Genomic DNA, 237,714 nt, shown 5'->3' with positions numbered 1-237,714 from the left:
CTGTAGGACTGCACTACTCTAACACACCTAATGTAAAATAAATAGCACACCATAGTTTAAAGAAATAGAATAGATACACAACACCATCTTATCACAGAAGCCCAAACGTGTGCGCCACGAGCAAGATTGACGCACCAACTCTGGCAATCAGTCCTCCCGACAAACGAACAAGGACAAAGACCAGCGCGCTTTGTCCTAAAAGAAGGAGTGCCAGCCCGGATAACAAAGTTGATAGCAGGCGCTTGTGACGTCAAGACCAGCGTCGGTCGCTGTGGCAACCACATCCCATCCATGCACGAACCTAAACAGCCTGAAACCGGCCAGAGAGGGATGATCCCGAAGCAATGCCTGGACACACCTTCAGCCGGCCCACGGACTTAAAAAACACTGGACACTGAGATAAGACAGATTTGCTGCTCGGAAACATTTGCTATGTAGCCTTGCTTTGGATTCAGCATTGTTCCCTCCGTCGTCTGTTTTTGCCTTGTTTTTGACCACTGTCGATGAATAAATTGTCAACCTGTTTTCGGTGAGTGTTCTTCAAACTTTTGAAACATGGAGTCAGTACAAGGGTTAAAATAAGAAGAGAACGCGCGAAGTTCCGCCTTCCCGGTTGGTGCGCGCGGAGGCAGCATCGGCAGAGCGGCACTTTGTTCAGCTGTCGCGGTTTCCGTGCGGCTTGTCCGGGGAGGCGAATTTCAACAAGTATAATAATAATAATAATAATAATTCCTGTAATAATATAACGAATCGGGTTCTAATGAGGCGGAGGTGTTTTTGCGTACTTTTTTTTTTTTTTTTTTTTTGGGACAGAAAATAATCAATAATAGAAACCAAAAAACAAAAGAATACAAACACAAATATGCCAGGGGGTATAAACATACCAAACATTGCACATCAGAGAAGAAAAAAAGAATAATACTATAAGCAGCTATTCACAAAAAAAGTCGCAGCTGTTCACAAATATCAGTTATTTTTTCCGCTTTCCTATTCTTTGATTTTTTTTTTTTTAATAGATTTATGTAGCATACCGTTTCATTGTGGAAGTGAGAAAAATATGTTAACAGCTTGCTGAACTTACATTTGTGGATGTAGAATTTCGACAACAAAAGAAGTAGATTAATAATAAAAACATCTTCATTCCTGATTTTGTTTTTTGCGTACTGTACCTGAACGCACCGCGCAGCTGACAACAGTGTTTTTTTTTTCACTTCCGGGTCGTCCTCTTGCATTCGTGTTATGGCTTCTTGCGTTCGTCTTGCGAGCCATTTGCATTTGTGTTGTGCTTTGGCAAGTGGGAGTCGTGTTGTGCCAGGTTACATTCGTGTTTTAATTTCCTTTGCAAAGCGTTCGTGTTTTTGTCTATCTGTAAAGTGTTTGGTTTTCCATTTCGCCTGAAACCTCACGGCCACCGTAGAGCACCCGCAGGATGTTTTGCTCGGATTAGTCACCCGAAGAAGAAGAACTTCCGCTCAGGTACCTCTGTAAAATTAGCACGTCTTTCAAAGCGATCCATAACCCTTCCAGAAAGTTCCGAACTGATAAAAGCCTTCACGAAGTAAGTCTATCTCAAATTTACAGGACTGAAACATCGTTTGTTCAATCATTGTTTTGCGTTTTGATCATTAGTTCAAATCAGCATCATCACACACACACACACAAAAAACACGTTTGTCGTTTGTTGTCCATGCACAGACTGAGTGTCCCAAGTGTTGGAAATGTGTGCAAAGCCGACAGAAGAGTACACGGAGGAGCTACTTTGTGGAAGAAAAGAGATGGAGCTACACCAACTGAACATGCAGCCACGAGTTGTTTTACACCAGCTTACAGGTTTGGACTCAAAACAAAAATATACAGCATAAGATTGAAATAAAACCAAAGCTTGTAAATTGTTCTTTGAGTAAAACCATATAATTGACGTGAAATAACTACTGGTGCAGTAATTATCGGTCCGATAATAGGAATTATGACGTCATCCCGATAAATCCAATAACATTTATAATAGGACCGATAATACGTACTGTTATGGCTTTACAGTTTCTAGTATGGGAAATCAGTTGACCATTTGCGGGCCATTGCTCCCACCTGTTGGTCAGAATAATTCACTGCATCTATTTTTTTGTTGCTGTAGTTTGGTTCAATCACTTACACATTGCGGTGTCTAGCAGTAGCATTGACAGTCGTGAATGCTTTCTGTTACGTTTCCACCTCGGAAATATATGTAAGTATTTTATGTTTACTATAGCATATGGATGTGCAATATATGTTTACTTCTGTGGTTAAGGGTCATATGTACAGAACTTCATAAGTTGTGTTATAGAAGCCAGCCAATGCTTTAGTAGCTCAAGCTAGTGTGCTATTCTATACATATAATAGTTGTGTATATAAGTTTATTTTGCAGTTTGTTGTATATTGAGTATTGAATATGTGTATTATTCTGTTGTACTTTCACAATATTAAGACAAGTGTCTTCCCATAAAAGCAAGGAAAGACCAAGCCTTGTGGTTTATGGAAGTGCATTCATTCTTAGCTGGCTGTCGGGCAGTGCAGAAGTGAACCGCACTGTTTTGTTCATGTCATTATGAAAAATCTGATGAGATCAAAGGCAAATAAATCTATGTTGAATCCACCACTAGTTTTTGTTTGTTTGTTTGTTTTGTTTTTTTTAAACCTCCAGGTGTTCAAAAACTCAGGTTATACATTTATAAAATTATATATTATCGGTATCGGCTTTGAGGAGCAGGAAGTTATCGGTATCGGTTTCAAAAAATGGATATCGTGCACCCCTAGAAATAACACACTAATAATTAATGTTAAGATTAAAACGTTACAAACACTACCGTTCAAAGGTTTGGGGGTCACCCAGACAATTTTGTGTTTTCCTTCAAAAGTCGAACTTAATTTTTTAAAATGAGTTTCAAAATGAATAGAAAATATAGCCAAGATATTGACAAGGTTGTAAATAAAGATTTTTATTTTAAATAATACCGTACATTTCTCCGTCCGTTTATCAAAGAATGCTCATTTTGCAACAATTACAGCTTTACAGACCAGTTCATTTCAAGTTTATTGTCCCCTTAGGAAGGGGAAACTTATATTACAGCAGGTAAGCATACAAAGAACACAAGAACAGATACGTATACAAGAACTCATATCTCACTGGAACAGCACCAAACAAAAGTTCCAGCATCATCACCTTTCCAATGCAGATTCTTGACTTTTGACACCTTGTCCAATGCAGATTCTTGACTCTTTACAAAGTGATGATGCTGGAACTTTGGTTTGGTGCTGTTCCAGTGAGATTTACCAAAGTTCCAGCATCATCACCTTGTCAAGAGTCAAGAATCTTCATTGGACAAGGTGATGATGCTTCAACTTTTGTTTGGTGCTGTTCCAGTGAGATATGACACCCTCTTGACACCTTGTCTGATGCAGATTCTTGACTCCTGACAAGGTGATGATTCTGGAACTTTGGTAAATCTCACTGGAACTGCACCAAACCATAGTTCCCAGATAATTTAGTGTTTTCCTTCAAAAGTCAAAATTTAATTTTTAAAATGAGTTTCAAAATGAATAGAAAATGTAGTCAAGAGGTGTCAAGAGTCAAGAATCTGCATTGGACAAGGTGTCGAGACTGGTGTCATATCTCACTGGAACAGTACCAAATAAAAAGTTCCAGCATCATCACCCTTTTGTTTGGTGCTGTTCCAGTAAGATATGACACCCTCTTGACACCTTGTCCAATGCAGATTCTTGACTCTTGACAAGGTGATGATTCTGGAACTTTGGTAAATCTCACTGGAACTGCACCAAACCATAGTTCCCAGATAATTTTGTGTTTTCCTTCAAAAGTCACAATTTAATTTTTAAAATGAGTTTCAAAATGAATAGAAAATATAGTCAAGAGGTGTCAAGAGTCAAGAATCTGCATTGGACAAGGTGATGATGCTGGAACTTTTGTTTGGTGCCTTTCCAGTGAGATTTACAAAGATGACTGCCTGAAGAAGACATCAAAATTCCCTCAGTCCTTGATGATATGGGGCTGCATATCAGGCAAAGGCACTGGGGAGATGGCTGCGGTTAAATGTTCAATAAATGCACAAGTTTACATTGAAATTTTAGACAGCTTTCTCATCGCTTCAATTGAAAAGATGTTTGTCATTTTCTAAGAGGACAGTGCATCATGCCACAGAGCTAAAACTGTTAAAGCATTCCTTGGAGAAAGACTCATTCAGTCAATGCCATGGCTTGCAAATAGACCAGATCTCAACCCTATTGAAAACCTGTGGTGGTAGTCCCATCGCAAGCACGTGCGATAGTTTTTTTTTTTTTTTATCCACATACGCCCTGCTTTCTGCTCTGCGCACAGCCTCACACCCTCCCTCTCCCAGCACTTTGTTCCTCACAGTCACTGCAGCACTTGCTTATTAAAGTTAACGATGCTGGTTATCTTAGATCTTGCCAAAGCAGGGGACTTCAAAGCGGAGCAATGTTTCAATCATCGTTTGACTTGTTAAACAGTTTCTGCAAGGAAGCCGCGCTGGAATGAATGTGTGTGTGTGTGTGTGGAGACGTTGGAGACATATAAAATACCAGAAGTGATCATGAGGAGTTTGAAATTTCTACATGTCACTCCAAGAGTCACAGCTAAGGTAGATAAACACAAACATTTAATAAAGCCAAGCACTTTCCACTACCCACTCACGCATTGTCGCGTTCAATCTATAATGGCACCGTATCACGTATACATAGAGCTAAAAGGCAACGTAAAATGAGTAGAGAGAGTTTTGGCAGCCTTTGAAGCCTTTTTTAATGGGCTAAAGCAGTGCTTCTCAATTATTTTCTGTCACGCCCCCCCAAGGAAGACGTAAATGTTTCGCACCCCCCCCCCAAACTCTCTGCCGCCACTGTAAATAGTATCATTTATCTATAAAATTACTATTATAAATATGCATCTGCCTAACATTGTGTCCTTTTTTTTCTAATAAAGAAAAAAAGTAACATAGATCAACTTACCGGTATAATAAAGTATAACTTCATTAACATTGTTTTGTTTGTAACAGAGAAGACTTGACGTGCATCAATTTGCCTGAATTTAAAAAAAAAAAAAAAGAAAGTCACATCCAAACTGTAAAAAATACACTCAAGGTACATTTTTGACCATTTGACACAGAAAAATAAAATGTAATAAAATCAGTAAATAATAAATTAAAATTGATTAGAAACATTCACTGATGAGGACAATATGCCAAAAAATTTGACTGAAAAAACTAAACTGAATAAAAGAAAAAAAAGAGTGTCCTTGGACAGGACAGTTTTTATTTTTGCTGCTCACAGTATTTACCTCCTTTGCAATGGTGTGGAGTTATTTTGCAATGAGCATGCTAACAATGCTCACTGGTTTACTGATATAACACTGACAAAGCATGACGATTGCTGGCAATATTTGGCACGTTGTCACTGAAAAACAATCAAGCGGCTTATCAATGAGATTGGGGTCTAATGTCTTTAAGTGGCGTCTTAATTGATTTGGCTTCTGGCTGTCCGCTATAATTATTTTTAGACACAGTAAACAGTAGTCTTTCCTCATCACCCACTGGATTAAAAGTCGAAGCTAAAAGGCAAACGGCACGAAGAAAGCGCATTCTCGGCGGCCGAGGTAGAACCGTAGGTGAGGGCGGTCGTCGTGACGATCCCAAGCCGAAAATGACACTTCTCGGGCGGCGACGTAAGAACCGGACAAGACAGTGGGTCGCTGCGTGAGTGAGTCTGGTCGGAAAACGGCGGTGGCACACTGCTCTTCATATCTGTTTTCTATGTGTGGTGAGTGCTCTTCCTTAGTTCAAAAATACTGTGCGCACTCTGACAATGAGAGCGCCACTGCCACCTACTGAGTGGATGTGCAAGTACACTTTATTCCAGTATGGCAAAAAAAAGGAAAAAAAGCATGTTCCCCGAGGTCACATGCGCCCCCCCCCTGGCATCGCTCTGCGCCCCCCCTAGGGGTGCGCGCCCCACTATTTGAGAAGTACTGGGCTAAAGCCTTACAATCCCTCATTCAACCATTAGAAATATCGTGGGAAGCAATGTGGGGAAGAAAGGTAGTAGTTGATCTTTTTCCTAACACCCTATTTTATTTCCCAACGCTGAGAAGATATATCAATTGGTACCATTACGCACAGTCATGGGTCCACTTCCCATCATGCATTTGGGCAGAAGTTAAATGGCTGCAGTATCATTTACTGAAATTTCATAAAAATCCACTAGATGGTAGTATTTAGTCACAATATACAAAGTCACATTTATCCTTTAAGAATTACAAGTCTTTCTATCCGTGGATCCCTCTCACAGAAAGAATGTTAATAATGTAAATGCCATCTTGAGGATTTATTATCATAATAAACAAATACAGTACTTATGTACTGTATGTTGAATGTATATATTCGTCCGAGTTTTATTCATTTTTTTCTTAATGCATTGCCAAAATGTAAATGATCAAGGAAAATTATCGGGAATGATTGGAATTGAATCTGGAGCAAAAAAAAAAAGCAATCGGATTGGGAAATATCGGGATCGGCAGATAATCAAACTAAAACGATCGGGATCGGATCGAGAGCAAAATAACATGATCGGAACAACCCTACACACAACAAATGTTTACTATCGTATCGTTTTCACTCTGTATTGAACCGTATCGTTCTTATACTGTATTGAATCGTATCGAATCGCTCGGCCTTGAAAATGTATCGTTTTTTAATCGAATCGTGACCTGTGTATCTAGATACATATCGAATCGGCCTAATGCCAGAGATTTGCAACCCTAGTTTTTACTGGGCAAAACGTCATGCTTAGAACTGGCAAAATTAAACGATTCCTCCAGGCGAGCAAAATTCCTCGGTCCGTTTTCGATCATCCGAGTAATTGTTTCAGCTCTAATCAGATCTTCAAGTTTGAAACCAAGTGTGTTTTCTTTTTGTGATTCAGCTCCACAAGCCGATACCGACCGTCCTTCTTCCGACAGCGATGATTACCATTTCCGCGACGATGAGAAAGACGAGGATTATTCCGGCGAGGAATTTGACGAGGACGGCGAAGATGAGGACGGCGACGAGGACTATGACGACCAGGACGAAGACGACAGCATTTCTCCGTGTCCTCGGTGCGGGAAAATGTTTAAATTGGGATCTTTGAAGCAGCACATCAAAAGACACTATGCAAAGAATGGTTTTGTCTGCTCAGTTTGCGGTAAACAATTGTCAACCATGGTCAGTTTAAAGTTCCACACAAAATCGCACGCGGGCGAAAAACCATTTCTCTGTTCCGTGTGCGGTATGTGCCTCACGACTAAAACCGGCTTAAGAATTCACATGAGGACGCACACCGGCGAGAAACCTCACCAATGCTCGGTTTGCAGTAAAAGATTCAGCTTGAAAACGCGTTTACGCCTCCACATGAGAACGCACACCGGAGAGAAACCGTACGCTTGTTCGCTTTGCGGTAAACGATTCGCGCGCAGAAGCGGTATTGTAAAGCACCGGAAAATACACCTTGGCGAGAAACCTTTTTACTGCTCAGCGTGCGGTAGAAGTTACACGAGAAAACAATATTTCGAAAACCATTCGTGTAAAGGGGCTGACGGAATAGCAAAGTTGAAGGGGAACTGTCAAGAGACTTAGATTTGTAGGCTTTAAAAAGCCACAACTGTTCACTTGTACTTTCTTCGTTTAAGCAAAAAAAAAAAAAAAAAAAGTCGAGGCCCCAGCAAAAAAATATAAATTACATAATATAATATAAAGTACATTAAAAACACCCAATTCCGCTAATTATAAAGGGGCGTTGTGTACTTGCAGCTCAATGTCCAGGTAAACAATGGCAAGTTGTCAATCAAAGACCTTGTAGGTTGAGTTTCAGTTTGAAATTGGTCTTAAATATGATGACACAAGATAGATTCTTGATGAAACACATGAGGGATATCGCTTGATCGCAAGAACCATTCCGAGCCATTTAAATTTGTCAGTTCCTAAAGAAATTGTTCTGTCCACCGAATGTAAAAGGCTATTTTGAACCTTTGAATAAAATGTCAATTCTTTTGTCTTGTCCCCTGGTAACATTTATAAGCTTTAACTCATACGCTGCCGTTGTTGGCGATTGACTCCATTTTGACTGGGAGGGCTAGCCGCGACCGGGCAACGGAACAAGACACGCTGGAAAGAAACCCTACGGCTGCTCTGTTTGCGGAGAAAGCTTTGTAAAGAATTTCATGGCGCACGCTGGAGAGAAACCTTTTCACTGCTTGATTTGTTTTAAATCCTCCTTTACTAGGAACATTTAACCACACACACTGGGAAGCAGAGGTTGCGCTAGACATTTTCGTTGTCTGTCATTTTGACTGACAGGGTCATAAAAATCCGGTCATAATCTAGTTTTACCCGTCACTTAAATTTTTAAAATCATAATGATGACATATTCAATAGTATTTAGTTTTCATTCATTTTTAATTAATATTGTAACGCTTGCTTGGCGGCGAAAAATTAGATTTTTACTCTATTTACCGCCAACAACACCAACAAAACAACAACTCCGCCCCCAAAGAAAAAGAGGCAACTATATAGACCCCAATCACCAACGTCACACAATGATCCTAATTTTGGTTGTCAGCCCAAAATCTTCTAAATACATATTAAATGCATCTTACCAGATATAAAATGACTACTGCATAGTCTGTGGTGATCGTTTGGTGCCCAGATTTCTTGTCGAATTACAGCAGTCCATCTCGCTTTCCTCTTCGGGTCTCTCAGAATACGGTAGAACTTCAAGTCTCTCTGTCTATCTTCTCTGTTACTCCAACCAACCGCCACACACGCCTTCACCATTTTGATTATTAATGTTAACGAGCAGAAAAACACGCTGTAATAGGAGGCACGTACGTAGCGGTAATGTGTAAACAAGACGAGCTGACACACAATATGGCGGCTCCGGTCAGGGGGGCGGAGTTGTGACGTCATGTGATTGGGGTCTATACACAAGCGGCAATCTAGTCCACCAATTGGATGACGCGCTGGCACACCGGGTGCACCAATAAGAACCTCGCGTTGATGTGTCAATCACGGTGCCGCCGCCAGACCCCGGTGACGCTACAATATTCTGACAGAATAGCCAACGACGTCATGCATTAAGAGAGACAATAGCTAATTAATATGCTCACTCGCCACCCTGTGGTCTGGGGTGTGAATTGCAACCTGTCAAAATGACGGACGGACTTCAGTTTTTTCCGTCACCGTTTTAAAAAACCGGTCAACGACGGAAAATATTCGGTTAACGCGACCCCTGCTGGGAAGAAAACTTTTGCCTGCTCGGTGTACGGTAGAGGTTAGATCGGGCCTAAAAAATCCAGCCCGACCCGACACGGCCCGCTGTTATTGAAGCCCGGCCCGAGCCCGATCAATTAACTAGATTAGCAGGCCCGAGCCCGAAAAACCCATTTTTTGTTGTTGTTTTTTTTTTTGGAGTGACGCGGAAAAAAAACGCAGCAGCAGCAATTTATTTTCATTTCTTCGAGTTGGCAGAAAAATGCAAGTTTTCTTAATGTTTAAATAGTCAACATATTTTTATGATCATTATAAAAGCATTTACACAACGAAATAACGCTGGGAAACTTTAATTAAAAAAACATACGGTTTTGAAGACACACAGTGAAGGATCACATTTGTTGCCTTTGTGTGCATGAATAAAAGTGTCGTAACGAATTATCAGTTGGCAGAAAAAAAAACGCAGGTTTTCTTAATGTTTAAATAGTCTACATATTTTATGATCATTATCAGAGCATTTACACAACGAAATAACGCTGGGAAAGTTTAATAAAAAAAACATACGGTTTTGTAGACACACAGAGAAGGATCACATTTCTGTGGCCTTTGTGTGCATAAATAACACAAAGTGTCTTTCGTAACGAATTCTCAGTTGGCAGAAAAAAAACGCACGTTTTCTTAATGTTTAAATAGTCTACATATTTTTATGACCATTATAAAAGCATTTACACAATGAAATAACGCCGGGAAAGTTTAATATTAAAAAAAAAAAAAAAGACATACGGTTTTGCAGACACACAGAGGAGAAGATTCAAAAGGATCACATTTGTGTTGCCTTTGTGGGCATAAATAAAAGTGTCTTTCGTAACGAATCGCAAGCGCCACAGCGGGAGGAGAAGAAGGAAAAGCGGGCGGCGCCACGGCGTTCATGTGCGTGCGCAAGCAAATGCACAGTACAGAGAGCCTGCTCTCGGTTTTATCCCATTTTAAAAAAATATATAATTTATTAGTCCGGTGCGGCGGCCCGACCCGACCCAACCCGAACGTGAATGCTTAACATTTTGGGGTCGGGTCGGGTTCAGGCACAAGATCTAACCTCTAGTGTACGGTAATAGCGGCTCTGATAAGTCCCGTTAAGAATTTCAAGCGCATTTGCTTCCACCGTCCGAATTCAAACAGATTGGATGTCGACAAGACGGGGCAAAAAAAAACTTTAAAATATATATTTTTTAATTAGATATTGAACTTAAGTACAAATGTACTTTCTTCTAAATATACAAAAGTCATTTTCTCCCAATGCAAAAATGTGATCCATATAAATGTACAGAAATATGAGCCAATATTCAAAGAAGGAACCAGAAAATGGACTGCTCAATTTTATTTAAAATTGCGCGGTGTGCAAAATGCTCCACTGTAAAAATAAATAAAAGTACCAAGTATTTAAGAAATCACTCAAGTAAAAGTACAAAAGTACGTGTTAAAATTTACACGTAATATTTTACACATATCACATAATTACCATCCTTTTACATGATAATTATCACGTTATTACATGATGTCACGTTTTTTCATACCGTGACGTTTAAGTTTCTTTTGTACATGATGTCACATATTTACTAGGGGTGTCAAATGATTAAAATTTTTAATCGAGTTAATTACAGCTTAAAAATTAATCGTAATTAATCGCAATTCAAACCATCTATAAAATATGCCAAATTTTTCTGTAAATTATTGTTGGAATGGAAAGATAAGACACAAGATACATTCAACATATGGTACATACAGTGGGGAGAGCAAGTATTTGATACACTGTCAATGGGTTTCCCCATTGGCAGTGTATCAAATACTTGTTCTCCCCACTGTAAGTACTGTATTTGTTTATTATAACAATAAATCAACAAGATGGCATTACCATTATTAACATTCTGTTAAAGCGATCCATGGATAGAAAGACTTGTAGTTCTTAAAAGATAAATGTTAGTACAAGCTATAGAAATTTTGTATTAAAACCCCTATTAATGTTTTTTGTTTTAATAAAATTTGCAAAGTTTTCAATGAATAAACTAGTAGCCCGCCATTGTTGATGTGAATAATTACTTACATAATGCTCATGGGTGCTGAAGCCTATAAAATCAGTCGCACCCAAGCGCCAGCAGAGGGCGACAAAACTCCTAAAAACACAATTAACAAGATGACATTTTACTGTGCTGTCATTTTAATCTGTTTGAGCGGGGCATGTGCGCTAATTGCGTCAAATATTTTAACGTGATTAATTTAAAAAATTAATTACCGCCCGTTAACGCGATAATTTTGACAGCCCTAATATTTACATAATTTTTACGTTTATACATAATGATCACGCTTTTACTTATCACAAATGGGATATTTTTGTATGCAGTGATTAGATGTTGCATATCACATTTTTACATGATACCACGTTTATACATCATTTTTAATTATCACATTTTTACATTTTTTACAGGATAGTTATCTCGTGTTTACGTAACTATGACATTATTACGATAAATATCACGTTTTTACATACTATCACGTTTTAATATAATGCGTTTGTACATGATAGTTGCCACGTTTTTACATGATACTTATCAGGCTAATCACATTTGTGCATGATGGTTCTTTTTGTATGTGATAATTATCCAGTTTATTCGTAATAGTTGTCACATTTTTACATGATGGTTTTCACGTTTTTACATGATATACACTCTCCTTTTAAAATATTATGTTTGTACATATAGTTGTCACATTTTTCATCACAGTTGTTTTTCTACATAATTTTTACGTTTTTACATAATTATCGTGCTTTTACATTACGTTTGTGCGTGGTTTTTTGTTTGTGATACTCAGTTGCATGATGTCAAATTTTTACATGATAGTTCAAAAGTATTTGCATGATATCACGTTTATCACGTTTTTTTTTTGCATGGTTTTACATAAGTTTTACATTTTTACATGGTAATTATCACGTTTGTGCGTCATTTTTTTTCATCATTTTTACTAGGAAACGTCATGTTTTAAATATTACAACTCACGCAAGTTAATCCCTTTTTTCATTCTTCAACAGAAACTGGTAATCATCAGAAAATTCTTTTTTTTTTCTTCTTTTTATTCACATTTCATATCTGACAACTGCACCGTCATCTCCATACATTCTACATGTGAAGGGCACACAAAGTCTGACCACCGCTCTCACCTTCAATAATAATAACAATCATAAAAGCAGCATTGAAGAAACATCTTTACATTTTTTTTCTCTTCATCACCAGCATCAATTTACCTGAATGGAACATCAATGATTTAGTTAAAAAAAAAAAAAAAAAAACGCTATTGACATCAGAATCCACACAATAATATTAACTATTTGGCTGCCATTGACAGCGATTGATATTCAGTTCATTTTAGCCCAAATTAATTAGACATCTATCGCCGTCAACGCCATCCAATGAGTCAAAAATACAAACTCGGAGGTTAAAAAACAAACAAAAAAAGTGACTCAAGCATTTTTCATAAATGAAACGTGATCGTTCTACAGTGTGTGTTTGTGCGCGCGAAAACAGATCCGGTCTCGTCTCGATGTACTGCATGTGTGTTAACTCGACATGGCTTCCTGACATGGAATACTTTGGTCAAAATACATTTAGCGTCCTGTCCAGTGCAATCGAAGAAACCGCTCATAAGTGACGACTAGAGAAAACAGATTTTGAATCGGCAACTCCTCAGGGGTGTGACGATATATCGAAAAGGTGATATATCGCGATACTTTCTAGCCCAAAAGGTTATCGAAATGTTCCCAATAAGAATCCATATATCGTTTAAAAAAGTTGTCAGTTTTAAATGAAAAAATAGACAGGTTTTAAGTCACTTCCTATTCATTTATGGACATTCTTGCAGCAGGGCCGAGAACCAAAGGTGATATTTGCCATGTGGCAAAATGGATTTTGCCATGTGGCATTTTTTTGTTGCAATGGATTTTGCCATGCGGCTTTTTTTTTGTTGTTGCAATGTGGCAAAGTGGATTTTGCCATGTGGCATGTTTTAGCCATGTGGAAAAATCTATTTTTCCATGTGGCATTTTTGCAATGTGTTAAAATCTATTTTCCCATTTGGCATTTTTTGGCATGTGGCAAAATGTATTTCGCCATGTGGCAAAATTGCAAAATAATGCCAACTGTTTTTTTTTTTTGCAATGTGGCAAAACTGATTTCGCCATGTGGCATTTTTTTTGCCATGTGCTAAAATCTATTTGCCGTTTGGCTTTTTTTTTTTTTTTTTGCCATGTAGCAAAATTGATTTTGCCATCTGGCATTTTTTTTGCCATGTGGCAAAATCTATTTTGCCATTTGGAATTTTTTTTTTTGCCATGTGGCAAAATATTTCGCCATGTGGCATTTTTTTCGCCATGTGGCAAAATCTATTTTGCCATATGGCATTTTTTGCCATGTGGCATTTTTTTGCCATGTGGCAAAATGGAATGTGCCATTTGGCATTTTTTTTGCCCTGTGGCAAAATTGATTTCGCCATCTGGCATTTTTTTGCCATTTGGCATTTGTTTGCCATGTGGCAAAATCTATTTTGCCATTCTGCATTTTTTTTTTTTGCCATGTGGCAAAATCTATATTGCCATTTGGCTTTTTTTTGGCATGTGGCAAAATATTTCGCCATGTGGCATTTTTTTTGCCATGTGGCAAAATGGATTTTGCCATAGGGCATTTTTTTTTTTTTTGCCATGTGGCAGTCTATTTTGCCATTTGGCATTTATTTTTTGCCATGTGGCAAAATTGATTTTGCCATGTGACAAAATGGGATTTTGCCATGTGGCAAAATTAATTTTGCCACGTGTTAAAATGGATTTTAGTTTGTCTGCCATTTAATATGAATGGAAAATTTGGACGCACATAGCTGTCAATAGCATAGCCTGACTTGGGTGCCAGTTGAATGTGTGCTGTAAATGTAAGTGGATGGTCAAAAATCACAGCCACACGTTTTTCCGCCATTTAAAATGAATGGAAAATTTGGACGTGCATTGTCGTCAGTAGCATGGACATAAAAAAGTGCAACATACCCAAAAACATAAATGCCGCAAAGCAAAATCCATTTTGCTACATACCCAAAAAAATGCCACATGTCAAAATACATTTTGCCAAATTGCAAAATCAATTTTATCACATTGCAAATAAATTTTTTTTTAAAAAAGCCACATAGCTACAAAAACATCCGATTCATTTGGAGACATTCTTGAGTTACTTCCTGTTTAGTAACCAAAAATGAACAGGAAGTGACCAGTAAATGCCGCAAAATCAACAGGAAACGAGCTTTAAGATGACCAAAAATAAACAGGACCTGATGTGAAATGCCTCAAAATTAAGTCATTGTTTGATATTTGTTGCCACTGACGGCCATAAAGGTCAAATTTGTTTTGATTGCATTGGACGTCTAGCGCCATCAATGGCACTGAAACCAGAGCATTCTTTTGTGGGCATTTACAGCTCACTTCCTGTTCATTTTAGGGCATTTACAGGTGAATTCCTGTTGAGTTTGAGTTATTTCCTATTCATTTGGGGACATTCTTCCTTTTCAGTCACCCAAAAATCAACAGGAAGTCACCCTTAAATGCCCCAAAAGGAAGTGACCGAAAATCAACAGGAAATAATGAGAAATGCCCCAAAATGAACTCTCATTGCCTTGTATTGGCCGACATTGACGGTCGTAGACGTCCAATTCAGTATGACTGGATGTCTATTCATTTAGGGACATTATTGTGTAACTTCCTGTTCAGTAACCCAAAATTGTGCTGAAATTTGCCTTAGTTTCGATTTAAACGGAGCAACGAAACACACGCCGTCAAAAGACTTAAGACTTCATGGCAAATAAGTTAAAAACGCTGCGTCAGTGTATGCAGTAAAAGTGTCAAGTCCACGAGAGCGGCCGTCCGTCTTCGACCCGAAGAGCGCTCGTTTTGGGCGCCGAGTTTCAAAAGAAAAATAATACATTTGTGCTCCGATCCTCTCGTCGCCCGCGTGAGAGCCGGCGGGCTCGCGGCCAAGGCCTCCGGGGCGAGGACGAGTGTGCTTTCCCTGCGCGGTTCGCTTTCCTGCCACTAGATGGCAACAGTCGTCCGCTTTCTCCTTCCTCTGCGTCAATAATTTATTTCAAGTCCATAGAGGAGGCGAGCGTTTCCCGCTCGCCCGATGGGTTCCGCTGGTGTCCGTTACTGGTACTGGAGGTAATTTTTCAGTGACTCGGGTAGAGGGAGGCTCTCGATCTCCTGAAGGCGCTCTCGACCCAACGCCAGGCGGGCAGCGCGGCGACAGAGGTCCGTCAGAGGAAGTGGCTCGGCTGAGGAGAGAGAGGTGGCAAAGGTCAAAAGATGGCTTCTAATTGTTGGAAAATTTGACATTAAAGGATTTAACTCATTGGCTGCCATTGATGGTGAAACAGATACAATGCTCACGATAACAATGATCTCGTGATAAAAGCGGTATGAAAAAGGATCGACATTTTGGAATTTCTCACATTTTTGCATAAAATCACTATCAAATGTGATCTTTGTCAGAATCACACAGATAAAAAACTTTGCTTTCAACCAAAACCACCCAAACATTTATAGATTTTCGTATTTTAATGAGGATAGTGTGCAAACAATAACAGAAGGTGGGAAAAGAACTAAGTGAAAAATCACATTTACAGCGCCCTCCATAATTATTGGCACCCCCGAAAAAGATGTTTTTTAGCTTCTAATAATTTTTTAAAAATTCAAATTATATGCGACCTTAATGGAAAAAAAGAGAAAAATCCAAGCTTCAATACAAGTGTATTCATTCAGTGGGGAAAAAATCCCATATAAAGAAAAAATTATTTGACATCAAATAAGGTGTGTCACAATTATTAGCACCCTTGGTGTTAAAACTTTGTACAACCCCTTTTTGCCAACAAAACAAGGTCTGGGGACTGAGATGGCCATGGGAGGAGCTTGATTTTGTATCTGGTGAACCATTTCTGTGTAGATTTGGCCATATGTTTAGGGTCATTGTCTTGCTGAAAGACCCAGTGATGACCCATCTTCAGCTTTCGGGCAGAGGGCAACAGATTTTGATTTAAAATATCCTGGTATTTTTATTTTTATTATTTTTTTTTATTTTATTTCGAGCAATAACAACAAAAAACAATAAACAACAAGTATGGAAAAAATAAAATACAATAAAATAAAAATTAAACAGTCATGATGAATGTAACAAAGATTATAACAATACATACACGTGTAGCTCGAAAAGGAGTGGGAAGAAGCCAAGCTTTTTGAGTCCCACCCCCATTTCACTCCAAAAATTCCATAGGTATGCAGTCACTTCCCTACAACAGCTGTACTAATCATAATGATTACATTGATAATAATAATAATAATAGTTGCAGTAATCATAATAACACCAATATATATATATATACGCATAATATATATATATATATACATATACACACATATACATACACATCACTAATAATACATGAGTAACTATTACATATGTACAAAATATTATACATAAAACATGTAATATTTCTGCATACACCCAAGACTATTAAAGACCTCTCTCTGTATATCGTGACCAGACCTGATGTTTATACAGCAATTTGAATTTCTGAATACTTTGACATTGCTTACAATGTAATCCCAAACTGTTCCAGAGTTTTACCCCACATACAGACACGCAGAATCCTTTAAGAGTAGTACGAAATTTTGGTTGTGAAAAGTTGGCAAATCTTCTCAAATGATGAGATTGCTGTTGCACTGTAAAAAGACATTGTAAATTGAGGGGTAATAACTTATGAAATGCTTTAAATAAAAATATTGATGTGTTGTATTTCACAAGATCATTAAATTTCAACAGTTTTGATTGAGTAAATAAATCATGAGTGTGATCTAAAAAACCCACTTTATGTGTAATCCGAATTGCTCGCTTCTGTAATGTAATTAATGGATATAATGCACTTTGGTAAGTGTTCCCCCATACTTTGACACAATATGAAAAGTATGGGAGTACCAAAGTGCAGTATAAAATCCGAAGTGCATTTACATCAAGGTATTGTTTTGCTTTATTTATGATTGACATTTCAAAGCATTTGTGATGCCATGCACCCTAATAAGGTTCCCAGGGCCTTTGGAAGCGAAACAGCCCCACAGCATCACTGACCCACCCCCATACTTCACAGTGGGTATGAGGTGCTTTTCAGCATGCGCATCTTTCGTGGCACGCCAGACCCACTTAGAGTGTTTTTTGCCAAAAAGCTCAATCTTGGTCTCATCTGACCAAAGCACACGGTCCCAGTTGAAGCCTGGGACAGTGTGTATTTTTGTATGAGATAGTGGCATGCCATATTTGTAATGGTCTCAGTATTACGGCATCATAAGACTTTCATAAGACCAAATGAACCACCATGGAGCTTTGAACCAATTGGCTGAAAAGCTTCATTGCTTCAAGAAGCTTCATTTGGCCATCACTGCTCCTTTGGGGGAGAAAGTCAACCTCTGTTGCCACCTGCTGTCAGCAATGTTGCCGTCCAACATGCCTCCTAGCATGCATTGCAGCGCTACAGATGTAAATAACAATCAAAATTCATGTTCTGTGCCAATTATTTCTTTAGTTACTGTTTCAGTTGTTTCATTAATGGCTAATTATGGCATTTGGTAAACCTTAATTTGACATTAGACAATAATTGTTATGAAATAACACTGCCATGAGCATTACTGATGTCATTTTGTGTCATCTGGCAAATGATGTCACTTTTGAAAGGATGTAAAAGATCCGAGCTGGACATAAATAGAGTTAGTGCCATAATTTGCCGGATGATACTAAATGACATCTGTCATAAGCATTCATTAATGCTCCTGATACTGTCATGTCGTAATTATGACGTTCTTATGGCAGTCTTATGACGCCGCTGTCAAATAAATTGTTACCTATTAACCAAATAAATCGACAAATAAGCTGCACTTAACTATAAACCGCAGGATACAAAATGAGGGAAAACAGTAGCGGCTTTTAGTCCGAAAATTACGGTATTATTTTTTAAAACAAGACTCCTTTTAAAAATGATATCTCGATTCTTGGCGTGAGCAAATCGATAACCTATGGGATGCAAAGTATCACGATATATCACCATTTCGATATTTGTTCTGTTTTTATGTTTTAGTTAAGAATAACAATTTATTGCATTTGGATGGGTGATTTATTAGGATGTATTGTCACTACATTTGTGGTTGAATTGCTTTAAAAATTTGACAATAACATCACATATCGGCAACAATTTCCGAGACAATATATCGCCTACTAAAATTAGTTATTGCAACATGCCCATGAATATGTACAGCATCTTCCTGTTGATATTCATGAAATCCAATCTTAAGATTTCCAACTGAGTTTATCATTCACTGAAATTTTCCTCAAGTGAAAAAATGTAGCCATTCATGAAGCAGGAAGTATGAAAATTCTACTAGATAACAAACCCAGATACAGAAAACAAGAAAGAAAAAACAGCAGATGTAGTCACCCCACATCCCATTTATTTATTATTTATCAAACATACATTAGCTGCGGAGGAGCAAGTTAGAACGCCACACGCTTACGGTTAGTGCATTGATATGTGGATTTCCTGCTACTGTTAGCTGACGGGAAAAATCATAGAGAGCAGTCAGTTATGTGTGGAGTTGTTCCACTTTCCTTTCATTTTTTTTTTGTTTTTGTTTTTTTTACATTTCTAGTAATCTAACATAATGTATGAATATCCTGTCTCCATTATTACCCAAAGCTTATTAAGCTCATTGGCTGCCATTGACGGCGTTAGACGTCCGAGCCATTTTGATCAATGGCAGCCAATGAGCCAATATAGATTAGGGGTGGGCAGTGGCACAACTACATGTCGAGCAGCGGCTGTTCCTAGGTACAGTGGTACCTCTACATACGAAGTTAATCCGTTCCAGGACCTTGTTTGTAAGTCGAAATGGTCGTATGTCGAGCAGGATTTTCCCATAGGAATACATTATAATTCCATTAATTCGTTCCACAGCCCAAAAACCTTCACTAAATCCTTAAAAAATACTGCTGGTACTATTACAAATGGCAATTACACATAGCAAAACAAATAAATTATAAATCAAAATCGGAATAATAATAATAATAATTCCTGTATTAATGTAACGAATCGGGTTCTAATGTGGCGGACGTTTTTTGCTGACCCTGAACGCACCACGGGGCTGACGTGCCAGAGACAGACCGGTGAGCTTGAGTTTCACTTTCACTTTGAATGTTTTCTTGAGAACACCGTCAATTGCGGCAGACAGAAGGTGTTTTTGTTTTGAATAAGTTGTGAAATAAATGATAAAAGCGTGGCGAAGTTGGCGATTTCTCTGGAGATGTTACCACAATAAGAATTGTCAGCTTAACTTATAAAGACTGGCGAACGATGGTCGGAGGAGGACCGTGGAGATGTATTGTTGAGCCATTTCACGGATGCCCACCCTACGCTTATATTTTTCCGTCATTTGCATCTTCATTTAGAAGGTAAGCGTCAACTTTTTCCTTGTTTCACCACCTGTACCAACCTTTTCTGAAACCAGTGTTGATTTGTCACACAAGAAAATCCGCCGTGCGTTCGTCTGCGGTGCTGCCATTGTCGTCGTATTTCGAGCATGTCGTCGGATGTAGAAACAAATGGCGAGTCAAATTTTACGTCGGATGTCGAAAAGTTCGTGTGTCGAAGCGATCGTATGTAGAGGTAACACTGTAGTTACAGTGGGGCAAATAAGTATTTAGTCAACCACTAATTGTGCAAGTTCTCCCACTTGAAAATATTAGAGAGGCCTGTAATTGTCAACATGGGTAAACCTCAACCATAAGAAACAGAATGTGGAAAAAAAAACAAAATCACATTGTTTGATCCCTCAAGAATTTATTTGCAAATCATGGTGGAAAATAAGTATTTGGTCAATACCAAAAGTTCATCTCAATACTTTGTTATGTACCCTTTGTTGGCAATAACGGAGGCCAAATGTTTTCTGTAACTCTTCACAACCTTTTCACACACCGTTGCTGGTATTTTGGCTCATTCCTCCATGCAGAAATGTTTTGGGGCTGTCGTTGGGCAACACGGACTCTCAACTCCCTCCACTGATTTTCTATGGTGTTGAGATCTGGAGACTGGCTAGGCCACTCCAGGACCTTGAAATGCTTCTTACGAAGCCACTCCTTTGTTGCCCTGGCTGTGTGTTTGGGATCATTGTCATGCTGAAAGACCCACCCACGTCTCATCTTCAATGCCCTTGCTGATGGAAGGAGATTTTCACTCAAAATCTCTCGATACATGGCCCCATTCATTCTTTCCTTTACACAGATCAGTCGTCCTTGTCCCTTTGCAGGAAAACAGCCCCAAAGCATGATGTTTCCACCCCCATGCTTCACAGTGGGTATGGTGTTCTTCGGATTCAATTCAGTATTCTTTCTCCTCCAAACACAAGAACTTGTGTTTCTACCAAAAAGTTCTATTTTGGTTTTATCTGACCATTAAACATTCTCCCAGTCCTCTTCTAGATCATCCAAATGCTCTCTAGCGAACCCGCAGATGGCCTGGACGTGTACTTTCTTCAGCAAGGGGACACGTCTGGCCGTGCAGGATTTGTGTCCCTGGCAGCGCATTGTGTTACTAATAGTAGCCTTTGTTACTGTGGTCCCAGCTCTCTGTAGGTCATTCACTAGGTCCCCCTGTGTGGCTCTGGGATTTTTGCTCACCGTTCTTGTTATTATTTTGACGCCACGGGATGAGATATTGCATGGAGCCCCAGATAGAGATTATCAGGTGTCTTGTATGTCTTCCATTTTCTAATAATTGCTCCCACAGTTGATTTCTTTACACCAAGCGAAGAATGAAGAGTTACAGAAAATGTTTGGCCTCCATTATTGCCAACAAAGGGTACATAACAAAGTATTGAGATGAACTTTTGGTACTGACCAAATACTTCTTTTCCACCATGATTGGCAAACAAATTCTTGAGGGATCAAACAATGTGATTTTTGTTTTTTTTTCCCACCTTCTGTCTCTCATGGTTGAGGTTTACCCATGTTGACAATTACAGGCCTCTCTAATCTTTTCAAGTAGGAGAACTTGCGCAATTGGTGGTTGACTAAATACTTATTTGCCCCACTGTACGACAATTTTGACTTACAAACAAGGTCCTGGAACGAAATAACTTAGTATGTAGAGGTACTACTGTATACGTTGTATACTCCGCAACACTCCCAGAAACAGCGGAAAAGGAAGTACTGTCAAATAGTGCTGCAACGATTAATCGACTAACTCGTGAATTAGATTTTGCTGCTTTGTGTCTAATTGTAATGGTATATTTTGAAAGTGTTTGCTTTTAATTTTATTGATTTGGGTGGATACACTGCCCTCGAGTCTGCCCCATTTCACATGGCTGAATCCAGCTGCTCCCTGTTAAGACCCACATAAGCTAAGTTGTTGTTTGAGCTAATGTTTTTTTAATGCATTCATAATTTAGTTTGTAAGTATATTTAGCCATTTTTTGTGGGAAAATGTGTCTGAACCATTTGTTAAGAGCATTCAAAAAAAAAACTTTGGCATTTTATAGCATTTAAGCGTGCAGATTTTTTGTATTTAAGTTAGCCAAAAAAATATTCAAATTAAATTTTGTTGCTTAGAGTATTTGTCTAATTAAAGTGGCGTTGTAATGGTTTATTTGGAAAGTGTTTGCATTTAGTTTTATTGATTTGGGTGGATACACTGCCCTATGGTCTGCCTCTTTTCACATGGCTGAACCCAACCACTCCCTGTTAAGGCCAACGTAAGCTAAGTTTTTGTTCACGCTAATGTTTTTTTTAATGCATTCATAATATAGTTCATAGGTAAATTTAGCCATTTTTTGTAGGAATATGTGTCTGAACCAATGTCAAGAGCATTGTTAAAAAAATAAAAGACAGCATTTAAGCTAGCGGAATTTTTCTATGTAAGTTAGCCAATTGTTCTTTTGTTGTACATAGATCCTCATTTTTTAGAAAGAAATTATACCGTTTGAGGCTCAGCTCAGGTATTTTAATTTTTCATGTTCCTTATCCGATTACTCGATTATAGGGCTGCAGCTATCAATTATTTTAGTAGTCGATTAATCGATGAACCATTTAGTTCGAATAAGGAACATAAAAAATTAAAATACCTGAGCTGAGCCTCAAACGGTATAAATGAGGATCTATGTACAACATAAGAACAGATGGCTGACTTACATAGTAGGGCTGTCAAAATTATCGCGTTAACGGGCGGTAATTATTTTTTTAAATTAATCACGTTAAAATATTTGACGCAGTTAACGCACATGCCCCCCTCGAACATTAAAATGACAACACAGTGCAATGCCAACTTGTTACTTGTGTTTTTTGGAGTTTTGCTGCCCTCTGATAGGGATTTCTTTGTGTCAATCGGAAATTATCAGTCAGAACGAACCAAATTCACGTGTGGAGTCCCTCAAGGGTCAATTCTTGGACCACTCTTATTTAACATCTATATGCTTCCGTTAGCTCAGATAATGGAACAGTATGACATCTCCTATCACGCCTATGCAGATGACACACAACTGTACATTTCTGTGTCCCCACATGATTATAGTCCCTTAGTCTCCCTGAGTAAATGCATTCATCAAATCAATGAATGGATGTGCCAGAATTTTCTCCAGTTAAATGTGGAGAAAACAGAGGTGATCATTTTTGGGCCAAAAAAGGAAAGGTCAAAGATAAGCAGCCAACTTAGCACAATGTCACTTACAGCTACAAATCAAGTCAGAAACCTTGGCGTAATTATTGACTCAGACCTAAAATTTGATAGCCATCTAAAGTCCGTCACTAAATCCGCTTATTACCACCTAAAAAATATAACCAGAATTAAGGGGCTTCTGACTCAACAAGACATGGAAAAACTTATGCATGCATTCGTTTTCAGCAGATTGGACTACTGCAACGGTATATTTACAGGTCTTGATAAAAAATCAGTCAGGAAGCTGCAGCTAGTACAGAATGCTGCAGCCAGAGTCCTCACAAATACAAGGAAGCTGGACCACATTACACCGGTTTTGAAATCGCTACACTGGCTTCCAGTGAGTCAAAGGATAGACTATAAAATACTACTGCTCGTCTACAAAACACTTAATGGCCTTGGACCAAAATACATGCTTGACTTGTTAGATTCCTATGAGACATCTAGACCCTTAAGGTCGTCTGGAACGGGTCTTCTGCATGTTCCAAGAACAAGAACCAAGCAGGGTGAGGCAGCATTTAGTTATTATGCTCCTCACCTCTGGAACAAGTTACCCGAAGGTCTGAAGTATGCTCAAACCGTTAGCTCATTTAAATCAGGGCTAAAAACGCTTTTGTTTAGCACTGCATATCCATAACTGTCTATATATTTCAATCTACCTGCCTTCTATTCCTCTTGTGCTTATCTCCATTGCTGATTTCAATGATTATTATTAGTAGTAGTTTTTGCTTTATTTCTATTTTTGTTTTATTTTTATTTATTTATTTTTATTCTGTGATTAAATGCGATCTTTTGTCTTGGTTTTTACGTTGTGTTGATTTAAATGTGATTTTTATGGTTTTCATGTGATGTAAAGCACTTTGAATTGCCTTGTGTTGAATTGTGCTATATAAATAAATTTGCCTTGCCTTGCCTTGCCTCTGCTGGCGCTTAGGTGCGACTGATTTTATGGGCTTTAGCACCCATGAGCATTGTGTAAGTAATTATTGTAGTAATTATTTTTTGATTCAAAATTTTACAAATTTTATTAAAATGAAAACATGAAGAGGGGTTTTAATATAAAATTTCCATAACTTGTACTAACATTTATCTTTTAAGAACTACAAGTCTTTCTATCCATGGATTGCTTTAACAGAATGTTAATAATGTTAATACATTCTTGTTGATTTTTTGTTATAATAAACAAATACAGTACTTATGTACCGTATGTTGAATGTATATATCCATCTTGTGTCTTCCATTCCAACAATAATTTACAGAAAAATATGGCATATTTTATAGATGGTTTGAATCGCGATTAATTACGATTAATTAATTTTTAAGCTGTAATTAACTCGATTAAAAATTTTAATCGTTTGACAGCCCGATTACATAGCAAAAGTCCGCTAGCTTAAATGCTATAAAATGCAAAATTTTTTTTTACAATGCTCTTAACAAATGGTTCAGACACATATTCCCACACAAAATGGCTAAATATAACTATAAACTAAATTACGAATGCAATAAAAAAAAAAACACGAGCTCAAACAAAAACCTAGCTTATGTTGGTCTTAACAGGGAGCAGATGGATTCAGCCATGTGAAATGAGGTAGAACAGAGGGTCGTTTATCCACACAAATCAATAAAACTAAATGCAAACACTTTCAAAACAAACCATTACAACGCCACTTTACTTAAACGAATCCTCGAAGCAGCAAAATTTAATTAGAATCTTTTCTTTCTAATCGAATACTCGAGTTAAGCGATTCATCGTTGCAGCACTACTCGATTATTCGAACTAACTAGTCCATCGATTAATCGATTACTAAAATATTCGATAGCTGCAGCCCAGGGGTCGCGTTAACCGAATATTTTCTGTCGTTGACCGGTTTTTTAAAACGGTGACGGAAAAAACTGAAGTCCATCCGTCATTTTGACAGGTTGCAATTCACACCCCAGACCACAGGATGGCGAGTGAGCATATTAATAAGCTATTGTCTCTCTTGATGCATGACGTCGCTGGCCTTACTCGGAAAAATGTCCGAACAAGCATTCACGTGTAGCAAACACAGAAACATTAGGAAGCTTTGGAGAGCATTGTCTAAGGCTACGTTCATTCCACAGGTCTTAATGCACTAATTCAATTTTTTCGTGTTTTTCCGACTCGAGTCAGGCATTAATTTGACGGTCTGAACGGGACAAGTTGCATAGAAGTGGACCATTTCAAATCCGATCTGGGTCATTTTCTTATGTGGTTCAAATCCGTTCTGGGCCACATTTTTCCAGACTCGCGGCGGTCTGTACCGTCCAGTGTCCCAAATCCGATTTCAGTTGTGCGTTATTAGCGCCTAACTTGCAGTGAACACGGCTTTTGGGGAAGGGCCGGGCTTGACAACAGTCATAAAAAAATAAAAATGGGTTGAGGATAAGTATGAGAATGATCGGTTTTCTCTCTGCTCTATGTGAGCTATATTTCAACATTTCCTACACGGCCGAGAGTCGGGAGAGGGGTCTGGCTGCAGCCCGTCTTGGAGAGTCAGGTATGTGTGTGTCTGCCCGTATGTGTGTGTGACATGCACGGACAGTGCGTGCATGCTATCGATCCATATAAACTGTGAAAGCCTAAACGGGGATTATTTATGTCTGTTATTTGTGTCCTCCTTTTGAAAAGCAAAATATGATAGCCCTGGAATGACAGATGACTTGTCATTTGTTTTGATGCTTCTGCGCACCGGCGCGTGTCGGACTGCGAATTAGAACGCATGCGTAATACTTGAATGGTCTCAATGGACAAAGGCGGATATGACAAAAAAATCGGATTTGTGCATTAAGACCTGTAGTATGAACGTAGCCTAATTGAATGAGCAGGGACAAACAGCTTGGAGTCAGAAGTATGTGCGCTATTCTCAAACCTGAACGCACCCAGAGTCTTGGATGACAAATCAACAGAGCAGAGAGTAGAGACAACATGGCTGGTAGTTTCTTCAATTTATTCAGAGTTGAGTAAGTAACGCACCACTTTTGACCAACACTGCTATTGAACAGTGTTGTTAATAACGGCGTTACAATATAACGGCGTTACTAACGGCGTTATTTTTTTCAGTAGTGGGTAATCTAATTAATTACTTTTCCCATCTTGGCAACGCCGTTACCGTTACTGAGGACGGAAAGGCATGCGTTACTATATTGGTCGAAAAGTCTGAGGGAGACGGACTCACCGAGACGACAGAGCAGAGCAGGACTGGGGAGGAGGCAAGAAAGTTGTGACACCGAGCAAACGCGATGCTAGGTAGCTCCAATAATACATGTTGTAGCCGATAGCCTACAAACTACGCCCGCATGTTATGGTAGATATGGTAGACATGGTAGATAGCACATGTACTGTATATAACTACTACACTTGATTTTAGCCAAAAGATGCAAGATGACAGACATGGCACTAAATGGGTTAGTAGACAGCCGCCATCTTAAAGCAGTAGACTTTTTAGGACGGCTCTGTTGTAAAGAACCTTCCTAGCGAACCTAAGTAACTTTTTATCTAAAATACTTCTAAATCGGCAAAATCTTGACTTGAATCTATCTTTAAATGATGAAACAGTTTTAAAACTTTCATATGTCGAAAGTAGAGAGAAGGGAACTAATGCAATAATGGGAGCAATTTTAACAACTTTTAACGGTTGATTCAGGGTAAAGGGTAAATTAGGGTAAAGAATTGGGCTCGGGCCAATTGTACCAAAAACCTTCACAAAAAACTTCACATAGTGTGGCCAATGTTTTTTTTCTTTTTGAGGAAAAAAAAAAAAAGTAATTATCACCAATTACTTTGCCAAGTAACTAATTACTCTTACATTCAGGTAATTGAGTTACTAACGCAATTACTTTTTGGGAGAAGTAATTTGTAACTATAATTAATTACTTTTTTTCAGTAAGATTAACAACACTGCTATTGAATATGTCATTATTATCATTTTAAAAATTTAAGTGACGGGTAAAAATAGATTATGACCGGATTTTTATGACCCTGTCAGTCAAAATGGCAGACAATGAAAAAGTCTAGCGCAACCTCTGCTGCAGCCCTACTGTCAAAGTACAGTACTGCAACATGTTTTAAACTTTAGTTCAAATAAAACAACAACAAAATCAGTGTCAGATCAGGACTTGGTATCCGCAGATTCTCAAAATCAGGTGACTCTGGCTCTGACTCGGGCGCAAAAATATGTGATCAGAACATCCCTACTTTTAATGCTTTCCCATGACCTGCATAAACCCTGCTTTAATGAAATTGATTGAAAGTGAAAGTGATTGTCATTGAATAAACTTCGAATCTTCAGGACTACATTTGTGTGTCCTTGCATTCTCACCCTGACTCAAGCACAGAGACCTCACTTTGAACCGCAATTACATGATCGTAATGAGAGGTGATGCCCTCACATTAAAATGATACGTGGCACCAGCTCTGCCTTGACATCAGACCAAAAAAAAAAAAAAAAAAATCGTCAGACTGAGAGCATGCAATACATTACATTACATTAACATTATAAGTAGCATACAAGAACCTTGGGGAGAATTACTTTTTATGTCAAGTGTCACCTACAAAAGTATTTAGTTCTCCAAGTACAACCGCAACGAGCAACTGATGAACTTATTAGCTGCCAATGACGGAGAAAGACGTTCAATTCATTTTGACTGGGAAGTTTGGCAGCGATTGTAAAACAACAACAACAAAATGCCAAGAATACACTACCGTTCAAAACTTTGGGGTCACTTAGAAATTCACTCCTTTTTGAAAGAAAAGCAGTTTTTTTTCAGTGGAAATAACATTAATCGGAAAAACATTCTACACATTATGAATGTGGTAAAGGACTATTCTATCTGGAAACGTCCGTTTTTAATGCAATAGCTACGTAGTTTTGTAACGAGGCCCTTTTACAGCAAACATCACTCCAGTGTTCTAATGGTACATTGTGCTTACTAGTTGCCTTAGAAGGATAATAGATAATTAGAACACCTTGTGCAATTATGTTAATTATATTAAAACAGTTTAGGTGGTTAGTTAATTATTTAGTTGGGTATTTGGAGCATCACTTTTGTGGGTTTATTAAACTGTCAAAATGGCCAGAAAAAGACAACTTTCACGTGAAACCTGACAATCTGTTCTTAGAAATGAAGGCTATTCCATAACAGAAATTGCCAAGAAATTGAAGACTTCCTATTGACCCCAATCACGTGAGTCACAGCTCCGCCCCCCTGACTGGTGCTGCCATATTGTCCGTCAGCTCATCGTGTTTACATATTACTGCTACGTACATTCCTCCTATTACTGCGTGTTTTTCTGCTTGTCTAAGGAATCACCGCCTAGTAAACGAACTAGAGCTGAAACGAATACTCGAGCAACTCGAGTAACTCGAGTTTAAAAACTGGTCCGAGTAATTTTATTCACCTCGAGTATTCGTTTATTTTGACAGCTCTAAGCATTACATCACGTTTTGCTCGGACTACTTTTAATGCGGGACAACGCGCTGATGTTACGTGTGTAGAGGACGAAGCAAAAAAAAAAAACAAACAACAACAAAACTTACTGCAGCAGACAGCCGTTACACACGACGCCGACGTTGCTAAATACTTGCCCGCACGATGCTAGTTGGTAGCAGGTAGCGTCTGATGCGTCTCATAGGGATCACATGTATGTTGAACTAGATGCGAAATGACAGACTCGGCCGCGTCTGGGCAGTGTTAGTAAACCGCCGCCATCTTAAAGCAGTAGAGCGCTAAGCGCTAATAAAGAGCGCTAAGCGCTAATAAATAAGATTAACGTTACTGTCACAAGCTCACGTAACGTTAGCCCTGCGGAGGGCTAGGTTTCTATTAATTATGACCACTGTCGATGCGTGTCTTACATACAGGCTTTAACATAACATAGCGTTGTGGAGTGATGAGGGTGTAAAATAAAAAAATAATGCTAACTATCAATTTTAGCTCAGTAGTCATTGCTGGATAAAACACCAAGTAGCACTGGTCCATAATGTGCTCCAATACAGCCTGTATCATACATTTATTTTGAACACTGCAAAAACTCAAAATCCTATCAGGACTTACAGTTTAGACCAACTTAAAACTTAACTAGAACTTAAAAATGGCTTGACACAAATGGAAATTCAATTGAAACACGTGGGGAAAAAATCCAAACTTTTAAGTGATGTGTGTTATCAAGCGTAACGGCATTTTTAGGTAAGATATATATATATATATATATTTTTTTAATAAGATCTAAAAGTTTTTTGAGTGAAAACAGTGAATTAGTCTTTTTTTTTATTCTAGTTACATCTGAGATGCAATTGTTGGCTGTTTTCAACAATATACATCGAAAATAAAGACAGTGATTGACTGAAAATGGATCAAGATTAGATGAAATGTCTTGTTTTCTCATGTATATTTATAATTGCTCTTCACCTAAAAATATATTTGTTTTATCCAATTACTCGATTAATCGTTAGAATTTTCAGTCGATTACTCGATTACTAAAATATTCGATAGCTGCAGCCCTAAAACGAACCCAAAAACCTTCCTGACAATCGTTAACATTGATTAATCAAAATGGTGACGGCATGTGTGGCGGTTGGTTGCAGTTACAGAGAAGATAAATGGTCATTTTAGTAGTTGCTGTGTGCCCATTGTTAAAAGGGCAAACCTCGAAAGCAGCACGGTTTGTTTATCTCGGTCCATGATGCGTTTGTGTTGACAGCCGTTAGACAGCGGCGAAAACATCAGTATGATGCCAACACGATCGCAGACATCATCAGACGGGAGACTATGAAGGTCGTCGCCACGGTCGCACAGCAAGAAGGTGAGCGCAACAACAGGTGTTGTGCCGAAAAATAGCCGCCCCGACTGAAATGTCCCCCCTGACGGGAGCGCCCCCACAGAAACGACTTTCTTGTGCCGTGAATATGTATTATTTTACTCTGCTTGAACTAATAAATGTCATACCTGTGTGATTGTCATTGGGATATGGTCGTGAAAACCTGTAGACTAATACATTTCTGTTCAAAGATGGTTATGTGGTCCAGTCTACGATTTGTTACTAAAATACAGTACTAATATTTTGTGTAATTTAATTATTTAAAACTGATCTTACAGTCGTAAATCCATTACTGTCATGCATCCATGAAAACATTTGATGTTTTCACGTCAATATAAGCGTTATAAATAAGCGCTCCCGTCAGGGGGGACATTTCACGCGGGGCAGCTATTCTTCGGCACGCACCGGCCCGTTGTCGATCAAGTTTCATTTTACAATCGTGACCCAAAGTCGGTTTATATTCTCACAGTATGTTAAACTCCGCCACTACACATCCCATACCATCAAACTTAGCACTGGAGCCCCTCAAGGCTGCGTGCTGAGCCCCCTTCTCTATTCCTTGTATACCCACGACTGTACACCTGTCCACTCATCAAACACCATCATAAAATTTGCTGACGACACAACTATTGTTGGTCTCATCTCCAGAGGAGACGAAACCGCCTACAGAGATGAGGTTCAGCGACTGTCAGCATGGTGCTCGGAGAACAACTTGGTTCTGAATTCCACCAAGACCAAGGAATTAATAGTGGACTACAGGAAGGTGCCTGCCTTGGAACCGGCACCTCTCTGGGTAAACGGAGTACGTGTGGAGCGTGTAAAGACCTTTAAGTTCCTCGGCGTACACCTATCTGATGACCTCTGCTGGTCAGCTAACTCCTCGGCCATAGTGAGGAAAGCTCGCCAGAGACTCCACTTTCTGAGGGGCCTCAGAAGGAACAACACGGGCAAGGAACTAATGACTGCCTTCTACCGAGCAGCTATTGAGTCCATCCTCACCTACTGCATCCCAACATGGTATGGAACCTGCTCGGTAGCGGACAAAAAATCACTGCAGAGGGTGGTGAAAGCAGCGGAGAAAATTATTGGCTCCTCTCTGCCACCTCTGGAGGACATTGCTGCTGCGCGACACCTTAAAAGAGCTAGGAACATTATTAAAGACTCTTCCCATCCTGCCCATCACCTGTTTGAACTGTTGCCCTCTGGCAGGAGATATAGGGCGATGAGGTCACGTACAACTAGACTCAGAGATAGTTTTTTTCCTAGGGCCATCCGCGTTCTTAATACTGAACAGCACTAATTCCTCATGATGCTGCTATGTAGCGACTTTTGCACAATAATTTATTCTTGTCTTTTATTCAGTGATATATTTTAGTTGTGTGTTATTTTATAGTCTTGTGTTTTATGGTCCCACGGAGTAGCTTTCCAATTTCGTTGTTTGCTCTGCTTGCAATGACAATAAAGGAATTGAATATTCGGGCCGGTGCTGATTTCGCGTACCCGACTCCTCATCGTGACATAAACTGGAGTATGATTGGAAATTTTGTGGTCTCAGGACAAGCTCTGATGCACGGGACGGGACCGGACGGGAGGAAACATCGGTTCGGGCATCAAATATGGATCTGGTGACTGGATCGACCGAAGCTTTTCCAAATAACGGCTTTTATGCAACTCATCCAATGAGTTTACAGCGTCTGAAAGCACCGGGGCTTCCAAGTGCAAGTGAATCCACCTTTAGAAACTACGATCAGTGACAATACGGACACACAATGACGGACAATATGGCGGCACAATACAGCGATCACGTGATTATGTGACGTTGGTGATTGGGGTCTATAACGCTGTGTACCACTCCCTTCAGAGAGCAACACAAACAAGATCTAACCAGAGTAGAAAGAGACACAACCGAGCAAGAAGACAAGTACATAAGAGTCTTTAGTTTGAGAAATAGAAGCCTCCAAGGTCCTCATCTAGCAGCTTCTTTAAATAGTATCCGTAAAACGCCAGTGTCAATGCCGACAGTGAAGAGACGACTCCGGGATGCTGGTTTTCAGAGCAGTGCGGCAAAGGAAAAAGCTTTATCTAAGAGTCTGAAAAGTAATCTCAATGATTAAATAGTCTACATATTTTTACGATCATTAAAAATGCATTTACACAACGAAATATCGCTGGAAAAGGTTGTCAAATATATTTCTAGGCCTCTCTCTAATCTTTTCAAGTAGGAGAACTTGCACAATTGGTGGTTGACTAAATACTTATTTGCCCCACTGTATCTGAAGGTCATTGCGAACTCAAATTCGGGCTAAAAGCACATAGAACAAAAATGGAAAAATAGGCTAGCAACGGTCCGTGACGTTTCTCATAACTCAGGAAAACTCCCGAGGTACCACTGAAATCCTCCTGCCCTCTGCCTTTTGATTCCTCTAGTCGAAACACATCATTTCTGGAAAAGCCGGACGACCTCCAAAAAGCCCATGCGACCAAAGAAAAACAAACATAGTGAATTTAGTTGATCGTAATACTGTTTTTTTTCCCCTCATCATTTAGCAGGGAATCTTTTATTGAAACTCTAGAGACGAGAGTAATCCTTTAATCCGTTAATTCAAGGTGATGGAACTTAAAATGGCTGATCCCACACAAACAGTATGAATGGCGAATCCCCGCTTAGAAAACAAGTTTTTTGTCGTTAACCAAATGAATTAAGTCATTAGTAACTAACTAATTAAGCATGTATATTCCAAATGTATTTGTACAAAATCAACATATCCGTTTTTGTTGCATGAGTGAGCGTACGTGAGAGTGACTTGACTGGTTAATTCTGTGTTGGATGACAATCTTGTTTATATCAGACACATGCAGGTCGGTGCCAAGAGCTCACCTGCTGCGTGTGCACGTGCGAGAGAGCTGGTGTCGCGCTTGTTGTCGTGCCAAAGAAAAAAAAACGTGGTAGTGTGGGAGTCGTTTTGGCACCTGTTAATGACCTTTTATTCAGAGAAAGCAAAGCAGCTAAGCCTTTATTTCAACTTTAGTTCTCTAATTTACCTCGTTTCATCAAACCCTTATCAGAGGTGGGTGGTAATGGCTTACATTTACTCTGTTCTAGGGCTGCAGCTATTGATTATTTTAGTAGTCAATTAATCGATGAACTAGTTAGTTCGAATAATCGAGTAATCGGATAAGAGCCATGAAAAATTAAAATACCTGAGGTGAGCCTCAAACGGTATAGAAAAATAAATAAATAGGGATCTACAGTGCCTTGCAAAAGTATTCGGCCCCCTTGAACCTTGCAACCTTTTGCCACATTTCAGGCTTCAAACATAAAGATATAAAATTTTAATTTTTTGTCAAGAATCAACAACAAGTGGGACACAATCGTGAAGTGGAACAACAATTATTGGATAATTTAAACTTTTTTAACATATAAAAAACTGAAAAGTGGGGCGTGCAATATTATTTGGCCCCTTTGCGTTAATACTTTGTAGCGCCACCTTTTGTTCCAATTACAGCTGCAAGTCGCTTGGGGTATGCTTCTATCAGTTTTGCACATCGAGAGACTGACATTCTTGCCCATTCTTCCTTGCAAAACAGCTGGAGCTCAGTGAGGTTGGATGGAGAGTGTTTGTGAACAGCAGTCTTCAGCTCTTTCCACAGATTCTCGATTGGATTCAGGTCTGGACTTTGACTTGGCCATTCTCACACCTGGATAGGTTTATTTTTGAACCATTCCATTGTAGATTTGGCTTTATGTTTTGGATCATTGTCCTGTTGGAAGATAAATCTCCGTCCCAGTCTCAGGTCTTGTGCAGATACCAACAGGTTTTCTTCCAGAATGTTCCTGTATTTGGCTGCATCCATCTTCCCGTCAATTTTAACCATCTTCCCTGTCCCTGCTGAAGAAAAGCAGGCCCAAACCATGATGCTGCCACCACCATGTTTGACAGTGGGGATGGTGTGTTCAGGGTGATGAGCTGTGTTGCTTTTACGCCAAACATATCGTTTTGCATTGTGGCCAAAAAGTTCAATTTTGGTTTCATCTGACCAGAGCACCTTCTTCCACATGTTTGGTGTGTCTCCCAGGTGGCTTGTGGCAAACTTTAAACGAGACTTTTTATGGATATCTTTGAGAAATGGCTTTCTTCTTGCCACTCTTCCATAAAGGCCAGATTTGTGCAGTGTACGACTGATTGTTGTCCTATGGACAGACTCTCCCACCTCAGCTGTAGATCTCTGCAGTTCATCCAGAGTGATCATGGGCCTCTTGGCTGCATCTCTGATCAGTTTTCTCCTTGTTTGAGAAGAAAGTTTGGAAAGACGGCCAGGTCTTGGTAGATTTGCAGTGGTCTGATGCTCCTTCCATTTCAATATGATGGCTTGCACAGTGCTCCTTGAGATGTTTAAAGCTTGGGAAATCTTTTTGTATCCAAATCCGGCTTTAAACTTCTCCACAACAGTATCTCGGACCTGCCTGGTGTGTTCCTTGCTTTTCATAATGCTCTCTGCACTTTAAACAGAACCCTGAGACTATCACAGAGCAGGTGCATTTATACGGAGACTTGATTACACACAGGTGGATTCTATTTATCATCATCGGTCATTTAGGACAACATTGGATCATTCAGAGATTCTCACTGAGCTTCTGGAGTGAGTTTGCTGCACTGAAAGTAAAGGGGCAGAATAATATTGCACGCCCCACTTTTCAGTTTTTTATTTGTTAAAAAAGTTTAAATCATCCAATAAATGTTGTTCCACTTCACGATTGTGTCCCACTTGTTGTTGATTCTTGACAAAAAAATTAAATTTCATATCTTTATGTTTGAAGCCTGAAATGTGGCGAAAGGTTGCAAGATTCAAGGGGGCCGAATACTTTTGCAAAGCACTGTATTTATTCAGATTTAGCATTGGAAAGAGATACATATAACCAGTGTCGTTAATAACGGCGTTACAGTATAATGGTGTTATTAACGCTGTTATTTACAAGGGGGCCGAATACTTTTGCAAGGCACTGTATGTACAACAAAAGAACAATTGGTTAACTTACATAGCATAACGGCGCTAGCTTAAATACTATAAAACTAGGGCTGTCAAAATTATCGTGTTAACACGCGGTAATTAATTTTTAAAATTATTAACGTTAAAATATATGACGCAATTAACGCACATGTCCCGCTCAGACAGTATTCTGCCTTTTGGTAAGTTTTACAGCAAGGCTTTTTGTGCTGTCTAACAGCGAACTCTTGTGGTCGCTTTGCAACATTGTTTATTGTCTTCTTGCCAGTTCAATATGGCTGCACGACGTCTCGGGCTGACGCCTACGTTGTAATGTTGTGCTTATATGATCCTTGGACAAGATTTGTCCGTAAGTATGGTTGTTGTAAAGAATGTACATATTATGTAAGTAAGCGAAATGTTATATTTTTTGTATGAGACGCTTTTTGTTTATGTTTAGTGAACCTGTATAGTGTGCTAAGCTAACGTGGTTGCTAATGCAATGTTTGTGTACTTTTTTTTGTAGTTTTACGATGGTCTAAAGAGGACAATGGTTTGAGGCCATTTTATTAATAAATCAGATGAAAAAGGAAGAAGTCTGATTATTACGGCGTCGTTCACTAGCTGTCTAGCTTTGGAAAAAGTAGACGCTTCGGAATGAGGACAGCATAGACAGATTTAAATGACAGTAGAGTGAAATGCCCACTACAGTCCTTATGTACCGTATGTTGAATGTATATATCCATCTTGTGTCTTATCTTTCCATTCCAACAATTTATTTTACAGAATATATATAGAATTGCGATTAATTGCGATTAATTACGATTAATTAATTTTTAAGCTCTAATTAACTTGATTAAAAATTTTAATCGTTTGACAGCCCTATATAAAACACTTCTTTTTTTTTTTTTTTTTAACAATGCTCTTGACAAATGGTTCAGACACATATTCCTACGGGGAAAAAAACGGCTAAATATTAGGGCTGTCAAAATTATCGCGTTAACGGGCGGTAATTATTTTTTTAAATTAATCACATTAAAATATTTGACGCATTTAACGCACATGCCCCGCTCAAACAGATTAAAATGACAGAACAGTGTCATGTCCATTTGTTAACTTGTTTTTTTGTGTTTTGTCGCCCTCTGCTGGTGCTTGGGTGCAACTGATTTTATGGGTTTCAGCTCCATGAGCATTGTGTAATTATTGACATCAACAATGGTGAGCTACTAGTTTATTTTTTTGTTAGAAAATTTTACAAATTTTATTAAGACGAAAACATTAAGAGGAACTACAAGTCTTTCTGTCCATGGATCGCTTTAACAAAATGTTAATAATGTTAATGCCATCTTGTTGATTTATTGTTATAAAAAACAAATACAGTACTTATGTACAGTAAGTTGAATGTATATATCCGTCTTGTGTCTTATGTCTCCATTCCAACAATAATTTACAGAAAAATATGGCATATTTTAGAGATGGTTTGAATTGCGATTAATTACGTTTCATTTTTAAGCTGTGATTAACTCGATTAAAATTTTTAATCGTTTGACAGCCCTACTAAATATACATATAAACTAAATAAGAATGGATTAAAAAAACATGAGCTCAAACAAAAACTTATGTTGGTCTCAACATGGAGCAACTGGATTCAGCCATGTGAAATGAGGCAGACTAGAGGGCAGTGTATCCACCCAAATCAACAAAACTAAATACAAACACTTTCAAAATTGACTATTACAACACCACTTTAATTAAACGAATACTCGAAGCAGCAAAATTTAATTAGAATCTTTTTTCTAATCGAGTACTCGAGTTAATCGATTAATCGTTGCAGCACTACTCTGTTCCATTTGCTTGAAAACAGAAACTCATTTTTAGCCCGTGCCACAGACCGGCCCACTTTGTATCATGACCTACCATATTAAATATTGTAAAAATAATCGTGCTGTCAAGCGATTCAAATTTTTAATCGCGATTAATCGCAAAAGTTATATATTTGACTTTTAAACACACCTACAGTGGTATGAAAAAGTATCTCAACCTTTTGGAATTTCTGCATAAAATCACCATCAAATGTGATATGATCTTTGTCAAAATCACACAGATGAAAAAACAGTATCTGATTTAACTAAAACCACACATACATTTAGAGGTTTTCATATTTTAATGAGGATAGTATGCAAACAATGACAGAAGGGGTAAAAATAAGTAAGCGAACCCTCTGCTTAAGGAGACTTAAGAGCAACTGAAACCAATTTTTACCAAACAATTTAAGTCAGGTGTGTGCCCAATCACACATAGTTTAAAGCTGCCCCTGCTTACTATAAAACACACACCTGGTAAGAATTGTCTTGATGAGAAGCATTGTCTGATGTGCATCATGGCTCGGTCAAAAGAGCTGTCTGGAGACCTGCGATCAACGATTGTTGATTTGTATAAAACTGGGAAAGGATCCAAAACCATCTCTTAAAGTCTAGATATTCATCAATCGACAGTCAGAGAAGTTGTCTACTAATGGAGAGAGTTTGGCACCGTTTCTTCTCTCCCAAGGAGTGGCCGTCCACCAAAGATGACGCCAAGAGTTCAGCGCAGAATACTCAGAGAGGTAAAAAAAAAAAAACAACCCAAGAGTGTCTGCTCAAGACTTACAGAAATCACTGGCGCATTCCAATACCTCTCTGCACACATCAACCATATGTAAAACTATGGCCAAGAGTAGTGTTCATGGGAGGACTCCACGAAGGAAGCCATTGCTGTCAAAAAAAAGACATTGCTGCTCATTTAATGGTCACCAAAGGCACTTGGACACTCCATAGACGTTTTGGCAAAACATTTTGTGGACTAATGAAACCAAAGTTGAATTGTTTGGGAGTAACACACGACGTAATGTGTGGAGGAAAAATGGAACAGCTCACCAACATCAACACCTCAAACCCACCGTAAAGCATGGTGGAGGGAGCATGATGATTTGGGGCTGTTTTGCTCACTCAGGGCCTGGACAACTTGCAATGATTAATGGTAGAATGAATTCAAAAGTTTATCAGGATGTTTTGAAGGAAAACCTGAGGCCGTGTGTCAGACAGAAAGAGGGTGGATGCACCTCTGGGTTTTTTCGGAGGAGAGGCCAAATCGGCCATTGCTTGGGAATGTTAGGAGTATTTACAGAGTCGGCCTCTGCTAAGGTTCTTAAAGAGCAATTGAAAATAATTTTCACCAAACATTTTAAGTCAGGTGTGTGCCCAATCACTGATGAGTAGTTTAGAGCTCCCCTGGCCACTATAAAACACATACCTAGTAAGAAATGTCTTGATGAAAAGATTTATATGATGTATGATGCATCATGGCTCGGTCAAAAGAGCTGTCTGACCTGCGATCAAGGATTGTTGATTTGTATGAAGCTGGGAAAAGATACAAAACCATCTCTAAAAGTCTAGATATTCCTCAATCGGCAGTCAGAGAAGTTGTCTACAAATGGAGAGAGTTTGGCACAGTTTCTTCTCTCCCAAGGAGTGGCCGTCCACCAAAGATGATGCCAAGAGTTCAGCGCAGAATACTCAGAGAGGTTAAAAAGAACCCTAGAGTGTCTTAAAGACTAACAGAAATCACTGGCAAAGTCCAATACCTCTGTGCACACATTCACTATATGTAAAATTATGGCCAAGCCACTGCTGTCTAAGAAAAACATTGTAGCTCGTTTAATGTTTGCAAACAGGCCACGGACACTCCACAGAAGTTTTGGCAAAATATTTTGTGGACTGATGAAACCAAAGTTGAATTGTTTGGGAGTAACACACAATGTCATGTGTGGAGGAAAAATGGAACAGCTCACCATCATCGACACCTCATCCCCACCGTGAAGCATGGTGGAGGGAGGGAGCATCATAATTTGGGGCTGTTTTGCTCCCTCAGGGCCTGGACAACTTGCAATCATTAATGGAAAAATGAATTCAAAAGTTTTGCAGGATGTTTTGCGGGAAAACTTGAGGCCGTCTGTCAGACAGTTGAAGCTAAAAAGAGGATGGATGTTGCAACAAGACAATGATCCAAAACACAGAAGTAAATCAACTTCAGAATGGTTTCAGAAGAACAAAATACACGTTCTGGAGTGGCCAAGTCAAAGTCCAGACTTGAACCCCATTGAAATGCTGTGGTATGACCTAAAGACAGCAATCCATACCAGGCATCCCAGGAATCTGACTGAACTCCGGCAGTTTTGTAGAAAAGAATGAGCCAAGATTAGTCCTGATCGATGTGCCAAACTGATCTGCAGCTACAGGAAGTGTCAGGTTGAAGTTATTGCTGCCAAAGAGGGCGCAACAAAATACTACATGTGATGGTTCACTTACTTATTATTCCTAGTGCACGATAATTATTGGTCCGATAATTATCGGTCCGATTATAGGAATTATGACGTCATCCCGATAAATCCAATAACATGATTAACAGGACCGATAATATGTACTCTGCTGGCTTTACACTTTACAGTACACACTAGTATGGGAAATCAGTTGATCATTTGCGGGGCATTGCTGCCACCTGCTGGTCAGAATAATTCACTGCATCTATTTTTTGTTACAATAGTTTGGTTCATTCACTTACACATTGCAGTGTCTAGTAGAGCAGGGCGGTAAACCGAAAATTTACCGTCACCGAAATTCTTAACGATGACCGACATAATTTTGACCATGTCGGTAAATTCGGTAAATTAATAAAACAAGAAAATAGAGTCTTTTCATCCCGCTTTGATTCTGTGTTGTTCGTCTATGTTCATTCCCCTTTAAGAAAGCAGTGAATGTGCTTACGTAGGGAGTCACGTGATCATCAGGAAGCCAATCAAACAAAAGCCCGGTAAGCTAATGCTAGCAGCTAACGCTACAAGCAAAACGTGATGGAGTGTGGCTTAAGGGAGGTTCACCAAACTTTCAACCGACATTTAGTAGACTCTTGGTGGCATCCAGACGGGCTTTCACCCGCTGTCCTCCTTTGTTCTCACGATTTCCGGAGATGGTGCTTTCAGTGCTTTCTACTGGTAGCCAGGCAAACGCTAGCTAGCGGCTAACGCTACAAATGAACGTTATGGAGTCGGATAGAGGCTCTAACCTTGTCGAAACGGCTGAACTTAATGAGTGGACTGGGCACGGACTGCATCTAGCAATTACTATGTGGCGTTATTTTGTATCTGTCTGTGTGTGATTCCTCTGATAGCTTTTGTGATGGTAAAGAATTCTGCATAAAGTACAATCCAACGGCGAAACTTATAATGACCGAGAAATGGCCCCAGCTATTTTTATTGTGTGTGCATTTATTAAAAAATGCACTGGGGGGGGGGACCCTTAAACCATAAAGTAAACACTTGTATTTAATAATTATATCACAGCAGCCATTAACAATAAGTTGTCTTTTTGAAGTGTACTGTTCAAGCTGCAAGTCATTTGTGTTACAATTACATGTTTGCACAGGCATATTGATTTTGACAATGTACATTGTTCAAGTCATACACGCTGTTATAAATGTTCATACTTGAATTCTTATTGCTTACAATACATTTTTATAAATTTAATGTTTAGACTGCATGTACAATTCTTAAATACAGTATATCAAATTGAATGCTGGTAAATAAATCAACAAGAAATAGTTAATCTGTATTTCATGCATTGATTCAGATTTTCAAATTATATAACAGTCCGCTTGGGTGAATTTATCGTCATTTATCGTTATCGAGATAAATCTGCTCAATTTATCGTGATACATGTTTAAGGCCATATCGCCCAGCCCTAGTGTCTAGCGGTAGCATTGACAATCGTGAGTGCTTTCTGTTACGTTTCTGCCTCGAAAATATATGTCTGTAAGTATTTTATGTTTACTATAACATATGGGTGTGCAATATATGTTTACTTCTGTGGTGAAGGGTCATACGTACAGAACTAAGTTGTTGTGTTATAGAAGCCAGCCAATACTTTAGTAGCTCAAGCTAGTGTGCTATGCTATACATATAATACCGTAATTTTCGGACTATAAGCCGCTACTTTTTTCCTTCATTTTGATACCTGTGGCTTATAGTCCAGTGCGGCTTATTTGTTGATTTTTTTAGGTAACACTTTATTTGACAGCGGTGTCATAAGACTGTCATAAGATAATCAAAATTATGACATGACACTATCATGGACATTACTGAATGCTTATGTCATTAAGTGTCATTTGGCAAATTATGTCACTAACTCAATTTTTGTCCATCTTGGATCTTTTGCATCCATTCATAAGTGAGATCATTTGCCGGATAACACTTAATGACATCTGTTATAAACATTCATGAATGCTCAGGACAGAGACATGTTATAATTATGATTGTATAATGACAGTCTTATGGCACCACTGTCAAATAAAGTGTTAGCAAATACCATAACTAGCAATTGATGAAACAACTGGAACAGTAACTGAGGAAATATTTAGCACAGAACATGATTTTTGATTGTTATTTACATCTGTTGCACTGCAATGCATGCTAAGAGGCATGTTGGATGACAACACTCAACAGCAGGTGGCAGCAGAGGTAGATTGTCTTCCCCAAGGTAGCAGTGATGGCCAAATGAAGCTTCTTGAAGCAATAAAGCTTTGCAGTAATTGGTTCGAAGTTTAATGATGGTTCATTTGGTCTTATGACAGTCAGTCGTATGATGCCGCTGTCAAATAAAGTTTTACCGGTTAGTATCTTTTGGTGTAAATATCCCATGATACAGTGAGGACAGCTGCGGCTTATAGTCCAGTGCGGCTTATCTATGAACAAATGCCGTTTTCGTGCCAAATTTGGTGGGCTGCGGCTTATAGTCAGGTGCGCCTTATAGTGCGAAAATTAGGGTAGTTGTGTATATAAGTGTATTGTGCAGTTTGTTGTAAATTGGGTATTGAATAAGTATTTTTCTGTTGTACTTTCACAATATTAAGACGAGTGTCTTCCCATAAAAGCAAGAAAAGACCAAGCCTTGTGGTTTATGGAAGTGCATTCATTCTTAGCTGGCTGTCGGGCAGTGCAGAAGTGAAACACACTGTTTTGTTCATGTCATTATGAAAAATCTAATGAGATCAAAGGCAAATCTATGTTGAATCCACCAGGTTTTTTGTTGTTGTTTTTTTTAAACCTCCAGGTGTTCAAAAACTCAGGTTATACATTTAAATTTATTTTATCGGTTATCGATATCGGTATCGGCTTTGAGGAGCAGGAAGTTATCGATATCGGTTTTTAAAAACGGATACTGTGCACCCCTACTTATTATTACCCTCTTGCATACTATCATCATTAAAATGTGAAAAACCTATAAATGTTTGGGTGGTTTTAGTTAAAGCACTGTTTTTTCCCCTGTGTGATTTTAACAAAGATCAGATCACATTTGATGGTGATTTATGCAGAAATGTGAGAAATTCCAAAAGGTTCAGATACTTTTTCATACCACTCTATGTATCGATAATTTTTCTATCGCCATATCGTGAGATCGTTATCGCACATCGAATCGTGAGGTACCCGGAAATTTCGCCCCTACTGATGAAGTCTTCGTGACGAAAATTGCTAACCTCTTCATCTCTTTGTATGAATGGTCGCTCGTCTCAGCGCTCACATGTCAGGCACGTCTGCCGCCTTAATCTGTGAGCCCGGCGGATTAGCGCTCGCTTCTCTGCACCCTCGCATCGTGTTTGCACGTGCGTCGTGTCAGCTTGCAAGTGCAACTTTGTCCTTTTGTGCGCCGCTAGCAAGCAAGCGGGAAACACAATCTCCCCCCCCTTTCATCGGCTCGTGCGCTTTTCATGTCCTCACGCTACGGCGGGAAAGCACCCGTGTTCTCATATTCGCCGCATCAAACGCGCGCAGTGTCCAGTGATGCATTGTGGGAAGAACTCTGGCACGGCTTTGAACATTGGCCTTTCATTTTTTTTGTGGTTCATTTCAAAAGGTGCTGGCTATCACCTTATTTGAACTGAGAGGACTGGCAGCTAATGATCATGTTTCAGGGGCCGTTTACACCAGGGGTGTCCAAACTTTTTGCAAAGGGGGCCTGATTTGGTGTGGTAAAAATGTGGGGGGCCGACCTTGGCTGACGTCCTTTACGTAGAACAACATATTTAAGCAAATTTTAGCAAGCCATTCAGTGTGTCACATTTGCTTAATTATTTTTTTCTCTTTGACTCTCGGGCTCTTGCGAAATACTGCATTAAAACTAGCATTAAACTAGCTTCAAGTTGCTTCAATTTCTCGCTGCGTATCTTCCCTGTAATCTTGTCGTACGTGTCAGCGTGTCTTGTTTGGTAATATCGCCTCACATTGAAATCTTTTAAAACAGCGACGTCTCTTTGCAAATTAGGCAGAAACAATTGTTGTGTATTTTAGTGAAGAAATAGTCTAATTTCCACCTATCCTTGAAGCATCGGCCGTCACAGTCAACTTTCTTTTTTTTGTTGATTGTCACCATTTTAGACAAAGGAAGTAATGGTCACACGGAGTAATGTTGCTTAGCCTTTATATACCTCCAACATGAAGCAATTATCAGAGAATCCCTAAATTTGAAAAATAAGGTCCTAATGAAACCTTTTTTTCAAATTTGTAAAAAGAAAAGCTAAAATGAATATGTGTAAAAAGCGCTCTATATCTATAACCCATGCTAAATCATGTGTTTTTTTTGTCATGGAACCTGCCGATGCATGTGTTGACTTGCATCCAACCTTTTTTTTTGTCAGAAAGAAATGTCAAAATTCTAGTCTCAAAATCATGGAATTTTAGTTGTATTAAATGTGATACATTTGGAAATAAAGGGTTAAAGTGCTGCTGCCTTTTAGTGGGTAAATGAGGGGCAGCATTTTGTGTGTAAGTTACTTCATATGCTGGTTGCAGTACTGCTGAGTAATTCATTAAGTCTGTGTTCAGGCCAGACGTTATTAATTTTATGACAGAGGCTGGGGGCCGGATGAAATTTGACCACGGGCCGCATTTGGCCCCCGAGCCGGACTTTGGACATGTCTGGTTTACACCATTACATTACATCCAACACTCATAATGAGTTATTCTCCAACTGTGAAAGGTTTCTTAGCTTTAGCCATATGGTTCGCCACGAGGTAAGATGCTCTCTGCGCATTCGCTTTTGTTGCCTCCTTTGCTAGCTTTTAGCGACATCCACCCATCCATTTTCTGATATTATGCAGAATGGACTTGGTTGTAGGCTCCTCTTATGGCGCAGCAGCTTTTTTTGGCCACTAGGGGGGAACTGCCCTGCCTGTCTCCCCTCAATCTCCGCCGATGCTAATTACTCTGCCTGATGCACTTTTCCATATTTTTATTTGACCAGGAAAAGGAAACAGCAGAGGGGAAGGGTTACGCGCAGAAATCAAGTTTTGATGGTGCTGCCACCTACCCATTTGGAATGCATACTACATCGGCAAATTGGAGGTTTCATGCACTTTTGCACTTCCGTGTGCCCGCAGTTTTCTACAAGCATAATGGGCGTGTACACGCGGAATTAAAATAACGGCAAAATGCCACTTTTGCATTATTGCGTAAACTCTTCGTGTACAGTGGGGCAAATAAGTATTTAGTCAACAACTTAACTTTTTGCTAGGGGTTGTATTAAACTAAAAGCATCATATCTCCAGTTTTCCGTGGTAAATCGGTGCCAAATAAAACCGAGAGATTAAAATCTAAGCATACGAGTCATATTGATGGCTAGTTCAAACACTTCATTTTTTTAGGGCGCTTTAAAAACGCCATGTGATTGAACAGGCCAGTGTGATCATAGAACAGCAAGCTTGAGTCTGATTGGTAGAATGGAGTCTTGTGGTTAAATCTGTTGATTTTGCGTTACTGGAAAGGATGTAGAGCTGAAACGAATACTCAAGCAACTCGAGTAACTCAAGTTTAAAAACTGATCCGAGTAATTTTATTCACCTCGAGGAATCGTTTAATTTTGCCAGCTCTAAGCATCGCATTTTGCCCGGACTACTTTTAATGCGGGACAACGCGCTGACGTCACGCGCGTAGAGGAAGAAGCAATAAAAATTAAAAAAAACACTTACCGCAGCCGACAGCCGCTACAAACGACGCCGACGTTGCTAAAAACTACGCCCGCATGATGCTAGTGTGGTAGCAGGTAGTGTCCGATGCGTCTCATAGATATTGCATGCCTTTAGGACTAGATGCGAATTGACAGACTCGGCCGCGTCTGGGCAGCGTTAGTAAACAGCCGCCATCTTTAACTCATTCGCTCCCAGCCATTTTCACCAGAGCAAGGCCCTTCGCTCCCGGCCGTTTTTTCCGGATTGTGACTGATTTTGCAAGGCCCACACAAAATTCTGTTCTATTGCTATATAAACGTGGAACCCACCAAAAGAAAGATTAGACTCTCTTCTTTCAGCAGAAAAAAAGTAAGTTTGTATCTTATTCCATTCTTTAGAAATCAGCTTAGTTTGAGCAATTTTCCAATTTCTGATGAAAAAACGGAGAAAATTAGCTTTTTGTAAACTCAAACACTTCAAACATAATTTTAACAAAGCTATTTTTTGCATTAGTTACATCCCAAACATCTGAATACTTTTCTTTTACAAAATACCATGAACAACCAGACAAATAGAGCTTTAGATAGCAAAGTAACAATTTATTCACACACGACTACTGAGAGATGACGGTTTGTCGCCGAGATGACGCCGTTGTCGCCACGTCAGCAGTGTAAACTTTTCCCTCATCGTTGTCCGTCTCACAAAGATGGATTATTTTTGCATTTCTGCGGGGTCTGCTTGGCGAGCCGCTCCACAGGGGGGTTTCACTCGTTTTGCACGGTTGTCCAGCGCCTGGCGTCCCAGGCATCCTCTCGTTGTTTTGTTCGGTCGGAGCGCCGCCTGGCTTCATGCCGCCAGCGCTCTGAAAATGCTGCCCGGCCATTCACTGCTGTTGAATCAGGTTGCCTCGTCTTACAAAATGCGCTACTGCCCTCCAGTGGCCATTGCTTATTGCTTTAAAATGGGTTTGGAGCGTTGTTCTTTGTTTCTCAGATACAGTGGATGCTTCTTATTAAAAAAAAAAAATAATAATAATTTTTAAACGCAAAAGATGTATAAATACGTTTCTGGGACAGTGGAGCATTTAAAAATAGAACGTATTTATACGTTTCTGGGAGCAAATGAGTTAAGCAGTAGACTTCTCATCGCTAATAAATATAACTTTACTGTCACTCGCTTACGTAACGTTAGCCCTTCAGAGGGCTAGGTTTCTATTGATTATGACCACTGTCGATGCGTGGCTAACGTGTCTTACATACAGGCTTTATTTAATCTTTAAAAACACAGCGCTGTAGAGTGATGAGGGTGTAAAATTAAAACATAATAAAGCGAACTGTCAGTTTTAGCTCAGTAGTCATTGCTGAATAAAACACCAAGTAGCACTGGTCCCTAATGTGCTCCAATACAGCAGGTATCATACATTTATTTTGAACACTGCAGAAACTCAAAATCCTATCAGTACTTACAATTTAGACTAACTTAAAACTTAACTAGAACTTAAAAATAGCTTGACACAAAGGGAAATTCAATTGAAACACGTGGGTAAAACACGTAGCTTTCAAGTAATGTGTGTTATCAAGCGTAATTACATTTTTAGGTAAGAAATATGTTTTTTTTTTGGTAAGATCTAGAAGTTTTTGGAGTGAAAGCAGTGAATTTTTTTTTTCTAGTCATATCTTAGATGCAATTGTTGGCTGTTTTTAACAATGTACATCGAAAATAAAGACATTGATTGACTGAAAATGGTTCAATATTGGATTAAATGTCTTTTTTTCTCATGTATATTTATAATTGCTCTTTACCTAAAAAAATGTTTTATCCGATTACTCGATTAATTGATTGAATTTTCAGTCGATTACTCGATTACTAAAATATCCGATAGCGGCAGCCCTAAAAGGAAGTGACTCAAAAATGTCCCCAAATCAATACGAAGTGAGTCAAAATCAACAGGAAGTGACCTGTATATGCCCAGAAAAGACTGGCTGTGAATGCTATGGTTTCAGTGCCATTGACAGCACTAGCTGTCCAATCCTTTCAAAATGAATCGGGGAATTTCACGTCATTTCATGTTGATTGGAGGTCTATCATCGTCAATGGCACTGAAAGAGTAAACTCACTCATTGGTAAGGAGGAACCACATGATTCTCCTGCCTAAAAATGGAGCTTGCGGTGTCCAGTTCGACCTTAGGTCAAGTTACCCAACATGCGCCTTGCCCTATTAACAGCGACCTGTCTTTAATAATTCAAAGTTCTTAGATCTTAAATAACCCACTGGGCAATGCACTTGAGACCTTCCTGATTGCCAATAAAAAAGCCAGTGTTTAACGTATATCATCGATTGCAGAAAGGAACTCAATAGTGGAAATAATGAAGGAGATGTCTAGTGTTTTGCAGGTAAGCTCCAGTATTGTGTCATGTTTAGGGGGTCACAAACTAGCCTATGATCAGGATTGTGACAATCCTCTTGTTTACATACGCACTCTATTGACGTCTGCTATAGCAACAGATTGATTTATATTGCCAAAACTATTGTTAGGTCGATGTTTCCTGAAATTTCCTAAACCGGTGAAGCGGCACGGTCGGCAAACCTGGGCTGTGATAAATCGCCACACGACACAAACATGTGGTGCAAGGATAAACGGTTCAATCAACGGAAATTGATGACAATAGAGGTTCAATCCATTTGAACTGACTCTGAGTTGCCTTAAAAATCAACAGGAAATGAACCCAAATCAACGGGAAATACATTTACATGATATCTATAGGAGGTTACCCGGAAAGATACACAAAATTAATAAGTGACCCGATATAAGCAGGAAGTGACCTGAAAATTCCTTAAAATCGATAGGAAGTGACCTATTATGAGCAGGAGGTGACCCGGAAAAGCCCCAAAATAAACAGGAAGTGCCCAAATAATGCCCAAAAATCAATAGGAAGTGACCCAATATAACAGGAAGTGACCCGGAAATGCCCCGAAATCAAAAGGAAGGGACCATTTATGAGCAGGAAGTGATCTGGAAATGCCCCAAAATCAACAGGAATGACTCAGAAATGCCCAAAAGTCAATAGGAAGTGAACCAAAATTGCCCTAAAATCAATAGAAAGTGACCCAATATAACAATATGTGAACCGGAAATGCCCCAAAATCAACAGGAGGTGACCTATTTAAGAGCAAGAAGTGAGCTGAAAACGACTCAATATCAACAGGAAGCTACCCAGAAATAACCTAAAATCAATAAGAAATGACCCAATGTAACAGAAAGTGACATGGAAATGCTCCCAAATCAACAGGAAGTGACCGAGAAATGCTCCTAAAATCAATAGGAAGTGACCCAATATAATAGGAAGTGACCCGGAAAAGCCCCAAAATCAACGGGAAGGGACCTATTATGAGCAGGAAGTGATCTGAAAATACCCCAAAATCAGCAGGAATGACCCAGAAATGCCCAAAAATCAATAGGAAGTGAACCAAAAATCCCCTAAAATCAAGAGGAAGTGACCCAATATACCAGGAAGTGAACCGGAAATGCCCAAAAATCAACAGGAAGTGACCTGAAAATGACCCAAAATCAACAGGAAGCGACCCAGAAATGACTTACAATAAGTAGGGAATGACCCAATGTAACAGAAGTGACATGGAAATGTCCCAAAATCAACCCGAAGAGACCCAGAAATGCCCCAAAATCAATGGGAAATCGCCCAAAAATGCCCTAAAATCAATAGGAAGTGCCCCAAAATACCCTAAAATCAATAGGAAGTGACCTAATATAACAGAAAGTGAACAGGAAATGCCCAAAAATCAACAGGAAGTCACCTGAAAATGACCTGAAATCAACAGGAAGCGACCCAGAAATTACCTACAATTAGTAAGAAATGACCCAATGTAACAGAAGTGACATGGAAATGCCCCAAAATCAACCCGAACAGACCCAGAAATGCCCGAAAATCAAAAGGAAGTGACCCAAAAATGCCCTAAAATCAATAGGAAGTGACCCAATATAACGGGAAGTGACCCGGAAATGCCCAAAATCAACAGGAAGTGACCTATTATGAGCAGGAAGTGACATGGAAATGCCCCAAAAGCAACAATAAGGGACCCAGAAATGCTCCAAAATCAATAAGAAGTGACCCAATATCAATAGAAAGTGACCCCGAAATGCCCTAAAATCAACAGGAAGTGACCCAATATAAATATGAAATGACCCGGTAATGCCCCAAAATCAGCAGGAAGTGACGTGAAAATGCCCCAAAATCAACAGGAAGTGACCCAACATAGGCAGGAAGTGACCCGGAAATGTCCCAAAATCAACAGGTGATCTTGTGGAAAAGTACAATAGGAGCATGCAACTATTAGATAAGGTATTATGTATTTTTATTTATTATATGGGGCTTTGCTTTAGCAAAGGCACAGATAGTAAAATTATATATATATATTTTTTTTTTGAATGGCATTTCTTCGGCACACCGCACAGCCTGAACCGCTTGACCGATCGGCACCGTTTGAATATCGAAACGACCGAAATTTTTGCGTGACGCATGGACTTTTTTGAACGACCCCGAAAAATTTTCCCTTCGCCCGTCAGCGCAGATTTTTCAGAAACAAAAAAAAATTCAAAATCTATCTAGTCGTACAAATTGTGACCAAATTTCGATGCCATTGACGACCATGGATGTCCAAATTTCCCATTCATTTCCAATGACATTTACTTTGGTTAATGCCATTGAAGGCCATGGATGTCCAAATTTGCCATTCATTTCTAATGACATTTACTTTGGTTAATGCTATTGACGGCCATGTATGTCGAATCTATTGATGCCAATGTACTTGGATTCCATTAATGCATATGTAAGTCGATGCCATTGACGGCCATGGACGTCCAAATTTCCCATTCATTTTCAATGGCAAAAAGTAAAAAACAATATCCCTAGAATCAACAGAAAATGACCAGATATCAACAGGACGTATGCCCCAGAGTCCCCGATTCCATTGACGCATATGTAAGTTGATGCCATTGATGTCCGAATTTCCCATTCATTTCCAATAGAATTTACATTGCATCGATGCCATTGACGGCCATGTATGTCAATTCTGTTAATGTCGATGTACTTGGATTCCTATTACGCATATGTAAGTGTAAAAGAATTTATTCATGCTTATAAAACAAATATTAACTGCTGTGAAACTATATTCTTGCATGTGAGACTAGATTCTGTGGACTCTGATCTTCACTCCCTTTCGTGCCAGCTACAGCTAGGTTCCCAAGGTCGTAACTTACGATGTTTTTCTGTGGAATATTCCCAAATTGAGCTGTAATAAGTTTCACTTCTGTTTCACAGTAAGCATCCAGTTTTGAGAAACAACACCAAATAAGGAGAAGCAGTTAGAGCTGACTCACTCTGAACTAACCAATTATCGCGCACCACACACTCACTGTTCTGACCATGTGACTTTGTAAAATAAAAAGGCAGCGCACGGTGTTGACAGGTGGGAAGACCTTTGCGACGCTAGACTAGGCATCTGCCGAACCTCGTGTGCATGTTAAACCTTGAGACTCGAGTGGTTTCTGACTGCAAATGGTTTCATCTCCGATAAGGTGGGAGGTTTCTCTTGCTATGACTGTCATTTTAATAGAATACTCTGGGTGTTTTATCTCCTGACAGTAAGTCGATGCCATGGACGTTCAAATTCCCCATTCATTTCTAATGGCAAAAAAACCTGTGTCCCCAATTATTGTCCCTAAATCAACCTGGGCGGGGCTAAGCTCTATCCCCCCACAGCAAAGCTCCATAGTAATTTCTCCATAAATTGCAGTTTCTAGTTTTAATGGTTGTTGTTGTTTTTTACATTTTAGATGTGTAGTTATACATTGATAATGTATGTTATGGTTTTTATGACTTGAACGTTTTAGCAATAACTGGTTCAGTACTGTAATTTCCTTGTACATGTTACAATGACAGTTAAGATTCTATTCTATTCTACATTGCCACATTGCCTGCCATTGAGCTGCTCATGTCTCACAAAAAGATTGGAGGTCAGCTCAAGAGCAAGGAAGACATGAGATATGGATGACAACCAAAGCTCAGACTCTTCCTGAAAAGACCACAGGGCACCAAAAGTGGACTTTCTACAACGCACATAAAAAAGTGACAAATAGAACCTTCCATCCATGCTCATAAATCCTTGAAATTTCGTTTAATGTTATGAAAGGCGGATGTGAATCTAAAAACATGCAGGGGATATATTATATACGCATGTATTGTTTCATAAAACAGATGAAATCAGGCTTTAAAAGCAACATAATACAAATCTATTGTGCGATTTCGCAACAGGAACTCTAATTATCATGACAAACATGAAAAGAAAACCACTTGCTGTGCTTGCGCCAGGATAGGAGCTAACAAAAAAATGCAAATCAGTGATAAAATAAAACGCCATCCTATAGTAACCCCAAAAGACTGCCAAAGAACTCAATTCCTTCTGTTGTGACTCAACGCCAAGTTGTCACGACTCACGCAAAAGTTCAGCAAGAAACCAAAAGACTTTCCTACTCTCAATTACTCTTTTGTAAGAAAAACGTGTCTTTCACGTTCTATAATCAAGACGTTCATTTCTGATTATAACACAATGTACCACGATACATCACCATTTCGATATATATCCTCACACCCCTATTCTAATCTATTCTGCAGTTTTGTCATTATTTAAGAACGAATTGTCAGTTTGCTTTGGAGAACTGCAGCCACTCCCCAGACATGACACGAGCGCTTAATCCTCGACTCAGACCCGCGGTCATGACGCAAAGCGGCAAGGCTGCTGGTGTGGTAAACAGAAAGGATAAAAGTGTCGTCGCGTGCCAACTTCTTCAATTACTTTCAGACTGAAGAGACAATTTTTGTTTGGGTTTCTGTCACTAGGTCAAAATGTAACATATAATCCTGTAAATTGACACGACAGCGAACCCACGTATAATCACGGCTTCGCCTTAGAATCACATTAGTGCAGATTTCATGTCAGTTTATAATAGATAGTGTACCTTTTGATTAATTGCACTTTTGTCAGTCTGTAATAGTGACTTTTGATTAATTGCAAATTTGTTATATTTTTGTGATGTTAGAGCACAAATTAATCGCAAAAATATATACACACACACACACACATATATATATACTCTATATAGATATGTTATACATATTATATACATATATGTTATATATACACTAGAGATGTCCCGATCCGATATCTGGATCGGATCGGACGCCGATATGGGCAAAAAAATGCGTATCGGTATCAGATCGGCCGACACGGGAAAATTCCGATCCAGACTTCCGATCCAGTTTTTTCTGAAAGTCCGGGCCCGGTTTTCCAGCGCACCGACTTATATAATCCATTCCAGTTTTTGCTTGGTTCCCCTCAAATCCGGTCCGCATTTTACGGCACACCTTCAACAAACTATATTACCGTCATTACCAAGAGACTTCATCGGTAAAAATGTCAGCCGTGTGGGATTATTTCACTTTAAAGAACGACAAAGACGAAGAGGCAGAGTGCAACATATGCCACAATAAAGTCAAGCGTGGTGGTAAAGCTGTAAGAAGTTTTAATACAACCAACCTAATCAAGCATTTATTGAAATACCACCACAAACAATATAAGGAATATGTGAAGAGAAGAAAACTGAAGACAAAAAGAAAGATCCTACGCAACGAACACTGGCAGAAACTTTTGCTATGCGTGGCAAACTGCCATTGAGTCCCAAAACCCAGGGAATAACAAGAGTCATTGCCGAAGGAATCATTCTGGATGACGAGCCATTATCTCTCGTGAGTAAAGTGGGATTTAGACGCATCAGGCAGACTTTTTTCAAAAAATATATATTCATATATATTTATACTAAAACGATGTATGGATGTTAAATAAAAAATTTTGGATAAAACAGAAGGCACTGTGCATGCCTGCGCACGGGAGCGCAGTGGCCCCGTTCTCTTAATCTTCCCCTCCGCGAGCATCCTGGTATTTCTTTTTCGATATGAGGCAACTACAGGAGTGAAAAACAAACTAAAGACAGAGGAATTGAAAAGCAAACAACTGCATTGGGAAGAGGATAAATAACTTTAAACTTTAATACATGCTCAGAGAGGCCGGTATCGGTATCGGCCAGTATCGGTATCGGATCGGAAGTGCAAAACAATATCGGTATCGGATCGGAAGTTCAAAAACCTGGATCGGGACATCCCTAATATACACATATACGTCATATATACACATATACACATGTAAACATATATATACATATATACATGTACGTTATATGTGAATATATATATAGAGACATATATAAACATTTTATACTGATAACGTATGTATGAGTGTATATATATTATATATATATATACACACACAGTGGGAAGAACATAATATGACTGCCAATGGGAAAACCCATTGGTAGTGTATCAAATACTTGTTCTCCCCACTGTATATTAGGGCTGTCAAATGATTAAAATTTTTAATCGAGTTAATTACAGCTTGAAAATTAATCGTAATTAATCGCAATTCAAACCATCTACAAAATATGCCATATTTTTCTGTAAATTATTGTTAGAATGAAAAGATAAGACACAAGACGGATATATACATTCAACATATGGTACATAAGGACTGTATTTCTTTATTATAACAATAAATCAACAAGATGGCATTAACATTATTAACATTCTCTTAAAGCGAAGACTTGTAGTTCTTAAAAGATAAATGTTAGTACAAGTTATAGAAATTTTATATTAAAACCCTCGCCATTGTTGATGTCAATAATTACACCATGCTCACTCATGGTGTAACCCATAAAATCACATGAACCCAAGCGCCAGCAGAGGGTGCCAAACACCAAAAAACAAGTAACAAGCGGACATTACACTGTACTGTCATTTTAATCTGTTTGAGCGGGGCATGTGTGTTAATTGCGTCAAATATTTTAACGTGATTAATTAAAGAAATTAATTACCGCCCGTTAACGCGCTATTTTTGACAGCCCTAATATAAACATTTTATACTGATAACGTATATATGTATATATGTGTGTCTATGTTATTTTATATATATATATATATATATATATATATATATATATATATATATACATAATATACATATATACATATATGTTTTACATACCTATACAGTATATGTGTGTTATACATGGATATATATACACATATACAGTGTATAACAAAAGTGCGTATACCCCTCGCATTTCTGCAGATATTTAAGTATATGTTTTAATGGGACAACACTGACAAAATGACACTTTGACACAATGAAAAGTAGTCTGTGTGCAGCTTATATAATAGAGTTAATTTATTTCCCCCTAAAAATTACTCAAAATATAGCCATTACAATTCAAACCCCTGGCAACAAAAGTGAGTCCACCCCTTAGAAACAACATCCCTAAGTGTCCAAATGGAGTACTGCTTGCTATTTTCTCTCCAAAATGTCATGCGACTCGTTGGTGTTACTAGGTCAAGGTGTGCATAGGGAGCAGGTGTGTTCAAATTTGTAGTCCAGCTCTCACACTCTCTCATACTGGTCACTGAAAGTTCCAAAATGGCATCACATGGCAAAGAACTCTCTGAGGATCTCAAAAGACGTATCGTTGCGCTACATGAAGATGGCCAAGTCTACAAGAAGATTGCCGACACCCTGAAACTGAGCTGCAGCACAGTGGCTAAGATCATCCAGCGTTTTAAAAGAGCAGGGTCCACTCAGAACAGTTTCTACAATCAACTCATTGGCTGCCATTGACAGCAATAGCATTTAAATATTGGTTCATTCAAAATGGATTGGACCTCTATCTCCATCAATGGTGCATGATCATTCAATCTGTTGCCATCAATGATAATAAACTATAAAGCTGCTAAGTGTCTCACACTTTATCATCAGCTTAAACTTATCCCAAGTAGATATAAGGTTCCAAATACACTTTGTCACAATCCATTCTCCTTAAAAGGTGCAGCAGCATGAAATTGAACATAAAACTCGGCCTCGCACGGGAGGGAGGACAAAGAGTTTGATTCTGCTAGCGCATCATCAGAACCACAAATCTTTGACATTTCGTTTAACTCGAGACGTCACTTAGAGGACAGGTCGCCCGGGCACGCCGCCCGGACTCCAGCCGGGATATTAAAAAAAAAGGCAAATGTGAATTAGATAATAGAGTAGATGAAATGATGAATAACTGGAGCGCAATGTTACTTTGAAACATGAGACGCTTGTTCTGATAAGAAAGCTGGAAAATACAGAAGAAGGCACAACTTGGTAGCGGCACGCTCGTAAACTGCAGAGTTACACGCCGTCCCTTTTAAAAGTTAACAGCGTCTCCCTCAACCGTAAGATCGAGCAGCTGTCGGACTTTGCGGTCTTCCCAGTTTGCCATCTTTGATCGTGTCTTTACAGAAAAACAAGCTATTTTCAGCCTTTTTGCTGTAAGTTTATGGCAGCGAATGAATGAATACTTTCTCGGGATTTAATAATGGACATGTTAGATTTAGCAGAACACTTTGACGCAGGAAATTCGGACCCTGAACGCGCAAAACACAGTGGTTTATGGCGAAAGAGAGCTCACGCAGAACCTCAGCTCAACTCAAACCCCGCCCACCCAGTTTGATGAGCCAATAACAGATAAAATTATTTCAAGTGGTACAAGGGGAACCAGAGAGCAAGAATGAAATCAATAAAAAAATAAATAATGTTGAAATCAATAAAAATTAAAAATAATAAATACATGTTAAAATTAATAAATATACTGTATGTTAAAATAGGTAAATGTTGAAATATTGGAATAAATAAATAAATGTTGAATTAAATAAAAATTGTAATTAAAAAAATTGAAATATATAAATAAAAATTGAAATATATGAATAAAAAATGAAATATCATTCGAAATTATATTGAAATTAAAAAATGTTGAAAAAATATAAAAATTGAAATAAATAAAAATGGAAATAAATGTAGAAATAAAAAAAATCGAAATAAAGTAATATTGAAATAAATAAATGTTGAAATAATTTTGGGGGGGAAATGAAATAAATGAATAAATGATGATATTAATACATTAATGTTGAAATAAATAAAAATACAATTGGAATAAACAAATAGATAAATGTTGAAATAAATACATAAATAATGGAAATATATAAATAAAAATTGAAATATATGAATAAAAAATGAAATATCAATCGAAATTAATATTGAAATTAAAAATGTTGAAAAAAATAACAATGGAAATAAATCTAGAAATTAAAAAAAAAATCAAAATAAATAAATCAATTTGGAAAGAATAATGAAATATATAAATAAATGATGATATAAATACATTAATGTTGAAATAAATAAAAAATACAATTCGAATAAACAAATAAATGTTGAAATAAATACATAAATAATGGAAATAAATGTTGAAATAATTAAACAAAAATTGAAGTAAATATAAATTGAAATACATAAAAATGGAACTATATAAAAAAATTGAAGTAAATATAAATTGAAATACATAAAAATGGAACTATATAAATATAAATCGAAATGAATAAATAAATATTGAAATAATTACTGAAATTAAAAAATGAAATAAAAATTGAAATAAATAAAAATGGAAATACATGCTGACATAAATAATGAAAAAAAAACAAAAAATGGAAATAAATGTAGAAATAATTAAAAATCTCAATAAATGTTGAAATAAATACAATTGGAACAAACAAAAAAATGTTGGAAAAAAAATGGATATAAATGTTGAAATAAATAAAATTTGAAAGAAATAAGCATTTCAATAAACATAAATTGAAATAAATAAAAATCAAAATAAATAAAGAAATATTGAAATTGAAGCATTTAAATGACACTTTTTTTTTCTTTTTGTGTATTTATTTAATTTTAACTGCGGAAAACGAGGGACCACTGTATACCGTAAAATTTGAAAAAGCTTTGAAAAAGGCAATATTGCAGGTGTACAATGACTACAATTCCTGAAAGAGATGATTCATTTCAGCTGCTGCTCACACATCACCAAGACACATTGTGCCCTTGCTTCACTCTCTATTGTCCAAGTCCTTATCGCTTCTCGCGGGTTTCCTGCCAGAAAAACTGGCCTGATTGAATTCCCTGACAAAACAAGACAGCCGTGTTTCGCCACCAATAATTCAATTTGCCATCAGGTAACAACTCCATTTTGTTTAAAGAGCACTGCTACTAAGTGCACCGCACACCCAGACACTCGCACACAGGCTCACCGGTGTCACACAACACCCTGCCGCTGAACTCATTCACTGCCTTTAGGGCTGCAGCTATCGATCGTTTTAGTAGTCGATTAATCGATGAACTTGTTAGTTCAAATAATCGAGTAATCGGATAAGGAACATGAAAAATTAAAATACCTGAGCTGAGCCTCAAACGTAGAAAAAAAAAAAAAAAGAGGTTCTATATACAACAAAAGACTAATTGGCTAACTTACATAGCAAAAGTCCGCTAGCTTAAATGCTATAAAATGCTAACGTTTTTTTTTTGTTTTTCTTACAATGCTCTTAACAAAAGGTTCAAACTCATATTCCCACAAAAAAACGTCTAAATATATCTATAAACAAAATTACGAATGCATTAAAAAACATTAGCTCAAACAAACTTAGCTTATGTTGGTCTTAACAGGGAACAGTTGGATTCAGCCCTGTGAAATGAGGCCGACCAGAGGGCAGTGTATCCACGCTACTCAATAAAACTAAATGCAAACACTTTCAAAATAAACCAATACAATGCGACTTTAATTAAATAAATTAGTTAAATTAATTAAACGAATACTCGAAGCAATAAAATTTAATTTGGTTATTTTTTTGTAATCGAATACTTGAGTTAATTGATTAATCATTGCAGCACTAACTGCCTTTGATGGCAATTAAGTCACATTAAAAAAAAATATATTGTAGTTTACTTCACGATTAATTGTAAATTGGTGACATTTTTTTTAAACGCCAAATTTGCGATTAATTGCAAATTTCACATTTTTCACCGGTGACATTTTTAATATTTAATTCGCGATTAATCACAAAATGGTGACATTTTTAATAGTTAATTCGCGATTAATCACAAAATGGTGACATTTTTTTCGCACCTAACTTGCGGATACTTGCAAATTAGTCACGTTTTTAATAGTTAACTCGCGACTAATCGCAAATTGATGACATTTTTTTAACAGCTAAGTTGCGATTACTTGCAAATTAGTCGTTTTTACTAGTTAACTCTCGAGTAATCGCAAAGGTTGACATGTTTTAACAGCTAACTTGCGATTATTTGAAAATGAGACATTTTAATAGATAACTTGTGATTAATAGCAAATTGGTTGACTTTTTAACAGCTAGCTTGCAACTAATTTTTAATTAGTCACATTTTTAATAGTTAACTCGCGATTAATAGCAAATTGGTGACATTTTTTTAACTGCTAACTTGCGATTACTTGCAAATTAGTCACATTTTAATACTTAACTCGTGATTAATCGCAAATTGGTAACTTTTTTTTACAACTAACTTGCGATTAATTGAAAAAGACATTTTTAATAGATAACTTGTGATTAATCGCAAATCGGATGACATATTTTAACAATCTGCAATCAATAGCTAATTAGTCACGTTGTTAATAGTTAACACACGATTATTTACAAATTGGTGACTTTTTTAACAGCTACCTTGCGATTACTTGCAAATTAGTCACATTATTAATAGTTAACACTCAACTAGTTGCAAATTGTTGACATTTTTTAAAAGCTAACTTGCGATTAATTGCTGATTAGTCATGTTTTTAAGTTAACTCATGATAATTTACAAATTGGTGACTTTTTTATCAGCTATCTTGTGATGAATTGCAAATTAGTCACATTTTTAACAGTTGACGCTCGCTTAGTCGCAAATAGGTTGACATTTTTTTTACCGCTAACTTGCGATTACTTCTGAATTAGTCATATTTTTAATACTTAACTCGCAATTAATTGCAAATCTGTCACAAGTTAGCTCACACTCAATTGAAAATTAGCCACATTTTTAATAATTGGCTCATGGTTAACCTCAAATTAGTCGTATTTTTAACAGTAAATTAGTCACTCTTAATAATTAGCTTGCTACCATTTAAAAAAAAACAACATAAAAAAACCTTTTTAAAAATTTCAATGACTATGTACTTTACAAAGGAGATCACCTATTTACTTTTGTAACTTGAACCTTTAACTTATTGGCTGCCATTGACGTCGATAGACGTCTAACCCATTTCGACCGCGAGCGTCAAGATCATTCACTTCCAGCTCTGACCCACTCACTGGATGTGCAAACAGGAAATGTCTCCACGGCAACAGCACAGCATGTTCTCTGTCACCTCCGCCGTAGACACGATCCAATTTTGCGTGGCCTCCTCTTCCTGCGGCGCGAGCGCTCACAAGTGAGAAATAAAGAGTAGGAAGCGCTCCAGACAACGGACGACGTCACCGACGGCCTCGTTACGTTCGAGATCGCTTCGCCGCGGGTGGCGGTGCGAGATCACAGAGTCTTCTGGAATTAAACTGCTAATTGAACTGTGCAGAATCAATTGGATGGCTTCATTCAGTACAGAGGGAAAATGGAGGCCAACCTTTAAAAAGAAGGAAATCTGTGACAGGACACAAAGAAGCGTGCATTGGGAATGCAAATTGAAAAGTTGATTGGAAGCTTCTCAGAAAGATAGAGGCAGATGAAAACTTGTCATTGGACTGATTTAGTTTTCAAATGTGTTCGTGCACCGTTTAGCTGCGGTAATACACGGGAGCTTGTATTTTCCACACAAAAACCCCAACACACACTGTTGGTGAAATAGAACGCTGTCTTTGTAGTAGCTTAGTAGTACGTAAACTATCCAGCATGCATGTGAACTGCCATTGCGCACGACTTGTTTGGGGAAAACGCGCGAGCATGACAAATTTGGACCAAAAAGGCTTTTTTTGGACGGGGAAAAACTAAAAAAGATCCTTAGCACCCTCTACTGGGAGTGATTTCCAGCGCCCCTGGCGGCGTTAACTCATTGGCTGCCATTGAAGGTGATAGAAGTCCAATCAGGTGGCGGTTTTGGATCTACATTTGTTTATCACTTGCAGATGTCCAACTGATTGGAACTGGGAGGGCGGCAGGTGGATGGGACATGTAGCACAGTCAATGGCAGGCAATGTGTTAATATATTGTTTTTTTTTTTCTTTTTTCTTTTTTGCTTCTCTATAGTTTTCCACATTTGTTTTTTGTTTTTTTCTTTTCCTTTAAAATGGGAAACAGGCAATGTTCTTTTCTTGCTATTTTTTTTTCAGTGCAGTTTTTTCTTGTTTTTTTCCCTACCCTTTTTTTTTTTTTGTGCGGTTTTTCATGTTTTTCTTGCAGTTTTGATTCCCCCCCCCCGTTTAGTTTGTCTTTTTTTTTTCTCTCTTTTTTTTTGTCAATTGGTCTAACTAGCTATAATTTTTTTGGGCCGTTTAAATTTTTTTCAGTGGTAGTTTCACTCCCTGCCCCCCCCCCCCCCGAGCTTGCACGTTTTATTTAATTACATTTTTTTTCTCGTTTTTTGCATATTTTTCTTGTTGTTTTGATTTTGTTTTTCTCCGTTAATGTTTTTTATTTATTTATTTATTTTTATTTATTTATTTATTTTCATTTTTTTTTTGCATTTAAATTGGTATAACTAGCTATGATTTGTTTTTTGGGGGGGACAGTTTTTCTTTTTTACCAGGGCAGTTTCACGTTTTTTTCTTTAATTTATTTTAATTGTGGTTTTTTTTCCTAGCTTGCACATTTTATTTATTTTTTTATGTGTTTTTTGCATATTTTTCTTGTCTTTTTTTTCTCCGTTGGCATTTTTTTTGCATTTAAATTGGCATAAGTAGCTATGATTTTTTTGGGGGGGGGGGCGTTTTTCTTTTTTTTCCAGGGCAGTTTTCAATTTTTTTTTCTTTTTAAAATTTTTTTAAATTGTGTTTTTTTTCACGGTATGTTCATTTTATTTTTAAAAAATTGGGGGCGGGGTTGTTTTCATATTTTTCTTGCCACTTTGATTTTTAAAAAAAAAAATTCTCCTTTAACGTTTGTTTTTTCTCTTTGTCTTTTGTTCATTTTTTTTTTTATTCAATTGCGACAACTGTCTAGGATTTTTTTTTGTTGTTGCCGTTTTTCAGGTTTTCCATTTTTGCATTATTCGCAATTTTTCTTTTTTGTGTGTCTGCAGTTTTTCATGTTTTTTTCAATTTTATTATTGTGTTTTTTCCTGGCATTTTTTTGTTTTTTGCATTTTTTTCACGTTTTGATTTTGTTTTAATTTCCTGGTTAATGAGTGTTTTTTCCCCCCAGTTTTTTTAGGTGTCAAATTAAATTGGGGTAACACATCCAATCCATTTTGACTGGGACTTCAACTCAAAATGGATTGGATGTCCTGTCTAGCGCCGTCAATAATGAGTACCGTATAAAGAGTATATGTCATTTTTGCTCTAATTTCAAACAGGATTGAGAACAGTGGTCATTTTATAGTCTGTTTAATAAGTTTAAATGTGTTTACAAAGACTGAGAGGGAAATTATTTATTGGTTTTAATAAGTTTTTTATATTGTTGCTTTCTATGAAGAATTTTTACACCGGCGCTCATAATAATTACAACATTTTTCAGAGCTGTAAGTGCAGTTTGAAAACAAGAGACTCCACTTACAGTTACCTCTCCAAACTGATTCGTGGCAGTGTTAAACATCAGATTTATGGCAACTGCTGAGCAGTGCAAACTGATTTTAGTCCCCCTCAGCATTGTTGGCTGAAATACATTGCTGTCAAAATCACCTGGCTAGCACGGTGGTGATGAAGTAGCTGCTAAGTAATGAAGCATAATCCATTGCATTTTTTCTTATGGTCGCTTTGCAAGTAATGCAAAAGCTACCATCTATTATATATATACATGTATATGTATGTACATTTTTTTTCCCCCATTGTGTTTGTTCCCAGCCAAAACCGTTTGACCCACGACACCAACCACATACCAAAACGACCGGAATTCTCACATGACGTGGGTTTGACACCCCAAAATGACCGTTTGCCCAAAAAAAACATGTTTTTTTTTTGTCTGTTTGTTTAAAAAAAAAAGGTAAATTTCAAAATGCTATTTTTGTCCAAATCACATTATTTACACATCAAAAATTCAGGATGCTTTACAGTTATGCTAAAATGGACTTCGGCTAAAATTTGCCAAAAACATGCCCATTCATTTCTAAAGGGGGGAATTTCCTATTCATTTTCAATGGCCCTATCCGCCCACCATCAACGGCGTACCGCACGCATGCTATTTTTAGACCGTGACGTCTCATCGTAAAGCGGAAGTAAAGCCGGAGTGGGACATTATATTTGTAGCACAAATTATATATAATTTGTGCTACTTTTCGCCGGTAATCTTTCAAAAACGAACATGCCGATCACGAAAAATTGGCAGGAAGTGACCCGAAAATGTCCTGAAATCCATAGGAAATGATCCAAAATGTACTGGCCGTAACCCCGGAATGGCCCATATTCATAGGAAGTGACCCAAAATCAACAGGAAGTGACGAATGATCAGAAAGTGACCCGAAAATGCTCTGAAAACAACAGGAAATGATCAAAAAATGTATAGGCGGTGACTTTGGAATGTCCCATAACCAACAGGAAGTGACACGTAAGTAGCCTAAAATTGCCCAGGAAGTGAACTCTCTGCCCGCCATTGATAACAGTGGACATCCAGTTCATTTGAAACGGGTTATCATCCGTGGCCTGTCACTCTTGGTTCTCTGAATAGCGATGGCTCCGCTCTCCTTATCCATCTTCACGGTTAAGCTAATCCCCCTGACTTTTGTCGCTCTCGGTTCTTTTTGTCAGTGTGAAGCTTTCATCAAGGCTTTAGTAAAGAGAGCTCTTATCTTCGCTCCTTAAGCTATCTACAGTGTGATCCAAGGTCCTCCTGTTTTTCAGGCAGTTTTCTCATGATAAATCACCGTTATTTACATTTCTTATCATTTTAAAGGAAATCTGATCGTGCTGTTTGAACTAGCGCTCTACGGTGTTCCTGTTGATTTGGGGGATTTGGGGTTTGCTTCCTGTTCATATTAGGTCACTTCCTGTTCATTTTGAGGCATTTCATGGTCACTTCCTGTTGATTTTTGGGCATTTGAGGGTCACTTCCTGTTTATAATGGATCACTGCCTGTTGATTGGCTGGAATTTTGGGGTCACCTCTTGATTTGGGAGCATTTAAGGGTCACTTCCTGTCCATAATGGGTGACTTCCTGTTCATTTTTGGGCATTTAAGGGTCACTTCCTGTTGATTTTTTGACATTTAAGGGTCACTTTCTGTACATATTGGGTCACTTCCTGTTGATTTGGGGACATTTTAAGGTCACTTCCTGTTGACTATGAGGCATTACAGGGTCACTTCCTGTTTATATTGGGTCACTTCCTGTTGATTTGGGGGACATTTTAAGGTCACTTCCTGTTGGTTATGAGGCATTACAGGGTCACTTCCTGCTGAGTTTAGGGAATTTCAGGGTCACTTCCTGTTTATATTGGGTCATCTCCTGTTGATTGGCTGGGATTTTGGGGTCACCTCTTGATTTGGGAGCATTTAAGGGTCACTTCCTGTCCATAATGGCTCACTTCCTGTTCATTTTGAGGTAGTCCATGGTCACTTCCTGTTGATTTTGGGGAATTTAAGGGTCTCTTCCTGTACATATTGGGTCACTTCCTTTTGATTTGTTGATATTTTAAGGTCACTTCCTGTTGATTATGAGGCATTACAGGGTCACTTCCTGCTGAGTTTTGGGCATTTCAGGGTCACTTCCTGATTATATTGGGTCACCTCCTGTTGACTGGCTGGGATTTTGGGGTCACCTCTTGATTTGGTAGCATTTAAGGGTCACTTCCTGTCCATAATGGCTCACTTCCTGTTCATTTTTGGGCATTTAAGAGTCATTTCCTGTACGTATTGGGTCACTTTTCGTTGATTTGGGGACATTTTAAGCTCAGTTCCTGTTGATTATGCGGCATTTCAGGTTCACTTCCTGTTGATTTTTGGGCATTTAAGGGTCACTTCCTGTACATATTGGGTCACTTCCTGTTGATTGGGGGACATTTTAAGGTCACTTCCTGTTGACTATGAGGCATTACAGGGTCACTTCCTGTTGATTTTTGGGCATTACAGGGTCACTTCCTGTTCATATTGGGTCACTTCCTGTTGATTGGCTGGGATTTTGGGGTCACCTCTTGATTTGGGAGCATTTAAGGGTCACTTCCTGTCCATAATGGGTCTCTTCCTGTACATATTGGGTCACTTCCTTTTGATTTGTTGATATTTTAAGGTCACTTCCTGTTGATTATGAGGCATTACAGGGTCACTTCCTGCTGAGTTTTGGGCATTTCAGGGTCACTTCCTGATTATATTGGGTCACCTCCTGTTGACTGGCTGGGATTTTGGGGTCACCTCTTGATTTGGTAGCATTTAAGGGTCACTTCCTGTCCATAATGGCTCACTTCCTGTTCATTTTTGGCCATTTAAGAGTCATTTCCTGTACGTATTGGGTCACTTTTCGTTGATTTGGGGACATTTTAAGCTCAGTTCCTGTTGATTATGCGGCATTTCAGGTTCACTTCCTGTTGATTTTTGGGCATTTAAGGGTCACTTCCTGTACATATTGGGTCACTTCCTGTTGATTGGGGGACATTTTAAGGTCACTTCCTGTTGACTATGAGGCATTACAGGGTCACTTCCTGTTGATTTTTGGGCATTACAGGGTCACTTCCTGTTCATATTGGGTCACTTCCTGTTGATTGGCTGGGATTTTGGGGTCACCTCTTGATTTGGGAGCATTTAAGGGTCACTTCCTGTCCATAATGGCTCACTTCCTGTTCATTTTGAGGGATTCCAGGGTCACTTCCTGTTGATTTTTGGGCATAAGGGTCACTTCCTGTACATATTGGGTCACTTCCTGTTGATTTGGGGACATTTCAGGGTCACTTCTTGTTGATTATGAGGCATTAAAGGGTCACTTCCTTTTGATTTTTGGGCATTGCAGTGTCACTTCCTGTTTATATTGGATCACTTCCTGTTGATTTGCTGGAATTTTGGGGTCACATCTTGATCTGGGAGCATTTAAGGGTCACTTCCTGTCCATTATGGGTCACTTCCTGTTCATTTTGAGACATTCCAGGGTCACTTCCTGTTGAATTTTTGGCATTTAAGGGTCACTTCCTGTTCATATTGGGTCACTTCCAGTTGATTTGGGGACATTTTAAGTACACTTCCTATTGATAATGAGGCATTACAGGGTCATTTCCTGTTGATTTTTGGGCATTTAAGAGTCACTTTCTGTTTATATTGGGTCACTTCGTGTTAATTGGCTGGGATTTTGGGGTCACCTCTTGATTTGGGAGCATTTAAGGGTCATTTCCTGTCCGTAATGGGTCACTTCGAAATCATTTGAATGCATTCCAGGGTCCTGTTGATTTTTGGGCATTTGAGGGTCTTTTCCTGTTCATATTGGGTCACTTCCTGTTGACTGGGGAAGAGGGGTCACCTCTTGATTTGGGGGCATTTGAGGTTCACTTTCTGTTCATATTGGGTCACTTCCTGTAGATTTGGGGGGGGGGTTGGGGTCACCTCTTGATTTGGGGGCTCTTTAGGGTCATTTCCTGTCCGTAATGGGTCACTTCCTATAGATTTTGAGGCATTTAAGAGTCACTTCCTGTTCATATTGGGTAACTTCCTGTTGATTGGGGGGGATTTGGGGGCCACCTCTTGATTTTGGGGCATTTTAAGGTCACTTCCTGTTGGTTTCGAGGCATTACAGTGTCACTTCCTGTTGAATTTTGGGTATTTAAGGGTCATATCTGATTTCTATTTGGTCACTTCCTGTTGATGTGGGGGTGGTGGTGGTGGTGGGGGGGGGGGGGGGGGTTGAGGTCACCTCTTGATTTGGGGAGATTTTAGGGTCACTTCCAGTCCGTAATGGCTCACTTCCTGTTCATTTTGAGGCATTCCAAGGTCACTTGTTAATTTTGAGGCATTCAAGGTTCACTTCCTTTTCATATTGGGTCACTTCCTGTTAATGGGGGGGATGGGGTCACGTGTTGATTTGGGGGCATTTTGGGGTCCCTTCCTGTCCGTAATGGGTCACTTCCTGGTCATTTTGAGGCATTCCAAGGTCACTTCTTGTAGATTTTGGAGCATTTAAGGGTCACTTCCTGTTCATATGGGGTCACTTTCTGTGGATTGAGGGGATTTTGGGGTCACCTATTGATTTGGGGGCATTTTAAGGTCCCTTCCTGTTGTTTATGAGGCATTCCAGGGTCACTTCCTGTTGATTTAGGATGATCCCTGTTGGTTTTGGATCACATCGCAGAGTTTGTTGCAGTAGTTTGAACATATATATAAGATACATTTATACAAATATGTATACAGCATTTTTTTTCCCATTCTTTGCCATTGACCGTTTCGACATCAAATCCATTTCAGCTAGGAAGGCTGGCACTTAGTGATCATGTTTCACCTCCAAGCAAATTGACTGGCGATCTGGCAGCCAATGAGGTAATACTTAAAAACACAAATAAATCAAAATGTTTTAAAACCCACGATTTCCATGACGTGATCGGGCCAGATTTCTAATCACGTGATGGTGATTTTGAACTTCGTTTTGGTACCGCAAAAGGAAACCAGAGCACATACGCACTTGGGCAATAATGTTTATCTGCAACATTTCTGTTGGCGTGGACACGCGCGCTTGTTTCTCAAACACTTCGTGCCCCGTTTTTCAGTTTGCTTTGGTACAATCTGTCGCCACCAAACCGCCAAATCACATTCGGGATTAGTCAGCAACTGTCGAGCGGCGAATGTTTGTTTGTCCCTGAATATTGGACGGCTACACTAGAAACGCTGACGGCGCCCGTTTAGTTTCTCGAGTCGAGTTCGCTGCTCTCAAATCTTAATTTTTTTTTAATGCTAGATCAAAGGGGGGAAAAAATCATCTACACCAGCTGGAATTTTGACAAATTTAAATCAGTTCACTGGCGAATTAGTAGTGATTATTTCTTCAAGTGTAATGCAAAATGTGTCGTATTTAGTCTTTTGTCAGGTGTTAAAAAGAAAACAACACAATTGACAGCAGAAATAAAAGCAGTGTGAATTCTCCCTTTGATTTATCGCCTTCTGTCAGTTCTACCAAGTGTAGGTGTGTGTCGCATATGCAAAAAGAAGGAAATTATCGAGAGAATTACTGGCATTAAAAATTGTCAGTACTGTTGTCACGACGCTAAAATTTTCAACTCAAAATCTCAGTACTCAATACCTTTTTGAATCCGACGTACATAAAAAATGAACCTTTCAATGTTTCTTTATTGGTGAAAAAAATGGAATTTCTGCAGATTGGATGTCTATGCAGGTGTTAAATTGTGCCGGATCCTGCCGGAACAAAATCCGGCACCTCTTGATTTTGGCCTCCCTGTGTTCCAGGACTTATTTAGGCAGATCCGGCACCTCTCGTGTATAGAAGATAATAATAATATATAAACATGTCCAAAAAAGGTACACTGCTGGCCAAAAGTATTGGCACCCCTGCAATTCTGCCAGATAATGCTCAATTTTTCCCAGAAAATGATTGCAATTACAAATGCTTTGCTATTTATATGTACATTGCATGTGGTCAATAGTGAACTTTTTTTAAATGCAAAAACGATATCTTTTAACTAGGGCTGTCAAAATTATCGCGTTAACGGGCGTTAATTAATTTTTTACAATTAATCACGTTAAAATATTTGACGCAATTAACGCAGATGCCCCACTCAGAGAGATTTAAATGACAGTACACAGTGAAACGCTCACTTGCTGTGTTTTATGGAGTTTTGCCACCCTCTGCTGGCGCTTGGATGCGACTGATTTTATAGGCTTCAGCACCCATCAGCATTGTGTAAGTGATTATGGACATCAACAATGGCGGGCTACTAGTTTATTTTTTGATTGAAAATTTTACAAATTTTATGAAAACGAAAACATTAAGAGGGGTTTTAATATAAAATTTTTATAACTTGTACTAACATTTTTCTTTTAAGAACCACAAGTCTTTCTGTCCATGGATCGCTTTAACAGAATGTTAATAATGTTAATGCCATCTTGTCGATTTATTGTTATAATAAACAAATAGTCCTTATGTACCATGTGTTGAATGTATATATCCATCTTGTGTCTTATCTTTCCATTCCAACAATAATCTACAGAAAAATATGGCATATTTTATAGATGGTTTGAATTGCGATTAATTGCGATTAATTACGATTAATTCATTTTTAAGCTGTAATTAACTCGATTAAAAATTTTAATCGTTTGACAGCCCTAATTTTAACTTTTAAATGCACCTACAGTAGTATGAAAAAGTATCTGAACCTTTGGGAATTTCTCACATTTCTGCATCAAATCACCATCAAATGTGAGCTGATCTTTGTCAAAATCACACTGATGAAAAAAAACAGTATCTGCTTTAACTAAAACCACCCAAACATTTATAGGTTTTCATATTTTAATGTGGATAGCATGCAAACAATGACAGAAGGGGGGGAAATAAGTAAGTGAACCATTACATTTAATATTTTGTGCCCAATGTTTGGGTGGTTTTAGTTAAAGCAGACGCTGTTTTTTCATCTGTATGATTTTGACAAAGATCAGATCACATTTGAGGGTGATTTTATGCAGAAATGTGAAAAATTCCAAAAGGTTCAAATACTCTTTCATACCACTGTACCAATCCTTGGTGGGAGCATATCGATAACCTTTTGGGCTATAAAGTCCTTTTGATATGTTGTCACACCCTTACTTGCGGTGCGGTAAAATGTGAGACCGGAATACAAAGAGAAGATGAAGATTAATATTACCACGCTGACGCTAAGACAGCAAAACTCCTAATTGGTACAATTATAGCGACAGGAGGAGGGAGAACACTAAAGAGGCCCGTTGGAGACAAGAGGCCAATGACAATGTGCTGCAAACAAAGTTAATGGCTTACACATGCTGTTGGTGTAACGTGGCAACAATTAGGTGAAATATGCGCATCTGCACTTTGTGTTTATTTGCGTTCGAGCTTATTAGGCTAACCCGTCTGACTTCTTATTCTGCAGCTGGATGTTGAGGCTTTTATGTCCTGCATGATTGGGCGTAATGACGGCGCAATGAAGCAGAAAGGAGACAAAACCGCCGGGAAGTAAAGAAGGAATGGCTTCCATAAAATGGACTTTTAATACCACACAGTCACTTCTTTCATTAGAAAGTCTCATTCACAGCAATAGAAAAGCTGTGCTTACTGAATGTTGCGTAGGACTGTGAACTCATTCCAATTTGACATCTATTGCCGTCAATGGCAGCCAATGCGTTAAAGTTTGAGCAAGTCAGAAAAGGTTGATGTCCTTAGTGGTGTGAACACTTGTGTAAAAGTCTATAGCAATGACATTTTTTGGTTAATCGCAACTTAAAAAATCTAACTAATTTGTCATTAATTGCGAGTTAACTATAACATCATTAGCTGCTGGCAATTTGTGATTCATTAAATTAATCAAATTGTTGGTTCCTTTTTTTTTTTTTTTTTTAAATAGATGACACATCTATACGAGTGTACAGTAGAGATGTCCCGATCCGATATTTGGATCGGATTGGACGCCGATATGGGCGAAAAAATGCACATCGGTATCATATCGGTCACTTGGAAAAATTCCGATCCAGACTTCCGATCCAGTTTTTTTTTTTTTTTTGAAGTCCGGTCCGGGTTTTCCAGCGCACCGATTTACATAATCCATTCCAGTTTTTGCTTCGGTTTCCCTAAAATCCGGTCCGCATTTTACGGCAAACCTTCAACACACTACATTCCCGTCTCCCAGTTTACCGAGAGACTTTATCGGTAAAAATGTCAGCTGTGTGGGATCATTTCACCTTAACTCATTCACTCCCAGCCATTTTCACCGGAGCAAAGCCCTTCGCTCCCGGCCATTTGATTGGATTTTGACTGATTTTGCACGGCCCACAAAAAATTCTGTTCTATTGCTATATAAACATGGAACCCACCAAAAGAAAGATTAGACTCTCTTCTTTCAGCAGAAAAAAAAGTAAGTTCATACGTTATTTCATTCTTTAGAAATCAGCATTAGAAAATAGCTTAGTTTGAGCATTTTTCCAATTTCAGATGAAAAAACGGAGAAAATGAGCTTTTTGTAAACGCAAAAATTTCAAACATAATTTTGACTTTAACACGGCTATTTTTTGCTTCAGTGTCATCCCAAACATCTGAACAATGTTTTCCTTTTACAAAATAACATGAACAACCAGCCAAATAGAGCTTTTCATAGCAAAGTAACAATTTATTCACACTTACCTAACTGAGAGATGACGTTTGGTGGCTGCGACAGCGGTTAAACTTTTCCCTCATTGCCGACTGTCTCGTAAAGATGGATTTTTTTTTTAAGTCTTTTTTTGTGGTGACCACTGTCTCGTTCACCAGGGGAACTTATGTTCCTGGGGGGAACTGGTTTGGCCGTGCGCGTTTCCGTGCAGGACCCTCGAGCGTGCGGTGGACATGAGCAGTGTGGAGGGGCTCTGCTAGCTTCCCTAATAAAGTTGTACTGTTTGAATTGAGTTGTGGGCTCTTAACAAATGCGCTACTGCCCTCCAGTGGCCAGTTTTATTGCTTTAAAATAGGTTTTGAGGCTTGTTTTTTGTTTTGGCGATAGATCGAAAGCTCTAGATGCTTCTTGTACAAAAAAACGCAAAAGACGTATAAATACGTAATCGGGACACTGAAGCATTTGGAAATAGAACGTATTTATACGGTTCCGGGAGCAAATGAGTTAAAGGACGACAAAGACGAAGAGGCAGAGTGCAACATATGCCACAATAAAGTCAAGCGTGGTGGTAAAGCTGTAAGAAGTTTTAATACAACCAACCTAATCAAGCATTTAGCCAAATACCACCACAAACAATATGAGGACTATGTTAAGAAAACCGAAGACAAAAAGAAAGGTCCTACGCAACTAACACTGGCAGAAACTTTTGCTATGCGTGACAAACTGGCACTCGACAGTCCCAAAGCCCAGGGAATAACAAGAGTCATTGCCGAAGAATTCATTCTGGATGTCGAGCCATTATCTCTTGTGAGTAAAGACGCACCATCCAACACTTAGGCTACGTTCATACTACAGGTCTTAATGCACGAATCCGATTTTTTGTCATATCCGTTTTTTTGGCGTGCCCGTTCAGACTGCCTTTATCCATTGAGACCGTTCAAGTATTACGCATGCGCACTAATTCGCAGTCCGACACGCGCTAAGCAAGAAGACCCGCATGCGCAGAACCATCAAAACATATGACAGACGTCATCCGTCATTCCAGGGATATCATATTTTGCTTTTCAAAAGGTGGACACAAATAACAGACATAAATAATCCCCGTTTAGGCTTATATTCAAAGTTTATATGGATCGATAGCATGCACGCACTGTCCGTGCACGTCACACACACATACGGGCAGTTTGTCCCGACTCTCGGCCTTGGATGCAATGTTGAAATATTGCTCACTTGGAACAGAGAGAAAACTGAGCATTCTCAGGCTAATCCTCAACCCATTTTTATTTTTTATGACTGTTGTCAAGCTCAGCCCTTCCTCAAAAGCGGTGTTCACTGCAAGCTAGGCGCTAATAACGCACAGGTGCATCGCTACGGTAACGACTCTCTCGCTATTTGATGACGTAATTGCTGCATTAAATCCGATTTGCGGGACTGGACAGTACAGACCGCCGCGACAGTCTGGAAAAATGTGGCCCAGATCGGATTTAGACCACATACGAAAGTGACCCAGATCGGATTTGAAATGGTCCCGTTCTATGCGACTTGTCACGTTCAGACCGTCAAGTTAATGCCTCACTCGAGTCGGAAAAACACGAAAAAATCGGATTCGTGCATTAAGACCTGTAGTATGAACGTAGCCTTTGAACCACGGTACAACATGCCCAGCCGTCATTACATCCTTGAGCGATTCGGCCATGGAAGATTTGAGAACGATTCACAAACATTCAAATTCCGATTACTGAAATATGTCAAGTAAAGCGGAACGAATACACAGCGCGGTCTTCGAGACGCAATGAGAAACTGACCGCATTGCGTCCCATGAGTAAACATCATGCTTGTCATAGACCCGGGTAATGCCAATGCTCAACTCACGGCTTTAGCTGAACTCATGCCGCTGGATAAAAAACACAAGAATACCGGACTGCTGCTGACAGCCGCTACAAACTACGTCAACGTCGTTTTACTGTAGATAATAGATATCATATGTAAATAGAACTAGTTGCAAAATGACAGACCCGACCGCGATAGCAACAATGAAGTATTGAAAACTAGTTGCGTTAGTAAACAGCCGCCATCTTAAAGCAGGAGACTTCCCTAGTTGGCTGTTGTGAACCTTCCAAGTGAACCTAATTAACTTTTTATCAAAAAAACTCCTAAATCGGCAAAATCATGACTTGAATCTATCTTCAAAACAGTTTTAAAACTTTCACATGGCGAAAGTAGACAGAAGGGAAATTATGGAATAACCGGAGCAATTTTAACAACTTTAACAGGTGATTCGCAAAATTAAATGAATTGAATGTAGTTTAAAGCTGCTGATACAGAATGAGGACTCGAGTATTTTATTTACTGTTTTAAAATGTTAACTTGATACTGAAATAGTCGTTTATTTAAACCTGAGATGCTTTTTATACAATTTTTGTAACTAATGCACGAAACATTAAAAGCATCTAATAGCTTGGGGGGTTTGTGGGATTTTCCACTCAGGTTGTTTGTGTGTTTTGCTTTTTTAAGACAGTTTACAATATTTTTTGCACATTTTACTGACTGACTATGCCATTTCTGTTTGTTATTTACAGTGTTGTTTATAACGGCGTTCGAATATAACGGCGTTACTAACGGCGTTATTTTTTTCAGTAATGCGTTATCTAATTAATTACTTTAATCATCTTGGCAACGCCGTTACCGTTACTGAGGCGGGAAAGGCGTGCGTTACTATGCGTTACTAAATTGGTTGAATAAAAAAAGTCTGAGAGAAACGGACTCACGGAGACGAGAGAGCAGACCAGGAGTGGGGAAGACGCCGTTGCAACCGCGATGCTACGTGGCTCCAATAATACCTGACTGTAGCCATAGCCTAAAAACTAATCTACTACTACCATGATAGGGTAGATATCACATATTATAGAACTAGATGCAAATGACAGACACAGCTGCATTGGCAACATGTTTTAAGGACTACATGCGTTAGTAAACAGCCGCCATCTTAAAGCAGTAGACCTCTAGGGAAGGCTCTGATGTAGAGATCCTTCCTAGCGAACCTAAGCAACATTTTTTTTTTTTTTTTAAAATCTAAAAAGCTCATAAATCGGCAAAATCTTAACTTAAATCTATCTTTAAATGATGAAACAGTTTTAAAACTTACACATGTTGAAAGTAGACAGAAGGGAACTAATGCAATAGCGGGCGCAATTTTAACAACTTTAACGGTGTTTTCAGAACATTAAATGACTTCCACACATAGCAATGGTTACTATCTAGTTATCGCAATACTCCTGTGTCTATTTAAGTGGAGGGTTAGAGGCAATTGTCCCAAAAACCCTTTAAACTTCACATTGTGTGACCTGTTTTTTTAAAAAAAAAATTTTTAATTTTTTTTTTTTTTTTTTTGGGGGGGGGGGGAACCATGAGTAACTAGTTACTTTGCCAAGTAACTAATTACTCTTACATTCAGGTAACTGAGTTACTAACGCAATTACTTTTGGGAGAAGTAATTTGTAACTAATTACTTTTTTAAAGTAAAATTAAAAACACTGGTTATTTATAATGTTTTGTGTTTGACACTGAATAAACAGGTCAGTTTCTTGTTACCAACCGTTGTGTGTTATTCTAACTCACCTAATTCAGCTGGCTAGTTGTTATCAAGAGCACTAAAACCTTTTTCAACAAGAGTCTGACAACTAAGTAAGGAGGCTAAATAACTTTAAACCTTTAACACATGCTCAGATCGGCCGGTATTGGTATCGTCCGGTATCGGATCGGAAGTGCAAAACAATATCGGTATCGGATCGGAAGTGCAAAAACCTGGATCGGGACATCCCTAGTGTACAGTGCTTAGTTTTCGCCACTTTTATACGGTGGCCGAGAGGTGTCAGGCGAAATGCAAAGTCCAAACACTTTGCAAATACAAAAAACCACGAACCCAAATTGCAAACGCTTTGCAAAAGAAAAAAGCGCGAATGCAAATTGCCACAACATGATCCCCAATTCCTAAAGCGCGATTACAAATTGGCAAAAGCATGAACCCAAATTGCCACAACACGACAGCAAATTGCTCGTAGCATAAATGCAAATTGTCACAACACGATCCCCAATTCCTAAAGCGCGATTGCAAATTGGCAAAAGCTTGAACCCCAATTGCAACAACACGACAGCAAATGGCTCGTACCACGAATGCAAATTGTCACAACACGATCCCCAATTCCTGAAGTGCGATTGCAAATTGGCAAAAGCACGAATCCCAACTGCCACAACAAGACAGCAAATAGCTCGTAGCACAACAGCAAACGGCTCACAGCACAGCAGCAAAATCACGCGAAACAACGACAAGAGGACCACCCGGAAGTTTAAAAAAAAAAAGGGACGACACTTTATACACTTTTTATGTGCTTTGTGACCATTTATACGGACCTCCATGAAGTTGCCCCACCATCAGACGCAAATTTATATAAAAATGATATCAATCGTTTGTGCTGCAATGGTTTTGTTGATACAGTATTATGCTTTTATAGAGATATGAATTTCGAGTGGTGACGTCACTCGTAGCTTTTCCTCTGTTTAGCTCCCGCGGCTAAAGGAGCGTACCAACTCTCTCAATAACATGGGGGTGTCCTAAAAACTAGCTAGCACCATTTTGCTGTAAATGAGGGGCTTAGAGGGATGTCAGCACTCGAAATTAGTATCTCAAACCCCAAATTTACTGCAAAATGGACCCGAATTTGTGTTATGATCGTGCTAGTTATTATGACATCCCTCTGTTATTGAGAGAGTTGGTACGCTCCATTAGCCGCGGGAGCTAAACTGAGGAAAAGCTACGAGTGACGTCACCACTCGAAATTAATATCTCAATAAAAGCATAATACTGTAGCTACAAAACCGTTGCAGCACAAACGATTAACATCATTTTTATATAAATTTGCGGCGTGGGGGCAACTTCATGGAGGTCCGTATAGATGGTCACAAAGCACATTTAAAGTGTATAAAGTGTCGTCCTTTTTTTTTTTTTTTTTAAAACTTCCGGGTCATCCTCTTGCCGTTGTGTTGCGTGATTTTGCTGCTGTGCTGTGAGCCGTTTGCTGTTGTGCTACGAGCTATTTGCTGTCGCGTCGTGGCAGTTGGGATTTGTGCTTTTGCCAATTGGCAATCACGCTTTAGGAATTGGGGATCGTGTTGTGGCAGTTTGCATTCGTGCTTTTTTCTTTTGCAAACCGTTTGGACTTTGCATTTCGCCTGACACCTCTCGGCCACCGTACTTTTATGGCCAAGATGACCGCGTGCACGCAGCATGCTTCCGGGGTGTGCGCGTGCAACCCCCCCCCCCCCCCCCCTTTGTGTTCTTTACACTGCGAGTCATGTATATGTATTATTGACTGCTTTACAGCCAATTTGCATTGTTTATTACATCAGCACTATTTTTTTCCTTCACATATATCCACACATTCCAGTCTTTCACACACATACAAATACATCAACATCTTTCCACGCTTGCTCCCACCTGCTCATCGACTGATTCTCATATCAAGTGCCATTGCCTGTACATAGTTGTGCCTGTTGCCAAGTTGTATCAAAAGTGCCAAAGACCAACTCCACTCTCCGCTCCTTGTGTTCTAACCGACACCCGACACCCCGAGGCGAATGAACCATAAAACATATTGAACCCAGAACCTCATACAGTTCATTAGTCCAAATTAGAATCGATAAGAGAATTGATAAAGAATCGAATCGTTAAGCAATATCGATAATGGAATCGGAATCGTAAAAATCTTATCAATTCCCATCCCTACTGACGTCCAATCCGTTAGTCAAACGGTTCGGCATCTAATAAAACTAATTTTGAGACTTTTATTCTAGTTTTTTAAGAGCTACATGATTAGATGTCTATCCACGTCAATTGCACTGAAAGAGTTCATTTATTTATTTATTTATATATATATATCACATTTTCTTGTCTTTCAATGCATGATGGTCCTTGACGATATATACTTCACTTCATAAGTCAAAAACAAAAAATTAGAAACCAGATAGATGATACTTATTCTCTTATTATTATTGAGCCTCTCAAAATGTCACCTTTTCTAACTTTTAAGCCTTGAGAAATCTACAGTAAAGCCTTGTATTATGACACAAGTCTATTATGTTCCTTCCCGGATTGCCAGTCATCAGACAGACGAGCCAGTCGATTCTTTATCAGGAAGCGAGAACATTCAAGACTGATGCTGCAATGTGTTTTGGGTCTGACTCACGTTACAGTTGGCCAGCTGCAGGATGACAAAAACATTTCGGCTCAAGTTGAGCTTGAATTATTTTTGATTTCAGGGTAGGAAACAGTGTGGTATTGTTAGGTTCGCTAACATTTTGCAGCGAGTACCACATCAGAGCCAATATTAGTGCTGCAACGATTAATCGATTAACTCGTAATCTGTATCAATTTTTGCTGCTTGGAGTATTTGTTTAATTAGAGTGGTGTTGTAATGGCTTGTTTTGAAAGTGTTTGCATTTAGTTGTATGACTTTGGGTGGATACACTGCCCTCTAGTGGCAGCAGTGAATATGACATAACTCGTTTAACATGGCTGAATCCAGCTGCTCTCAAGTTTTTTGTTTTTTTTATGCATTTGTAAATTAATCTATAGGTCTATATAGCTGTTATTTGTGGAACTATATGTTTGAAGAATTTGTAAAGAGCATTGAAATTTTTTTTTTTTTAGCATTTTATAGTATTTAAGCTAGCAGACTTTTGCCATGCAAGTTAGCCAATTGTTCTCTAGTTGTACTTAGATCCTCCTTTATTTTATACCGTTTGATGCTAAGCTCAGGTATTATAATTTATTTCTAGAGATGTCCCAGGTCCGATCACGTCATTTTCAATGTATCGGAATCGGCAAAAAAAATATCGGACATGCCTTTTTTAAATATATATATATATATATATATATATATATATATATATATATATATATTTTTTTTTTTTTTTTTTTAATTTAAATTGTTTTCTAATTGTATTTAACGTTACAGACATAATATGTTACACTCATCCAGAGTTTTTAGCTTAGGCTTAAGGTTGGGTTATCAAATTTATCCCAATAACGGCGGTAATTAATTTATTTTAAAATTTATCACGTTAAAATATTTAACGCAATTAACGCATGCGCTGCACGACCCACTCACGCATTGTCGCGTTCAATCTGTAATGGCGCCGTTTTACCTATATATAGAGCTATAAGGCAGCGTAAAATGACTAGAGTGAATTTTGGCAGCCTTTGGAGCCTTTTTTTAATTGGCTAAAGCCTTACAATCCCTCTCCCTATGATTAGAAATATTTTGGGAAGCAATGTGGGGAAGAAAGGTAGTAATTGATGTTGTTCTTAACACCCTATGTTATTTCCTAACGCAGAGAAGATATATCAATTGCTACCACTACGCACAGTCATGGTTGCACTTCCCATCATGCGTTTGGGCAGAATAGTTAAATGGCTGCAGTATCATTTACTGAAAGCTCAACAAATACACTAGACGGCAATATTTAGTCACAATATACAAAGTCACATTTATCATTTAAGAATTACAAGTCTTTCTATCCGTGGATCCCTCTCACAGAAAGAATGTTAATAATGTAAATGCCATCTTGAGGATTTATTGTCATAATAAACAAATACAGTACTTATGTACTGTATGTTGAAAGTATATATTCGTCAGAGTTTTTTTTCGTTTTTTTCTTAATGCATTGCCAAAATGTATATGATCGGGAAAAATTATCGGGAATGATTGGAATTAAATCGGGAGCAAAAAAAACAAAAAACAATCGGATCGGGAAATATCGGGATCGGCAGATACTCAAACTAAAACGATCGGGATCGGATCGGGAGCAAAAAAAAAAAAAACATGATCGGAACAACCCTATTTATTTCTAAATGAAAGTGCAATTCTGCATAGTTTGAAGAAACACTCAGGAATTTTATTTTGTAGTCGCATTCTTAAGTGCAATCTTAAGTGCAATCTTAGCAAGCCTTTGCATTACATCTCCCAAAATTTCTTCTGCAACACATGAAATGTTCCTAATCCGATGACTCGATTATTCGAACTAACTAGTTGATAGATTAATCGACTACTAAAATAATCGATAGCCGCAGCCCTGGCCAATATTACTCCCATTTTATATTTTAACTCGCAGTTAATTGCAAATATGACTTGCATTTTCAAAAATGAACCCATGATTAATTGCACTTTTTGAAGCGTCAACCTGCGATTAATCGCATATTTGTTCCATTTTTATAAGCCAACTCGCGGTTCATCGCAAGTGAATGGCAGGCAATGAGTTACAGTGAGTAGGGCTGCAGCTATTGATTATTCAGGTAATTGATTCGTCTATCAAGTAGTTAGTTCGAATAAACAAGTAATCTGATTACGAACATTTGATGCCTTGCAGAATTTGAGGAGACCCAAAACAAAGAAAAACAAGTGTTTATGCCTGCAATAATATTTAGTTTGGCTTGCAAAAAATTACACTTTTAAAAGAGTATTAAATGTGAATGCAAAATAAAATTCCTGAGTGTTTCTTTAAACTGTGCACTTTCATTTCACAAGAGCAATATTTGGATTTTAAAATAAACTTTGAACATAAATGACATTTGTAGCGCCGCCGTGCATGCTGGGAGGCATGAAGAGCGCTATATGGATCATTTGTTATTCATTTGTATTTGGAAATAATGGCTTCACATGCCCACAACCTCGGCTCAGATAATTCAATAATAATGCCTACATGCATGCACTTTGCATGCAAAGGTCCGCTAGCTTAAATGCTATAAAACACAAACTTTTGAAACACATCATTCAGACACATATTCCGACAAAAAACTGCTAAATATACCTATAAACTAAATTACCACTGCATAAAAAAACATTAACTCAAACAAAAACTTGCCTTAAGTTAGTCTCAACAATGAGTTGTCATATTCACTGTTGCCACTGGAGAGCAGTGAATCTACCCATACCCAAATCAATAAAACTAAATGCAAACACTTTCACAACAGGACTGAAAGGCTGTCAACCCTCCCACTTCAAATAGATTGGACATCTAGCGCCATTAATGGCAGCTAATGAGTTAAAAACAATTCATTTTTTCATGATTGTTTATTCTGCGCCATGCTAAATGCTACATGCTAAAGACATTTATCAGTAGCAGATGTCCAATCCATTTCAGCTGAAAGGCTGCCAACTCTCCCACTTCAAATAGATTGAACATGCCTTGCCATTAATGGCAGCTAATGAGTTAAAAATATAACTCTCTGAATTGTTTATTCGGCCGCACGCTAATGCTACATGCTAAAAAAGTTTATCAGTAGCAGACATCCAATTCATTTGAACTAGAAGGCAGTCAACCCTCCCACTTCAAATACATTGTCCGTATATCACCATCAATGGCAGGTAATAAGTAAAAAAATACTTAATTTTTGTCATGATTGTTTATTCTGCGACATGCTTATGCTACATGCTATATAGGTTTATCACTAGTCGGCGTCCAATCCATTTGATGCATTTGTTCATTCACCGCCAACCCTCCCACTTCAAATAGATTGGACAACTAGTGCCATTAATGGCAGCTAATAAGTTAAAAATATTTTGTCACGATTGTTTATTCTGCGACATGCTAAATGCTAAAGATGTTTTTCAGTAGCAGACGTCCAATACATTTGAACTGGAAGGCTTTCAATCCTCCCACTTCAAATAGATTGGACATCTAGAGCCATCAACGGTAGCTAACAAGTTAAAAATATTTTGTCATGATTGTTTATTCTGCGACATGCTTATGATACATGCTAAAGACGTTTATCAGTAGCAGACGTCCAATTAATTTTAACTGGAAAGCTGCCAATCCTCCAACTTCATATAGATTGGATGTCTAGCACTATCAATGACAGCTAATAAGTTAAAAATACAACTTCATTATGTTATCATTGTCTTTTCTGCGACATGCTAAATGCTACATGCTAAATTGGTTCATCAGTAGCATACGTCCACTTAATTTTAACTGGAAGGCTGCCAATCCTCCAACTTCATATAGATTGGATGTCTAGCACTATCAATGACAGCTAATGAGTTAAAAATACAACTTTATTATGTTATTATTGTCTATTCTGCGACATGCTATCCTCCTTCTTCAAATAGATTGGACGCCTATCTCCATCAATGGCAGCCGGGTTGAAACTTCTCCAGAAATGTGCGTTTCTTATGTCATTAGATGTTGCGAACTTAGCATTTCGAGTCGCGTGCGGGCAACTTACGATCGAGTCCGTTGATGTACTTCATGGATATCTCACAATGGCCCCACACGGCGCTGACGATGGGATGTAGTTTCTTGCCTTTCAATCCCCGGAAGGCCACTCCTAAATACTGCCCTTCCACCATGAAGCTCAGCGTGCCTTCGTCCATGTCCAGAATGACCAGCAGCGAGTCCGGCAGGGTGAAGGCCTCCTCCGGCTCCAGGAAAGAAGGGTAAGACGGCAGCGAGCCGTGGGCCCGGTTCTTGCTGTCGTGATAGAGGCGGTTCCGTCCCAGATCCCAGCCCCAGGACTCGCAGTCCGACCCCACCAAGGCGGTGTACCCCACAGAGTGCAAAGGGGCTTCGGAAGTGGCCACTCCGACCACCGCGTGGGTTCCGCGCTGACGGCAGGGCCAGTGAATCCTCCAAACGTGGAGGCCTCTCGTGTAACCCACCCGTCCCCGTATGCAGTCCGTGCTCTGAGCCACCGGGTGGCGGTGAAACGTCAACTTATCCTCCTCTTTGATAAAAATGTTCAGCGAGCGGTCGTCCGCGTTCCACGCGTGACGGAGTTGCGTGTCCAAGGTGGCGCAAGGCATATCCAGGAGCAGATCCAGTCTCGGGGGTTTGGAGAAATCCGGGCCTCTTAGTTCCGGGTGCTGCCCACGGTGAGCCGCGGGCCGGTAGGACGGGGAGCTGCCGCTTTCCCCGCGTCCGTCCACGGATTTGATGCCGCCGGAAATTTTCTGGCCCATGGCCGGGATGGAACGTGTGGCCGAACGGGGAGGGTGCTGTTCGCGCGGCGCGGCGTTACCTCATCAATGCTGAAGTGAGACGTCGCTACTGAGGTGTGGTAGTTCCCGTGAAAAAACAATGTGCTCTGCTTTCATGCCTCTTCAGGAGAACATAGGTGCTCCTGCCAAAACTCTGTTGAGAAAGGACAAAACAGAGGTTAAAGCACGGGTGTCAAACTCGAACAAGTTCTCAATTTGTGAGGGTTGTCAAAAGTATCGATTCTGAAATTTATATAATATGATTAGAGCTGAAACGAATACTCGAGTAACTCGAGTTTAAAAACTGATCCGAGTAATTTTATTCACCTCGAGTAATCGTTTATTTTGACAGCTCTAAGCATCACGTTTTGCTCGGACTACTTTTAATGTGGGACAACGCGCTGATGTCACGTGCGTAGAGGAAGAAGCAAAAAAAAAAAAAAAAAAACTTACTGCAGCCGACAGCCGCTACAAACGACGCCGCCGTTGCTAAATACTAGCCCGCACGATGCTACATTTGCCACGTTTACATGGAGCCAAATATTCCAATTACAATCGGAATATTTGTTCAAACCGAATAAATGTGTTCCATATAAACACCTCATTCGGAATGAACAGGCCCAAACCGAATGAAATTTCATTCCGATTCACAGGGGTGGAATATTCCTTTTCCCAAACCGATTAGAAGTAAAATTATATCATGTAAACAGGGAAGCGGAATGGTGTCTGGTTGCGTTCTTTCTGCGCATGCTCCGTACTGACGTGGTGACGTCACTTGGTGACGTAACTAACGTCACTTGCAACATGGCTTCCAAGCACACGCACAGCACACCCACACAACTTTTTAAATGAACGGCGTATCATTCTGAAGTTTTGTTTCCACTCGAAAAGTTAAAACAGCAGCTGATCTGACGATCGATCTCCATGTTTTGCAACGTGACGCTTTGTTTTGATTAATCTGCACATGTCAGACGGCAGTTGTCAAACGTCCTTTCGGAATAAAGGCAGTCACATGTAAACGCTGGATCGGAATAGATGAAGTGACATGTAAACAGCTGATGTGAAATTTCCATTCGGAATGATTTGAATCGGTATGAATAAAAGTCAGCATGTAAACGTGGCTATTGATAGCAGGTAGCGTCTGATGAGTCCCATAGAGATCACATGTATGTTGAACTAGATGCGAAATGACAGACTCGGCCGCTTCTGGGCAGCGTTAGTAAACAGCCGCCATCTTAAAGCAGTAGAGCGCTAAGCGCTAATAAATAAGAATAACGTTACTTTCACTAGCTCACGTAACGTTAGCCCTGCGGAGGGCTAGGTTTCTATTAATTATGACAACTTTCGATGCGTGGCTAACGTGTCTTACATACAGGCTTTAACATAACATAGCGTTGTTTGTAACAATGACAATAAATATTCTGAATCTGAATCTGATGAGGGTGTAAAATAAAAACTCAATAATGCTAACTATAAATTTTAGCTCAGTAGTCATTGCTGAATAAAACACCAAGTAGCACTGGTCCCTAATGTGCTCCAATACAGCCTGTATCATACATACATTTATTTTGAACACTGCAAAAACTCAAAATCCTATCAGTACTTGCAGTTTAGACTAACTTAAAACTTAACTAGAACTTAAAAATGGCTTGACACAAATAGAAATTCAATTGAAACACATGGGAAAAAATGCTAACTTTTAAGTGATGTGTGTTATCAAGCGTAACGGCATTTATATATATATATATTTTTTTTTTATAAGATCTGAAGGTTTTTTGAGTGAAAGCAGAGAATTAGTCTTTTTTATTTATTCTAGTTACATCTGAGATGCAATTGTTGGCTGTTTTCAACAATATACATCGAAAATAAAGACATTGATTGACTGAAAATGGTTCAAGATTAGATGAAATGTCTTGTTTTCTCATGTATATTTATAATTGCTCTTCACCTAAAAATATATTTGTTTTATCCGATTACTCGATTAATCGATAGAATTTTCAGTCGATTACTCGATTACTAAAATATTCGATAGCTGCAGCCCTAAATATGAGATTTGATTGCAAAAGTATCGATACAGTAGTAGGGTGAAAGTTGATTTTGCAGTACTCTTGATAGTCATGGAGGCCATTTTTGAATTTTTCTTGTTAACTCATTGGCCACTATTGACATTGTTAGACATCCAATCAAGGGTTTCCCCTACATATTAGAGATTGTGGTGCCCCGCCACACCAAAATAAAAGCCGCCACGCCTTCCAAATGAAATGTTTAAAAAAAAAATAATAATTTTTAAGGCCGTTTCAAACTAGCGGCTGCCGTGTGTGAAGAGTTCAGCGGCAACCTACTGTGCCTCACAATAGTGAATACACCCCTTGCATTTTTGTAGATAATAAAGTATATCTTTTCATGGGACGACAAAATGAAAAGTAGTCTGTGTGCAGCTTATGTGATAGAGTTCAAAATAAAGCTATTAATACCCCTGGCAACAAAAGTGAGTACACCCCTTTGAAAAAACGTACATCCCTAAATGTCCAAATTGAGTACTGCTTGTCATTCTCCCTCCAAAATGTCAGGTGACTTGTTACAGGAGTTCTGTCAGCATTGCTGCAGAGATTGAAGAGGTGGGGGGTCAGCCTGTTAGTGCTCAGACAATACGCCGCACTCTATATCAAATTGGTATGCATGGCTGTCACCCCAGGAGGAAGCCTTTTCTGAAGACATGTTGTTTTCCGAAATTTCCAGGTTCACGGTGAATCAGTAACAGGCACACTTTTGCAAAATAGACAATGTTTATTGATTAGAAAATGCAGAATAAATGAGATGTTTTGATTACAATCCCACAAGAGCAAGCAAACAAGTATCAACAAATGTCAACGATTACGCTAGATTTGAGTTTGTCAACCCCAGAATCCCCATGTTACCGTTACAGCTAAACGAAATGTCCCTTAGCAATGAAAATCACTTACCGTGACAAATGAGCGGGGAGCCAACACACTCCGGACATAATAAACTTGTATTTTGCAATTAATCTCAAGTTAAATATTCAAAAAGTGAATGAATTGTGAATTGCTGCCACTCTCCCAGTTCAAATGGATTGGACATCTATTAGTGATAAAGTCCTTTAGCATGTTGCAGTAACATGTCGCAGAATAAATAATTAGGATAAAATAAAGATGTATTTTTTACTTATTAGCTGACATTGACGGTGCTAAATGTCCAATCTATTTGAAGTGGGAGAGTTGCCCACTGCCACCCTTCAAGTTCAAAAGGATTGGACATCTACTCGTGATAAACTCCTTTAGCACACAGCATTAGCATGTTGCAGAATAAACAATTATGGCAAAATAAACTTCTATTTTTAACTCATTGGCTGCCATTGACTGTGGTAGAATGAACGAATGTTCATTTGCTGCCACCCTCCCAGTTCAAATGGATTGGACGTTGACTAGTGATAAACTCCTTTAGCATGTAGCATTAGCATGTTGCACGATAAACAATTATGGCAAAATAAACTTGTATTTTTAACTCATTAGCTGCCATTGACTGTGATAGAATGAACAAATGTTGGACATTGACTAGTGATAAACTCCTTTAGCATGTTGCATTAGCATGTCATAGAATAAGCGATTCTGACAAAATAAAGTTGTATTTTTTTACCCATTAGCTGCCAATGACGGTGCTTGATGTCCAATCTAATTGAAGCGGGAGGGTCGGCCGCTGCCACCCTCGCAGTTGAAATGGATTGGACATCTATTAGTGATAAAGTCCTTTAGCATGTTGCAGTAACATGTCGCAGAATAAATAATTATGACAAAATAAAGATGTATTTTTTACTTATTAGCTGACATTGACTGTGCTAGATGTCCAATCTATTTGAAGTGGGAGAGTTGGCCACTGCTACCTTCCAAGTTCAAAAGGATTGGACATCTACTAGTGATAAACTCCTCTAGCACATAGCATTAGCATGTTGCACGATAAACAATTATGGCAAAATAAACTTGTATTTTTAACTCATTAGCTGCCATTGACTGTGCTAGAATAAACAAATGTTGGGCGTTGACTAGTGATAAACTCCTTTAGCATGTAGCATTAGCATGTCATACAATAAGCGATTCTGACAAAATAAAGTTGTATTTTTTTACCAATTAGCTGCCAATGACGGTGCTAGATGTCCAATCTATTTGAAGTGGGAGGGTCGGCCGCTGCCACCCTCCCAGTTGAAATGGATTGGAAATCTATTAGTGTTAAAGTCCTTTTGCACATAGCATTAGCATGTCACATAATGAACAATTCTGACAAAATAAACTTGTATTTTGCAATTAACAAATGTTAATTATTCACAAAGTGCAACTTATCGTGAGTAAACCTTTAAAAAAAGGCATTGGATGCCATTGATGGCACTAGATGTCCAATTCATTTGAAGTGGGAGAATGGCAGCATAAGAACGAATATTCACTAATTTGGTACTAATTCTAATTTTGCTGTTTTTTGTTATTGTTTGTTTGTTTGTTTGTTTTTGCCCAACATAGCGCAAGCTAATGAAACTGGATGCTTTTGCCAACTAGTTAGCCAAAGTGCATTAATGTTAGCATTAGTTTGAGACCCCTGCTGTATCGGAATTTTCCATTCAAATCAGCTGTAATTGCCAACCACTTCTTGATCTGTATAACGCAGCGCAACCACTGATAAAGTTGTTCTTGCCCATGCATGTAATGTGGATTAAATGGACTTGAAAGCACCACACCCATCTACTGTCTCTCCCTCAACAACATCCTCCTACTTGCGTTCTCCGGAGCTAAAAATGCTCTCCGAAAAATGACCTCATTATTTTCCTGAACTTTCGAAATGAAATGGAATAAATACAGTATATTAACAATCGATACCGCGCGTGAACACAAGCAAGCGAGGGTTTGTCATTGCTGAGAGGTGTGAAAAATGCACAGTTGCTCGCTAGGCTATTAGCGCCGCAGTGATTGAGCGCCCCTTTACGCACACCTACGCAAAGCCGCTATTAATCTCTCGCCCGCAAGCGTATAAGATACAAGTGCTAGTGCTATCTATTAGGCCGGTGTTTTACACTACTGCGCTGTGATGTAGTTTCTGGTGTGCCGTGGAAAATCATCCACTTACTGTAATTTTAGCACTAAAAGGCGCACCTGACTATAAGCTGCCACCCACCAAATTCGGCACGAAAACGACATTTGTTCATAGATAAGCCGCACTGGACTATACACTGCAGCTGTCCTCACTGTATTATGGGATATTTATACCAAATGATATTAACCGGTAAGACTTTATTTGATAGCGGCATCTTATGCCTCTCACAAGACCAAATGAACCACCATGAAGCTTTGAACCAATTGGCTGCAAAATTGCTTCAAAAAGCTTCATTGGGCCATCACTGCTCCCTTGGGGGAGACAAGTCAACCTCTGCTGCCACCTGCTGTCAACACTGTTGTCATCCAACATGCCTCCTAACATGCATTGCAGCGCTACAGATGTAAATAACAATCAAATTTCATGTTTCATGCTAATTATTTCTTCAGTTACTGTTCCAGTTGTTTCTTGAATTGCTAGTTATGGTATTTGGTCGCACTTTATTTGACAGTGGTGCCATAAGACTGTAATAGGAGCAAATGAACCACCATGATTCACCTTCATTGCTTCAACAAGCTTCATTTGGCCATCACTGCTCCCTTGGGGGAGACAAGTCAACCTCTGCTCCCACCTGCTAGCAACACTGTTGTCGTCCAACAGGCCTCCTAACATGCATTGCAGCGCTACAGATGTAAATAACAATCAAATTTCATGTTTTATGCTAATTATTTCTTCAGTCACTGTTCCAGTTGTTTCATGAATTGCTAGTTATGGTATTTGGTCACACTTTATTTGACAGTGGTGCCATAAGACTGTCATAAGACCAAATGAACCACCATGAAGCTTTGAAACAATTGGCAGCAAAGCTTCATTGCTTCAAAAAGCTTCATTTGGCCATCACTGCTCCCTTGAGGGAGACAAGTCAACCTCTGCTGCCACCTGCTGTCAACACTGTGTCGTCCAATGTGCCCTCTAGCATGCATGGCAGCACTATAGATTTAATTAACAATCAAAATTCATGTTTTCTGCTAATTATTTCTTCAGTTGCTGTTCCAGTTGTTTCATGAATTGCTAGTTATGGTATTTGGTTACACTTTATTTGACAGTGGCGCCACAGGACTGTCATTAGACAATCATAATTTTGACATGACACTGTCATTAGCATTAATTAATGCTTATAACAGATGTAATTTAGTGTTATCCGGCATATTATCTCACTTTTGAATGGATGTAAAAGATCCAAGTTGGAAACAAACGTAGTTGGTGACATAATTTGCCAGATGACACTTAATGGCATCTGTCATAAGTATTCAATCATGCTATAATTATTACTGTCTCAGTAGTACGGCTTCATAAGACTGTCATAAGCACAAATGAACCACCATGAAGCTTTGAACCAATTGGCTGCAATAATACAAAATATCATATATAAAAATAGTGATATTATAAATAAAAAAATAATAAAAAATAAAAACAAAATAAAATAACAAATAAAATAATAAATAATAAAAATAACAAGAATAAAAAATAATATTAAAAAACAATTATATGGTAAAAATAAATTAAAATCAAATAAATAACAAATAAAATATATTTTAAAAAATTAAATTAAAAATAGTGATTTAAACAATTAATATGAATAGCAAAAATAATGATAAATAAAGTATGTAAAAAAAAAACTAAAAACTAATATCTAATAAATGAAAAACATACTAAAATTTCATATCAAAAATATTTATCTAAAAAAATGATGATAATAATACAAATAGGAAAAATAATACTTAAAAATTAAAACAAAATTTGAAAAAATTAAAATTAAAAAAATTCAATTAAAAACAGTGATTCTAAAAAATGACTTATTAGTGATAAACTAATTGAAACTCAACAGCCTTTGATAATTCATCACAGGTGCCTATTATGTCGATCGCGATCGGCCAGTCGATGGCAGCACGAGTTTGCGTAGTTCACATCCATCAAAAAAAAAAAAAAAAAAAACAATGTAAAACAATGTACATTAAAAAAATATTGTGTGAGCAACAAACATGTTGGACTAAAACAACACTGCATTTTTTCTCTTGCCGAGATAAGAAGACAAATGTTACCGCATGTTTCAAAACAAGCAATGGGGAGGCTGGATGGGACACTAGACTACTGGGTGAGTCGGTGGGGGGTCGCAGCACGTCACATAAGTGACACAACAAGGCAGGCTAACTACACATAAAATGTCACACATTGTGAACATGTGACAAAAACTATGAAGCATTTTCGTCTCGTCTGACGAAAACTGGAATTCGTGTCGTTAAGTCTGCCGAGATACGTTTTTAGTTTTCGTTATCGTCTTGTCACCGTCATGAAAAAAATCGTTCGGACGAAATATTTTCATTATAGTCATCGTTGACGAAAACACCACCGGTGCTGTCAAATGCACTAAAATCAGAGCATTCACAGCCCGTCTTTTGCGGAGGTCACTTCCTGTTCATTTGGGGATGTTCTTGCGTCCAAATCAATAGGCAGTGACCCGTAAATGCCCGAAAATGTTAGGTTTTGTGTTGGTTTCCCCCTAGTGTGTTCATGTGATTGCCCATTGATTTCACCTGTTGTTCCTGCTCCTAGTGTATCGGCACCCTGCATCCTTCTGTGTCGCCCATCTGTTCCTCGTTGTCTTGTTGTATATAAGCTCCCAGTTTCTTTTCACTCCTTGTTGCGTCATTGTCTGTGTCAAAGTCGAAGCCCTGACCAAGCCCTCGTGTACTAAACCCTCCGATAAAATAAGTTTTTGTTTGAACATTGCCTTTTTGATCTCTAGTCCTTTTGCTTGTACTTTGTGATTTTGTTAGTTATTATTAAAACATTTTTTTTGAGTTCACTGCCACCTGTCTTGCTGCGTTTTTTGTTTCCCTGCATTTGAGTCCACACCACCTGCCTGCCCTGCGTCCCTGACAGAAAATCAACAGGAATTGACCGAAAATCAACAGGAAATGATGTGAGATGCCCCAAAATGAACTCCTTGCCTCACATTGGCTGCCACAGCGACCACATAGAAACGTGAGTACACGCTTCCAGAATAGAGCTCTGTGTAAAATTGCTTGTGTATCGTGTTTTAGCACGGTGTGTGCAGAGTTTGCATCGATTGCTCCTCGCTAGGAGCCGGAGTGTTTGGTGTCAGCCTTTCCACCATAATTTGTACCAAATGATGGGCGTAGCTCTCCGTGGATTTAGCGGTAGGCGACAGTAAGCTCGATGGGACGGACGGACAAGACGGAAATACGGCAATTTCTCAGGCGCTGCCAACTGCGAGTATAATACAGTATTCATATTATGAGATCATCGTTATCGTGAATGAATAGTGAAATGAAAGTAGGTAGCCAGACAGATGGCAAAAGCATGTCTCCGTGAGTGGCGACACATTGACAACTGTGACGAGGCGGGGTCGGAGGTCAAATGCCGCCCCGCGCACCGGGTCGCTTTACTTTGGCAGTGATGAATGTTGCGAGCCTTGAACCCTTCCGCCAGTGGCAGAGGCAGCTGTCCATCTGTCCCGCCAGTGAACTCGCTCACGTCGGGGGCGCCTCATGTTTTGGCTTCCCGTTGCCATGACCTCATTCATGAGTTTGAGTGGAGAAATGCCGAGAGAGTCGGAATTCAACGGCGCAACGTATTTGTCACGTTATAGAGTCGATCTGTTTCCAGTCAAACTGTGCGGAATCAATTCATTAGGTGGTGGAAAAATCTTCAAAAGCAAAGCCATTTTGTTTTTTTTAGCTTCATCTGATATCAGAGGATTTGTATGAGACAGGAGGTGAAGAATATAGATTTGGTGTTCAGGTTTTAACGAAACGTCGGTCTGAATAGATGTAACAATCGAAGACCTATGTATCACATTGAATTAGACTTTGTCAAATTAGCGAATATGGTATTGTCGTCCAAAGAATTTACACTGAAACATCGATCGCCTAAGCATCAATCCAATGAAGTACATAGACGCACAAATTACTGATCAATATCGTCATCTTTAAGATATGCTTTTTTAAAATTTTGTTAAATCTGCCATTGACGGCAATAGACGTCAGAACGTATTTGAAAGTGTATAGGCTGCCACTCTTCCAGTTCAAATAGATTAAACTAAATAGTGACAATATAAAATAAAACAGTAATAATAATAATGAAATTATCATAACACACACAATAAATTATATATAAATAGTGATATTATAAATAAAAATAAAATTTGAAAAACAATGAAAAATAAAAATCGTAATATATATTTAGCGATATTATATATAATAAAAATAAAATCAAAATATGAACAATAAAAATAAAAATAAAAATTTAATGATAACAATGAACAAAATAAAAATTTGAAAAATAAAAAAATGAAATTAAAAATTGTGATTTAAAAAGTGATGATGACAATAATATGAATAGTATAATAAAATATAATAAATGTAAAAAATAATATAAAATAAAACAATAATAATAAAAATAACAATAATATATCAATAGTGATATTATAAAGAACCAAAATTTAAAAAAAATATATAAGAAAAAATAAAAATTAAATGATAAAAATAAATATAAAATAATAAAATAAAAAAATAAAAACAAAAAATTTAAATTGAAACTAGTGATTTAAAAAATGATGATGACAATATGAATAGAAAAAATAATTAGAAAATGTAAAAAATAAAAAAAATAAAAAATAAATTAAAAAAAAATCAAATACGTATTAACATTTTTAAATTAAAAAGTGATTTGAAAAAATGATGACAACAATATCAAAAGTAAAAATACTATTAAAATTAAATTAAACAATTGAAAAATAAAATAATAAAATACAATATAAAATCAAGTTAAAAAAAAATTTGAATTAAAAGCGATTTAAATTTGACTAATTAGTGACTAATTGAAATTCAACAGCCTTTGATAGTTTATCACAGGTGCCTATTACGTCGATCGCGATCGGCCAGTCGATGGCAACGCTAGTGTGCGTAGCTCGCATCCATTTAAAAAAAAAAAAAAAAAAAAAAAAAAAAAAAAAGCACAATTTAAAAATATTATAATTATGTTATTAACTAATTATTACACACAACATAAATAACTATGTACATTAATATACATTGTACCAATTGATGGGGCGTAGCTCTCCATGGATTTAGCGGTAGTCGACAATAAGCCAGGCAGGTAGGACGGAAATACAGTGCTTTCTCCGGCTGTTAGAGATAGATCGCAAGAGGTTGTCTCCTTGAAAAATAGATCAATGAGCACCACTGGTTTATTACCTATTACTAATAAATATGCAGCAGAAAACCAAAAAGATGACGGATTACAGTATTTTTCAAGAATTTTCAATCCTGAATGTCTTCAAATTCCTAAAATCACCTGCATCTCTGTTTAATTCATTTGACCCAAATTATGCTTGAACCTTCCCCTCGATGGTGCGTTTCCTCGACTCGGCCTAATTCTAATGTCGTTCCAAAAAGAATCCACAAAGTGGTCACTTCTTCCACGCGCCAGAGCGCCAGACTGCGCATAAACAGACCTCACGCGCGAGCGTTTTTCTATTCCTCCATCTCTCGGTAGCGACAGCTGCGCCGCCCCCTACTTTAAACAAACTGCCATCCTTCCTACATTGCCCACATTCATTCACGCTGAGGGAATCCCTGGGTGGCTGAGGACGTCGGAGCTAAACGTAAACTCTGCCGTCTGGCTGCTGACAGCGTGTCAAAATACTGGGGTATTCATCTTATTGCACAGGTGATGAAAAGTCATGCTGTTCTCACATTGTACTCATAAATATACTAGGGCTGTCAAATGATTACAATTTTTAATCGAGTTAATCACAGCTTAAAAATCAATTAATCGTAATTAATAGCAATTCAAACCGTCTCTAAAATATGCCATATTTTTCCGTAAATTATTGTTGGAATGGAAAGGTAAGATACTAGATGGATATTTACATTCAAAATACTGTACATAAGTACTGCATTTGTTCGATATAACAATAAATCCACAAGATGGCATTAACATTATTAATTCATTCACTCCCAGCCATTTTTCCCCAGAGCAAGGCCCCTCGCTCCCGGCCGTTTTTCTGGATTTTGACTGATTTTGCAAGGCCCACAGAAAATTCTGTTCTATTGCTATACAAACATGCAACCCACCAAAACAAAGATTAGAGTCTCTACTTTCAGCAGGAGAAAAAGTTCATATCTTTTTCCATTCTTTAGAAATCAGCATTAGAAAATACTGTAGCTTAGTTTGAGCAATTTTCCAATTTCTGATGAGCTTTTTGTAAACGCATTAGGGGTGTTAACGGGTCTTTCAGCAAGACAATGACCCTAAACATATGTCCAAATCTACACAGAAATGGTTCACCAGACACAAAATCAAGCTCCTCCTATGGCCATCTCAGTCCCCAGACCTTGTTTTGTTGGCAAAAGGGGGTTGTACAAAGTATTAACACCAGGGGTGCTAATAATTGTGACACACATTATTTGATGTCAAATAATTTTTTATTTATATGGGATTTTTTCCCCACTGAATGAATGCACTTGTATTGAAGGTTGGATTTTTCTATTTTTTCCCATTAGGGTCCCATATTATTTGAATTAAAAAAACAAAAAAAAAACATTAGAAGCTAAAAAAAACCCACATTTTTTTCAGGGGTGCCAATAATTACATTTTTTTTTTTTTTTTAATTTATTTTCCCTTCAGGCATGACAAATCCAAACATACAGCATTTATATGTGTTAACAATTAATTCAACCCGAAAAGTGCTGACGGAAGAAGCCGAAGCTTATTGAAACCCGTCCCCAGTATACCATATAGGACGCAGAAAATATCGAATATCAATATTTGACATTCAGATTTCGTAGTGATTACATTTATTTATTTTTTTTAATCATAAACATCCCCTCTGATTATTTTCCCAATTGTCCTTTGTCGATCTTGGCAATGTGCTCGTTATGTTGATTAGATCCAGTAGATTAGTTCATAATTTAATAGTTAGTTTATTCCATTGATTCGATCCAGAAAATAGGAAATAGCTGAGGACCGATGGTAGGCCGTGTCCACCACCCTCCTTTTGTCGACTTAATCCTCGTCGCAGTTTTCATTCCTTGCTGACTCCCAACATCTCAAGGTTGGGCAGCTTCGTAGTAAGTTGGATCGCCATTCCGGTTGTGGACTCATGGCCTGGGGACTGGTGTCGCTAGTTTCTTTAGTAAGGACCATCCCAGCGATCACTGTCCCACCTGGCCAATCAGAAGAGTAGCTGCCACCAGCGCACCAAAAGGAAACATCCTTGATATCATTCCACTTCGAGTGTGGTCAGACACAGCGGCCACCATCTACCCCAGCTATCCTCCAGAATATCAAGATCTTAAGGTGTTTTCCGGGCAGGTGCGTTGTCCAGGTTCTGACTGCATTGTAAAGCTCTTGGGCAGGACAGTGGCCAATCGACCAGTTCCATGTCATTACAGAATTTGAAGAATTTGAAGTCCCTTGTCTGTGCATTTTACAGCCAACAGATGATATGTCCTTGTGAGTTCTGTTTGCACTGGCTTTGAGTCACTTTTGTTATTTATATATATACAGTGCCTTGCAAAAGTATTCGGCCCCCTTGAACCTTTCGCCACATTTCAGGCTTCAAACATAAAGATATAAAATTTTAATTTTTTGTCAAGAATCAACAACAAGTGGGACACAATCATGAAGTGGAACAAAATTTATTGGATAATTTAAACTTTTTTAACAAATAAAAAACTGAAAAGTGGGGCGTGCAATATTATTCGGCCCCCTTGCGTTAATACTTTGTAGCGCCACCTTTTGCTCTAATTACAGCTGCAAGTCGCTTGGGGTATATTTCTATCAGTTTTGCACATCGAGAGACTGACATTCTTGCCCATTCTTCCTTGCAAAACAGTTCGAGCTCAGTGAGGTTGGATGGAGAGTGTTTGTGAACAGCAGTCTTCAGCTCTTTCCACAGATTCTCGATTGGATTCAGGTCTGGACTTTTGACTTGGCCATTCTAACACCTGGATACGTTTATTTTTGAACCATTCCATTGTAGATTTGGCTTTATGTTTTGGATCATTGTCCTGTTGGAAGATAAATCTCAGTCCCAGTCTCAGGTCTTGTGCAGATACCAACAGGTTTTCTTCCAGAATGTTCCTGTATTTGGCTGCATCCATCTTCCCGTCAATTTTAACCATCTTCCCTGTCCCTGCTGAAGAAAAGCAGGCCCAAACCATGATGCTACCGCCACCATGTTTGACAGTGGGGATGGTGTGTTCAGGGTGATGAGCTGTGTTGCTTTTACGCCAAACATATCGTTTTGCATTGTGGCCAAAAAGTTCAATTTTGGTTTCATCTGACCAGAGCACCTTCTTCCACATGTTTGGTGTGTCTCCCAGGTGGCTTGTGGCAAACTTTAAACAAGACTTTTTATGGATATCTTTGAGAAATGGCTTTCTTCTTGCCACTCTTCCATAAAGGCCAGATTTGTGCAGTGTACGACTGATTGTTGTCCTATGGACAGACTCTCCCACCTCAGCTGTAGATCTCTGCAGTTCATCCAGAGTGATCATGGGCCTCTTGGCTGCATCTCTGATCAGTTTTTTCCTTGTTTGAGAAGAAAGTTTGGAATGACGGCCGGGTCTTGGTAGATTTGCAGTGGTCTGATGCTCCTTCCATTTCAATATGATGGCTTGCACAGTGCTCCTTGAGATGTTTAAAGCTTGGGAAATCTTTTTGTATCCAAATCCAGCTTTGAACTTCTCCACAACAGTATCTCGGACCTGCCTGGTGTGTTCCTTGGTTTTCATAATGCTCTCTGCACTTTAAACAGAACCCTGAGACTATCACAGAGCAGGTGCATTTATACGGAGACTTGATTACACACAGGTGGATTCTATTTATCATCATCGGTCATTTAGGACAACATTGGATCATTCAGAGATCCTCACTGAACTTCTGGAGTGAGTTTGCTGCACTGAAAGTAAAGGGGCCGAATAATATTGCACGCCCCACTTTTCAGTTTTTTATTTGTTAAAAAAGTTGAAATTATCCAATAAATGTTGTTCCACTTCACGATTGTGTCCCACTTGTTGTTGATTCTTGACAAAAAAATCAAATTTCATATCTTTGTGTTTGAAGCCTGAAATGTGGCGAAAGGTTACAAGATTCAAGGGGGCCGAATACTTTATACCTAATAAAGATATAAGTAACAAACATTCACAAAAATAAGTACAAATGACTTATATTATGCAGAGTGAAATGGAATATATTTTGAAGATCGCGCAAACATTGACTTTTTTAAATCATAAGGAAATGAATAAGTAGCCTAACATAAAAGAACAAATATAAGTCCAAAGTGCACATTGACAGCTAACATGTTCTGAACCTCCACATCAGAGCAAATGAAACTAAATATGGTTAATATGCCTCCTCAACTCTTTCGTTGCTCTTAAAGATTTGATCCATTTTGTGTTGCAATGCCCTTTTTTGTCGCATCAATTCTTTTTGCTGTTCCAGAAAACATGCACATTTGAACCGAATCAGAGCTAACTATCTGTGCTGATCACATGTCAGTATGTCAGCCAATTGAACGGATAAATGAGTCCAGGCGTTTTGCTTTGCTGCGTGCATTCGCACATTGATGTGACTCATCATCGTCAGACTCAGATAAGTGCAGCAGCTGGGGAAACCTCCATGCCGTCCGTGGAATAAAATAATAAATATTGGTGGAAACGGATTACGCTACACAAGCACTTTATTATCCTTGTTGTTAACACTTGTGTATGCAAATCTGATGTTGGTAGATTGTTTTCTTCTTGGAGATGAAATGCATGTGTGGCAGCTTAGCATTTTTTAATTTTTTTTTAATATATAGTGTTTTGACAGTTGCCGTCATGTTTTCGGAATCAAAGCAACGTGTACCGGAACAGCATTCCAGCCCTGAATCTTATAGACCCTACCCACCGACGTCACAAAATCACGTGCTCACTGTATGGTTCCGCCCACTTGTCCGTCATTTTGTGTCTGTATTATCAATGGTCTCAATTGATCGAGCAATTTATAATGCATTTCATGGAAGACCCGGTGCTTTCGGATGCCGTAAACTCACTTGATGCGTTGCATAAAAGGCGTTATGTGGAAAAGCTTCAGTTTATCCATTCGCCAGATCCATATTTGATGCCTAAATCGATGTTTTTCGACCCGCTGTCTCCGCCGTATTTGCCTGACATCTGCTAGCTACCCTGAACTGTACAACTATCTTGTCCACACAAAATCAGCCTATTCTCACGAAAGTTTGAAAAACTTTAAGAGCTTGGAGACTTATAAATACTTCGTTGCTGGTTGGGTGAAACAGGTCCTCGTCCACGAAAATTCGGCAGGAATCTATCTTGTGCTTGGAAAGGTGAGTTACGAAATTTTCAATTCAAAATCTTTTGTTATTGATAACATCCACTGTCAAGTCTAATGTATTTCATGTCGTTTGTCAATGGAGTTAGGGCTTTTAATGTTTATATGGTTTAGCGATAGCACTCTCACTACATACATACGTGTATGTTGTCGGCGATTAGCCTAGCAATGATCTTAATTGTGGTTGTCAGCCCAAAACCCTCTAAATATATATTAAATGCATTTTACCAGACATAAAATGACTACTACATAATCTGTGGTAATTGTTTGGAGCCCAGTTTTCTCGTCGAATTGCAGCAGCCCATCTCGCTCTCTTCTCTCCGGGTCTCTCGGAATCCGGTAGAACTTCAAGTCTCTCCGTCTTCTCAGTCTATCTTCTTTGTTATTGCAACCGACCGCCACACACGCCTTCACCATTTTGATTATTAATGTTAACGAGCAGAAAAACACGTCGTAAATAGGAGGAATGTACGTAGCCGTAACAGGGAAACATGATGTGTTGACGGACAATTGGGCGGCACCAGTCAGGAGGAAGGAGTTGTGACGTCTTTGTGGGTAGGGTCTATATAGCGTTTTGACAGTTGCCGTCATGTTTTCGGAATCAAAGCAACGTGTACCGGAACAGCATTCCAGCCCTGAATCTTATACCTGAACTGCGTTCCTGACCGTTCCCGCCCACTTTCACCCCTGATTCACAGTCATTCGGTCCGATTTTCGGGGCATTTACATGTCACTTGCTTTTCATTTTCGGGCATTTACAGGTCATTTCCTGTAGAGTTTGAGTCACTGCCTATTCATTTGGGTGATTCCCAGGTCACTTCCTGTTCTGTAATGCAAAATAAACAGCAAGTGACCCATGAAATAGACCAAAATCAACAAGAAGTAACTGAAAATTAACAGTTAAATGGCCCAAAATTACTCATTGCCTGGCATTGACTGCCAATGACAGCCATAGACGTTCAATCCGTTTGAAGTGGGAGGGATGGCAGCGAATAAACGAATGTTCATTCGCTGCCACCCTCCCACTTCAAATGGATTGGACGTCTACTAGTGATAAACTCATTCCAATTCACAGCAGAAACTTGTTTTTCTGTTTATTAGCTGTTTGTAGAATATCCTAGAATGATTTCTTGACCAATGTATCGAAAATCGTTGTATCGCTATATCGTCAGATCATCGTGAGCTTTGTATCGCAAATCGTATCGTATCGTGAGGTACCAATAGATTCCCACTCCTAATAGTGAAGAGGACGCCTTCCTCCGTACACGTCACAGCGCCCTCTTTCTCAACTCGAGACTGTTGCCGGAAGTCACTCATTTTCATGGCGCGGGATTAAAAAAAAATACCGAGTGTATTATGAAATAAACATGCCTTTTTCGTGTCACAGGTACTTTAATCGAATATAAAAATAATCATTAGTTGCAGATAGACATGTGCCGGTTACCGGTTTCACGGTTTACCGTGGTGTGAAAACGTCGCGGTTTCAAAACCAATAAAATTTTCCGTCAGACCGTAGTACGGTATTCGCCATTTTTCATGTGTCAAAAATGCAGCCAGAAGTGGCGTGGCACGGCAGCGCTCACCCCCTCCCGTTTGTTGCTGTGTGTGAAAGTGACTCGGCTAAACAGCCAGCGAACCCTAAACAAATAATCCAAACTTAAGGCGTTCTTTTCTTCAATTTATTGAGCTCTCAAATCGTGGTAAGTGGAATATACAAAATGAATACATTTAAAACGTTGTACAATTGTATTTTTCCATGTGTGAGTAGCTAAACAGATTAGCTCTATGAAAAAGTTCGCCAAAAACAAAACACATATTTTCCTTTGAAATTCGATATACAAACTAACTAAAAGCTTATAAAAGACGAATGTTAGCCTAGGCTTAGCTGGGAGAGCAAATTTGTCGAGTGTTACAGCCGCAGCGTGAGAAAACAAGCTTGATTCACTTGAATGAAGGGAAAAAAGGCATAGCATCAAAGATCGTTAACTGAGGAAAGATGATCTTGCCCTAAGCACAAATCCACGTTCGCTTGATCAAGGAGAGGTCTCACTCCCAATGTTTTTTTTTTTTTTTTAAGGTGAAACCTTTCCACAACAATATTTACATTTTAACCAACTTATACATTTTTAACTAACTTATTAACTTTTGAATTCTTTGTTCTTTCTAACACAAAGGCATGACATCATGTAGACTAGAGTTGACAAAGTGGCTGAAAATGGCGAAACTTCACTTGAGCTTTTCAATCCTCAAAAAAATTATGCAGTATAAATTTTTAAAAATTTTATTCAGAAGAGTTTTTACTTTTTTTATAGAAATTATTTTGTTCTTGCTCTAAACTTGAGCAACTTGAGCTGTGGCTGTGGGTATAGTCTACGTTATATTTTAATTTTATTTAAAATATTTGGTTTTTTTATTGATAATGTATTTTAACAATACATTCATATTCCAATTTGCAACTATGTTCTGAAAAAACAAATCCTGTTCAATGGAAAAACGTTTGTTTTTTTAACCCATACATCTCAAAATAACACATTTTGGAGCTATAATTGCAATACCGTGATACCGTGAAACCGCGGTATTTTTGCTCACGGTTATCATACCGTCAAAATCTCATATCAGCACATGCCTAGTTGCAGACCTATTATGAACTGTAAAACAAAGTCCCGTTAATGTATTTTACACACATACATTTTAGATTTGTAAAGGTTTTGGCTTAAAAATGAAGCTAATTAGCGATGTTTCATAAGGGAAACCTTGGCCTGAGGTTGACAGGTACGCATTCACGGTCAATTTATCTATTCGTCACGTGATAATTCAGCAATGATTGCACCTCAGGCTCTTCCGCACACTCGGATGCTCGTGTCAGTTCATGATTGAGGCGCTTGTCTCCTTTCCCGCGGTGTTCTCCAAAATTTCCGATTGGCAAGTGGAACGGGGGCCTATTTAACAGCGTGCGCCTTAGCGTGATACTGAAAACCCTCTTCGAGTGAGGAGAAAGAAGCGAGGGGCGATTAAAAACAATGCTTAATCATTAAAACGCTGCTGGGGGAGGAAGTCTGGATGGATTTGGGACAAGTCAAAAGAGTGGAGGAGAACAGAAACAATGCCGGAGGCGGGGGAGCCGGCGGGTCACATGGGTCGGCAGCTGAAAAAACAAAAAGACGGAGCCAGAAAGGAGGGCCGCTATCGCTCCGGGGCAGGACGGACCACACAAAAGTACCCGAGCGCTACAGACAGACTAAACACATGGCTGAGAGAGACGCTACTGCAGGCTGTCAGATTAGGAGCGCTTGTAGCGTATAGGCTAAAAATAGCCAGCAGGATCTATCCTATTATTGTACGAGAGTGGGGGGAAATCCTGGAGTAGCTTATCCCGCCAGCTCTCGAAGAACAGTGAAAGACCCCCGTTTACAGCGGAGGATTCCCACCGGTAATAGGTTGAAATAACTTTAAAAATCGAGACAAAAAAGAATGGCTCAATGCCTTTTTTTTTATTTCGCGCATTTTTCATGGTTAGGCCACAAAAAAAATTGGACGCCGGTCTGCAAATGACTTGCCTGATTAACTCATTTGCTCCCAAAAAACGTATAAATACGTTATATTTTTAATTGTTTCAGTGTCCCAAAGACGTATTTGTACATCTTTTACGTTTTTTTTTCACAAGAGACATCTCTGGGTTCTGATTCAACTTAGCTCCAAAGCATAAGGCTGAAAATCTATTTTAAAGCAATAAAACTAGCCACTGGAGGGCAGTAGCGCATTTGGTAAGACCCGCAATCCGATTCAACGGAACGAATGGCCGGGGCGCCGGCGGAGGACGACCGAATGGACGTCCAGAATGCCGGGCGGCGGACGACCGATGTTGAGTTAATTATCGAGGGTTGATTGAATATTTGCTTGATTGATTGAATATTTGCTTATGCTCATAATACCTAATACATACATAATGCATATTGCCATATTTTATCTTCTTGATATAACCAGTAAATGATTATTGCTTGCTGTACTAGGTTGTAGTATAATGTTTAAGTGTTACAAAGAGTAAAGAGGGTCGGGATGACAACTGCCTTGCTTCATGGCCGCATCATTGCGTAACTAGACCTTCCGGGACATCTTCAGCACCTGACGTCTAGACTTTCGAGGACAATTTTCCATTCGAGGACATCTTCCATGGCCGCAAAACTGAAGTGTCTGGGTCATTTTGACCACTTTACCTGTGCCCTTGCTTACACACGTGTACTTAGTTAGTTCCACCTACATGTCACACATAGCCAACCAAAATCACATGGGTGTCTCCAGCTTGCTTTCCCCCTCCCTTCAGGGCGGCACCCTTTCTGTGTTAGGACAAACCCCTAATAAAAAGAGCAAGGAGGGTTTTCCTTGGATCAATTTTGGTGACTATACAGCGTAATCCAGCATTCCTCTGTCTAGTCCCTCTTTGCTCTCCTTGGCCAAGAAAACTGAGTGTCTTCTCTCCTTATTTTTGGGTAATTTTACAAATGTCTACCTAAGGGTCTATTTTTGAACTTGACAACCGAGCAGAACAACCGGGAGGCCGCCCAGGATGCCAGGTGCTGGACCACCGAGCAGAACGACCGGGACCACCAGTGCAGCAGACGATGCCGTTGAGTCCGTGCTGCTCGCCAAGCCAAGACTGGCGGCGATAAGGGAAAAGTTTACCCCGGCTGTCGCGGCCACAACAGCGTCATCTCTCAGTTATGTGTAAATAAATTGTTACTTTTCTATCAAAGGCTCTATTTGTCTTGTGGTTTATTTTATTTTGTAGAAGGAAAACATTATTCAGATGTTTGGGGTAACTAAAGCAAAAAATAGCCGTGTTAAAGTCAAAGTTATGTTTGAAATGTATGCTTTTACAAAAAGGTTAGTTTCTCTGTTTTTTCATCAGATATTGGAAAATTGCTCAGACTAAGCTATTTTCTAATGCTGATTTGTAAAGAATGGAAAAAGATATGAACTAACTTTTGTTTCCTGCTGAAAGAAGAGAGCCTAATCTTTCTCTTGGTGGGTTCCATGTTGATATAGCAATAAAACAAAATTTTCTGTGGGCCTTGCAAAATCGGTCAAAATCCAGTAAAACGGCCAGGAGCGAAAGGGGTTGCACCGGTGAAAATGACTGGGACTGAATGAGTTAAAAGGATCAAGACCTAAAAAATATTTCCCATGAGATCACCACCTGTGGGAGGGGCCAAAGTGACCGGGTGGGTGGTGAGTTGAACAGGGGGCTTGGCAGTCTGACCCCCAGCTACAGAAGCTAAGTTTTGGGACATGGAATGTCACCTCTCTACTGGGAAAGGAACCTGTGTGTGGGTCAGGGGGTTCGGGGTGGAGGCTCAGCACGTCACATGAGTGACACAACCAAACACTGCTAAGATGCGCACTAACTACACATATGCTAAGAAAATATCACACATTGTGAACTTCTGACGGAAACTATGGCAACTTTTCATCTCGCTCTCATCTCGCCAGACGACAACTGGCATCCATCTCGTTAAGGTCGAGTTACGCTTCCGCATCAGACCTGCGCCGTCAAGGAAGACCCGATTTTTGACCCTCCGCCATAGCCTCTCTGGCTCCTTGACCTGATTTACGACCCTCTGACGAAGTCTCTCTGGCTCCTTTTTTTTTTTTGACTTCATGTCGCATCAACTGAACTGAACTTGACTGAATTTAAAGCGTACCCCTCAAAAAAAAAAAAAAAAAAGGCCGACTTCAGCACACCGCGCAGGCCAGGACCATGAACGAAAACCATCAATTTTGACACCTTAAGATCTCATATGTCTCATGAACAGTCTCACCAATTTTGAGGAGGATCCAACAAACTCCCTATGCGCCAAGGTCTCAAATGTGCACCAAGTAAATCAATAAAACTTTCATCAACGCATGTGACATGGTGGAAATGGACTATGATTCGACCGCTCAGACTGTTGTTTCTGGTTCAGCACGAAATCCCCGCCATTGACGAACATTTTTCTACACACAAAAATGAACCAAGCCGACGAGGGTATCAACGAAGAGCAAGTACGACAACTTCTAGAATGTCTCGTCAAGACATTATGAAGATTGCCAAATGGGAAGAATTTCGTGGGGGGAAATTGCTGAAAATACGAGGCTGGAGGTCAGCCAGCGATTGAATAAAAAAAAAAAAAATGGAAGAACGACTGAGACAAGTACAGTATGTGTGTGTTCGGAATAGAATGGCCACACGAAGCTGTGACCCAGTCGGCCAAAAACTGCCAGCTTTAAATCACTTTGTCGTATTTTTGGTTGGTGCACTTCATCATTTATTGTGTACATATGTTTGTTGTGAGTCTGTGACTTATTTAGTACGTGTCACACTTCAATTATATGAAGAATAAAGCACAGTTTTGGTGTCAAAAGAGTTGTTTTGATGTTTTTTGAACAACAGTTAACACTCAATACATCATCACTGATTGAGAGTGCCTCGGTGCTTTTGATAACGTCGACATCAAGGCTTCCAACGCAGTTAGGGAAGTTCCATAGCCGCCAGAAATCTGCTATGTATCCCGATAACGGCGGCGATTAATTTTTTAAAAAATGTATCACGTTAAAATATTTAACGCAATTAATGCACGCGCTGCACGACCCACTCACGCATTGTCGCGCTCAATCTGTAATGGAGCCGTTTTATCTATATAAAGAGATAAAAGGCAGCGTAAAATCGGTAGAGTGAATTTTGGCAGCCTTTGGAGCCTTTTTTTAATAGGCTAAAGCCTTACAATCCCTCTCCCTACATTTAGAAATATCATGGGAAGCACTGTGGGGAAGCAAGGTAGTAATTGATCTTTTTCTTAACACCTTATGTTACTTCCCAATGCAGAGAAGATATATCAATTGGTAGCACTACGCACAGTCATGGTTCCACTTCCCATCATGCAGTTGGGCATGGCTACAGTATCGTTTAGTGAAAGCTCAACAAATACACTAGATGGCAATATTTAGTCACAGTTTACAAAGTCACAAGTCTTTCTATCCGTGGATCCCTCTCACAGAAAGAATGTTAAAAGTGTAAATGCCATCTTGAGGATTTATTGTCATAATAAACTAATACAGTACTAATGTACTGTATGTTGAATGTATATATTCATCTGAGTTTTATTCATTTTTTTTCTGAAAGCATTGCCAAAATGTATATGATCGGGAATGATTGGAATTGAATCGGGAGCAAAAAAAAGCAATCGGATCAGGAAACATGGGGATCGGCAGATACTCAAACTAAAACGATTGGGATCGGATCGGGAGCAAAAAAAAACATTATCGGAACAACCCTAGTAAATAGGCCTTTTTTTTATTTTACCAAATCATTACTGTCTGGTTATGCATTAACTAATGCATTAAGTAATATTAATTAATATAGTAATACATGTTAGATAAGCAATTATATTAATTATTGTAATATTACTTAAATATTATTGTCTAAAAATGCATTAACTAATGTTAATTAAGGGACCCTTATTGTAAAGCGTTACCAAAAGTTCTTCTGCCAAATACCGTTATGTGTAGACATGGCCTAAGTCTCGGGTCATCATTGGAAATTTGAAGTTGTTGAAGCAATATTTAAAAAATAAGTATTTTGGCCTCAAATATAACCTTACAAAATGGGCTTTGGATACCGGCAATCGGCTGGGAAAAAATTTTAGACATCTGTATGAGCATCAGCATTTCAAAATCCCATATCGGTCGACCTCTAATATAGTTCTAATTAGGGCTGCAGCTATCGAATATTTTAGTAATCGAGTAATCGACTGAAAATTCTATCGATTCATCGAGTAATCGGATAAAACAAATATATTTTTAGGTGAAGAGCAATTACCCCTCCTTGAGTCATCACCTTATCGTGGTGGAGGGGTTTGAGTGTCCCAATGATCCTAGGAGCTATGTTGTCTGGGGGCTTTAAGCCCCTGGCAGGGTCACCCATGGCAAACAGGTCCTAGGTGAGGGGCCAGACAAAGAATGGCTCACAAGACCCCTTATGATGGAGAAAATTACAGGATCCAAGTTTCCCTTGCCCGGACGCGGGTTACCGGGGCCCTCCTCTGGAGCCAGGCCTGGGGGTGGGGCTCGAAGGCGAGCGTCTGGTGGCCAGGCCTTTTCCCATGGGGTCCGGCCGGGCACAGCCCGAAAAGGCAATGTGGGTCCGCCTTCCCATGGGCTCACCACCTGTGGGAAGGGCCAAAGGGGTCGGGTGCGTAGCAATTTGGGCGGCAGCCAAAGGCGGGGGCCTTGGCGGTCCGACCCCCGGCTACAGAAGCTAACTCTTGGGACATGGAATGTCACCTCTCTGGCGGGGAAGGAGCCCGAGCTGGTGTGTGAGGCAGAGAAGTTCCAACTAGATATAGTTGGACTCTCCTCCACACACAGTTTGGGTTCTGATACCAGTCCTCTCGAGAGGGGTTGGACCCTCTTCCACTCTGGAGTTGCCCACGGTGAGAGGCGCCGAGCAGGTGTGGGCATACTTATTGCCCCCCGGCTTGGTGCCTGTACGCTGGGGTTTACCCCAGTAGACGAGAGGGTAGCCTCCCTCCGCCTTCGGGTGGGGGGACGGGTCCTGACTGTTGTTTGTGCTTATGCACCAAACGGCAGTTCAGAGTACCCACCCTTTTTGGAGTCCTTGGAGGGTGTGCTGGAGAGTGCCCCCTCTGGGGACTCCCTCGTTCTGCTGGGGGACTTCAACGCTCACGTGGGCAATGACAGTGAGACCTGGAGGGGCGTGATTGGGAGGAACGGCCCCCCCGATCAGAACCCGAGCGGTGTTCTGTTATTGGACTTCTGTGCTCGTCACGGATTGTCCATAACGAACACCATGTTCAAACATAAGGGTGTCCATATGTGCACTTGGCACCAGGACACCCTAGGCCGCAGTTCGATGATCGACTTTGTGATCGTGTCATCGGACTTGCGGCCGCATGTTTTGGACACTCGGGTGAAGAGAGGGGCGGAGCTGTCAACTGATCACCACCTGGTGGTGTGTTGGCTCCGATGGTGGGGGAAGATGCTGGTCAGACCTGGCAGGTCCAAACGTATTGTGAAGGTCTGCTGGGAACGTCTGGCAGAATCCCCTGTCAGAAAGGGCTTCAACACCCACCTCCGGCAGAACTTCTCCCTTGTCCCGGGGGAGGTGGGGGACATTGAGTCCGAGTGGCCCATGTTCCGCACCTCCATTGTTGAGGCGGCCGATCAGAGCTGTGGCCGTAAGGTGGTTGGTGCCTCTCGTGGCGGCAATCCCCGAACCCACTGGTGGACACCAGCGGTAAGGGATGCCGTCAAGCTGAAGAAGGAGGCCTATCGGGCCTTTTTGGCCTGTGGGACTCCGGAGGCAGCTGACAGGTACCGGCTGACCAAGCAGACTGCGGCTTCGGCGGTCGCCGAGGCAAAAACTCGGACATGGGAGGAGTTCGGTGAGGCCATGGAAAACGACTTCCGGACGGCTTCGAGGAAATTCTGGTCCACCATCCGGCGTCTGAGGAGAGGAAAGCAGTGCACCATTAACACTGTGTATAGTGAAGATGGTGTACTGCTGACCTCGACTCGGGACGTCGTGAGTCGGTGGGGAGAATACTTCGAAGCCCTCCTCAATTCCACCGACACGCCTTCCTTTGAGGAAGCAGAGTCTGGGGACTCTGAGGTGGGCTCTTCAATCTCTGGGGTTGAAGTCACTGAGGTGGTTGGTAAGCTCCTCGGTGGCAAGGCCCCGGGGGGTAGATGAGATACGGCCAGAGTTCCTAAAGGCTCTGGATGTTGTAGGGCTGTCATGGCTGACACGCCTCTACAACATCGCGTGGACATCGGGGACAGTGCCTCTGGATTGGCAGACCGGGGTGGTGGTCCCCCTTTTTAAAAAGGGGGACCGGAGGGTGTGTTCCAATTATAGAGGGATCACACTCCTCAGCCTCCCCGGTAAAGTCTATTCAGGGGTGCTGGAGAGGAGGGTCCGTCGGGAAGTCGAATCTCGGATTCAGGAGGAGCAGTGTGGTTTTCGTCCCGGCCGTGGAACAGTGGACCAGCTCTACACCCTCGGCAGGGTCCTCGAGGGTGCATGGGAGTTCGCTCAACCAGTCTACATGTGTTTTGTGGATTTGGAGAAGGCGTTCGACCGTGTGCCTAGGGGAGTCCTGTGGAGGGTGCTCCGGGAGTACGGGGTACCGAGCCCCTTGGTAAGGGCTGTTCGGTCCCTGTACGACCAGTGTCAGAGTTTGGTCCGCATTGCCGGCAGTAAGTCGAATTCGTTCCCAGTGAGGATTGGACTCCGCCAAGGCTGCCCTTTGTCACCGATTCTGTTCATAATTTTTATGGACAGAATTTCTAGGCGCAGCCGAAGCGTTGAGGGGGTCCGGTTTGGTGGCCTCAGCATCTCATCTCTGCTTTTTGCAGATGATGTGGTGCTGTTGGCTTCATCAAGCCGTGACCTCCAACTCTCACTGGGGCGGTTTGCAGCCGAGTGTGAAGCGGTTGGGATGAAGATCAGCACCTCCAAATCCGAGACCATGGTCCTCAGCCGGAAAAGGGTGGCATGACCTCTCCGGGTCGGGGATGAGATCCTGCCCCAAGTGGAGGAGTTCAAGTATCTTGGGGTCTTGTTCACGAGTGAGGGCAGGAGGGAGCGGGAGATTGACAGGCGGATCGGTGCAGCGTCTGCAGTGATGCGGACTCTGCACCGGTCCGTTGTGGTGAAGAAGGAGCTGAGCCAAAAGGCGAAGCTCTTGATTTACCGGTCGATCTACGTTCCTACCCTCACCTATGGTCACGAGCTGTGGGTCGTGAGCGAAAGAACAAGATCCCGGATACAAGCGGCCGAAATGAGTTTCCTCCGCAGGGTGTCCGGGCTCTCCCTTAGAGATCGGGTGAGAAGCTCGGTCATCCGGGAGGGGCTTGGTGTCGAGCCGCTACTCCTCCGCGTTGAGAGGAGCCAGTTGAGGTGGCTTGGGCATCTGGTTCGGATGCCTCCTGGACGCCTCCCTGGAGAGGTGTTCCGGGCATGTCCAACCGGCGGGAGGCCCCGGGGTCGACCCAGGACACGCTGGAGAGACTATGTCGCTCGGCTGGCCTGGGAACGTCTTGGAATCCCGCCGGAGGAGCTGGCTGAAGTGGCTGGGGAGAGGGAAGTTTGGGCTTCCCTGCTGAAGCTGCTGCCCCCGCGACCCGACCCCGGAATAAGCGGAAGATAATGGATGGATGGATGGAGGTGAAGAGCAATTATAAATATACATGCGAAAACAAGACATTTCATCTCATCTTGAACCATTTTCAGTCAATCAATGTCTTTATTTTCGATGTATATTGTTGAAAACAGCCAACAATTGCATCTCAGATGTAACTAGAATAAAAAAAAAAGACTAATTCACTGCTTTCACTCAAAAAACTTTTAGATCTTATAAAAAAAAAAAATATATATATATATATATATACATATATATATATAAATGCCGTTACGCTTGATAACACACATCACTAATAAGTTAGGATTTTTTTCCCACGTGTTTCAATTGAATTTCTATTTGTGTCAAGCTATTTTGAAGTTCTAGTTAAGTTTTAAGTTAGTCTAAACTGTAAGTCCTGATAGGATTTTGAGTTTTTGCAGTGTTCAAAATAAATGTATGATACAGGCTGTATTGGAGCACATTAGGGACCAGTGCTACTTGGTGTTTTATCCAGCAATGACTACTGAGCTAAAATTGATAGTTAGCATTATTGAGTTTTTATTTTACACCCTCATCACTCCACAACGCTATGTTATGTTAAACCCTGTATGTAAGACACGTTAGCCACGCATCGACAGTGGTCATAATTAATAGAAACCTAGCCCTCCGCAGGGCTAATGTTACGTGAGCTTGTGACATTAACGTTAATCTTTATCTATTAGCGTTCAGCGCTCTTTATTAGCGCTTGGCGCTCTACTGCTTTAAGATGGCGGCTATTTACTAACGCTGCCCAGACGCGGCCGAGTGTGTCATTTCGCATCTAGTTCAACATACATGTGATCTCTATGAGACTCATCAGACGCTACCTGCAACCAACGTAACATCGTGCGGGCTAGTATTTAGCAACACAGGCGTCGTTTGTAGCGGCTGTCGGTTGCAGTAAGTTTTTTTTTTTTTGCTTCTTCCTCTACGCACGTGACATCAGCGCGTTGTCCCGCATTAAAAGTAGTCCGGGTAAAAAGTGATGCTTAGAGCTGTCAAAATAAACGATTACTCGAGGTGAATAAAATTACTCGGATCAGTTTTTAAACTCGAGTTGCTCGAGTTGCTTGAGTATTCGTTTCAGCTCTAGTTCTAATGCATCTTATTCCAACCTCTTTGGTTGAGCCATGGAATCATACATGGCGGAATCAATAAAGTCCTATGTCCCCTTATCAGATCTTCAGAGAGAGTTCAGATGTTTATAGAAAAAACAACAGGCACTTACTTTGTAAACAAGCCTGAAGCTGGTAACACTATTGTTTTGTCACACCCCTTATAAAACCCCAAACAAAAATGGCCGCTTGGAAACCTTCGAGCCCTATACAACACACTACACACACATATCCACACACATATATAGGAGGGGTATCCCAGTTGGCCAGCTGGGGCCCGGAGGCCATTAAGACAATTAAAGGAGACAGCACACTAGCAGGGGGCAGAAGATGAAGCCGAGCGCGGAGAGGCGTGCCGGGTTGCGTGGTAACGTGTAGAAAAAATGTTAAATATAAACACGCAAATGTTGACAAGAGGTGGCGACAACACGTAGGCGGGCGTACTAGAAAATGATGCTGACAAACAACTTTACAACCGCCCGGTGGATGCTACCAGCGTCCGCTCGGGATAGAAACCGTTAGAAAAACATTCATCGAAACATCTTACGGTGATGGGCGTCCGTCCGGGTCCATGCCGGAACTCCTGGCGAGAGAGACGGGCGGCCGGCGAGTCGGACAGAGAAAAAGAAAGCGAAAGACTCCCTCTGTTCTCCTCCCACCCGCTCTTGTTCCCTCCCTCTTTTCTCCCTAGAGCTTATCTGTCCAGAGGCTATCACTTATTCCTCGCACCCCGCCTCCCTCGACTCACAATTGTGTTTCCAAGGCACCGTCGTCACTGGGAGCTTCACCGAACACCTTCAAACTCCGCTCCGGTTACAGAATCTTCCCACTTTACACTTTCCCAGAGAGCAACTGAGACAGCGAGGCGGAAAAAAAGAATTTTTTTTTCTAGGAACTTCTTCCAAAGTGCATTCTGGGCAAAGTATTCCTACTGATATTACACATAAGCGGATTTTAAGAGGTGGGCCAGGAGGGCCAGCCCCCCCCCCCCCCGGTGGCCGAAAAGTGTCATTGCATGTAATTGACTTTCCTATACAGTGGGGCAAATAAGTATTTAGCCTAGTGCTGCAACGATTAATCGATTAACTCGAGTATTCGATTTGAAAAAAATATTCAAATTAAATTTTGTTGCTTCGAGTATTCGTTTAATTAAAGTGGCGTTGTAATGGTTTATTTTGAAAGTGTTTGCATTTAGTGTTATTGATTAGGGTGGATACACTGCCCTCTGGTCTGCCTCTTTTCACATGGCTGAATCCAACTGCTTGCCATTAAGACCAACGTAAGCAAAGTTTTTGTTTAAGCAAATGTTTTTTTAATGCATTCATAATTTAGTTTATAGGTATATTTAGCCAATTTTTCTGGGAATATGTGTCCGAACCATTTGTTAAAAGCATTGTAAAAAAAACTTTAGCATTTTATAGCATTTAAGCTAGCGGACTTTTACTATGTAAGTTAGCCAATTGTTCTTTTGTTGTACATAGATGCTCATTTATTTATATTTCTAAACCGTTTGAGACTCAACTCAGGTATTTAAATTTTTCATGTTCCTTACCCGATTACTCGATTATTCGAACTAATTACTCCATCAATTAATCGACTACTAAAATATTCGATAGCAGCAGCCCTAATTTAGTCAACCACTAATTGTGCAAGTTCTCCCACTTGAAAATACTAGAGAGGCCTGTAATTAGCAACATGGGTAAACCCCAACCATGAGAGACAGAATGTGGAGGGAAAAAAAAAGAAAATCACATTGTTTGATTGTTAAATAATTTATTTGCAAATCATGGTGGAAAATGAGTACTTGGTCAATACCAAAAGTTAATCTCAATATTTTATTATGTACCCTTTGTTGGCAATAACGGACGCCAAACGTTTTCTGTAACTCTTCACAAGCTTTTCACACGCTGTTGCTGGCATTTTGGCCCATTCCTCCATGCAGATCTCCTCTAGAGCAGTGATGTTTTGGGGCTGTCGTTGGGCAACACGGACTTTTAACTCCCTCCACAGATTTTCTAAGGGGTTGAGATCTGGAGACTGGCTAGGCCACTCCAGGACCTTGAAATGCTTCTTATGAAGCCACTCCTTTGTTGCCCTGGCTGTGTGTTTGGGATCATTGTCATGCTGAAAGACCCAGCCACGTCTCATCTTCAATGCCCTTGCTGATGGAAGGACATTTTCACTCAAAATCTCTCGATACATGGCCCCATTCATTCTTTCCTTTACACAGATCAGTCGTCCTGGTCCCTTTGCAGAAAAACAGCCCTAAAGCATGATGTTTCCACCTCCATGCTTCACAGTGGGTATGGTGTTCTTCGGATGCAATTTAGTATTCTTTCTCCTCCAAACACGAGAACCTGTGTTTCTACCAAAAAGTTCTATTTTGGTTTCATCTGACCATAACACATTGTCCCAGTCCTCTTCTGGATCATCCAAATGCTCTCTAGCGAACCGCAGACGAGCCTGGACGTGTACTTTCTTCAGCAGGGGGACACGTCTGGCAGTGCAGGATTTGAGTCCCTGGCGGCGCATTGTGTTACTGATAGTAGCCTTTGTTACTGTGGTCCCAGCTCTCTGTAGGTCATTCACTAGGTTCTCCCCGTGTGGTTCTGGGATTTTTGCTCACCGTTCTTGTTATCATTTTGACACCACGGGGTGAGATCTTGCATGGAGCCCCAGATCGAGGGAGATTATCAGTGGTCTTGTATATCTTCCATTTTCTAATAATTGCTCCCACAGTTGACTTCTTTACACAAAACGTTTTACCTATTGCAGATTCAGTCTTCCCAGCCTGGTGCAGGTCTACAATTTTGTCTCTGGTGTCCTTCGACGGCTCTTTGGACTTGGCCATAGTGGAGTTCGGAGTGTGACTGACTGAGGTTGTGGACAGGTGTCTATTATACTGATAATGAGTTAAAACAGGTGACATTAATACAGGTAACGAGTGGCGCCTCATTAGACCTCGTTAGAAGAAGTTAGACCTCTTTGACAGCCAGAAATCTTGCTTGTGTGTGGGTGACCAAATACTTATCTTCTACTCTAATTTGGAAATAAATTCTTTAAAAAAATCAAACAATGTGATTTTCAGTTTTTCCACATTCTGTGTCTCATGGTTAAGGTTTATCCATGTTAACAATTACAGGCCTCGCTAATCTTTTCAAGTAGGAGAACTTGCACAATTGCTGGTTGAATAAATACTTATTTGCCCCACTGTATATTTATAAGTTGTAAAGCAATAAAACTGCAACAAAAATGAATGAACAAAAAAAAAAAAAAAAAAAAAAAAAAAAACAGTCCCATGTAGTAGGGCTTGTTTTGGCCAATATCCGCCAGTGAATGGGAACCTTTTGAAACCCCAAAAAGGCTCACACGCCTCTCCCTCCTACAGCAAGATTTTTCTGCAGCTGTTTGGCTGGCGTGATGCAAAAAATCAACGAATTAATCCGCAAAATCACCTGAATCCTTAGTCCTTCTCAAACAGTACGGCTTGTATAGTGAAGAGGACTCCTTCTCCCGTAGACGTCACAGCGCCCTCTTCCTCAATGCAAGACCGAAGCCGGAAGTCCGTCATTTTCGTAGCACGGGATTAAAAAAATTGAATAAATATATCGATCGCTTCTTCACACATCCAAGTGGTCTATTTCATTCAGGAGCATCAAATACCGCGTGTATTATGAAATAAACATGCTTTTTCGTGTCACAGGCACTTTAAAGTGGACTCCAGAGTCATGAGCTCCCGCCAGCCCAGGCCCACTTCCTTTTCCCAGAGGCGGTGAAGCCACCCCATGACACAACATCTCCAGCGATACTATTACCGCTTCATTACATCACATGTCTGCTTACTTTGCAGACGTCTACACTTAACAAAAGTGCACACAGATGCGCGTCGGCGTTGAGTCATCGATCAGTCACAGCCCCATGTTTGTCTCCGGTCTGTTAAAAGCGCGCCGTTTAACTCGGCGGACGATTTGTTTCTGCTAAGTCACTGCAAATTGAATAGTAGTCAACGTGGCTCGCTCGTTCCATTACTGCTGAGTAAAGATGTCAAGTCGACAGAAATGAACGTCCGCTTCAGTGTTGCCAGATTGGGCGGAGCTATTTTCCTTAAGCAGCAAAACTGCGTCAAATTATTGATATTTTATATGTCGATTGTCATGATCGACATCATTTAAGCTGTTCCTACAATAGACATTTTTGCCAGCAGATGGCAGCCCCATTTGCGCTGACATTTGCCGTCAGACGCAAATTGATGGGCTGACAGAGCGTACCAACTCTCTCAATAACAGAGGGGTGTCCCAACAACTAGCACAAATGAGTGGCACTATTTCCTACCCATTTTGCAGTAAATGGGGGGGTCTAAAAATGGTGTGCAGCTATCGATTATTTTAGTAATCGATTAATGGATGATCTAGTTAGTTCGAATAATCGAGTAATCGGATAAGGAACATAAAAAATGCAAATACTAGGGTTGTTCCGATCATGTTTTTTTGCTCCCGATCGTTTTAGTTTGAGTATCTGCCGATCCCGATATTTCCCGATCCGATTGCTTCTTTTTTTTTTTGCTCCCAATTCAATTCCAATCATTCCCGATAATTTTTCCCGATCATATACATTTTGGCAACGCATTAAGAAAAAAATGAATAAAACTCGGATGAATACATACATTCAACATACAGTACATAAGTACTGTATTTGTTTATTATGACAATAAATCCTCAAGATGGCATTTACATTATTAACATTCTTTCTGTGAGAGGGATCCACGGATAGAAAGACTTGTAATTCTTAAAGGATAGATGTGACTTTGTATATTGTGACTAAATATTGCCATCTAGTGTATTTGTTGAGCTTTCAGGAAATGATACTGCAGCCATTCAACCCAAATGCATGATGGGAAGTGGAACCATGATTGTGCGTAGTGCTACCAATTTATATATCTTCTCTGCGTTGGGAAATAACATAAGGGGTTAAGGAAAAGATCAATTGCTACCTTGCTTCCCATGATATTTCTAATCGTAGGGAGGGGGATTGTAAGGCTTTAGCCTATTAACAAAAGGCTCCAAAGGCTGCCAAAATTCACTCTACTCATTTTATGCTGCCTTTTATTTCTCTAAATGGGTAAAACGGCGCCATTACAGATTAAGCGCGACAATGCGTGAGTGGATTGTGCAACGCATGCATTAATTGTGTTAAATATTTAACGTGATACATTTTTTAAAAATTAATTACCGCCATTATTGGGATAAATTTGATAACCCTACCTTAAGCCTGAGCTAAAGATTCTGGATGAGTGTAACATATTATGTCTGTATTGTTAAATACAATCAGAAAACGATTTAATTAAAAAATATATATATATATTAAAAAAAGGCATAGCCGATATTTTTTTGCCGATTCCGATACTTTGAAAATCACGTGATCGGACCCGATCGATCTTGTAAATACCTGAGTTTAGCCTCAAATTGTATATTAAAAAAAATAATAATAATGAAGAACAATTGGCTAACTTGCGTAGGAAAAGTCCGCTAACTTGAATGCTATAAAATGCTAACGTCTTTTTTAGGGCTGTCAAGCGATTACAATTTTTAATCGAGTTAATTACAGCTTAAAAATTAATTAATCGTAATTAATCGCAATTCAAACCATCTATAAAATATGCCATATTTTCCTGTAAATTATTGTTGGAATGGAAAGACATAAGATGGATATATACATTCAACATACGGTACATAAGGACTGTATTTGTTTATTATAACAATAAATCAACAAGATGGCATTAACATTATTAACATTCTGTTAAAGCGATCCATGGATGGAAAGACTTGGAGTTCTTAAAAGATAAATGTTAGTACAAGTTATAGAAATGTTATATTAAAACCCCTCTTAATGTTTTCGTTTGAATAAAATTTGTAAAATTTTCAGTCAAAAAATAAACTAGTAGTCCGCCATTGTTGATGTCAAAAATTACACAATGCTCATGGGTGCTGAAGCCCATAACATCAGTTGCACCCAAGCGCCAGCAGAGGGCGACAAAACTCCAAAAAACACAAGTAACAAGTGGACGTTGCACTGTGCTGTCATTTTAATCTGTTTGAGCGGGGCATGTGCGTTAATTGGGTTAAATATTTTAACGTGATTAATTTGAAAAGATAATTACCGCCCGTTAATGCGATAATTTTGACAGCCCTAGTCTTTTTACAATGCTCTTAACAAATCATTAAAACACATATACCTTTATAAATATAAAATATACCTATAAATTATGAATGCATTAAAAAAACATATTAGCTCAAACAAAAACTAACCTTATGTTGGTCTTAACAGTAGTGCTGCAACAATTAATCAATTAATCAAACTCGAGTATTCGAATAGAAAAAAATATTCGAATTAAATGTTGTTGCTTCGAGTATTTGTTTAATTAAAGTGGTGTTATAATGGTTTATTTCGAAAGTGTTTGCATTTCATTTTATTGATTAGGGTGGATACACTACCCTCTGGTCTGCCTCATTTCAAATGGCTGAATCCAACTGCTCCCTGTTCAGACCAACGTAATCTAAGTTTTTGTGTGCGCTCATGTTTTTTAATGCATTCGTAATTTACTTTATAGGTATATTTAGCCATTTTTTGTGGGAATATGTGTCTGAAACATTTGTTAGTCGCATTGTGTAATTTTTTTTTTTTTTTAAAGTTAGCATTTTATAGCATTTAAGCTAGCAGACTTTTGCTATGTAAGTTAGCCAATTGTTCTTTTGTTGTACATAGATCCTTATTTATATATTTATTTTTTATAGTTTTCAGGTATTTTAATTTTTCATGCTCCTTATCCGATTACTCGATTATTCGAACTAACTAGTTCATCGATTAATCGACTACAAAAATAATCGATAGCTGCAGTCCTACTTAACAGGGAGCAGCTGGATTCAGCCATGTGAAATGAGCTGTCTTATTCGCTGTTGCCACTAGAGGGTATTGTATCCACCCAATCAATACAAATGATATCAAACACTTTCAAAAGAAACCATTACAAAGCCACTTTCATTAAACGAGTACTCGAAGCAGCAAAATTTAATTAGCTTTTTTCTAATCAAATTACTCAAGTTACTCGATTAATTGTTGCAGCACGATTTGAGATATTAATTTTGAGTGATAATGTCACTCGCAGCCCCCGAATGCAATAGTAGTACCACCGATCGGCTTTCAAGATGTCCCTATCACCACTCAATGCTTAGCCAACTGGGTCCCCCTGCCAACCGTACGTGAGTAATGCATGCAAAACAAATGGAAATAGCAACACATCATTCAGGTAACACAATTGTAAAGTCAATACAAACTAAGCCTGCAAGCAGGACCTCTAATCATCTCATGAGAACCTAACATACTTGAAACTTTTTGGGGGATTAGAAATACATTCACACACCTAGTAGGAAAAACCCTATTGAAGGGGGTCCGACAAAAAACGAGGCGCTAGTGAGCTGTGCAACCACGCCCTTATTTGAAACCAAAACGAATGTTCTAATTGGGCCAATTCGACCAAGTGTGGGAAATTTCGTGGCTCTATAGACCCTACCCACGTGACGTCACAACTCCTTCCTCCTGACTGGTGCCGCCCAATTGTCCGTCAACACATCATGTTTCCCTGTTACGGCTACGTACATTCCTCCTATTTACGACGTGTTTTTCTGCTCGTTAACATTAATAATCAAAATGGTGAAGGCGTGTGTGGCGGTCGGTTGCAATAACAGAGAAGATAGACGGAGAAGACGGAGAGACTTGAAGTTCTACCGGATTCCGAGAGACCCGGAGAGAAGAGAGCGAGATGGGCTGCTGCAATTCGACGAGAAAACTGGGCTCCAAACGATTACCACAGATTATGAAGTAGTCATTTTATATCTGGTAAGATGCATTTAATATATATTTAGAGGGTTTTGGGCTGACAACCACAATTAAGATCATTGCTAGGCTAATCGCCGACAACATACACGTATGTATGTAGTGAGAGTGCTATCGCTAAACCATATAAACATTAAAAGCCCTAACTCCATTGACAAACGACATGAAATACATTAGACTTGACAGTGGATGTTAGCAAGAACAAAAGATTTTGAATTGAAAATTTCGTAACTCACCTTTCCAAGCACAAGATAGATTCCTGCCGAATTTTCGTGGACGAGGACCTGTTTCACCCAACTAGCAACGAAGTATTTATAAGCCTCCAAGCTCTTAAAGTTTTTCAAACTTTCGTGAGAATAGGCTGATTTTGTGTGGACAAGATAGTTGTACATATCAGGGTAGCTAGCAGATGTCAGGCAAATACGGCGGAGACAGCGGGTCGAAAAACATCGATTTAGGCATCAAATATGGATCTGGCGAATGGATAAACTGAAGCTTTTCCACATAACGCCTTTTATGCAACGCATCAAGTGAGTTTACGGCATCCGAAAGCACCGGGTCTTCCATGAAATGCATTATAAATTGCTCGATCAATTGAGACCATTGATAATACAGACACAAAATGACGGACAAGTGGGCGGAACCATACAGCGAGCACGTGATTTTGTGACGTCGGTGGGTAGGGTCTATAAGCTTCCGGAGTCCCTGAAGAAATCTAATTTCTTTTAATGTCAAATAAAGGGTCATCACGGCAACAGAGACATATGGACTTGGGGCAACAAAATGTAGTAAGACAAAAAAGTCTTGTAACTACACTGACCAACCTGAAAAGAACTGGATATGTATAAGTAAAATGAGTGACTTTCTTTTGCCACTAGTTGGCGCTGTACAGGATCCTTCAGGGTACGACTCTCACCAAGCACGTGAAATTTGGCGCAGATATGTTGTATGTCTGCCAAGTTATGACTGTTCAAAATTTGTGGCGAAACAAAATGGCTACGGTCATTTTCACTTTTCTGTTTAAACCCCGCCGCTTCAACGAAACAAATTTTTCATCAGGCACCTGGAGACATGACTCCCCTGATGCAGGTTTTAGGTCAATTGACTTTTTAAAGTTTTTTTCCCCTTGGAGGAGGAGCCCGGCTCGTAAAAAAGGTCGTTTCTTGTTCCAAGCAGGGGGCACCAGGCCTAATGGGTAATATTTCAATACAGTCGTGTTCAGGCCAGGATACCTCTTATAAATGCCAGATTTGAAAAAGACTGAACCTTGTATCAGGGAGTTATTAGTCATTTACTGAATTTGGCGTGTTGCCAAATGGCCGAATATGGCACTCCGCTCGGGTCAGGCACTTAACTGAAAACCATTTTGAAAACTTTAGATTTCATATGTCTCATGAAAAGTCTTACCAATTTTGAGGAGGATCAGACTTACTCCCTAGGTGCCAATGTCTCAGATATGCACCCAGTAACTCGATATAAATTTCACATTCAATCCAAAATACTCGATTTTCTGTTTGGTTTGGAAAATGTGTGCCAAACCCTTTTTGGAGCAGTTTTGGACAAGGTATCAACTCCCCAAATTTCATCGCTCAACGTTGAAAAATAGGAGAGACGTTTTTGAAAAATCCCTTATGTCACCACTAGTTGGCGGTTTAGGGTTGATGCAAATGACCCCTACAGGACCCTTCAGAGTAAGACACTCACCAAGCACAGAAAATTTGGCGCAGATATGTTGTATGACTGCCCAGTTATGACTAGAGATGTCCCGATCGATCACGTCATTTTCAAAGTATCGGAATCGGCAAAAAAAAATATCGGACATGCCTTTTTTTAAATATATATATATATTTTTAATTAAATCGTTTTCTAATTGTATTTAACGTTACAGACATAATATGTTACACTCATCCAGAGTCTTTAGTTTAGGCTTAAGGTAGGGTTATCAAATTTATCTCGTTAATGGCAATAATTTTTAAAAAAAATTTATCACGTTAAAATATTTAACGCAATTAACGCATGCGCTGCACGACCCACTCACGCATTGTCGCGTTCAATTTGTAATGGCACCGTTTTACCTATATATAGAGCTAAAAGGCAGCGTAAAATGAGTAAATTTTGGCAGCCTTTGGAACCTTTTTTTAATTGGTTAAAGCCTTACAATCCCTCTCCCTACGATTAGAAATATTGTGGGAAGCAATGTGGGGAAGAAAGGTAGTAATTTTTAAAATCTTTTTCTTAACACCCTGTTATTTCCCAACACAGAGAAGATATATCAATTGGTACCACTACGCACAGTCATGGTTGCACTTCCCATCATGCATTTGGGCATAACAGTTAAATGGCTACTGAAAGCTCAACAAATACACTAGATGGCAATATTTTGTCACAATATACAAAGTCACATTTATCCTTTAAGAATTACAAGTCTTTCTATCCATGGATCCCTCACACAGAAAGAATGGTAATAATGTAAATGCCATCTTGAGGATTTATTGTCATAATAAACAAATACAGTACTTATGTACTGTATGTTGAATGTATATATTCGTCTGAGTTTTATTCATTTTTTTCTTAATGCATTGCCAAAATGTATATGATCGGGAAAAATTAAAAGGAATGATTGGAATTGAATCGGGAGCAAAAAAAAAAAAAAAAAAAGCAATCGGATCGGGAAATATCGGGATCGGCAGATACTCAAACTAAAACGATCGGGATCGGATCGGGAGCAAAAATCATGATCGGAACAACCCTAGTTATGACTGTTCAAAATGAGTGGCCAGACAAAATGGCGACGGTCATTTTCACTTTCCTGTTTGGACCCCTTATATTTAACGAAACCTTAATATTTTTCATCAGGCACCTGAACACATGTCTTAAAGCTTCCCGACTTTGGCACCACGCCCAGGTCAGGCCCTTGAATGGAAAACTCACCATTTTGATAACTTAAGATCTCGTATGTATCATGAACAGTCTCACTAATTTTGATTCTATCATTCCGATAAATAGTCTGTTTCAAGTCAAACGTGTCTTTCAGCTAAATCATTTCACCGTTAAAAAACGCAATCACGTGAAGCTGACCTTCCCCCAATTCCTCAGCTGGACTCTCCCTTTAAATTGCCTTCTGATTTTCTGCCTCATAGCATATTCCCACTTAAGAGACCCCGTGGGGTCCGGGGACACGTGTGCATGCGCAAGTTAATCCGTGATACAATGGGGGGTTCCCTGTTTTCACCCCAGACGGAGAATTAAAGAGGAGCGTGCACGCGCCAACACACGTGTCCAACACAAAAGCCATCCAAATGTCCACTTGACCCAAGGGACTTGTGGAGGTTGGGGGATGGATAGATGGATGGATGCTTAGTGGGGGTGGAAGGGCCACGCAGAAGAAAGGAGACAGTGGTAGATGTGTAGCTTAAGGGAGAAGAACGGGGTGAACGCACATTTCATGTCCAACCTTTCAAATTTGAACTAAGCTAAATACAAAACACTTTAAAAATTCAGTTTTGGAGTCGATTTACTTGTCCTGAGATTTTTTTGTTTTGTTTTTCATAGAACAACGAACGCTTGACATATTTTTAAAACGCCAAATGAGTACCATGAGGAAGTACCATACTATAATGCCTTACTTCTCTTCAAACTAACACAATCCTCCCTGAAATAATACAATAGTTAAAAATGTGTAACCCTCCCCCCGAAATTGAAAACCAAGGAAAGAAAAAGAAAAAAAAAAGGCAAAAACGCTGGGGTGGGACCATTAAAAACTGCCCAAAAAATGTTAACCCTAACACTTTTAGATAAACAAAATATTTTTGGGGAAAATCACGAGGCTAAAAAAGTGCCAAAATAAAAATAAAAATTATACTCCAAGAAATTGAAAATGCACATTAAAAAAAAAAAACTACCCCAAAAAATGCAAAAAAGGCAAAAACTTGGGGGTAGGACCATTAAAAACAGCCAAAAAATGTTAACCTTAACCCTTTTATCTTTATATATATATATATATATATATATATATTTTTTTTTTTTTTTTTTATTGAATAACCACGAGGGAAAAGAAACGCCTAAAAATGCAACAAAAAAAGGCCACTGACCATTAAAAACAGCAATATACAAAAAAAATAAAACATTTTAAAAAAGCACGAATAAAAGCCAAAAAAAAAAAAAAAAAAGTGTAAAACCCAAAAAAGGAAACAAAAAACCTGAAAACTGCAAAGAGGAAAAACTTGGGGGGTAACCATTATATGACCATTAAAAACTACTTAAAAAAAAAAAAAAGGCAAAAACACACCCCAAAAAAATTAGAAACCCAAGAACAAAACTAAAAAAAAACAAGAAAAAAAGCAAAAACTGGAGGGGGGGTGACTATTAAAAACTGTAAAATGTTAACCCAAACCCTTTTACATGTATATATATATATATTTTTTTTAATTGAATAACCACAAGGGAAAAGAAACGCCTAAAAATGCAAAAAAAAGGTCATTGACCATTAAAAACAGCAATAAAAAAAATATTTAATTTCTTAAAAAGCACGAAAAAAAGCCCCCACCCAAAAAAAAAAAAAAAAAGTGTAAAGCCAAAAAAAGGAAACAAAAAAAAACCCAAAAAGGAAAAACTTGGGGGAAAACACACCAAAAAAAAAATTAAAAACCAAAAAAAATAAAAAAATAAAAAACAAAAATGGAAAAATGCAAAAAAATAAAAATGCAAAAACTACAGGGTGGGACTATTAAAAACGGCTAAAAATGTTAACCCCTACCCTTTTGTATAAATAAAAAATATATTTTTCTTTTTGGGAAAAAAAGCACCCAAAATTGATTAAAAAAAAAAAAAAAACTAAAATTGAAAATGCACAAAAAAAAAAAAAAAAACACCTAAAAACGCAAAAAAAGGCAAAATTTTGGAGGTAGGGCCATTAAAAACTGCCAAAATTGTTAAACATTACTCTTAAAAATACAAAAAAATAAAACAAAAAATTGAAAAACCACGAGGGGCAAAAAAATGAGACAAAAAATAGAAACACCCTAAAATGCAAAAGACAAAAACTGGGTGGTGGGACCATTAAAAACTGCACCAAAAAAGTAAAACCTAAAGAGTGGAAATATGTGAATAGCATCCAAACTACGACGGAGGATTAGGGCCAAATAAAGTCGAAGACAAAAAAAAAAAGTATTGTTACATAGGGTAAACCGCTACGCACTTTACGTACATGTACCTTAGCTGGGAGTTAAGATAAAGCATCAATATAAAGTATAAAAAAGATAGATTAGAATTTGATGTAGATAAGCCAAAAGATAAAGGATTCCCTTATTTATGAAGCAGATTCTAAAATATATGCACAATATGATTCCAATTCGCTATCACGTAGCCCTGTCAATGGCATTGAAAGATGAGTGTTCACAGCCAGTCCTCCCAGTTAAAACAGACTGGATGTCTACGACAGCCAACGACTTAAAAAGTCTTATTCAGATTCATGCAGAGTGTTTAACGAGATACTTTTATAGGCAATAAGAAACAGAATAAAATCAAATGTCAGTGAACACTAAATAGCGAGAATTTTAACAAGCAATAAAAGGTCATTTGAAAACCTAAAGCATTTATTATGAATATGCACTAAACATAGGCTCCTTTGGACAGTGCCAAGACTTAATGAAACGATCGCCACCAACCCTCCGGGTCCAAATGGATTGGACTTCTCTTGTCGTCAATGGCGGCCGATGATTTCATTTATAAATCACTTTTTTTAATACTTCACACATCATCTCACCTTTCTGTTTGACTGTCCCCTCACTAGGCCTGTCGCGATAACAAATTTTAGTGTGCGATAATTTATCTCATAAATCATTGCAATACGCGATATTATTGCCCCGCCAAATTTTTTTTAAAAACCATTTTACAATGACACAGTGAGAATACAGTATGTATTAACTCATTTGCTCCCATAAACGTATAAATACGTTCTATTTTTAAATGCTTAATTGTCCCAAAAACGCATTTATACGTATTTTGCGTTTTTTTGTTTTTTTTGTTTTTTTTTACAAGTAGAATCTATAGCTTGCGATCTATCTGAGAAACAAAAAACAAGCGCGACCGTTTCGTAGCTTTGCCGTAGCAACGACGGGCCGTCATCGCTCCACGTTGGCAAGCTTTGTTTACATCATATGCGTGTTGCACATTTATGCCATGAGGCGATGTGTTCGTTTAGCATCTGTGGGATGTGTTGTAAATCTGATTGAGTGTAAAGTGCTTAGCTGCCGCCACGTTTTGTGGCCAAATTGACCGCGTGTATGTTGAGAGGAGTACTTCCGGGTTTTGCACGCGCATCCGCGCCCGCCACCACCTTTGCACTTTTGTGCAGTCAGTTTGCATTGTTTTACATTGGCACTAATATGCTGTTAACCATAACCTGAAATTCAGAAGTTTTGACATTAGGCTTAATCTTAGAGGTTAGCAGGGTTTAATTGGTCAGTGAAGTTGATTTCAACAAATTCCAAGCAGTTTGTCAGATATTTGTTATCTTCAGGGCTCCGAGTGGCTAAGCTAGCGCGAAATTCTAATATTCCCCTTTAAATTCAATCATCGGAAAGTCAATTACATGTGATGACATTTTTCTGTTGTCATTCTTATGTTGAGGCGGCAAAGGGAGGAATATTGGTAAAAAGTAACTGATTACTTTTAAAGTAACTTAGTTTGATAATGAAGTAATCAGTAAAGTAACTAGATTACTTTTTTGAGGCGTAATCAGTAATTAAATTATTTTTTTTCAAGTAATCTGTGACAACACTGGTTGTAGATTAGTCGACTAATTGTAAAATAGTCAGCTGACTACTGTAATTTCCCGAATATAAGGCGCACCCGTGTATAACGCGCACCCCAATTTTACTTGTAAAATCTAGGGAAAATTCTTGTACCCGTGTATAAAGCGCACCCTAATTTTAGCACCAATAAATATGGTTCTCGTGTCTTGAACTTTTTAAGCGGTTGCAGCATTGTTTTAATCCTTTTGTCAATTTAAAAAAAAAAAAAAATAGAATATTAAATTTTTATTGTAAAATTGCTCACAGCATACGATAATAATTTTCACAAAGTAAGCAGTTGTAGCGAGTTTTAACAGAATTCGCCAGCGGAACTACGTTGGCAAGGTGTGTAGTTCCCTGGGGGAAGAGTTTAGTTAAGGGAACAGCCGGAAGTAAACAAATGTCCCGCGATTTGCGTGCAAGACGTACGTTGTTACTTTGTGAGTTTCTATGTAAATAAAACAACGCGGCTTGGCTCAGTGGTTCGACACTTTTCCTCAGATTCCTGTCCTAGCTCGCCACACAGTCAATATTTATATGAAACGGATCGCGGTATACGTTCTCTTCAAGACAACATCGCCAAGTGCCGGCATGTTACAACGATAAGGTAAGAAAAATGGACCGGTAAATATTAAACGAATAGTACCAAAAAAAATGTTTTCATTTTATTAGATGTGAAAAATATCACGAAAACAATTATTTACCACATGAAACTTGATTATTATATCACTGTCGTTCGGATTAGGTCATATAGTGCTGGTCAATGCTTACAATGGAGCATGAATCATGATGAATTTTTTTCTGACTCCGTCCCTGTACCTGTGAATAACGCGCACCCATGATTTTACGAGTACATTTTGGGGAAAAAAGTGCGCGTTATATTCGGGAAATTACGGTAATCGGGAGAAAATTAGTTGTTTGGGACAGCCCTAAGTAAACATGCCGAAGTTGGAAATATTGCTACTGATTCCGCAGTTAGTCAAAGAGCCTTAACCCGAGACAGCAAAACAAAAGCAAATTTGACGCTCAAGACGTGACTAAGGCCTAATGCTTTCCTGTAACGAGATGTGGAAAGCTTGTGTTTTTAATGGAGTGAGTGGAAGCAGCGGATCACCTCCCGCTGCCTCCACTTACCAGCCCCCAAACGGCTAGCGTGCGTATCGATGTGCGCGCAAGAAGCAGACAATCGCTCGCAGTGTCTGTCAATACACTCTTACTTTGTTTTCATACAGTGTGACGCCTGAATGTGGAGGAACCTAAACTAAAGGCACGGTATTTCAAGGAAACACATTAACAACGTTCTAACGGTTCTACAGTGGGGAGAACAAGTATTTGATACACTGCCAATGGGAAAACCCATTGGCAGTGTATCAACACTCATTGTGTACTCACAATGAGAAAACTCATTGGCAGTGTATCAAATACTTGTTCTCCCCACTGTAACTAGGATGGTGACAATCGGAGGTGGGTAGTAACTAGAGGTGTGCAAAATTTCCGATTCTTAGATTATTCGCGATTCGGCCGTGGAAGATTCGAGAACGATTCACAAACATCCAAATTCCGATTATTGAAATATGCCAAAAGTGGAAGTACAACACACTCAGCGCGCCGCACGGTCCTCGGGACGGAACGGAGCGGGAGTAGCTAAACATCATGCTTCTCATTAACCGGCCCCTCGGGTAATGCCAACGCTCAACTCTCGGCTCTAGCTCAACTCATGCCACGAGATAAAAAAACACAACAACATACCTGACTGCTGCCGAAAAGCGGCTACAAGTACAGCTACATAATGTTACGGTAGATATCATTTATATAGGACTAGATGGATTATAGACTCGGTAGCGGTAGCAGCACATCTGCAAAAAGCTAGATGCGGGCGTTAGTAAACGGCCGCCATCTTAAAGCAGTAAACTTCCCTGCAATGCTGTTGTAGCGAACCTTCCAAGCAAACCTAGTTAACTTTTTATCTAAAATACTCCTAAATCGGTAAAATATTGACTTGAATCTATCTTTAAAATAGTTTAAAATTTTCACATGTCAAAAGTAGACAAAAGGGAAATTATGGAATAACGGGAGCAATTTTAACAACTTTAACGGTTGATTCACAACATTAAATTAATTGAATGTAGTTTAAAGCTGCTGATACAGAATGGGGACTGGAGTTTTTTTTATTTAATGTTATTTTTGTATATTTGTTTACTGCTATATGTTAACTTGATACTGAAATAGTAGTTTGGTTTAGCCTGAGAGTATTTTTGAACAATTTTGGAACTAATGTACAAAACTTTAAAAAAAATAAAATAAAAATAAAAATCGTAATCGTAATCGAATCGTTCGGTGCCCAAAGATTCCCAGCTCTAGTAGTAACCGGGGTGAAAGTGGGCGGGAACGGTCAGGAACACAGTTCCGGTATAAGATTCTGGGCCGGAACGCTGTTCCGGTATACGGTGCTTTGATTCCGAAAATATATATCCAGAGTCCGAGTCTGACGATGACGAGTCACGTCAATGTGCGAATGCAAGCAAAACGCCTGGGCTCATTTATCCGTTCAATTGGCTGACATACTCACATGTGATCACCAGAGATAGTTAGCTCTGATTGGTTCAAAAGTGCATGTTTTCTGAAACTGCTAAAAAAAAAAAAATTTTTTTTTTATTTAAAAAAAAAAAAGGGGGCAATGCAGCAGAAAATGGATCAAATTTTTAAGAGCAAAGAGTTAAGGTGGCTTATTTATCATATTTATTTTTATTTGATCTGATGGAGAGGTTCAGAACATCTTAGCTGTCAATGTGCACTTTGGACTTAAATTTGTTCATTTATGTTAGGCTTAGGGCTGTCAAACGATTAAAAATCGAGTTAATTACAGCTTAAAAATTTATTAATTAATCAGAATTAATCGCAATTCAAACCATCTCTAAAATATGCCATATTTTTCTGTAAATTATTGTTGGAATGGAAAGATAAGACACAAAACGGATTTATAAATTCAACATACGGTACATAAGTACTGTATTTGTTTATTATAACAATAAATCAACAAGATGGCATTAACATTATAAACATTCTCTTAAAGTGATCCATGGATAGAAAGACTAATAGTTCTTAAAATATAAATGTTAGAACAAGTTATAGAAATTTTATATTAAAACCCCTCTTAATGTTTTTGTTTTATTAAAATTCAAATCAATAAAAAAATAAACTAGCAGCTCGCCATTGTTAATGTCAATAATTACACTATGCTCACTCATGGTACTAACCCATAAAATCAGTTGGACCCAAGTGCCAGCAGAGGGCGCCAAACACCAAAAAACAAGCAACAAGTGGAAATGACACTTTGCTGTCATTTTAATCTGTTTGAGCGGGGCATGTGCGTTAATTGCGTCAAATATTTTAACGTGATTAATTTTAAAAATTAATTACCGCCCGTTAACACGATAATTTTGACAGCCCTAGTTAGGATACTTATTCAATTTCCTTATGATTTAAAAAAAGTCTATGTTTGCGCGATCTTCAAAATATATTCCATTTCACTCTGCATAATATGTCATTTGTACTTATTTTTCTTAATGTATTTTACTTATATCTTTATTAATAAAAAACACAACAAAAAGTAAATGTTTACATTATCTTCAATTTTAATATACATCCTATGTTCTTAAGTAGTAATTGAGATTTGTCATTTAGTATGTGAGGAAATGAGGGAAAATAAAAATTAGGAGATGGTTATAGCTGTTTTTGTTAACTTTTATTTTGCAAATAATTGAAAAAATACAATTTTGAATGAACCCCCACCGCCGCGGTACGTAAAAAACGGCAAACTAGCCTCCCCTAAAAAAAAATTTTTTTTTTTTTTTAAAGATTTTTTTGGAGTGGGTTCAATGTATTTATTCGGATTTAGCGTTGGAAAGAGATACATATAAGAAACATATTTTAAAAAACTTATGTATACTGTAACTCATTTCATATGGCTGAATCCAGCTGCGTCCTGTTAAGACCAACATAAGCTACGTTTTTTTTTTTTTTTTGCTAATGTTTTATTTTAATCCATTTGGAATTTAGTTGATAGTTATATTTAGCCGTTTTTTGTGGGAATATGTGTTTGAACCATTTGTTAAGAGCCTAGTTAAAAAAAAAAAAAAAAAAAAAAAAGCATTTCATAGCATTTAAGCTAGCGGACTTTTTCTATGCAAGTTAGCCAACTGTTCTTTTGTTGTACTTAGATCCTCATTTATTTATGTTTTTGTACTGTTTAAGGCTCAGCTAAAGTATTTCATTTTTTTTATGTTCCTTATCAGATTACTCGATTATTCGATAATAATAATAGTTACATATAGTTCATCGATTAATCGACTACTAAAATAATCGATAGCTGCAGTCCTACAGTTAACCCATTATATCGGATATACTATATCTCCCAATAGCAGGTCTTGTAAGTCCATACATATATCGGCCCGATATTACTGTTAAAGAAAAAAAAACATGGGAATTGGATCTGCGGTGTGAACGTAGCTAAATTCACTCTAAATAACTTTAAACCAGTTTTATTCACGTTCCAAGTAAAACAAGTCTCGTGAAATGGCTCGGAGTCCAGAACGCAATACATCTTTCTTACTTAAATTCTATACTTTTTGTGTTCATTCTGGGCGTTTCACCCCATGTCTGTGCCCTTTAACCTTCCCATCTTTTTTCATCCCTCCATCTTTTTCAACTCACTGCCAAGCCTCCACTTCCCTCCCTTTATTCTGGCCTCATCTCCCCTCCTTCATTTGCCCCCGGCAGATGCTGCTCTGCGTCTGTCGCGCCTGACCTCTCTTTGCCACGTGTCACGTCCTCCTCGCAGTTGTCCCCCAGAGAGCATCAGTCATTAACACGGACGCACGCGCACCGGTTTTGGTTGGAGGTCCCCCTCACAGTTCAGGCTCTGATTACATGACACTCATTTGTCAATTAAATAGCCCGCAGACGGCAAATCCTTCAATTTAATGGGCCTGAACATGTGCGGGAAAACTGTAATTAAACATGGTCACTTTAAAGAGGTGATTATATTACCGTGGCGAGTGGTTTTGAGAGTTAAAAAAATATATAAACTGTAGACATCTTTTTTTTTTTTTAGAATGTTAACTCACTAGCTGTTATTGACCGCGATGGATGCCCAAGTTACTTGAATGGGGGGGGGGGGGGGGGGGGGGGTCAGGCTGGACTGTCGCCTTGTATGAAGAAGAAGCAGACTCGTACGTCTGAAAGGGATAAAGGATAGCAGCTCTCTGGTTTGGCCCACATAAGGCTGTAAGTTGTTTCAGCTAATATACAGTGGGGCAAATAAGTATTTAGTCAACCACTAATTGTGCAAGTTCTCCCACTTGAAAATATTAGAGAGGCCTGTAATTGTCAACATGGGTAAACCTCAACCATGAGAGACAGTATAAAAAAACAGAAAATATATACTTGGTCAATACCAAAAGTTCATCTCAATACTTTGTTGTGTACCCTTTGTTGGCAATAACGGAGGCTAAAAGTTTTGTGTAACTCTTCACAAGCTTTTCACACACTGTTGCTGGTATTTTGGCCCATTCCTCCATGCAGATCTCCTCTAGATCAGTGATGTTTTGGGGCTTTCGTTGGGCAACACGGACTTTCAACTCTCTCTACAGATTTTCTATGGGGTTGAGATCTGGAGACTGGCTAGGCCACTCCAGGACCTTGAAATGCTTCTTACGAAGCCACTCCTTTGTTGCCCTGGCTGTGTGTTTGGGATCATTGTCATGCTGAAAGACCCAGCCACATCTCATCTTCAACGCCCTTGCTGATGGAAGGAGATTTTCACTCAAAATCTCTCGATATATGGCCCCATTCATTCTTTCCTTTACACAGATCAGTTGTCCTGGTCCCTTTGCAGAAAAACAGCCCCAAAGCATGATGTTTCCACCCCCATGCTTCACAGTGGGCATGGTGTTCTTCGGATGCAATTCAGTATTCTTTCTCCTCCAAACACGAGAACCTGTGTTTCTACCAAAAAGTTCTATTTTGGTTTCATCTGACCATAACACATTCTCCCAGTCCTCTTCTGGATCATCCAAATGCTCTCTCGCGAGCCGCAGATGGGCCTGGACGTGTACTGGCTTCAGTAGGGGGACACGTCTGGCAGTGCAGGATTTGAGTCCCTTGCGGCGCATTGTGTTACTGATAGTAGCCTTTGTTATTGTGGTCCCAGCTCTCTGTAGGTCATTCACTAGCCCCCCCCCAGTGTGGTTGTGGGATTTTTGCTCACCGTTCTTGTTATCATTCATCATTATATCATTATCATCTTGCATGGAGCCCCAGATCGAGGGAGATTATCAGTGGTCTTGTAGGTCTTCCATTTTCTAATAATTGCTCCCACAGTTGATTTCTTTACACCAAGCGTTTTACCTATTGCAGATTTAGTCTTCCCAGCCTGGTGCAGTTCTACAATTTTGTCTCTAGTGTGCTTCGTCAGCTCTTTGGTCTTGGCCATTGTGGAGTTTGGAGTGTGACTGACTGAGGTTGTGGACAGGTGTCTTTTATACCGATAATGAGTTAAAACAGGTGCCATTAATACAGGTAACGAATGGAGCCTCGTTAGACCTCGTTAGAAGAAGTTGGACCTCTTTGATAGGCAGAAATCTTGCTTGTTTGTAGGTGACCAAATACTTATTTTCCTCTCTAATTTGGAAATAAATTCTTTAAAAGTCAAACAATGTGATCTTCTGGGTTTTTTTTTTTTTTTCCCACATTCTGTCTCTAATGGTTGAGGTTTACCCATGTTGACAATTACAGGCCTCTCTAATCTTTTCAAGTAGGAGACCTTGCACAATTGGTGGTTGACTAAATACTTATTTTCCCCACTGTATGTTTGCATATATAGATTTGTAATTAAGTTTACAGCTACAGTTTGTGGAGTTAAGAGTTAGTGATTTGCTATGAGAATTGTGAATACGTTAGCATTTGTAGCATTTAAAGCAACACGAGGTAACTTTTCAACCTTTATAAAATATTTTCATAACATTTGTAATATGTCGACTGACGACAAGATGGATGACACGTCTTTTATATCTTGAGGGGTTCTGTATTGCTTTCACCATTACTAATTAACGTTGAGGAGGGTGGCAGGAACCCTGCCACACACACAAAAAAACTACAAATGTGGTGACTGATTTATGGCATACACATTTGTCCCTTTCCCAATTTATTATATAGACGGTAGTCGATGGAAACGCTTTTGCACGAATTCAGCAAAGATGGCAGCGCAACAAAAGAGTAAAAAAAAATTTGTCCGAAGAGGGGAAAAAAAAGGTAGGCCACTAGGGTACTCAACAATAAGCATTGGCCCGGTTTTCACTCACTGACGTGCAGTCACCCTAAACCCCTGAAAATCAACATCAAATGACCTGAAATGCCCCCAAAATTAAACTTATCGGTTGCCATTGACCGCTGTAGACATCCAATCCGTTTGAAGAGGCCTCGAGATAAACTCAATTTAATTCACAGCAGAATGAAGTCTCCAAAACTCCTAAAACGTCATCATGGGACCTACAGCAAGCTCTTGCTACTGTTGATGTGAAAGTTTATGCCTCTACAATCAGAAAGCGACTTCACAAGTTTAACATTCATGGGATGTGCATGAATAGGAAACCTTTGCTCGCCAAGAAGAACATGAAGGCCAGACGCAAGTTTTCCAGAGTAAATGTAGACAAAGACCAGGTCTTCTGGGATAATGTTCTTTGGACAAAGGAATCTAAAATTAAATTATTTAGACAAGTTTGGCGTAAAACCAATACAGCATTCCAGGAAAAGAACCTCACACCAACTGTGAAGCATGGAGGTGGAAGTGTCATGGTTTGGGGATGCTTTGCTGCAGAAGGACCTGGCCAGCTCACCCTCATAGAATCCACCATGAATTCTATCATGTATCAGATGGTGCTTGAGGAACATACTGTGCCCTCCATAATTATTGGCAACCCTGGTTAAGATGTGTTTTTTAGCTTCTAATAATTTTTTTATTCAAATAATATGGGACCTTAATGGAAAAAAAAGAGAAAAATCCAACCTTCAATACAAGTGCATTTAGGCAGGCTTCAACTGGGACCGTGTGCTTTGGTCAGATGAGACCAAGATTGAGCTTTTTGGCAACAAACACTCTAAGTGGGTCTGGCGTGCCACGAAAGATGCGCATGCTGAAAAGCACCTCATACCCACTGTGAAGTATGGGGGTGGGTCAGTGATGCTGTGGGGCTGTTTCGCTTCCAAAGGCCCTGGGAACCTTGTTAGGGTGCATGGCATCTTGAATGCTTTGAAATACCAGGCCATTTTAAATCAAAATCTGTTGCCCTCTCCCCGAAAGCTGAAGATGGGTCGTCACTGGGTCTTTCAGCAAGAAAATGACCCTAAACATATGGCCAAATCTAAGAGAGATGGTTCACCAGACACAAAATCAAGGTCCTCCCATGGCCATCTCAGTCCCCAGACCTTGTTTTGTTGGCAAAAGGGGGTTGTGTACAAAGTATTAACACCAGGGGTGCTAATAATTGTGACACACATTATTTGATGTCAAATAATTATTTCTTTATGTGGGATTTTTTCCCCCCACTGAATAAAGGCACTTGTATTGAAGGTTGGATTTTTCTCTTTTTTTCCATTAAGGTCCCATATTATTTGAATTAAAAAAAATATTAGAAGCTAAAAAACCACATCTTAACCAGGGGTGCCAATAATTATGGAGGGCACTGTATGAGATCATCTCTGAACAAATCAAAGCTGAAGCGAAACAAGACCCTGCAACATGACTGGCTAAAAAGGAAAAAATTGATAGTCCTGGAATGGCAGAATCACAACCCAGATCTTAATCCCTTTGAGATGCAGTGGGGTGACTTGAAATGGGCTGTGCATGCAAGGAACCCCTCAAATATTTCACAGCTGAAAGTATTCTGCGTTGGGGAGCGGGGCAAACTTTCTTTAGACCGATGTCAAAAACTGGTAGATGGCTAGAAAAAGCGTCTCCCTGAAGTTATTTCAGCCAAAGGGGGTAACACTAGCTATTAGGTGGTAGGGTGTCCTCACTTTTTCCTCAGTTAGAATATGCATTTTTGTTAATATATCTGGTTTAATGAGTAAAACAGTGTTCATTTTTGTTGTTTACCTACAATTACATCACTTTCTTTTCCACAGATCAAGAAAAACAAGATCAGACATTGATATGTGAACATTTCTTAATTAAGAACTGAATATTTCATGGGGTGTCCTAATTTTTTTCACACGACTGTATACCATAAGAGGTCATGCAAGTGAAGCAAAGAGTGAACTCTGGACTGGATCGTGACACGTCTTGATCCCTTCACAAACACACGTGCACACTTAGTTTGACAGATAATCATAAGAAACTGATTATTATTATCTGCAGACATGTCAGACCATGCTGTTGGACAACAAACACTAACAAGATAGCGGAAATCACTGGCGGGCATAAATATTTTAACTGTTATTAAACCACAGTGCGGCGTAATTTTTTTATTTATTTTTTTTATTTCACAATCACGACAGCTAGGCTAATGTTCTCCGGCTGGGTTTAATTTCGCTGTGTCCCATCGTGTTTTGATGTCACGTAGAACAAAAAATACATACAACAAATATAATTTTTGCAACATCTTGATTATTTTGTTGCTTTGCAGGCCCGAAAAACAACATTGAAAATACAATATTTACATTTTAAAAGCCCGAAATTTTTCTCCTCATCACGTGATCAGGCCCGATTTCCAATCATCCCTAGAGGTGGGCTGTCGTATGGAGGACCAGGAGTGCAAAAATTCAATAAATAAATACACAAATAAATAATGAAAAGTGTCATTAAAATGCTTCTATTTCAATATTTATTTATTCATTTCAATATTTATTTCAATTTTTATTCATTTATTTCAATTTATATTTATTTCAATTTTTATTTATTTATTTCAATTTTTAATTATATTTATTTATTTCAATTTATATTCATTTATTTAAACTTTTATTTATTTCCATTTATATTTCAGGATGGCATATCTCTCATACATGCTAGATATGGAAAAGACAACCTTGTATCAGGGATTATGAGTCATTTACTAAATCTGGCATGTTGCCCCCCCCCCACAAAAAATGGGCAACTTTGGCACTTCGCCCAGGTATATGAAAACTGTCCATAACACGCCCCCCAAAAAATGCCGACTTTGGAACCCCGCCCATATAAATGAAAAAAGACCATTTTTAAAACTTAAGATCTCATATGTCTCATGAACAGTCTTACCAATTTTCCAGGAGGATCCAACTAACTCCCTAGGTGCCAAGGTCTCAAATGTGCACCCTGTAAATTGAAAAAAAAAAAAAAAATTCACTTTCAATCCAAAATACCCGATTTCCTGTCGAGTTTGGAATATGGGTGCAAGAGACTTTTCGGAGCAGTTTTGCACTAGGTATAAACGCTAGAGCTGTCCCGACTAGTCGACATAGTCGACGTCATCGATGACGTAAATCCGTCGACGAGCACAACATCCCGTCGACGGCTAATGAAGGGTTAAAAAAATATCTGCGTGGAAAGTTCTGAATGCCGCACGCTTGGTATGCAAGCGGGGAAAGCGGCACAAAACAGTCCAAAACATTGACTTATTTTTAAAGACACAAAGGAGGGTACACTGTTGTGTCCTGTCTCTTCAATGCCAAGCTCGGCTGCACGTCGGCCGTGAATGATAACGACAGGACATTGTAAGTCCGTCCAACTAACTAATGACATGTTTTATTGAAGTTGCTAAGCCCGTCGCGATATGCAAGGAGTCCATTTATCGCATGGTAAATAAAAATGAGGGCGGTCATTTTCACGGCTGCGTTTTATCGCTGATGGTTTTCTCTCATCAACACGCTGTAGAATTAAAGTTCAGACATACAAAATAAGAAAACACATCTATATTAAACACTATATACGTTTACGTTTATATACGTACGGCCTACTTTAGCCGGCTATAAAACAGGCAGCCTTCTCCAAAACTTGCAGTTAAAAGGTGACACTTCAAAAATGAAAAATCGCTGGTTAACAGCATTTGCAAAAGGAAAAAAATCTATTACTGACAACACATGCAATGACAAAAAGTGCTTTTTTTGCGGAGTGTAAAGCTTAAATTAGCGGTTTAGCGAACGTACTTCCGGTGAACATTTCAAAATAAAAGCATGTAATGTTTGTCATATACTGTAAATAACGATTTCTGGAGTTAATCCCACATACTTCAGATTTTACACTATGAATACCTTTAAAATGACACCCTTTATGAAAATTCTGATTGGCAATGATTAATTATTATAATACTATTATATATAGTACTACAGTATACTATAATATTAATGCTAGGTATTTTTTTAAGAATTGTTTTGAATCATTTTGGAAAGGTGAAGTCAGTGTTCTGAATCTGTTTACATTCCATTCTTTTGCACAGGTTAATTCTATCAGCATTTGAACTCATTGTTTGTTATTTATCTGTTTATTTTTACTTTAATCAAGAATTTAAGTGTTCCAAAATGTTTTTGTGAATTGACAAGCATAAAAAAACATTTCATTGCTAAATTAGTAAAAAAAAAAAAAAAAAAAAATTTTTTTTTTAATTATAAGATTAGTCGACTAATCGTAAAAATAGTCGGCTGGCTAGTTGGGAGAAAATTAGTCGTTTGGGACAGCCCTAATCAACGCCCAGAATTTCATCGCTCTTAGTTGAAAAAAACCTGATAGGAGAGGTCTTTTTGAAAAATTCAAGGGGGCGCCACTGAGCCATTTTGTTACTTTTTTTGTGACGCCGCAAAATTATCGAAATTTACTACAAGCCGCGTGTATTCGCAAATCTTGGTGAGTTTTCGTGCATGTTAAGGCCTCCAAATTGTCCATTTTCAATTCACGATATGTATCGTTATAACGAAGGCGATATTCAATTCAAACAAAAATCTGAACAAACCTGCTGAAGCTAATCAATAAATAATGTGTCATTGATCCAGAGCACATGCAAATGACTCATGGTTTCAGGTGTGATGACCTGGTGTACTTTGAACTTCATAAAATAATCATGATACTCTGGATTCAAATCCACGTCACGGTGGGTGTTTTTTTTCTCTCCTGTTTGAGTGTCTACGCTTTGGACAAAAGGCGAAAGGTTAGTGGACATCAGAGCTATTGATGAAAATCATCAATAAGAGCAAACGGAGCTTAACTCTTTAAGCGCCGTTGACCTGTGGTGTTCAGTTACCCTTCGGCTGTGAACTGGAATGAGTTTATCGTCAGTTAACGTCTAATCCATTTGAACTGGGAGAGACGACAGCCAATGAGTTAAAGAACAGTGAAGTCCGAATGGATGGGCATCAATAAAAGTCAATGGCAGCTGACATACATGATTCAATACAGTATAATGTCAAGAAAATCACTTTCTGTTGATTTGGGTCACATCCTGTTCATTTTGAGGCATTTCTAAGTGACTTTTGGGTGACTCCCTTTGCGATTTTAGGTCACTTCATATAAATTTGAGGGCAACCAGATCACTTCCTGTTGATTTCGGGGTGACTTCCTGTAAATTTTAGGGCAACCAGATGTCCCGATCCGATATTTGGATCGGATCAGACGCCGATATGGGCAAAAAAATGCGCAACGGTATCGGATCGGCCAACACGGAAAAATTCTGATCCAGACTTCCGATCCAATTTTTTTTTTTTAAGTCCAGCCCAGGTTTTCCAGCGCACCGATTTACATAATCCATTCCAGTTTTTGCGTCGGTTTCCCTAAAATCCGGTCCGCACTTTATGGCACACCTTCAACACACTACATTTACATTACCGTCTCCCAATTTACCGAGAGACTTTACCGGTAAAAATGTCAGCTGTGTGGGATCATTTCACCTTAAAGGACAACAAAGACGAAGAGGCAGAGTGCAACATATGCCACAATAAAGTCAAGCGTGGTGGTAAAGCTGTAAGAAGTTTTAATACAACCAACCTAATCAAGCATTTAGCGAAATAACACCACAAACAATATAAGAAGTATGTTAAGAAAACCGAAGACAAAAAGAAAGGTCCTACGCAACTAACACTGGCAGAAACTTTTGCTATGCGTGACAAACTGGCACTCAACAGTCCCAAAGCCCAGGGAATAACAAGAGTCATTGCCGAAGAATTCATTCTGGATGACAGGCCATTATCTCTCGTGAGTAAAGACGAACCATCCAACACTTAGAACCACGGTACAACATGCCCAGCCGTCATTACATCCTTGAGCGATTCGGCCTTGGAAGATTTGAGAACGATTCACAAACATCCAAATTCCAATTACTGAAATATGTCAAGTAAAGCGGAACTAATACACAGCGCCGTCTTCAGGACGCAATGAGAAACGGACCGCATTGCGTCCCGAGAGTAAACATCATGCTCGTCATAGACCCGGGTAATGCCAATGCTCAACTCACGGCTTTAGCTCAACTCATGCCGCTGGATAAAAAACACAAGATTACCTGACTGCTGCTGACAGCCGCTACAAACTACGTCAACATCGTTTTACTGTAGATAATTGATATCATATGTATATAGAACTAGATGCAAAATGACAGACTCGACGGCGTTAGCAACACTGAAGTATTGAAAACTAGTTGCGTTGGTAAACAGCCGCCATCTTAAAGCAGGAGACTTCCCTAGTTGGCTGTTGTGAACCTTCCAAGCGAACCTAATTAACTTTTTATCTAAAATACTCTTAAATTGGCAAAATCATGACTTGAATCTATCTTCAAAACAGTTTTAAAACTTTCACATGTCGAAAGTAGACAGAAGGGAAATTATGGAATAGCAGGAGCAATTTTAATAACTTTAACAGTTGATTCGCAAAATTAAAGGAATTGAATGTCGTTTAAAGCTGCTGATACAGAATGGGGACTTGAGTATTTTATTTACTGTTTTAAAATGTTAACTTGATACTGAAATAGTCGTTTATTTAAACTAGGGCTGCAGCTATCGAATATTTTAGTAATCGAGTAATCGACTGAAAATTCTATCGATTAATCGAGTAATCGGATAAAACAAATTTTTTGGTGAAGAGCAATTATAAATATACATGAGAAAACAAGACATTTCATCTAATCTTGAACATTTTCAGTCAATCAATGTCTTTATTTTCGATGTATATTGTTGAAAACAGCCAACAATTGCATCTCATATGTAACTAGAATAAAAAAAAAAGACTAACTCACTTTCACTCAAAAAACCTTTAGACCTTATTAAAAATATATATATACATATATATATATATACAGGGGTGCACATAAGTGGTCCGCATGCGCGCATGTGTACTGGACGTAGACAAACGCGCTGGCCCTCAACGGCTTCCATACGCTTTTGCGTACCGATGGCTGACCACTGTATTTGCGGCGGACACAAGAAAATAACTTCTCAAAATGTCGAAGAGGCAGGCCACACTGAGTAATTACTTCCGTGTTCACCCACCCCCGTCAAAAGACAGACAGACGACAGAGACATCACCGGAGCTACCGAAAAAAAGGACTTTAGCTGAAAAGTGGCTACTGGAGTTACCATGGCTAGAAGCAAATGATGCTCGCACGGAAATGCGGTACAAAATGTGCCGTGAGAATCCCAATGTTGCCGATAAGAGCAGCGCATTTTATGTAGGGTCAAAGAATTTCAGCCATCCAAACTTTGAAGAGCACGAAAAAAACAGAGCATGTGGCAATTAAGCAAATTATCAATGTCAAACAGGACCCCACTCGCCCTATGGACAAGTGGCGGAATAAAGGTAATGAACAGCGACATGCACTGACAAACGTGTTTTTGCTCGCATTTTACAAAGCTAAACATGCACGTTCAATGAGGTCTTCTGAGGAGGACATCCCACTTTTAAAAAGGCTTGGAGTTAATGTGGGAGCCGCATAATGCCCTTTATTTTGAATTGGTGCTTTTTATTTCTTTACATTTCACTTCAAAGTAATGGCAATTTTGTTGTGCCAGTTGATGTTAATCAAGCATTAATTGTTAATATAATTAATTAAAGTTAATTGGCTCTAAGTAAAGCTTGTCATAAATTTATCGCATCAGGCGGGTCGGCTCTCAAGCTCAATGAGGACCAAGTCACATCTCCAGGTCCTCCTCTGAGAACCTGGGCAAAAAAATTATGTGCACCCCTGTGTGTATATATATATATATATATATATATATATATACATATATACACAGTGGGGAGAACAAGTATTTGATACACTGCCAATCCATTGGCAGTGTATCAAATACTTGTTCTCTCCACTGTATATATACACCTAAAAATGCCTTTACGCTTGATAACACACATCACTTAAAAGTTAATATTTTTTCCCACGTGTTTCAATCGAATTTCTATTTGTGTCAAGCCATTTTTAAGTTCTAGTTAGTCTAAACTGTAAGTGCTGAAGCTGCTGCCCCCGCGACCCGACCCCGGAATAAGCGGAAGATAATGGATGGATGGATGGAGGTGAAGAGCAATTATAAATATACATGCGAAAACAAGACATTTCATCTCATCTTGAACCATTTTCAGTCAATCAATGTCTTTATTTTCGATGTATATTGTTGAAAACAGCCAACAATTGCATCTCAGATGTAACTAGAATAAAAAAAAAAGACTAATTCACTGCTTTCACTCAAAAAACTTTTAGATCTTATAAAAAAAAAATATATATATATATATATATATATATAAATGCCGTTATGCTTGATAACACACATCACTAATAAGTTAGGATTTTTTTCCTACGTGTTTCAATTGAATTTCTATTTGTGTCAAGCTATTTTGAAGTTCTAGTTAAGTTTTAAGTTAGTCTAAACTGTAAGTCCTGATAGGATTTTGAGTTTTTGCAGTGTTCAAAATAAATGTATGATACAGGCTGTATTGGAGCACATTAGGGACTAGTGCTACTTGATGTTTTATCCAGCAATGACTACTGAGCTAAAATTGATAGTTAGCATTATTGAGTTTTTATTTTACACCCTCATCACTCCACAACGCTATGTTATGTTAAAGCCTGTATGTAAGACACGTTAGCCACGCATCGAAAGTGGTCATAATTAATAGAAACCTAGCCCTCCGCAGGGCTAACGTTACGTGAGCTAGTCACAGTAACGTTAATCTTATTTATTAGCGATTTAGCCCTCTTTATTAGCGCTTCGCGCTCTTTATTAGCGCTTAGCGCTCTTTATTAGCGCTTAGCGCTCTACTGCTTTAAGATGGCGGCTGTTTACTAACGCTGCCCAGACGCGGCCGAGTCTGTCAATGCGCATCTAGTTCAACATACATGTGATCTCTATGAGACTCATCAGACCAACGAAGCATCGTGCGGGCTAGTATTTAGCAACGTCGGCGTCGTTTGTAGCGGCTGTAGTAAGGTTTTTTTTTTTTTTTTTTTGCTTCTTCCTCTACGCACGTGACATCAGCGCGTTGTCCCGCATTAAAAGTAGTCCGAGCAAAACGTGATGCTTAGAGCTGTTAAAATAAACGATTACTCGAGGTGAATAAAATTACTCGGATCAGTTTTTAAACTCGAGTTACTCGAGTTGCTCGAGTATTCGTTTCAGCTCTAATTTAAACCTGAGAGGCTTTTTATACAATTTTTGTAACTAATGCACGAAACATTAAAAGCATCTAATAGCTTGGGGGGGTTTGTGGGATTTTCCACTGAGGTTGTTTGTGTGTTTTGCTTTTTTAAGACCGTTTACAATATTATTTGCACGTTTTACTGACTGACTATGCCATTTCTGTTTGTTATTTATAATGTTTTGTGTTTGTCACTGAATAAACAGGTCAGATTCTTGTTACCAGCTGTTGTGTGTTATTCAAACTCACCTAATTCAGCTGGCTAGTTGTTATCAAGAGTACTAAAACCTTTTTCAACATGAGTCTGACAACTAAGTAAGGAGGCTAAATAACTTTAAAATTTAACACATGCTCAGATAGGCCGGTATCGGTATTGGCCTGTATCGGTATCGGATCGGAAGTGCAAAACAATATCGGTATCGGATCGGAAGTGCAAAAACCTGGATCGGGACATCCCTAAACCAGATCACATCCTGTTAATTTTAGGTCAACTGTTTGTTCTGGGGCTTTTCCAGGTAAACTCCTGTTCATTTTGAGGCTAATTCTCGGTCAGAGTTGAAAGTCACAGGGTAAAAACGTTGCACTTCAGTCCAGTGCTCAGTTGGCAAGACATATCCGGACCTTTTGCCAACAAAAATATATATTTTCCTGGATTTGCACTTGTGCCTGGGCCCGTTCCAAATAATGATCCGTTCCCAAGCCTTGCCTCCACAATATTTCAAGCAAATGAGCTGAGTGGAGTTTCTGCTCAATCCCGTGCACAAATAATACCGCGCTCATGAAAGCATTACATCCCCCTGCTTGGCAAAGGTAATAAATCATAAATAAATAAACAAATAAATCCTCCCTCGCGTTCATGCAAACATGCGGTTGGATGTATAAACACAACTTCATTTTTAAATCATGCTGCGGCGGGTTATAAAATCTGGGTCAACCGCTAGCTTGTCACGTCTCCTATTTCCTGTATGTCAGACACCCATTTAGCCCTGTCGCATTGGGTGACACGCACGTTTCTGTTGTCACATCATGTGATCGTGCCGCCGCTCGTATCCGCTGAGAGGTCGTCGCCGTTTGCCAATTTTCACCGTCACACATGTGACGGCTTCACCGTTTTATTTGTGCCCGCTTGACACTTTGGTTCGATTTAGTGTAACTTGGGCCCGAACAAACTATATCACGCACGCAGACACATCTGATTGGTCATCGGGGAAGCGCTGAATGTCTTAGTCACCGTGGATGATGATGCTGCTGACTCCAGAGAGCTAGTAAACGGGGGTTCAGTGACCTTAACATTGACAAATTTGCTGCTAGACGTTCAGATGGATTGGACGTCTACTGGTGACAAACCTGTCTAACTCAAAGCAGAAGAATCTGATTTTTCACACTAGGCTACCGCTAGTTTGAAATGGCCTTTATATTAAAAAAAAAAAAAAAAAAAAAAAAAAAAAAAAAAAACATCTCATTTGCAAGGTGTAGCATCTTTTATTGTGGTGTGGCGGTGCGCCACAATCTTTTATATGGAGGGGAAACCGTGCATTTTGAGATGACTAAAATATGACTGATTAATTAGTATTATCGTCCAAAAGACTAAGACGAAAAGTAAACTGGCTGCCATAAACAATGGTGTATATGGTATAGATCAACGGTTCTTAAACTTGCTAAAGGTACCGAACCCCACGAGTTTAACATGTGCATTCACCGAACCCTTTGGAATTGAATAAAAAAGCTTTTTTTTTTTCAAATTTAAAACTGAGATAGCTAAGCTAGCAAGCTAATAAGTAACTGAAATCCCGTTCAAATTTCAAATTGACTACAAATAATTTTGCCATTTTCACATTGGGAAATGATATGAAACTTTTGATTTCACACTATTCTTTTTGTTGTTTTCCAGTCTACCTTCTCATTTTATTGTCACATCCCCATAGGGCTGCAGCTATTGATTGTTTTAGTAGTCGATTAATCGATGAACTAGTTAGTTCGAATAATCGAGTAATCTGATAAGGAACAATAAAAAATTAAAATACCTGAGCTAAGGCCTCAAACGTCATAAAAAAATAAAAACAACAAAAGGACAATTGGCTAACTTACATAGCAAAAGTCCGCTATCTTAAATGCTATAAAACGTTTTTGTTTGTTTTTTTATTTTACAATGCTCTTAACAAATGGTTCAAATACATATTCCCACAAAAAACGGCTAAATATACCTATAAACTAAATTACGAAGGCATTAAAAAAGACATTAGCTCAAACAAAAACTTAGTTTCTGTTGGTCTTAACAGGGAGCAGCTGGATTCAGCCATGTAAAATGAGTTATGTCATATTTACTATTGCCACTAGAGGGTAGTGTATTTACCCTAATCACCCTAATCTCCGAAGCCGGGGAAGGGAAATGACATAAATCCGAATTAGGTGGCATAAAATATACTTGGGGAGGTGCGACAGTAAAGGTGAAGTCGACAGTTTTGACCATTAAGGAGTAATTTTGCCATTTCGTCCTGAGTAAATGCATTTTTATTATTTCATATTCCATTTAGCACAAGATGTATTTGTCATGAGCATGCCGTTTATTTAGCTAATGGGGGAAAATACTTGGATAAAATGAATATCCTGTAAAAATATTGGAGTAGAGAGAATGAAACAATGACATTTTGCGGCTCTCTTCGTCGCGTTTTCCTCGTTCTGAATAATTCCCCCTCAATGGGCTGAACTTGAAATCAGATGAAACCATGACCCTGCCGACGTCATCCACCTGTTGGGGCCGCTAGAGCCCTATAATGGTAGGCGTGGCTAACCGGCAGATTAAAAGACTAATTTCTCGTCATCTGCGCTTTGCTAAATTGTTGTATATAGTCGAATCGTCTCAAAATATGATTCTAATTCAAAAACTAATGCTATTTAAGACTTTTTTTCTCCTGTCGTACGCACTTTAAGCTCATGGACTTTTGCTAGGCAAATTAGGCTAATTTAATCTACAAAAACTTACATTTTGATCAGACGAGAAAATGCGTATTTTGAACAAAAGTACATATGTGTGCTGCAGCATCCTTCACTTGTCAAAAGTGATGGCAGGAAAAAGCTTCAAAAACCACAATTGCCTTGTTTGCTGGCTGTCAAGCAGAACAACTTCACATTTAGTGAGGACAGAACACGGCATATTAATAAATAAGGGCGTAACGATACATGTATTTGTATTGAACCGTTTCGGTACGTGGTGCTCGGTTCGGAACGGAGGCGTACCGAACAGGTTTCTGATGTAATGTTATGTAACCCTTACTTTTCGAGGCTGTGAGTCGATCGGGTTACAGTTTCTTTGTGGAGATTATATTTACTCAGTCTTCTCTACTATAATGAGGACCAACACAGTAGGACAGTATAACCCAGAAACGTCAACGGCGCAACAACGTGGCCGCCGCGAGAACGCAGTGAAACGCGGGCATTAAAGTCGATCAGCCAATGCACACCAGTCGCAGTGCGGCCGCATGTTTGACGCGTCCCAGAAGCGGCTCAAGGCGACGCACGCAAAAAGAACGGCAGAGTTTATTATTTGACGCGAGACACGACCCTCCTGCGTCAATACTACTACCGGTAGCTAGGATCGGGCAGGCCGGAAGTCACTCGTGTAAAAATACAGTGGATCCGGTCGATTTTGAAACTAATATGCAATCGTAACCCACTTTTTGAGTCCATCAGATCTCTTGAGTGGTAGCTCGGGGCACAGTTGACTTGTCTTTGTTGATTTACTGCTGTCTTCTCTGCTACAAAAATAACCAACACGACCCCGTGTTCAATACAGAACCCTCCTACCACAACAAAACAAGTAGGAACTAATATTCACATAGGAACTTAAGTTATACAACATAAAATATACAATATAAATGAATACTACATCACATTTGTAAAATATAAACACATAATAAAATAAATAATAGCCCATTTAAATAAAATCAATTGAAATGCGCTAAAACACCTGTAATTAAATAATAAGAATAATACACAGATCCTGCTTACACAAATTTATTAATTTCTGTGTGGCGCTTTAACTTGAGAAAATCCACTAATAAAGCTTTTGAAAACAGTTTATAAGAAAAAAAAAAATGATTCATTGAGGCATTTTATTAGTACATAAATACATGTTAAAATCTTTGTCATTGGGATTGCTTTTCTCTTTAGCACAGGACTTCTTTTTTCTTCTTTCTTTCAGAAAGAAAGCTGACCAATACGCGGGGTCTGAAAGGCAAATTGTTGTTGGAATATCTTTAAATACCCGCTACTTTTTGAGCAGAATTGGAGCTTTGTATAGGCTAATGTTCCTATTGTTGAAACGTGTGTAATAAACAACAAGCACATTTATATTTTGCATTGTTTTCTTACTGTACCGAAAATGAACCGAATTGTGACCTCAAAACCGAGGTACGTACCGAACCGAGATTTTTGTGTACCGTTACACACCTATTAATAAAGTAAAAAATAAGATACTGTGTGGTACAATAAGGTACTCTTTATGCCACAGAAAAAAAAAATGAAATACGACTTTGCCATTTTGAATCCTCTATGATGTTTGTATTGTTCCAATTACATCATCTATGTTTACAGAGCCGCTTTTGATAATGAGCCTGTCGCTGTATTTTGTCATCCAGTCAGCACTTTTTTGCTGCCCTCGCGCTAGACAAATCATTCCACTCGTCGACGATGACACAACTTGAGCTTTTACGCATGTGAATGAGAGAATATTTGTATTCCACCCAAAGGGAAGAATAAAGCCAGTATTTCAAGGGCAACGGGTTCGCGATACGTATCGCTGAGTACTTCTGTCATGGCTTATGACTTATTAATTCCTTTTACTTGACACTTAGCGAGTATTTAGGGCGGAAGGAAGAAGGTCGGCATTTTTTTCCCCCCTCTGAGTTAACTCATTTGCTTCCACACTAGGTTCAATGTGTTGTTGTAGATCCTGACTGAAGAGTATTTGTATTTGAAAAACAACAACAACAACTGTTGACGGTGATAATGATATCAATGGAAAAATCCACACTTCAACCACAATCGCTGAAAAACGCTTCCTCCTCCTCCATTGGGCTCAATGCTAAATCTGCCGAAATTGATCATTGTCTGACGTCATCACCAAGACGGAGGCGACGGAGCGCTGGAATGACAGGAGGAGCTAAAAGGCAGATTTAAAGTGCGTACGACAGGAGAAAAAAAGTCTGAAATAGGATTATTATGTGAATTACAATCATATTTTGAGACGATTTGACTATATACAACAATTTAGCAAAGCGCAGATGACGAGAAATTAGTCTTTTAATCTGCCGGTTAGCCATGCCTACCATTATAAGGCTCTAGCGTCCCCAACAGGTGGATGACGTCAGCGGGAGAATTGGCTCATCGGTTTTACTTTTCAGCCCATTGAGGGGGAATTATTCAGAAACAGGAAAACATGACGAAGAGAGCCGCAAAAAGTCATTGTTTCAGTTAAAGATGCACCGATACCGATACTAGTATCGGCAGGGGGCGCCGATCCGGCCCGAAATGGTGGTATCGGTATCGGCGAGTACCAACAAAGACGGCACCGATACCATTTACCGGTCCATTATTATAACATTTGACCACAGCCTTTTTCTCCTCCTGGCGCTCACTACACTCTGTCTCTGTGTTGTGTGATGACACGTGAACACCAAGCAGCTATCGCTATTGGCCTGCTCCAGACCAATGAGAGCGGGCCAATAGCCACTCCCGACCAATCAAAAGGGGGCTTTTTCATATGGACGAAAAACAAACCAGGAAATATGGCAGCGCCGCGGCGGTGGTATCGGTATGGTATCGGCCGATACTGCACAGCCAGGTATCGGTATCGGGGCCAAAAAATGGTATCGGTGCAACACTAGTTTCAGTCTCTCTACTCCAATATTTTTACAGGATATTCTTCACCTTTACTGTCGCACCTCCCGAGCGATATTTTATGCCACCTAAATCGGGTTTATGTCATTTCCCTTCCCCGGCTTCGGAGAACGTAAACAAACCAAGAGGCGTGACGGCAAGCCGACATGCTAACGCCAACCGAGTGATGTTTCAAAGTCCTCGAAGCGGAAAATCCCACATAACTAGCCCGGATCATTTCACATGACGACTGGGTTGCCGATCGTCTCCCCCGATCGCCAACCCGCCTGACAGAGAGCAATTTACAGCTCGTTCCCCTGCTACTACGGACAGAAGAGCTTGCCGGGGAAGCAGCTGGACAATGACCGCCCAACAAACCTGTCGACGTCGGAGGCGCGTGTTGCTGCCAAATGGTCAACACGAATATGTCAAAATAATGCTTTACTACACAGTGAAGTCGTAAACAGCGAGAGCTGCATTTGTTGTGCAGCTAAAATGACCAGCTAATGTGTATGAGGAGAGCTTTTTACATGCCCATCCATGATCAAACGTAAGTAGTTCTTTATTTAAAGAAAGTTTGTAGTGTTTACTTTGTAATCGCTGTATTCGCGGCTATTTTTAACTCAAAGTTGCAATTTCTGATCGGTCGGAAAATTTGACAGAAAATCGGGGACATAAGCACAATAAGCCGAGTATAGTGCTCTCCCGGCCGGGGACAAAGAGCATGTCAGCCACAAAAAGCAACCAGGTATGCTGTCCCGGGTCTCGGGAACATAGGGGCCCCTGAATGACCCTTAATTTATTTTACTTTACATTCACATATTTTCTAATGTAAATCATTGTCTGATTAAATATGTTCAATTTGATATAAACATAAAAACTTCAACATATTAAATACTTCAAATATATATTTTTTTCCTTTTCATGCACAATGTCCCCCAACCCCCTGTCTTAACAGAGAACGGTTTGACCGCGCTCTGGCGCAGTCAAGACTACACTACGTACGTGCCCTGAAACTAGAAATTAAAATCTGATCTTGTTATAGTCAGAAAATTAGAGTAATTATTTCTTCAGTTACTGCTCCGGTTGTTTCGTTACTTGCTAGTGATGCTATTTAGTTAGTTGTTATGTGATCATTCTAGTTTTGTTTAAAAAAAAAAAAGTTTGAATGACATTTTTAGTTTTAGCCAATTGGATAAAAACTGACTTTCAAGTGCTGCAATTTAAAAAAAAAAAAAAAAAAAAAAAAAAAAAAAAAAAAAAAAACCTTTGTTTTCCGGTTATACCGCACCATGACTTGTGTGTACCTTTACACCCCTACTCAATACCTACGTTACAACGTTACCATGACAACGCCATGCACACGAAATAAACACGAACGCACATACATGGACAGACAGGCACGTGTGTCAGGTTTAAGTAGGATGTAGATGACGTCTCCTTCTATAAGCGCAAGTATGAGAGTGGGAATACGCAGCCAAAAATAGGAGTGGAATAATGAGCGTCTTATCATCTCCTGCATCTCCTTCTCTTCTCACTGACAGAAGCAAATGCCTCCCTTGGGCCGTATAAAACATATCACACCCGGCAAGTACGTGGATTGCTTTTTTTTTTTTTTTTGCTAGCTTTCCTTCGAGTTCACTTCAAAAATGCATTTGACTCTCGTGTTATAGTGGCAGCTCATGTATCGTTGACTTATTCAAGGCTTTCGCTAAGCTAAGATCTCTTACGGACGCCAAGGGTCCGTTTACATGACAAGGTTCCTTCAAGGTACCACTTAGCTTTTTTTCCCACCAATCGAATTACTCGAGGTAATCAATTACTTTTTGCAGCACTAGTCCATAGTTTCCTTTCTTTGGTCGACACCTTTTTTTATTGCGGTTCCATTTCACATTGCAATTTGAGCAAGCGACCCAGGCAGACGGTTGAGGTGGCTTTCACTATGATAAACTCAAACACTTGCTGCTTTAAAGGCACCCAGTGCCAGAGGCAGCAAAGCAACCACAAAATATCATTGGACCTCCATTATGTTTGACAATAGGCACTGTGTTATTTTCTTTGTAGGCCTCATTCTTTTTTCTGGCACTGGGTGCCTTGAAAGTGTGCAAGGAGTCATGAAATCTGGAGAGTACCAAAATATTTTGGCCTGGAATGTAGGGTGTAGTGTCAGAAAACTGGGTCTGCGTCAGAGGTCATGGGTGTTCCAACAGGACATTGACCCAAAACATACCTCAAAAAGCACCAAGAAATGGTTAGAGACCAGTGCCCAGTGCCAGAAAAAAGAATGAGGCCTACAAAGACAAGAACATAGTGCCTATAGTCAAACATGGTTGAGGTCCAATGATGTTTTGGGGTTGCTTTGCTGCCTCTGGCACTGGGTGCCTTGCAAGTGTGCAAGGAGTCATGAAATATGGAGACTATCAATATATTTTGGCCTGGAATGTAGGGTGTAGTGTCAGAAAACTTGGTCTTCGTCAGAGGTCATCGGTGTTCCATTAGGACATTGACCCAAAACATACCTCAAAAAGCACCAAGAAATGGTTGGAGACCAGTGCCCACTAGTGCCAGAAAAAAGAATGAGGCCTACAAAGAAAAGAACACAGTGCCTATAGTCAAACATGGTTAAGGTCCAATGATGTTTTGGGGTTGCTTTGCTGCCTCTGGCACTGGGTGCCTTAAAAGTGTGGAAGGAGTTATGAAATATGGAGACTATCAAAATGTTTTGGGCCGGAATGTAGGGTGTAGTGTCAGAAAACTGGGTCTGCGTCAGAGGTCATCGGTGTTCCAACAGGACAATGACCCTAAATATACCTCAAACAGCACCAAGAAATGGTTGGAGACCAGTGCCCACTAGTGCCAGAAAAAAGAATGAGGCCTACAAAGAAAAGAACACAGTGCCTATAGTCAAACATGGTTGAGGTCCAATGATGTTTTGGGGTTGTTTTGCCTTCCCTGGCAAAGGGTGCCTTGATAGTGTGAGAAGAGTCATGAAATATGGAGACTATCAAAATGTTTTGGGCCGGAATGTAGAGTGTACTGTCAGAAAACTGGGTCTGCGTCAGAAGTCATGGGTGTTCCAGCAGGACATTGACCCAAAACAAATAGCACCAAGAAATGGTTGGAGACCAGTGCCCACTAGATCCACAAAAAAGCATGAGGCCTACAATGAAAAGAACACAGTGCCTATAGTCAAACATAGTGGAGGTCCAATGATGTTTTGGGGTTGTTTTGCTACCTCTGGCACTGGGTGCCTTCACAGTGTCATGAAATCTGGAGACTATCAAAATGGTAGTTTCAGAAAACTGAGTCTGCGTCAGAGGCCATGGGTGATCCAACAGGACAATGACCCAAAATATACATCAAATAGCACCAACAAATGGTTGGAGACAAAGCGCTGGAGAATTCTGAGATGGCCATCGATGAGTCCGGATCTAAATCATATTGAACACTATGGAGAGATCTCAAAATTGCTGTTGCAAGAAGGCACCCTGCAAATCTGAGAGACCTGGAACAGTTCGCAAAAGAAGAGGGGTCCAAAATTCCATCTGAGAGGTGCACAAAACTTGTTTATGGTTATAGAAAGCTAGTGCTATTACCGTTGTTTTGTCTCATTGCCATACCCATACCTGTTATTCTCAGTTAATTCCAAATGATTTGGAGGCAATTCCAGGTCAGAGTTTATTGTTTACATTTACGATCAGTCCCTGGCACATTTTGGCAGCTTTTTGTGACTTTTGTCCTCATTCTCCTCGCCACCTTCTTCTCCCACACTTCCCATCTTGCGTCCTGTGATTAGTCACCTGCATCCTTTGCCATCTTTCTGGTCTGAAATGAGTCACTCAAGCACAAGCCTCCTTCCCGCCAGTTTTTCCTCTTCTCTCGCTATCTGCCCACTCTCACCAGTACAAGCTGCTTCCCTTTTCTTTTGGCTCCTCGTCCCATCACGCATCTTTCACCCCCCCCGACCCGCCTGGCATTGAGCGTCTTTCCTCTGTTAAACACCCCCGCTAGTCCTCAGCGGTGCCCGTCGACGTGAATCACACGTCTATTCATCACTGTCAGAATTTTTTGGACGCCACCACAAGAGCACACGCGCCGTTCTAATGAGTCATCTGCCCGTCATTTCGTTCTCTGTTGACAATAAGCGAAGGCGCAGCTGCCGAGCCCCAGCTGCACTATTGCCGACTCCCTGCTGGAGGCGCGTGTCAGCTAGCATTGTCAAAGATATCGATACACGTTTGTTTATTGGGCTACCACAGCTCACCGGAAATTTAAGGTTAAATTAAACATATATTTTGTATCTTTTGGCAATACCATTGTATTTCTGGGTTATTTTATTACTTTTTAGCTATTTTGTCAGATTTTGCATGCCTTAGCAAGTTACAAGGCTTATTAAAAGAATGAAATTAGCTTTTTAATTTTCATTAGCTTACTTTAAATATAATGAAATTTCCTTCATTTTGAATCCTGCGCAGTACGGCTTATTTGGGTTAATAAGTTACACATGCCTCCTAGCAGTGTTGGGCACGTTACTTTAAAAAAGTAATTAGTTACATTACTCACTACTTCTTCCAAAAAGTAACTGAGTTAGTAACGGAATTACTCTATAGTAAAAGTAACTAGTTACCAGGGAAAGTAACTATTTCCGTAACTTTAAAAATAACTTGTTGTATGTCATATAATTTGAAATTTTCTGAGCAGTATTCGAGTCAGTGGAATAGAGAAGAACAGACAGGTAGTTAACTTGTTAGGTGCTTCAGCAGATTTGAATTGCTTACCACAGATGTCGACAAAAGCTTTGCCCCGGGACATAAATTACACATTACATGCAGGTTCTTTCCTTTAATTTCGACAAACTTGAAATAGTGTCTATATCTCCACCTCTTAAAGGACAATTTTTCTTCTGAATGCTCTGCCATCCCGACCCTGTGCATCTGTTTTGAGTGTGTGTGTTTGCCGCACGCGCTGTTCCGGTTTGCTTGTGAAATCACCGGCTCTGATTGGCTTACCACGACCCATGACTCTAACCCTCAGCCAATCACAATCACTTCCATCGCATCTCTCGAGGGGAAGCATTCAGGTAGGCTCGTTTCCCGACAATTCACGTCACCTTCAAAGCGTCTGTCGTCCTCAAGATGGAAGCAGAATTATTGCTGGCTGACAGTGGGAGATGGGAACGAGGCTAGCATCAGGTGTAGCAAACACAGAAACGTTACCAAACTTTGGAAAGCTTTGTCTAATTGAATGAGCAGGGACAAACAGCTTGGAGTCAGAAGTACGTGTGCTATTCTCGAACCTGAACGTCTTGGATGACAACAGAGCAGAGAGTCGACTCGACACGGCTGGTAGTTTCTTCAATTTATTCAGAGTAAGTAATGCACCGCTTTTGACCGTCAGTAACGGTAACGGCATTGTAACGGCGGAAAAAGTAATTAGTTAGATTACCCCCTTACTGAAAAAAATAATGCCGTTACATAACGGCGTTATTTATAACGGCGTTACTCCCAACACTGCCTCCTAGCATGCATTGCAGCACTATAGATCTAAATAACAATCAAAATTCATGTTCTGTGCTAATTCTTTATTCAGTTTAGAGCTGCAATGTTTAATCGATTAACTCGAGTATTCGATTAGAAAAAAATATCCGAATTAAATTCTGATGCTTCGAGTATTCCTTTAATTCAAGTGACGTTGTAATGGTTTAATTTGAAAGTGTTTGCATTTAGTTTTATTGATTAGAGGATACACTGCCCGCTGGTCCGCCTCTTTTCACATGGCTGAATCCAACTGCTCCCTGTTAAGACCAACGTAAGCTCAGTTTTTGTTTGAGCTAATCATTTTTAATGCATTCATAACTTATAGGTATATTTAGCTGTTTTTTGTGGGAATATGTGTCCGAACCATTTGTTAAGAGCATTGTAAAAAAAAAAAAATTTTAGCATTTTATAGAATTTAAGCAAGCTGACTTTTTCTATGTAAGTTCGCCAATTGTTCTTTTGTTGTACATAGATCCTCATTTTTTTTTTAAAAATATACCATTTGAGGCTCAGCTCATGTATTTTAATTTTTCATGTTCCTTATCCGATTACTCGAGTATTCGAACTGACTAGTCCATTGATTAATCGACTACTAAAATATTCGATAGCTGCAGCTCTAATTCAGTTACTGTTCCGGTTGTTTCATTAATTATTAGTTATCGTATTTCATAACACTTTATTTGACAAGAGCGCCATAAGACTATCTTAAGACCGTCATAATTATGACATCACACTATCATGGGCATTACTGAATCCTTATGACAGATTCCATTATGTTACTAACTCCTTTGGGGGGGCGCAGTGCCCTCCCGGGTCGGTCCAGCCTGGGCCACGTCTCCTTGTATTGGGTACCGGGGAGGTGCTCTCTGGTGTCATACCGCACACCCCTCCCGGCCTAGGGTTTGGGGGGGGGGGGGTCGCGCCTCCAACCCCTTGGTCCGTCTATGGACCTGTCCGCCTCTCCGGGACCGCGGCAGCTACCGCTGCCCTTTAGTCAGCGGGGTCGGAGGCGGGGCCTCCTGGGGCCGATGCGGCCTGGGGTGGGGCTTGTTGTCCCCTGCCGGTGGGGTGGCTATCCCCTGGTCTCCAGTGGTGGGGGTGGTCTGAGGCGGGGATTAATCGGGGCCCTGACGCTTCCTCCACCCTGCGGCCAGCGGTTCTAGCAGCCAGGGCTACGCCTGCGGGAGCCTTTTTTCTAAAAATCACGCACTCCTCAGTTTGCACTATAAACATTTTTCACCCTGGCACCTACATACTCATTCATGCCTCCGGGGAGAGTCGGGACGGGACCATACAGTCCTGGGCCGGCTCACCCTTGATTTTAATGCATCACACACCAAGGTTGTGGGATGGACGGGACCACGGTTACCTCCTCACGGCAGGCCCCGCCACTCCTGCACCTCTTTTAACGCACCAGAGACATCATACTCCAAAGTGGAGCTCCAGCAAGGGGGGATGGGACCGGCGGTAATAGGGTGGTAGGTGGGTCCCACACTTTTTCTCTATGGCTTGGCTCCCGGGGCGTGGCCTACTTGCTGACGGGCTACCGGCCGCGGGAGTGAGGGGAGGTCGGGCCTCCGATCTCGCGTCGCCCAGCGGCGGCTCCTCGGCGTTCTTTCGTTTCCGCCTTCCCCTCTGTTCTCTGCCTGGGTATTCCCTCTGCGCGGGTCGCTGGCTGGATGCCGGTGGGTCAGCTAGATGTCGCCTTATCCATTGGGGGGCCCTGCCCTGGACTTGGTGGGCCGTTGCGGGTTCCGCAATGTGCCGTGCTGGTTAGGGGGCTGTGAAACATAGGCCGGGTGGGCAGGCGTAGGTGGGCATGGTGGTTGGTGGTGCGTCACCTCTTCCCATCCCTGAGGGCTGGTTGATGGGGGAGCAGGTGGCCCGGGGGACCTGGGGGGGTGGCGATAGCCCCCTTAATGAGCTGCACTTCTCTGACTATGGCTGGACCGCCCCCCCAGATTGGCTGAGGAGGGGCCGTGGCCCTGGGGTGGCACCCACGTCCCACGCGGCATCTCAATTCATCTGCGGGACTATCACGCTTGACTAGGTGAAATTAGACCCACTCAAGTAGGAAACCTCGGTGTCAGGATTAGCGAAGAGACGGCATAGAATCGGATGCCAACATACTCACACTCGCAAGGGATTCACACAAATACTGGGTTCTAGACCAAATTGATGATTTAGGTACACTTCACCCCTTCAAATCACTTATCTCTCAGCCCCCCCCGCCCCCTTTCATTGGTTATCAGACCCCCCCACATGGTGAAAACCGGAAATACAACTAGCTAAACATAAGTCCAATATATTCATAGTTAGTTAGAGAAGGCGTTTAAGGTATTTCTTGTTGTTTGTGCTTTTTCTGTCTCTCTCTCCTTTTTTTCTTTTGTTCCCCCATACCCCCTTCCTGTTCATTGCTTTTCTCCTAATAAACGAAGTACTGTACGTTGAATGATCACAATGGATGAATGTCATACTCCCATGTGATACATTAAAACTGTTTAGATCAATCAGACACTCAGATCTCCATTCTCAGTGTCAAGCAGCTGAACAGGACAAGTTAAAAAAAAAAAAAAAAAATCAACAAGAAGTAACATGTAAATGCCCTCAAATGAACAGGAAGCTCACTTTTGTGCACCTCAAATTTTTGGAATGGATTGGACGTGTAGTGCCGTCAATGGAACCGAAATATGATCGTTCACTCACAGCATTTAATGCTGGAAAGGTGCATGATCATCTTCAAATGGCATGAAGAAAACCATATCTTCAGTCTTATTGTGTTCTGCTGCAATCACACATTGGAAATAGAGACAGCATAATTTCACATCCGAGTCTCTTAGGAGTTCTCATCTTATCTTTCAAGGTTTTGTAACAGGAACCTTTGCTGGTTTGGTTCTATATCCAGAAATAGACCAGACTGCGCTGCTACTCCCACTTACCTCACACCATGTTAACACTAACTAATATTAGCTCTTTCGCTAGGTTTTATAGAAAATACAGCAGAGTGAGCCCTGTATAATGCCATTGGTGCGTTTTCTGAGATAAAGACACCTTTCACAAACACAAAGTTAGGGGTGCACGATATCCATTTTTTAAAAACCGATACCGATAACTTCCTGCTGCTCAAAGCCGATATCTATAACCGATAATGAATATATAATTTTTAAAATGTATAACCTGAGTTATTGAACACCTGGAGGTTTAAAAAAAAAATTGTGGTTGATTCAACATAGATTTGCCTTTGATCTCATCAGATTTTTCATAATGACATGAACAAAATTGTTTAATTCTATTACTTGAATCTCATAAGATTGTTAAAATTGATATTAAATACTAAGGGTGTAACGGTACATGTATTCGTATTCATGTATTACATATAGGTATAACGTATACATGTATTCCGTTTCGGTACTTGGTGCTCGGTTCGGAACGCAGTCGTACCGAACGAGTTTCTGACGTAATGTAACCCTTTTCGAGGCTGTGAGTCGATCGGGTGACAGTTTCTTTGTGTTGATTATATTTACTCCGTCTTCTCTACTATGAGGACCAACACGGTAGGACAGTAAGAAACGTCAGCGGCGCGACAACATGGCCGCCGCGATAAACGCAGTGAAACGCGCCCGTTAAAGTCAATCAGCCAATGTACACCAGTCGCAGTGCGGCCGCTTGTTAGACGCGTCCCAGAATCGGCTCAACGCGATGCACGCAAACAGAACGGCAGTTTATTATTTGACGCTATTATTTCTCCTGCGTCGATACTACTAGCTAGCAGACCGGAAGTCACTCGTGTAAAAATACGGTGGATCCGGTCGATTTTCAAACTAATATGCAATCGTAACCCACTTTTTGAGTCCATCAGATCTCTTGAGTGGTAGATCGGGGCACAGTTGACTTGTCTTTGTTGATTTACTGCTGTCTTCTCTGCTATAATAATAACCAACACGGCCCCGTGTTCAATACAAAACCTTCCTACCACAACAAAACAAGTAGGAACTAATCACATAGGAACTAAAGTTATACAACATAAAATATACAATATAAATGAATACTACATCACATTTGTAAAATATAAACACATAATAAAATAAATAATAGTCCATTTAAATAAAATGTTAAAACACCTGTAATTAAATAATAAGAATAATACACAGATCTTGCTTACACAATTAAATCTATTACTTTCTGTGTGGCGCTTTAACTTGAGAAAATCCACCAATAAAGCTTTTGAAAACCGTTCATAAGAAAAAAAAAAATGATTCATTGAGGCATTTCGTTTGGAAAATACATGTTAAAATCTTTGTCATTGGGATTGCTTTTCCCTTTAGCAGAGGACTTCTTTTTTCTTCTTTCTTTCAGAAAGCTGACCAATACGCAGGGTCTGAAAGGCAAATTGTTGTTGGATTATTATCTTTAAACACCCGCTACCTTTTGAGCAGAATTCTAGCTTTGAAAAGGCTACTGTTCCTATTGTTGAAAGCACTAAAGTGTGTAATAAACAACTAGCACATTTATATTTTGCATTTTGTTTTCTTATTGTACCGAAAATGAACCGAACCGTGACCTCAAAACCGAGGTACGTACCGAACCGAGATTTTTGTGTACCGTTACACCCCTATTAAATATCCACATGACCAAATATGTTAGAAAATACACAGGCTTCCATAGTTTGTCCCAATTTTTTCACATCACTGCATATCACCATTTCGATATTTTTGCCACACCCCTAATTTGAAGTGTGCAGGTTGGTCGTCTACTAGGGGTGTGCCATCTTAGGCACCCCACGATTCGATTCGATTACGATTCAGGGTGCTGCGATCCGATTATTAAACGATGATCACGGTATTGACGATGATCGCGGTTATTGCAATTATCGCGATTATCAATGCATCGCACATTACTACTTAATACAGTAGCCAAACAAATTTATGTCCATTATTTATTTAAAATATCCTATTGATGCAACAGGAACAATGGAAACATGCCCATACAAACAAAAAGCTGCCCTTAAGCTGCTTTTTCATTTATTTATTTATTTTACAAGAAAGTGCAAAAACATGAACCATTTTAAAGAGAGTACTTATTTCTCTCGACAATACAATAACATTTACACAGGTGTAATGAATTCCACATTTTCTGGAAACAAGTGTCTTTAGAAATTAGACTTCTTTTAACAAATATACTTTGTTTTCACAGAATTCTGTACTATTTCGCATGTTTGTAGTGTTACCGTTGTACTTAATCGTGGTTTTACACGTTCTGCATATGAAATACGCGTAAGCGAATTAGCTAATTAGCTTAGCGCTCAGCGCTAACTATTAACATCTCAAAAACAACAACAATAAAGGCTAAACAGTACAAGAGGGTTCGTCTACTCACCTCTTTTAGATGGACACGGGTCTTAGCAACAGACCAGGGGTCGCGTTAACCGAATATTTTCCGTCGTTGACCGATTTTTTAAAACGGTGACGGAAAAAACTGAAGTCCATCCGTCATTTTGACAGGTTGCAATTCACACCCCAGACCACAGGGTGGCGAGTGGGCATATTAATTAGCGATTGTCTCTCTTGATGCATGACGTCGTTGGCCTTACTCGGAAAAATGTCAAGGCAACTGAGTGTCCGAAGTTCATTCAAAAAGCCCCAAAACGACGATGGTGTTGATAAAAGAGGGACTACACAATCGGGCACGCAATGGCGTACCGCACGCAGGCTATTTTTAGACCGTGACGTCGCATCGTAAAGCGGAAGTAAAGCCGAAGTGGGACATTATAGACCCGCCCTCGCATAGACCCAACGTAAAAAGTGCTACTTTTTTCCGGTAATGAACATGCCGATCACGCATTTGCTTTTTTGGAAATTGTAGAAACGACTCTAGACATTACGACACATGAAGGATGTTTTCTTCATACGTTTCCGGAAACCAAAAACTCGAGAGGAAAAAATGTGAAGACCGAATCAACTTGCGTGGACTTTAACACCACCTCGGCGAATCCATTCACGTTTCATATGCAGTAAACATTATGTTGGGTTGGCATGGTCTTTCAGAGGACAAAGAGGTAAGCCATTTTTATATTTTTACTTTATTTTTTTCGCGTAACGTTGTGCTGTACTGCTTCTGTCTGACAATGAATGACCTGAAAAGAATTACAATGGTATCTGACTGCCACTGTTACCGTTTCTGTTATATATATATAAAAAAAACAACTTTAGTAAGGGGAAGTGTAAATAAATTATAGAATTAAGATGTGTTATCAATGAAAAAATTAAAAGTGTTCGTTGGCTGTCACTGAGTAGCATTTCCGATCGCTACACAAAGCTAACTAAATTACCCCCAAGAACGGTAAGAGACGTAGGACAACCAGAGGATATATAAGAAAGACAGGGCTGATGGTAAAGGATAGCTTGTTGAAACAGGAGAATGTCATTGTCAGTCGCGTCGATAAAAAAGCTAAAGCTATGCTTAGGTCGGCTCGTTTTTTTTCGTCTTTTTCAGCCTTCGACACTCAAGCCATCTCTTTTACTGAACATTTTTATGTTCTTCCACATCTTTGCCAATGAATTTGGCACCAGGCACATCATTTTCGGAGAGAATTGGTAGGTTTAGCTCTGTAAACATCTCCTTCGTACACGATTTCCATTCATTCCCTATTAGGGACAAACGGTGGCTACTTACTGGGGCCACAGTCAGCTTTTTTTGTCACTGCGGAGAAAAAGTTACTTATTCATCTGCTTGATGTGTGATGGTACGGTGTAGATTCTCTGTTAAGCTTGTTCGGACAGAATATTAATTGAAAATGAATGAAAACTAAATACTATTGAATATGTTGAAGCGGTATGCAATGTTAAGAGTCTTGTTAGCTGGAATTGCTGTGTCCAGCCGCTGTAGCTCTGCTGCTCTCTGTGAACTGTCTATTCAAGCCGGAACGCGCGCGGCTCTTAAGTGTCTCTGTCACATGACTGTGTCGTAGCCGGTAACGCGCTTGGCCAAATGGACACACAAGTAGGGAAAGTGAATTATGCTAAACAAAGGGTCACCACAATGTCATTATTATCATTTTTAAAAATTAAGTGACAGGTAAAAATAGATTATGACCGGATTTTTATGACCCTGTCAGTCAAAATGACAGACAACGAAAAAGTCTAGCGCAACCTCTGCAACAGACTCAGGACATTTTTCAATTGAAATGCCATAAAACTACTGCTGGATATCTAAATGACAAGGAGCAACAAACAATCTCTCATCCCCTCTTGCTCTAAAAAAATAACTTGCGCACAAAAAGGCAACCACCGGGTTGCGCCTCTGTACCTGCCTCTCTCATACACAAATGTATTTTCCAGTCTTTTAAAAACGAGTAAGTCTCTCTCTCAGTAACCAGCAGCATCCATGATAACGTGCGCGCGCCTGCTAACGGTGCTCGGGCGGCAGACGCGTCTTGAATTTCGTTCTGCTACGAGCGGCTGCCATAAAGTTATGAGGGAAAAACATCGTTTTTCAACCTTTATGAATCGTAATCGAATCGTCACGTGTCGAATCACGATGCATGTAATCATCGCTTTTTTGGAACTCCTCTAACGTCTACTAGTGATAAATTCACTTAAAGAGAGAAACGAGAAGATCCTGGGTAAGCCTGGCGCGCATGAAATAAATTGTAGCCTTCACCGTTTGGATGTCAAATCTCGTAGCCCTCTTTTTGTCGTTGTCTACTGTTTTGGGCCACAATTAGCCAACTCATGAATAATTACATCTTAGACACGGGGTGTCAGGGGAGACCCCTGTGTGTCTGGCCTTCCCTAATTATGGAAATGGGTTTCTTCAGAAGACCAGACGCGCCCACGTCCGATGAGATAACACTTACAAAGCCCTAAACAAATCAGTCAGAAAGGCATTAGATGAATGTTGACACTACTGTAGTCACAATATTAAAAATGGCGGAAAACACAGACAAGGCTGAAAAAAGCACCCTCTCTATAATAAACTGCTGTATTTTAAGCCAAAAGAACTGTTGTGTTTGATAGAACAATATGTCTTTATGTTGCCATAGCAGATTCATGTCGCATTAAGCCCCCGAACTATTTTTAATTTGACCGTTTGACTCTGGAAACCACTGTTTACGGACGTCGCGCAACTGCTTTTGTTTCAACCTAGCCATAAAAAGAAGGTCAGTAATTAGGGTTGTTCCGATCATGTTTTTTTTGCTCCCGAGCCGATCCCGATCGTTTTAGTTTGAGTATCTGCCGATCCCGATATTTCCCAATCCGATTGCTTTTTTTTTTTTTTTTTGCTCCCGATTCAATTTAAATCATTCCCGATAATTTTTCCCGATCATATACATTTGGGCAATGCATTAAGAAAAAAATGAATAAAACTCTGACAAATATATACATTCAACATACAGTACATAATTACTGTATTTGTTTATGATGACAATAAATCCTCAAGATGGCATTTACATTATTAACATTCTTTCTGTGAGAGGGATCCACGGATAGAAAGACTTGTAATTCTTAAAGGATGAATGTGACTTTGTATATTGTGACTAAATATTGCCATCTAGTGTATTTGTTGAGCTTTCAGTAAATGATACTGTAGCCATTTAACTATTCTGCCCAAATGCATGATGGGAAGTCCAACCATGACTGTGCATATTGGTACCAATTGCTATATCTTCTCTGCGTTTGGAAATAACATAGGGTGTTAAGAAAAAGATCAATTACTACCTTTCTTCCCCACATTGCTTCCCACGATATTTCTAATCATAGGGAGAGGGATTGTAAGGCTTTATCCAATTAAAAAAAGGCTCCAAAGGCTGCCAAAATTGTCTCTACTCATTTAACGCTGCCTTTTAGCTCTATATATAGGTAAAACGACGGCATTACAGATTGAACGCGACAATGTGTGAGTTGGTCGTGCAGCACATGCGTTAATTGCGTTAAATATTGTAACGTGATGATTTTTTTTTAAAAATAATTACGGCCGTTAACGGGATAAATTTGATAACCCTACCTTAAGCCTAAACTGAAGACTCTGGATGAGTGTAACGTATTATGTCTGTAACGTTAAATACAATTAGAAAACAATTTAATTTAAAAAATATATATACGTATATTAAAAAAAGGCATGTCCGATATTTTTTTGCCGATTCCGATACTTTAAAAATGACATGATCGGACCCGATCGATCGGGATGCCGATTGATCGGGACATCTCTATCAGTAACCGTATTCATTATTCGAAATGTCTGTCATTTTTAGCTTACAATCATTAATCGATGTCTAATATTCAGTTTAGAAAAAAAACCCGACTTATTCTTCCCCCAGAAAAACTGAGATTTTAAGCTTTCCAATGATGTATCACAAATGCATATTAGACAATTGAAATTTGGTGAAATTGGGGGTCTCAGAACGGAACTTCAAGTCACCTGAGAGTTTTCCGTCAAATCCATATGATCGATACGACAAAAAATAATCGATGCCATCATTTCTACATAACTAAAATAGTTTTTTTTTTAACTCTTTAATGCACAAATTAGGATTGCATTTATTTTCTTAACCTTTTAACGACGGATGTGTCGGCGGCGACAAATTTACGCATGCGTAGCGTATTTTTCGGACTATAAGTCGCAGTTTTTTTTCATAGTTTGACTGGGGGTGCGACTTATACTCTGGAGCGACTTATGTGTGAAATTATTAACACATTATTATATCATTTCACATGTTATTTTGTTTTTTTGGAGTGACACTGATGGTTTGGTAAATTTGTTAGCATGTTCTTTATGCTATAGTTATCTGAATAACTCTTAATAGCTGTTATGTTAACATTAGGGCTGCAGCTATCGAATATTTTAGTAATCGAGTATTCGACTGAAAATTCTATCGATTAATCGGATAAAACATTTTTTTTAGGTAAGGAGCAAATAATAATATACATCTGAAAACAAGACATTTCATTTAATATTGAACCATTTTCAGTCGATCAATGTCTTTATTTTCGATGTACATTGTTGAAAACAGCCAACAATTGCGTCTCAGAAGTGACTAGAAAAAAACAAAAAACAAACTTTTTTACTGTTTTCACTCAAAAACTTCAAGATCTTATAAAAAAAAATCTTATTTCTTACCTAAAAATTTCATTACGCTTGATAACAAACTAGGGCTGCAGCTATCGATTATTTTAGTAGTCAATTAATCAATGAACTAGTTCTACTAGTTCTACTAGAACTAGTTCGACTAATCGAGTAATCGGATGAACATGAAAAAATTAAAACACCTGAGCTGGGCCTAAAACGGTATAAAAAAGAAATAAATAAGTATCTACATATGTACAACAAAAGAACAATTGGCTAACTTACAAAGCAAACTTCCATTAGCTTAAATGCTATAAAATACTAACTCTTTTTTTTTTTTAACAACACTCTTAACAAATGGCTCAGACACATATTCCCCACAAAAAATGGCTAAATATACCTTTAAACTAAATTACGAATGCATTAAAAAACATTAGCTCAAACAAAAACCTAGCTTATGTTGGTCTAAACAGGGAGCAGCTGGATTTGGCCATGTAATATGAGGCAGACTAGAGGGCAGTGTATCCACCCAAATCAATAAAACAAAATGCAAACACTTTCAAAAACAAACCATTACAACGCCACTTTAATTAAACGAATACTCGAAGCAGCAAAATTTAATTCGAATCTTTTTTTCTAATCGAATACTCGAGTTAATCGATTAATCGTTGCAGCACTAGTTAACATACCGGCCACATTCGCATTTCGTTGTTCATGCATCATGTAACATTATCATACTGTACACTTATTCAGCATGTTGTTCTCTATTATATTTTATTAGGGCGGTCAAAATTATCGCGTTAACGGGCGGTAATTAATTTTTTTTATTAATCACGTTAAAATATTTGACGCAATTAACGCACATGCCCCGCTCAAACATTAAAATGACAGCACACTGAAATGTGTACTTGTCGCCCTCTGCTGGCGCTTGGGTGCGACTGATTTTATAGGCTTCAGCACCCATGAGCATTGTGTAAGTAATTATTGGCATCAACAATGGTGTGCTACTAGTTTATTTTTTGATTGAAAATTTTACAAATTTTATTAAAACGAAAACATTAAGAGGGGTTTTAATATAAATTTTCTATAACTTGTACAAACATTTATCTTTTAAGAACTACAAGTCTTTCTATCCATCAATCGCTTTAACAGAATGTTAATAATGGTAATGCCATCTTGTCGATTTATTGTTATAATAAACAAATACAGTACTTATTTACCGTATGTTGAATGTACATATCCATCTTGTGTCTCATCTTTCCATTCCAACAATAATTTACAGAAAAATATGGCATATTTTATAGATGGTTTGAATTGCGATTAATTACGATTAATTTTAATTTTCGATTAAAAATTTTAATCGTTTGACACCCCTAATTTTTATTTTAAACTGCCTTTCAAGATGACATATCTGTTCTATGTGTTGTATTTTATCAAGTAAATTTACCCCCAAAATGCGACTTATACTCCGGTGTGACTTATATGTGTTTTTTTCCTCTTCCTTGGGCATTTTATGGCTGTTGCGACTTTTACTCAGGTGCGACTTATAGTCCGAAAAATACGGTACTTTGAACTACCGTAACTCCTAAACGGTTATTGCTAAACTTCAGTGACAGCCAATGAGTTAAAGACAGGATGAAGCATTTTCAATATTGAGGAAACAGGCTTTCAAGATGACTCACAACATAACAAGCAAGCGGTGGCCAACTATCATTTATATGTAAATGAGCTCTCTTTCCAGGAACCACCAGCCGGCCCGCGCGTCCCGTCCGATCAGAAAAGACATCAGAAGGGATGATTGGGAACATCCGGGAGGCGAACAACAAGAGCGGACATGAATATGTGAATTGACACGAGATGTTTGCCGGAAGCCCGCTACACCTTGTCCTGAAATGACTGCCTCACATCAACAGAACAGCGACTGCCAGTTCTCTCAAACACAGCTGACGAAACTAAGCAGAAGTACATTTAGCACGCTTGACTAACCGCGTGGTAATGCGCTCATATTACCACGAATGGCACCATGACATAAGTTGTTGTATCATTGCAATGTATCAGCTGCTTCATCGCACACACTAATACATACAAGTTTCATTTCTTGTTAGCACTTAGGCACAGTGAAGGAATGTAAGAGCACTCCTTAACGTAATTGATGGTAGCTTTACCTCTGTGTAGTTGCCCCCCCATCAGAAGCAAATTTATATAAAAATAGGGTGACCAAATTTTGATTTCCAAAAAAGAGGACACTTGGCCCGGCCTCGAGATACAGTGCAGGATTTCCCCTACACTTTCAATATTGTGGCGCACCGTGCAAAAGAGATGTTTTTGTTTTTTTTTTTTAAAAAGGCCGTTTCAAACTAGCGTATTTCTTACTGGTGCACGATAATTATTGGTCCGATAATTATCGGTCCGATAATAGGAATTATGACGTCATCCCAATATATCCACTAACATAATTGATAGGACCGATAATACAGTATGAACTGTGCTCGCTGGCTGGGAAATCAGTTGACCATTTGCGGGGCATTGATGCCACCTGCCGGTTAGAATAATTCGCTGCATCTATAATTTGGCCCACAAACTCATTCACTTTACACAGTGCTGTGTCTAGCGTTAGCACTGACCAGTGTTGGGAGTAGAGCTGTCCCGACTAGTCGACGTAGTCGACGTCATCGATGACGTAAATCTGTCGACGAGCACAACATGCCGTCGACGGTAAATGAAGGGTTAAAAAAATATATGCGTGGAAAGTTAGAATGTCGGATGCTCTGTTTGCAAGCAGGGAAAGCGGCACAAAGCCAAAAAAATCGCACCAGAGTGTCCAAAACATTGACTTATTTCAAAGAAACAAAGGAGAGTACACTCTTCTGTCCTGTCTCTTCAGTGCCAAGCTTAGCTGCACGTCGGCCATGAATAAACACCTCAAGCGCCTTCACGCAGTTTGTAAGGTTTTTTTTTTTTTTTTTTTTTTTTGTACACCAGAGGGTGCTGTCGCCTTACTAAATAATAATGTTTCATTGACAATGGGCCTATAAGTGCTATTAGTATTGTTCTTAATGCTAATTGAAAGGTTTATTTCATGTTATGGTTTATTTTATGGTATAGAAAATTATATAAGGTTAAAATGTCATAAATATATACAGTATATACAGTGATTGCACTCAAGGGAGAGATTGTCAATGATAAGGTAATAAGGTAAAGGCAATTCATATAGGCAATTCATTGATATATAAATAAGGTTTAAAAGGAAAAATGTGAAAAGTTTTTGTTAATTTCTAATTGTGTTGCTTTATTTGTGTGCGCCGTAGCTCTTACGGTGTGTTTACATCAAGGATGGAATAAAAGTTGTAAACCATCAGTTTAAGAGACCATCTTTTCAATCGGGATGCTACACTAGTTAATTCTATCAGCATTTGAACTCATTGTTTATTTGTGATTTATTATTGTTATTTACGTGTTTATTTGTACTTTAATAAATGATTTGAGTGTTCCGATATGTTTTTTTTTTAATTGATAAGCGTCAACAAAAATTTCATTGCTAAATTAGTTAAAAAAATACAAAAATAAAAAAATAATTATTAGATTAGTCGACTAATCGTAAAAATAGTCGGCTGACTAATCGGGAGAAAATTAGTCGTTTGGGACAGCCCTAGTTGGGAGTAACGCCGTTATAAATAACGCCGTTACGTAATGGCGTTATTTTTTCAGTAACGGGGTAATCTAACTAATTACTTTTTCCGCCGTTACAACGCCGTTACCGTTACTGACGGTCAAAAGCGATGCGTTACTTACTCTGAATAAATTGAAGAAACTACCAGCCGTGTCGAGTCGACTCTCTGCTCATTTGATTTGTCATCCAAGACTTGGGGTGCGTTCAGGTTCGAGAATAGCGCACGTACTTCTGACTCCAAGCTGTTTGTCCCTGCTCATTCAATTAGACAATGGTTTCCAAAGTTTGGTAACGTTTCTGTGTTTGCTACACCTGATGCTAGCCTCGTTCCCATCTCCCACTGTCAGCCAGCAATAATTCTGCTTCCATCTTGAGGATGGCAGATCCTTTGAAGGTGACGTGAATTGTCGGGAAACGAGCTACCTGAATGCAGCCCCTCGAGAGATGCGATGGAAGTGATTGTGATTGGCTGAGGGTTAGAGTCATGTGTCGTGGAAAGCCAATCAGAGCCGGTGATTTCACAAGCAAACCGGAACAGCGCGTGCGGCAAACACACACGCAAAACAGATGCACAGGGTCGGGATGGCAGAGCATTCAGAAGAAAAATTGTCCTTTAAGAGGTGGAGATATAGACACTATTTCAAGTTTGGTGAAATTAAAAGGAAAGAACCTGCATGTAATGTGTAATTTATGTCCCGGGGCAAAGCTTTTGTCGACATCTGTGGTAAGCAATTCAAATCTGCTGAAGCACCTAACAAGTTAGCTACCAGTCTGTTCTTCTCTATTCCACTGACTCGAATACTGCTCAGAAAATTTCAAATTCTTTGACATACAACAAGTTCTTTTTAAAGTAACGAAAATAGTTACTTTCCCTGGTAACTAGTTACTTTTACTATAGAGTAATTCAGTTACTAACTCAGTTACTTTTTGGAAGAAGTAGTGAGTAATGTAACTAATTACTTTTTTAAAGTAACGTGCCCAACACTGGCATTGACAAACGTGAATGCGTTCTGTTACTTACGTTTCCGCCTCGGAAATATATGTCTGTAAGTATTTATATTTACTATCACATATGGATGTGCAATATATGTTTACTTCGGTGGTGAAGGGTCATATGTACAGAACTTGTTGTTGTGTTACAGAAGCCAGCCAATGCTTAAGGCCAGTAGCTCAAGTTAGTGTGCATACATATAATAATTGTCGTGTAATGTTAGTCCTGTCAGCATGCTTGGTAGGATTTTATACTATGCAGTAGAGGTGTGCAAAATTTCCGATTCTTAGATTATTTGCGATTCGGCCGTGGAAGATTCGAGAACGATTCACAAACATCCAAATTCCGATTATTGAAATATGCCAAGTAAAGCGGAAGTACAACACACTCAGCGCGCCACGTGGTCAATGAGGAACGGAGCGAGAGTAGCTAAACATCATGCTTCTCATTACCGGCCCCTCGGGTAATGCCAACGCTCAACTCACGGCTCTAGCTCAACTCATGCCACGAGATAAAAAAACAACAACATACCTGACTGCTGCCGAAAAGCTGCTACAAAGTAGCATAATGTTATGGTAGATATCATTTATATAGGACTAGATGCAATATGGATTCGGTAGCGTTAGCAGCTCACCTACAAAAAGCTAGATGCGGCTGTTAGTAAACGGCCGCCATCTTAAAGCAGTACACCTCCCTGCAAGGCTGTTGCAGCGAACCTTCCAAGCAAACCGATTAACTTTTTATCTAAAATACTCCTAAATCGGTAAAATATTGACTTGAATCTATCTTTAAAATAGTTTTAGAACTTTCACATGTCGAAAGTAGACAAAAGGAAAATTATGGAATAACGGGAGCAACTTTAACGGTTGATTCACAACATTAAATTAATTGAATGTAGTTTAAAGCTGCTGATACAGAATGGGGACTGGAGTTTTTTATTTACTGTTATTTTTGTATATTTGTTTACTGCTATATGTTAACTTGATACTGAAATAGTAGTTTGGTTTAGCCTGAAAGTATTTTTGAACAATTTTATTAAAAAAAAAAAAAAAAGGAAGGGGGTGCATCAATAATCGTTTTATAATCGAATCGGAGCCTCTGAATCGTAATCGTAATCGAATCGTTAGGTGCCCAAAGATTCCCAGCTCTACTATGCAGAGAATAAACCTCATACTTTATAGAATATGGGTTCACTCACTGCCGTTTATATTGATTATTATAAGGCAAGCCATTAATCCTTTTTGTTCTACCATATTTTTGTTATGAGGAATGAGTGATAAACCTTACTATATAATGTTTACAGTGTTAGTTATAAGTTAGTAAGTTATTGAGAGGCCTTTTGGTTATTGATAGGCTTGCTGTCCTAACCTGTCTCCCAGGTTAAGAAAGTTGTTTCATGGACCAAGACCACAACAGTCTCCTGTAGCACCAAATATTTTTATCTGATGACAAAGCACAATACCTGTTGGGTTTATGTTTTAGTTCAGTGCTCATTGTTCAGGAAACAGATCTTCAATTATATTGACTAGTTGATTGTGATTAACTCAAATTATATTTATTTGAAAAAATAACTATTGGCACTTTATTTGAAGTCAAGACTGTTCTTGTCTTTGTTTTGTTCATTATAATAATGTTCATGTCATTATGAAATTTCTGGTGAGAACAAAGACAAATCTATGTTGAATCCACCATTATTATTTTTTTAAACCTCCAGGTGTTCAAAAACTAGGGTGAATATACATTTTTTAAATTATACATTTATTATCGGTTATCGATATCGATATCGACTTTGAGGAGCAGGAAGTTATCAATATCAGTATCGGTTTCAAAAAATGGATATCGTGCACCCCTAGTATTTCTAGTACATTTACACTAAAAACAAGGAAATTTAACTAGTCATCGGCCAATCAAACGTGCTTTTGAGGGAAAAAAACGGTGTCAGCTTACAGTCCCTGACAAAAGTCTTGTCGCTTATCCATTTTGTAGAAAAAATTGCTAATAACCTGACTGTAATTATTCAATTGGTTTCAGAAATGGGTCATATGAAAGCTAAGACCCTCCCAAATGATGTTGAATGTACAAAAATATATTTGTTTCACTGAAAAAAGATTGATCATTTAATGAAGACATAAAGGTCAAATTTTGGCAAGACAAATGTTTTGTCGCCTACAGGAAGTAATGTGAAAATTGAACAAAAAATGTACTTGAAATACAAAAATATGTTACATAACATAAGCGAATTAAGTAGTGGTGCTGTGAGATCCAAATTTAATATTTTGTATGACTTCCATGGGCTTGAAGGACTGCATCCATGCGGTTCGGCAAGGATACATACAAGTAGGGCTGTTCCAAACGACTAATTTTCTCCCGATTAGTCAGCCGACAATTTTTACGATTAGTCGACTAATCTAATAAAAAAAAATTTTAATAATTTTTTTTTTTAAACTAATTTAGCAATGAAATTTTTGTTGACGCTTATCAATTCACAAAAACATTTTGGAACACTTAATTTATTAAAGTACAAATAAACACGTAATTAACTATAATAAATCACAAATAAACCTAGTTCAAATGCTGATAGCGTTAACTAGTGCAAAAGAATGGAATGTAATAGATTCAGAACACTGACTTAGCCTTTCCAACATGATTCAAAATAATTCTTAAAAAACACCTAGCATTAATATTATAGTATAGTACTATATATAATAGTACGGTATTATAATAATTATAATAATTATTCATTGCCAATCAGATTTTTCATAAAGGGTGTCATTTTAAAGGTATTCTTAGTGTAGAATCTGAATTCTGAAGTATGTGGGATTAACTCCAGAAATCGTTATTTATATGACGAACATGACATGCTTTTATTTTGAAATGTTCACCGGAAGTACGTTCGCTAAACAGCTAACTTCAGCTTTACACTCCGCAAAAAAACACTTTTTGTCATTGCATGTAGTGTCAGAAATAGATTTTTTTTTTTCGTTTGCAAATGCTGTTAACCAGCGATTTTTCATGTTTGAAGTGTCACCTTTTAACCGCAAGTTTGCTTTCACGAGACGACTGCCAATGTTTTATAGCAAGCTAAAGTAGGTTGCCTTTTTTCCCCTATTCACCTCAGTGTAGCAGTGCTAACGTTACAGTGTTTAATATAGATGTTTTCCTATTTTGTATGTCTGAACTTTAATTCTACAGCGTGTTGACAAGAGAAAGGAACTGGAGTCTCATATGCCATCAGCACGCACGCACCAACGTATGCACGCTCGCGCGCGGCGATAAAACGCAGCCGTGAAAATTACCGCCCTCATTTTTATTTGCCGTGCGATAAATGGACTCATTGCATATCGCGACAGGCTTAGCAACTTCAATAAAACATGTCGTTGGTGAGTTAGTGAGTTAGTTAGTTACACAAGAGTGTAGCCTCCTTTGTTTCTTTGAAATAAATGAATGTTTTGAATACTCTGGTGCGCTTTTTTGGCTTTGTGCCCCTTTCCCCGCTTGCATACAGAGCGTCGACATTCTGAACTTTCCACACATATATTTTTTTAACCCTTCATTAACCGTCGACGGGATGTTGTGCTCGTCGACGGATTTACGTCATCGATGGCATCGGGACAGCTCTACATACAAGTCATCAGGAACATAAAAAAAAACAGTCTTGCATGCCTCCCAGAGTTCATCAACATTTTTGGGTTTCATCTTCCATGCTTCCTCTTTCATCCTAGCCCAGACATGCTCAATGATGTTCATTTCTGGTGACTGGGCTGGCCAGTCCTGGAGGTTCTTCATCTTCTTTTCCTTGAGGAACTTTGAGGTAGAGATTAAAGTATGCGATGGAGCACCATCCTGCTGCTGAATTGAACCCTTTTTATGGTTAGGAATGTAAGAGGCAGCTAAGATTTGTTGATATTTAGAACTATTTATCTCTCAGGGTGCAGAAAATTAAAAAAACCTTGTGGCATTTGCCAAGGCCCACAGCCTGTAAAAAGGATGGAGGCTGGAAAAGTGGCAAAAGGTGGATTTTTCAGATGAATCTTCTATTGAATTACACCACAGTTGCCGCAAATATTGCAGGAGACCTACTGGAGCCTGCATGGATACAAGATTCACTCAGAAAACAGTAAAGTTTGGTGGTTACATCATTACCAAAATCATGGTCTGGGGTTACATACAGTATGGGGGTCTGCGAGAGATCTGCAGGGTGGAAGGCAACATAGTCTGAAATATCAAAAAATCTTATCTGCCTCTTACATTCCTAACCATAAAAAGGGACAAATTCTGCAGCAGGATGGTGCTCCATCGCGTATTTCAATCCCTACCTCAAAGTTCCTCAAGACAAAGAAGATCAAGATCCACCAGGACTGGCCAGCCCAGTCACTAGACATGAACAGGGTGAAAGAGGAAGCATGGAAGACGAAACCCAAGAATGTTGATGAACTCTGGGAGGCATGCAAGACTGCTTTCTTTGATGTTCCTGATGACTTTATCAATAAATTCTATCAATCCTTGCCGAAGCCCATGGAAGTCATACAAAATATTAAATTCGGATCTCACAGCACCACTACTTAATTGGCTTATGTTATGTAACATATTTTTGGATTTGAAGTACATTTTTTGTTGAATTTTCACACTACTTTCTGTAGGCGACAAAACTTTAGTCTTGCCAAAATTTGACCTTTATGTCTTCACACACATATACATTCAACATCATTTGGGAGGGAATGAGCTTTCATATGAGCCATTTCTGAAACCAATTGAATAATTAAAAGTCAGGTTATTAGCAATTGTTTATACAAAATGGATAAGCAACAAGACTTTTGTCAGGGACTGTACGGCCTTATATGTCTTGACCTTCACCGAACTCCTTAGACTGACTCACCGAACCCCTGGGGTTCGATCGAAACCAGGTTAAGAACTACTGATTTAGAGGGTGTTTTGAGGCATTTAAAGGGATAATTCCGACCTACGCGGAAATCCGGGTTACATCGCCAGCGTAGGAACGGAACTCGTTTGAAAACCGGGGATGACCTGTATCTATAAAATGATAGTAGCACAAACGAATGAATGAATGAATGAATGGCACTATTTCGGGTCCATCCTCCCACTTCTAACAGATTGGACTTCTATTGCTGTCAATGGTAGCCAAGAAGTTAACTGAAGTTTGCTGAGAATTTTACTTGTTTTTATGAGTTTTCCATCCAAACATGAAAATGTCAATGGAAGCCAATGAGAAATTTGACATGAATAGAGAAACCCAAAAATCAGCTGTCAGTGTGTGAACAATACTGTTCTGTAGAAAAAAATTCTCTAATACCGTATTGGCCCTATAACTGCTTTTTTGCATTGAAATAAAACTGAAAAAGTGGGAGTCGTCTTATATTCGCGGTCTAAACATTATACCCATTCACGACGCTAAATGTCGCCAGATATCATTGAAACGATGTTCTGTCATGACAGATCTCAGCTACTCTCAAGTTTAACCACTTTGCATTATTTTATTGCATTGTTTTTCCTTATTCAGATTTCTCTCAAGACTACCATTACAGTTAGACTTCACTTTTATGGTTAATGCACTTTAGTCCTGCAACGATTAATCGATTAACTCGAGTATTCGATTAGAAGAAAAGATTCGAATTCAATTTTGCTGCTTCGAGTATTCGTTTAATTGAAGTTGCTTTGTAATGGTACTTTATTTTGAAAGTGTTTGCAGTTTTATTGATTTGGGTGGATACACTGCCCTCTAGTCTGCCTCATTTGACATGGCTGAATCCAGCAGCTCCATGTTAAGACTAACATAAGCCAAGTTTTTGTTTGCGCTAATGTTTTTTTTTAATGCATTCCTAATTTAGTTTATAGGTATATTTAGCCATTTTTTGTGGGAGTATGTGTCTAAACCATTTGCTGAGAGCATTGTTAAGAAAAAAAAAAAAAAAACGTTAGCGTTTTATAGCATTTAAGCTAGCGGTATTTTTGCTATGTAAGTTAGCCAATTGTTCTTTAGTTGTATATAAATCCTTATTTATTTTTTTTAATACTGTTTGAGGCTCAGGTATTTTTATTTTCCGTGTTTCTCATCCAATTACTCGATTATTCGAACTAACTTGTTCATCGATTAATCGACTACTAAAATAATCGATAGCTGCAGCCCTAATGCAGTTATTGCAATTTTGTTGTTTTATTACAATAGATTGGTTTATTTTAGGGCTTCAGCTATCGAATATTTTAGTAGTCGAATAATCGATGGACTAGCTAGTTCGAATAATTGAGTAATCGGATAGGGAACATGAAAAATTAAAATACCTCAGCTGAGCCTCAAACGGTATAATTTAAAAAAAAAAAAAAAAAGGATCTATGTACAACACAATAACATTTGGCTAACTTACGTAGAAAAAGTCCGCTAGCTTAAATGCTATATAATGCTAAAGTTTTTTTCACAATGGTCTTAACAAAGGGTTCAGGCACATATTCCCACAAAAATGGCTAAATATACCTATTCGCTAAATTTTGAATGCATTAAAAAACGTTCAAACAAAAACTTAGCTTACGTTTGTCTTAACAGGGAGCAGTTGGATTCAGCCATGTGAACAGAGGCAGACCAGAGGGCAGTGTATCCACCCTAATCAATAAAACTAAATGCAAACACTTTCAATATAAACCATTACAACGCCACTGTTATTAAACGAATACTCGAAGCAACAAAATTGAATTCGAATATTTTTGTGATCGAATGCTCGAGTTAATCAATTTATCGTTGCAGCACTAGTTTATTTACATTTAAAAAACTAGAAGCCATTCATTTACGAATGTGATTGCACTTTAGTTTACATATTTAAATGTTCAGATATTAAGATTTGAATGAGGCAAAATAACATGCTTTTTCTCTCAAATATATTGTTATAATCTATTGTTTCGGATGTACTGTAATTATTTTCTGCACAAAAATTAATTTGGTGTTCAAAAAGTCTTTTTTTCCCCAAACTTGAGTCTTGAAAAAGATGGGGTCTTCTTATAATCAGGGCAGTCTTATATTCGGGCCAATACGGTAATAGTGTTTTTTTGTCCTCCAGGCAAAGAAAAATGGAGCGCTGAGGATAAGAATTGCAAAATGTGAAAGTTGAATAATTAACCGAGACTTTTACAGGTGTTTAAAAAGGTCAACGCATTGATGAGGATGGGGAAGAATTGGGTATTAGGCCATGCAAAAAAATGTAGTAGAGAAAGGAGACAAGCAGCTGATCTCCCGCAGTGACCGTCTGGTGTGATTGCACGGACGGACAAATAACTCCTTGTCACCATTTCAACACCCCTCGTCCATCTTTCAGCCCCCCCTCGTGACAAGTCATCCGTCAACCGCGAGACGGGCGCAAACCACACAAAAACACTTTTTTTGTGGGTGTGGTTGAATCTCATTCCCGCTATTTTATCCAGGTGTTCTAAATCTTCTCGGCTTCTTCCTTCCCCTACTTTGCGCGTCCTTGTCACCCTCCCCGACTCTTATAGAATGCAAAGTAAATGTCAAGGTAGCCGCAGAGGGAGCTGATCACTGCGAGCGGCGTGAGGACCGATTCCATCCTTGAAAGTACGTGGCGAGAAGGGCCACGCCAGACCCACTTAGAATGTTTGTTGCCAAAAAAGCTCAATCTTGGTCTCAAACAAAAATATGCCTGGGACCGTGCCACAAAAGATGCGCATGCTGAAAAGCACCTCATACCCACTGTGAAGTATGGGGGTGGTTCAGTGATGCTGTTTCGCTTCCAAAGGCCCTGGGAACCTTATTAGGGTGCATGGTATCATGAATGCTTTGAAATACCAGGACATTTTAAATCAAAACCTGTTGCCCTCTGCCCGAAAGCTAAGATAGGTCGTCACTGGGTCTTTCAGCAAGACAATGACCCTAAACATATGGCCAAATCTACACAGAAATGGTTCACCAGACACAAAATCAAGCTCCTCCTATGGCCATCTCAGTCCCCAGACCTTGTTTTGTTGGCAAAAGGGGGTTGTACAAAGTATTAACACCAGGGGTGCTAATAATTGTGACACACATTATTTGATGTCAAATATTTTTTTCTTTATGTGGGATTTTTTTCCCCACTGAATGAATGCACTTGTATTAAAGGTTGGATTTTTCTTTTTTTTCCATTAAGGTCCCATATTATTTGAATAATAAAATATATATATTAAAAGCTAAAAAAAAAAAACACATCTTTTTCAGGGGTACCAATAATTATGGAGGGCATTGTACTATTTTCCACCATGATTTGCAAATAAATTCTTTAAAAATCAAACAATGCGAGTTTTTTTTTTTTTTCCCCCCACATTCTGTCTCTCATGGTTGAGGTTTACCCATGTTGATAATTACAGGCCTCTCTAATATTTTTAAGTGGGAGAACTTGCACAATTCGTGGTTGATTAAATACTTATTTGCCCCACTGTATAGTATATATTCATGTTTTTCGGCTTCGTGTTCGTACAGCCTCTCACTCTCCCTCCTGTGTGCGTGAATGGTTGTACGTCTATGCAATGGGATGAAAAAGTATCGGAACCTTTTGGAATTTCTCACATTTCTGCATAAAATCTCCATGAAATATGATCGAATCTCTGTCAAAATCCACACAGATGAAAAAAAAAGTGTCTGCTTTAACTAAAACCACCCTAATGTGGCGTATATTATTGCTTAACTACACGGCGAAGACGTAAACAGTGAGAGAGTGGCGTGCGGTTCTTGTGTGCAGCTAACAAGGCAGGATGTGTCTGCAGTAAATGCGTCAAATATTTCAATTTGATTAATTCAAAAAATTTATTACCGCCCGTTAACGCGCTAAATTTGACAGCACTTTACATTACGTCAGAAACTCGTTCAGTACGCCTCCGTTCCGAACCGAGGATATTTACTTATAATTAGCGCTGTCAAAATTATCGCGTTAACGGGCGTTAATTAATTTTTTTAATTAATCACGTTAAAATATTTGACGCAATTAACGCAGATGCCCCGCTCAGAGAGTTTTAAATGACAGTACACATTGAAACGCTCACTTGTTGTGTTTTATGGAGTTTTCCCGCCCTCTGCTGGCGCTTGGGTGCGACTGATTTTATAGGCATCCATGAGCATTGAGTAAGTAATTATTGACATCAACAATGGCGGGCTACTAGTTTATTTTTTGATTGAAAATTTTACAAATTTCATTAAAACGAAAACATTCAGAGGGGTTTTAATATAAAATTTCTCTAATTTGTACAACATTTTTCTATTAAGAACTACAAGTCTTTCTATCCATGGATCGCTTTAACAGAATGTTAATAATGTTAATGCCATCTTGTTGATTTATTGTTATAATAAACAAATAGTCCTTATGTACCGTATGTTGAATGAATATATCCATCTTGTGTCTTATCTTTCCATTCCAACAATAATTTACAGAAAAATATGGCATATTTTATAGATGTTTTGAATTGCGATTAATTGCGATTAATTACGATTAATTAATTTTTAAGCTGTAATTAACTCGATTAAAAATGTTAATCGTTTGACAGCCCTACTTATAATATTTACTTATATTTGCTCTGATGGGAAGGTTCAGAACATCGTAGCTGTCAATGTGCACTTTGGACTTAAATTTGTTCATTTATGTTAGGCTACTTATTTATATGATTTAAAAAAGTCAATGTTTGCGCGATCTTTAAAATAAATTCCATTTAACTCTGCATAATATAAGTAATTTGTACTTATTTTTCTGAATGTATGTTACTTATATCTTTGTTATACAAAATAAATAAATGTTTACCGTGACTTCAATTTTAATATACATCCTATGTTCTTAAAGTGATCCTTTAACTTAAATACATGTAGGCTCTAATAAACCACAATTGTTCTCTAGTACTAAAATATGTTGTTAGAAACACATAAAATGTTAAATCAATGGCGATATTTCATAATATTTAGTACATATTTTGACCGTTAGTTGGCGCCATGGTTTGCGGGCTTGCAGTGATAACGTCATTGGGATCTTTCCAAATGTGTAGCATGTTCAACAATTGCTTATTGCTGCCTAAACTCGCAAAGTTAAATGCCACGATGTGCTGCTTTTGGATGCAATTTCCAGTCAAATGGAAACAAGGGGAGTGAAGTGAGTGGTCAGGGTGGAATTATTATTTTTACTGAATAAATGTGCATAAGTGGAAGCTTTGCCTTCTTTTTGGTCCCTGTATGCACGTATCCTCCCCACCACGTGTTACAACTGGCGCCCGAACATTTTTCCTGGATCCTCAGTGAAGTAAGGGATCCATCTATTTTCTGGATCCGACGGTCCCACCGAGTCTGCAATATCGGTTTCAGATCTGTTGAGGTACTTATCGAGGTTTGATTGATTAAATATGTTGAGGTAATTATCGAGGTTTGATTGATTAAATATTTGCTTGATTGATTGATTGATTGAATATTTGCTTGTGCTCATACGTACCATAAATAATACATATTGCCATATTTTTCTTACTAATATAACCAGTAAATGATTATTGCTTGCTATACCAGGTTGTAGTATAATGCTTAAGTGTTACAAAGAGTAAAAGAGGGTCGGGATGACAACTGCCTTGCTTCATGGCCGCATCATTGCATAACTAGACCTCCCGAGGCATCTTCAGCACCTGGCGTCTGGACTTTCGTCTAGACCTTCGAGGACAATTTTCCATCCGAGGACATCTTCCATGGCCGCAGCGTTACGTAACTGAAGTGTCTGGGTCATTTTGACTGTTTACACGATTGTTTTGACTGTTTACATGATTGTTTACATGAGCCCTTGCTTACACAAGTGTATTTACTTAGTTCCACCTACATGCACACACATATTCAATCGAAAACCACATGGGTGTCTCCAGCTTGCTCTCCCCTCCCTCAGGGCGACATCCAATTTTTAGGACAAACCCCTAAATAAAATACCAAGGAGGAGTTTTTTTTCTTTAGATCAATTTTGGCGACTGTCCGGAGTCACTTTTTGCTCTCCTTGGCCAAGAAAACTGAGTGTCTTCTCTCCTTATTTTTGGGTAATTTTACAATGTCTACCTAAGGATCTATTTTTGACAGGATCTGTCCATTTTTTTTATTTCTCGGTCCCACAGCGGCTTTTCGGATCAATCCATTTTGTGGAATCGACGGCCTGAACGCAGCTGCGACATTGCTGTGGGATCGGTCTAATTCCTGGATCTTCGAGTGAGTAAAAAAACGCGGATTTGGATTACTATTGCTATCTTTTTTGTTGACTATTCTTCGTGGGAGTTTTCCCCAAATCATGGCAACCTTCGCGTTGGGGAGTTCCGGCAATAAATTCTAGCCACTTTCACCCCTGCAGCAAATTCACAGTTACTGCAACATATGGTGATTCCTAGTGTAATATTATCTGTCCACATACGTTGCGCCACCATTTTTAGACTTAGAAATGATACTTCTCAGTTCACTTTCAGCTACAGATTGTTAAATCAAGACTGTGCAGTATAACGAAGTACAACAGTGCCTGTTTTCTTATTTGAACAGGTGGTTCGAGACAGTACAATGAAAAATACAGCAGATGTTTGCTTATCAGCTTGGGATTCACAAACACACCAAAGGATGAGGGGACCCCCTCAAGGCTGTTAGTAGTCCCAGAAGTCGGGAGAGAAAAAGCTTGCCAGTTTAGCAGAGTCAAATCATGTAGGAATTACAAGTTTGGTTCATAAACATCAACAACAACAAAACAAAGAGAATCAACTGGCACGTTATAATCATCCGGTGTAAACATAAACACTCACCGCGCGTCAGAAAGTCACTCGTCTCAAAAGGTCACTTTTCTGGGAAGGATTTCAATGGAAAAAAATGTTTGTTTTTTTTCTTTAAAAAAAGGACTCTTCTCCTTTTTTGCCACGCTGCTACTCCAGCTATTCCAGCGAGTGTTATGAACAAACGGTTGACTAACGCGTTTCTTTGTTGCAGTGCAGTTAAATGGTAGCTCGAGGAAGCCGAGAAGCCAAACCCCGACGTGGTGGAGCCATTAACGCTGCATTCGGCGCTCGGATTGGTCCGTTCCGACGTGTCATCTCTCACGCCATTGGCCGGGAGGTTGATGCTACGTTTATGGGGTGGTGATAAAGTCTGCAAAATTGAAGACTTCCAGAGTGGTTTTGTCAGTCGTTGCTCGCTGATATTTCCGAGATAATGCGATGATGAACACTTTTCTTTTCATACTTTTTCTGTGGATTTGAATGAGTTTATGAAAAGTTTATCGTTTGGAGACATTTGAAGTGGGAGGGATGGCAGCGAATGAACGAATGCTAGCGGTCAATAGCAACCAATGAGTTTAATTTAAGGGGGGGTTCAGGCCATTTGCTGTATTTTCAGTCACTTCCTGTTGATATTGCGGCACTTCTGGTTAACTTCCTATTGAGTTTGGGACATTTATGGGTCTCCTCCTTTTGATTTTGGGCCACTTCTGGTTCATTCTTGTTGATATTGGGGTATTTATTGGTCACTTTCTGTTGATTTAGGGCCACTTCTGGCAGTGGCGCCACCAGGGGGTGGCCAGGGGTGGCCACGGCCCCCCCAAAAATTTGTTGGCCACCCCGCTTGCCAGTATATCGTTCGATTGTTGAAGCATCAGTTATGCATTTCATCCCAAATGCACCTGCTTTTCCCCAGTAATTATCTTGTTTTGTTAAATGCAGTGGCGCCACCAGGGGGTGGCCGTGGCCACCCCTATAAATTGGTCAGCCACCCGGCTTGCCAGTATATCGTTCGATTGTTGAAGCATCAGTTATGCAGTTCATCCCAATGAATGCATTTATTTTGTTTTATTAAATGTAGGGCTGTCAAATATATCGCGTTAACGGGCGGTAATTATTTTTTTTAAAAATTAATCACGTGAAAATATTTATTGCAGTTAACGCACTCGCAGTACGACTCACTCACGCATTGCCACAAACAGCTTACAATGGCGCCGTTTTACTTATAAACAGAGATAAGCGGCAGAGTGGAGTAGATACAAGCATTCATTGGGGCCGTCCTTTTAATTGGCAAAAGCTTTGTCATCTCTCCGACAGTAACTACAAATATTGTGGGAGGCGACGTGGGGAAGAATGACAGGAGTTGATCTTTTTCTTAATACCCTGTAGTGTACCTAACGCAGAGAAGATATAGCATTTGCAGCCACCATACACAGTCATGGTTGCACCACTTCCCATCATGCATTTGGGCAGAACAGTTAAGTCGCTACAGTATCATTTACTGAAAGCTCAACAAATACACTAGATGGCAATATCTAGTCACAATATACAAACTCACATTTATCCTTTAAGAATTACAACTCTTTCTATCCATGGATCGCTTTAACAGAATGCTAATGTTAATGCCATCTTGTTGATTTATTGTTATAATAAACAAATACATTACTTATGTACCGTATGTTGAATGTATATATCCGTCTTGTGTCTTATCTTTCCATTCCAACAATAATTTACAGAAAAATATGGCATATTTCATAGATGGTTTGAATTGCAATTAATTACGATTAATGAATTTTTAAGCTGTGATTAACTCGATTCAAATTTTTAATCGTTTGACAGCCCTAATTTAAAGTGATATTTCAAGTTTTGACGAAAACTCGAGCTGTAAACTCATTATTCTCATTTAACTCATTGGCTGCCATTGACGGCAATAGACTTCCGATCTATTTGAAGCGGGAGGGTGGCAGCGAATGAACCATCCCACTTCAACTGGATTGGACGTCTACTAATGATAAACTCCTTTAGCGTGTAGCATTAGCATGCCACAGAGTAAACAAGTCTGACAGAATAAAGTTGTATTCAGTAATTAATCTCAAATTGATTATTTAAAAAGTGAATGAACGTTTGTTAATTCGCTGCCATCCTTCCCACTTCAAAAAGATTGGACATCTAGTAGTGATCAACTCTTTTAGCATCTAGCATTAGCATGTCACACAATAAAAAAAACTGACAAAAATGAATTGCAAAACACAACTTTATCTCAAGTGGATTATTCAAAAAGGGAATGAACAAATGTTCATTTGCTGCCACCCTGCCACTTCAAATGGATTGGACGTCTACTAGTGATAAACTCCTTTAGCATGTAGCATTAGCATGTCGCAGAATAAATAGTTCTGACCACATAATGTTGTATTTTGCAATTAGTCTGAGGTGAATTATTCAAAAAGTAGATGAACATTCGTTCATTCGCTGCCATCCTTCCCACTTTAAATGGATTGGATGTCTACTAGAGATAAACCATTTTAGCGTGTAGCATTAGCATATCACAGAATAAACAACTCTGACAAAGTTGTATTTTGCAATTCATATTAATTTCATTATTAAAAAAGTGAATGAGCGGAAGTTCATTCTCTGCAATCCTTCCCACTTCAAATGGATTGGATGTCAAACTCCTTTAGCGTGTAGCATTAGCATGTCAAAGAATAAACAATTTGGACAGAATAAAGTTGCATTTAGTAATTAATAACAAGTGAATTATTGAAGAAGTGAATGAGCGAATGTTGATTCGCTGCCATCCTTCCCAATTCAAAAGGATTGGACATCTACTCGTGATAAACTCTTTTAGCAAACAATTCTGACAAAATAAAGATGTATTTTGCAATTAATATCAATTGAATTATTCAAAAATTGAATGAGTGAATGTTCATTCGCCGTCATCCTTCCCACTTCAAAAGGATTGGATGTCAAACTCCTTTAGCGTGTAGCACTAGCATGTTACAGAATAAACAATTCTGACTGATTAAAGTTGTATTTAGCAATTAATCTGAAGTTAATTGTTCAAAAAATGAATGAACGTTTTTCATTCACTGCCATCCTTCCACTTTGAATAGATTAGACGTCTAAAATTGTCAGTACCAACCTTTTTTTTGTTTTTGTTTTTTCTGCTTGGTCACACTTTCCTTTAGTTTATATATAACACGGAAAAACAACTGTCAAATTTATCAGCAGTGGGTTAATGTAGACAAGGCAAGGCAAATTCATTTATATAGCACAATTCAAAACAAGGCAATTCAAAGTGCTTTACATCACATGAAGATCATAAAAATCACATTTAAATCAACACAACGTAGAAACGAAGACAAAAGATCGCATTTAATCACAGAATAAAAATAAATAAATAAAATAAAAATAAAACAAAAACCACTACTACTACTAATAATAATTGAAATCAGCAATGGAGATAAAAACAAGAGGAATAGAAAGCAGGTAGATTGAAATATATAGACAGTTATAGATATGCAGTGCTAAACAAAAGCGTTTTTAGCCCTGATTTAAAAGAGCTAACAGTTTGAGCATACTTCAGACGTTCAGGTAACTTGTTCCAGAGGTGAGGAGCATAATAACTTAATGCTGCCTCACCCTGCTTGGTTCTTGGAATATGCAGAAGACCCGTTCCAGACGACCTTAGGGGTCTAGATGTCTCATAGGAATCTAACAAGTCAAGCATGTATTTTGGTCCAAGGCCATTAAGTGTTTTGTAGTATTTTATAGTCTATCCTTTGACTCACTGGAAGCCAGTGTAGCGATTTCAAAACCGGTGTAATGTGGTCCAGCTTCCTTGTATTTGTGAGGATTCTGGCTGCAGCATTCTGTACTAGCTGCAGCTTCCTGACTGATTTTTTATCGAGACCCGTAAATATACCGTTGTAATAGTCCAATCTGCTGAAAATGAATGCATGCATAAGTTTTTCCATGTCTTGTTGAGTCAGAAGCCCCTTAATTCTGGTTATATTTTTTAGGTGGTAATAAGCGGATTTAGTGACGGACTTTAGATGGCTATCAAATTTTAGTTCTGAGTCAATAATTACGCCAAGGTTTCTGACTTGATTTGTAGCTGTAAGTGACATTGTGCTAAGTTGGCTGCTTATCTTTGACCTTTCCTTTTTTGGCCCAAAAATGATCACCTCTGTCTTCTGCACATTTAACTGGAGAAAATTCTGGCACATCCATTCATTGATTTGATGAATGCATTTGCTCAGGGTGACTAAGGGACTATAATCATGTGGGGACACAGAAATAAACAGTTGTGTGTCATCTGCATAGGCGTGATAGGAGATGTCATACTGTTCCATTATCTGAGCTAACGGAAGCATATAGATGTTAAATAAGAGTGGTCCAAGAATTGACCCTTGAGGGACTCCACACGTGAATTTGGTTTGTTCTGACTGATAGTTTCCAATTGACACAAAGAAATCCCTATCATGTAAATAGGATGTGAACCACTGAAAAATAGTGTCAGTAAACCCTACCCACTGTTCCAATCTGCTGACTAGTATGTTGTGATCAACCGTGTCGAATGCGGCGCTGAGATCCAATAGTAACAGAACAGATGATTTGCCTGCATCGGTATTCCGACGAATATCATTTAGGACTTTGATAAGCACGGTCTCGGTGCTGTGTTGTGGCCGAAATCCAGACTGAAATGAGTTAAAAAGATTGTTTTGCATCATAAAAGTCTGGATCTGTTCGAACACAACCCTTTCGATAATTTTCCCCAGGAATGTCAGATTTGATATTGGCCTGTAATTGCTAATGGTTGAGGCATCCAGATTAGGTTTTTTTAGGAGTGGTTTTATTACTGCAATTTTTAAAGTCTGTGGAAACTCTCCTGTTTGGAGAGAAGTATTTATAATCTGAAGTATGTCTGGGGCTATGCAATGAAAAACAGTTTTGAAAAAGTTTGAAGGAAGGATGTCAAGGCAGCATGTTGTGGGCTTTAATTTCGACACAATTTCTGTTAAAGTGGCATAGTCCAGGAGGCTAAACTGTCTAAAATTGACGTGGGGGACATTTTGGGAGGCGTTTAGTGTAACATTTGTTAGTCCGGAGTTGCACACAGTCTGTCTAATCTTTAGTACTTTGTGTGTAAAGAATGCTGCGAAATCATTACAGGACACCTCAGATGCCAATTCCTGTGGTATTGATGCTTGTGGGTTTGTCAGTTTGTCAACAACAGAAAATAGTGTTCGAGTATTGTTGGTGTTTCTACTAATGATCTCTGAAAAATATGACTGTCTAGCATTTTTCAGTTCCTGGTTGTATTTGCGTATACACAATATACTAAAAACAAAACCAAAAAAAGTATTAACGTTGCTAATCTCTGCACATTGATGTAATTATTTATTTTTAATTTCCTTGTATGTCAAAGTGATGTGTCATTGGAAATAGTCCTCGCATATTCTTTATATTTGAAGAGATCTGGCTCCCCTCACTGGCAAAACTGAGTAACTACAAACACTGTTAATACCTTAACTGCGCTCTTGAAATATTTCTACACATAATAATCAATACTTTTGGGGATAGAACACTACATACAGTGGGGCAAATAAGTATTTAGACAACCACCAATTGTGCAAGTTCTCCTTCTTGAAAAGATTAGAGTTGCCTGTATTTGTCAACATGGGTAAACCTCACCCATGAGAGACAGAATGTGAAAAAAAAATAAACAGAAAATCACATTGTTTAATTTTTAAAGAATTTATTTGCAAATTAAAGTGGAAAATAAGTATTTGGTCACCTCCAAACAAGCAAGATATCTGGCTGTCAAAGAGGTCTCACTTCTTCTAACGAGGTCTAACGAGGCTCCACTCGTTACCTGTATTAATGGCACCCGTTTTAACTCATTATCGGTGTAAAAGACACCTGTACACAACCTCAGTCAGTCACACTCCAAACTCCACTATGGCCAAGACCAAAGAGCTGTCGAAGGACACCAGAGACAAAATTGTAGACCTGCACTAGGCTGGGAAGACTGAATCTGCAACAGGTAAAGAAATCAACTGTGGGAGCAATTATTAGAAAATGGAAGACATGCAAGACCACTGATAATCTCCCTCGATCTGGGGCTCCATGCAAGATCTCACCCCGTGGCATCAAAATGATAATAAGAACGGTGAGCAAAAATCTCAGAACCACACGGGGGGACCTAGTGAATGACCTACAGAGGGCTGGGACCACAGTAACAAAGGCTACTATCAGTAACACAATGCGCCGCCAGGGACTCACATCCTGCACTGCCAGACGTGTCCCTCTGCTGAAGAAAGTACACGTCCAGGCCCGTCTGCGGTTGCGCTAGAGAGCATTTGGATGATCCAGAAGAGGACTGGGAGAATGTGTTATGGTCAGATGAAACCAAAATAGAACTTTTTGGTAGAGACACAGGTTTTCGTGTTAGGAGGAAAAAGAATACTGAATTGCACCATACCAACTGTGAAGCATTGGGTGGAAACATCATGCTTTGGGGCTGTTGTTCTGCAAAGGGACCAGGACTGATCTGTGTAAAGAAAAGAATGAATGGGGCCATGTATCGAGAGATTTTGAGTGAAAATCTCCTTCCATCAGCAAGGGCATTGAAGCTGAGATGTGGCTGGGTCTTACAGCATGACAATTTCAAGGTCCTGGAGTGGCCTAGCCAGTCTCCAGATCTCAACTCCATAGAAAATCTGTGGAGGGAGTTGAATGTCCGTGTTGCCCAACACAGCCCCAAAACCTCACTGCTCTAGAGGAGATCTGCATGGAGGAATGGGCCAAAATACCGGCAACAGTGTGTGAAAAGGTTGTGAAGAGTTACAGAAAACGTTTGCCCCACTGTATAAGGCCTATTGATTGCATAGGTAAATCATTTTTTTAACCTACAATTTTGCCGGCGTAGGTTTTGGCTACTAAAAATATGAATTTATATTTAATTGTAACTATACAAGTGAATAGAAAACTTGCAGGGTATTTTTGTTACATGAAACAGAAGAGGTGGTGAACTCGTTAACTTCCAGCCATTTTCACCGGAGCAAGGCCCTTCACTCCCGGCTGTTTTACTGGATTTTGACTGATTTTGCAAGGCCCACAGAAAATTCTGTTCTATTGCTATATAAACATGGAATCCACCAAAAGAAAGATTAGACTCTCTTCTTTCAGCAGGAAAAAAGTAAGTTCATATCTTTTTCCATTCTTTAGAAATCAGCATTAGAAAATACTGTAGCTTAGTTTGAGCAATTTTCCAATTTCTGATGAAAAATTGAGCTTTTTGTGAAAGCATACATTTCAAACATAACTTTGACTTTAACACAGCTATTTTTTGCTTTTGTTACATTCCAAACATCTGAATAATGGTTTCCTTTTACAAAATAAGATAAACAACAAGACAAATAGAGCTTTTGATAGCAAAGTAACAATTTATTTACACATAACTGAGAGATGACGCTGTTGTGGCTGCGACTGCCGGGTAAACTTTTCCCTCATTGTCGCCTGTCTCATAAGGATGAAGTTTTTTGAGTCTCTGCGGGGTCTGCTCGACGATCAGCACGGACTCAACGGCATCGTCCGCTGCACTGGTGGTCCCGGTCGTTCTGCTCGGTCGTCCAGCGCCTGGCATCCCGGGCGTCCTACCGGTTGTTCTGCTCGGTCGTCCGCCGCCTGGCATCCTGGACGTCCATTCGGTCGTCTTCCGCCAGCGCCCCGGCCGTGCGGCTCGGCCAATTGTTGCCGTTGAGTGGTATTGCGGGTCTTACCAGATGCGCTACTGCCCTCCAGTGGCCAGTTTTATTGCTTTAACACTAGAAAACCCAGCAGAGGCTGACTTGGCCTTTCCCAAGACAAACACTCCTAATATTCCCTAGCAATGGCCGATTTGGCCTCTCCTCCGTGACTCACGTAATAGTTTGTGTCAGTTCAAGTCAAGCTACATTTATTTAATTGCATTTATTTATGAAGTTTGACACTTTTTACAAATTTTTTTAAATTCAATTCTCCTATACTCCACACATAACGACAGAAAGGATGGCCCAAATGTGTACATTGTTTTGAAGACGGAATTTGAGTGTCAAGCAGGGCCGGTCCAGCCTATACGCAGACTATGCAGCTGCTTAGGGCCCCTGACCACTAGGGGGGGCCCCAATCTGGCAATTGTTTAATTTATATTCTATTTTGTTGACTACAGTTTGCTTTATTTGACTTTTGTGGGTTTTGATACTTGATTACTTCTTTCCTCTTTTAGAAAAAGGTTTGGTGCTATCTACTGAAAGTACTGACAATCATTTGGGGGGAGAAGTTTGAAGTATGCAATGCAACAAAATCTGATTAATATACAAAATATTGACGTTCGGGTTGGATTGCATGTATGGGTTTCACAGTACACTGTGACGAAATGGTGGGCCAAAAATATGGGCCCCTTTGCATTATTTTGCTTAGATGGCCTGGACCGGCCCTGGTGTCAAGCAGGAATTGTGTCTATAGTTTAGAAGGACTGAATCAGGGGCATGGAGTATGGATTGTGGTCATTGTGTCTGAAGTTAATGTTTGTCTAGTGGTTGCATTTCCATATGAACGGCTGTTGTCTGTCCGACAACGACTTGCCAATTCAAAAGCACTTGGGTCATTTTTTGCCACCTCTGGGTTTTCCGGGGGAGAGGCCATATCGGCCATTGTTTGGGACTAGTAGGAGTACCAGAATTCTCTGACACTTCTAGTGTTAAAATGGATTTTCAGCTTTGTGCTTTGGAGCTAAGTTGAATCAGAACCCAGAGAGGTCTCATGTGAAAAAAAAAACGTAAAGACGAATAAATACGTCTTTGGGACACTGAAACAATTAAAAATAGAACCCATTTATACGTTTTTGGGAGCAAATGAGTTAAATTTAGGTGTAATAATGTCAAAGGTCACAAGGCCAAATTCAATTTGGCTTGCTAAGTGAAATGCCGGTCTATTACAGTTGTGGTCAAAAGTTTACATACACTTGTGAAGAACATAATGTCATGGCTCTCTTGAGTTTCCAGTTATTTCTACAACTCTGATTTTTCTCTGATAGAGTGATTGGAACAGATACTTCTTTGTCACAAAAAAACATTCACGAAGTTTGGTTCTTTTATGACTTTATTATGGGTGAACAGAAAAAAGTGACCAAATCTGCTGGGTCAAAACTATACATACAGCAGCGCTAATATTTGGTAACATGTCCCTTGGCCATTTTCACTTCAATTAGGCGCTTTTGTTAGCCTCTGGTTGAATCTTTGACCACTCCTCTTGACAGAATTGGTGCAGTTCAGTTAAATTTGATGGCTTTCTGACATGGACTTGTTTCTTCAGCATTGTCCACAAGTTCTCAATGGGACTTTGGGAAGGCCATTCGAAAACCTTAATTCTAGCCTGATTTAGCCATTCCATTACCACTTTTGATGTGTGTTTGGGGTCATTGTGCTGTTGGAACACCCAACTGCGCCCAAGACCCAATCTTCAGGCTGATGACTTTAGGTTATCTTGAAGAATTTGAAGGTAATCCTCCTTCTTCATTATCCCATTTACCAGTTCCATTGGAAGCAAAACAGCCCCACAGCATAATACTACCACCACCGTGCTTGACGGTAGGCATGGTGTACTTGGGGTTAAAGGCCTCACCTTTTCTCCTCCAAACATATTGCTGGGCATTGTGGCCAAACAGCTTGATTTTTGTTTCGTCTGACCGCTAAACGTCTTGTCTTTGTCCATGTGATCAGCAGCAAACTTCAGTCGAGCCTTAAGGTGCGGCTTTTGGAGCAAGGGCTTCCTTCTTGCACGGCAGCCTCTCAGTCCATGGAGATGCAAAACACGCTTGACTGTGGACACTGACACCTGTGTTCCAGCAGCTTATAATTCTTGGCAGATCTGCTTTTTGGTGATTCTCGGTTGAATCTTCACCCTCCTGTCCAATTTTCTCTCTACAGCAGGTGATAGCTTGTGTTTTCTTCCTGATCGTGGCAGCGACAAAACAGTGCCATGCACTTTATACTTACAAACAATTGTTTGCACTGTTGCTCTTGGGACCTGCAGCTGCTTTGAAATGGCTCCAAGTGACTTTCCTGACTTGTTCAAGTCAATGATTCGCTTTTTCAGATCCATGTATGTATATTTTTGACCCAGCAGATTTGATGACTTTTTCTGTTAACCCATAATAAAGTCATAAAAGAACCAAACTTCATGAATGTTTTTTGTGACAAAGAAGTATCTGTTCCAATCACTCTATCGGAGAAAAATCAGAGTTGTAGAAATAATGTCATGGCTCTCTTGAGTTTCCAGTTATGTTCTTCACAAGTGTATGTACACTTTTGACCACAACTGTAAGTCCTCCCCTAGCTTTAAAATAATAACTAAATAAAATAAAATAAAACACTACGATAACTCATTTTCGTAATCATTTTTATTTTCTTCTGTTTTAGTAACCAAAAAAAATTGATTAAGCATTCAAACAAACATTAGTCATCTGACAACACACCCGTTTGCAAATATTAAAATAGATTAAAACAGAAAAAAGCGAAATTAAAAAAAAAATGTGTCCAGTTTGTGTATGTCAGTTTGTTAACTGACCTTTAGTATCATGAAAACAGAAAAGACAAAAGCTGTTAGCCTGAATATTGATAATAAAAGGAATCCTGTTTATTTTTTAATTATGTAACGACAGATTTTTCAAACCTTAGTTCACTTCTGTAACAAACTAATGAAAAACAGCAATCATGCATAAATAATTTTGGTTTTTTTCGCACGTTTCGTCCCAAAAAAACAAAAACAAACGGGGGGAAATGTATTCAAGTAATTAACTCGATGGAGATCAACCTGGATTATTTTTTAGAACACTCCCAAATAATCCCGACATGAGAACAAGTACAGTATGTAAACAGCACAAATGACTTGAAACGGCGATAGAAAACAAAAATCCACTCGAGTTTACGGTCAAAAAATGAGAAAATATTTGACCCTTAGCATAAAATTAGCATCCGGACACGATCGAGGTCGAATTGCACGACTCAAAACGCGGACAGGCCGGGAAAAAAAACACACACAAAAAAAAAAAAAAAACGATATGCATATACAGTATTATTATATACACACTGGGCATGAACTACTCAATACTGTACAATATATTTGCTCTAAGAACAGTTGCGCAAAATACCGTTTTTCATATACATTTTGTCTTTTTGTACACACACTAAAACGCAAAGCACAGGCCTTCAAAAAGGCCACAAAAGTACATGTTATCAGCTCGGCCGGCAACCGAAGCGGGGATAGGCGACCGATTGAGCTTTTTCGGTGACCTTGACGAAAATAGACGTCCAATCTAATGACCTGGGAGCTCAGACGAACAAAAAACAACTGTTTTTATTGACCAGAAATGCTGAAATCTACAAAAAGTAACCTGAAAATGTCCTAGAATCAACAGGAATTGACTCAAAATCCGTTTTCCATTGCCTATCGAACTGGAATCGCCACAGAATCGACGGGAAGTGACCTGAAAATAAACCTGAAATCAACAGGAAGTGACCCAAAATTACCAGAACGTGACCCAAAATCTGTTTAACATTGACTTTTGAACTGGAATTGCCTCAAAATTGTCAGGAAGTAACCAAAAATGCAATTTCCACTGCCTTTCGGACTGGAATTCCCACAGAATCAACGGGAAGTGACCTGAAAATAACCCTGAAATCAACAGGAAGTGACCCTAAATCAAGAGGAAGTGACCAGAAATGCATTTTCCACTGCCTTTCAGACTATAATTGCCACAGAATCAACGGGAAGTGACCTGAAAATAACCCTGAAATCAACAGGAAGTGACCCAAAATCTGTTTCACATTGACTATCGAACTGGAATTGCCCCAAAATTGAAAGGAAGTAACCAAAAATGCATTTTCCACTGCCTTTCAGACTATAATTGCCACAAAATCAACGGGAAGTGACCTAAAAATAACCCTGAAATCAACAGGAAGTGGCCCAAAATCTGTTTCACATTGACTTTCGAACTGGAACTGCCCAAAAATCGAAAGGAAGTAACCAAAAATGCATTTTCCACTGCCTTTCGGACTGGAATTGCCACAGAATCAACGGGACGTGACCTGAAAATAGCCCTGAAATCAACAGGAAGTGACCCTAAATCAACAGGAAGTGACCAAAAATGCATTTTCCACTGCCTTTCAGACTATAATTGCCACAGAATCAACGGGAAGTGACCTGAAAATAAACCCGAAATCAACTGGAAGTGACCCAAATTTACCAGAAAGTGGCCCAAAATCTGTTTTAGATTGACTTTCGAACTGGAATTGCCCCAAAATAAACAGGAAGTGATCCAAAATTACCAGAAACTGACCCAAAATTTGTTTTCCACTGCCTTTCAGACTGGAATTCCCACATAATCAACAGGAAGTGACCCTAAATCAACAGGAAGTGACCAAAAATGCATTTTCCACTGCCTTTCAGACTATAATTGCCACAAAATCAATGGGAAGTGACCTGAAAATAACCCTGAAATCAACTGGAAGTGACCCAAATTTACCAGAAAGTGACCCAAAATCTGTTTTGGATTGACTTTCGAACTGGAATTGCCCCAAAATAAACAGGAAGTGATCCAAATTTACCAGAAAGTGCCCCAAAATTTGTTTTCCACTGCCTTTCGGACTGGAATTCCCACAGAATCAACGGGACGTGACCTGAAAATAACCCTGAAATCAACAAGAAGTGACCCTAAATCAACAGGAAGTGACCAAAAATGCATTTTCCACTGCCTTTCAGACTATATTTGCCACAAAATCAACGGGAAGTGACCTGAAAATAACCCTGAAATCAACAGGAAGCGACCCAAATTTACCAGAAAGTGACCCAAAATCTGTTTTACATTGACTTTCGAACTGGAATCGCCCCAAAATTGACAGGAAGTAACCAAAAATGCATTTTCCACTGCCTTTCGGACTGGAATTGCCATAGAATCAACGGGACGTGACCTGAAAATAACCCTGAAATCAACAGGAAGTGACCCTAAATCAAGAGGACGTGACCAAAAATGCATGTTCCATTGACTCCCGAACTGGAATTTCCCCAAAATCAACGGGAAGTGACCTGGAACTGCCCCAAAATCAACAGGAAGTGATCCTAAATTAACAGGAAGTGACCAACTCTTGCAATCAGTCCTCCCGGACAGTCCAGGACAAATGGCGGGACGCCCTGTCCCAACACAAGGAACACCGGAGAACGCTTGGTATCCAATGGATAACACGACTGAGCCCCTTTGACGCTGAGGTGCCAAAATCCACAACCCTCGTTGCCTGGAAAACAGTAACTCCTGAATCTTCATGTCCAATCCACAGACAGACAATAATCCCAAACACACCCTTCTTCCTGCCTACGGCCCGCCCCACGAGAACCTTCAAAAGACAATGTTTAACTAAGCGTTGTCATTTTTCCCGGGAACCTTTTGTTGACGTGTCATATGGTGACCTTGGAGCGAGTTTGCCTCCCTGCCCGAGTCTGTCTCTGTTTCACCTTGCTGATGATCGTTGTCGACCCGAATAAATTGTCAACTGGTTTTCGGGGAGCCTTTTTTAAACCTTTCAAAATGGAGTCAGTACAAAGGGTTAAGACTTGTGCTGCAACGATTAACTCGAGTATTCGATTAGGACAAAAATATTCAAATTAAATTTTGTTGATTCGAGTATTTGTTTAAATAAAGTGGCGTTGAAATGGTTTATTTTGAAAGTGTTTGCATTTAGTTTTATTGATTAGGGTGGATATACTGCCCTCTGGTCTGCCTCTTTTCACATGGTTGAATCCAACTGCTCCCCGTTAAGACCAAGTTTTTGTTTGAGCTAATTTTTTCAATGCATTCACAATTTGGTTTATAGGTAAATTTAGTTTTTTTTTTCTGGGAATATGTGTCTGAACCATTTTTTAAGAGCATTGTAAAAAAAAAAAACTAACATTTTATAGCATTTAAGCTAGCTGACTTTTTCTATGTAAGTTAGCCAATTGTTCTTTTGTTGTACATTAGATCCTCATTCAATTATTTTTAAAAAAATGTATACCGTTTGAGGCTTAGCTCAGGTATTTTAATTATTCATCTTCCTTATCAGATTACTCGATTATTCGAACTTAATAGTCCATCGATTAATCGACTACTAAAATATTTGATAGCTGCAGCCCTAGTTGTCGGATCTCGCCGGCCCGGGTCTGGATAGAAGGTCAGATATCTTCACTTCCTTCTGTTTTTTTTAATTTCCTGTTTATTTTGGGGGTTTTCCAGGTCACATCCTGTTGAGGATGGGCCATTTTCTGTTGATTTTTGGGCATTCCCAGGTCACTTCCTATTGATTTAGGGCACTTTCTCTTGATTTTTGGTTCAATTCCATGCAATTTCTTGTTGTTTTTGTCTAAAGATCGATCGGGTCCGATCACGTCATTTTCAAAGTATCGGAATCGGCAAAAAAATATCGGACATGCCTTTTAAAAAAAATTTTTTTTTTTAATTAAATCATTTTCTAATTGTATTAACGTTACAGACAAAATGTCTTACACTCATCCAGAGTCTTTAGTTTTTGGTTAAAGTAGGGTTATCAAATTTATCGTGTTAACGGCGGTAATTAATTTTTAAAAAATTAATCACGTTAAAGTATTTACCACAATCGACGCATGCGGTGCACGACCCACTCACGCCGCTTTCTCTATATATAGAGCTAAAAGGCAGCATAAATGAGTAGAGTGAATTTTGGCAGCTTTTAGAGCCTTTTTTTAATTGGCAAAGGCCTTAAAATCCCTCTCCCAACAATTAGAAATATCGTGGGAAGCAATGTGGCGAAGAAAGGTAGTAGTTGATTTTTTTTCTTAACACCCTATGTTATTCCCAACGCAGAGAAGATATATCAATTGGTGCCACTTTGCACAGTCATGGTTGCACTTCCCATCATGCATTTGGGCAGAACAGTTAAATGGGTTCAGTATCATTTACTGAAAGCTCAACAAATACACTAGATGGCAATATTTAGTCACAATATACAAAGTCACATTTATCCTTTAAGAATTACAAGTCTTTCTATCCGTGGATCCCTCTCACGGAAAAAATGTCAATAATGTAAATGCCATCTTGAGGATTTATTGTCATAATAAACAAATACAGTACTTATGTACTGTATGTTGAATGTATATATTCGTCCGAGTTGTATTCATTTTTTTCTTAATGCATTGCCAAAATGTATGTGATCGGGAAAAATTATCGGGAATGATTGGAATTGAATCGGGAGCAAAAAAAAAAAAAAAAAAAGTAATCGGATCGGGAAATATCGGGATCGGCAGATACTCAAACTAAAACGATCGGGAGCAAAAAAACATGATCGGAACAACCCTATTTTTGTCATTTCCTGTTGATTTCCAGGTCCCATCCTATTGAATTTGGGTCACTTCCTGTTGACTTTTTCTGCAATTCCAGGGCCGCATTGAAAGCCGATGTAAAATCGAACGTTCCTTTTCTGCCGTCCCTCTCAGTTCAAATGGATTGGACGTCTACTCGTGATTAATTCACAGCGGAACGACAGCCACGTGATCGGACGTGTATCACCGTCACGGGTACTGAAAAAGTTCAAAGTTAGTGTCGGGGCTGGGAAACATTTACACACACATCTACATAGTCAACATGGGTTATGTACTTATGTTCAATCGAAGTAGCGGAAAATACTTTCGAGTACGTTTCGACGTGGATCGGAAGAACTTGGCCTTCAATTTAAATGTTAATGTCACGACCAGGCACAATTTTCCGCTAAGCCTTACGAGGATTTGGCTGTTGGAAGTAGTATTTTATCAGTGCTTTCGAGGAGAATGCTTGAAGAAGTAGTAGTAGTGTCAAGTTATGAGAATAGGGGGAAATTGGACACTGCAGCTATTTTAGCTTAGCATTAGCTTTCCAGTGTGACGTTGCTACAAGTTACAATGAACTCACAGTGGCACAAAACCCGGGTTTTGTTTTGGTTGCAGTCAAAAATAATGACCGCCAACGCCGGAACACTGAAAGCGTCAATCATAACTAGCCCTGCGAGCAGTACTCAACGGGCCCTTGGGGAACGTATCGATTTATCCAATTTCTTTTCGGTGATGCTAAATACATTTGGCTTACTCTTCGATGTAATGTCAAAAAAGCAAGAAAATAATACATTATAAAAATGTTTATTATGCTTTTCAAATAAATATTTCCGGTGTATTTCCTGTTACCACGTGTAAACATATCAATTTGGATTTAAGATTTTGGAAACCAATTGGATCATTCAATGTCTCGTTACCGATTCCTCCAATTTCTTTTCGGTGTTTTTTTTAATATGGTAAGACCTTCAAATTGGCCATTTCATTTGCCATGAAAAAGTAATGACAACCACCTAATAATAATAATTAAATTGGCCATTTTCATTTGCTATGAAGAAGCCCTCACCCTAAGCCCTAACCCTAACCCTGAACACCAAAAAGCGCCCAACTTTGGCACCCCGCACAGGTCAGGCCCGTGAATGAAAACTCACAATTTTGATATGTGCAAATTTTCTTGAGTTTTTAAGCATGTTCAGAACTTCAAATTGGCCATTTTCATTTGCCCTGAAGAATCCCTAACCCTAACCCCCAAATAAGCCCGACTTTGGTACTCCGCCCAGGTCATGCCCGTGAATGAAAACTCACTATTTTGATAACTTAACATTCCATATGTCTCATGAAGAGTGTCACCAATTTTGAGGAGGATCCAACAAACTGCCTCGGCGCAATGGTCTCAAACGTGCACCCTGGTTTTCGACAAAAATGGCATGTTTTTCAACATTCGATCCAAAATACCCGATTTCCTCTTGGGTTTGGAATATGGGTGCAAGAGACTTTTTGAAGCATTTTTGCACAAGGTATCATCTACACAAAATTTCATTGCTCTACGTTTGAAAAACCTAAATGGAGGGGTCTTTTTAAAAAATTCTAGGGGGCACCACTGAGCCATTTTTTCACAAAATTGCGATAACATCTCATATGTCTCATGAAGAGTGTCACCAATTTTGAGGAGGATCCAACTAACTGCCTCGGCGCAATGGTCTCAAACGTGCACCCTGGTTTTCGACAAAAATGGCATGTTTTTCAACATTCAATCCAAAATACCCGATTGCCTGTTGGGTTTGGAATATGGGTGCAGGAGACTTTTTGAGGCATTTTTGCACAACGTATCATCTACGCAAATTTCATTGTTCTACGTTTGAAAAACCTAAATCGAGAGGCCTTTTTTTAAAATTCCAGGAGGCCCCACTGAGGCATTTTTTCACAACATTGCGATAACATCTCATATGTCTCATGAAGAGTGTCACCAATTTTGAGGAGCATCCAACTAACTGCCTCGGCGAATGGTCTGAAACGTGCACCCTGGTTTTCGACAAAAATGGCATGTTTTTCAATATTCAATCCAAATACCTGATTTCCTTTTGGGTTTGGAATATGGGTGCAAGAGACTTTTTGAACATTTTTGCACAAGGTATAATCTACGCAAATTTCACTGCTCTGCGTTTGAAAAACCTAAATGGAGAGGCCTTTTTAAAAAATTCCAGGGGGCGCCACTGAGCCATTTTTTCACAACATTGCCAAATTATCGAAATTTTAACGAATCCGCATGTTTGTGCAAATTTTGGTGAGTTTTTGAGCATGTTAAGACCTCTGAATTTGCCACTTTCATTTGCCACGAAAAAAGAATAATAATAATCCTTTGCAGAACAATAGGGCCTTTGCACCAGTTGGTGCTCGGGCCCTAAAAATAATAAATTTGGTTAGCTTGGCGCTACAAAAACGTTAGCTGTTCAGAGCTAGCATAAGTTTGTATGACATTTATCCTTTTTAATTTGCTCTAAAACAACATTTACTTCATTTTGACGTGACGCCACCAGGAAATAGACCGTTCTTCAAGCACTCCCCCTTTCGAAATATTCACAACCGGACCGGAAAGCAGCGAGTCAAGCGTCGTAACTACAACTTAAGGCCACTGAATTGTGCTCATCTCCCAATTAGGCAACTTTCCTTCCTTCTCCATCTCTCATCCGAGTCAACATTCAGCAGTCTTTCTCTTCAGGACAGGATTTAGCAGTCTTGAGGTTGAAATGGTACCAAAGGGCTTCGTTACTTGTACTTTTTGCTGGTCCGCGTCAGCAGTTTTCCTTTGGTCTCGGTTTCGTCGGCTAGCGGCCCAACAGGTAGACGACCACTTCGTAGGTGCACATCATGATGGCCGTGTTGGGAATCTGTCTGACCAGGTGCGTGGTGAGGCCGCGGTACAGCGCCCGGTATCCTTCTTCTCTCGGGACGGTCAGTAGAGTTTGGAAGAAAGAGCGGTACTTGCTGCCTTCTTCTCGTAGCCTTGTGCGGATGACCTCTGTCGGAAAAACAAGTGAATCAGTGACAATCGAGCCAACAGGTTGCTAGCAAATTCTTTCATTAGAATAGTGTCCATGCTAGCTTGCTAGCTGCTAATGACTGTATAAAAAAAATATATATATATATATCCTGATATTTTGTGTAACTAGAAACTGCAATTTCTGGAGAAATTACTCTGGATCTTTGTTGTGTGGAGATACAGATCTTAGCCCCACCCAGGGCTATCAATAGAATGGCCAACCATGCCAGTCAATGGCATTAAACAAAGTAAATGCCATTAGAAAAGATTGGGAAATTTGGACGTCCATGGCCGTCAATGGCCTCGACTTACATAGACGCCAATGGAATCGAAGTACATTAACATCAATAGAATGGACAAACATGCTCGTCAATGGCATTAAACAAAGTGAATGCCATTAGAAATGATTGGGAAATTTGGACGTCCATGGCCGTCAATGGTAGCACCCTCCATAAGGGTCATTGGAATGGGGGACATGTCCTATTTATATCTGGTCCTTTGCTGTTGATTTGGGGACATTGTTTTTTTTTTTTTTTTTTTTTTGCCATTGAAAATAAATGGGAAAAAATTTGGACGTCCATGGCAGTCAATGGCATCGACTTACATAGGCGCCAATGGAATCCAAGTACATTGGCATCAATAGAATTGACAAACATGCCCGTCAATGGCATTAAACTAAGTAAATGCCATTAGAAATGGTTGGGAAATTTGGACGTCCATGGCTGTCAATAGCAGCACTCTCTATAATCTTCATTGGAATGGGGGACGTTTGGGGGGGACACGTCCTATTGATATCTGGTCATTTCCTGTTGATTTGGGGACATTGTTGTTATTTTGCCATTGAAAAGGGAAAAAATTTGGACGTCCATGGCCGTCAATGGCATCGACTTACATAGGCGTCAATGGAATCCAAGTACATTAGCATCAATAGATTCGACAAACATGGCCATCAATGGCATCAATGCAATGTAAATTACACGGAAATTCCATTGGAAGTGAATGGGAAATTTCCCATTAAAAATGAATGGGAAAGTTTTTCACAAATTTCCGGGGAACCATTTTTTTATTTAAAAAATTTTTTTTTTACAAATTCTGTATACAACTTTTATGCCCCTCACCGTCCTGGAATTTTAGATGCCCAAATTATGTGATTTGGTCAAAAATTGTAGGACTAGATAAATTTTTTTAACTTTTATTTTTGTTCCGACAAATCTGCGTTTACGGGCGAACGGAAAAATTTTATGTGCTGTTTGAAAAATTACCTGCATCGTTCCAATTCAATTCCAGTCGTTTCGATACTTGAACGGTGCCGATCGGTCAAACGATTTGGGCTGTGCGGTGCGTCGTTTTTCCCATTAAAAATAAATCGGAAAATTTTGGGCAAATTTCCGGGGACCCGTAAATTTTTCCCAAATTCTGGCCGTCAATGGCATCAATGCAATGTAAATTCCATTAGGGAATTTCCTGGGAACCGTGAATTTTTTCCAAATTCTGTATACAACTTTTATGCCCCTCACCGTCCCGGAATTTTTGATGCTCAAATTATGTAATTTGGTCCAAAAAAATGTAGGACTAGATACATTTTTGTTACTTTTTTTTTTTTTTTTTTTTTGGGAGAAAATTGCCGTTTACGGGCGAATGGAAAATTTTTCGGGGCCGTTTGAAAAATTCCCTGCGTCACGCGAAAATTGTTGAACTTGAACGGTGCCGATCGGTCGCACTGTTCGGGCTGTGCGGTGCGCCGAAATAAACGCGCTGATTCTATTGAATAATAATAATAAGTACGATAAAGTTGCAGAACAACACTATCTGGCCTTTACCAAAAAGGCAAAGACCAAGATAAAAATGGGATGAGCATTACCGTGCGGGTACGCAATGGTGCTAGCGCAGGTCTTGGAAGTGGCGGCGGCGAGCATCATGCCCACAAAGTCATAGGCGTCCTTGACCGATTCCTCCTCGCCCTCCATGCTAGTTTGGGCCCGTGACTGCAGCAGCCTCTGTTTGATGCTTTCGTAGATGACAAAATGGATGACCGTCTCGGAAATGCCGGCGTAGGACGCCGACATGCCCTTATAAAAACCGCGCAAGCCGTCCATCTGGTACACCCGCCGAACACAGTCGAACGCGTTCATGCGGCGTTCACCCCAGTTCCTGTGGAGAAGATATGGACAAAATCAACCATTGTATGGGGATCTGCTTGAAAAATTGACTGTTATCAAACTGACCAAACAGCTACTTTAGCATAGTAGCACTTACAACACTCTAACTAAGGAAACATGTCCGCAACCTTCCTACTGTTCTAAATTGTTGGTTGCCATTGACAATGATAGACTGGGAGGTGCTAGCAATGAGGAAATGACCCAAAATAAGCAGGAAGTGATCTGGAATTAATCGCAAATCAACAGGTAGTGATATGGAAATGCCACAACATCAACAGGAAATGACACATCACAACAGGATGTGACCTGGCAGTGTCCCAAAACTTAACAGGAAGTGACCTTGAAATGTCCAAATATAAACAGGAAGTGACCCAAATTTAACATGTATAACAACAACAATACATAACAATGTATAAAAAGTATAACAAAATAACAAGTGGCTTGCATAGTAAAAGTTCGCTAGCTTAAATGCTATTAATGCTAGTGTTTACCAGATTGTTTCTAGTGCGTACTAGAAACAATGTGATAGCAAAATCATGTTTGCTTAAATGCTATTTAATGCTAATGTTTACCAGATTGTGTCTGGTGCGCACCAGCCAGACTGTTTCTAGGGCGCACTAGTTTTTCTGGTGTGCACCAACCAGATTGTTCCTGGTGCGCACTAGAAAACAATCTGAAAGCAAAAGAGCATGCTAGCTTAAATGCTTTTAATGCTCATGTTTACCAGATTGTGTCTGGTGTGCACCAACCAGATTGTGTCTGGGGCGCACCAACCAGATTGTGTTAGGTGCGCACCAGCCACATTGTTTCAAGTGCGCACTAGAAAACAATCTGAAAGCAAAAACGGTATCTTAAATGCTTTTAAATGCAACTGCTTACCAGATTGTGTCTGGTGCGCACCAACCAGATTGTGTCTGGGGCACACCAACCACATTGTGTCTGGTGCGCACTAGAAACAATCTGATAGCAAAAACACATGCTAGCTTAAATGCTATTTAATGCTAATGTTTACCAGATTGTGTCTGGGGTGCACCAACCAGATCGTTTCTGGTGCGCACCAACCAGATTGTTTCTGGGGCGCACCAACCAGACCGTTTTTGGTGTGCACCAACCAGATTGTTTCTGGGGCGCACCAACCACACTGTTTTTAGTGCGCACCAACCACATTGTTTCTGGGGCGCACCAACCACATTTTGGCGCACACCAACCACATTGCCCCTGGTGCCCACCAGATTGTTCCTCGTGTGCACCTATCTGGTGCGCACCAAACAATTGGCTAACTTGCATAGCAAAAGTTCACTAGCTTAAATGCTATTAATGCTAATCTTTACCAGACTGTTTCTGGTGCACACTAGAGACGATCTGATAGCAAAAGCATGCTAGCTAAAACGCTATTTAATGCTAATGTTTACCAGATTATTTCTGGTGCGGACCAACTAGACTGTCTGGTGCGCACCGACCACATTGTCTCTGGTGCACACCAAATAGATTGTCTGTGGTGTGCACCAACCAGATTGTCTCTGGTGCGCAACGACCACATTGTATCTGATGCGCACCGACGACATTGTCTCTGGTGCGCACAAAGCACATCGTTTATGGTGCGCACCACCACATTTTTTCTGGTTCACACCAGTTTGTTTCTCGCGCACCAGATTGCTTAATTTCTGTTGATGTCCTTTTAGGAGCTCCATAGAAAGTGACCCAAAATTAACAGGCAGTGAACTGGAACTGCCCAAAAATGAATAGCAAATGACCAAAAGTGACTTTCCTAACATTCTATTGACTCATAAATGAATGCATGTTCTTAATAAAAGCGACCCTGAAACATGATCCTTCAATGCCAGCCCTCCCGGTTCAAATGGACACGACTTCCATTTCCGTCAATGGCAATGAATGAATTTCTCTCACCTGGAGTCGAGCTGCATGCGGGTTTTTATCAGCCATATGGGGTTGGTGGCTGTTATGGCGGTGAAGCCTAAAAAAAGAGCAATGAAGTTCAGACACATGTCAAATCAGTCAGAAATGCTACATGAGATCACCCACACGGTTTAGTCTATGCTAACAAACAGGACAGTACGAAAAAACAGGGTCAACTGACCTTTTCGGGGGCAACTATTGTAATACTAACTAACAAAAGAAATCATGTCAAAGGACATGAATGCATATGCACAGTATAACTGTTTCATGACAAGAGCATCTTCAGGAACTGATTAACAGATATCATCTAGGTAAAGCTAGATGTATTAGGTGGACTCTCCATTTTGGCAGATTTTACATAAATGGTTTACTTGCTGAATTATAACAAAACGTATTAGTGTGCAGTAAAATGAATGCATCTCTTATGTTTACTAAACTGGTACCTCTAGATAGGAAAGATCGGTTCACGAAAAATCTTTCGGTTTTTTTTAGAGGTTTTTCACCACTTTGTGTTACGAAAAGTTTTTCGTCGTACAAAAGGAAATACGTACAGCAATAGGGTTGGGAACCTCTGCGGACCGCATGATTCGATTGGCGATACAAGAATCAAGATAACAATGATCTCACGATTAAGGGTGTGACAAAATATCGAAATGATGATATAATGTGATTCTTTGCATCCTAAAAGGTTATCGATATGCCCATGCCAAAAATTTGAGATTGTTTTTAAAAAGTGTCAAATGTATTGTTAAAAAAAAAAAAAAAAAGGAACCGACAAGTTGTTACCAAAATCTTACACCATATCAGTGTTTCAGTGAAAGCAACACTTGGTAACTTTTCACTTTTGGTCGATTTTATAGCCGGGCACAAAACGAAAAGTGGTATTTGGTATGTGGCAAAATTAATTTTGCCATGTAGCATTTTTTTGGGCATGTAGCAAAATAGATTTTGGCATGTGGCATTTTTTTCAGCCAGTAGAATTTTTTGGGGTATATGACAAAATGGATAGTGTCATGTGGCATTTTTTTGCATGTGGTATGTTTTTTGGTATGAGGTAAAATTAATATCGTTGCCATGTGGCATTTTTTTGTCATGTGGCAAAATGGATTTTGCGATGTGACATTTTTCTTGGTATGTGGCAAAATGGGCTTGTGGCGTTTTTTTTTCGGCATGTGGCATTTTTTTGTGGTATGTGGCAAAATTGATGTTACTTTGTGGCATTTTTTTTGCCATGTGGCAAAATGGATTTTATAGTTCTTGGTATGTAGCAATGTGGATTTTGGCATGTGTAATTTTTTTTTGGGCATGTGGCATTTTGTTTGGCATGTGGCAAAATTGATTTTGCCATGTGGCATTTTTCTGGTATTTGGCAAAATTGATATTGCTTTTGGTATGAAGCAAAATGGATTTTGCCATGTGGCATTTTTTGGGTATGTGGCAAAATGGATTTTGTCATGTGGCAAAATGGATTTTGGTGCCATTTGGGGGGGTGGCAAAACTGGCATTTTTCTTGGTGTGTGGCAAAATGGACTTTTGGCATGTGCAATTTTATTTTCGGCATTTGGCCTTTTTTTTGGATATGTGGCAAAACTGATATTGCCATGTAGCATTTTTTTCTGGAATGTGGCATTTTTTTTGGATGTGGCAAAATTGATTTTGCCATATGACTTTTGTAGCATGTGCCAAAATGGATTTTGCCATTTCTTTGGCACGTAGCAAAATGAATTTTCTGCCATTTTTTGAGGGGGGGGGGGGTCATTTTTTGGGTATGTGGCAAAATTGATATTGCCATGTGGCATTTTTTTATGTATGAGGCAAAATGGATTTTGCCATGTGGCATTTTTTTGGGATGAGGCAAAATGGATTTTGTCATGTGGCAAAATGGATTTTGGTGCCATTTGGGGGGTGGCAAAACTGATATTGCCATGTGACATTTTTTTTGTCATGGGGCAAAATGGATTTTGCCATGTGGCATTTTTCTTAGTATGTGGCAAATAGAATTTTGGCATGTGGCATTTTTTGGCATGTGGCAATTTTCTTGGTATGTGGCAAAATGGATTTTGGCATGTGGCATTTATTAAGTAGTTATTTAGTGACTGTGAAAGTGATACAGACCCCCCTCAAGGTATATAAGGCTAGGTTCACACTGCAGGTCTTGAGGTACAATTCCAATTTTTTGTCATATCTGTTTTTTAGGCGTGCCCGTTCAGACTGCCTTTGTCCATTGCCCGTTCGAGTATTACACACGCATTAACTGTGAAAAATGAGGGATCACTGTAATACACACACCACAAATATATATAATAAATATGCAAAAGACTTATATAACTTATAAGCGATGCTTTATCAGAAATGACAAGCAATGTCTAGCAAAGTTAGCTTGTCTCTTAGCGCTGCATGTTTGCTAGGAGTTTGAGTTATCATGTGATAACATCTGTAGAATGAACCTAACAAACTAGTTATACTTAAGCGCCACTAGGGGGAGACAAAGTATTATAAATAAAGACAGGCAATCAAAGGACATTATTGCAAATTTAATGTGGTGTTTTAATTGAGCGATCTATTATGTGAAAAAAAATCATGATACGAAAGTCACTCTGGAACGAATTAATTTCATATCTTGAGGTACCCTTGTATATACTGTATACTTACATATATAATTTTTTATTTTGAAAAAATACTTAACCTCATACTTTCATGTGTTTCTTACCAGAACGTAATGTGTGTCTGTTGTCATAATGATCAAGTTTAGCCCTTGAATCAATGCTAACAGTTAGCAGTGCTAACATGTTTTCCTATTCAAAAAGCAGTAACACACTCTATAGTAGTGAATGACTTCAACACCTGTCCGCAAGCAGGCCGTCATTGTGCAGTTCTCAGAGTTTTGACCGCTAGCTTAATAACATTTGCTAACCGGTACTTTTTTTGTTTTGCTATTCCATAATAACCCAAAAAAAAGAAATGAAGACTAGGAGAACATCTAGAACCAGAGCAAATAGAACCTTCGATGGTTAAACATCTGGGTACAACGCAGTTGACGCAAGGTCGGCTAAAGAGAAGAACATAAAGAGGAGGCAGAAGACAAAAAAGAGGGAAGGAGTAGAAGGTAGCGTCTATGGCGTGTACTCACGGGGGAGGGGCAAAGCTCCTCCAGCTCCTCCCCGCTGCAGCTAGTAGCCTGCAGACATGGGGGGCTCAGATGGCGGGGATGTCCCACCCAATCACGCAGGAGTGAAGGCTTTACAGTAAAGCCCTAAAATAGACACAGGCTTTTCTGTACCACAGTCACACACAAGCAGCAGTCACATCCTCCCACCCGACCCAAACCCTATTTTGTCATCTTTCCCCAACTATTAACCCCATTTCTTCTTATTGTTGACACCATTTTAAATATCAAAAATATAATTAAAACAAAATTAACATCAAATATGGTATCCGGATACGGCATTTCAGTATCGAGACTTTCGATACTTTTGACAACCTTAATACCAATGTATCCCCATACCCCAGACAAGCCAAGTGGATGCGAAAGCTCGTGCCAGGCCGAGGACAACACAAGTAGAGAGGCAGGAGATGACTTTGTAGCCTTCCTGTGATTACTGTTAAAATATTATAAAACGGAAATGCTAACCTTGTCTGTTTGTCAAGTGGAAAGATTAGAAAACCACTTGGGGTTAGACAAGTGCCGATTACCGGTTTCAGGGTATACCATGGTATGAAAACGTCACGGTTTCAAAACCGCAAATTTTCCGTCATTCCGTCCGTAATGTATTAAGATATATTTATGTCCCAAACATGCATGGAGAAATCCCTCGCTTGCAGCTGTAAGGCTCGACTCTTCCCCCACTGATTGTTGCTCAGTGTCAGTGAGTCAGCTGTGCTACAGAGCTACAGATGGCTGGAGGATGTGAAACTCCAGAACTTTTTGTCACATCGAAGAAAACTAAACCGCTAGTATGGGAATACTTCGGCTACAGAAAAGTTACAGACGGCCGCGGCCTAGAGGAGGAGGGCCAACAGACGCGTGAAACATGTTGCAGAGGGTGGCTGCCAAGGAGACAATACCTCCAATATGATTTCACATTTATGAAAAATTAAAGGTTAGTACACACTGTCATGAACGTTTCCCACCAGCTATGAGCGTTAACTCCAGTGTGTTTAGAGTGTCTAGTGGTGGTAAAACATGTCGTGCTATTTTCTCTCTGGCAACTGTCTGTGTTGAGAAAGAGTGTGTGTATAATGGAAACATGATACGAGTCAACCACACGTGCTTTTTATGGAAAATAATTCAATTATTTTTGTTCTGATGGTAATAATGTTAAACTGTGGGTTCATCTAAAGGTGATTTTATTCATATAAAATTATATAAAATATATATACTAGTATATACCTACATACATATGTGTTATATTTTATATTATTTTATATTAATTAAATTTATAATATTTATTTCATTAATTTTATTTAGAATATTTCAGTTATTTTTTGTAATTTATTTATTTGATCTTAATATTATACAGGTAGTCCTTGGGTTACGAACGAGTTCTGTTCCTACGCTTGCGACGTAACCCGAAGTCGGATTTGACCTTTTAAGTTCCCCAAGCTAACTATCCAAGAACTCAAAGTATTGTATGTTGTTTAATGACGTAGAATACACTGCCCTCTGGTGGCAGCATTGGGTCTGGCTGGACTGTCGCCTTGTATGACTGAGAAGCAGACTCAGATGTCTGTCATGGATAAAGGATAGCTGCGCTCTGGTTTGGCCCACATAAGGCTGTAAGTTGTTTCAGCTAATATATGTTTGTGTATGCATTTCTAATTAAGTTTAGAGCTACATTTTGTGGAGTTACGTGTAAGTGATTTGAACTGTAAATACGTTAGCAAATTAGGCTAATTTAATCTACTAAATTTACAAATTTGGTCAGACTAGATGGACATTTGAACATCAATTGTTTTGGCGTCAAGTGTTTAATTGTTAAATGCGTGTCGTTTTGAACCTAAGTGTACTTATGTGTGTTACCACTTTACGAATTGTCAAAAGTAGAGAAGGTAAAAAGCTTCAAAAAGCACAGCAATTTTTTTTCGCGACGATAACATCACGATGACGAGCTAAAATAACGTGTCTTAGAAGACTAAACCATGAGACACGAGATGGATGCCAGTTGTCGTCTGACCAGACGGGAACAAGATGAAAATTCACCATAGTTTCCGTCATAAATTCACAATGAGTGACATTTTCTTACCGTATGTGCAGTTAGCACGCATCTTAGCAGTGTTTGGTCGTGTCACTCTTGTGACGTGCAGCACCCCCCCGCCCCCCGCACCAAACACACTAGACTAGATATGCCATGTTGCCTTAGCCTTTTAAGGTCTGTTCTGTGCTGAGTGATCATCACACTATTTAACTTGCAGCATTAGCAAAGCGTTCACATTAGCATTTACCGTGGTGAGTGCCATCTAGTGCTGCAACGATTAATCGATTAACTCGAGCATTCGATTAGAAAAAAATACTCCAATTAAATTTTGTTGCCTCGAGTATTTGTTTCATTAAAGTGGCGTTGTAATGTTTTATTTTGAAAGTGTTTACATTTAGTTTATTGATTAAGGTGGATACATTGCCCTCTGGTCTGCCTCATTTCACATGGCTGAATCCAACTGCTCCCTGTAAAGACCAACGTAAGCTAAGTTCTTTAGGGCTAATGTTTTTTAATGCATTCATAATTTAGTGTATATGTATATTTAGCCGTTTTTTGTGGGAATATGATTCTGAACCATTTGTTAAGAGCATTGGGGGAAAAAAAACGTTAGCATTTTATAGCATTTAAGCTAGCGGACTTTTGCCATGTAAGTTAGCCAAATTTTCTTTTATTGTACATAGATCCTCATTTATTTTTAATACCGTTTGAGGCTCAGCTCAGGTATTTTAATTTTTCATGTTCCTTTTCCGATAACTCGATTATTCGACTAACTTGTTTATCGATTAATCGACTACTAAAATAATCGATAGCTGCAGCCCTAGTGCCATCTTTAACTTATAGTTTGTGGCGGCCACGTGAGTGTAAACATTGAAAATGATGTGTTGTTTCCTGCTGAGTGAGCATTTTGTACAATTGCGTGCTCGTCCGTCAATGTTAATTCGAAGTTGTTGGAAAACTTATTTATTTATTCATTAATGGACTAAAACCTTTTGAAGTTACTAAACGAAACCATTTTGAGTTTTTGTCAACTAAAACTGGACAAAATTTGACAAACACATTTCAAAATGACTAAAATATGACTAAGACTAATAAGCATTTTCGTCCAAAAGACGAAAATTAAAAGGGCTGCCAAAAACAACACTGACTCTATCGCAAAACCGAACCCTAATTAGCAACATTTCCCAGTTATTGCGTGACTTCTATCCAAGGTGAAACAACTTAGCGCGAACAACGATTGTCCCTCCATGACGCACACACAAAGTTTTAAAAGGACAATGACAAAAAACAGAGCATTAAATATTTAAAAGCTGTGTATCAGTGACAAGGTTAGCATTTCTTTAGTACTTCACAACAACAAAAATACTGTATACAGAGGCGTCTTGCCATAGCGGTAATAGAATACTAACGGAAAGCAATAGAATAAAAGGCTAACACATTGCTAGACGCAATGTTATGATCATTACATTTAAGCTTGCTAATACTAATTGAAATCACTATCATACCAGTGTAATGAAATGAGGCGCTACCTGACGTGTCCGCCCGAGTGCCAGGGGCCCCTGTTGACCACTGGGGGCCGTGCTCTCACCTCTATACAGACAGAGCAAAGAAGGGGGGCCTAGACCACATTGTTTAAGTAACAACTGTGATGTTAAAACCATTTGGAGCCCTCTAAAGAGGCCTCAAATTTCAATTAAAATGAAAAAAAAAAAAAAAAAAAAAAAAAATTAAAAGGGAAGGATGATGATAATAAAAAAAACAAAAATAAAGTAGGACATGGTGTTATAATTCACTTTGGACATATATATTTTTTAAAAGCACAACCTAAACTTTGAGGACCTTGTCGTGGTTTCCTAACAGCGTCAGTGTGCTTATTAGTTTAGATGTTAGTAGTGGCAAAATGCAGAGTTAAATAGAGCAAGTCGTGTTTGTCAGCAAAGACATGAAGTGCAAATTGCGCCATCTTAGTTCAAAGAAATGCTTGCAGAATTACGACAATAACTTGCCATTGGACATTGGAACCTCAAAGTTCAAACTGAAACCAGCTCAGATTTTAATGGAAACTTGAACTTTAAACACGCTGGTCTTTTCTTGTCTCCCACCATAGTCACAGTGAAGCCAAGTAAGTGTGTCATAGTTAGGCATGTGCCGGTTACTGGTTTTAAGGTTTACCGTGGTATGAAAACATCACGGTTTCAAAACTACTAACATTTTCCGTCATACCGTAATACGGTATTAGCTATTTTATATGTCCCAAAAATGCAGCGAGAAATCCGTGGCTTGGAGCGCCAGCGCCCATCCCTCCCCCTCCGGTTGTTGGTCTGTCCTGTGTCTGTCGGTTACACTACACCAGAGCTTCCCCACCTCCCTCAAAAAAGACAAGGTCGCTAGCATGGGAGTACTTCGCCTACTGAAAAGAAAAAGACCGCCGCGGCTTAGACAAGGAAAGAAAGCATGGCCTCCAACATGATTTCACATTTACGTGACCATCACCAGTCACTTTACACAAACTTGAAGGTAAGTAAACGCTGTCATGAACGTTTCCCACCAGCTACGAGAGTTAATTCCAGGGTGTTTAGTGTGTCTAGCGATGGTAAAACAAATATTAAAACGTAAGCTTGTTAACGAGGCAGATTAATTAGTTTCCTCTCTACCATTAGCCTACTTTTGTAAAGTCTTCCGCCATTGTATACATCTCTTCAAAATAACATTTTCATAATACAGTCTGTGGTGTTTTTTTTTGTTGTTGTTTTTTTTGTTTTGTTATTTTATTTATTTACGGTATCGGCCCAAATATAAGACGGCCCTGATTATAAGACGACCCCTCTTTTTCAAGACTCAAGTTTGAAAAAAGACTTTTTGAACACCAAATTAATTTTTATACAGAAAATAATTACAGTACATCTGAAACAAATGATTATAACAATATTTATGAGAGAAAAAGCATGTTATTTTGCCTCATTCAAATCTTAATATCTGAACATTTAAATATGTTAACTAAAGTGCAACCACATTCGTAAATGAACGGCTTCTTGTTTTTGAAATGTAAATAAACTAATCTATTTTGATAAAACAACCAAATTGCAATAACTGCATTAACCATCAAAGTGAAGTCTAACTATAACTGTAGTCTTGAAACAAATCTGAATAAGGGAAGAACATTGCAATTAGGGCTGTCAAAATTATCGCGTTAATGCGCGGTAATTAATTTTTTACATTAATCACGTTAAAATATTTGACGCAATTAACGCACATGTCCCGCTCAGACAGTATTCTGCCTTTTGGTAAGTTTTACAGCAAGGTTTTTTGTGCTGTCTAACAGCGAACTCTTGTGGTCGCTTTGTGACATGGTTTATTGCTTTTTTGCCAGTTCAATATGGCTGCACGACGTCTCGGGCTGACGCCTACGTTGTAATGTTGTGCTTATATGATCCTTAGAAAAGATTTGTCCGTAAGTATGGTTGTTGTAAAGAATGTACATATTATGTTAGTAAGCGAAATGTTATATTTTTTGTATGAGACGCTTTTTGTTTATGTTTAGTGAACCTGTATAGCGTGCTAAGCTAACGTTGTTGCTAATGCAATGCTTGTGTACTTTTTTTTTTGTAGTTTCACTACAGTCTAAAGAGGACAGTGGTTTGAGGCCATTTTATTAATAAATCAGATGAAAAAGGAAGAAGTCTGATTAGTAAGGCGTCGTTCACTAGCTGTCTAGCTTTGGAAAAAGTAGACGCTTCGGAGTGAGGACAGCATAGACAGATTTAAATGACAGTAGAGTGAAATGCCCACTACAGTTCTTATGTACTGTATGTTGAATGTATATATCCATCTTGTGTCTTATCTTTCCATTCCAACAAATTATTTTACAGAATATATATGTAATTTACAGAAAAATATGGCATATTTTATAGATGGTTTGAATTGCGATTAATTGCGATTAATTACGATTAATTAATTTTTAAGCTGTAATTAACTCGATTCAAAATTTTAATCGTTTGACAGCCCTAATTGCAATAAAATAATGCAATTGGTTAAACTTGAGAGTAGCCGAGATCTGTCATGACAGAACATCGCTTCAATGACATCTGGCGCCATCTAGCGTCGTGAATGGGTATAACGTCTAGATCGCGAATATAAGACGACCCCCACTTTTTTAGTCTTATTTCAATGCAAAAAAACATCTTATATTCGGGCCAATATGGTATTTTAATTGTATATTCATGTTGATGTTCCAATTTGCAAATATGGTGTGAAAATTTAAAAAATCCTGTTCAATTGAAAAACCTTTTTTTTTCCCATTCATTTGAGAGCTATATTTGCAATACCTTGATATTGTGAAACCGTGGTATTTTAGCTAAAGGTTATCATACCAGCACGTGCCTAATCATAGTCCTGTCACAATAACAAATTTTAGTAGGCGATATATTGTTTCATAAATTATTGCCAATATGCGATATTATTTTCATTTTTTTTAACCAATCCAAACAATAATGTAGTGAGAATCGAATAACTCGAGTAATTCGATTAGAAAAAAATTCAAATTAAATTTTGCTGTTACAAGTATTCGTTTGATTAAAGTGGTGTTCTAACAGCTTTTTTTGAAAGTGTTTGAATTTATTTTTATTGATTGGGTGGATACACTACCCTCTAGTGGCAACAGTGAATATGATATCACTCATTTAACATGGCTGAATCCAGCTGCTCCCTGTTAAGACTAACAAAAGGTAAGTTTTTGTTTGAGCTAATATGTTGTTTTAATGCATTGGTAATTTAATTTATAGGTATGTGTTATGTGTTTGAACAATTTGTTAAGAGCATTGGAATTTTTTTCAAGCATTTTATAGCATTTAAGCTAGCGGACTTTTGCTATGCAAGTTAGCCAATTGTTCTTTTGATGTACTTAGATCCTCATTTATTTCTTTTTTCCATACTATTCGCATGTGGTGTCAGTAATAGATTATTTTTCTTTTTTTCCTCCATCATTTGCAAATGCTGTAAACCAGCGAGATTTCATGTTTGAAAGTTTCGCCTTTCGACCGCAATTTTGCATTAGGAATTCGTGGATTTTCACTCCCCCCCCCCCCCCCCCCCCAGTTTTAGCAGTGAATGCTTATCTTTCACTGTCTTCGGCAGCGCTATCAAGGAGTCACTAACGGCTAACTCGGCTGTTCACGCGACCGTCTACTGCTTGTTAATAGACTATTTGCATTAGCAAAACCTGATAACAATGCATTAAAAATATATTGTCAGATAGTACTGTGGATATTTTGCGCAGTCGCATAGGAGTAATAGACTTGGTTATGATACCATCGTGTACAAGCTAATCTCGGCTGTGATGACATAGTTTGCCAAAACATTAAAACGCAGTTGTTTTTTTAGATGCTACTCGGCGTGAAAACGAATCTAAAAGAATAACCTTTTTTGTGTGCGATTATGTCATCGTGTCAGGCTAACAAATAAATTCAAGTGGGAATGTGTGGAAATTTAGCGTGAACGTAGCGACGAATCTGGCTAACGCTAACAATTGTGGAACGGAATAGTTTAAATTTGAAAGCCACTCTATCACACTTATTATTTGTCTCACTACTTGTTTTAGGTTTAGCACTAGATGTGAGATGGCTAAGTACGGAAGGAAAAAAAAAACAACTCCAAAAAGTTAGCAACAGAGCAAAATAGTTTGAACTTTAAGGTTCCCCTACACTTAGTTTAAGTACAAAATGTTTACAGTAAGACTTTTGTATGATCCTGAGAGTCTTAAATTGTGCTTTCTGGTTCACTCTTTTTTTTTCCTCAAATGAAAACCAATATAAATGTATTATTAGCGATAGCATTCATTAAATATGAACTTGTTCAGTGCCATTGACGATAAACATTTTCAAGGAGTTTATCATGAGTAGACGTCCAATCCATTTGAACTGGGAGGCTGAAGAATGTTCGTTCGCTCCGAGCGCTCCCACTTTAAATGAATTGGACGTCTATCGCCGTGAAAGGCAGCCAATGAGTTACACGCTACGATCCCTTATGTACATGACTGAAGGGTGAAGAGGGAAGGGGGTGAATAATAATACAATGTGAGGAAAGGTAATGCATCTGGTGAATATTGAGGGAGCAATTTTGTCATACGTTGTTTTTCTGGCTAAAAACCCATCACTTAAGACACACTCTCCAGGCAGGCTGACTTGACAGACAGCAAGTTATTCAGACAGACATAAGGGAAGGGGCTCGGTTACCTGCCATCCCAGCAGACACCATGTGCACCTGGGTGGAGTCTGGCTCCAGCACGCCATTTAGCTTCTCCTTGGCTGTTGAATAGGCAGCAAAGTAGATCGCCCTAAGATTGCCGAGAACAGTGTGAGGAATGGATTAACAGAGGCAAGTTGAAAAGTTTTCTTTTTTGTTTTGAAATATATATATATATATATATTTTTTTTAATTATTAAATTTATTAGGATCATGGAACTGGGAAAACTCATTGGCAGTGTATCAAATACTTGTTCTCCCCACTGTGTGTATATATATATATATATATATTTTTTTTTAAGTTAAAAACAAAGAATGCATACTTGACCGGGAAGTTTTTCTTTTTTGATTAAAAGAAAAAAATATATATACACATACATATGACATATACATATATATGCAGTGGAAGCAAATAAGTATTTAGTCAACCACTAATTGTGCAAGTTCTCCCACTTGGAAATATTACAGGCCAGTAATTGTCAACATGGGTAAACCTCAACCGTGAGAGACAGAATGTGTGGGAAAAAAAATAGAAAATCACATTGTTTGATTTTTAAAGAATTTATTTGCTAATCATGGTGGAAAATAAGTATTTGGTCAATACCAAAAGTTCATCTCAGTACTTTGTTATGTACCCTTTGTTGGCAATAACTGAGGCCAAACGTTTTCTGTAACTCTTCACAAGTTTTTTACACACTGTTGCTGGTATTTTGGCCCATTCCTCCATGCAGATCTCCTCTAAAGCAGTGATGTTTTGGGGCTGTCGTTGGGCAACACGGACTTTCAACTCACTCCATAGATTTTCTATGGGGTTGAGATCTGGAGACTGGCTAGGCCACTCCAGGACCTTAAAATGCTTCTTACGAAGCCACTCCTTTGTTGCCCTGGCTGTGTGTTTGGGATCATTGTCATGCTGAAAGGCCCAGCCACGTCTCATCTTCAATGCTCATGCTGATGGAAGGACATTTTCACTCAAAATCTTTCAATACATGGCCCCATTCATTCTTTCCTTTAAACAGATCAGCCGTCCTGGTCCCTTTGCAGAAAAACAGCCCCAAAGCATGATGTTTCCACCCCCATGCTTTACAGTGAGTATGGTGCAATTCAGTATTCTTTTTCCTCCAAACACGAGAACCTGTGTTTCTACCAAAAAGTTCTATTTTGGTTTCATCTGACCATAACACATTCTCCCAGTCCTCTTCTGGATCATCCGAATGCTCTCTAGCAAACTACAGACGGGCCTGGACGTGTACTTTCTTCAGCAGGGGGACACGTCTGGCAGTACTGGATTTGAGTCCCTGGCGGCGCATTGTGTTACTGATAGTAGCCTTTGTTACTGTGGTCCCAGCTCTCTGTAGGTCATTCACTAGGTCCCCCCGTGTGGTTCTGGGATTTTTGCTCATCGTTCTTGTAATCATTTTGACGCCACGGGGTGAGGAGGGAGTTGAAAGTCTGTGTTGCCCAACGACAGCCCCAAAACATCACTGCTCTAGAGGAGATCTGCATGGAGGAATGGGCCAAAATACCAGGAACAGTGTGTGTGTGTGAAAAGCTTGTGAAGAGTTACAAAAAACGTTTGGCCTCCATTACTGCCAACAAAGGGTACATAACAAAGTATTGAGATGAACTTTTGACCTTGACCAAATACTTATTTTCCACCATGATTTCCAAATAACTGATTTAAAAATCAAACAATGTAATTTTGTTTTTTTTCCCCCACATTCTGTCTCTCATGGTTGAGGTTTGCCCACGTTGACAATTTGAGACCTCTCTAATATTTTCAAGTGGGAGAACTTGCACAAATAGTGGTTGACTAAATACTTATTTGCCCCACGGTATATTTGGTCAATTAAATCACTTTTTTCCCCAGAGATAAAGAAAAACAAGATCAGACATTGATATGAGAACATTTCTTAATAAAAAACTGAATATTTCATGGGGTGTCCTAATTTTTTCACATCACTGTACATATAAAGGGGTTGGACAAAATAATGGAAACACCTAACATTTTGGCATCATAATTATTGAAAATAATTGTTAAAGAATGGCATGAGGAAGTTCAGCATCTGGTATGGCTGGCACAATCCCCAGACCTGAACATTATTGAGCATTTATGGTCAGTTTTAGAGTAATCGAGTATCAACTACTCACAAAATTCTTTTTCTGACCTTTGACCTCAAAATAGATATTCAATTTGTCATGGCAGCACAAATTGACTACATTTTGTCAACATTTTGCCATTTTTACAGCAATACATAATCAGCTTTAGTGGCATGTTGCCTCTTGTTATAAGCCGTGTGTGGAAAAAAAAAGAAAACCTCCCAGGATTTAATCAACATTTCCGCTGGATAGAGTTAAACCCACCGACCTCTCTTCCCCTGTCCTCGTTTTTGAGAGGTGAGTGCACATGCCAACTTGATGGCGCTGACCTGAATGTGTATCTCTCATATTTAATAGGTTATGTGTAATGCAAGGAATTGCAACCTGACTACTGTTAAATTGCCCTTGGGCGATGCAAATTATAAACGTCCATTCAATGAATTGGCATCAATGGCAGTGAATAGGTTAAACACAGAGGAGCTTCACGACAGGAAGTCCTCTACTGTGATCAGCGTCACATGACAGCACCGCAGCTGGCTAGCGCCTTCTGCTAAGTTCCCCGCCCCCCCTCATCCAATAGGCTCTGATATGATGACGTGAGGTTGTTACACAACAGCGACCGGCTTGGCTCAAAGAGCAGAAATGTATTAGTTTTTTTTCTATCACTTGGCAACCTAACGAGATTCCGACCAATTAGTAGACTAGTTATTAACATTTTTAGCTCCGATGACCATTTGACCCTATTGTAGAAAATTGAAAGCAAATTTTCATCTTACATTTTTTTGTGAGTATTGCTATTGACATGACAAAAGCATGAGAATGCAACGATTATTTTGATAGTAGAGTAATCGCACATTATTTTTAAGATTCGTCGACTGATCGATTCGTGTTTAAATCAAAATATTTACTCATCATGTTAAGCAAATCAGGGGAGCTTTACTGTATTATTTTTTCTAATAATAAAAGATAAAAATTGAAACATTTTGAAAAATTAAGATTCAAAGAGATTAGATTTTTTCAAATTATAAATATACATTACAAAAAATTACATTTTAATTCATAAAAGATCATCAGAAAGAAAAAAGAAAATACTCTTTTAAATTAGTCAAAATTGGAAAAAAAATGAAATAAAAATAAAAATAAAAAACATACATGAATATATTTTTATTAATAATAGATTAAAATAAATAAATGAAAAATAAAAGTGATATAAATTGATAAAAAATAAAATAAAAAATAAAAATAAATTTTAAAACATTTAAAAAATGAAATACCTATAAAAATAAAATTACAAAAAGATTAGAAATTTGAAAAACAAAGTTTATATACATTACATTTTTATCCATATAAGATCTTTAGTAATAAAAGGAGAAAATTTTTTTTTTGTCAAAACTGAAAAAATATAAAAAAATAAAAAATATTTACATTAATGTATTTCTATTAATACAAGATCATTAGAAACTAAAGAAAAAATAAATAATAATAATAAACATATTGTTAAAAAATAAAAATAATTATTACACATGAATAAATATACAATAATCATAAAACTAAATTTGAAATTAAAAAAAAGTCTTCCCTCATTTTTGTTATTTAAAATATGTATTTCATAATTTTAATACATTAAAAAAGTAAAAAAAAGGCATTCAGTGTTATTTTTTTTAAAATAATCACTTAAAAAATAGCTTTAAAAAAAGTAATAATTGTTTTAATTCTTTTTTTTTATTTTTTATTTTTTTATTTTAAAAATGAATTTCTTTTTTTTTTTTTTAATTTAGAAAAAAATTAAAAATTAAATGCCATTGACCGCAATCGACGTGCAACTCACTTAGACAGAGCGGGATTGCCACCAGCCCCTCACAATCAAAATGAATTGGACGTCTATCGATGTCAATGGCTACTAAAGTGTTAAACAGGCTTTTAAAATATTAATTATTTTAAAAAAAAAATATATATATATATATATTCAGACGTCCAAAGCAATTCCAAACAATTCCAAACCATCAAATTTTCTGCTGACTCATTTGATCATCGCTCATTCATCGTTCCGGTGGTATTTAGATTTAAAGTAAAAACAAATAAATCAAACATACCTGGAGGGGGCCACGCCCACAAGGTTGGGTCCTAGTCCTCTAAATAGTGAGCGCGGGCCTTCTCTTTCGAAGATTAGCCTGCAGACAAACAAACAAAACAAAAAAAACTCAGTTCTATTTACTCCACAAAGTACACAGCCACGTTTTTCATTCGTGTTTACGCGACAATCTAAAGTGGAAAACCAATAAGATTTACATTACATTACATTTAATGTATAATTAGTAAAGGCAGGAAATTGAGCTATTGACTTGGCGCTAGCGCTCCGTTTCCCTGTAAATGTAGGGACGATGTGATCCCTTCAAGACAGATGAAACCCTAAATCACCACTGACAGGGTGACCTGCCATGGCCTGACATTTTGGCTCGAGGCAGATATGCACAAAGAAGCTATCAACAAAATCAGACTACCGAAAATAGATATTGAGTTTATCACTAGTAGACGTCCAATTCATTTTAAGTAGGGCTGCAGCGATCGAATATTTTGTAATCAAGTATTCTACTGAAAATTCCATCGATTAGTCGAGTAATCGGATAAAACATGTTTTTTTAATAAAGAACAATTATAAATGTACGAGAGAAAACAAGACATTTTACCTAATACCGAACCATTTTTAGACAATCGATGTCTTTATTTTCGATGTACATTGTTGAAAACAGCCAACAATTGCATCTCAGCAGATGTGACTAGGAAAAATATCAAGAAATTCACCGCTTTCACTCAAAAAACGTAAGATCTTATAAAAAAGTTTCTTATTTCTTACCTAAAAATGTCATTATGTTTGATAACACACAACACTTAAAGCAGCACAAGGTAACTTTTCAACCTTTACAGTGGAATGAAAGAGTATGTGAACCTTTTGGAATTCCTCACATTTCTGCATAAAAATCACCATCAAATCTGATCTTTGTCAAACTCACACAGATGAAAAAACTGTCTGCTTTAACTAAAACCACCCAAACACTTGTAGGTTTTCATATTTTAATGAGGATAGTATGCAAACAATGACAAAAGGGGGGAAAAACAAGTAAGTGAACCATCACATTTAATATTTTGTTCCCCCCCCCCATTTGACAGCAACAACTTCAACCAGACGCTTCCTGTAGCTGCAGATCGGTCTGGCACATCGAATAGGACTAATCTTGGCCTATTCTTCGCGACATAACTGCTTTAGTTCAGTCAGATTCCTGAAATGCCTGGCATGAATCGCATCTCAATGGGGTTCAAGTCTGGACTCTCTACTGGTCCACTCTAGAACGTGTATTTTGATCTTCTGAAACCATTCTGAAGTTAATTTACTTCCGTGTTTTGGATCATTCTCTTGTCGCAGAGCCATCCTCATTTTAGCTTCAACTGTCTGACAGAAGGCCTCATGTTTTCCTGCGAAACATCCTGATAAACTTTTGAATTCATTCGGCCATCAATGATTGCAAGTTGTCCAGGCCCTGAGATAGCAAAACAGCCCCAAATCATGATGCTCCCTCCACCATGTTTCACAGTGGGGATGAGGTGTTGATGTTGGTGAGCTGTTCCATTTTTCCTCCACACGTGTGTTACTCCGAAACAATTCAACTTCGGTTTCATCAGTCCACAAAATATTTTGCCAAAACTTCTGTGGAATGTCCAAGTGCATTTTTGCCAACACTAAACATGCAACTATGTTTTTTTTTTTTTTTTAGACAGCAGCGACTTCCGCCGTTGAGTCCTCTCATGAACATCATTCTTGGCCATAGTTTTACATATAGTTGATGTGTGCACAGAGATATTGGACTGTGCCAGTGATTTCTCAAAGTCTTTAGCACAGGGGTCAGGAACCTATGGCTCACGTGCCATATCTGGCTCTTTTGAGGAGAGCATCTGGCTCTCGGCCAACACGTAATCTTAAATGTGGAACCGGCCGGGTCGCTTGACATAAACGAGCTGTGATGAGCTGATTGATTTTGGACATTTCAAACATATGTCGCAATGATATGCTTTAATTTGGTGCCCATTGGTGTTCGTCCCGTCGCGGATTGCACGGAGATGGGCATTACAGAGCTCGCCTGGCGTGTTAAGTCGCCGCTCAGCCAGCAGCGTGGCTATAAATTATAGTATAGGAGTATATAAAGATATGTAGGTGAAAATTGAACCACGAAAGTGAACTGCGTCACACAGGCGAGTGATCGGTTTCACTTTCATTACTTTTTCGCCTGTCAAATTGTCGCCACTTCTAGGAGAGTGAGAGTCATGAAACGGCTGCCTTGACAGGATCCACCTGTCTCAGCCAGTGTGAAGCACACGTCCACCTGGTTGTCTCTGGTTGTGGTTTCCACTTCCAGGAAATATACGCAACGCCAAGTTTCTATTTGATTTTTATTCACTGAACATCAGAACTCGGCGACTTTGTAATATATGTACACAGAAACTGTAGACACAAACACTCTGTATGGCTCTTGTAGAATCACACTTTCGAATATGTTGGGCGTTTTGGCTCTCTCAGTCAAAAAGGTTCCCGACCCCTGCTTTAGCAGATACTCTAGGGTTCTTTTTTACCTCTCTGAGTATTTTGCGCTGAAAGGACTTTCATTGGGAGAGAACAACAGTGCCAAACTCTCTCCATTAGTAGAAAACTTCTCTGACTGTCGATTGATGAACATCCAGACTTTTGGAAATTGTTTCGTATCCTTTCCCAGTTTTATACAAATCAACAATCCTTGATCGCAGGTCTTCAGACAGCTCTTTTGATCGAGCCATGATGCACATAATACAAGGCTTTTCATCAAGACAATTTTTACCACAGGTATGCGTTTTATAGTGGGCAGGGTCGCTTTCTACCACTCATCAGTGATTGGGCACACAGCTGACTTAAAATGTTTGGTAAAATTTGGTTTCAATTGTTCTTTAAGTCTCCTTAGGCAGAGAGTACACTTAATTATTTCCCCCCCCCATTGTCATTATTTGCATGCTATCCGCATTAAAATATGAGAACCTATAAATATTTGGGTGGATTTAGTTAAAGCAGAAATTGTATTTTCATCTGTGGGATTTTGACAAAGATTTGAACGTGATTTTATGCAGAAATCTGAGAAATTCCAAAAGGTTCAGATACTTTTTCATACCACTGTAGCTAAAAAAAATACAATGTATACAAAAAATGTAGCATGAAACCATCATTAAAATTCTTATTTTGCTTCCCCGACGTCTCCGATATGCTAACACGATGAATGGAAAGCTAGTTTTTGTGCAATTTCTTTCGACTGTAATGCCAGGTATGCTTATGTGATGGGCATCCTGAGATGTTGGAACACCAGTCCATTTTTTTCTCACCCTCAAACGCACGTTTGATTGGCTGATGACTTGACCCCACCCCCTTCTGCCACATAGACACATATGCACACTCATACAGCCCTGACAGATTCATGTTGCTAACATGCTGCCACCTCCGCTTCGAAGAGGAGGGATATTAGAAGTTTTTTTTCTGCCAGCAGCAGCCACTAAGTAATGTAAAAAGTGGTCAATGTTGTGGAGATGGGGGAACCACCACTAATTTTGCTACTGAAAGTCCAACCTGCATCAGAGTTAGCACATCAATAATCTGTGTGAACTTGCTTGCCTGCAAAACTACAGCAGTCGGGCCAGCCAAGAAAAAACGAAGTCAAGCTAACTTTCCCCATAGAAACAATAGGAAAGTTGTTGTTCTCTTTCTTGAATTTGAGAATTGTAAGTTTTAATTTAAAGTGCATGTGACACGAAAAAGCATGTTTATTTCACATGGTATTTTATGCTCCATAATGATATGGACCGCGTGGATGTTTGTGGAAACGATTGCTATATTTATTGAGTTTTTAGAATCCCGCGCCATGAAGATGAGCGACTTCCAGCTTCGGTCTTGCATTGAGGAGGAGGGCGCTGTGACGTGTACGGATGAAGGCGTCCTCTTCACTATACAGCTGTACTGTTGTGTATGAGGACTAAGGATTCAGCTGATTTTGCGGATTAATACGTTTATTTTTCGCATCACGCCAGCCAAACGTCTGCAGAAAAATCTTGCTGTATGAGGGAGAGGCGTGTGCGCCTTTTTGGAGTTTCAAAAGGTTCCCATTCACCGTGGATATTGGCCATAACAAGCCCTACAACTGTGGGACCATTGGACTTACGAGGAAGTGAGTAAACATTGTGTTTTGTATTATGTCAAATACTGAGATCATTTTAATATGTAGGTGGCTTGCATTTTGTGACATGCTCCATGTCCCCTCGTCCGACGACCGGCGGCTTGTCGCACATCCCCCCGCCGGGAGAGCAACATAGTATACTCGGCTTATTCCCCTCTTCATTTAAGTGCCCGATGTTCTGTCAAATTTTCCGACCGATCAGAAATTGCAACTTTGAGTTAAAAATAGCCGCGAATACAACGATTACAAAGTAAACACTACAGACTTTCTTTAAATTAAGGACTACTTACGTTTGATCATTGATAGGCATGTAAAAAGCTCTCCTCATGCACATTAGCTGCATGTTAGCGGCACAACAACTGCAGCCGCCCTCCTCCGGGGAAAGAGCTGTAAATTGCTCTCCCTGGCGAAGACAATCGACAACCCAGTCGTCATGTCAAAACATCCGGGCTAGTTATGTGTGATTTTCCGCTTCGAAGACTTTGAAACAACACTCGGTTCGGGTTAGCATGTCGGCTAGCTGTCACGCCTCTTGGTTTGTTTACATTCTCCGAAGCCGGGGAAGGGAAATGACATACGTCCGATTTAGGTGGCATAGAATATCGTTCGGGAGGTGCGACAGTAAAGGTGAAGTCGACAGTTTTGACCATTATGGAGTAATTTTGCCATGTCGTCCTGAATAAGTGCATTTTTAGTATTTCATATCCCATTTAGCACAAGACTGTAATTTGTCATGACCATGTCATTTATTTAGCAATTGGGGAAGATACTTGGATAAAAAGAATATCCCGTAAAAATATTGAAGTAGAGAGACTGAAACAATGACATTTTTCGGCTCTCTTCGTCGCGTTTTCCTAGTTCTGAATAACTCCCCCTCAATGGGCTGGATAGTAAAACTGATGGGCCCAGTCTCTCGCTGACGTCATCCACCTGTTGGGGACGCTAGAGCCCTATAATGGTAGGCGTGGCTAACCGGCACATTAAAAGACTAATTTCTCGTCATCTGCGCTTTGCTTAATTGTTGTATATAGTCGAATCATCTCAAAATATGATTCTTATTCACATAATAATGCTATTTAAGACTTTTTTTCTCCTGTCGTATGTTACAAAAAGGTTTGTTTTTAGAGCGACTTTGGTTCGTCTATCACCGTCAATGGGTGCCAAGGAGTTAAAGTGGTGTATAAAGTTACAAAAAACGGTGCCGAGAGTAAAACTTACCCACAGTTACGCATTCAAAATCATGAAAAAAAAACACAAGTCTTCCTCTCACTGCATGTTGACCTACTTTTTTCCCCCCAATTCCCAGCTCATCTGTCCTTGTGTGTTTTACAGTGGTGTGAGGTTTCAGCTAGCGGCTGCGTAAATCGCACATTTGTGTTGCTCAAAACAAAGCTCAGCGGCAAAGCAATGCCATTGCGCTGCAAATTTCTTGAAATCCAGCCATTTTCTAGCGTTGAAACTGTTCACTCATTCACACGTATTAAGCCCAAAAACATTAGTCTGTTCAATCCTGGCTGTTTAACAAACAATAGGTTAACTGTGGAAAATTTTGTGCTTACATCTGCGAAAAACCCAAACGTTAGCCAGTGAGCTTTTAGCTAGAAAATAATTAATCCGAGCTATGAAACCTTGCATAAACATTAGCACGTGTTTTACACAATGTGTTAAACAGGAGCGCGGTGGTAATTGGTTACCGGAGAATGTATGTACAGGTAGTCACCCCTCCCAGTCCAAATAGACTGGATGTCTACCGCCGTCAATGATGCTAAAACATAACCATTTAACACCGTCATTCTTACTTGAGACAGTGCAAAAGCCCTGGCGGGGCGACACGTGCGACGCTAGCTCCGTTTACGGTGCTGAGTTGGACTTCAGAGATGTAAAATGTGACGGAGGAGGACTGCAGTCTGGTCTTCACCACTTCTAGAGGACACGTCAAAATGGCCCCCACTGTGCCCCCACATCTGAAAAGTCAACAAAGAGAGAAAGTTAATGAGGGGAACAATGGAAACACTCAATCGGACGAAAACAACAATAGAGTAGATTAGCATTCAATAGTCCTTCAAACTGACAAGATCAGAATGGATTAAATTAGGGCAGTACTTTAAGTTCACAAATAATGGGGCGCGCCCCCCAAGGGGCTATCACAATTACAGCTCTAAAATGCGTTACTTTTAGATATCGGGGGTTAAAAAAAAACTTTTTTCCATCGAACAGGATTTTTCTTTTCCAAAACATATGAGCAAATTGGAACTTAAGTATAATGCAGTGGTTTGATCGAACATCAGGGGCTCGGTGAAGGTTAAGGAACGCAGAGCCCTATTTTGTACGCCGACTAAATCGAGGCAAATTGGCATTTTAGAACAGATTTTGGACTGGTTTGCTGGCTTCATTTCATTTCTTTCAAATGCTAGCTCTCTGTCTAATGGGAGGAGAAATCGGTTTGCTCAGTGGAAGGTTGACTGGCACTTGGTATGAGAAAGTATAACGGACGTACAGCCAGCGTGAACTGCATAGATAATTAAAAAATATATAAATTGTGTCATTTTACGCCATGAAAATAGTCGGGTTGGGCATCATTTGAATTTGAACCGATCCCGATTCCAGGTTTCAATTCTGGTTCCAAACAATTCTCAATTCCGATTCTTTTATCTCATTTGCTCCCAAAAACATCTAAATACAGTGGGGCAAATAAGTATTTAGTCAACCACCAATTGTGCAAGTTCTCCTACTTGAAAGGATTAAAGAGGCCTATAATTGTCAACATGGGTAAACCTCAACCATGAGAGACATGGACAGAAAATCACATTGTTTGATTTTTAAAGAATTTATTTCCAAATTAGAGTGGAAAATAAGTATTTGGTCACCTACAATCAAGCAAGATTTCTGGCTGTCAAAGAGGTCTAACTTCTTCGAACGAGGCTCCACTCGTTACCTGTATTAATGGCACCTGTTTTCACTCATTATCGGTAGAAAAGACACCTGTCCACAACCTCAGTCAGTCACACTCCAAACTCCACTATGGCTAAGACCAAAGAGCTGTCGAAGGACACCAGAGACAAAATTGTAGGCCTGCACCAGCTTGGGAAGACTGAATCTGCAATAGGTAAAACGCTTGGTGTAAAGAAATCAACTGTGGGAGCAATTATTAGAAAATGGTAGACATACAAGACCACTGATAATCTCCCTCGATCCGGGGCTCCATGCAAGATCTCACCCCGTGGCGTCAAAATGATAACAAGAACGGTGAGCAAAAATCTCAGAAGCACACGGGGGGACCTAGTGAATGACCTACAGAGAGCTGGGACCACAGTAACAAAGGCTACTATCAGTAACACAATGCGCCACCAGGGACTCAAATCTTGCACTGCCAGACGTGTCACACTGCTGAAGTCAGTACAAGTCCAGGCCCGTCTGCGGTTCGCTAGAGAGCATTTGGATGATCCAGAAGAGAACTGGGAGAATGTGTTATGGTCAGATGAAACCAAAATAGAACTTTTTGGTAGAAACACAGGTTCTCGTGTTTGGAGGAGAAAGAATACTAAATTGCATCTGAAGAACACCATACCCACTCTGAAGCATGGGGGTGGAAACATCATGCTTTGGGGCTGTTTTTCTGCTAAGGGACCAGGACGACTGATCTGTGTAAAGGAAAGAATGAATGGGGCCATGTATCGAGAGATTTTGAGTGAAAATCTCCTTCCATCAGCAAGGGCATTGAAGATGAGTCGTGGCTGGGTCTTTCAGCATGACAATGATCCCAAACACACAACCAGGGCAACAAAGGAGTGGCTTCGTAAGAAGCATTTCAAGGTCCTGGAGTGGCCTAGCCAATCTCAATCTCAACCCCATAGAAAATCTGTAGAGGGAGTTGAAAGTCCGTGTTGCCCAACGACAGCCCCAAAACAACACTGCTCTAGAGGAGATCTGCATGGAGGAATGGGCCAAAATACCAGCAGCAGTGTGTGAAAAGCTTGTGAAGAGTTACAGAAAAGGTTTGGCCTCCGTTATTGCCAACAAAGGGCACATAACAAAGTATTTACCAAATACTTATTTTCCACCATGATTTGCAAATAAATTTGTTGTGATTTGATGTGATTTTCTGTTTTTTTTTCCACATTCTGTCTCTCATACTTGAGGTTTACCCATGTTGACATGACAATGAGGATCTACCGTATGTACAACAAAAGAACAATTAGCTAACTTACATAGCAAAAGTCCACTAGCTTAAATGCTATAAAATGCTAGTTTTTTTTTTTACAATGCTCTTAACAAACGATTCACTCATATTCCCACAAAAAACAGCTAAATATACCTATAAACTAAATTACGAATGCATTAAAAAACATTAGCCCAAACAAAAACGTAGCTCACGTTGGTCTTAACAGGGAGCAGTTGAATTCAGTCATGTGAAATGAGGCAGACCAATGTATCCACCCTAATCAATAAAACTAAATGTAAATACTTTCAAAATAAACCATTACAACGCCACTTTAATTAAATGAATACTAAAAGCAACAAAATTTAATTCGAATATTTTCTTCTTATTGAATACTCGAGTTTAGCGATTAATCATTGCAGCACTAGTAAATTTGAAATCTGGAAGAAATTACAACAGGAATTCACTTAGATGTTAATTTGACAAGTTTTGAATTTGTAAAAAAACGGCTTTTTAATGAAACTCCGAAAGGGTCGGTGAATGCACCTGTTTATTACCAATTATTGATTTAATTAGATATTAATTTTCAGTATCAAATGGTCCAAAAATGTTGACGTTACGCAATGTATGAGTAACGAAGGACTAAAACAAAACACAAATTAAAACCAAAACTAAAATCCTGCAAGGCTTTTTTAGCTCAGGTCACGGTTGTTAAGAAAAACAGTATCGTGTGCTGACTTCTATGCCATTGGCAGAAAAAGTGCACAGTCTTCATAGTAGCGGCAGCTATATTTACTTTTCATGAGGCCGACCCACATTCATACACAGGCAGCGGTGACCCTTACCCTACTTTTCAGGGAAGTGCTGCAAGGCAAGTGCTGCATGTGCCTTTGCGCGGGGAGCCCACAAGCAACACGTTATTTTTCGCTCTTGCCTCAGGAGTGTTCCGAGTTGATGTTTATTGCTAACTTTGATAAAAGCTTGAGAAAATAGAACCCCAACGCTTTCTGTCATGAATCAGATTTACGGTACATGGATCTGAATGGATAATAGGATTGTGTCAATATATTGAAAAGGTGATATATTGCGATAATTTGTAGCCTAAAAGGTTATCACTATGCTTTCACCAGGATAGATAGATAGATAGATAGATAGATAGATAGATAGATAGATAGATAGATAGATAGATAGATAGATAGATAGATAGATAGATAGATAGATAGATAGATAGATAGATAGATAGATAGATAGATAGATAGATAGATAGATAGATAGTGCCGCAACGATTAATCTATGAACTTGAGTAATTCGATTAGAAAAAAGATTCGAATTCAATTTTGCAGCTTTGAGTATTCGTTTAGTTAAAGTGGTGTTTTAATGGTTTGTTTTAAAAGTGTTTGTATTTAGTTTTGCCGATTTGGGTGGATACACTACCCTCTAGTGGCGACAGTGAATATGACATGACTTATTTCACATGGCTGAATCCAGCTGCTCCCTGTTAAAACCAACATAAGCTTAAGTTTTTGTTAGAGCTAATGTTTTTTAATGCATCCGTAATTTAGTTTATCAGTATATTTAGCAGTTTTTGTGGGGATATGTGTTTGAACCATTTGTTAACAGCATTGTAAAAAAATGTTTATAGTATTTAAGCTAGCGGACTTTTGCTTTGTAAGTTAGCTAATTTTCTTTTGTTGCAATTAGATGCTCATTTATTTATTTATTTTTTATACTGTTTGAGGCTCAGCTCAGGTATTTTATCTCTTTATGTTCCTTATCCGATTACTCAATGATTCGAACTAACTAGTTCATCGATTTATCGACTACTAAAATAATCGATATCTCCAGATGGGGAAATTGATCGATCGATACTGTAGATAGATAGATAGATAGATAGATAGATAGATAGATAGATAGATAGATAGATAGATAGATAGATAGATAGATAGATAGATAGATAGATAGATAGATAGATAGATAGATAGATAGATAGATAGATATCTATATCTATCTATAGATAGATAGATAGATATAGATAGTAGTGCTGCTGCAACGATAAATTGATTAACTCGAGTAATTCGATTAGGAAAAAAAGATTCAAATTAAATTTTGCTGCTTCGAGTATTCGTTTAATTAAAGTGGCGTTGTCGTGGTTTGTTTTGAAAGTGTTTGCATTTAATTTTACTGATTTGGGTGGATACACTGCCCTATCGTGGCAACAGTCAGTATGACATAACTTATTTCACATGGCTGAATCCAGCTTCTCCCTGTCAAGACCAACATAAGCTAAGTTTTTGTTTGCGCTAATGCTGTTTTAATGCATCCGTAATTTAGTTTAAATGTATATTTAGTCGTTTATTGTGGGAATATGTGTTTGAACCATTTGTTAAGAGCATCTTAAAAAAAAAAGTTAGCATTTTATAGCATTCAAGCTAGCTGACTTTTGCTATGTCAGGTAGCCAATTGTTCTTCTGTTGTTATTAGATCGTCATTTATTATTTTTTTCATATCGTTTGAGGCTCAGCTCAGGTATTTTCATTTTTTTATTGTTCTTATCCGATTACTCGATTATCCAAAATAACTAGTTCATCGATTAATCGACTACTAATATAATAGATAGCTGCAGATGGAGCTAGACTGATCGATCGATCGATACGGTGGGTGGGTGGATGGATGAATGAATACTGTAGATCGGTAGATAGATTGATACTGTAGATAGATGGATCGATACTATAGATAGATAGATAGATACTGTATAGATAGATCGATACTGTATAGATAGATCGGTATATCGATACTGTAAATATAGATTGATACTGTAGATAGATATAGAGGAAAACTTAACTTTTAATGTATTATATTATATAAAGGGGCCTACAACAATCTCGTAATATGACATTAAGTTTTTAAAAGATTAGAAGTTTTATATTCATAGAATAAAGTAATATTACAAGGTTTAGGTTGTAGTTTTAGAAGATCTGAATAAAAATATCCCGAAAATAACGTTGAAATCATTTAAATCTTATTAATTATGACATTTTCTAGTCATATTACGACTTTTCTCGTAATAAAACAACTTATATGATGGCTAAATTAGAGAAAAACCTAAGTTTTAATGTATTAAATATTAAGAGTCTGAGGGCGACAAAAAGAAAAATAGGTCTACAACAATCTCATAATATGAGATTAACGTTTTATATTAATGCGATGAAGTAATATCAAAAGGTTTACATCGTAGTTTTACGAGATTTAAATCGAAATATCACGAAAATAACGTCGAAATAGTTTAAATCTTGTAAATTACAACATTTTCTAGTCATATTAGGACAATTCTCTTGATATTACAACTCATTAATTAAGCTAAATAGATAGATAAAGTAGATAAAATAGGTTACATTTCAGACGTTCATTCAAGCTAGCCGCCACTAGCCTTTCACAGCAAATACGTTTTGTTAACGCCGGAAGTGCATCAAATTAAAGCGGAAATCACTGTCTAATCACGTTTTATCATCTCGGTCATTTTTTTTTTTTTTTTTTTAAATATTGGACGATTATGACATGTAAAACGCGCAAACTGATACTAAGCAGTAGCGTAACTCTACGGAATAATCCAAAATAACCTCAACAAACGAGCATTTTAAGCGCTATGACGTGATCGAAAACCCTCATGATGTCAAGCAAGATATGTTATGGAACTCACCCCCCGGCGAACAAATGAACCAGTGTGTCCCTTTGGCTCATTATTTAGCATACTCTGCCAGGCAGCAAAACCTCCAGGCTGCAGCAGAGGAGGGAAAAAATCCAACTCTCGTCGTTTATTCGTCTCGGTGAGGATACGTTGATGACGATCCAGCGGTGAGGCGAGTCGAACGCCACTCGGGGCCCTGTGTTTTGCTTCGATGTTTTCTTTTCTCAAGCGCTAGCTGCTGGCTTCTTTCTCCAAACGAAAGAACACAACACCGCGGAGTGTCTCGGTCGAGTACAAGAGTCAGCCCCGACCTACTTTTAAATGAAACATCCACTCGTTCGTCCGGATTTTGTCCTCTGCTCAGGTCGCTGCGGCAAGAGGGCAGAGCTCATGGTATTAACAGTACTTCCATAGGCTGGAAAATACGGCCGCTGATTGGCCCATCGGCAACTGACGTCACATATGCGACGCCCTGATCACGCACTGTTCACATGCTGAACAATTCAATTATTAAAGCCTTTTGTTTACATTTTAAAGGTTAAAGACATTTGTAATTGAAGTTGGGGAACCTTTTGGGAATGAAGTTATATAATTTGTCAAGAAAAACAAACGGCTTTGAAGAGAAGTACAGTAACTCGTGTCGCTGCTGAGTCACAGTCTTGTAAGTGCATGGTTATTACATTTGTTCCAACATTGGGTTTGGTCCAGGTTGTTGTGCATAAATTGCGCAGCTTGGGGTTTAAATTTGTTTTTGTTAAAATCATCGCACATTCTTAGTTTTATTGAAGACTGGTCGCTTTCTGTTTGTAATGTAAACCGAACGCTTCGTCTGTTACAGTACTGATGAACTCATTGACCTCTGTTGACACCATTAAACATGTACATGTCTATACATTGTACAATCTATTGAGACTGGGACAGTTGGCAGCGATCATTTTCCTTTTTTTCTAAATGAAAAAAAAACATAAAAAAAAAATACTAATATTTTACATTTTCCAATTATTTTTTAAAGCAACACTAGGTAACTGTGTAACTATTATAAAATATTTTCATAACATTTGTGATATGTCGACTGACAACTAGTTGAATGAGTCCTCTTTTATAGCTTGTCTGTATCTCTTTCACAGGTGTTCTGACTAATGGGAAGTGTGACAGTAAAGGTGAAGTCGGCAGTTTTGACCATTATGGGGTAATTTTGCCATGTTGTACTGAATAAATGCATTTTTACTATTTCATATTCCATTTAGCACAAGACTTATTTGTCATGACCATACCATTTATTTAGCAATTGGGGAAAAATACTTGGATAAAAAGAATATCCTGAAAAAAATATTGGAGTAGAGCAGTGCTTCTCAATTATTTTCTGTGACGTAAATATTCCGCCCCCCCCCCCCCCAAACTCTCTGCCGCCACTGTAAGTATATACTGTAGTATCATTTGTATATACAATTCTTATAAGTACACCTCTGCATAACATTGTTCTTTTTCATATTAAAGAAAAAAGTAATATAGATTAACTTACAATAAAGTGTAAATAAAAAATTTAAAAAAAACACATCCAATGTGTAAAAATACACTCAAGATACATTTTTGACCATTTGATACTGAAAAATAAAATTTAATAAAATCAATAAATTATAATAAATTCAAATTGATTAGCAACATTAACTCATGAGGACAATATGTCAGACAACTAGACCGAAAAAACAAAAATTAATAGAACAAAACGACCGTGTCATTGGACAGAGGGACAGTTTTTATTTTTGCTGCAGGCAGTATCAGCTCCTTTGCTATGGTGTGTGGTATTTTGCACTGAGCAACTTGGTATGCCATCTTATATGATGCAGACAGTGCTTCTCGGTTACGGATGTAACACTGACTAAGCAGGAGGATTGTTGGCAATATTTGGCACTCGCTGAAAAAAATTCCTGCTGTCCACAGCAAACATTTTTAGACAAAGTAACCAGCCCGGTCTTTCCTTGTCTCCCACTCTACTAAAAGTCAAAAGCTAAATTCTGCATAGGCTTCGTCATATTTCCTTGTCTAAGCTTTTCATATCTCCAGTGCTCTTTGTTGTGTGCTCTTGTTTGGTTAAAAAATACTGCGCACACACTGAAAATGAAAGCAGCTCTGCCACCCACTGAGTGGATGTGCAATTACACTTTATTCTAGTACAACAAAAGGTCACATGTTCCACCCCCAGCATCTCTCTGCACCCCCCTGGGGGGGCTCGCCTCACTATTTGAGAAGTACTGGAGTAGAGAGACTGAAACAATGACATTTTGCGGCTCTCTTCGTCGCATTTTCCTCGTTCTGAATAATTCCCCTTCAATGGGTTAAATTCAGATGAAACCGTGACCCTGCCGACGTCTTCCTGTTGGGGACGCTAGAGCCCTATAATGGTAGGCGTGGCTAAACGGCGGATTAAAAGACTAATTTCTCGCCATCTGCGCTTTGCCAAATTGTTGTTTAATGTCGAATCGTCTCAAAATATGATTCTAATTCACATAACAATGCAATTTAATACTTTTTTTATCCTGTCGTACGCACTTCAAATCAGCAAAAAAAAAGAACAGTTTTTTTTTTCCTTTTTTGTTTTTGTTTTACTTTTTAAAAAATGTGTTTTTTAATCAAATACCGTAGTTTTCGGACTATAAGTCGCAGTTTTTTTCCATAGTTTGGCTGGGGGTGCGATTTATACTCTGGAGCGACTTATGTGTGAAATTATTACCACATTATTGTATCATTTCACATGTTATTTTGGTGTTTTGGAGTGACAGAGATAGTTTGGTAAACTTGTTAGCATGTTCTCTATGCTTTAGTTATCTGAATAACTCTTAATAGCTATGTTACGCTAACATACCGGCCACGTTCGCATTTTGTTGTTCATGCATCATGTCACATTATCATACTGTACACTTGTTCAGCATGTTGTTATCTATTGTATTTTTATTTCAAATTGCCTTTCAAGATGACATATCTGTTCTATGTGTTGTATTTTATCAAGTAAATTTACCCCAAAAATGCGACTTATACTCCGGTGCGATTTATATGGTTTTTTTTCCTCTTCGTTGGGCATTTTATGGCTGGTGTGACTTATACTCAGGTGTGACTTATAGTCCGAAAAATATGGTAAAAATAAATAAAATATTTTTAGGTTAAACTCTAGACGTCCAATCCGCGGGCCGGACTTAGAGGGGTGCTAGGGGTGCAACTGGGCCTGGACCTCTAAAGCTAGGTTCACACCGCAGGTCTTAATGCACAATTCCATTTTTTTTTGGTCTTATTTGTTGTTTTTGGTGTGCCCGTTCAGACTGCCTTTGTGCACTGAGCGCGTTCAAGTATTACACGTGCGCAGAAGCATCAAAACAAATGACAACACATGTTAGCTGTACGTGGTTCCTGGGTGAATATATTTTTATTTCCGAAAGAGAACACAAATAACAGACATTAATAATCCCCGTTTAGTCTTTTATTCCAAGTTTAAATGGATTGATAGAACGCATGCACGCGCTGCTATGAAGTTTGCCCTGACTCGGCCATTGAAGTATTGCTCATTTGGCGCACAGAAAGAAAACCGAGCATTATCAGGCTTATCCTTTTCTTAATTTTATTTTTTTTTTTATGACTGTGGTCAAGCCCGTCTACTGTGTAAAAGCCGAGTTTAAGCTAGGCGCTAATGCTAATTCAGAGCTAAATCGCTCCTGTTCTGCCTGCCGCTCTCACTCTTTGCTGACGTAATTGCTGCATGAATTCCGATTTGGGAGACTTGACAGTTCAGACCGGTGCCACATTCTAGTAAAATGTGGCCCAGATCGGATTTAAACCGCATACTTACTGAGCATTTGTTTAATTAGGAGTGGCGTTGTAATGGTTTGTTTTGAAAGTGTTTGCATTTATTTTCTTTGATTTGGCTGAATACACTGCCCTCGAGTTGCAACAGTCAATATTAAATAACTCGCCTGACATCCTCTCCCGGTTAAGAACAACATAAGGTAAGTTTTTGTTTGAGCTAATATGTTTTTTTTAATACATTGGTCATTTAGTTTATAGCTATGTTTAGCCGTTTTTTCTGGGATTATGTGTTTGAATGATTTGTTAAGAGTGTTGCGAAAAAATCGTTAGCATTTAAGCTAGCGGACTTTTGCTATGCAAGTTAGCCAGTTATTCTTTTGTTGTACTTAAAATCTTAATTTTTTTATCTTGTATACCGTTTGAGGCTAAGCTTGGGTATTTTAATTTATTTTTAAATGAAAGTGCAATTCTGCACAGTCTGAAGAAAAATTCGGGAGTTTTATTTTGTATTCACATATCTTTGCAAGCCTTTGTTTTACATCTCCTAAAATTTATTCTGCAAAAACATGAAATGTTCCTAATCCGATGACTCGATTGTTCGAACTAATTGTCGATAGATTAATCGACTACTAGAATAATCGATACTGTAGCTGCAGCCCTGGATACAAAGTATACTTCACCATTTGGATATACTGTCACACACCTTACCAAAACTACCATTTCTTAACTCATTGTCCGCCACTGACGGCGCTATTTACATCCAGTTTTAATTAATTGGACATCAATCGTCGTCAGTGGCAGGCGACCGCAACCGACCTTTAATTAAGACATCCAAATTTTGGAGTTGCGTTAACTATTCCCGTCAGCTGATAGACTCGCGCTCGGAATAGTCAGTTGCTGATTCAATAACGTCCTTGAATGGATCCACACAGTTTTGTAATTGGGAGCATAGTATCGCCAGTTGGAGTCATGCGCACGTTTTCAGTCTTCGCATTCTCTCGTGTCGTGTCTTAAATTAGAAATGTTATGTTAGTCTCATGGTAAGAAGATTCGTGATTGAAAGCTGAATGAATTACGTGACGTTCACTCAACAGCGCTTGCAAATACAAACGTTTCCTTTATCAATGGTAGCTTAGCATGTAATGCAAAACCTATAATATTCTATAATATTCCTGTTTTCCTTTTTTTTTAAATGGCATTCGTTCCCAGCCAAAACAGTTTGACCCACAGACTCTGTTCATACACCAAAACGACCATAATTCTTTCTTTCTTTCGTTTGACACCCCAAAGATGACTGTTTGCCCCAAAAAGGCTGATTTTTTTGGGAGGAAAAAGTGACATTTCAAAAATCCTGCAATTTTTGTTCAAATCACATCATTCATACTAGAAAAAAAATTCAGGACGCTAAGGGGCACAAAAGTTCTATTCAGTTTTTACTAAAAGAATTTACCAAAATTTGCCAAAAACATACCCGTTTATATTGGATTGCAGAAATTTTCCATTCATTTCCAATGGCACTATTCGCCCGCCATTCATTTCAATAGCACAAAAACTATACAATATCATCACGAAGTTATGGAGCCCTAAAAGGGACATCGACAGAAGTAAAATAAATTTAAGCAATCTGGTGCCCACCAGATTGTTTCTAGTGCACACCAGATTGTTTAACATTAGCATTATATAGCATTTAAGCTAGCGGACTTTTGCTATGCAAGTTAGCCAATTGTTGTACACATTAACATCATATCGCATTTAAGATAGCAGACTTTTGCTCTATAAATTTGCCAATTGTTGTAAACATTGGCGTTATATACACATTTAAGCTTGCAGACTTTTGCTATGCAAGTTAGTCAATTGTTGTAAACATTAGCATTACATAGCAGTTAAGCTAGTGGGCTTTCGCTATGTAAGTTAACCAATTGTGGTAAACATCAGCATTATAAAGCATTTAAGCTAGCAGACTTTTGCAATGCAAGTTAGACAATTGTTATAAACGTTAGCATTATATAGCATTTAAGCTAGGAGACTTTTGCAATGCAAGTTAACTAGTGCTGCAACGATTAATCAATTAACTTGAGTATTCGATTAGAAGAAAAGATTCGAATAAAATTTTGCTGCTTCGATTATTCGTTTAATTAAAGTGGCTTTGTAATGGTTTATTTTGGAAGTGTTTGTGCACATTTATTGATTTGGGTGGATACACTGCCCTCTAGTCTGCCTCATTTGACATGGCTGAATCCAGCAGCTCCATGTTAAAACCAACATAAGCCAAGTTTTTGTTTGCGCTAATGTTTTTTTGAATGCATTCCTAATTTATTTTATGGGTGTCTGAACCATTTGCTGAGAGCATTGTTAAGGAAAAAAAAAAACGTTAGCGTTTTATAGCATTTAAGCTAGCGGACTTTTGCTATGTAAGTTAGCCAGTTGTTCTTTAGTTGTACATAGATCCCTATTTTTTTTTTTTAATACCGTTTGAGGCTCAGGTATTTTTATTTTCTGTGTTTCTCATCCGATTACTCGATTATTTGAAATAACTAGTTCATCGATTAATCGACTACTAAAATATACTCGATTATTTGAAATAACTAGTTCATCGATTAATCGACTATAGACCCTACCCACCGACGTCACAAAACCACGTGCTCGCTGTATGGTTCCGCCCACTTGTCCGTCATTTTGTCTCTGTATTAGCATTGGTTTCAATTGATCGAGGAATTTAAAATGCATTTCATGGAAGACCCGGTGCTTTCTGATGCCGTAAACTCACTGGATGTGTTGCATAAAAGGCGTTATGTGGAAAAGCTTCGTTCTATACAGTCGCCAGATCCATATTTGATGCCCAAATCGATGTTTTTCGACCCACTGTCTTCGCCCTGTCTGCCTGACATCTGCTACGCTGATATTTACAATTATCTTGTCCACACAAAATCAGCCTATTCTCACGAAAATTTGGAAAACTTCAAGAGCTTGGAGGCTTATAAATACTTCGTTGCTGGTTGGGTGAAACAGGTCCTCGTCCACGAAAATTCGGCAGGAATCTATCTTGTGCTTGGAAAGGTGAGTTACGAAATTTTCAATTCAAAATCTTTTGTTATTGCTAACATCCACTGTCAAGTCTAATGTATTTCATGTCGTTTGTCAATGGAGTTAAGGCTTTTAATGTTTATATGGTTTAGCGATAGCACTCTCACTACATACATACGTGTATGTTGTCGGCGATTAGCCTAGCAATGATCTTAATTGTGGTTATTTGTCAGCCCAAAACCCTCTAAGTATATCTTAAATGCATCTTACCGGATATAAAATGACTACTACATAGTCTGTGGTGATTTTTTGGTGCCCAGTTTTCACGTCGAATTGCAGCCGTCCATTTCGCTCTCCTCTTTGGATCCCTCGGAATACGGTAAAACTTCAAGTCTCTCCTTCCATCTTCTCTGTTAGTGCAACCAACAGCCACACACGCCTTCACCATTTTGATTATTAATGTTAAGGAGCAGAAAAACACGCCGTAAATAGGAGGAATGTACGTAGCCGTAACAGGTTAACACTATGTTTTGACGGACAATTGGGCGGTACCATTCAGGAGAGCGGAGTTGTGACGTCACGTGGGTAGGGTCTATTAAAATAATCGATAGCTGCAGCCCTAAAGTTAACCAATTCTTGTAAACATTAGCATTATATAGCATTAAAGCTAGCGGACATTTGCAATGCAAGTTAGCCAGTTGCAACAATGCAACAATTGGTTAAGTTGCATAGCCAAATTCCAACAGCTTAAATGCTGTGTAATGCTAATGTTTACCAGATAGTTTCTGGTGCACACCGGATTGTATCTAGTGCACACCAGAAACTATCTTGTAAACATTAGCATTATATAGCATTTAAGCTAGCGGACTTTTGCTATGCAAGTTAGCCAAAAAGTGTAAACATTAACATTATACAGTAGGGTGACCATATTTTGATTTCCAAAACAGAGGACACTCAGCCCGGCCTCAAGATACTTGAATTTTACTCCACGTTCACTCAAAAATGCCTATATCACTTTAATATATTTAAAGTGTGCCCCCTCACTCTGGATGGGAAATTACAGTTTGGAAAAAAAATAGAATAAAATAAATATATATATATATATATATATATATATATATATATATATATATATATATATATATATATATATATATATATATATATATATATATATATATATATATATATATATATATTAGGGCTGTCAAACGATTAAAATTTTTAATCGAGTTAATTACAGCTTAAAAATTAATTAATCGTAATTAATCGCAATTCAAACCATCTATAAAATATGCCATATTTTTCTGTAAATTATATATAATATATATATTCTGTAAAATAAATTGTTGGAATGGAAATATAAGACACAAGATGGATATATACATTCAACATACGGTACATAAGGACTGTAGTGGGGATTTCACTCCACTGTCATTTAAATCTGTCAATGCTGTCCTCACTCTGAAGCGTCTACTTTTTCCAAAGCTAGACAGCTAGTGAACGACGCCTTAATAATCAGACTTCTTACTTTTTCATCTGATTTACTAATAAAATGGCCTCAAACCACTGTCCTCTTTAGACTGTAGTGAAACTACAAAAAAAAAAGTACACAAGCATTGCATTAGCAACAACGTTAGCTTAGCACGCTATACAGGTTCACTAAACATAAACAAAAAGCGTCTCATACAAAAAATATAACATTTCGCTTACTAACATAATATGTACATTCTTTACAACAACCATACTTACGGACAAATCTTGCCCAAGGATCATATAAGCACAACATTACAACGTAGGCATCAGCCCGAGACGTCGTGCAGCCATACTGAACTGGCAAGAAAACAATAAACCATGTCGCAAAGCGACCACAAGAGTTCGCTGTTAGACTGCTGTAAAACTTACCAAAAGGCAGAATACTGTCTGAGCGGGACATGTGCGTTAATTGCGTCAAATATTTTAACGTGATTAATTTAAAAAATTAATTACCGCACGTTAACGCGCAATTGGTGCGTTGATTTTTTTAAAAAAATTAATCACGTTAAAATATTTGACGCAATTAACGCATATGCGCCGCTCAGAGAGATTTAAATGACAGTACACAGTGAAACGCTCACTTGTTGTGTTTTATGGAGTTTTGCCGCCCTCTGCTGGCGCTTGGGTGCGACTGATTTTATAGGCTTCAGCATGCATGAGCATTGTCTAAGTAATTATTGACATCAACAATGGTGGGCTTCTAGTTTATTTTTTGATTGAAAATTTTAC

The 237,714-nt window shown here is 39.0% G+C and overlaps 3 protein-coding genes across 9 annotated transcripts; 1 reads left to right on the top strand and 2 right to left on the bottom strand.

Moving 5' to 3' along the window:
* Positions 1 to 1,258: 1,258 nt before the first annotated feature.
* On the top strand, positions 1,259 to 9,766 carry LOC130930066 (gastrula zinc finger protein XlCGF7.1-like). The gene is made up of 3 exons (XM_057857771.1): positions 1,259 to 1,558; positions 1,696 to 1,830; positions 6,985 to 9,766. The coding sequence occupies exons 2-3, from the start codon at positions 1,719 to 1,721 to the stop codon at positions 7,674 to 7,676; spliced, it is 804 nt and encodes a 267-aa protein (XP_057713754.1). The 5' UTR covers positions 1,259 to 1,558; positions 1,696 to 1,718; the 3' UTR covers positions 7,677 to 9,766.
* A 2,868-nt stretch (positions 9,767 to 12,634) lies between these two features.
* LOC130929511 (SPRY domain-containing SOCS box protein 4-like) lies at positions 12,635 to 178,725 on the bottom strand. Of its 5 annotated transcripts, none has more exons than XM_057856681.1 (4): positions 178,516 to 178,725; positions 134,259 to 134,315; positions 80,683 to 81,587; positions 12,635 to 15,662 (listed from the first exon to the last, which is right to left on the bottom strand). In XM_057856681.1, exons 3-4 carry the CDS (start codon positions 81,413 to 81,415, stop codon positions 15,535 to 15,537), a joined length of 861 nt encoding a protein of 286 aa, XP_057712664.1. In that variant the 5' UTR covers positions 81,416 to 81,587; positions 134,259 to 134,315; positions 178,516 to 178,725; the 3' UTR covers positions 12,635 to 15,534. The 5 variants fall into 5 exon arrangements, with proteins under 5 accessions (XP_057712664.1, XP_057712666.1, XP_057712663.1 ...); XM_057856683.1 differs by lacking the exon at positions 178,516 to 178,725 and adding an exon at positions 155,858 to 156,983; XM_057856680.1 differs by lacking the exon at positions 134,259 to 134,315.
* A 10,219-nt stretch (positions 178,726 to 188,944) lies between these two features.
* LOC130930234 (solute carrier family 25 member 36-A-like) lies at positions 188,945 to 229,048 on the bottom strand. 3 transcript variants are annotated; one of them, XR_009067020.1, is made up of 8 exons: positions 228,643 to 229,048; positions 222,586 to 222,750; positions 216,638 to 216,715; positions 212,435 to 212,535; positions 201,001 to 201,067; positions 198,795 to 199,084; positions 190,304 to 196,912; positions 188,945 to 190,188 (listed from the first exon to the last, which is right to left on the bottom strand). XR_009067020.1 is itself a non-coding variant. In XM_057858035.1 (7 exons), the coding sequence occupies exons 1-7, from the start codon at positions 228,681 to 228,683 to the stop codon at positions 196,719 to 196,721; spliced, it is 936 nt and encodes a 311-aa protein (XP_057714018.1). In that variant the 5' UTR covers positions 228,684 to 229,048; the 3' UTR covers positions 188,945 to 196,718. The 3 variants fall into 3 exon arrangements, 1 of the variants encoding a protein (XP_057714018.1); XR_009067019.1 differs by having other exon boundaries at positions 188,945 to 190,613; positions 190,729 to 196,912; XM_057858035.1 differs by having other exon boundaries at positions 188,945 to 196,912.
* Between the last annotated feature and the right edge of the window lie 8,666 nt (positions 229,049 to 237,714).

Source organism: Corythoichthys intestinalis, chromosome 14 (assembly GCF_030265065.1).
Source record: "Corythoichthys intestinalis isolate RoL2023-P3 chromosome 14, ASM3026506v1, whole genome shotgun sequence".
Taxonomy (NCBI): domain Eukaryota; kingdom Metazoa; phylum Chordata; class Actinopteri; order Syngnathiformes; family Syngnathidae; genus Corythoichthys; species Corythoichthys intestinalis.
The sequence above is the reverse complement of the archived record's forward strand: the minus strand, read 5'-3'. Positions and strand labels throughout refer to the sequence as shown.

Coding starts and splice junctions, on each gene's coding strand:
- LOC130930066 (XM_057857771.1), top strand. CDS start 1,719: ATGTGTGCAAAGCCGACAGAAGAGTACACGGAGGAGCTACTTTGTGGA. Junction 1,831..6,984: donor TGTTTTACACCAGCTTACAG/GTTTGGACTCAA, acceptor TTTGTGATTCAG/CTCCACAAGCCGATACCGAC.
- LOC130929511 (XM_057856681.1), bottom strand. CDS start 81,415: ATGGGCCAGAAAATTTCCGGCGGCATCAAATCCGTGGACGGACGCGGG. Junction 15,663..80,682: donor GTACATCAACGGACTCGATC/GTAAGTTGCCCG, acceptor CTCTCTCCTCAG/CCGAGCCACTTCCTCTGACG.
- LOC130930234 (XM_057858035.1), bottom strand. CDS start 228,683: ATGAGCCAAAGGGACACACTGGTTCATTTGTTCGCCGGGGG. Junction 212,536..216,637: donor GTGGGCGTGGCCCCCTCCAG/GTATGTTTGATT, acceptor CGGCAATCTTAG/GGCGATCTACTTTGCTGCCT. Junction 196,913..198,794: donor CACCATTGCGTACCCGCACG/GTAATGCTCATC, acceptor TTTTTCCGACAG/AGGTCATCCGCACAAGGCTA.